Source organism: Macaca nemestrina, chromosome 4, assembly GCF_043159975.1.
Source record: "Macaca nemestrina isolate mMacNem1 chromosome 4, mMacNem.hap1, whole genome shotgun sequence".
NCBI classification, from domain to species: domain Eukaryota; kingdom Metazoa; phylum Chordata; class Mammalia; order Primates; family Cercopithecidae; genus Macaca; species Macaca nemestrina.
The window spans coordinates 120,323,572-120,611,929 of NC_092128.1; the positions used below are offsets into that span (position 1 = coordinate 120,323,572).

General features: G+C 38.2%; 2 protein-coding genes, 2 long non-coding RNA genes and 1 pseudogene across 14 annotated transcripts; 3 read left to right on the forward strand and 2 right to left on the reverse strand.

Moving 5' to 3' along the window:
* Positions 1 to 4,094: 4,094 nt before the first annotated feature.
* Positions 4,095 to 153,316, reverse strand: ZPB (zona pellucida binding protein). 8 transcript variants are annotated; one of them, XM_011759388.2, is made up of 9 exons: positions 153,136 to 153,311; positions 149,159 to 149,239; positions 140,938 to 141,063; positions 118,193 to 118,342; positions 91,033 to 91,251; positions 78,237 to 78,313; positions 63,429 to 63,485; positions 49,318 to 49,495; positions 4,095 to 4,281 (listed from the first exon to the last, which is right to left on the reverse strand). In XM_011759388.2, the coding sequence occupies exons 1-9, from the start codon at positions 153,260 to 153,262 to the stop codon at positions 4,187 to 4,189; spliced, it is 1,110 nt and encodes a 369-aa protein (XP_011757690.2). In that variant the 5' UTR covers positions 153,263 to 153,311; the 3' UTR covers positions 4,095 to 4,186. The 8 variants fall into 8 exon arrangements, with proteins under 8 accessions (XP_011757690.2, XP_011757689.2, XP_070951282.1 ...); XM_011759387.2 differs by having other exon boundaries at positions 118,193 to 118,345; positions 153,136 to 153,310; XM_071095181.1 differs by lacking the exon at positions 153,136 to 153,311 and adding an exon at positions 153,004 to 153,117 and having other exon boundaries at positions 118,193 to 118,345.
* Positions 5,704 to 13,296, reverse strand: LOC139362865 (nucleolar GTP-binding protein 2 pseudogene; annotated as a pseudogene).
* Positions 50,605 to 57,004, forward strand: LOC139362866 (uncharacterized). The gene is made up of 3 exons (XR_011622373.1): positions 50,605 to 50,757; positions 52,305 to 52,359; positions 54,719 to 57,004. It is a non-coding gene; the product is annotated as an uncharacterized lncRNA (long non-coding RNA).
* Positions 153,317 to 156,211: 2,895 nt separating the features above from the next.
* Positions 156,212 to 221,100, forward strand: SPMIP7 (sperm microtubule inner protein 7). 2 transcript variants are annotated; one of them, XR_011622372.1, is made up of 9 exons: positions 156,212 to 157,022; positions 165,352 to 165,449; positions 190,862 to 190,938; positions 195,204 to 195,342; positions 197,204 to 197,271; positions 201,732 to 201,773; positions 203,157 to 203,264; positions 206,784 to 206,881; positions 213,384 to 213,491. XR_011622372.1 is itself a non-coding variant. In XM_011759386.3 (9 exons), exons 1-9 carry the CDS (start codon positions 156,470 to 156,472, stop codon positions 220,995 to 220,997), a joined length of 1,317 nt encoding a protein of 438 aa, XP_011757688.1. In that variant the 5' UTR covers positions 156,222 to 156,469; the 3' UTR covers positions 220,998 to 221,100. The 2 variants fall into 2 exon arrangements, 1 of the variants encoding a protein (XP_011757688.1); XM_011759386.3 differs by lacking the exon at positions 206,784 to 206,881 and adding an exon at positions 220,874 to 221,100 and having other exon boundaries at positions 156,222 to 157,022.
* Positions 221,101 to 262,916: 41,816 nt separating this feature from the next.
* LOC139362551 (uncharacterized) lies at positions 262,917 to 274,610 on the forward strand. Of its 3 annotated transcripts, none has more exons than XR_011621697.1 (3): positions 262,917 to 262,992; positions 269,302 to 269,480; positions 273,406 to 274,610. It is a non-coding gene; the product is annotated as an uncharacterized lncRNA (long non-coding RNA). The 3 variants fall into 3 exon arrangements; XR_011621696.1 differs by lacking the exon at positions 273,406 to 274,610 and adding an exon at positions 272,813 to 273,282; XR_011621698.1 differs by lacking the exons at positions 262,917 to 262,992; positions 273,406 to 274,610 and adding exons at positions 268,583 to 268,724; positions 272,813 to 273,282.
* Positions 274,611 to 288,358: the final 13,748 nt, after the last annotated feature.

The following is a 288,358-nucleotide window of genomic DNA, read 5'->3' on the forward strand; positions in this document are numbered from 1 at the left end:
CACCCAAATCTCACCTTGAATTGTAATAATCCCCACATATCAAGGGTGGGGCCAGGTGAAGATAACTGAATCATGGAGGCAGTTTCCCCCATACTGTTCTCCTGATAGTAAGCCTCACAAGATCTGATGGTTTTATAAATGGGAGTTCCCCTGCTCATGCTCTCTTGCCTGCCACCATGCAAGATGTGACTTTACTCCTCATTTGCCTTCCGCCATGACTGTGAGGCTTCCTCAGCCATGTGGAAATGTGAGTCAATTAAACCTGTCCTTTATAAATTACCCAGTCTTGGGCATGTCTTTATTAGCAGTGTGAGAACAGACTAATAAACCATATTATAGTTTTTTTTTGCTGAAATGTATGAAATACTGTAGTCATTGAAATTATGTTAATGACGTAAATAGTATAGAAATATATATATATAAAATACTATTAAGGAAAATACTACATATGGTACCTATAGCATGAATAAAAAATTCACACAAAAGTAGGAAATTTACCAAGATGTTAACATTGCTGACATCTGGGTTATGAAACTATAAGTGGTATTTTCCCCTTACTTCTAACCCTCTACTTTACAAATTGCCTGTAATTAATACTGTATCAATTAGAATATTTTTAGCTGCAAGTAACAGAAAACCTAACTTGCTTAAGCAAAAGAAACTTTCTTATTTGACAGAACTAAGAAGTCTAGGACAAGCTAGGGTTCAGGTACAAATAAGGACAGTAACTCAACACCATCATCAATGCCCCAGTTCTTTTCCTATCTTCACTGTGTGTCCTCATTGTGGGCTTCATCCTCAAACTGGTTCACCTCATGGTCACAACAAGGCAGTGGCCAGAAAAGCTATGTGTTGACTGGCTAAAAAGAATCATTCTCTGGAGTAAACAAACTTGGGGCTTTGTTAGGAAGAAGGGGAGAAGTGAATTGATATTGGAGAGATAAGCAATGTCTTCTCTACTTTGCTACTATTTTAATTTTTCAAAGTATATTTATTGCTTCCAAGCTTGTGAATGCAATTCATTTCACTGCAGAAAATTTGGAAAACACAGGGCATTAAAAAAAAAAAAAAAAAAACTCACACATGATCCCATCACATGAAACAACCATTGTTAACATTTTGGTGCATTTGGTTTAAAAATCCATACAATATGGGTAACAACTGTACACTTGTGTATATAATCTTAATTAATTTGTAAATGTGATTTTAATGGCACAATAACATTCAATCAAATGGAAACAGGATAATTTATTCAACCAATTATATTGTCACTCATTTATATTATTTTCCTTTTCATTATTATATATAATACAGAAATTAATACCATTGGATGTAATATTTCACTTTATTTCTGATTTACTTCTGTAGTAAAATTTCCATTGACCAAAATTTCCATTGGACCAAACATGTTAAGGCTCTTTTACCATATTGCCAAATAAACACATCTTACATATTTATAATAAGAATAATTCAAATTAATAAAATAAAAACTGGGAATTATATTTGCCCTGCTAACTTCACAGACTGGTATAATTATCAGATTATATAATTGCTAAAAAAGTGTTTGGTGAAAATTTAAGCATTATATAAAAGTAAGATACTATTTTGATGCAAATAAATAAAAAACATTTGAAACTGCTTTATGACAATAATCTCTCGGGAATTCATTTATAATTTTTATTGTACACATTGTCATCACTTTAAACAACTTTCAACATTTCACATCCTACCTGTTAATAGAAGCAACTTTTGTCTAAATTGCTCAAGCATTTATACTCATAAAACTTTAATGATCTATTCATTAATTTTAAAAAGTATTAAGGATATAACTATGTGCTATGAAGAAGGCCATGAAGCTAGGAGTATCCTAGTATAATTGAATGTGGAAGACAAACATAATCAACTAAAATAAATGTGATAAGTGATATAACAGAGCAAAGAACATTTTACTATAGGACCCAAGAAAAAGAAATAATTAATGCTTCCCTTCCTTCTCCTATTTTGTCCTTTGCTGCAATTTCTTTCTTTTTTTTTTTTTTTTTTTTTTTTTTGAGATGGAGTTTCACTCTTGTTGCCAGCCTGGAGTGCAGTGGCGCAATCTCGGCTAACTACAAACTCCACTTTCTGGTTTCAAGCGATTCTCCTGCCTCAGCCTCCTGAGCAGCTGGGATTACAGGTACACACCACCACGCCTGGATAATTTTTGTATTTTCAGCAGAGATGGGATTTCACCATGTTGGCCAGACTGGTCTCGAACTCCTGACCTTGTGATCCACTGGCCTCAGCCTCCCAAAGTGCTGGGATTACAGGCGTGAGGCACCGCACCCGGCCCTTTGCTTCAATTTCTACAGCTTGTTTTCTTTGCCTGAACTTTACAAGTCTTAACCTTGTTCTGCCTTCAGATATTTGTGTGGTCTCATTCTGGTGTGCCAGTAGCTAAAAATCCATGATATGCTCTCATCCCACTCCTGTTGTTCACTCCTCTTATCTGGGGTCACCTATCTCTTCGTGATTGCATTCCGATCCCCAGTACTTATCACAGGAATAACAACTCTGCCTCTGCTTTCCCAGGCTGTTGATGGGGTGCTGTTCATGCCTCAGAAAAATGCATTGTAAGTTAAATTAAGTTAAATTATTAAAGATTTTAAATATAGGAAAAAAGTAAGCAAACATAAAGAATATGTATTCTAATCCATTATTTATTATACAGTTAAGAAATTTGGAAACTTTAGTAGATTACACTGCTTTTAGAGGTGGAGACATGGTAGGTCTTCTACTATTTGCAAAATACATGTGTTAGTAATTTTGGGAAGAACAGTAACTCACCCGCACAGTGTAATGTGAGTATGTCACGTACTAGAGGAAAGAAAGCACTTGAAAAACGTCTCTAAACCGTATAGAAACAATTACATCATGATGATGAAAGCCTAAGGAATTTTTTTAGAAAACATTACCAGGGCTAATCACAAAGTACAGCCATATGTTATTTATCTTCCCTTTGTGTCTGTGTTAGAATTCTAGAGTTATATTTGTACATAGGATGGAAAAGTGAGAGGCTAATTTATTAACTAGTTCATTTTTTAAAAGTCAAACACATCCTATGTATAGATGAACTGTCCTCCTGTCAATGTATTGCACATTTGTGCCCAGAGCCAACATGGGGTATGTTTGCCATTTACAAACGTTTATGTCTTAAGAGAGGAAATATGAAGAGCAAAACAGTGCATCCAGAGAGAGAAAGCTGATACAACTATAAATAAAACAATAATAAGAAAAATTGAGAAACTGCTAATTCTCTAAATCACTCATGTATTTTCCTAGAATTTAAATCTTTTAATTTTTGATAACATTTCATATTCAAATATAGCTCCCAATGTGAGACAGGATAAGTATTAGTGATGGTACAAGTGATATTTGTTACATAATATTCATTTTCTTAGTGGAAGAAATAAAATAAAGGTTGTGATGACTGTTGATTATTTTTCCTAGAGGGATTGTCAGGGAAAGAAATCGCTTTCTCTCTTTCTCTTTCTCTCTTTCCACTAAGAAAGTTCAATTATTAATTTAGGAACATAGAATAATTACTCCATTCTAAAATGCCGAAAAGGTAATTTAAGAGACTTAAAATTGAAAAGTTTAAGATAGTCACACTGAGCTATATTAAAAATCTACAGTGTGTTTGGAACTAGGCCTTATATTAAAGAGGCTAAAAATTGCAATAAGACCCCAGGCTTTAAATATGGCTTTAAACTGTGAAAGGTGAAACTAGAATGAATAAAATCCCATAAATTTAAATCAAAAGAATGACACAAGCTGAAATTAAAGTTATTATAGAATAATATGGTGGCCTGGATCTAGTGAACATATAGTAAAAATGAAACAGAATATTTGTGAAAAATCTTGAAAAATCTTTTGGGCTAGCTTGATGCAGTATATTTGAAACTATTTTTTAAATGCAGTGGTACAAGAAATATTTTAGAATCATATGTAGGTTTAGCATTAATGGATAAAGACTAGGGGATTTTCGCCCTCATAAAGCACTTGGACATACAGTATTTGATTAAAATGATGACACCATTTTTTGTAAAATGTGATTAATTTTGGCATAATAATGATTTATTATATGTTAATATTTCAAATATATACTTTGCATTTAATAAACTACTGAATAACTGAAGATAATGGCTTATAAGCACGTTTTTGCTCCATACACCAGGCTGCTATTGCACTGAAGGCAATGAATTCCATCACGGGGGTTATATGATCCAGGGCTGCAGATCACTGTGAAAAAAGAATAAGTTAATAAGTAGTATTTTCCTAATACACATAATATAAAATTTTCAATCTCAATTCTTTTAAGTGTATACTTCAGTAGTATTAAGTACATTCACATTGTTGTGCAACAAATCTACAGAACTTTTTCATCTTGCAAAACTGCAACTCTATACCCATTTCCTTGTTTCCACAGCTGTTGGCAACCACCATTATACCTTTGGTTTCTATGAGTTTCACTAATCTACATACCTCATGTAAATGGAATCATACACTGAAAGTTTTAACTGCTTACTCTGAGATTCCTGTAAAGAGCGTGCAACCGGGATCCCTTGCGTGCATGCACAGTTGACAATATGGTTGGTACTCCTATGAGAATCTAATGCCACTGATGATCTGACAGGAAGCAGAGCTCAGGCTATAATGCTCACTTGCCTGCCACTCACCTCCTGTTGTGCAGTCTGGTTCCTAACAGGTCATGGACCAGTAATGTTCCCTGGCCTGGGGGTTGGGGACCCCTGCTTTAAGTCATATAGCAGAAGCCACAAGAGGTCAACACTACAGGAGGAACCAAATGTGCTTCACACACGGCCATAACAACTGTATTTTAGGTGAAAAGAGACTGCGTTTTTTTCTAATAATCTCCTGATAAATTCAGCAAAGTGGTAGCATACAAAATTGATACACAAAAATCAACTCTGTTTGTGTATATTAACAATAAACAATCCAAAAGGGAAATTAGGAAAATAGTTCCATTTAAAATACAATCAAATAATATTTCACCATAAACTCAACCAAGGTGTTGGAATAATGTATACTATATATTACCAAAAATTGTTGAAATAAATTCAAGAAGACACAAATAAATAGACATATCATGTTCATGGGTTGAACACAATATTAAGGTGTTAACACTACACAAAGCTATTGATTCAATGCAATCTCTATCAAAATCCCAATAACATTTTTTTCATTAAAACCAAAAATCCTTCTCAAGACTCCAAATAGTCAAAATATTGAAAAAGAAAAACAAAGTTGAAAGTCACATTTTCTGATTTTAAAACTTACTACAAAGCTACAATAATCAAAACAGTGTGGTGCTGCCAAAAAGACAGACATACAGACTAATGGAACAGAATAGAAAGCCCAGTAATAAATCCTTGCATATAGGGACAAATGATTTTCATAAAGGATGCCAAGATCATTCAATGGGGAAATAATACTTTTTTTCAACCAACGGTATTGGGAAAACTGGATATACATAGACAACTAAGTGAAGTTGGACTCTTAGACCATATACAAAAACTAACTCAAAATGAATCAAGGACTTAAGAGCTAAAACTGTAGAACATTTAGAAGATGACATTGGTGAAAAGCTTCAGGATACTGGGTTTCACAATGATTTCTTTTTTTCTTTTCTTTTTTTTTGGGGGGGGGGGCATATTTTTGTATAACATACAACCTTTTAAACGTTACTGCTAGTATCTGAATTTTTGTGTTTGTACTTCAGTCCCTCTGAGTCACTGGTCTTCTTTTGTTTCTCGTTTGTATTTTTCACATTGTGTGTTTCACAGTAGTGCACACAAATGTTTTCGGATTGTTGCTGCTGTACTGCTCACTTCCATTCCTTAGATGTAAGCATCCTGCAAGTTTTGCTTGAATGTTCCTCTTCCCTCTGTGACTTCTGCTTATTTCCTTTTTTGGTAGATACTGTGCATCATCTACATCTTCTTCAGATATTTTTCTCTGCTCTTCATGTTTTTCACTTAGTCCCTTGGATATTCTGACTCCTGAAAACTTTTTGGCTTTAACTTTGTCTAAAAACTTCTGATATTTAGCAATATTCTCATCTAGAGCTTTCATAATGGCTTTGGTGTGATTTTTCCATATGTCCTTCCTCAGATTCCTAGTAAGATTCTTCTTCATCATCTCCTGCTTCTGCTCCTCTTCTTCAGTAGAAAAGCTCTCAAGCTCTTTCTCCAGATATGACATATCCACAGGAACTGGGTCATCTCCAGAAGACTGAGGCACCACATTGGGTTTGCCAAAGTTGCTGAACCCATGCACAAGAATCTGTTGCATCTCTGAGTTAGCATCCCAATGACTATTCTCTTCTTTTTCTTTTTCAATCACAGATTCTGTCACTTCACCTACAGTTTTGGTATTCCTTCTGTCACTTCCTCTTCTGGATTGTTCTGGGTTGCTTCTGTGGCAACTTTCACAGACTAGGAAGGTGAAACCTGGGGGCCCACAAGGGGCTCTCTATTAGGCAGCTTGACAAAGAAGGGAATCCAGCCTCCTCAGCCAGTCATTGAGGACTATCCACCCACAGTCAGTAAGTAAGTTACTCCACCCTTCAGTAACTTTCCAGTCCAGAAAGTTAGCTTCTCAATAAAGTCCTCAGCATTCTCCCAATAATTAATCTTTTATGTCTTGCTGACATATTCTTGCTTTACTTGTTCAAATACATCAATACAGTCTTCAGGGGCCTTAATTTTTCCTACTTAAACAGCTCCTTTTAGTACAATGTCTGTCTTCAAGTCCTTGGAAGAGTAAACCAAACCTGGACAGTCAATCAAGCATAACCAATATATCAAGGTAATGTATTTCCAGATATTTCATCTACAATGGGGGCCACATTGCAAACTTTCTTGGAACACTATGTTTATATCACAGAGCTCTTGCCAACAGTTAGATAGCCAATGAACCCAACACTCATCTGTTTCTTGTCAGTGTACAACTTTCCAAACTGCCACAAAAGCTGAATAAATGCTCCTTTGTGAAAGGGGTCAGTAAGACTTGCATGGAAAGCAAGTGTTGGCTAATCCAACCCATCATTTTGTTGCCCAGGTTGGAACAAGGTCACATTTATTATGTACAAACATAAGGTGTTCCCAAGGTTTATTCTTTTTCAAGTGAGGCTCAAGGCTCAATGTGAGAGGAACGGGTACCCACTGGATCTCTAGCATCAGCAACCTGAACTACAGCATCTGGTGAATCTATAACCCTGGAGAGCTCATTCTATATTCCTTTGGACTGTCCCTTTTTACATATCTCTTCTTGTGCTTCATTTATCACACCAGTGTCTTCAGTTACTGAATCATGATCTTTTATAGAAACTGGTCATAGCTCTCAGCGGACATTTCAGTATTTTCTATAAAAGACTGCATATCACTTGAAAATAAATTTGGTTGCTTCTTTTGTGACATAGGGCCAAATGTAGTTTTAAAACTTTCAGTATCAGGAACTTTCAGTATCAGGAATGTGCACCTTTGAGTTGAGGCTGGATTCAATCTTAGAGAAGAGACATTGGTAACTTGCTTTGCTTCATGACAACTATGTATGAATCCTTCGTAACTGTATCCACTTCCTCTTGAAGTTTTTGTAATCATGACTGCTTAATCACATGTGCATTTTCAAACCATTTAATATTTGGCTGTACTTTTATCACTGTGCCAGAAGCCACCTTTGATTGATATTCAAGGGGCTTAATGATCTTACCACAACTGTTCTTGCATTTCTTTTGCCTGTACATATTCAGGCCTGAGACTGTGGCCTGGTCCCTCGTGTTTTGACCTCCTGCTTCCTGGACTCAGTCTGGGTTTGTGCTTGTGTTGAAGAGGTTGATGGTGCACTGTCCTTTTGTACTTGGGCTTTACCATTTTGGTGACGAGATGGGAACTGAAGTGCTAAGTCCGGCTTATGTTGGGTAAATGAGTTCACAGCTTCCCAGGCCTGGCTGAAGTGACCTGTTTTATTACAGCTTCAATCTCAGTAGTTGTTATTGGTCTCCTCAGTTGTTAGATTTTTTCACAGTTCAATCTTGGTAGGCTGTATGTGTCTAAGAATTTATCAATGTCTTCTAGGTTTTCCAATTTATGGGCATATAGTTGCTTATAGTAGTCTCTACTAGTCCTTTGAATTTCTGTGGCAGCAGATGCAATGTCTATTTTTTATCTGATTTTATTTACTTTCATTTATTTTATCTTCTTTTCATAGTCTGAATAAAGGTTTGTTGATTTTGTTTATCTTTTTAAAAAATAACTTTTTATTTCATTGATTTTTGTATTTTTTATTTCAATTTCATTTATTTATGCTCTGATCTTTATTTCTTCTACTAATTTGGAGTTTGGTTTGCCCTTGTTTTTCTAGTTCTTTAAGATGTATCAATAGGTTGCTAATTTGAAGTTTTTCTGCTTTTGTTGATATAGGTGCCTATTGTAACAAACTTTCCTGTACTTTTTCACTGTATCCCATAGGTTTAGGTACCTCATGTTTTCATTTTCATTTGTTTCAAGACATTTTTAAATTTCCTTCTTAATTTCTTCATTGAGCCACTTGTCATTCAGGAGCATATTGTTTAATTTCCATGTGTTCATACAGTTTTGAAATTCCTCTTGTTATTGATTTCTACTTTTATTCCATTGTGGTCAGAGAAGATACTTGATATAATTTCAATTTTTTGACTTTTTAAATATTGGATTTGTGGCCTAACATATGGTCTATCTTTGAGGATTATCCATGTGCTGAGGAGAAGAGGCCTATCTTTGAGAATTATCCATGGGCTGAGGAGAAGACTGTGTATTCTGCAACTGTGGGATGAAATGTTCTGTGAATATATCTATTAGGTTCATTTGTTTTATAGTGCAGATTAAGCCTGATATTTCTTTGTTGATTTTCTGTCTGGATAATCTGTCCAATGCTGAAAGTAGGGTGTTAAAGTCTCCAGCTATTATTGTATAGGGGTCTCTCTCTTTAGCTCTAATAATACTTGCTTCACATATCTGGATGCTCCTGTGTTAGATTCATATATATTAAGAATTGTTATATCCTCTTGCTGAATTGACTTCTTTATTCAATGACCTTGTCTCTTTTCATACTTTTTATCTTGAAATTTATTTTTTTTCTGATATAAGTATAGCTACTCCTGCTCTTTTCTGGTTTTTATGAAATTTTTTTTACCCGTTTATTTTCAGTCTGTGTGTATGTCTGTCTGGGTGTAGTGTGTTTCATGTAGGCAACAGAATGTTGGGTCCTGTGTTTTTATCCATTCAGCTCTCTACGTCTCTTTGTTGGAGAGTTTAGTGTATTTATATTCCATGTTATTACTCATAAGGAATAACTTTTGCCATTTTGTCACTTGTTTTCTGGTTGTTTTGTAGTCTTTTCCTTCTTTCCTTCCTTCCTGTATTCCTTTTAGTGAAGGTGATTTTCTCTGGTGATATATATATATATGTTTTGTTTTTTGATTTGTGGTTACCACAGCCTTGCAAATAATATCACGTAACCTATTATTTTAAACTGACGACAACTTAATGTTGATTGCATAAACAAACAAGCAAAGAGAAAACTAGTAAAAACTCCACAGTTTAACTTCATCCCCCCCCACTTTTTAGCTTTTTGTTATTTATATCTTGTTATACAGTGTTGTGAAAAGTTGTAGTTATTATTTTTATAGGTTCATCTTTCAGTCTTTCTACTCGAGATATGTTTATACACCACTATTATAGTATTATAATGTTCTTTTTTTGTGTGTATCTACTTCAGATGATTTCTTATTGTTCATTAACATCCTTTTCCTTCAGATTGAAGAACTCTCCTCAGCATTTCTTATAGGCAAGGTCTGGTGCTGATGAAATCCCTCAGCTTTTGTTTTTCTGGGAAAGTCTTCATTTCTCCTCCATGAGTGAAAAATACTTTTGCCAGATATACCACTATAGGATACAAGTTTTTTTCTTTATTTCCTTCAGCAATTTAAATATGTCATACCACTCTCTCCTGGCCTATAAGGTTTCCACTGAGAAGTCTGCTGACAAATGTACTGGAGCTCCATTGTATATTGTTTCTTTTCTTTTGCTGCTTTTAGGATCCATTCTTTATCCTTGACCTTGGGGAGTTTGACTATTAAATGCCTTGAGGTAGTCTTACTTAGGTTAAAGTTGCTTGGTGTCCAAACCTTTCCCGTACTTGAATACTGATATCTTTTTCTAGGTTTGGAAACTTCTCTGTTACCATCCCTTTGAATAACCTTTCTACGCCAACCTCTCACTCTACCTCCTCCTTAAGGCCAATAACTCTTAGATTTGCCCTTTAGAGGCTATTTTCTAGATCTTCTAGACATGCTTCATTCTTTTTTTCTTTCGTCTTTTCTGACTGTATTTCCAAATAGCCTATCTTGAAGCTCACTAATTGTTTCTTTTGCTTATAAATTCTGCTGTTAAGAGTTTCTGATGCATTCTTCAGTATATCAATTGCGTTTTTCCAGCTCCAGAACTTTTGTTTGATGCTTTTTAATTATTTCAATTTCTTCGTTAAATTTATCTGACAGGATTCTGAATTCCTTCTCTGTGTTATCTTCTATTAAGCTTCCTCAAAACAGCTATTATGAATTCTCCATCAGAAAGGTTACACATCTGTTTCTCAAGATTGATCACTGGTGCCCTATTTAGTTCATTTGATGAGGTCATGTTTTCCTGGATGATCTTGATGCTTGTAGATGTCTGTCCATGTCTTGGCATTGAAGAGTCAGGTATTTATCATGGTCTTTGCAGTCTGGGCTTTTTTGTACCCATCCTCCTCGGGAAGGCCTTCTAGGTATTCAAAGAGACTTCAGTGTTGTGATTGAAGTCTTTGGTCACTGCAGCTATATCTGCATTAAGGGGCTCTCCAAGCCTAGTAACAATGTGGCTCTGGCAGACTTGCAGATGCACTGCCTTGGAGGTCCTGGGTAAGATTCCGAAGAATTCCCTGGATTACCAGCCAGAGACTCTTGTTCTCTTCTCTTATTTTCCCCCAAACAGAGTCGCTCTGTGTGTACTGAGCTGACTGGAACAAGAGGAGGGGTGACTGTGGCCATCACCACCTGTGACTGCACTGGGTGAGAACTGAAGCCAACATAGCATTGGGTTTCACCCAAGACTCATAGTGACCACTGCCTAACTACCACCTATGTTCACTGAAGACCCAAGGGCTCTACAATAAGCAGGTGGTGAGTCCAGCCAGGCTCATATCCTTCATATCCTGTTGGCAAGTTTCCTTCAGCCCTGACTGGGTTCAGAGATGCCAGCTGGGAGCCAGGGACTGGAATCTACCTGGTCCTCTATTCTACAGCTGCAGAACTGGCACCAAAGCTGCAAGATAAAGTCTTTCCCACTCTTCCCTCTCTCTTATCCTCAAGCAGAGTAGTCTCTCTCTGTGACCATCATTGCCCCAGGCCTGCGGCAAGTATTGCCTGGCTACCACCAATGTTCACTCAAGGCCCAAAGGCTCTTCCGTCAGCTTGTGGTGAATGCTGTCAGTCCTGAGCCTCTCCTTTCAAGGCAGTAGGATCCCTCTTAGCTCAGAGAAGGTCCAGAAATGCTATCCAGGAGCAATGACCTGGACCTGGAGACTCCAGGAGCCCACTTGTTGTTCTCCTCCACAGAGCTGGTATCCAAGCTAATGCTTGATTCTTATGAAGGTGCTTTATTGTGTGGATAGTTATTCAATTTAGTGTTCCAGCAGGAGGGATAATCACTGGAGGGTTCTATTTGGCCATCTTACTCTGCCTTCTCCCTGTTTTGATTTCTTTTACGTGATACCAAAAGCACAAGAAATAAAAGAAAAATTGGGTTCTACAAAAATAAAACCTTTTGTGTATCAAAGGACACTATCAAATATAGTGCAAAGGCAACCCACAAAATAGGAGAAAATATTTGCAAATCATATGTCTGATAGGTGGTTAATTTTTTAAAAAATTTTAAACCCCTATAATTCAACAACCAAACAACCCAATTAAAAAATGGGAAGAAGACTTGAATAGGTATTTCTCCAAAGAAGATATACAAGTGGCCAATAAGTATAAACAGATGCTCAACACTACTAACCATTAGGGTAATGCAACTCAAAACCATAATGAGATACCACTTTAAACACAATCAGATGACAAGTATCAAGAAAATGGAAAATAACTAGTGTTAGTGAGGATATGGAGAAATTGTGAGACTTGTGCATTGCTGATGGGAATGTAAAATGGTGTAGTGGCTATGGAAAATCAGTATGGTGGCTCTTTAAGAAATTAAAATAGAATTGCCATATGAATCAGCAATCCCATTTCTGGGTATATACTCAAAAGAATTGAAAGCAGTGTCTCAAAGAGATATTTGTACACATTATGGACTTAATGTTTGTGTCCCTCCAAATTGATATATTAAAGCCCTAATTTCCAATGAGGCAATATTGGAGATAAGGTCCCTAAGGAGATAAATTTAAATAAGGTAATAAAGGCAGGGCCCTTATCTGGTAAGATTAATGTCCTTATAAGAAAATAGACCAGAAACACTGCTATCTCTTTCTCAATGAATATGCACCAAGGAAAAGCCATGTAAGGACAATACCAGAAGGTGGCTGTCTGCAATCAAGAAGAGAGCCCTCTGCAGAAACTGATCTTGGACTTCTAGCATCCAGAATTGCAAGAAAATAAATTTCTGTTGTTTAAGCCACCCATTCCATGAAATTTTACTATGGCAGCCTAACACAGTATACATCTAAAAGGATCTTGCAGATATTTGCTTACCTGTGTTTAATGCAGCATTATTCACAATAGCCAACAGGTGGATGCAGCCCAATGCCCATCAATGAATAAATGGAAAACAAAATGTGGTGTATACGTACAATAGAATGTTATTCAGCCTTAAAAAGAAGGAGATTCTGACACATGCTATAATATGGATGAATCTTAAAAATATTGTGCTCAGTGAAATAAGCCAGTCATAAAAAGACAAATACTATATGATTCCATTTATATGAGGTATCTAGAGTAGTCACATTTGTCAAGAAAAAATGTAGAATGCTGGTTTTCAGGTGTTGGAGGGAGAAGGGAATGGGGAGTTATTATTTAATGGGTATCAAATTTCAGTCTAGAAGTTGAAAAAAATTCTAGAGATGGATGCTGATGATGATTTCACAACAGTGGGACTGTAGTTAATGCCACTGTGTATTTAAATTATACATTTAAATACACTTAAAATGTTAAATTTTATGTTATGTACATTTTACCATAATAAAAATGTTATATATATGCATTCATATATTTAAATTAGCTAATATCTAAAATTTGATTATGCCAAGAATTCACATAGATATGGAATAAGAGTTTCTTCCACACTACTATTGGAAATGTATTAATAAAAACAACTGTGAAAAATAGTCTGATATATTTTAATTAACTGCATATCTTGTGACCCAATATTAGATAAAGACCTTTAAGAATCTTGAACAGAATATATAAACAAAAATGTTCATTACAGCACTGTGTGTCATAGCAAAAAATTAAGAACAATCAATTTCAACCAACAATAAAACAGACATATGCACTCTGATATATTCATATAATGGAAAATTATACAAAAATATAAATTTTAAATAGTGTTATAATCAGAAAAGTACAAACAAATTTCACACATATGGTCTATAATAATGTGAATAGGTTAAAATAACTATAATTGGATAGATTTATAATTAGATAAATTCTCAGTCTTGACTGGATAGATTCTCAATCTTGGTACTTAAAAATCCAGCTGTATGCTGTTAACATAAAAATATAAGTTTCAGCCAAATTAATATATACATATGCAAAGCAATCACAAAATCTCAACCATGACAATTTTATTTTATTCAACTGGACAAACCATTTTAAAACTGGCAGCTTTTAACAAGAATAAAAACAATGATCTCTATACATAAGACATTTTTGTCAGTTTTAGTAATAATCACAATCAGTAAAAGAAAAAACATAATTCTTTAAAAGATGTGTGTATATATGTATTTTATATGTGTTAGTACATGTATATGTCTATTTATATATACACATATAAATACACAAATTAATACGGTATATACCCTTACTTCATAGACCTGAGAGTAAAGGAACAAAAATATGAAATTATTGAAATAAAATATTAGATTTTTTTTTCATGCTTATGAGACAGCTAAAACTTTCCTAAGAAGAAACAAGTATAATTGCAAGGGGTCCCAAATACTCAAAACATATTTTAAAAAATGAACAAAGCTTCCAGTTGCACCTCCAAATTTCAAAACTTACTACAAACCCATAATAATCAAAACAGTGTAGTACTAGCATAAGGAAAGGCCTACCACCAATGAAACAGAATAGTGTTCATAAATAACCTCATACATCTAAGACAACTGATTTTCAACAAGGATACCAAGACAATGAAATGCGGAAAGAACAGTTTCTTCAGCAAATTATTCTGTAACAACCAGATAGCCACATGTCAAATAATGCAGTTGGATTCCTACAACACACAATTTATAAAATTTAGCTCAAAATGCATTGATGACCACTTTGAAAAAAATATAGGGGTAAGTCTTCATGATTTTGGATTTTGCAATGGTTTCTTAGATATGACGCCAAAAGCAAAAGCAATAAAAAATAAGTATAAACTAGACTTCATCTCAAAACGGTGACCAAATGGACAATATTATGGATGTGAAAAGAAAAGCAGAGAACAGGTAAAAATATTTGCAAAGCATATATTTGCTAAGAATCTAACATACAGAATATCTAAAGAGCCCTTACTACTCAAAAACAAATAAACAAAATCCCAAGTTAAAAAACTGGCAGAGGATTTACGTAGACATTTCTCCAAAAAAGATACACAAATGCCCACCAAGCAAACACAGGAAAAAATGCTCAACATCATCATAATTCAGGAAATACAAATAAAAACTGAATGAGACACTATTTCACATATGCTAGAATGGTTAGAATAAACTTTAAAAAAAAAAAAAAAAAAAAAAAAAAAAAGGAAAATAGCAAGTGTTGGCCAGGATGTGAAGAAACAGGTACTCTCATACATTACTAATGGGATTGTAAAATGGTATATCTATTGTGAAAAATGGTTTGGCTTATACTCAAAAAGTTAAACACAAAGTAAGTGGAAAATAGAATAAAGTGGAATGACCCAGTATTCCACTTTGGTGTGTACCCAAAAGAACTGAAAATAGGCACTTAAGTGTATACTTTTCATGAATGTTCACAGCAACAGTATTCACAGTAGCCAAAATATGGAAATAACCAAATGTGCATGGATAAACAAATTTTATACATACATAAAATGGGATATTATTCAGCCATAAGAAAGAATGTAGCACTGATACATGCTACATCAGACAAATCTCAAAAACAATATGCTATGTGAAAGAAGCCAGATACAAAATAATACATATTGTTGTGTTTTATATTAAATACCCAGAATAAATAAATCCATAAAGATAGAAAGCATAGTGATAGTTGCCAGGGGGTAATGGTAGACATGAATGAGGAGTAACTTTTTAATAAGTACGGGGTTTCCTTTTTGCAGTGATTAAAATATTTTGGAATTTGGCAGAGGTATTTGCAAAACATTGTGATTGTACTAAATGCTATTAAATTGTTCTCATTAAAATAGTGAATTTTAATTAATGTGAATTTCAACTCAATTAAAAAAATAAATAGAGCTTCATTTAATCTGTGAACCAGTATAAATTGGTGTAACACATGTGTATTTGATAATCAAAAGGAGAGGCCAATCATGCATAAAACAATAAATAAATAATTAAAAGCCCTGAATTTAATGAATGATGTAAATTAACAGGTCAAAGATACCTGGCAAACATTCCACACAATATATACAAAGAACTCCACTTTTAGGCACTACAGAGTCAAACTGCTATTTATTTCCGGTGTAGCTTTGAGAATTTCTATATGAGTTTAACATAAAGATAAATGAGTTTTAATAAAGAGAAATTCTCAAAGCTATACAGGAAATAAATGTAAAAGCCCATCGTATTACAGGCAAGGTGGAGGGATTTATATAACTAGAAGCTCTCTTCTCATCAGAAACAATAAATGCTAGAAGAGAATGGAGCAATGGTTTACTAGATATAAAAGTAAATTTTACTTTCAAAACTAAGGGTAAAAAAAAATTTGTAATAAAAATTAGAGAGACATATTATCCAGGTAACAAAATAATATGTTCTCCCAAATCCTGCAACATGCAGTCTATAGAATCAATCTGGATGTGTACTCCTGAATAAAAGTTAAAAAAAGAAAGACTAAAGGAAATTCCTTAGCCTGAAGAGAGCTATTACCAGATGGAATAATAGGAAATCCATGTATCACCTTGCCTGAAACAACGAAGAATAATAATCATCATTCAATATACATGGAAAAAAATGGTTTTCAAGACATTAATTATCAAACCACAAGGAACTGTGATTCTTTGGAAATGAGAAACAGAAGATGTGAGCCCTACAATTGTGAGCCTAAAATTAGTAAACTAACTTCCATAGCTTACTGTCTTGAGTGAGTTTTCAAATTATGTTACAGGGAACTAAGGTGGAGCCCAGCAAAGTCCCTCAATTGAAGAGACCAACCTAAGAGTCAGAGAAGACCAACATTGCTGGAGTTAAGACTATGTCCCAGAGAGGAGCTAGCTACATACACAGGGGACCCTGGAGATGAGTAGAATATTTCTCCTACATATGTTACACAACAGAATCAGCAGGTATGTGTGAGGAAGCTGTTAGGCTGGGAAGAGGAACATCTATTTTGATAGCAATAGAGGGAATAGTGCCTGGCAGTCACTCAGGATAACGAACAGTGTCTGTTCCCAATAGCCAGTATGAGAAACTCAAAATTCAAAGGACACTGGGTAAAGCACTTGAAAAGGCAGTAAGAAACAATTACCTCTGGACTGAATGTTGAACAAGAACCACCTATCAAATTACAAAGCAAGACATAAAATAATCAAACAGCTTCCAAGAAATGCATTAATTGCATGTGAAAACAAAGACTCAGAAGAAACAAATTTTTAGGAATATCAAAATATCCAGCGCCAAATAAGGCAAAATTCACAATGTTTGGAATCCCAACAAAGATTACCGTGCATAAAAAGAGGCAGGAAAACATAACCCATAATCAGGGAAATAATCAAACAATCAAAACCAAACTGCAACTAAAGAGGTAAAATACACTGAAAGCTATAAAATATTGCTGAAAGAAACTAAAGATGACCTAAATATTCTGTGTTCATGAGAATAAACATTTAATATTGTTAAGATGTTAATATAACCCAAAGGGATCTAGAGATTCAATACAATCCCTGTCAACATTCCAACAGCTTTTATTGAAGAAATGGAAATGCCAACCCTCAAATTTATGTTGGATTCAAAGGGCACTAAATAGGCAAAAAAATTAGAAAAAGGAAAACAAAGTTGGAAGATGCATAACTCCCAATTTCAAAAATTACTACAAAGCAATAGTAATCAAAATAATGTGGTAAAGGCATAAGGACAGACATATAGCCCAATGGAACAGAAATAAGTGCATATATCCATGACCAGCTCATTATTTATAAGGGTGCCAAGTATTTTAATTATGGAAATAATAGTCTCTTCAACAAATGGTAAAGAGACAAGTGGATTTCCAACTGCAAAAAAATGAAGTTGAACCGCTATTTCATATCAAATACATTAATCAACTCAAAATGGATTTATGACCTCAATAAATTCGAGCTAAAACTATTAAATTCCTAGAACAAAACATAAGGCTAAATCTTCATGCCTTTGATACAGCAATAAATGCTTAGATCTGACACCAAAAACATGGGTAACAAAAGAAAGCACACGTAACTTTGACTTCATCAAAATTAAGATTTTGTCCATCAAAGTATATTACCAAGAACTTTGCAAATTGGCAAAGCAGAAGTGTTTACAGGATCTAAATAACTGGTACAATATATAAACACTAAACATAAGAAAGCTGGAATGGTTATATTAACATCTAACAAAATAGGCTTCAATGTAGGAAATATTATCAGGAATATAAAAATGTAGTACATAATGACAGAGGAGGAAGTGATCAGGAAAAATATAGCAATCCTAAATGTCTATTTCACTAGTTACTGAGTTTCAAATATGTGGCAAAACTAAAAGGAAAAATAGACAAATTCACAATGATAGCTAGGAATTTCAAACATTCCATTCTCAAAAACTGATATAACAAGTTGAAAATAAAAAAATACAGGGATATAGAAGATTAATCTTCTAAAACCAAAAATATCAGAATAAACTTTTTATTCATGGGGGCATGTAACATTTATCAAGATGTGCCAGAATTCTGGCCAGAAAACAATCTTTAGAACAACTGAAAGGACTGAATTGATATAGAATATGTTTTCTGAACATAAGATATTTAGTTGTAGATTAACAAAAATTATATTGGAATTGACCAGATGTTATGAAAATTAAACAATATACTAATAAATAAGACCTGGGCTAAATAAAATTACAAAATTCAGTAATATTTTGGACTTACCAAAAACTTAAAAATCAATAAAAATAAAATTAGTGGGCTATAGATAAAGCAATGTTAGGGAGAAATGTAAGGCTTTAAATACTTACATAAGAAAAAAAGAGAAAGGTATGAAATCAATGTTCTATGCTATTCTCACAAGAAACTAAAGAAAGGGCCAGACACAGTGGCTCACACCTGTAATCCCAACACTTTGGGAGGCCAAAGCAGGCAGATCACAAGGTCAGCCATTCGAGACCAGCCTGGCCAATATGGTGAAACCCTGTCTCTACTAAAATACCAAAAATTAGCTGGGCGTGCTGGTGTGTGCCTGTTAATACCAGCTGCTCTGGAGGCAGAGGCAGGAGAATCACCTGAACCTGGAAGGCAAAGGTTGCAGTGAGCCAAGATCACACCACTGCACTCCAGCCTGGGCAAGAGAGTGAGACTCCATTTAAAACAAAACAAAACAAAACAAAAAAAACACTAAAGAAAGAAGAGCACATTAATTTTCAGATAAGAAAGGAAAGACTTTAGAAACTGTTGAAGGTATTAGCTAAAATTAATGAAACAGAAATCAGATAAGAGAAAATAAATACAATGCTGGCTCTTTAAAAGGACTAATACAATTGATAAACTTCCAATTAAAATTTAGTAAAACTTAAAAACAAAAAACGTATGTAGGTGGATAATATCAGGAATTAATGATAAATCATCACTGCAGATCCTATGATATTAGAAAGAAAATAAGAGAACATTGTGATCAATTTGTGGAATAAATTTGACATCTAAATAAAACAGACAAACTCTTGAGGATATACATTATCAAAACAGACTCAGAAAATCTGAAAAGCCCTGTATCAACTAGCCACTGAATTGTAATTAAACTCCTTTACACATGGAGTTACCATTTTATTGTTATGGTCTAAGCTACTAATATCCAGCCATTCCATTGATTACAATTATATACTCAAAATAATTATATTGTAAAATAACTACCTGAGTACTCTAAAAAGCGAAGAGATTCAAGTGAATTTAGAAGGGTGGTTGAAAGAAACAACTCACACAGGGAAGAGTGTCCATTCTGTTTGTCTGTTTTTACATTTTCTCTCTCTCACATTTATTACCACAAGGGTGAACTGAGTTGCAGAACAGCACTGGGCAGGTAGGTAAAACTTGGATAGTAGGCCTGCCATATTTCTGGCCAATGAAACCAAAGAATGAAGCCAAATAATACTGTGATGTAAAGGAGATATCCTGGAAGGGAGAGAAGCTGAGAAACGGTTCCACTAATTCTGTGTACAAGCCTGGATAAAGCTTAGCCAAACCCAAAAACCACACATACACTACACCAGATAGATCCAAACCAGCAAAGACTTAAGAATTGAACTGAGATTTGAAACCATACAAATTTCAGCCTAACCCTTGAACACAGACGCATGAGAAAGACCCAAAATCAGCATAACGAAGTCTTTGAGACCTGAACTGGACTTCAATTACTGCCCACAGAAGGAAAGATAAAATTATCTTTATCTAAATTATCATTACCTAAATACAATTGGATAGATTTCCTGCTAAAAGGAAAACATCAACCTTCTCCATCAGATTATAACAGAAGCTAGAGGACACATAATATAACATTCACAGTTACAACATACAATACAAACTAAGTCTACACAGAAAAATCAAGGTAAATGTGACCTATTAAAAGGGTAAAGACAAAACATGCAAACTTCAAAATGACAGAAGTGTGAATTATCAAACAATGTCTTTAAAACAGCAGCGATAACTACATTACATGAGACATGTGAAAGCATACTTAAAATGAATGACAGACAGTAAATCTTAGGTGATAAATAGAAACAACTAGAAAAAAATTAGAAAACTCAACATTTAAATATAGAATATTGGAAATAAAAAATTCACTGGATGGACTCAACAAGAGAATGGAGATGATAGCAGCAAAGTCAGAACACTTTTAGATCAATAAATTAATCAAACTGAAAAACGGAAAGGAAAAAATTAAACAATAGGGGAATACACAGAACAAACCTCAAGCAGTGTACAATATCAAGAACTATGAGTTGTTACAGAAGGAGAGTCCAAAAAGAAGAGGGGGCAATAGAAAATCCAGCAATATTTTAAAACGATAATATGTCATTTGGTGAAAAACATAAATTTACAGATTTAAGGATCACAAAGAACCCCTAAAAGGATAAATTCAAAGAAAACCATGCTTAGAAACATAATCAAAATGTTGATGAGAAAAGACAAAAATCTGAAAAGTAGCTGAAGAAAAATGACAAATAATGTAAAAGGAAAGAGCAATTCAAGTCACTGGGAATTTCTTATCAGAATCCATGGTGGTCAGGAGACAATGGAACACCACTTTTAAGGGCTGAGAAAAAGTGCTGAGAATGCTGAATTTTATAGTCAGAGAAAATATCCTTCAAGAAATGAAGAACAGACATCTATACATAAAGGAAAGCCTTGAGATTCAGGAAAAGTAAGATAATTTGCCACCAGCATACCTTCTCTACAAAAACTGCTAGAGAAAATGCTTTCAGGTAAAACAAAATAAAAAAGGAAACCTCAGATCTGCAGAAATGTAAGAAGAGCATCAACAGTGGTAAACGTGGGTACATCCAACAGACATTTTCCCCCTTAAGTTCTTTAAAATATGTAAAACTCTTCAAATCGAAAATTACAATAGTGTTTTGAGGAATTTTCAGTGTTTATATATATATACACACACACATATACATATAACATATCTATATACATATAACATATATGACAATTATAAAAAGCAGTGAGAGGGTAGCTGGGTAATAGAGCCTCAATGATTGTAAGGATCCTACATTTTATGTAATGTTGTACTACATTAAGTAGACAGTGAAACTATAAATTTGTATACTTTAATCTGTAGACTACCTAAAACATACAAAAACATGTAGTCAAAAGAAAATTAAATGAATTAAATACAGCACAAATGCAACTGAACAGATTAATCTATAATATTAAAAATATTCTAACGAGACAGAAAGAGAAGATCAAAGAAGAGAGGAGACAAATGGAAAACAATGAAAACAATATGTACACTTTAAAAGAAAGGCAGACATTGACAGACTAAAAAAGCAAGATTCAAGCATAAGCTGCCTATAATAGACAGGTTGAAAGTAATTGAAGGGGGGAAAAGCCTTATCATGCAAACAGTAAGGAAAAGAATGCCAGAATTGCTACACTAATGTAAGTAAATAAAATTCAAGCAACACAGCAATTTAGACATAAAGAGACATTTCATAATGATAATCCATCAGAAGGACATATATGGTGAAATAACAGTCTCAGAAGAATAAAAACCTGACGAAATTATAGATCATAAACAACCACTTTAATCTACTTACATTTATAGAATCCTACAATCAACAACTACAAAATATCCATATTTTTATTTATTTATTTATTTATTTTTTTTTTTTTTTTTTTTTTTTTTTTTGAGACGGAGTCTCGCGCTGTGTCACCCAGGCTGGAGTGCAGTGGCGCGATCTCGGCTCACTGCAAGCTCCGCCTCCCAGGTTCACGCCATTCTCCTGCCTCAGCCTCCGAGTAGCTGGGACTACAGGCGCCCGCCACCACGCCCGGCTAGTTTTTTGTATTTTTTTTAGTACAGACGGGGTTTCACCATGTTAGCCAGGATGGTCTCGATCTCCTGACCTCGTGATCCACCCGCCTCGGCCTCCCAAAGTGCTGGGATTACAGGCTTGAGCCACCGGTAATATCCATATTTTTAAATCAGATATGGTACCTTCAACAATACAGATATAACAAGCCACAAAATCAATCAAATTAATTTAAATGTCCTCTGACTATATAAATATCAAGAACACTGAGTTATCTAGAAAAACCTTAAATATCTAAAAATATTTTGAAATTAATAACAATGAATATATAACACTGACATTAATGGGATAAATCTAAAGCAGTGTTTGAAAAAATTATCATTTTACATGTGGCTTTTATTAGGAAAAAATGGAAATTTCTAAATATCAATGCCCTCATTGAAAATTTCAAGAAATCTATTTTTGAAAAGTCTCCAAAAATATGTAAATTTAGCAAAGTAGTTGTAATCAAGGGCAATGAACAAAAACCATATTTCTAAGTACTGGCAATAAACGATTACAAACCAAAATTTAAGCCACAATACCACTTATAATAACTACCTCCAAAATGAAATAACTATATGAATCTAACAACCATGTATAAGACCTATAAGATGCTAACTACAAACTACCAATGAAAGAAATCAAAGCCCTAAATAAACAGATGGACATGCTATGTTCATGGATCTAAAGATTTAATACAGTAAAATTATGAAAATTCCACAAATCCTATATTGAACTATAAGTTTAATACAATTGCTATGAATATCCTAGAATAATTTTTTTCGTAAATACAGATAAACTAAGCTTTATATGGAAAAGCAAAGAAACTAGAATAGCTAAAATTAGCTTTGTGAGAGAAGAAAAAAGTAGGAGAAATCCCACCACCAATTTTAAGACTTACTAACCATAGTAATGAAGACAGGGTTTGTTCTGGTTTGAATGCTTGTCCCTTCCAAACTCAAGTTGAAATTTAATTGCCATTGTAACAGTATTAAGTAAGATCCTTAAGAGGTGATTAGACCATGAGGGCTTGGCCCTCATGAACTGATTAATGTCATTATCATGGGGGTGGATTCTGGGTTTGGCCCCCTTGTCTCTGTTTCTCTCTCTGTCTCACACTCTCTCTTTGCACTTCCATCATAAGATTACACAATAAGAAGGCCCTCACCAGATGTCAATACCTTGATCCTGGACTTTCCATGCTCCAGAACTGTGAGAAATACATTTCTGTTCTTTAGAAGTTACAAAGTCTCAGATATTCTATTACAGCAGCACAGAGTGGAATAAGATCAAAAATTGATTTTGAGAAGTGGGACTTTTGCTAAAACAGTCCTCTCATCACAAGCCCAGAGTGTCACTCCTCGCATCACAGGCCCAGAGTGCAAAGATCTGGGGAAGGATATACGTGAAAAGAGAGGCCTAGTGGGCCCTCAGGACATCGAGGCTTGCCTCCCAGGGAAGTCTCAGGTCTCTGCTCCCTGCATTCTGACACAGGGCTACTCAGTCACCCAGGTATTGCTGAAGGAGGCCCCAGATAGGACTTGAGCCACTGACTGTAAGAATACAAACAACAAATCTTGGTGGTGCCCACGTGGTGTTAAGTCTTGAGGCAGGCAGAATGCAAGGGTGTGGAGGCATGGCTTCCTCCACCTTTATTTCAAAGAACCATGTTGTGAAAAACCTGGGGGCCCAGGCAGAGACTTACCATAGGGGCAGAGTCACGGCAGAGAGCCTCTACTGCAGCAATGCCCAGCAGAATTGTGTGGTTGGAGTTTTCAGAGAGTCTCCACTACAGTAATGCATAGTAGAGCCATGACAGCAAGGCCACAATACAAGAGTCCCTACTAGGGAATGCCCAGTGTTATGAGGGAAGAGCCAGCTCTGTAGAGCTACCCGAGTCCAATACCAGCCTGGGAGAACAGCAGGCATCTGACTCCAACCTACAAGAGCTGCTGCTTGAGCTATGCCCAACAAAGCCATAGGAGTGTGGCTTCTCGACCCCTTGAGGGCACAACTGCCACCCCAGTGTGCCCAGAAGGCAGGACAAGGGGTCGAGGAAAAATATTCTGGAGGCTTAAGATTTAATGTTGTTTACCTTGTTGGGTTTTGGACTTCCTTAGAGCCATTTATCCCTTTCTTCTCACCTATTTTTCCCTTTTGGAAATATATCCTATGCCTGTTCAACCATAATATTTTGAAGTAGATAATTTGTTTGATTTCACAGGGTCACAGCTGGAGGGAAATTTGCCTCAGGATGTATTGTGCCTTGAGTCTCACCCATATACATCTGATTTAGATGAGACTCTGGACTTTGAACTTTTCAGTTGATGCTGAAACAAGTTAAGACTTGTGGGGCTACTGGAGAAAAATGACTGTATGTTATACGCAAGAAAAACATGAATTTTGGGGGTCAAGGTCAAAATGGTATATGATTGGTATATATCTTCAAAAAGGATGTGTTGGAGACTTAATCCCCAATCCAACAGTGTTAGGAGGTGGGGCCTAATGGGACGTGTCTAGGTCATGATAACTTGACTTTCATGAATGGATTAATGCCAATTATAGAATGGCTTGAGGCTGAGAGGTCAGTCTCTTGCTCCATCTCACTCTCTTTGGCCATCATGGGATGACACAGGAAGGAGGCCCTCATTAGATGCCAGACTCTTGATCTTAGACTTCCCAGCTTCCAGCAATGTGAGCCAATAAATGTCTTTTCATGACAAATCATGGAGTCTGTGGTATTCTGTTTTATCTATGATAGCAGCACAAAACAGACTAAGACAGTGCTTTATTAGTGGAGGGATACACGCGTAGATCAATGGAACAAGCTGGTAACCCAGTGAATTCCATTAAGTATCAGAGGACAAAATAATATCAATCCTATAGAAGCACTTTCAGAATAGGAGGAGAAAACAATGTCCAACTCATTTTATAATGCCAGCATAACCATAATCCAAAATGACGACATAGACATTATTTAAAAATACAGAAAAATACTCTTGAAAAAGGTGTAAATACTAACAAATCAAATAATAAATAAAAGGACCATGACCACATAGGTTTTTCTCCCAGAAATGCAAGGCTTGGTTCAGCATTAAAGGGTCAATCAAAGCAAATTACTATACTAATACAATAAGTGTTCTCAGATGTTCTTTGTCGGTTTTCAAACTGGCAAAGAACATCTAAGATAACCCTACAGCTAATACCATACTTAAAAGTGAAATAATTATTACTTTTCCTCTAACATTGGGAAAAGGACAAGAATGCCTTCTTTTGACATTTTTATGTAACACTGTACTAGAGGACCTAGTCATTGCAATAAAGCAAGCAAGAAAAAAAAGCATAAACAGCAGAAATAAAGAATTAAATCTGTTGCAGAACATATATTTATATTTAAAAGGATCTACAGAATAATTATGATATCTAACCAGTGAACTAAGCATAATCACAGGATCCAGGTTAATATTTTAAAAAATCAATCATATTATTACATGCTAACTAGAAAATTAAATCAAATAACATACTAACTGGAAAATTAAATCAAATAATTAAATCAAATAACCATTAAAATAACTCAATTTAAAAGAGAGCAAATAAAACATAACATTCTTATGAATAAATCTAAGAGATTTGCTGGAAATCTGAAATGAAAACTACAAAACATCCCAAAGACAAATTTAAAAAGAATTTACACACATGGAGAATCAACATATTCACTATTTAGAAGACTAAATATATTTGAGATAACATTTAATTACTTTTGTCTTTAGAGTCATTGAAATCAATTCAAATTACAGTTGACTTGTTTGTAGAAATTGATTTGTTAATTCTAAAATGCATACAGTAATTCAAAAAACAGTGAAAAAAGCAATTTTTAAAATAAAAACAAAGCTGGAGGATTATCATTGCTATTTCAATAGTTACTATAAAGCTACAGTAATCAAGACAAGGTATTGTTCAAATAACAGACATAGATGAATGGAGCATAATTAAATGCACATAATTGCAGTTGGCTGAATGTTTGACAGAGGCAATATGGCATTTTAATAGAGGAAGAAAAGTATATTCAACAAATGGTACTGGATCATTATGATATCTTTACAGTAAAAAATGATCATCAACCTTTTTCTCACACCAAACAGAAAAATCAACTCAAAATGGATCATGGACCTAAATGCGGAATCCAAAATACTATTAAAAAACACAGAGGTCAGGCGCAGTGACTCATGCCTGTAATCCCAGCACTTTGGGAGGCCAAGGTGAGTGGATCACCTAAGCTCAGGAGTTCGAGACCAGCCTGGTCAACACGGTGAAATCTTGTCTCTACTAAAAATAGAAAAAAACAGCTGGGCGTGGTTGTGCGTGCCTGTAATCCCAGCTACTCCAGAGGCTGAGGCAAGAGAATTGCTTGAACCTGGGAGAAAGAGGTTGCAGTGAGCTTGTGCCACTGCACTCCAGCCTAAGCAGCAGAGTGAGACTCGGTCTCAAAAAAAAAAAAAAAAAAAAAAAGGAAAAAGAAAAAAGCAAACAGAAGAAAATCTTTGTGAATTCAGAGCAAGATAAGGTGTATTAGAACACAAACATATACATAAACTATTGAATAAAATAAATAAAATATACTTATCCAACTTTTTTGTTTAAAAACAAAAATGTGGGCCACAATCTGAGAGAAAATACTCACAGCACATATATCAGCAAAGGACTTTTGTCCATACTATTGTAAGGACTCTTGTAAGTCAATAATTATAAGACAAACAATCCACTTAAAAATGGGAAAGATAGTTGAACAAAGTATAAAACACATGCCAGTAGCCATTTGGAACTTGAAAAGATGCTCAAGATATCTTTTAACCAGGAAAATGAAAACTAAAACCACAGGAGATACCACAACACACACATACTGGAATGGCTAAGATGAAAAAGACTGACCACATCATGCTTTGGAAAGGGTTTGGAGCAACTGTCACCTCACATATTGCTGTATAACAGAAGTTATACTGTATAACACAAGTTATAAGTGTGTTACACAGTTAACACAAGTGGAAATTATACAGCCACTTTATAAAGCCAATTGTTGGCTCCTAAATATAGACACAATTGGCGTACAAAAGCCAAGAATTTGGCTTTTCTTAAAAATAAATAAAGTTAAACATACACTAACCATATGACCCAGCAATCACAGTCATATGTATTTTTCCAGGAGAAACGAAAATATATATCCACACAAAGACTTGTACAGGAATATTTATAGAAGCCTTATTTATAATGGACTAAAACTGGAAATAACCCAAATGTCCATCATCAGGTGAAAGAATGGATAAACAAAATGTGGTATACCCATACAATGGAGTACTATTCAGCAATAAACAGGGACAAACAATACATTCAACAAAATGGATGACTCTCAAAATCATTATGCTGACTAATAAAATTCAGACAAGGAATATATATACTACATGGCTACTTGTATAAAATTACAAAAACATATGCAAATCTGTAATGACACAAAGCATATCAAGGCCTAGGAGCAGATGTTGAGAGGTAAGGTAGATTACAAAAGGGCATAAGCAAAATACAGGACATGGGACTTTTCTTGACCATTGTGATGCCTGCATGGGTATATACATGTGAAGTCACTAAACTGTAAAATTTCAATATGTATAGTTAATTGTATGTCATTGTTGAGCCAAAATAAAACAAGTTGCAAAAGTTACTTAAGGCAAAATATCATTTATTTTGCTGTTATCATGCAAAACAATACTATTTGTCATTATTCATGATCCCAATAAGTGTTAATAGCATAAAATTTTTAATTAGGATTAAAAAAAAGACCAATCTATGATAATGGATATATCTGAGGAGAGAGGGAAGACAGTAAGATTGTTGAGGACTTCATAGGAGATGTCGCCTGTGTCTTGTTAAAGTTGCCCTAAATCTTAGAATGTAAAGCAAGTAACAGAATATGACATTTTCTTTCAATGGATGATTCATGAATACTTGCCCCCTATCATTTCTGTTATTTTATGTGTTTGAAACATGATATTTATGAAGAAATATTTCATTTCCAAAGAGCCATAATAAATCAAACACACATACATAAACACATACAAACTTTTCCATGAAAACCAAAACTGAAATAAACCTCCATTGACAGCTTCGATGAAGAATTAAATATTTGAAACAAGAATTTAAATTTTACATAAACCATTTATGAAAAGGCAAGAGGGAAGAACTGCAACTCATTTCTGAAATAGCAGTGCCTTAATATAGCACTAAATGTTTACAAAAATTTACGAGAGAAGGGAACCATAGACCAAAGTCCCTCATGAATCTAGACACAAAAATCCTTAAAATGTTATAGCATATAAAAATTAAAAATATATTTTTAAATGATCATGTGTATTTTATATTAGGGGAGTTTATGTAAGGTTGCTTTAACATATGCCAATCAATCAATGCATCATAAAAACATAATAAAAGATGCAAACCATGTGATCATCTCAATTGGGGTGTAAAAGACATTAGGAAAAATTCAACCTGATTTATGATTAAAAATAAAAATAAATAGGAAGCAGAATTTCCTTTGTCAACCTGATTAATGGCATTTATGAAAAGCCCACAACTAGTGTCATGCTTAATTATGAAAGCATGAGGGCTCTGATAGTGGGAACAAGATTGGCATGCCCACTCTTAACACTTCTGTTTAAAGTTTTCTAAATACAATAGTCTCAAGAGGCAATAAAAAGAAATAATGAGCAAATAGATCTTAAGAAAAAAGTAAAATTGTCTTTATTCTTGTAGAATATGATTAGGTATAAAGAAAAATCCTAAAAATCAAAAGTAAACTATTAGAACTATCACTGCATTTAGCAAGGCCACAAGATACAAAGTCAACATTTCTAGAAGAAAACAGAAAAAGGTCTTCATGAATTTGATCTAAGCAAAGATTTCTTGGACAGACACAATATCCTTGGAACATTAAGAAAAAATTTGAGAAACTTGGTTTTGTCAAGATTAAAATTTCTGATATTTGAAGGATACCACTGAGAAAATGAAGACAGAGCACATAGAGACCTGTTTCCAAAATATGTAAATAAATCTTATAAGGAAATATTTTTTAAAAATAACCTGATAAAAAGATACAGGAAAAGGTTTGAACAAACAGTTCAGAAAGGAATACATATGAATGTGCAAAGAGCAAATGAAAAGATATCTTATATCATTAGTTATTAAGTGCAAATTAATAATACTATACTCTTATTAGGATGGTTAAAATTTTAAGAGATGGACAATAGAAAACACTTCTGAGAATGTTGAAAAGCTAGAAATCTCATACATTGCTGGTGGGTGTGGAAAATCACACAATTTCTATGTAAAAGTTTGGGGGCTTCTTACAATTTTAAATTATATTTACCATATCACTCCACAATTTAACTCTTACGTATTTACTCAAAAGAAATGGAAACATATAACCATATAAAAACTTTTTTTTTTTTTTTTTTTTTTTTTTTTTTTGAGACTGAGTCTGACTCTGTCGCCCAGGCTGGAGTGCAGTGGCCAGATCTCAGCTCACTGCAAGCTCCGCCTCCCGGGTTTACGCCATTCTCCTGCCTCAGCCTCCGGAGTAGCTGGGACCACAGGCGCCCGCCACCTCGCCCGGCTAGTTTTTTGTATTTTTTTAGTAGAGACGGGGTTTCACCGTGTTAGCCAGGATGGTCTCGATCTCCTGACCTTGTGATCCGCCCGTCTCGGCCTCCCAAAGTGCTGGGATTACAGGCTTGAGCCACCGCACCCGGCAACCATATAAAAACTTAACACATAAATGTTCATACAACTTTATTCACACAAGACAAAACCTGGAAACAACTCAAATGCTGATCAAGAGTTGGACAGATAAATAAATAGTGGTATATTTAATAAGTGATGGTAGAGATTGTGAAATGGCATAAGGGAATCATTTAGGGTTATGGAAATTTCTGCATCTTCATAGTGATGTTAGTTAACTGATATTAGTTAAATGTTAGTTCTGATACTTGCCATAACTCATTGAGCTATAAAGTTAAAATTGGAATGTTTAAAATTAAAATTACATGTATAAAATAAACACATTATATTTAAATAAAGAGGGTTAAAATATTGTCTCACAAAGACAGTTCTAGGCCCAGATGATTTCACTGGTGAATTCAATGAAACATTTAAGCAAAAAAAAAATTGTTATTTTGGGTTTATTTTTTCAGAATATGGAAGAGGAAAGAATACTGCCCAACTTGTTTTTGAAAGGCCAGCATAATAAAAATGAAAAAGGATTTATAATAAAATATGTAATATAAATAATGTAAATGCTTAGAATGTTAGCAAATTAGATACAGCAATAGATGATGATAAAGTGGAGTTTGTAAAAAGAACGTAAGGTTCGATGCATATTTCAACAAATTAAACAGAACTACTTTATTTCAATAACAGAGAAAAACATTTAACAAAATCCAACTCTCTTATCCACAATAAAATATCTCAGTAAACTAAGAATAAGTAGGAATTTCTTAATCTGATAAAGGGTATCTAAAAAATTTCTATAGCTAACACCTGTTTCAAGGTAAAACATTGAATGATTTCTTTCTAAAACTGGGGGAAAGATAAGCATAGCTATTCTCACAATTTATATTAAATATTTACTCGAGGCTCTAGGCTCTGTAATAGAAATAATGAGGAAATAGACACCATGAAGGTTAAATGGAATAAGCAATACTGTATTTAATGACCATATGATGATTTATGTATCAAATCCTAAGGTATATACAAATTTTCCCCTAGAAATAGGTTTAATAGGTCACAGGAAACAAAGCCCACATACAAAACACATTTTCCATTTTTATATCAGCAGCCAACAATTGAAATAAAAAATTCAATTTAAAATAGGGTAAAACATGTATTAGACACCATCAATGAAAACTGTAAAATACTGATGAGATAAACTTAAGAATCCCTAAAGAGAGAGATATATATCACACTTACAGACATGAAGCCACATTCTTTTCAAATAATCCTCGCTTATTGAAAATGGATATTGACAAGCTAACTTTAACATCTATATGGAAATGCAAAGGACTTTTTGGCAAATGGCATGTTCCAAAGATGGCAAATACCGTATGCTAATTCTACACATTCTTACAATGTGACTTCATTCAGCAGTGGGGTCTGAGTTACCTTCTCTTGAACATAAGAGGATCTTTATGGGTATGGCAGAACTGACACTAGGTGACTTCTGAGGCTAGGTCATAAAAACATCATGGATTTCCATTGTTTCCTTAGGATATGAACTTTGGATCTTGTCTGCCATATTATAAGGTGACAACCCAATGTTCACACAGGGATGAGAATAGTGCATACTCCCAGGAGTCAGTCTTGAAAACACCAATAATGACAGGTTGACAGAGCAAATTGAAAAGTCTTGTCCCAGTAAGTGGAATATAATTAATGTAAACAAATAACTGGCCCAGCTAATAAATCTTAAGAGCAATACCAGAAATGATTAAACTGCTTCCAAACAACTTACCTATGTGTGCCAAAACAAAAGAAAGAATTGTGAAGAAAACTACACCAAGGCTCAACATACTAATATTCCTCAAAAGCAATGATAAAGATAAAACCTTAAAAGAATCATCAGACAAAAAAGAAAAATAAGGATAAAGGTGAAAGCAGATATCTCATTGGAAACAATCACAGTGAAAAGACACAGGAGGGGCAACAATTTCAAGATATAAAGAATAAAAAAACTATCAACTCTTAATTCTATACCCACCAAACAAAATAATTCAAAAATTAAAGTAAAAGAAGACATTTAGATATATTTAAAAAAGGAAATATTCCTCAAAAGCAAAGCTATACCAAAATAAATATTAAATTAAGTCCTTCGGGCCATAGAAAAATTACTGCAGATGGAAATAGTCTACACCAAAGAATGAAGTCTACTGGAAATGGTAGTTACATGAGTAAATACATGAGATTTTTTTGCTGTTATTTCTATCCACATAAAAGATAACTGACTGTTTAATAAGCATAACAATAGTGTAGTGCAGGATTTGTGACACAGGTAAAACTAAAACAGATGTCTACAACAGCACAAAAGTCAGAAGTGGCAAAATAAAGCATACTATTTTAAGATGCTTACATTATATATAAAGTATAATATTACCTGAAGGTGGACTAAATTAATAATACATACTATAAACCTAAAGCAACTACCAAAATAAAAAACACAAATTGTACCTAATAGGTCAAGTCAGATAAATGGAGTCATAAACAACTCAGATACACCATGATAACAATAATGAAAAGAAAGCTGCAATGACAATATTAAGATTAGACAAAGTACATTTCAGAGGAAAACCTATTACAAAAAATAAAGGACATTTCATAATGATAAAGGAGTGGATTTAACCAGGAGCATATAAAAATCTTAATCATTTATATACTTAATAACAGAACTTAAAAATACTTGAAACAAACACTCATAAAACTGCAAAGAGAAACAGACACTTCCATAATTTTAGTCATAAAGATAAAATACCCCTCTTTAAATAATTGGCAAAATAAGTAGACATAAAATCAGTAAAGGACATAAAAGATTTAAGTAAAATTAACAATAAAACTGACCTAATCTATATTTGCTGAACTCTCCTCCCATTCTCTGTCTCTGTCTCTCACTCTCTCTCAGTATCAATATATATGTATCTATATATAGATATGACATGAGGGAAAAATACATATTCTTTTGAAGTACAAATGGAACATTTATCAAAATATATATACCATATACCAGGCCATAAAACATTTTAAATTATAAGTATTCAGGCATGCAAAGTACATTCTCTAATAATTAAATTAGGTTTCCATAAAACAGAAATCTCTGGAAATCCCCTAAAAATCTGGAAATTAAATGCCACTCTTCTAAACAACCAAATGCTCAAAAAAATTGAGTGAAATTATTAAGCATTCTGAGTTGAATGAAAATGAAAATACAACATGTTGAAATTTGTGAGGTGCAACAAAAGCAATGCTAGACAGAAATTTTTACCTGAAAGACACAAACAATCAAAACTTTTCTAAGAAATAAACAACTTTTGCTGCAGAGATTAGTTTTGTGACTCACAGATCTAGTCAAACATCCAAGAAGCCCACAACAGAAATGGGGTTATGCGGGAAAGTTCTGTGGAGGATCCCCCATCTAATGGTGTAAATTTCCATGGCACAGACAAGATTTTTGAGAATGCTGTATCAATGTTTACTTAGACTAACGGAGACAGAGGAAAGATAAAATGAAAGAGGACTGATGGATTTCCAAAATTCTACAAACAGAAAATGGGCTAAAAGAGCTACCTGGCCTCAAGCTTGTGCTGTTCTTCAAGAAAAAGAAAAACATGACTGATGGAAGAGCAATGGGCCCACAGGCTGATCCAGCCATAGTAATAGTTCTAGAGGTAGGGAAGAATGGAGCTTTCATGAGCCCAGAGGGCAGAGCTTCTGCAGGTCCGGTGGGCAGAGAATAAAACCACAGATGATTACTCTCAAGCCTTAAAATCTAATGATTCTGTGTTTCAAAGTTCCTTGGGATAAGTGACCCCTTTCTTTCTTCTAATTTCTTCCTTTTGGAATGAGAGTATCAATCTTATGCATATCCCAATCTTTTAATTTGGAAGCAGGTAACTTGTTTTCTATGACCATATATCCATAGATGGAGAAGAACTTTGCACCAAGATGCATCATACCTAGAGTCTCATCCATACAAGACTGACATGACCTAGATAATGATAATTTGGGACTTTCTTGGGTGATAATATTTAGGTAAGCTTTTAGAGTTAATGTTGCAATGGGATGAGATTTTTTATTTTATTTTATTTATTTATTTATTCATTTATTTTTAAGATGAAGTTTCACTCTCATTGCTCAGGCTGAAGGACAGTGGTGTCATCTTGGCTCACCACAACCTCCACCTTCCGGGTTCAAGCAATTCTCCTGCCTCTGCCTCCTGAGTAGCTGGGATTACAGGCATGCGCCACCGCGCCTGGCTAATTTTGTATTTTTAGTAGAGACGGGGTTTCTCCATGATGGTCAGGCTGGTCTTGAACACCTGACCTCAGGTGATCTGCCCGCCTTGCCCTCCCAAAGTGCTGGGAATACAGGCATGAGCCACCGTGCCTGGGTGGGATGAGATTTTTGAAGATCTGGCACAGTGTGAATATATTTTGCGAGTGGATTGCCAGCAATTTTTGAGAGCCACAACCACAGGGCAGGTTGTGCTGGGTTGAATTATGTCCCTGAAAAATATATGCTCAAATACTAACTACTGGTAGTTGTGTAACCAAAACAGCATACTATAATATACTTAAATATAAGTATGAAAAGACAAAATAATAGAGTGTTTTTTTTCTCATGACAGCAGATTAATTTAGAACTAATTTTTTTTAAAAAACATATTGGGAAAATTACCAAAAGCTCAGAATTACAACACATTTCCATATAATTATTAAGTTAAAGAACTAAAAAAAGAAATCAGGAAATACTCCAAACTCAGTAATGTGTGTGACCTCTAGACTGAAAGCCATTATATTTAAAATATTTTTCCTGAAACTTAAAGAGATATAAATAAAAGGACAGATATATTAGGTTCATGGATTCTAAGAACCAATATTATAAGAATGCAAATTTTCCAAAATTAATCTATATTTTAAACTCCACTCAAATCAAAGCACTCACATGTATTTTGTAAAAATTATGAAATGATTCTAAAATTTATCTAAAAAATATAGCAACCTAGGAGAGCAAAAATTAAGCTGAAGAAAAACAATAGAATTGGCAGATTTACATCAAAAAATATCAAGATATATGGAATCGATTAATTAAATGTTAATTAACATATAATCTTAAACTAGACCTCTTATAAATTACTGATATAAATACAATCATGCAAGCACATGAAAATATCGTGTAGCAGTATCTACTAAAGTTAGTATAATATGCCAGGCCTGTAACTCAGCCATTCCATTTATAGATATATACTCAAGGAAAATACTTCTTCTGAAAACATGAAAAATAACACGACTTGCAATTACACTCATAATATCACAGCTATTAATAATTAATAGTAATTGCTAATAATTACTATTAATAATATCACAAATGAATTCCAATCAGCAACAGAATGGGTAAACTGACTCTAGTCAATAGCATACTGCATATCAGGAGAAAATATTTATCATCATATAAAACTATAAGAACGTATCTCATAGACATAGGATGAATACAAGAGCTAGTCACAAAAGATGACGTAATATTGTTATTCCATTTAAATGAAGTTCAAGAATAGACAAATTAATTTATGGTGATAGGCCGGGCGCGGTGGCTCAAGCCTGTAATCCCAGCACTTTGGGAGGCCGAGGTGGGCGGATCACAAGGTCAGGAGATCGAGACCACAGTGAAACCCCGTCTCTACTAAAAATACAAAAAATTAGCCAGGCGCGGTGGCGGGCGCCTGTAGTCCTAGCTACTCAGGAGGCTGAGGCAGGAGAATGGCGTGAACCCAGGAGGCGGAGCTTGCAGTGAGCCGAGATCGCGCCACTGCACTCCAGCCTGGGCAACAGCGTGAGACTCCGTCTCAAAAAAAAAAAAAAAAAAAAAAATTATGGTGATAGATGTCACATTAATAATTACTTCTGGGCCAGGATGGACTATAAAGAGACCTGATGGAAAAATTACTGTAATATTGAAAATTTTCCTTCTATTGATGTAAACTTGTGATTAGTGATATATATATTATTTATACATTTTTTATACATACATATATAATACAATATATATGATATATAATACTATATAATATTTTTATAGCCAATATATATCTAAATGTTCTTGTAGTTGCCCACATAAGATCTATGTATCTTAAGTAGTAACTTATAACATAATAAGTTTTAAATTATATACCTGAATATAACTATCCATTAAATTTAAATTTAAGATGGAAATAACAAGAGAAAATATAACAAAACTGACACAAAATATACAATCTTAATGATATCATAACCAATATAAAGAGAAGATTATTTCTTCAAATTAATCTTCCAAAAAGAAAACCTAGCTCAGACAACTTCAATAGCATGGTCAAAAAAACAAAAAAACAAAAAACCACATAAGGATGAAATTATTCCAATTCATGCAGAATAGAGAAAAGAAAGATAAATCACGCATCAATTTAAGATGGTTGACATAAAGTTGTGTCAAAACCTGATTAGAAAAGTATGAGAAAAGAAGGTTACAGCCAGTCTCTCATAAATGCAGAAAAAGGACTTTCTACAAAAATGTTAGCAAATGGCACTGTATAAAAATGAAAATATATAAGAATCTAGTTGGGTTTATTTCAGAGATGCAAATTTGATTTAAGAGTTTAAAAAGTTTATGTTAATAAATTTATATATATTTTTTTATATATATATATATATATATAGAGAGAGAGAGAGAGAGAGAGAGAGAGAGAGTTTCTCTCTGTCACCCAGGCTGGAGTGCAGTGACTGGCGCAATCTCAGCTTACTGAAATTTCCGCCACCCGAGTTCAAGTGATTCTTGTGTCTCAGCTTCCCTAGTAGTTGGGATTACAGGCATGCATCACCACACCCAGCTAATTTTTGTATTTTTATTAGAGACAGAGTTTCGCCATGTTGGCCAGACTGGTCTCGAACTCCAGACCTCAGGGTGATCCATCCGCCTCAGCCTCCCAAAATTCTGGGATTACAAGTGTGAGCCACATGTGTGGCCTATGTTAATAAATTAAGAAAGAAAAATCAAACAATCTCTCAATAGATGTACAGAAAAACAAACTCAGTCTCAGCAGCTCTTAAAATACTCAAACAGAGAATCAAAATATATGAAGGAAACACTGACAGAATTACAGGGAGATAGAGAGTTCTACAGTAACAGTTGGAGATTTCAGTACCCCAATTTCAATAATGAATGAACACTGAGAAAAAAGATCAATAAGAAAATAGAGGACTTAAAAAACACTATAAACCAATTAGACCTAAGAGTATTATACAGAACCCTCCACACAACAGCTGAATATACATTTTTTTTTCTTTTTTTTTGTCAAGGGCACATGAAACAATCTTCAGGATAGATCATGTGCTTAATCACAAAATGTTCAAATAAATTAAAAATACTGAAATCATACAAAGTATATTTTCTAATCAAAGTAGAATAAAGCTAGAAATCAATCGTTTAAAGAACACTGAAAATCACAATATGTGGACATTAAACAATACAATCAAACACTCAAAGGGTCAAAATAGAAAACACCAAAGCAGCCAGGTGCAGTGGCTCACACCTGTAATTCCAGCATTTTGGGAAGCCTAGGTGGGTAGATGACTTGAGCCTAGGAGTTTGAGATTGGCCTGGGCAATATAGTGAGATCCAGTCTCTACAGAATAATAAATAAATAAATAAGCCAGGCATGGTGGTGCATGCTTCTAGTCCCAGCTACTCAGGGGACTGAAGTGGGAGGATCACTTGAGCCCAGGGGGTTGAGGATGCAGTGAGCCATGACTGTGTCACTGTAGTCCAGCCTGAGTGACAAGGCAAGACCCTGTATCAATAAAAAAATTTAAAAACCCACAAAAGAAACAGGTTAATACCTTGAGACAAATGAAAATGCAAACACAACATAGAAAAACTTATGCCATCCAGCAAAAGCAGTGGTAAGAGGGATATTTATAGCTGGAAACACATACATCAAACATGAGAAAAGACTGCTAATCAGTAAACTAATTTACACTTTAAGGAATCAGGAAAAGGAGATAAAACTAAACATAGAATCACCATAATGAGGGAAATAAATTAGGAAATAGAAAAAAATAAAATAAAATAACACAAAGGTTGGTTCTTTGAGAAGATCAAAAAAGGGAACAAACTTTAGCTAAATTGACTGAAAAAGAAAGAGAGGACTCAAATTACTAAAAATCACAATTTAAAAGTCAGGACATTACTACTGATTTTATACAAACAGAAAGAAAAATAAAAATACTATGAATGACTGTATGCCAACAAATTGGATAACTTAGATAATACTAACAACTTTATAGAAATATATAATCTATAAAAAATGACTCAAAAGAAATAGAAAATGTGAACAGATTTATAACTAGTAAGGCAATTGAATCAGTAATCAAAAACTTTGTTATAAAGAAGAGCTCAGCAAGATGGTTTCACCAGTAATTTCAAACAAACATTTAAAGAAGTGACACAAATCCTTATACACAATCTAAATGTTTGCAGAGGAAGGAACTTCCTAACTCATTCTATGAAGCCAGTATGATCACGACACCCAAGTCAGGAAAAGACATTACAAGAAAACTACAGACCAATATCCCTTATGATTACTGCTCAAAAATTCAATAAAATATTAGAAAACAAAATTCAATAACGTAGTAAAGGACTATATACAATGACCAAGAAGATGTTATTTCCAGAATGCGTGAAAGATTTAACACATGAAAAACAATCAATGCAATATACTACGTTAGCAGAATGAAAAGCAAAAAAACTACAGGCTAATGTCAATTGATGCAGAAAAACCACTTGTCCAATGTCAACCCCTTTTTCTGATAAAAATATTCAACAAAGTATGAATAGAATAATACTCTCTCATCATGGTAATACTTTATATGAAAAATTCACAGCTAACATCACACTCAATTATGAAATGATGAAGGCATTTCCCCTAAGATTAAGAACAGGGCAAGGCTGTCTACTATCCTCATTTACATTTAACATACTGTTGAAAGTTCTAGCCAGAGAAATTGGGCAAGAAAAATAAACAAAAGGCATCCACCTGGAAAGGAAGCAAAATTATCTGTTCACAGATGACATTATCATCTTTGTGTAAATCTTCAAGATTCTAAAAAAATCAAAATCTTGTTTATATCTAATAAACATATTCAGTAAAGGTGCAACATACAAAATCAACATGCAACAATAGCTGCATTTCTGTACATTAGCAATGAATAATCCAATGGGAATTTAAGAAAACAACTCCATTTACAGTTACATTCAAAAGAATACAATGCTTAGGAATAAATGTATGCAAGGAGGCAAAAGGCTTGTACACTGAAATCTAAAACATACTGTTGAAACAAATTAACTCATAAATATCTGTGTGGTCATGGATTGGCAGACTTAATATTTTTAAGATGGCAATACTACCCAAGGCAATCTACAGATTCAGTATTGTACCTATCAAAATGCCAAGCATGTTTTTGCAAAAATAGGAAACCTCATCCTAAAATTCATATGGAATCTCAAGGTACCACAAATAGAACAATCTTAGAAAAGAACAAAGTTGAAGAATCCACATTTCCTGATTTTGAAATGTATTACAAAGCTACAGTAATAAAAACAGTGTGATACTGGCATAAAGACAGACATACAGACCAATGGAACAGAATAGAGGGCCCAGAAAAAAAACACTTGCACAAATTGTCAACTGATTTTGACAAGGAAGCTGAGACTATTCCATGGGTAAAAGACTGTCTTTTCAACAAATGGTGCTGTGAAAACCGGACATCCACATGCAAATGAATGAAGTTGGACCCTTACCTTACACAGCAAACAAGTAATTTAAAGTAACACACCTAAGCTAAAACTTTAAAACTGTTAGAAAGCCTAATGACACTGGGGGAAAGTCTGATGACACTGAATTTGGCAATTACTCCTTGGATACAGTAACAAAACCATAGACAACAGAAGAAAAAATCTAGACTTAACTCCAATTGGAAAAATTCATTGTCATCAGGCTTTTCTGGGGGAAAGTCTGATTACACTGAATTTGGCAATTACTGCTTGGATATGGTGACAAAACCACAGGCAACAAAAGAAAAAAATGGACTTAACAAAAATTTATAGCTTTGTGCACTTAGGACATTATCAAGCGAGTAAAAATACAACTCACAGAATGGGGAGAAATATTTGAAAAATCACACATTTGATAAGGTATTAATATCTAGAATATATAAAGAACTCCTAAAACTCAGTAACAAAAAGGCAACCTAATTTAAAATTAGACAAAAGACTTAAACAGACATTTCTCCAAAGAAGATATACAAATGGCCAATAAACACATGAAAAGATGCTCAGTATCAATTAGTCATTAGAGAAATGCAAATCAAGCTCACAATGACGAACACTTCACATTCACTAAGATGGCGAGTGTAGAAAACAAACAAGTAAGTGTTGGTGTGGAAATGGAGAAACTGGAAGGCTTGTATATTGCTGGTGGTAATATAAAATGGTGCAGCTGTTGTGAAAAAGTTGGACCTCTCACAGAATGACCATATGATTCAGTAATTCCACTCTTAGGTATATATGCAAATATCTGAAAGTTGGGATTCATATAATTGTATACTAATGCTAATAAAAGCATTATTCACTATTGCCAACAGATAGAAACAACCCAAGACCCATTAATAAATGAACAGATAAATGTAGTAGAATATTATTCTACCGTAAGGAATTTAGTTCTCATACTGGCTACAATATAAATGAACCTTAAAAATACTTTAACTAAAATAAGCCAGACACAGAAAGACAGATACTGTATGATTACACTTATATAAGGTACCAATAGTATACAAATTCATAGAGATCAAAAACAGAACGGAGATTACTGGGAGATGAAGGGAAGGGCTAATGGAGTTACTGTTTAATTAATACAATTTTTGATAGCCATATGAAAAAGATCCTAAATGGATAGTGATGATTGCCCAATATGGTGAATGTACTTACCACTACTGAATTTTACACTTAAAAATGGTTAAAATTCTATATTTTATGCCATGTATAATTTACCAATAAAAAAAAAAAGCAGAGCTTCTGGGAGACATGGCTAATCAGAAGGTTTGGGCAGGATAATTAGAAGGCAGGCCTGGAACATGTTATGAAGTCACAAAGTGAGAAATTGCTAAAAAAATGAGGAGGGTATATTCAATGAGTACACATTTTACTTTAGATAAACTATAATGGTGAAATTTTGGATAATTTGAACAACATAATAATGATGGCAATGAAAAATAACTAAAAGAATACAATATTCATAAATCCATAATGGCAAAAAAATAATAAATTGGGAAAGAATATAACTTTCCCTTAGAGCAGAATTATAATCAATAAATATAGAATAATGAATAAAGAAACTGCCATTAGGCAAACAACACAGAAACAATTGTCACATGCAGGAATTATCACTGGATGCTAAAATTAGTTCATCATTTGATGTTAAACTTTGTCCACACATTTGCCAAATGTGTGATGAATATGCATGTTTCTGTAGTCTCAAACTACTTTCTTTTTTGTTTTTTTTTTTTTTTTTGAGACGGAGTCTCACGCTGTTGCCCAGGCTGGAGTGCAGTGGCGCGATCTCGGCTCACTGCAAGCTCCGCCTCCTGGGTTCACGCCATTCTCCTGCCTCAGCCTCCCGAGTAGCTGGGACTACAGGCGCCCGCCACCGCGCCCGGCTAATTTTTTGTATTTTTAGTAGAGACGGGGTTTCACTGTGGTCTCGATCTCCTGACCTTGTGATTCACCCGCCTCGGCCTCCCAAAGTGCTGGGATTACAGGCTTGAGCCACCGCGCCCGGCCTCAAACTACTTTCTAACAAGACTTTAAGACAAAGGAATAAAATAGCATCAGATCTGGTGCTTCCATCCCCTACACTGGGGGACTTGAGTGCAGATTTGCCCAGCCCAGGCGGGAGGCCAAGCTGGGCAGGACTGAGCTGGGCAAACCTGCACTCAAGTCCCCCGGTGCGGGACATGCAAGCACCAGATCTGATGGGGGTTAGGTAGCAGTTCTCAGGTTCCTAGAGAAATGCCCCAGTGAGGACTGGAAGAACTGCTGCCATGCCAAAGACCCAGCACAGGGAAATGGAGTGACTACCTCCACAGCCTAGTGAGCAGTTGTGGGACCCACTTTGCTTTTATCCTCTGGACCCAGTGGCGTTCCCTCCCATGCCCTGACCTTGGCAGCAAGTGGGGACAATAAGTCACAAGCAGTTTGCTTTCAGTCTGTGAAACTCAGGCAAATAGCTTCCTGCTACAGTTCCATGAAGGTGGCGGGGGTCAGGGATGTTGCACTCATCTGTCAGTTCTGGCTATGGGGGCTCCTACCCTGCTCAAGACCAGAGTGCCAATCCCCAGTCTGAGATTCTCAAAACCGGTGAGTGTCACTGTTGCTAACTGGCATGTTCCCAAGCAATTCTCTAGGATCTAGGAAAGAAATGGCTTCCTCTTTTGGTGCCCAGGTCCAGGAGCATGTTTGGTACACTTCCCGGTGCTGTTCCTTCTCATAGTTTCCTGACTGCTCCCCAAGTCAGATTCAGGGTTTGAGAGGGTCAAGGAGCTCTGCTGTGGCCTGGATTGCCTGGCTACCCAGTGGGAATGTGTATCACAGAGACACTCACTCTCCCTCTTACGTACTGGGCTTTCACACAATTTTCCACTGGACCTCTTCATGTGGGCTACTGCCCATCTTCTTTTCCCAGAATACAAAGTTTTCTTTCACTTTTATATTGAACTCCCGTGTTCTTCCTTGTATAAACATTCTCAGTGTGAATTTTCTCTATATACACTATTTTGCTGTTTCCAAGTGGCTGAGGTGTGCTGGCAAAGCCTCTATTCTGCTATCATTTTTCGGCTTCCAGGATGTCCTGGTATCCTGCATACCAATCTAATTCCTTCAGGTCATAGGTCACAAATGCTTCATAAGAGTCACCTCGGGTCTCCAGTATCTCAGGAGAAGAGGCAGTAGAGATGGGACTCTGGACCATACACACTGAATTTAAATTGATCGTTTCAGTGAAATATTTTTGGTTCCAATTGTACTTTTTTGTCCCCTTTCCAACTTGGCTTCTTTTGGATAAATAAAATGGAGTTTTGAGGTAACTTTTTTTTTCCTCTCTGCTAATTGTTACATACATATTATTTTACTATCTTTTAGTGGTTGTCCTAAAGAATACATCACACATCTTAATCTACTATTACATCTAATACAAATCATTACTTATACCAGTTCTAGACAATAGTTGAAACTGAAAACATTTTAATTTTATTTACTCCCTCTTGCTTTTGGTGTTACCATGATCATATATTTAGTGCTACATATTTTAAGCACATAAAGCATTATATATTTTTGTTTAGTCAATATTTATTTACATTTATCTCTATGTTTTTCCTTTCCATTGCCCCTTATGCCATCTTGCATGAACATGTTTCTACCTGGGATCATTTTAAACTAACTGAAAAATTCCCTTTAGTCCTTCTTTGAGTGTAGATTTGCCTACAACAATTCTCTCACATATTATGCCTAAAGGTGTTTTGATTTTCCATCATGTATGATGATATTTCCATCAGGTATAGCATTATAAGTTGACAATTGTTTGATTTCAGCACATGAACATGTCATCTTATTGCCTTTTGGTATCTGTCATGCATTTCCACACACCCCTTCTATCCATGATAGAAAGGAAGGGAGATATGCTGCCTCTTGAATCCTCATGCCCTGACATTTTACCAATGTCTTTAATAGAATGAGTAATTTTTAAATTTTATTAAATCACGCATCTTAATCTACTATTACAATCTTTTTCTAGTTTTTCCAGAAAGAGCTTGGGTCTGCTACAAGCTACTCCAGCATGGCCAGGAGACGCACTACTTTTTGTTTTTTAGCTTTTGACCCAGTAAGTCTTCATGATATTGTTAATTTTTCAACATATCTAAGACAGTTTCACTCAAATAAGTTTTTCAAATTACATGGACTGCTCTTACTGAAAATAAATGTATCAGCCGGGTGCAGTGGCTCACACCTGTAATTCCAGCACTTTGGGAGGCCGAGGCTAGCAGATCACAAGGTCAGTAGATTGAGACCATCCTGGCTAACACGGTGAAACCCCATCTCTACTAAAAACACAAAAAATTAGCTGGGCATGGTGGTGGACACCTGTAGTCCCAGCTACTTGGGCAGCTGAGGCAAGAGAATGGCATGAACCAGGGAGGCGGAGCTTGCAGTGAGCTGAGATTGCGCCACTGCACTCCGGCCTGGGTGACAGAGCAAGACTCCATCTCAAAAAGTAAATAAATAAAAATAAAATGTATCTATTTAAGGAAAATCTGGGCATTCCACACTGCTAATCCATAGAATGACCTATCCATTGGCCACGATTTTTCAATTATTTAGTTTCTTCAGAAATATAATGATTCAAAATAAGAACAATGTCTTTGTGGGTCTAAAAGGCAGATGAATTTTATTTCATACTGATAATAGAAACTATTTACATACATGTAGTGAAAAAGCTGCAAAGGAAACATTTTTTTGTCTCTGATCCTCTGATGTAAAATCAGGGATGCAAGTCTGAGTAGGATAAATTTATTGACTCTGAAATGCTTTAATAAAAAAAAATTTCACCTACTAAACAATTTGTTTTTCCTGCATAATTAGCTAAAAGTACAAATGTACAGTTTATTAATAAAACCATCTCAAGATGATTAAATACGCTAACCTGTAACCTAATCATTTCTGACCACTGACACAGTATCTGTGTCAGAATGAAAGAACTCCCTACTGGAATTTCCATGTGATTATCAAAAGTCTTGAATAAGCAATAGCTATTCGTTTTTTTGTTTTGTTTTGTTTTGTTTTGTTTTGTTTTGTTTTGTTTTGTTTTGAGACAGAGTCTCGCTCTGTCGCCCAGGCTGGAGTGCAGTGGCCAGATCTCAGCTCACTGCAAGCTCCGCCTCCCGGGTTTACGCCATTCTCCTGCCTCAGCCTCCCGAGTAGCTGGGACTACAGGCGCCCGCCACCTCGCCCGGCTAGTTTTTTGTATTTTTTTAGTAGAGATGGGGTTTCACCGTGTTAGCCAGGATGGTCTTGATCTCCTGACCTCGTGATCCGCCCGTCTCGGCCTCCCAAAGTGCTGGGATTACAGGCTTGAGCCACCGCGCCCGGCCAGCTATTCGTTTTTTTAAAAAAGAGAAAGCAATAGGAAAAAAAAAGTTGTCCAATTTATTATTGAGCTACATATTTAATCCATAATAATCAATGGCAAACAGTCTGCTACCTCAGTAGAAGCGTGGACATCCTGACAAGGTATTGCCTTATCAAAACTAATATTCTGACATTCTATCTATGTGTTGCCTTATCAACATTAATACTCAGATATCTCAAACTCAGTGTATATAAGAATCACCTAGGAAGCTATAAATGTAGATGTCTGATTCATAAACGTTGGATATATTTTGAGAAAATCTTTAGGAAATTCTGATACACACGTAAGAGTTTTAAAACCACTGCCATAGTTTAAACAGAAAAAAAATAGGAAGGAGAACTGGGGTATTATGTCAAAGAATGTTACTGGACCTACAAATTTGTTGGGTTTTTTTTTTGTTTTTTGAAAAAAATTAGTAGAAATAAAATAGGGGAAAGTTGAATATACAAGCTACACAAAAACAGAAATAATAGAAATTGAAAAGTAAAGCATTTCAGAATCTGTGTTTTAACAATATTCTCTTAAAAACAATGTAATATTTGGCTGGTCTTTGGTTGTAGTATATTACATAATTTATAAAATTATAAGATACTGATAACTCACAAATTTAATAAATCTCTCCTTAAAGTACCAAAACTGACTAACAATAGATGTACATAATAAGCAATGCTAAATGTCAAGTCACAAAGAAGCTTTGCAGTACAACTTAATTTAAAATTACTAAATAAGTTAGGAAAAACAAAAATAATGTAGGTAGAAATGTTAAGTCTTCACTAATTTATAAGGAAACAAGCTTTGTCTGCCATCTAGAAAGTAAAATTAAATGAGTAAAGAATGATATCCAAAGGAAAAGAACAAATCTGGTGCTTCTTTCACCTACTATGGAGAAAGTAAACAAACTTCCCTTATGTCATAAACATGCTTTGTCTCAATCTTGTTTGTTGAATATAAACATGTTATATCATTTTATTCTGGACGAAGTTGTTTTATGAAATATCTCATATATTTTATGAGCTCATCATCATTTTATCTAGTAGTTTCATACTTGAATAGATTTTAAGTTCATTTACTGTGTTAATTTTGTCTTTTAACTAGTGTTATCCTAATTTAAAACACAGGGTAATTTGTTAAGTCATTTTCTATTCAGAGAAACATTTAAGTATCTTTTTGAGTAGTTATATGCTTTTCTAAAATGTTAGAGTGATGACCTTCTGTAAAATGAACAAAAATTATTATTATCCTATGGGGTCCTGAATATTGCATTAAGGGAACTGAATCTTGCTTAACAGGAATAACACAAAGACAATTATAAATTAAAATGTTTATTAACCATAAGATGGCACAAAATGAAATTTGGCAACTCACTAATTAATAAGTCTATTGAGCAATGATGATGAGCCCATAAAATCCAAAAAATAAATTTTATTTAAGCAAAATTTCCCCCCATAAACTTGATGCTCATTCATGTTGTTGCTTGGATGGTACCTGCTATCCTGGTATACTGCAAAGTAACTTCCTCAAGACTCAAAGACCCACCAAGAAAGCCGTATCACAATTACGTTGAACCTTTCTGATCTATCCTATTGCTAACTCAGTTTTCTTTATATAATCTTCTTGTATTTTTTCCTTTAAGTTTAACAGCCTTTTGTTCCCTAATTGTTTCATGGATGCATCTCTTAAGTATATAAACTCCGTGGGCAGAGATCAAATATTCAGAAGAACAAAACAGTATTTTAGAGACAGAAAATATTTTTGAGATTCATGTTAAATTTTCTCATATACTTCTTATGACACGAATAAAAACAATTAATTAACTTGATCAAATAGCATAGCACATAAGTTGAGTGTAATCATTACATGATGAAATTAGAAAACATTACAATTGTGTTGTTACCCAAAGTTTTTAAATACAAACAAAATTTTAATGATAAAATTATGTGTAATTCTGACATTTAAAACTACTACTTCACTTGAAAGAGCTATGTTTGACAATTTCAAAATACTTATAATTAAGGAGATGCAAATATTTTAACAATTTTAGTTTATCTTAAGTCTTTTTTGAATAATGATATAAATGCATGTAATAGACAGTCTAACTACTATGTTCCAGTTTATTTTTGGGTATTTCTATGTTTTTCTTTACCCTTATCTGTGTTCTGGAGTTTCTCATATATATATATATAATATATAATATAATATTATATATTTGTGTTCAGGAGTAATATATAATATGTATTATATGTAATATATTACATTATATTATATTTACATATATAATATATAAATTAATTTTCAGTCTTAAAAGTTTAAAAAATTTACACTAATATCACTAAATTTATACCTGTCATAGTCTGTTTCAGACTATCTATATATATCATCAGTAATTATACATGTCATATATTATGAATTATATACAATGTATAATTATATATTTTATATTTATATATGATCTATATATGGCATATATAAATATTTATAATTTGTATATATTACATTATACATAAATATATTATATATTATATGATATAAATAATCATATGATTTATATATAAATTATATATTTAAAATCAGTGATTTTTATATATATAAAATAATATATATAACCACAATTTTAAAAATAGTTACAGAGTTAACAGTTGGAAGTTATTTAATTTGTATTCTATTTCATAATATACCTTGGTACTGTATTTTTTTGAAAGTTCACATATTTAAACAATAACGAAACACAAAAAGTTATAAAGATAACTCTAGCCAAATCAAAGAAAACAAAGTAAAAGGAATATTTAGTGGTCTATTTTATGAAAAGGCTTTTAATCTAACTTAAATTGCAGAAAGAAAGGAGAAAAGAACAATTAGAAATGACTTAATGAGAATGATATTGCTATGATTTGGATATGGTTTGCTTATTCCCATAAAATCTCATGTTTAAATTTAATTCCAAATGTGGCAGTGTTGGGATGTAAGGTGTAGTGGGAGACGTTTGGGTCATGGGAGCAGATCTCTCATGAATAGATTAATACCCTCCCTCAGGGGTGACCGAGTTCTAATTCTATTAGTTCCTGTGAGAGCTGGCTATACAAAAGAGGCTGGCACCTGCCCCCGTCTCTGGCTTCCTCTCTCACCATGTGATTTCTGCACACTCAGGCTCCCCTTCACGTTCATCTTCTGCCACAGGTAGAAGCAGACCAAGGCCATCACTGAATGCTCAATCTCAAACTTTTCAGCCATCAGAATCATGAGACAAATAAACTTTTTTCCTTTATATACTATCAAGGCTTAAGTATTCTCTTACAGCAATATGAAAGAGACTAAGACAGGTATAAATTTAGTGACATTAGTATAAATTTTTAAAAGTCTTTTAAGACTGAAAATTAATTGGCCCATTAACCTCTCAATAATAGAAATGCAAAGACTTTGAATTCATGTGCTCAATCTAAATCAACAGCCTCTACAGAACTCTCTTCTATAGTAAAGATGAAAAAGAAAGAATAAACATCAGAGAGCAGCTCAGATACTGTAGTGCTAGGACCAAAAGTTAGAAAAAACAATTGGTAATAAAACAATTCATATACTTATTTCAAAAGGAAGGAAAGAGTCACAAAGATGTCTACTGTAGACTATACAAACCTAAACTCATCAATAATAGATTCTAAAAGATATGTTAATTGGCTTTTTTTTAAGTCAGGAACTCTAAGTGACTCATAACTATTATTTGTGTTTCCTCCCAGATAACTGCCTAGTGATCCTAAACTCCCTTGCTGTAATATTAATACCAAGGCCAAAATTAAGCCAGACTGTTTTTTCTTTCACATCTTTAGATTCACATAGTCTTTTCAAATACACTACTTTAAATAAACTATGAAAAAATACCTAAATGATGGTAAAAATAAGTGATATGCATTCACTTAGGCTTAATGAAAATAAGTAAATTTTCAACAATATAAAACATGAAATCATAATTCATTACATACCACAGCACTCAGGACATTTTGGATGTTGCTGGACATTCATTCCATACCCTGGAAAGCAGCGATTAATCCAAACCATTTGGAGAGTACCTTCAATATAGTATATTTCAGGTAATTGTTCTGCACGTCTGCCAAGAATTTCTACTTGTTGATTAAAGAATCTCTCTATGAGATTTTTAGCCTAAAATATAAATACAATTTGATGAATTGTTAGCCATAAAAAATGTAATTTTAGAACAAATAAGGATGCATGTGGATTTACAATTTGAAGAAAACAAAGTCTCAAAGTCGTTATTTTTTCTAGCACTCGTAGAATATAAATAAAACACACAAAACTTAAAAGATGTCATCTATACACATCAAATATTTCTAAATGTACTTCCAATTACAATGCAAAGAAATCATTTGAAGATATAACCAAACTTTCTGGTCCCTTTGTATTTTGAATAATATATGGATAAGAGTATGAGCAAAATCAAGAAAGCTCTTTGAAATTGATTGAATGATAAGAAATGTAATGTACTTTAAAATAATATATTATAAGCATCTGTAAGAAGCTTATCCTGAGGCACAACATCAACTCTTTTCACAAAGAAAAATTTAATTTAAAAACAAGAAAAAATATAACACATTACAACTTCTAGCTCTGTTTCAAAAATTAAGTCAAAAAAAGCACCATTCTGATCTGTAATTATCTGTATGTTTGTAATAATTATACTGGCTTGCCTCCTAAAATTAACAAGAGCCTTAGACTTCTCTGACTGCTAAAATCTATGCATTCATGTATGAGGTATGCATAAATTCAAACTGCTACAAGCTAGTTAGTTCTACTCCACTCTGCCACACTAATTTGCACCTCCAATCTAGTCAGGAGCAGGGATAAATGGACCACACAGGCTGATCTATAACCACTAATGGTGCACCTCATGTCTACTGAGTTCTTCCAATATCTTGTAAGTTACACTCCTTCCATTACAATTTCTATAATGCCCAGATTCTCCCATGCAAAAACACCCACAAAGGGTGATAAAATAACTGTTTCATACATAAAGTAACTTAAAATACTGCATAAAATTATTTTCAGGTTATCTGTATAAGGCAGTGGTTCATAACCTTTTTGGTACTAGGGAATGGTTTTACGGAAGACAGTTTTTTCACAGACCAGGCTGGCAGGATGTTTTTGGGATGAAACTGTTCCACTTTAGATCATCAGCCATTAAGATTCTCATAAGGAACGTGCAACCTAGATCTCTTGCATGTGGAGTTCACAATAGGGTTTGTGATCCAATGAGAATCTAATGCTGTCACTGATCTGACAGGAAGTGGAGCTCCGGCAGTAATGTTCGCTTGCTGCCACTCTCCTTTGGCTGTGTGGCCTGTTTCCTATCAGGCCATGGACTGGTACTAGTCCAAGGCCGGGGGATTGGGGACCACTAGTAAAAGGTATATATGAAACATAAATAAATTTTCTATTTAGACTTGGGTCCCATCCCCATGATATCTCATTATATATATGCAAATACAGCTAGTCCTCAAATAATATCCTTTCCTTCAATGTCATTTTGTTATAATGTTGAAGAGAAAAAAATGCTTCCCAGCTAGGCCACTGTGCACGTGGAGTCTGCATGTTCTCCCCATGTCTGCATGAGTTTTCTCCAGGTACTCTGGTTTCCTCCCACATCTCAAAGATGCATGTTACATTAATTGGCATGGCTAAATTGTCCCCCTAGGAGTAAGCGTGGATGTGTGTGAGTGCACCCTGTGATGGAATAGTATCCTGTCCAGCGTTGGTTCCCACCTTGAGCCCTGAGCTACTTGAATAGGCTCCAGCCACCAGTGACACTGAACTGGAACAAGTAAATAATTATCATACTTTGTTTTCATTACTCTTTCTTAAATATATGTGTTTCTCACATTTATTTCAATGTTTAATATTAGAAGTGTTTTGGGTCTTTATTTTGAAATGTGGTTACATTTTTGCAACCAGAAATATGCCAGAGGAATTTAACTCTCATTTATATCATTGGGCCTGTGGTAAAGTTGTTTTGTTATATGTCATTTTGCTTAAAGTTGCAGTTTCCAGAAGTCTATTGATGAAATTAAGTGAAGACTTACTGTATTTCAAAATCTGAAAATATCTGAAATCTAAAATACTTCTGGTTCCAACCATTTCAGATAAAGGATATTCAAAATATGTATAAATGTGTTATGAAAGTAATTGCATTTAAATTTGAGACTATAATTAAAACTGTCAGGAGACACACTCCTAATCACTCAGATTAGGTCATACAGAGCCTAATTAGGCTTCTAATACCCCATGGAAAAAAAAAAAAAAAAACCTAAATGAAGTTAGACCTGAGAAAACCTAGTGATAGATGCAGGAGGCAGATAAGGGAGGATCCCTGGAGAATCCCCGACCTGCCCCACAAGTGTTTACATCAGATGCTTTTGTGCAGATGTGGGAACCTGCCCAGGGTCTTGTCTGCGCATGCTGGCAACAGACTGGGGGCCTGCCTGCACACTGGGAAAAGGGGGTGCAGCCAGTGGGGATTCACACCTTAAGCAGTGAGAAGGGTCCTCTTCAGCTCATATGTGTGGTGATCTGGTATTCAATCTGTGAGCTGGAAGCCTGATGGCAGAACCCCTTTTTTTTCACTGAGAGCTTTCTTTAATAAATTCCGCTCTCCTCAAACTTTCAATGTGTCCATATGCCTAATTTTTCCTGGTTGTGTGATAAGGACCTGGATTTTAGCTGAACTAAGGAGCAAAATATCTTGCATCATTTTGGTGGCCCATGTGGGGACATGAGGAAAGGTGAGTAAAATGCAGACCAAAGCATCTTTTCCTCTCTTGTATCTGAGCCTTTTTGTCCTTGGACTTCTGAGAGTAGAAGAAACTGCATCCCCTACCCACCATTGCTCTTGGGGGTCAGGAATGTCAACCTTGGTTTAACCTAGCCTTTTCTATGGCATTTTCCTTCTTTTTTTCAGGACTGTAATGGCACCACCCCACCCCAATGGCCGCAGGCACCCATGGGACTAAAAGGCAAGCAGCATCACCTGTTCCCCCTTCCTTCCCAGCTGGGGCTGGGGCCCATGCCCAAAGGGTCCTGCATGGCAGGCTGGCCAGCATTCCCTGCCACGTGTGTGTCCACAGGGTCTTCCCCTCCCCTGGCCAAGAGGTCCAGCTCTGTTCCAGCCCCAGGGAAGAAACAGCAATTAAGTTTCCCTTTTTGTTGGAGGAAACCATTTGCACAAGAATAAGAGGTTCTTCCCCCAGTTAACACAGCCCTGAACGTTAAGCTGTTTTTATTTTCTTATTTTTTTTTTAACTCCACCAAGTCGAGTTAACTTTTACGTGAAAGGCTTTTTTCCTTTCAGAAGACATTTTACTAGGCCAGGACCCTAACTATCACTGTTTATATTCTCCATAAAGTTTTATTTATGAAAAAGGTTTTGTGAGGCTGGTCTTAAGTTACAGCCAATCTGGAGTGCTTTACATGTCTTTACGGTTCTGTCAAAAAGAGGGGTACCTAAGGATGCGATAATGGGCCCAGGACTCCACAGGCCCTCTATTAAAGCCAGTCTGGTAAACTGGTCAGTGGCAAACTTTGCTGCAGGCCTTCATCTTGTTTTATGTCCTTGGAAGCATGATCTTACTGTAAGCAGGTGGCAGTGCTTTGTTTTAGCCTCCAACATTTTACAATGGCAGCCTGGGTTCAAATCTTGGCTTAGAGAAGTGAGTCCTTTCTGGTTTGCTATCTGTGTGACCTTTGACATTTGTTGATTCTCTTACCCTCCACCAACCGCCTTGAATTTTCCTCTCTGAGCACCTGGGAGATTACCTTTGATGAAGTTTCAAAGCTACAAATATTGGCTGTTTGGCATGGATAAAGTCAAGTAATAAGGGATTTAATAGGATTTTTTTTTAAAGAGCACTCAGCTTAATTCAAAATGGATATCCAAGTTATGAGTATATTTAAAAGGCCTTTATGTTTTTCTCTTCCTGAACTTTATTTTCCTGGAAAAAGATTTTTTTCTCAGCTGACTATTTTTCTCCATTTTGCCTTGCCAATCTTAATGCATGCATGAGACACCCTAAGATAATTTCTCATGGCCTGGGACTCCTTGGGAAAAACAGAAAAGGTGCCACAAATTCCATTTTGGGAGAGATCTCTGTTTTCTTAAAGAAGCCCCAGGAATTAGAGGTGGATAGATCCCTCTCAAAATCTGTTTTTATCTTCCAGCTATACCTGTTTAATAGGCCCTGGAAACTGCATGCTTTCCTAGCCTTGCTTTAAGCCTTTCCTAGCCTTAGAGAGTTCCATCCAGAGGCCAATAATCCAATGAGGAGACTGGCAAACGAAAAGTCTTATAGTTACTGAATCTTCTTCTGCTGCCTTTCTGTGTAGTTATATATGTGTTTTGTGTGTGAGTGTGCATGTGTGTGTGTGTGTGTGATGTCTATAAAAAAGAGCTCTAATTAACTGACTTTAAAGAATGATAAACACTTGGATCAAATATTTTTTAAAAGGAAAATAAAAGCTGTGGTACCTTTTAGTTCACATGACATTAATTTTTGAAAAATAAAAATAGTCTTAAAGATTATTGGTAAAATGCAGATGTTGTCAAAATGTAAATTTTTGACTAGGGTTAATTTAGGATTGTTTTGAATTTGATAAGATAAAGCTAAAAGTTCAAACAAGTTGTGGAAAAACTGTAAAAATTAATCTTGCAAAAGAAATTTCATGTGTGGATACATTAAATTCAACAGGGTATTATATGGTTTGTCTGTAAATTAAGCATTAAAATAAAAGCACAACAAAATACTCTTAATGCACTAATCTGCTCTTTAGCTAAATCTGTAAAGGGTTATAAGAGGTTTTTGCTTTTAAAAAAAATCCTAAGTCATCATTTTGGAAAAATAAATAATATGGAAATTTGGAATTCTTTCATATCATCAAGTGTTTTAAACCTCTAACATACTTAACAGGCCTTCCCAAATCAAACTTCAGTTTCAAAAACTGTCTTTCCTGACACCTAGCTTGATGCTACAGGGGGCCCCTGAAGCATCTAGAAGAGTGATAAACAGGATTATCTGACATGCTTAGGTACATGGGATTGCCAAAATGATGCTTAATCTCTAATTTAGGTTATATTTTATGTAATAGTGTTAATATATGTTCCAAAATTGTATGGGATTTCTAAAATTCTGAGTATATGCTATCAATCACAATTAAGGTCATTATGCTAAGTTATTATGAACCACGGAGATAACCAAATTTCTTTGTTAATCATGTTTCAAACTGTAACTACCATGGACATTTTGTTATTCACAGATAATTGTTGTCTTATTTTAATCCTCTTCAAAGGATGGTTTATAATCAGTCACAAAACTCTGACAGGTGGTCTCAAATGCAGGATTCTGAAAACTTTGGAGATTGTGACATTGGAATAAAGGAAAAACACACAGGACTCATGAAGAGCTGAAATGTTCACAAATATCAAGCAAAACAAGAGTTAACTGAATGGACTGAACTAATAGAAAACTGAAGTAAGGTTTTCAGTAATGACTTTTGATTGGAACATTGCTGATCTTTGTTTTGTTTTTCAGAGTCAAGGAAGCTTATTTTGAGCTATTTATGACCTTTAATAATTGAGTAAGTTATACTCCTATGAACAAAATTTGGAGCATATTTGTGTCTCTCTCTCTGCATCGCTTCTTCAGAATTGGGAAACTAGTTCTGAGTATTCTTAACTTATGCCAATATAGTTGTTTGCATCAGTGCAATAAGAATCCATTTTCTTTTGCAACAGGAACGCAATTGGAGAAACTGGTTGTTTTACCAAAGCTTTGACTGGAAGGGTTTGCTTCCATTTAAGGAATCAAGCTCAACTTGCAGAGCTGATAAAGGTCCCACGGGAGGAAATGGCCTCATCCCTTGTGTACACAGTCCCTGTATGGGGTTCCTAATCTGTGGTGAGTAAAGAATGTCAGTTTCTAACAGGCCCAAGAACCCCATGCTCTAGGAACCTCAAAAAGAGAGGATTTTGCCCAACTCACAGGTTTGAGGGTACAAACCCATGGCTGGGCTTGGCTTTACAAAGTCCTATCTGAGATTCCTTGTGGAACAGAGTTCCATCAAAGTGGATCTAAAAGGTCTATGTAAAAATAATTATTCTCTTTGCACTTCATGCAAATAATCAGGCCAAGTATAAGACTGAAGTCTATTTTGCAAACAAGTTAGTCCTATCATGATTTGTTTTTAACAAAAATGAGGACCAGAGAGAGAGAAATTTTGTTTCAGAACTTATCATACATTTGTCATGAAAATCTACACTCATTAGTTGCTTTTAAGTTTTTGCCTACATTTTAGAGTAACCCTGTTTATTCCTGTGAAACAACCAGCAATCTCTGACTGCAGACCAGAAGGTAAAAAAGGGTATGGGTAATGTAAAAATCTGAATCAATATTCTAGTTCTGAGTAATTATCCTGAAAATCCTGCCATGTGAAAGGAATAAATAGAGTGCTCATCACCTGGAGTTTTCCTTAACGGAGCCAAAGTCAAGACCCATCACCCAAATCTTAGCAAGCGTAACTATAGCCACCAGTTTTCTTGGCATGTCACAGGATATCCTTTTCTCTCCCTTGTTGGAAGAGGACTCAATTTTACAGCTTCACCTTAGCATTCAGCTTATGCTAAAGAGTCCATGCCATCTCCCCAAAACACATTTTTGTCCCAAATTCAATTCCAAGCTTCAGGTCAAAGCCCTAGGAAGAGAACTGGATCTAAGGGATCCAGAGGCAGACAATAATGGAAGTTAAAAGGCACAGAGCGGGTAAGCATGACTAATTCCTGTTGATTAAGCCAAGTCTCCCATTTAAAGGATAAATGCCATGCTAGTATCCATGGCATAAATGAGGCCTAGAAAACTCAAAGGCTACTGACAGCAGAGGGGATAGGGCATATGTGGGTAAGAGCAGATATTCCCACCCCTTTGGGCACCCTCTGTTAACATGGGTGAAAGCCATGGACAGCACCCTGTCACAGTCACCAGACTCAGGGATACAAGGACAGATGAAAGAAGGAAGGATGCCTCACTTTCTCTCCCTCATATACTCTGGGTATTCACTAGGAAGAGAAGGGAAACTGGGATGAGTCGCTCTTCCTCTTTCTAGATGAGTAGCCATTCATCTTCAGTCTGTACCCCTTTGGAATGCACACTGAAACCTTGGGACTCCTTTGAAAAAAAGCCCCCTGTAAAGAAAAGCTTTATAGAGGGATTAAGTATATATGAGCGGGATTATATTTTACAATAATTAGTCAATGGTTCAGGAAACAAAAAAAACTTACTGTTTCAACAATGAGCAATCTGTAAAATATGTACATTCTTGCATGAAAATGAACAGCTTATTTTAATTACTACAATCTGTCCTACTGACCATGCCAAACTCATTGGGAATAAATATGACTGGAACAGCTTTAATATATGTTCTAGATTGGTCTAACAAACCTAACAAGAAGTCTAACAAGATTAGTTAACTAATTAGTCTAACAAGAAGGCAGCAACTAGCATTATGGGTGTTTTAGGATAGGCAACAGATACCATACAAGATTATAGTCTAACTAAGGCTCAAATATCCACTAGGAGAGAACTAGTATTTACAAGGTGTTACAGATATTATACCTAAAAAATAGAGTCCTTTGAGTATCTCTGATTAACACCTATATTTGGGAATCTCTGGGATAAATGACAATAATAATCAAAAGGGGTTGGAAAAATAATTTTTGAAAGGAGATGGAAACACAAAGTGTCTTGAATGAACTGGAAAGAAATGTGAATTTTTATAGAAAAAGGGATTATTTTGATGATCAGAATGCAAATAAGAGGTAGGGGTGTACAGACTTTATAACATAAAGTCTCTACAGATAACTATAAAAATGATTAATCAGAAACTCAAAATTGTCCTTCTCTCATTAGGAACATCAGAACAGGAATAATGTGATCTCATATTACTGATATGAGATCTCATATTAGAGATATATGAGATAGAGCTAAATTTGAGAGCAAAAGCAAAGGAATGAGGAAGAAAGTAAGGGTTATATAACAATTTGAATTCTATGAAAGTTGGAATTCAATCCTAATAAACAATTAATCCTAAAACTTCAGATCAGAAAATTTTCACTTTGCAATGTGGGGACAACTTCAATCCTGAAGCAAAAAGCAAAACAATCCATTCTTCACTATGTTTTTTCTCCAGAAACTGAAACATGCACTAGAAAATTAGGCTCTTCAAAAGAAAGATTAAAGACAAATTGTAATTTATATTTTGAAATTATTAGAGATGTAAACTGGTATATTAAGTTTTTTTAAGTAGTATATTTCTCATTGAAAAAAGCAGACGAAACAGAGAGTGGGCAGGTAGAAATGAAATTTAAAAATAGGAAAAATATGTCTATTTTTAACCTTGTGGTGTACTACATACCTTGAAAAAACCTCCTGTCAAAAATCACCTAATTGAAACAAAGACTTTGTATAGTCGCATTTCTACAATAGGAGAGGGTGGGAGAAAGAAAGGGAAGAAAGAGAGGGAAAGGGAAAAAGAAAAGCAAAAATGTAGGAAGGAAAAGAGAGAAAGAAGGAAAAGGAGATGAGAGTTAAAACTGAGGGGAAAACTACAAACCTAATGATAGCTACGTCCCTAATTCACAGTGGACAAAGAAAATAAAACTGATTACAAATGGGAGAAAACAAGGATTCTTAGAGGGTGGTAGAGGCAGGGAGGGTAAAGAAGTTGGAGAAGAAAAACTCCAGTGTGAATTCTTAGACCAAAGTAGCTATCTACTTACTGATAAAGGTCTAAAAAGCATGACTTTATCAACCGGAATTATGAAGTAAATAATGAAATGAAGAAACAGTTGAAGCCACAACAGCCAAATTAGATCATCAAGCAATTCATATAATTGAATATCAGTTATGTAAAATACAGAATGACTTTAAAAGTATATTTTAAAATATATAAGCTTAAAATGGAATGAAAACATAAGGTAATTTTTATCATGAAAAGAGAGAAAACACATTTGAAAAATAAATTATTTGAATACACATAATGAATGGAGTGAAAGTAAAAATTAAATGGACAGCTTTAGCAGCAGATTAGACCTAAATGTAGCCACAACAATGAAATACAATGAGTATCTGAAGATTATATTCAACATGAAAAACATAAACAGCTAGAAAAGAATATTACAAAAGAGAGATGGAGAAATCAATGAGAAAATCCAAATTATAGTGAATAGAAATTTCATTATTTTAGATAACTTCATTGAGATATAATTTACATAAAATGTATTTATTGCAAGTGTACTGCTGAACACAAAAGCAAATGTAGAAAAGGGAATTTTCAAAACAATCCTGGCTGAAAATTTTTCTTAACTGCTGACAGCCAATGAATACTCAGATCTGGGAGGCACAATAAATTCTGGAAGAAAAATGACAAGAGAACGAAGGACTAAAATATAAGAAGAAAAGCAAATAAATAAATAAAATTGTGGGTAAATCTAAACAGACACTGATATTCTGAAACAATCTCAATAATAAGTAGAAAAATAAAAAGAATAGAACTCAAACACTAGAAACTAAAACAATGAAAGATAAAAGCAAGTCAGGAGAGTTAAAGGTTCTTAAGGCCTTGCATTTTTCAGCAGTGTAAAATAAACTAACTTTCAGTACTGCTGCCTAGTATATATGTTAAAACTTGAAGCAAAACCACTAAAATAAATATTTAAAGTGTACAACATCAAACAACAGAAAAAATATGGTTAAAAAAAGTTTAATCAATTAAAAGAGGAAAATCTGAAAAACAGAAAACCAGGATAAATTATACAGAAGAGAATGCTGACAATCAATCCACATAGAGTAATAATTGTGATATATAAATAATAAACTACCAAGGTAGAGCTATGAAAAGGAATCATTTTTAAAAGACACAATCTAAAGAAGGCAAAATAAAAGGAAAAGGGCTACAGATAGGAAAAATAGAAAGAAATGGAAAGATGGTGGATTTAAATCCAAATATATGGATAACGAAATTAAATGCAATTAATTTAAACATTCCAATTAAAATGAAACGATTGTTAACTGGATTGAAAAGCAGTCACCAACTATAGTCTATGAACAATAAATGTTTTTCTCTATATTAAAAGCAATTATACAATAAAATTTAAAAACATCTGTAACAACATTAAGTAAGAAATACTTAGAACAAAAATCTTCCCATTCACTGATGAATGGGGCCTAATGTAATCAACCTGTCACCAAGTAGCTGGCTGATCACTATGAAGAATGGTGTCATGTAACAGGGTTCAGTGTGGGTTTCTGTTGTTGGCAGACTGGGCACTTAGTGGTGGCCACAGTCATACCAGCCTTAGTGAATGGGAATCCATATTGCTGAACCCATGCATAATCTCATGCCTACCACCATGGCCATGTAGCTCATGAGCACATTGGGACATGACTGTGGTGGCTGAGGAGAGAGGCTGATTAGTATCCACAGAAGGGGTCATCCCATCCCCTGCCTTATTAAAATTCTCCTTTGCTGTGGTCACCCATGAACATTCACATGGGACACACATATCTTCACTTTCTGCCCATTCAAAGAGGTCTTTCCACATTTCTCTTCTCCAAGTATCTTTGTCACCCAATTTCCAATTATTATCTTCCCAAGTCTCTGAATATCCAGCCAAACCACTGGCGACAGCCCAAGAATTAATATATAATACCACATCTGGCCATTACTCCTTCCAATTGCACAATTTTGATGCATTGCCCAAAGTTTTCCCCACTGAGATTTTCCTTCACAACTGTCCTTCAGGGTTGTCCCAGGCAGGAGGCTGTAGTCCAACAGCTGTCCACCTTTGGGTGGTCCTGCATATTGTTGAGAACCATCTGTAAACCAGGCCTGAGCTCTTCCTCTGTCAATTGATCATAGAGAACTCACCATAAAGCCATAGGTAAAGACTGGGAGAGAGAAGCAGTGTAGCAAGAATGGGGAACATGGGCATTTGAGCCACTTCTTCATTAATTTACTTGTGCTTCAAGGTCTGCTCAGGCCCAATCAAGTGAATACCATCTCCATCTGATAACAGTGTTGTTGTGCATGATCAACTTTATAGCTTAGTGGGCTAGCTAACACCCAGTTCATGATGGGTAGCTCAGGTCACATGGTAACCTGGTGGACGATGGTCAAGCATTCAATATATCCTAAGACCCTGTAGAAGAAGCTGTGTCTCTGAAGGAGAGTAATTATCAGCAGATGTCAGGGCCTTGCTCCAAAATCCTAAAGGTCTGTGATATGATTCACATATTCGGGCCTGTCAAGGGCTCCAAGCAGCATCCTTATCAGCCACTGATACTTCAACCACCATCGGATTTGCTGGATCATATAGACTACATGGCACAGCAGCTTGTACAACAGCCTAGATCTGTTGTAGATCCATTTCTCTTGTTCTGGGCCCATCAGACCTAGCAGCTATCAGGTGACTATGTAAATGTGCCAGAGTAACACACCCAAATGAGGAATATGTTGCCTCTAAAATATAAATAAGCCTACTAGGCATTGTACCCCTTTTTTGATTGAAGGAGGACCCAGATGCAACAACATACCCTTTGCCCTGTGTTATCTCAAGAGGCCTCATACCACTGAACCCCTAGAAATTTCACTAAGGTAGAAGGTCCCCAAATTTTAATCAGATTTATTTCTCACTCTCTGACACATAAAATGTCTTATCAATAAATCTAATAAAAACTAATAAACTAATCTTTCATCTTATTGTGCAAAAGTGAAGAACTGAAACTTCTGGGGAAGTTCTACAAAATTTTACCATGATAAAATCAGAGACTTCAAAGAACCTCACCTTATGAATTGTACAGTATTTGCTATGATAGAAACCTAAAATTTTCTCCTGGAGGCTTTTTAATGCTTGGAGACAAAAACTTTAAACAATTTAAGGCAGAAATAATTGAACACCTTTTCCTTATTCTTTCCACTCCCATCAGTTTTTCATTTGTTACACATATAGGTGGGGGAAAAAAGAAAACCTGTTCTTTTTTTTTGTATCTGGTAATGCAAGGAACATAAAATTACTGAGAACGTCTGCCTCTGGCCAATAATTAGTAACAGGGACTGCCACTTGATATAAACAAAAAACAGACAAAATATATGAAACAACAGTTTGCAAGACAGACACTGGGCATCTTGCAATGAAAGAGAATAATCCATTCCTTAAGAGCACAAAACAAATAAGGTCAGGTGTCTGAATACTTTACCTTGCTACCTTGAACAAGTTTTAGCTGTGGTAATGATGGGAAACCCAGGAGGACCCCTGACTTGAAAAGATGGAAATTAGAATCTGGGAATATGCCAACATGACTATTGTTAGTAGTAAAATGTAAAAAAAAAAAAAAAAAAAAAAAAAAAGAGACAGCTGCATAGAGTGAGTCCTCAGAACTGTGAGGGTTATCCTCAAGTATTAATACTTATTTTATATGAATGTATGCATGTATTTTTTTAGATAGGTCTTGCTCTGTCACCCAGGCTGCAATGCAGTGGCACAACCAAGGCAGCCTCCTAAATAGCTGGGACTACAGGCACACACACTACCATACGTGGCTAATTTTTAATTTTTTGTAGAGACAGTGTATTAGTCTGTTCTCATACTGCTAATAATGACATGCGTGTATTAGTCTGTTCTCACACTGCTAATAATGACATGCCTGAGACTGGGTTATTTATAAAGGAAAGAGGTTTAATGGACTCACAGTTCCACATGGGTGGGGGTCCTCACAATCATGATGGAAGGCAAATGAGGAGCAAAGTTACATCTTACATGGCAGCAGGCAAGAGAGCTTGTGCAGGAGAACTCTCACTTATAAAACCATCAAATCTCATGAGACTTATTCACTACCATGAGAACAGTATGGGAAATACTGCCCCCATGAGCCAATTATCCCCACCTGGCCCTGCCCTTGACATGTAGAGATTATTACAATTCAAGGTGAGATGTGGGTGGGAACACAGCCAAATCATATCAGACAGGGTCTCATTACGTTTCCCAGGCTAGTCGTGAACTCCTGGGCTCAAGCGACTCCCCTGCCTCAACCTCCCCAAAGTGCTAAGATTACAGTTATAAGCCACCACACCCAGCTCATCCTCATGTATTTAGCTGAGTATTCATCAGCATATGTACAGAATCTTCCCAAGACCTTAAAAGAACTACCCAGAAGGATAAAGTATCTGAAAATCATACCAGGTCAGAAATGCTACTTCTTAATAGCACCCAGAATAGAAAAGCTGAAAATTCACTTCTAAAGCATAAAGGTCTTGTCTTAGAAGTAAGGAATAATTAGATCTAGCCTAAACATACTGCTCAGATCCTACTTTAGAAGTCATAAAAGCAATACTTGAATGAATCAAGCTGTTTTCCAAATAACTTGTATTCTAGAACAAAGCTCAGGAACATTTATAAGAATATCAAAATTCCCAGCACCCAGCAAGGTAAAAATCATAATATTTGGGATAAAACATTCATTGATAAAATAATTGATATGTTACAAAAAAATCTGAAACTAAGGTTAAAAGTTACTGTATGTTCTCATCCATGCAAAAATGCAATGTGTTATTCCCAAGCTAAAACACAAATTATTTTACAGACACAATTTGCTAATAATTCCCTACTTGTTTTGGAGGAAAAACCCTAAAAGACATACCAGCACTGAGAATGGTATAGGAAGTACACAAATATACTGTTAATATAGAATTATTATGAATTGATTCTTCTGGATTCTAATTTGATTTGAAAATGAAATAAAAATTCCACATGAAGTAACATCAATAAGACGGCAGACTAGGAAGTTTCATGTCCTTTTCCCCCCATGGAAACCCTGAATAAACAATAATACATGGATTAAAGTGGCTTTGTAAGAACTCTAGAAACCAGCTAAGAAGCTGTAGAACCTAACTTTAATTCTCGACCAAGAAAGAGCTGCAATTAGAAGAGTAGAAAACGTCATTACATTTTGCTCACTCTAGCTCGGACTATCCCACGTCTCACCTCCAGTGGCACAGCACAGTGCAGTTGACGTGAGGATGCCCAATTCTTCATTCCCACCTAGGGAGAGAAGAAAAGGTGTAGAATGTGCTTATAGCATTCTAGGTCTGGGGAACTACTTGAGAGACTAATTTCTGTCTCACCTGACCTGGAGAGCTGATAGAAACAGTGGCATAGTTTGGATAGCAGATTGGAGGCCACTGACAGCAAAGGCAGGTGATGTGGTATGCTAGAACTGCAGAAAAAGTCTGAAGGGACCCAGACGTCATATAATGGAGTAACTGGGGAAGTACTTCTCCTGCACTAAGCCAGTCCACAGAGACAAGGAAAAGTGGCTATTTGTTAAACACTCAAATTTCAAGAAATGCTTACAAAGTATATAAAGAAACAGGAAAAAAAATTGCACATTCCAAAGATAAAAATAAATCTTCAGAAACCAGCCCTAAAAAACACACATCTCTTACTGAATTGATAAATAATTTTTACAAATTTCCCTAAATATGCTTAATTACATAAAAGAGAACATGGATAGATGAACAAAATCAGGAAAGCAGTTTATGAACAAAATTAGAATAATAATAACAACATGAGCATGTCTGCATTGAGGGATGCCTAGATGGCTGGTGAAGCATTTTTCTGGGTGTGTCTGTGAGGGTGTTGCCAGCAGAGACTGACATATGAGTCAGGCGACCTGGAGAGGAAGACCTATCCTCAAAGTGAGTGGACACTTTGTTCAGCTGCCACCACAGCTAGAACAAAGCAAGTGGAAGAAAGTGGGATAAGTTTGCTTGCTGAGTCCTCTAGCTCTCTTTTTCTTCCCATGCCAGATGCTTGCCTCCTTTCCTCCTGTCGAACTCCAGGTTTTTCAGCCTTTGGACTCAGGGACTGGGACCTGCAACAGCAGTCTTCCAGAAACTCTCAGGCCTTTGGCCTCGGACTGAGGGCTACATTGTTGGCCTCCCTGGTTTTGAGTCTTTCGTACTAGGACTGAGCCACTACTGGCTTCTGTCTTTCCCCAGCTTGCAGAGGGCCTTCCATTGGATTTTGCCTTATAATTCTGTGAGCCAATCTTCCCTAATAAATAAACTCCCTATTATATACACATATATCCTATTGGTTCTGTCCCTCCGGAAAACCCTAACACAATCTACAAATAGACAGAAATAATAAAACCAAACAGAAATTCTGGAGGTTACAAGTACAATAACTGAAGTGAAAAATTAATTGCTACAGAGATTCAACAGCAGAACCAATGAGGCAGAAGAAACAATCAGTCAACTTGAAAATAGGTCATTTGAAATTAGCATCTGTGGAGGAAAAAGAAGAAAAAATGAAGAAATATGAATAGAACCTAAGCGATATGTGAGATACCATATCAAGTTGATCAGCATAAGCATTATGGGAATCCAAGGTGAAGAGAGAGAAAAGGGCAGAGAGTTTATTTAAACAAATAATGGCTCACAATTTTCCGAATTTATACAGGCAGAAATGGCCACACAAATACATACAGCTCAGTGAACGCTAAGTAGGAATAATTTAAAAATACGATATAAGCAGAAGTTATCATTAAACTGTCAAAGAAAACAACTGAATCATTGAAAAAAAAAAAAAAGGCAAGAGAAACCTGACTTGTCATACACAAGAGAAACTCTGTAAGATCAGTGACTGATTTCTTAGTGAAAACATGGAGGCCAGAAGACAGTAGGATGATATATTTCAAGTGCTAAAAAAAAAAATTTAAATGCTGTCAACTGTAAATTATACATATATAACAAAACTGTCCTTCAAAGAATGAAGGAGAAATCAGAGTATTCTCAGATAAACAACTGAGGAAGTTCATTACCACCAGCAGAGTGTGTCTACTTGGAATGAAAGGTCTCTAAAGAATAAATCAAAGTCTTACAAAAATATAAAGTAATTCTGTAAACAAAAATATGCAGAAAAATATAAAACCCTGCATTGTTGAAATTTTGGTTTGTAAGTCAATTTTTAACTCTTAAAAGATTTAAAAACCAAAAGCATAAATGTATATTAATTGGCACACAGAATATGAAATTGTAATTTGTGACATCAAAATATAATGGGAGGGTGCAGAGCTGTAAAGGAGCATAGATTTTGCATGTGACTGACATTAAGTTGTTATCAGTTTAAAATGGATAGTTATAACTTTAAGATGTTCTATCTAATGCCCCAGGCAATCACAAATACAATATCTATACAACATACACAAAAGGAAATGAGAAGGGAAACAAAGTATGGCACTGTGGGAGATCAACTACACAAAAAGGAAGACAGTAAGGGAGGAAAAGAGGGGTAAAAAAGCTCTAAGACATACAAAAAACCCCCAAAATGTCAATAGTAAGTTCTTCCCTAATAGTAATTACATTAAATATAAATCAGTTAAACTTCATAACAATGTGTGTGTATGTGTGTGTGTGTGTATGTGTTTTGCCTACATTAATATCAGGTTCTAGCTACATGCTTTCTGTAAGAAATTCACTTTAGATTTAAAAATACATATAGGTTGAAGTGAGAGGATGGAAAAAGATATTCCTTGGAAAATAGTATCCAAAAAAGAGCATACTAATATCAGAAAAAAACAGACAAGTCAAAAATGGTTACAGGAGACATAGCATTATATAACGATGAAAGGGCCAATTCAACAACAAGCTATAATAATCGTAAATATATACACACCAAACATTAGAACACCTAAAGATATGGAACAAACACGGACAGAATTGAAGAGAGAAATACACAACAAAAATACCCAACTTTTAACAATGGACAGAACAACCGAAAAGAAGATCAGTACATACAGAGAATCTGAACAACACCATAGACCAACTGGTCCTAAAAGATGCACAGAACACTCCACCCAGTATGACAAAATACTGTTTTTTCCTACAGTGCACATGGAACATTCTCCAGGGCAGACCATATGTAAAACCACAAAACAAATATTTATAATATAAAAGGTTGAAATAATACAAAGTATCTTTTCCAATCAATTTTCCATTTCTAATTTAATATTATTAAATTAAATACTGGAAAATCCACATATATTGATTAAACAAGATATCCCTAAATATGAAAGGGTCAGAGAAGAAAGCACAAGGGAAATTTATGGGATTCAGTTAAAGCAATGTTTAGAAGGAAACTTATAACTATAAATGCTTACACAAGGAATAAACATTTCAAATCAATAACCTACCTTTACAACCTAAATACTTAGAAAAAGAACAATTTACACCTACATATAGCAAAAGGAAAATAATTTAAAAGATTAGAGCAGAGATAAACAAAATAGAGGATAGAAAAAGACAGAAAACTAACCAAAACAAGAATTGCTTCTTTGAAAAGATCAACAAAACTGACAAACATTTAGCTCAATTACCTAAGAAAAAGGGAGAAGAAAACTAAAATCAGAACTGAAAATGAAGAAAGTACAACCCATTTTATAGAAAGTAAAAAAATAAAATAATATAAACAATTGCACTATGGTCTGAATGTGTCCTGCAAAACTTTGTATGTTGAAACTTAAATGCCAAGGTAGGGCCTTTGGGAGGTGATTAAGTCATGAGAGCAGGGCCCTCATGAATGGGATTAGTGCCCTAATAAAAGAGGAAGAAGGGAGCTGTTCTTCCTTCTGCTATGTGAGAACCAACCAAGAGAAAGCACCATCTATAAAACAGACAGTGAGCCTTCACAAGATACTAAATCTACTGAAGCCTTGAGCTTGGCATTTCTAGTCTCCAGAACTATGATAAATACAATTTCTATTATTTGTAAGTTATCCCTTCTAAGGTATTTTTATAGCATTCCAAATGGACTGAGAGAAAATGTATGTCAACAAATTGGATAACCTAGATGAAATGGACAAAGTCCTAGAAACATACAACCTACAAAGGCTGCATCATGAAGAAACAGAAAGCCTGAGTAGACCTGTAACTATTAAGGAAATTGAATCAGTAACCAAAAACTTTCCAACAAAGAAAAGCCCTGAACCAGATGGCTTTATTGCTAGTAAAGTCACTGATCATTTAGAGAAGAATTAAAACCAATCTTCCTAAACTCTCAAAAATTGCAGAAGACAGAAACCTCTAGACTCATTCTATGAGGCCAATACTGCCCTAATCCAAGGCAAGAAAAAGACTACATGAAAAGAAAACTATGAATGAATATCCCTGAGGAATACTAAGATAGAAAATTCTCAACAAAGCAGAATCCAACAGCACATTAAAATAATTATTATACACCATGACCAAGAATGATTATTGCTGAAATGTTAAGATGTTTCAACATACAAAAATCAATCAATGTAGTATATCACAACAGAATGAAGGAAAAAAACATTTTTTCAACTGATGTAGAAAAGGTATTTTAAAAAAATTAATGCACTTTCATAATAAACACTAAAAAAATTCAGAATAAAAGAAAACTACTTCAACATAATAAAGGCCATATAACAAAAGTCCACCACTAACATCATACTCAATATTGAAAGACTAAAAGCTTTCCCACTAAGATTACAAATAGGACGAAGATGACTGATTTTGCCTCTTATTTTCAAAACAGCACCAGGACTCCTAGGAACAGCAATTAGGCAAGAAAATGAAATAAAATAAATCCAAACTATATAGGAAAAAATAAAACTATCTCTGTTTACAGATGACACGATCTTACATACAGAAAATTTGTAAGATTCCACACCAAAAAACACAAAAGCACTGCAATAAAAGATTTCTGCAAACTTGCAGGACAGTAAATCAACATGCAAATATCCGTTGTTTTCCTATATATTAAAAACAAACTATATCAACAGGAAATTAAGAAAACAATTCCACTTACAATAGCATCAAAAACGAATAAAACACTTAGTTAAAACATTTAACCAAGGATATGAAAAACTTGTACGCTGAAAATTAGAAAATGTTGCTGAAAAATACTTAAAATGATACAAATAAAGGAAAAGATGTCACACTTTCATGCATTAACACATTTAAGATGTTAATACAACCCAAATCTATTTATGGATTTAATACAATCCCTACGAAAATCCCAATGTCAATTTTTTTTTTTTTTTGCAGAAATAGAAAAACTCAAATTCATATGAAATCTCATGAGACCCTTACTTGCCCCACAATCTTGAAAAAGAACAGAAAAGTTGAAAGACTCACACCACGATTTCAAAACTTATTACAAAGTTACAGTAATCAAAACAGTGTGGTACTGGCATAAAGACAGTCAAACAAACTGATGGAACAGAATACAGAAACCAGAAATAAGTCCTCGTATACATGGTCAAAATGATTTCTAAAAAGCATCTATAAACAATATGGTGAAAAGATGAATGCTTTCCCCATTGCTGGAGAACAAGGAAAAGATGTCCACCCTCACCACTTTCATTAAGCACAGTACTGGATGTTTTAGCCACTGCAATTAGCGAAAGAGTAAATAAAGACACATACTGGGCCGGGCACAGTGCTCATTTTGCAATAAGCAAAAGAGTAAATGAAGACACATACTGGGCCAGGCACTAGTGGCTCATGCCTGTAATCTCAGTACTTTGGGAGGCCAAGCCAGGTGGAGCACTTGAGGTCAGGAGTTCGAGACCAGCCTGGCCAACATGGTGAAACCCCGTCATTACTAAAAATACAAAAAAATTATCCAGGTGGGGTGGCATGTGTCTGTAATCCCAGCTGCTTGGGAGGCTGAGGCAGGATCATCACTTGAACCTGCTAGGCAGAGGTTGCAGTGAGCCGAGAACCACTGCACTCCAGTCTGGGCGACAGCAAGACTCTGTCTCAAAAAAAAAAAAAAAAAAGGCACATACTAATTGAGTATGTTTTGTAAATTCTTAAAAGTTAATACTCTCCTGATACTTCAACATCCCCTCAAACAGACTGTGAGCACCTCACCCAGGTAGCTAGGTCCAACAATGAACCTACCACAAGTTCACCTTCTTGCTGTCCCCTGATTAAGGCATTTGCCCAATGGTTCTCTAGTCCTGTCTCTCATTCTGCACCCCATTTACCCCAGCAAGCTCCCCACCTGCTTGGTTGTACTTACTCTCTGAAAGCTCCTACCACAAGACCTCCTGCTTGCTGTGCCATGCCCCCATTTCTAGGGCTGGTGAGTATTAAAAATCCTTTAATTTCATATATCTCTCTGAATACAATTTCTGTGGTCATGTTAGAACCATCCCTAAACATCTCACAAATGAGACTTACTCCCTATTAATAAAACATAGAGGAAACAATAAAACTATCTCAGTTTGCAGCTGATGTAATTGTGATAGGAAATCCCAAAGAATGTAAAACAAAGCAAAACAAAACAAAATGAAAAAAGTCTAGAATAATTGAATACATCAAGTTTACAGGAAACTTATATCAACACATAAAAATCAATTGCATTTGAACACACTAATAATGAACATTTGAAAATCCAAATTAAAACATAATATTCTTCAAAATAACTCCAAAGAAAAGGAAATAATTATATACAAACTTACTAAAACACATACAAGATCTGTATACTGAAAATTACAAAATACTGATACAGGAAATAGCAGGTCTAAGAAGATGTAGAGACATATCATAATCATGCACAGGAAGAATCAATATAGTAAAAATGTAAGTTTTCCCCAAAATTATATATAGATTTAACACAATCCCTATCAAAATCCCAAAATGATTTTTGTACATATATACAAGCTTATTCAAAATGTATACAGAAAGGTATGACCCTAAAATAGCTAAAACAATCTTGACAAGAAAACAGTGGGAAGAATAACACTACCATTAGTAAGTCTTACTAGATAGCTACAGTAGTCAAGACCATGTGATATTACAAGACACGTAAGCACATAGAACAATGAAACAGAATAAATAACCTTTTTGTACCTTTTAACAAAGGTACAAAAGCTACTCAATGGAGAAAAGACAGCATTTGAACAACTGATTTTGGAGCAACTGGACATCTATAGGCAAAAAATAAAATAAAATAAAATAAAATAAAATATTCTTTAGCTTAAATTTCATACCTTATAGAAAATTACTAAAAAATTATCACATCTTTGATGGGAAATGTAAAACATAAAAACCAATGTACACGAATTAGTTGCACTGCTGTACACCACCAACAACCAAACTGAGAATCAAATCACGGACTCAACTCCTTTTATAACAACTACTATAAAGGTAAAATGCTTAGGAATATACCTAACAAAGGAAGTGAAAGATCTCTACAGGAAAAACTATAAAACACTGCTGAAAGAAATCACAGATGACACTAACAAATGGAAACACATCCATGCTCATGGATGAGTAGAATCAATATTGTCAAAATGACCATCTTATCAAGAACAACCTATAAATTCAATGCAATTCCCATCAAAATACCATCATCATTCTTCAGCGAACCAGAAAAAAAAATCCTAAAATTTATATGGAACCAAAAAAGGCCCCACATAGCCAAAGCAAGACTAAGAAAAAAAAAAAAAAAAAATCTGGAGTCATCACATTACCTGACTTCAAACTATACTACAAACTACAGTTGCCAAAACAGCATAGTACTGTATAAAAACTGGCATGTAGACCAATGGAACAGAATACAGAACCCAGAAATAAAGCCAAATACTTATAGCCAACTGATCATCAACAAGGCAAACAAAAACATAAAGTGAGGAAAGACACCCTATTCAACAAATGGTGCTGGGATAATTGGCAAATCACATGTAGCAGAATGAAACTGGATCCTCATCTCTCACCTGATACAAAAATCAACTCAAGATGGATCGAAAACTGACATCTAAGACCTGAAACCATAAAAATTCTACAAGATAACATTGGAAAACTCTTCTAGACACTGGCTTAGTCAAAGAGTTCATGATGATGAATGCAAAAGCAAATGCAACAAAAACAAAGATAAACAGATGGGACCTAATTAAACTAAAAAGCTTCTGCACAACAAAGGAAATAATCAGCAAGGTGAACAGACAGCCATGTTGCCCACAAAGTCTAAAATATTTACTATGTGGTCCTTTACAAGGAAAATTTGCCAACTCATGACCAAGATGATCTGAACAACACTATCATCCACTTTTAGTTAATTATAAAACATGACACCTAACATCTACACAGTATCTTAACATGTACATAATATATTCCACAAGGCTAGATAGCATGTTGAATAAATTCAGAAGGACTTAAAATATACAGAGTATGTCTTTGACCAAAACAGAATTAAACTAGAAATTGATAATAAGATATTAGGAAAAATTCCCAAAACCTGGAAATTAAGCTAACTCAAGAATCAAAAAGAAAGAAGGGGCGGGGCATGGTGGCTCATGACTGTAATCCCAGCACTTTGGGAAGCCAAGGCAGGCAGATCACAAGGTCAGCAGTTCAAGACCAGCCTGACCAACATAGTGAAACCCCGTCTCTACAAAAAATACAAAAATTGGCCAGGCGTGGTGGTGTGTGCCTGTAATCCCAGTTACTCAGAAGGCTGAGGCAGGAGAATTGCTTGAACCTGGGAGGCAAAAGTTGCAGTGAGCCGAGGGTGCACCACTGAACTCCAGCCTAGGCAACAGAGATTCTGTCTCAAAAAAGAAAAAAAAAAAAAGGAAATTAGAAAAACACTGAAAATGAGAGAGAACACATACCACTCAACATATCAGAAAAGAGAGATAATCACTACAAATCTTACAACCAGAAAGGTAATATTAGAAGCAATTTCATGCCAGAAAAATCTGAAAATTTTGATTCAATATATGAGATTTTTGAGACATGCAACTCACTAAAAGTGAACAAAATGAACAGGAAAATCCAAATATCTCTACATGTACTTAAGAAATAATTTCTTATTGAAAACCTACCCACAAAGAACACTACAGGACCCAGTGCTTCAACTAGTGCATTCTATCAAACATCTTAAGAAAAGTAAACTAATAACTAAAAACATTTTCAGAAAATACAACAGAAGGAAAGAGTTACAAGTCATCTTACAAGGCCAACATAGTCCGAATACCAAAACCTGAGCAGACATTACAAAAAATAACATGACATATAACATATATATATATATATATATATATAAATCCTTAATAAGACATTAACAAATATAATACAGATAAAAGTTGTTTTCAACAAGATCAGAAAAAATATTTGAAAAATGTAACACCCATTCGTAATGTAATCTCCCAGTAAATAGGGAAGAGAACTTTCTCATTCTGATAAAAGGTATCTATGAAAACCTAGAGGTTACAACCTAGAGGTTACATCATGCTAGATGGTACTTTCCCCTTTAGGATCAGGAGAAAGAAAAGGATGCCCATTCTTGTCACATCTATTCAATGTTGTACTGTAGATTACAGGTATTCAGAGAAAATGTAACACATAAATAAAATGCACAAAAATAAAAATAATGAAGTAACACTGTCTCTATTTCCAGATGAAATGATAGATTACATAGACCTCAGTAATCTATAAAACAACTACTATAATTAACAAGTTAATTTAGCAAAGTAGCATGATACAAGGATAATATGAAAATATCTGCTGGAAATTGAAACAACTATCAAGTGAATTTTTAAATATTCCATTTAAAATAGCATCCAAACCCACCACAAAATACTTAGGAATAAATTTAGCCCAAATTACATAAAAGACCTTTACACTAAAAAAATGCAAAAAGAAGATAATTTTTTCAAATTAATATATTTAAATCTGCAGAGATAAAATTGTTACATAGAAGACTGTTCCAACCCAAGCTCTATTATTTTATAATATAGTTATTTAAATTATTTTACAGTATAGTTGTTATAATGTCACTTGATGTGTGAAGCTGAAAAAGAGAAATATAAAAACCTGCATAATGTAACAGTGACTGAAGAAAGGCATCACATTTCTCTGACTGTAAAGAATAATTTCCATGGGAGAGCTCATGAAGAACAACATGTAATGAAGTTCTTTTGGCACGTACAGAAGTTCACCATTACACAGACAAATATAAATATATTGTAAATAAAATTTCTGTGTAAAGCCATTAGCAGCAAATGTCTTCTTATATTTATTATTATACTATTTCCAATTCTAGGTAATAACAGTCTATTTTGAAAAACAGAAGACAATGGCATTTCTTCTTTCAAAGACTAATTTTTATGAATAACATTGTAAAGAGATAAATGGATTATGAATTTTCCAATATAAACTTTACCCAATTAAAATCATTATTTTTAACATTAGGGAATATTAGTCATCTTTCTTAAGAGTGATAAATATGTCAGAGATGATCCCAATATGAAAGACTCTAAATAGAATACTTTCTGGGTTGTAATCAAGCTCCACTTGGTCTGATTTTCAACTGAACACTTGAGTCAAGTAATTATACAATTATTTGAATATAATGACACCATGATAGCTTAACTTGCAAACATACTTAAAATAAATGGATGAATGAGTAAATACCATCTGTTATATATGGCAGTGGCATTGTTTTCCTTCTTCGACTTCTAGAAAAATATTAATCAATTATATATTATCCTATCATCCTTTACCTATTTCTGTTACAGTTAACTGCCACATTGCATACCTAAGGTAACTTGTCTACATGTTGGTTCTCCTACTTTCCCATGAACTTCTCTGAAGGAGGAGACAATACATTATTCATCTCCAAATAATCCTATATATTTACTTTTTTAAACCTAGAGAGAGAGATGTAGCATTTTCAGGTATTGGAAGATTGAATACTATTAAAATGCACTTCTCACCAAATTGATAATAAGGAAACTCCAATCCCAACCAAAGCAGTCCTTTTTGAGAAAATTGACATACAAGCTGATTCTAAATTTTCTTGGAAAGGAAAGGAACCTAGAATATCCAGAACAACCTTGACAAAAAATCAATGTAAAAACACTACTGACAAAAGAATCACTGTACAGACGAAGTAATGAAGAAAGTATGGAACTGGCATAAGGATTGACAAAACAGAGAAGAGTGGAACGAAAATGATACACTTAAGAAATATAACATATTTATTTATTTATTCTTTTTCTTTTTTTTTTTTTGAGACAAAGTTTCGCTCTTATTGCCCAGGCTGGAGTGCAATGGCGTGATCTCAGCTCACTGCAACCTTCGCCTCCTGGGTTCAAGTGATTCTCCTGCCTCAGCCTCATGAGTAGCTGGGATTACAGGCACCCACCACCACACCCAGCTAATTTTTTTTATTTTTAGTAGAGATGGGGTTTCTCCATGTTGGGCAGGCTGGTCTCGAACTCCTGACATCAGGTGATCCACCCGCCTTGGTCTCCCAAAGTGCTGGTATTACAGGCTTGAGCCACCACGTCCGGCCTAATATAACATATTTAGAACAAATATTTAAAAGCAAGATACAACATCATCGGGACAAGTATGCCAAAGTAAATTTGGCCTTAGTGTAATCTGGAGACAATTTCAGCTACTTAAATCTTCCTAAAATCAAAAGATTGTGTTTAATAATATATAAGATGCTAATACAAAATGAAAATGTACTAACGTTGAAAGGCAAATGAGACCAACGATGAGACAAATACATCAAGTAATTTTTCAGATTTTTAAATGAAGGTGCTTTTGTGAAAATAGCATTGCCTGCAAATTCTGAATTCTTTTTCCTATATGCCAATATACTGTTCTTATACTATCATCAAGACAGAAAAGCACCACTCTTCTTTATTTTGCTGTAACAAGCCAAATAAGAAATTCTATGCTGAAGAAGAAAGAAAGATAAACATACTGCATTTTTAAAAAGTTTCCAAAGGACAGGAAAAGTCAGAAAGCAGGTATTTGGGGAGGAAAAGGAACAAATGAACTTAATGAAACCACAGACCTCTTGTATTCAAAGCTTCATCGTATGGAAGCTTTAAAAATTATTTTGTGTTTCTATATAAAGCACAGCAATAAAATTGCCTTTCAGTAGAAAAGATAGAAACTTATCCCTTCACTTCACTATACATAAAAATCAACTCATGATGGATTAAAGATTTAAACTATTAAAAACCCTAGCAGAAAGTTTAGAACATACCATTCTGAACATAGGCCTTGGCAAAGATTTCATGATGAAGTCTCCAAAAGCAATTGCAACCAAACCAAAAATAGACAAATGGAACCTAATTAAACTAAAGAGCTTCTGTACAGCAAAAGAAACTATCAACACAGTAAACACAAAACCTACAGAATGGGGGAAATTTTTTGCAAACTATGTATCCAACAAAGGTCTAATATCCAGAATCTATAAGGTACTTAAATCAGCTAGCAAAATACAAACAATCCCATTAACAAAAGGGCAAAGGACATGAACAGATATTTCTCAAAAGAAGACATATAGGGAGCCAACAAGCATATGAAAAAATGCTCCACATCACTAATCATCATAGAAAAACAAATCAAAACCACAATGAGATAGCATCTCAAACCAGTAAGAATGGCTATTATTAAAAAGTCAGAAAATAACTGATGTTGGCGAGGTTATAGAGAAAAGGGGACACTTATATACTGCTGGTGGGAATGTAAATTAGTTTAGCCACTGTGGAAAGCAGTTTGGAAATTTCACAAAGAAATGAAAACAGAACTACCATTTGACCCAACAATCCCATTACAGGGCATATACCCAAAGGAATATAAATCATTCTACCATAAAGACACATGGGTGTATATGTTCACTGCCACTATTTACAATAGCAAAGACATGGAATCAACCTAGATGCCCACCAATGGTAGACAGGATAAAGAAAATGTGGTACCTATACACAATGGAATACTATGCAGCCATAAAAAAGAATTAAATCATGTCCTTTGCAACAACATGAATGCAGCTGGAGGCCATTATCCTCAACAAATTAATGCAGAAAACATAAAGCCAAATACCACATGTTCTCACTTATAAGTGGGAGCTAAACACTGAGCACACATGGACACAAAGAGAGGAACAACAGACCCCAGAGCTTACTTGAGGGTGGAAGGTGGAGGCTCAAAAAACAACCTATCAAGTACTATGCTCACTATCTGGGTGGCAAAATCATTTGTACACCAAACCCCAATGATGTGGAATTTACCCATGTAACAAACCTGCACATGTACCCCCTGAATGTAAAAGAGAAAAGAATAAATAAAAATGACATAAGAAAGCTCAACAATTATCACCGTGAGCCCACCATCAGGGAAAATAATGAAATGGGTCAGATTCCTTCCCCTACTCCTAATCCCTATGCTTGAACACACATTCCAACCCCATTTCCAAATAAATTATCCTAACTCAGGGTCTGTGACTGTTTAAGACTGGTAAAGAGTAAAAGATGTATTAGGTAATAACTGACTAAAGTTTAACACAGTACTCACATATTAAAAACTGAGAGAAGAAAATTAAGATTAAGTGCTCTCTTCATGGTGCCTCAAATCCTAAATCTTATTTCAAGAGTAAAAAAGAAAAAAACCTATCCCAAGGAAGACACGTAAGAAAAAATTTTAAATGGAAATATAAGATATGTGAACTGATGACTTAGACCAACAGTTCCCACCCTTTTATGGCAGCAGGGACCGGTTTCATGAAAGACAATTTTTCCACAGACTGGGAAGGCGGGGGATGGTTTCAGGATGACTCAAGTGCATTACATTTATTGTGCACTTTATTTATATCATTACATTGTAAAAAAATCATGAAATAATTAAACAACTCACCATAATGTAAAATCAGTGAAAGCTCTGAGCTTGTTTTCCTACAACTAGAAGGTCCCATCTGGGGTTGACAGGAGACAGTGACAGATCATCAGGCATTAGATTCTCATAAGGAATACACAATCTAGATCCCTCACATGCACAGTTCACAACAGGGTTTGCACCCCCATAAGAATCTAATGCTGCGCTTGATCTGATCTGACAGGAGGAGGCAGATCTCAGGTGGTAATACAAGCGATGTAGATGGGGGACTGTAAACACAGTGAAGCTTCTCTCTAGCCTGCCACTCACCTCCTGCTATACGGCCCAGTTCCTAACAGGCCATGGATTGGTATCAGTCTGTAGCCAAGGAGTTGGGAATTCCTGACTGAAGCTACATTTTAGGAGGCTTACTGAGTACAAATTAAGAAATAATCCCCTTGTCAATTTCACTAGGCAAAAATAATGGATATCGATCTCTGTGTACAATACTTATACCTTTAGTAGAAACACTTTACAACCATTATAATGTAAATAATTATATATGCCAAACATTTAAAAATATTACTGTTTACAATGTGTTTATGGTCAGTAAATTATAATTAGGCATAGAAAAATATTGTCACAAATTTATTGAACATGAACAATATGTTAAGTATAATGTAAAAAACAACTAATTTAAATTGCTTCTAGAAGATATAGCATCATTTTCATCCTAAGCATAGATACAAGATGCTGGGTATAGAGCAAAGCAATATGAAAATAGATTATAAAGATGGTTCAAATTTGCTTGTTATTTATGATGGACAATGGTAACATGGACAGTATTTTATCTGAATAATAGTTATAAATTAATTAGCAATAGCAAATAAGGCAAAACAAATAGAAAAACCATTATTCTTCATATAACCCATTACAAAAGGCTAAATTTGAAAGTATTTTATAAAGATAAATTCTATTAACGTCTTATCTTTTATTAGTGGGTAAAGTTTTATTTTTATTGTTGAAATCCTTAATTGTGGGGATTCAATGTATTTTATAAATAGCTAGGATGCTTACTTACTCATGGGGCATGTTCATTTAACTTTTTTTTTCCTTTTACCAGCCTCACATAACATACCTTAAATAGTCTTTTGGAAGGTTCACAATTATGGTCTGTACATGGCTTGGGTCCTTTTTCAGTGTCTAGAGATGAAACTGAGAAAATATATTATATTTTATCGTGGGTATAATGTATTCTGTTACAATATTTAAATTGGCTTTTGAAAAATGAAATGATATTCTAATATTTCTCTTCCATTAAAATATTAAGCAATTTTCCTAGTGCTAAATGACTCTTTTTAGCAAAAAACTAAGTCAACAATTTGCTTTCTATAAATCAGGACAACCTTATTTCTTCAGTGAACTTAAGAATTAATCAACTTTCCTGATAATGTTCGGCTGTTGATTTTGTAAAATCTGAGCAACAGATTTATTTCAATTTTAATAACATACATATGTATAGGTATGTATACATTTATGTGCATTCATTCAATATTGTATTTAACTCTATATAATATACTGTGTGTCATTTATCTCAATTCTTAATCTCTAGCTGCAAAATGATAGAGGTAGGATAAACTCTGATCACAATACTGGAAAGGGAAATGAGGTTGGATTTTAGTAGCGGCCATGGTAACTAAAATGATGAATATTTATATTCAGACACACATTCATTTATTTAATAAATAATTGCCAGGAGCCTACTGTGTGCCAGGAATTACTCTAGGGGCTTGGGATACATAAGTGAACAAAATCAACAAAATCCCATTGAATTTAGCAATGTAGAAATGAGTACTGTCTCTGCAAGATCATCTGAGAAATGTTCCTATTGTACTACAAGACTTAAAAAATACATTGAAAGAAATCTGATTTCTAGCCTGAGTTCTATAGGAGGTCTACTAATAAACATAGGTATAATGTAAAATAACATTTGAGGTTTCTACTCTAATTTGTAAAACAAGGGGCTGAATAATGTGATTTCTGTCACCCTTTCCAGTTATGAGGATACGTTTAAAACCAAATACTTCAATTCAGCAACCAAAATCTCTATAATTTATTTACTACTGATCTTGACAATTTTGTTTTTCCCATAACTCTACTTGTATGCTATCCATTCGCTATTCGACTCCAAATATTGCTCTATGATGCCTGTGTACATGACTTTTAAGTTGTTCATTTTCCACAGAATTCTTTCAAAACACCAGTAATTTTTCACGGGCCTCCTTAACTGTTGATCTCCTTAATAACATCTTTACTTCCTCAGAACCCATAAAACACTTGGTAACTCTTCTACAGTATTTACATAAGTTGTACTATTATTATATGCATATTGTTTTTACCATAATACAATCTTGAAGAGGGATCCTTACTCTATATTACCAACATTTACCTAGTATGTCATGTAAAATATGTCTGATGGACAACTATTGATATGAAGATCATAAAATTGATCGTAAAAGTATGAATATACGTGGAGTATATTCCCAGAATAATGGGAAATCTTTATTTTGTTGTTTCAACATATTTCTTTCAAATTCTTCCCAAACCCATACATGGTGTGAAACTTCACTCTTGCCATCTGAATTGATATTATGAGGTACTATACAATATTACAGACAACAAAATTCAACCTAGTGATTTTATAAAATTAGATCAGTTAATTTCAGACAGAGGTCCAACTAGGGTCACAGACTTGGGGGAGAAAAGGTTTTATTTATATTCTATTTTTACCTTAAGTCCTTTTAAAATGAAGTTATCTAAATCCAGGCCCGAGAAAAGTTAAATCTCTAAATTTTATCGCTTGAACCCAGGAGGCAGAGGTTGCAGTGAGCTGAGATCATGCCCATGCACTCCAGCCTCGGCAACAGAGTGAGACTCTGTCTCAAAAAAAAAAAAAAAAAGAAAAAAAAAGAAACATGCGTAGAGTTATGAAAAGCACTAGTAAACTGTAGCCAGGTCTTTTAAATATTATACACCTAAGGTACAGCTTTTGAATGGATTGTCCACAAAGTAATTCAGAAGGTGGCAGACCTGAGTCTACCAATGCATCATAACATGATTATGAGATTGAATCATCATGATGATGTAAAATTTTCTTACTTTTGAATCCTTATAAAAGTTTAAGGCAATTTTAAAAATTCATTAAGATCTACTATTCATGAAACTAATGCAAAACTGTCAGAAACCACAACATAGAATCAAAAGAAATACAAGGTATTTTCTAATCTATCTTTTCAGAATCAGTATACATAAAAGATGGCTAAAGTAACAAATATCTAGGAGACTGGTTCAGCCCAAATCCAGTATTAATGGTGTTAACAGACAACAGACACTACATCCATCCCCACCGTATCAGGCAAACCACACGACACTCATGTTGTCTGCATCAGCTATCTTTTCCTGAGCTTCTTGCATATCCCCTCTTTAGGCTAGCTGACTAACCTCATCCTGTATACAATCACCTAGCTTTTTGTAAGATAAGTTTTCTATGAGATTAAAAAATAAAGAAGATAGCAATGACTCCAGCGAAAATAGCAGAGAGGAAAACTGCTGGCCACCTCTTTCCACAGAAACATGAAAAAAAAATGAACAAAAATGGCCAGAATCAACTTTTGTCAGAACTCCAGAAAATGATCAAATGTTTACAACAACCAAGTGAATGCAAAGTCAACAAATGATGACTTCAACACAGAATTTAAGAAAATATCTGTTAAGTCAGTAGCTGACCACAAAGGTTAAAAAGAATTCAAAAGTTAAATATGTAACAAAATTTCAAGTAAATGGAAGACAGACTTCAGAGGATATGACAAAAGATGAAGAAAATTATAAAACAAACAACTACAATCCACACAAGCAACAACCAAATACGCTGAACAGGCAGAAGGATCTGATTTCAAAAGTATCCATTAAAATATTTTAAAATGTAAAGTTTTAAAAAAAAAATAGAAGTTATATAAAGAAACAAGAATGTATGGCCTATTCACAGAGAACAAAATATAATAGAAATTGTCCCTGAGGAAAGAGACATTGGACTTGCTAGACAAAAACGCTAAATCAGCTATCTTAAATATGCTTAAAGAGCTAAAGAAAATTATGAACAAAGAACCAAAGAAAATAAGGAAAATGACGCCTTCACAAATAGAGAATATCAATAAAGCAAAATTAAGTTACAGAACAAAATCTAATAAAAATTATGGAGCAGAAAATTGTAACAACTGAAATGAGGAATTCACTAAACATTTTCAATGACAGATTTGAGCAAGCAAAAGAATTAGTGAACTTGAAGATAGTTCACTGAAATTATCCAGTCAGAGAAGAAAGAAAAAAAATTTAAGTGAAGAGAACCTAAGACATCTGTGTAACAACATCAAGTGTACCACCATATACATGATGGGAGTCGCAGAAGGAGAGAAAAATGAGAAAGTGGTAAAAAGAGTATTTGAAGAAATAATGGCCAAAATTCCCCAAATTTTATAAAACACATACAAGATAAATAGAATCCACATAGGGTAAACACAAGGAATCCCACACTGAGACAAATTATAATGAAACTTTCAAAAATCAAAGACAGGAGCTTCTAGGTTGCTAAACATGCAGAGATACTGGGTGGTGGCATGCCCAAAGGGATCACGTAAGCTCCAGGCCCCTTCCCACATGCCTTGCCCTGTGCATCTTTTCCATCTGCCAGCATATCTGTATTTTCTGTAGTATCATTTATAATAAATGGGCAACCATTTTTTTTTTAAAATAAAAGACAGAGAATCTTAAAAGCAGCAAGAAAGAAGTAACTTGTCGCATACTAGGTGTCCACAATAAGATGAACATCAGATTTTCATGAAAAACCACAGAGGACAGAAGGCAGTGGGATAATATATTTAAAGAACTGAAATAAAAACACTCAACCAAGAATCCTGTATCTGGCAAAACAAGCTTTCAAAAATGCAGGAGAATCTAAGGTCTTCCAAAAATGAACAGCTGATGAAGAATAGATAGTAACTTGTTACTACACACAAAAAAAGAATATTGGCAAAAGAAACTACATAGGAGTACATCTGGGTAAACATAAAAGGTAAATATAGATAAATATAAAAGTCACTATTCTTTATCACTCATCTTTTTATATGATAATAATGACAAATGAATAAAACAATAATTACAAATCAATGTTAGTAGATACACAATATACAGTAATGTAATTAGGGACAACATAGAGGAGTGACCTTCACAGGAGCAGAGTTTTGGAATACTATTATAACTAAGCTGGAATCAATTCAAACTAGCTTCTTATGAGTTTGAAATTCTAATTGCAGTTCTCAGGTTAGCCACCAAGAAAGTAACTAAAATATATTAATAAAATGAAATGAAAAGGAAATTTAAATGGTACTCTATAAATAACTAAACACAAAAGAAGGTAGTAACAGGGATAATCAAACAAAAAAAAGATATGAGACAATTTCTGGTTTCTATTTGACATCTAAGGAACTTGTCAGATGTCAGGCCTGTATCAACAACAACAAAAAAATCTGCAACTTTTCTTAGACCCATCAGAAAATTGAGGTTACTGGGAAAACTGCAGCTTCCAAAAATGTAGAGGCAGATAGGTGTATACAGAGAATCACAACTTACCAGGAGCAGAAGCCTGCTATGGGAGCCATTACCAGGATAATTTAAATTATAATTGCTAAGAAGCTCAGGGTGGACAAGCTCCACCGTTAAAACTGCAATGGGGCACATTCTTGGGCGGCAGGGGAGGGCTTCCAAACTTTCATGAGCTTTATGTCTAGGAAACCCAACAGGTTCTCAGGGTTAAGACTGGAGGAAAATCTCCTTGTGCTTCTGGCAAAGGGAAGGAGAAAAGTAACCAGTTGGAAGTAAACCAAACCAAAGTACAACAAGAGCATCTGAAGTAAAACTAGTATTTTGGAAACCCTGCCTCAAGAGAAATAGCTTAACAAAGTTTCATTTTTACCAGAGCCTCAATGACCTGGGGGAAGGGAAATACCAAATTCAAACCCTCTCTAGCCTTCTCAGTGTAAAGTAAGAAAGAGAAGCGCTTGTGAAGGTCTCAGGCAAAGGACACAGGCCCTCTGAAAAAACAGAGCAAATCACAGACTTACAGGATGCTTACCCCCCATACATGCATATATTACCACTATATTTACAGAGTTCCGTATAATGCCATGGTATTATAATGGAAAGCATTTCAAGTCTTACTCAAGAAAAAGTCTCCATATTACCCAAAGACCATAGGAAAGACAAAAACAAGAGGATAAAAAAAAAAAATGTAGCCTCTAGTACTACAATAAACAGTAAACAAAGCCCAAATCCTAGCCAGATAAACAGAACTATCACACACTAAAAGAACTATTTAACTAATTTCTTACTACCTGGTGCATACTGGTCAGCTTTACACACACATACACACACACACACACACAAATGGAAAACATACTAAAAGTCAAACACAGTTTCAAGAAACAGAGCAACCATCAAAACCAAACTCAGATATGGCAGAGATTTGGGAATTACGGTACAGAAATGTAAAATAACTATGAATAATATGCTAAGAGTTCTAATGGAAAAAATGGGACAAGATGCAAGAAGAGAATGGATAATGTAGTGAGAAAGATGGAAACTCTAAGAATCACAAGGAAATGCTAGATATCAAAATCACTTTAACCAAAATGAAGAATGCCTTTGATGAGCCCATCAGTGGGCTGGAGGAAAGAATCAAATAGACCGAAGCTTGAAAACACATCAGTAGAAATTTCTCAAAAACATAATTTTAAAAAAAAAACGAGAAAAGAATATCCAAGAACTGTGGAATAATAACATAAGTTGAATAATATACAAAATGATAATGCCAGAAGGAGAAGAAGAAAAAAAGGAAAAAATGCTTAACATCACCAATAATCAGGGAAACGCAAATGAAAACCACAATAGGATATCATCTCATGCCTGTCAGGATGGCTACTGTCAAAATGATGAGAGATAATGTACTGGTGAGGGTGTGGAGAAACTAGAACCCTTGTATACTGTTAGTAGGAATGTACATTGGTACAACAATTGTGGAAAACAGTATAGAAGTTACTAAAGGAATTAAAAATACAACTACCATTTGACCAAGCAATCCCTCTTCTGACTACATATCCAAAAGAAATGAAACCACAACCTCATACATATATCTGTGCTCCCATGTTCACTGCAACATTATTCATAACAGCCAAGATATGGAAATAACTTAAGTGTTCAATGATGGATGACTGGATAAATATAAATAAATAAATGCATTATACACACACACACACACACACACACACACACAGAGGAATATTATTCAGCCTTAAAAAAGGAGATCCTGCCATTTGCAACAATACAGATGAACCTAAAGGACATATGTTAAGTGAAATAATACAAGCTCAGAAAGAAAAATACAGAATGATCTCACTTTAAGGAAAAAAAAAAAAAAAAAACACTAAATTCATAAAATCAGGAAGTAGAATGGTGATTACCCAGGGGCAGGGCAGGGGTCGTGGTAATGATGTGAATCAAAATGAATAAAGTTGTAGTTAAGAAGAATGAATAAATCTAGAGATCTAATGTTCTGATGTACCACATGAGGACTCTAGTTAATAATACTGTATTATATGCTAAAAACTTGCAAGAAGAGTCATTTTACATGCTCTTACCATGGGTTGGAGATGGAAAGAAAGATAATGATGTGAGATAATAGATATGCTAGTTTGCTTGACTTGCAGTAATTATTTTAATGTGTACATATGTGTGTATATAAACGTTGTACATCTTAAAATTATACAATTAAAAATTGTTTTAAAAAGTCAATTGCTTTCCTATGTACTTGTAATAAACAACTGTAATTTGAAAACAATGCAATGCCACTACACTAACAAAAATGAAATATAACAAAATAAGTACAAAGTCTATATGAGGAAAACTGTAAAACTCTGATAAAAAATCAAAGACCTAAGTAAATAAAAAGATATTCCATGTTCATAGATAGGAAGATCCACTATTGTTACAATGTCAGTTCTTGCCAACTTGATATGTACTTTAAACTCAATGACACTCAAAATATCAATAAAATATTTTGTGCTTATCTACAAACTGCTTCTAAAATTTACATGAAAAGGCAAAAGACCTAGAACAGCCAACACATTATTAAAGGCAAGAAATACAGAGGACTGACTATAAATACAGAGGACTTACTATAAAACTACAGAAGTCAAGACGGTATAGTACTGATGAAAGAACAGACAGAGACCAATATAAGTGAACAGAAATCTCAGAAATATAACCATGTTAATATACTCAATTGATCATTCACAAAGGAAAAGACAGCAATTCAAAAGAGAAAATATAGTCATTTAAAAAATGATGCTTGACCAACTGGATATCCACATGCAAATAAATCTAGACTTATACCTTTAACCAAAATTAACTTCATAATATAATCACAGAGATATCTGTAAAATACACAAAATTGGAAAGCTGGAAACAAAGAAGAAAAAGTGACCTTGGGTTTGTTAATGACTTTTTACATACAAATATGCATGTAAAAATGTGTGTGTCTATACTTTGCTTAACTTTTCTGTAAAGTAAAAACTGCTCTAAAAATAGTCAATTAATGTAAAAAAACCCCACACAATATAGAAAATGTATAGCAAAAAGGCAAAAGTAAGTCCTCCCTTATCAGTAATAATTTTAAATGTAAGTGGCTTAATTTAAAGACACCAATTAAAAGGCACAAGTGGACATAATGGATAAAAATGCAGGATCTAACTATTGTCTACAAAAGATTCACTTTAGGTGCAAAAGCAAAAAAAACATGGATTAAAAATAAATGGATGAAAAAAGATACTTTGTGCAAATAGTCATCAAATCTAGATAAAATACACAAATTGCTGGAAACACACTACTATCAAAACTCAAGAAGAAACAAAAAATATAAACAGATCTATATACAAACATCAGATAAAATAAACTTTAAGTCAAAAATTGTTACAATATGCAAAGAAATGCACTATATTTTGATAAAAGGGCCAATGTATTAAAGAACATATAACATTTATAAGTATATAGGCCTCTAACAACAGAGTCCCAAATTATATGAAGCAAAAATTGACAGAACAGAAGGGAAAAGCAGATAATAATAGTGGAACACATCAATACCGCACCTTCAATAATGAATATAAAAGTTAGGCAGAAGATCAATAAGCAGATAGAGTACTTGAACAACACTAGATCTATACAATATACACAGAACCCTCCACCCAACAACAGGAGAATACACATACTTCACAAGTACATATGAAACATTCCTCCAGGTAGACCATATGTGTAACCACAAAAGAGTCTCAGTAAGTATAAGAAGATGAAAATGATATAAAGTAGCTTCTGTAATCTGAGAAACAAAAATAGATGCTCCTTTATCAACTAAGATGGACCCCAAGGTTAAGGAAACAAAAATTAGCTATGAGCTAAAGGTTCAGGGCTCAGCTGGCATGTCAATTCCCTAAATTTCTATGGCTACAAAACACACACACACACACACGCATGCAAACACACCTTGCTAAACCCTTTAACAGGAGCTATCAGACAAATTGCCAGATTCCCTTCCTAACTGATTTACAACTGAGACCACTAAAATTCTGACTGGACAGAGAATCTGCCTTACAAGAACTCCTTCCTGAAAGGCAACTGAAGGCCTTAAGCCAGTTTCAGCAAGCTAATAGAGACTGAACAAATTCTTTGTGTTTTATAGTCAGCCTTTCAATAGACAGAGCCAAATTCTACCTCGTTTTAATGCTAAAACCCACCCCAAAGTGAACATGGAACGTAAGTTACATATATGTCTACCCATTGTACATGTGTTCAACCCCCCTCATAAATATTTATAGCTTTACCCAAAACAAGCTGAATACATAAGACCCTATTGTTAATACAGACCCTTTCCCTTTGGAAGACAGAGTGCCTTCAGTCCACACCAAAGATCATATCTTCCCAAACTGCAAGTTGATGTCACAATAAATCTCTTCTTTCTACTATTTAGCCATCCTGGTGGTCATTTGGACTAGACTTCTATCCCAAAAAAGAAAGAAATCAGAAAGCCTTAACAGAAGGACATCTAGAATGTATACGAACATGTGGAAATTGAACACCATACTTCTAAATAACAAACAGGTCAAAAAAAAGTGTAAGGGAAGTTAGAAAATACTTGCAGATGAATGAAAATGAAAATACAACTTACCAAAAAGTATGGGTTGCAGTTAAAGCAGTACTCAGAAGGAAATGTATGGGTGTAAGTAAACACCTATACTTAACAAGAAGAAAGATTTCAAATCAATTACTTAATGTCACACCTTAAGAAACTAGAAAAAGAATGAATTAAACTCAGAGCTAGCAAAAAGAAGGAAATAATAAAGAGTAGAAAATATATAAACTAGAGAAGAGAAAAAGCAATAAAAAAATGGTTTTTGGAAAAAATGCAATAAAGTTGACAAACATTCACATAGAGAAATCAAAGCAGAGACATTACTACCTACCTTTCAGAAATAAAAAGGATAACAAGAGAACACTATAAACCATTGTAGGCCAATAAATTAGGTAACCTAATGAAATAAATTGCTAGAAACACACAAACTACCAAAACTGACTCAAGAATAAACAGAAAATATGAATAGGTCTATAACTAAGTAAGAGTTTGAATCAGTAATCAAAAACCTGCCAACAAAGAAAAACCCAGAATCCAAAAGCTTCAGTAATGAATTCTATCAGGTAAAGAAGAATTAAATAAAATTCATCTCACTTTTTCCAAAAGGATAGAAGAGGAAGTAACATTTCCTAACTCATATCATGAAGCTAGCATTACCCTGGCACCAATGCCAGAAAATTATATGATTACAGGCCAATATCCATTATGAATGCAAAATTCTTAATAAAAAAATAGCAAACCAATTCCAGTAGTATGGTAAAGAATACAGCATGACCAAGTAGGGTATAATCCAGGAATGCAAAGGTTGTTGAAAATATAACAATAAAAATAGAGTACACCGCATTAATAGAAGGCAGGGTGAAAATAAAAAAAACATGATAATCTCATTTCATACAAAAGTAGTATTTAACAAAATACAAAATCCTTTCATTATAAACCCACAGCAAATATCATACTCAACAGTGAAAGACTGAAAGCTTTCCTCCTAAGATCAAGAACAAGACAAAGATGCCAATTTTGCCACTTCTACTAAACATTGTGCTAGAAGTTCGAGCAAGAGCAATTTTGCAAGAAAATGGTGTAAAATGTATCCAGGGTGGAAAGGGAGAAGGAAAACTATTGCTATCCACAGACAACATGATCTTCTATACAAAAACTACTAAAGATTTCACAAAAACAAAACAAAACCAAAAACACTATCAGAGCTAACAATGGAATTCAATCAAGGATGCAGAATCCATTTTTTAAAAAACCTAGTGTATTTCTATACACTAGCAATGAACAAAGTATAAAGGGAATTAAGAAAATTCTACTTATAATAGCATCAGTAATAATAAAATACTTAGGAATACATTTGTCAAGAGTTACAGCACTATACTTATACACTGAAAACTGTAAAATGCTACTGAAAGAAATTAAACAAGTTCTAAATAAATGCAAAGCTACCTGTGTTCACAGATTAAAAGACTTAATATTGTTAAGGTGGCAATAATATCTAAAGCTATGTCCAGATCCAATGCAATCCCTATCAAAACGCCAATGGTGATTTTTGTCAGAAATGGAGAAGGAGATGCTAAAAATCATATGGAATTAAAAACAATCTCAAATTACCAAAACAGTGTTAAAAAGGAAGAACAAAATTGGAGGACTCTCACTTCTCAATTTCCAAAGTGCCACAAATCAAACAGTAATCAAAATGGTATACTGACATAAGAACAGAAATACAGAACAATGCAATAGAATTGAGAGTCTAGAGATAAGCTCATATATTTATGGCTAACTGACTTTCAACAAGGTTGCCAAGACGATTCAATGTGGAAAAAAATGGTCTCTTCCAACAAATGTTCTCGGGCAACCAGATAGCCATATGCAAAATATGAAGTATAAGGCTGAACCCATACATCATACTATATACACAATTAGCTCAAAATGAATCTTAGACCGAAGTGTAATAGCTAAAACTACAGAAGGAGTAAATCTTGATGACCTCAGATTTGGCAACATATTCTTAGAAACGCCACCCAAAGTACAAGAAACACAAGGAAAAAACAGGTAAATTGGACATCATCAAAATTAAAATCAATTGGGTATCGAAGGACATTATTAAGAAAGTGAAAAAAGAACCTATAAAATGGAAGAAATATTTGCATATCACATATTAATAAGAATACAGTATTCAGAATATATAAAGAACTCTTACAACACCACCAAAAAGACACAAACCCAATTTTAAATTGAGCAAAGGACTTGAATAAACATTTCTCCAAAGAAGATACACAACTGACTGATAAGCGCATGAAAAGATGCTCAACAACATTTGCCTTTGGAGAAATGCAAATCAAGTCTCATAATGCTTCATTTCTATTGGATATCATCTCTTTTATAAGTTCCAGTACACTTTCAGCTTTTTTTTTTTTTTTTTCTCTGAACAGTCTCACTCTGTCAGCCAGGCTGCAGTGCAGTGGCATGATCTCGGCTTACTGCAACCTCAGCTTCCTGGGTTCAAGTGATTCTCCTGCCTCAGCCTCCCAAGTCACTGAGACTACAGGCCCACGCCACCATGCCCGGCTAATTTTTGTATTTTTAGTAGAGGCAGGTTTCCCCGTGTTGGCCAGGCTGGTCCCAAACTCCTGACCTCAAGTGATCCACCTGCCTCAGCCTCCCAAAGTGCTGAACCTGAAGAGAGCCACACTTTCAGGTTTTCTAAGACCTGATCTACCTATTAGACAGACCCAGGGGCTGGAGAAAAACTCTCAATGTATTTCTGGAGAAGAGGAGAGAGAGGGGAGGGCAGGGAAGGGAAAAGGAGTAGTGAGGGGAGGGGAGGGCTGAGGAGAAGGAAAGAGAGGAGAAAAGAAGGGAAGACAGGAGAAAAGTAAGGAGATAAAAGACAGAAAATGAGGCTGAACTTCTCTTGTTTTTTCCCCTTAAAGCTTCATGCCTCTCAACTGTGTTTCTAAAACTTCAATCCTAGATGGCCAAAAAAGAAACAGAAGGGAAAGTTGGGGAAATGGTTAAATACAACCCAACTCTGATAGCAGATAAATAATGATTTAAAAAAAAAAAAAAACACTAAAAAAGGAGGTAGGAAACTAGCAAGCAATAACATTTGTGATGAAAGGGGAGGGGTGCCCTACTGTCACTGGGACCTCTTAAAAACACATGGGTGGGTATTCCTAAGTGGTCATTCATAAACCATTATAAATATAAAGATAAATATAAAGGTATAAGTATAAAGTCCAATTCTTTGTTTTCCAGAAAATACTGGGCCTCTACTCCACATTATCAAGAAAAGCATACTAAGCTGAATGTTTCCTCTGGTCTATGATATTAACCCATCTTATAATAAGATGATTTTACAAATTAAATCATTAAACCTAAATAGCATGACTTTCCTTACACTAAATTCCACTCTACAGTAAATTATCATAACAGTGTTATTGAGAGAGCAAACTTTTCATTAGTACATGAATCAGCAGAATTCTATTTGAGGGGTTAATAGCACTAAGTCAAAGTAGAGAACAAAATATATTCAGATGTATAGTGTTTATATTGTAAAAATGCTGTGAGTAATTAACAACATTTTTTTAACTCTTAGTTATGTGTTCTCCATTTGCTTTTCTAATAAATCGTATAGACTTACCTGAAAATGTAAAGAACAATTCATTTTGCAAACCAGCTCTTTGCATTTTAACATGATGGCATTCAGACTTAAGTAAGGAAATTTCACATGAAAGGTCAAGAAGCAGTTTGCTTAAAATCTGAATAAGTTTCTTCTCAAAAGAAATATTATAAATACTGTTGCAGGGAGCTGCATGATATCGAGCTGTGAACTGATAATAATAATGAGGTTCACGATAAGCTGTAAAAAATTAAGAAGAGAAAGACAAAAAATGGTTACTTAAATAATTCAAACATATTGTAACTATTTAAGAAATATGATTACTTGTTATAAATTCTTGGCACATGTTTTTAGATACAATTATATTTATTTTTAGTTCACCAACACTTATCTTGTACCAACACTTATCTAAGTACCAACACTTATCTAAGTACCAAATACTATGATGACACTTTACAAATAGTGACTCATTTGAATCTCTCAGCATCATTAAGATTTTCTATCTGTCATAAAGAAATTGAGGGAGGCAGGGATTATGTCACATGTCCAATGCCTATGCTTTCAAAACTAAGATTGTAACTTACGGAGCCTGGTCCCAGAGCCTATTCTATTAACCTCAACACTATGCTGCTCAAACTCAGGTACAGCACTTCTCTAAGTTAAATATTTATCTTGGAAGAAATTAAATTCATATAATTATGAACAATATTCAAAAATACGTTTCTAATAGATACACAATTAGTTTTATTGAGTTGAGTACAACAGCTGGAACTGAGAACACACACACACACACACATATATATTTCAACCATCCCAAATTCTCACTGAAATGACACAAGAAAAATAAAAATGAAAAGAAATTCACTACAATACCAAAAGTCAGAAAAGTTCAACTTCCAAAACAGGGCGCTCTGTTGCTACTTCTGTCCAACAAGGGAGACTTCCCTGCCTGTTCCTGGATTATGCTCAGGAAAAGCTTCCTGCATACACTGAAGTGCACCCAGTCATTGTTTACTTTCCTACCTACACATTTAAGCTAAAATTAAGTACACATAGTTAGCTATCGTCCATCTTTGTATTTGGAGTAGAGACCAGACAGCTTCTAATTGCTAAGGAAACCTCTATAGGTTTCATTTCTGAACAGGAATTCTAACATGCTTTTTGTACTGATTCATCCATCAGCGTAGGTACACATTTATCATATATACATACATATATCATGACTTATAATATCAAAGATATGTAATATATACAAATATCACATAGAATAACTGAACCTGAAGGGTTAGAGCTGGAAACTGTAGTGAGTCACAGTATGACTGGGGACAAAGAAAGAAAACTTTTTCTCTCCAGAAATCTGACCCATATGAAGGTATTTCCTGAAATAGAACTAAGTCTGAATTTAAGTCAAAATATCCCCCAAATTCTCTGAAACACTGTATCAAAAGTATACTCTTCTGAGCATCCAGCAGAAGTACACACAAACCAGCAACAATTCAGGATCAGCTTATGTGCATAAAAGAGTTAACGCTGCAGGTGGGAGGCTGCTTGCAGGATTAGCCCTTGGCTGGTAAACACTTCCCTCCACAAGACAGGAATCCTTTTCTTCACGATAAAACTGTCTTTTTAAGCACCTGATGCACTGAATATCTTTCCGCCTTCTGGGAGTCTGAGATTGTTGGAGTTGCTAGGCAAAAGTGCCTGCAGAACTGGTCCCTAATAAACATTCTGGATGTGTTACTGCTTTATTCTGTTGCTTTTGTTTTTTCTTCAAAAGCTCTCTGCAAATCCTAAAGTGTCTTCAAGAAGATTCATGGAATAGACTTTAAATACACTTAAGTACAGTTTTCTGACATCACTGAGATAACACGATTAGACTGGTTAAGAATTTGAATAACTCCCATTTTAAAAACTGGACTCATAAAATTGCTAATCTAATATCAAGCAGAAAAAGAATTATGTGGGACTCAACTGATGCAGGACTAAAATGATTTTTAATGACTTTTTGTTGAAAACATTGCTAATTATTTTTTGTTTCTTTTTCCAGAGTCGAGAAAGCTTTTTTTTTTTTAAGCTACTTATAGTTTGCAGGAATTGAGTAAAGTATATTTTTGTTAGCAAAATCAAAACATTTACCTTTCTCTCTGATTTCCTCTGAATTGAGAAACTAACCATAAATATTTTTATTTTATGGCAATATAGTTATTTGCATAACATTAATAAGAATCTGTTTCCTTTCATAATAAGACACAGTTAAAAACACATATTACAAAGGCTTTGATTGGGATGTCACATTTTCAGGTATGACCAGGCTGCTTTAAGGAACTAAAGGTTAACTAGGATCCAATTAATCTCTTGGAAAAACTGGCCAAGTACGCTGTCTACATGGTTCCTTTACAGGGTTACTAGCCTTGTGGTAGGTAAAAAAATATCAGTTTCTGAGAAGTGCAGAATACTCTAAATACTTTGGGGACTTCAAGAAAAAAATTCACTCAAGTACTACAGGTAAAATCTGAGGTTGAGTCCATGGCTTGACTTCCTAACCTGGAGAGTATTTTAAAAGTCTTTTCCTTATGACAAGTTCCAGCAAAGCCAACTTTAAAAGAGCCTATAATAAGGTCAATCATTATTTTTTCTACAGTTTATTTATTTATTTAGAAATGGAGTTTCGCTCTGTCGCCCAGGCTAGGGTGCAGCAGTGCAATCTCTGCTCACTGCAGCCTCTGCCTCCCAAGTTCAAGTGATACTCCCACCTCAGCTGCCCAAGTAGCTGGGATTACAGGCGTGCACCACCATGCCCGGCTAATTTTTGTATTTTTAGTAGAGATGGGGTTTCACCATGTTGGCTAGTCTGGTCTTGAACTCCTGACTTCAAGTGATCCACCTGCCTCGGCTTCACAAAGTGCTGGGATTACAGGTGTAAGCCACTGCATCCGGCCTTACTACAGTTTATATAACTAATCAAGCCAACCATAATGAGGCTAAAACTTATTTTACAACAAAACTGGACTCACTGTGATCTTTGGTAGAAACAGGTGACCAGAGAGAGAAAAATTATGTTTCAAGAAAAATTTAAAAACTATAGTGCGCTCGTTATTAGATTCTAGCTTTGTCCATTTGCTTTTGAGGGTTTTTAAAAAATTATCTAGGCTGAATCTTGAATTTTTAGTTTCTTCCAATATCTGACTATGACTCTCCAGACTAAAATTTCCAATATTTCTCCCACTCACTCATCTGACTCTAAATCCCTAGACATCAAAACTGCTTTTCCTAAAGTCCTGCAAGTTAATGCTAGACAACCTGATATAAACTTTGGAGAAATCACTACAACAACTTATGTATGTACAGAAAGTTCAGTGGAACCCGATTCAAACGACAATCTGGGAAAATCTATCAAATTGCCACTCCCTGTCCATCCCAACTGAAATTTTTTGAGTCAAAATCTAAAATATTCTCAGTTGACTGCCCTCCAAACTCAAAAGACTAGTTTGCAGACTGCTCCAGATATTAATTTTTGTTTTTCTGTGTTTTCCATAAAAATGCTGCCAACTAAATACCAGTGTGCCTATACCAGATAGAGACTAAATTTGAAAAAAATTCACCTATAACACCACCTCCTGAAATTAGGCTCATCTGTTCAACTAAGCTAATTACTCTCAAGACGAAGAGACTCATTCGGTAAGACATGGAACCCAATTTGTTGCTTTCTACTTGTTTCAATCTATTTCTCCCCCTTTGCCAGATTAGAACCTCTAACCCAAATCTCCCCAAAGCTACCAACTTGGACTTTAATATGTAAAACTTTCTAAAACTAAAGCTGTAAAAGGGGGACTGAAGAAAAACAAAGTATTTCTCCCCCAAATATTGAGGGCTGTAAGGTTAAAGACGCTGAAAATGGAGGGGACCATTCAGGCCTTAGCCTCCATTTGCCCAATGGCAGGACACCAATCCTTCCTTACTGGAGATAACGTTTGCTAATCTGTCCAGAGAAAGCACCAGCAGGCACCAAAGGAATCTGGGAACAGATTTTACTATCATCCCACATTTTCTAACCTTTTAGAAGACTGGAATTGCTCTCTCCTTTGTTTTGTCACTAAATTGGATTTATGACTGTTTGTTAAAATATTACGTAAGCAAGGCCCCTAAGGTACCAATAGGAGATACTTTTGAATTGAGGCCTCTCCAGCATGATAGGTACAGCACATGCATAAACTTCTGCCACTTTCTTCCTTGTTAACCTGACTTTTGTTTTCAGCAGCGTCTCAACTAAGAAGCTATTCAATTGCCAGTACAGCTCAAGGCCACTGCCTTGCTTTCTACTAAATAGGTGACAGGAATTTACCTACCATAAGTGCAAATATCAACACAGTAGAAATAGCAAATAAAATCTTAGTATAATTACTAAATTAGTTTTCACCTTACTGATCCCTTGAAAGTGTCTCAGGGACTCCCAGAGTTTCACAGACCATAATTTGAGAACCACTGATCTATAGTCAAAGTACTGTTAGAAATTGACAAGAGCACAAAAACAGGAAAATAGGCAAAATATATAAATAGAAAATCTTATATGGGAAAATGAACATATATAAATAGATGCTCAAAGATAACAGTATTAAGGAAAATGCAAATTATAAGTGATACAGTTTTTTTACACCCACTATATAAAGAGCAATAAAACCTATTTTATTGGTGGTAAGGATACAAAGAAGTATACGTACATTATTAAAATATAATAAAATGTAAAAATGTAAATCCTCAAAATGTTAAAGAAAGGAATAAATTAAGAACAGAAAATTATAAAACAAAAACAGGTGAATATGACCAAAAACAAGTGGGGATTATAAAAATGCAAGGTCTAATATATTGGAGAATGAAAATATAGTCATTGAAATAAAAAGAAAAAAATCACCAAAGTTAAAAAATAAATAACTTAAGTGAAATACATAAGCTAAATGGCAGACATAACATACCTGAAGAAACATTTGGTAAATCGTATGAGAGTACCTAAAATACACCACATTTAAAGATTCTGGTATATGAAAGACAAGCTAAAGGTTTTGAATGATAAGTTAAGAAATCCTAATAAATATGTTCATTTGTTTGTTTTGAGATGGAGTCTTGCTCTGTCTCCCAGGATGGAGGGCAGTGGCTTGATCTCGGCTCACTGCCACCTCCACCTCCCGGGTTCAAGTGATTCTCCTGCCTAAGCCTCCCGAATAGCTGGGACTACAGGCGCCTGCCACTGAGCTGGCTACATTTTTTTTTTTTTTTAGTAGAGACGGGGTTTCATCATATTGGCCAGGCTGATCTTGAACTCCTGACCTTGTGATCCGCCCTCCTCAGCCTCCGAAAGTGCTGGGATTACAGGCATGAGCCACCACGCCTGGCCAATAAATATGTTTAATTAGCATTCCAGAAATAAAAATAATCAAAAGGAGGCTTTGAAAGAAGTCAACAAAATCCAAAACTTCAATATTATAATATGTAAACCACACTCTCTGACACACAAAAAAATCAAAATAAAAATCAACAACAAAAATCCCTCAAATATTTTTAAACAAATAAAATACTAAATAAATGACTATAAATCATAGTAGATATGACTAAATATTTAGAAATGATGATAAACATATCAGTAATTGTGGGATGCAATTATAGTAATAAAAAGTAAATTTATAGTCTTAACTAGATTTACCCAAAAAATAAAAAGAAAATAAATGAGCTAATTGTACAACTCAAGAGTCTACATAAAGAACAAGGTTAACACAAGAAAGCAAGCTAGGGAAAGAGAATAAGAAAAACCAAAGAAGGAATGAATCCCTGAGAAATATTAAAAAAATTATAATTCAGGTAGAAGGACAGTAAAATCCATGATACATAAGAAAAACATCAAATAATGTACTAATTAAACAATAGATAAAAGCTATAAAATTTAATATATAAAGAAAAAACAAATGACTACATAAAACACTATAAATATCTTCATGTCAATGAATTTGGAGAGTTGGATTAAAACCATTTCTAGGAGAAAATAAATTATTCATAATATGAATTATTATAATTTGTGCAAGAAGAAATAAACTGAATAAAGTAATGACTACTACTAAAAAAATAACTGTAGGAGACAGACTTCTGACTAGACAGCTGGAGGAGCTCTGCAAACTCCAACAAAGCTGCTATAAATTCTTTTTTAAAAACAACCATTAGCCGGGCGCGGTGGCTCAAGCCTGTAATCCCAGCACTTTGGGAGGCCGAGGCGGGCGGATCACGAGGTCAGGAGATCGAGACCATCCTGGCTAACCCGGTGAAACCCCGTCTCTACTAAAAAATACAAAAAAACTAGCCGGGCAAGGTGGCGGCCGCCTGTAGTCCCAGCTGCTCGGGAGGCTGAGGCAGGAGAATGGCGTGAACCCAGGAGGCGGAGCTTGCAGTGAGCTGAGATCCGGCCACTGCACTCCAGCCTGGGCGACAGAGCGAGACTCCGTCTCCAAAAAAAAAAAAAAAAAAACCAACCATTAAACAGTCTTTGGAAATTGTCCTAAGGGCATAGAAAAAATAAACATTTATTCAAAGAAGTCTATCGAATGTCCGTAAAAATAGTGTAATAGTCCGTTCTCACACTGCTATAAAGAACTACTTAAGACTAGGTAATTTATTAACAAAAGAGGTTTAACTAACTCACAGTTCTGAAGGCTGTACAGGAAGCATGGCAGGGAAGCCTCAGGAAACTTACAATCGTGATTGAAGGTGAAGGGGAAGCAAGCAGGTCTTACCATGATGGAGCAGGAGAGAAAGAGAGAGTGAAGGGAGAAGTGCTACACACTTTCAAACAACCAGATTTCATGAGAACTCACTATCACAAGCACAAGGAGGAAATCTGCCCCCATGATCTAATCACCTCCCAAAAGGTCCTTCCCCCAACATTAGGGAGTACAATTAAACATGAGATTTAGGTGGGAATACAACCAAACCATATCAAACAGTATTTGAAGAAAGCATATGAACCAAGACCTGCTCCCTTCCTCCCTTCCCTCAGCTCAAGGAGAGGGAGAGAGACACTCCATTCCAGATTTCTACAGCCTAACATAGGGTTCTTTCCCCATCCAGCTTTCAGTTAATAACTATCTCCCGGGAAAGGAAGGATGTCAGCATTTCTCATCTACCCCCAGCTCCGTGTTGCTGAATTTATTAAGTTCCAGGTGAATCTGGCTGAGAGGTGATAGCTACCTTCTTCCACCTAGTCCCAACTCCTGAGACAGAGGCTCTAAATTAGGTAGAGGAACACTGAGAATACTGAGTCCTCCATCACCCTTACCCCAATTCGTGGTGTAAGGGTTCCACATCAGGACTGTAAGCTGATGATACCTAGGGCTCCTGCTACCCCTACATCAAGTGCTCAGCTCCTAAAGCAGGGTGTCACCCAGAAAGAAGCACACCACTGTCCCCAGCCTCAGCTTCAGCGCTATCGCTCAGAGAATTTCCCCAGGGAAGAGAACCAGGCTGCAGAACAGAAAGCTCTGAATCTCAAAGGAACTGGTTTCACTTGCGTGTAAGTGTAGACAAGCTCAACTAAGACGAGATTCACAGATTCACTGGAGTTATAAGCTAAACTACAACTTGGCCAGACAGCAACACAGGAGTCACCTGGGAGAAGCAATACTGGGATCAGAACATATCTCAAACACTGACCTAAAGAACTAATACTTCAAGAAACCTAAATTTAACTGGATCAGTAAAGCAATTTATTTCCTAGGGCACTGTTGAAAGCAATAGATCAGTCACCTGAGTGAGTATGTTTCAGAAAAGAGACAGTCAGAGACGGCCCTGCCAAAACTGCTGTGGGTACACCCAAGCTGCATCTTTCAAGGACACACATCAGAGGCTTCACCCAGCAACTTCACCTCAGAGTTGCTACAATATACAGTCATGTGCTGCATAATTATGTTTTGGTCAACAACAAACTGCATATACAATCTTAGTCCCATAGATGATAATATCCTATTTTTAGTCTACCTTTATAATATTCAGATATGTGTAGATACACAAATACCACAGTATTACAACTATATACAATATTCAATATAGTATCATGCTGTGCAGGCTTGTAGCCTAGGAGGAAAAGGCCATACCATGTAGCCTATGTGTGTAGTAAGCTATACTATCTAGGTTTGTATAAGTATACCCTATGATGTTCACAAAACAAAACTGCCTAATGACACATTTCTCAGAACATATCCCCATCATTAAGAAACACATAACTATATTATCTAAAATGTGAAGTTTCTGACAAAAATTTGCAACACACGTAAGGAAACAGGACATATACTGGAAAAAGGTAAGCAACAGAAACTATCTGTGACAGTGACCAGATGTGGGATTAAAAAAAATAAACACTTCAAATAATTCATTATAAATATGTTAAAAGAATTAAAGGAAACCAAAATTGAAGAAGATATGGTTATAAAATCACATCAAATACAGAATATAAATAAAGACTGAAATTACAGAAAAGAATGAAATGGAAATGCAAGAGATGAAAAGTAAAAATACTAAGAGGGCTCAAGAGTAGATTTAAACTGGCCGGATAAATAATTAGCAATATTTGCCACATACCTAGCTTAAAATAAATTCCAAAAGAAGTCATTCAGAATAAAAAAATGTGATGCCAGCCAGTATCTGAATCCACACACACAAAAAAACAAAGTGCACCAATTAAGGTAATTATGTAATCAAAAAGACAGTACAACTATGCATTTCTTCTACTCTTTTCCCTTTTACTGATTTAAAAGCAATTTCACAGAAGAATTTATACATAATGTATAAATTGGGCCTATAACACATAAATATATATATATTTGCCAATGATAACACAAAAGAGGTGCGTGAGAGAAGCTGTATTGGGCTAAAAAAAAATTCATATAGTAACTTGAATCCAGGAAACAAATGAAGAGAACCACAAATGATAAATAAGAAGACTATATATGACAAAACCTATAAATATATACTTCCTATCCTTTCTACTCTCAGCTTATTTGAAAGATACAAAATTACATAAAATAATAACAAGGTAGTATTTAGTTTGTAACATCTAAAGATATAATATGTGTAATATTGATACCGTAAATTACAGAGAGACAGAAGTACGAAAAAGTAACATTTCTATAGCTTGCCGAAATTAAATTAGTATAAATCTAAAACTGATTCTGATAGGTTAATATGTATGCAGCAAGCTCTAGAGAAATTAATAAAGAACTGGAAATAAACAGCAAAAAGTAAAGAAATGAAAATACCACATTAGAAAATATTCATTTAATTCAACAGAATTAATGCAGAATAGAAGAATACACATGAAGAACATGGAAACAAAAAGTAAAATGACAAAGTATATCCAAGTATATCAATAATAACATTAAATGTTAACGGACTAAACAAGCCAATCAAAAAGCAGATTGTCAGACTAGATTTAAAAAGTGATATCCAACTACGCTATATATTGTCTACATGAGATGCACTTTAAATTCAAAGATACAAATAGGTTCAAAGTAATAGAATGTTAAAAGATATACCACACATACTGCAATCACAAGAATACAATAGTGGTGACACAATTACCAAACAAAACAGACTTTAAGTGGCTGGCTAGATGGCCGAATAGGAACAACTCTGGTCTGCAGCTCCCAGCGAGATCAACGCAGAAGGCAGGTGATGTCTGCATTTCCAACTCAGGTACCGGGCTCATCGCACTGGGACTGGTTAGACAGTGAATGCAACCCACAGAGGGCGAGCTGAAGCAGGGTGGGGTGTCGCCTCACCCGGGAAGCACAAGGGGTCGGGCAACTCCCTCCCCAAGCCAAGGGAAGAAATAAGGGACTGTACCATGAGGAACAGTGCATTCCAGCCCAGACACTACCCTTTTCCCACAGTTTTCGCAACCTGCAGACCAGGACAGTCCCTTGGGTACCTACACCACCAGGGCCCTGAGTTTCAAGCACAGAAGTGGGCAGCCATTTGGGCAGACACCGAGTGAGCTACAGGAGTTTATGTTTCATACCCCAGTGGCACCTGGAACACCAGTGAGACAGAACCATTCACTCCCCTGGAAAGGGGGCTGAAGCCAGGGAGCCAAGTGCTCTAGCTCAGCAGATCCCACCCCCACAGAGCCTATAAAGCTAAGATCCAATGGCTTGAAATTCTTGCTGCCAACACAGCTGTCTGAGGTTGACCTGGGATGCTTGAGCTTGGTGAGGGAAGGGGCATCTGCCATTACTGAGGCTTGAGCAAGCAGTTTTCCCCTCACAGTGTAAACAAAGCCGCCTGGAAGTTTGAACTGGGTGGAGCACACCGCAGCTCTGCAAAGCCACTATAGCTAGAGTGCCTCTCTAGATTCCTCTTCTCTGGGAAGGGTATCTCTAAAAGAAAGGCAGCAGCCCCAGGCAGGGGCTTATAGATAAAATTCCCATCTCTCTGGGACAGAGCACCTGGTGGAAGGGGCGGCTGTGGGTGCAGCTTCAGTAGACTTAAACATTCCTGCCTGCCAGCTCTGAAGAGAGCAGTGGATCTCCCAGCACAGAGCTCAAGCTCTGCTAAGGGACAGACTGCCTCCTCAAGTGGGTGGGTCCCTGACCCTCGTGCCTCCTGACTGAAAGACTTCCCAGCAGGGGTCGACAGACACTTCATACAGGAGAGCTCCAGCTGGCATCTGGCAGGTGCCCTCTGTGATGAAGCTTCCAGAGGAAGGAATAGGCAGCAATCTTTGCTGTACTGCAGCCTCTGCTGGTGATACCTAGGCAAAGAGGGTCTGGAGTAGACCTCCTGCAAACTCCAGCAGACCTGCAGCAGAGGGGCCTGTTAGAATGAAAACTAACAAACAGAAAGGAATAGCATCAACATCAACAAAAAAGGACGTCCACACAAAACCCCATCCAAAGGTCACCAACATCAAAGACCAAAGGTAGATAAATTGATGAAGATGAGGAAAACCAGGTATCAAGCTATTACCTACCTTCAGAAGGTAGGTAATAACAAACCTCTGAGCTAAAGGAGCATGTTGTAACCCAATGCAAGTAAGCTAAGAACCTTGAAAAAGGGTTAGACGAATTGCTAACTAGAATAACCAGTTTAGAAAAAAACATAAATGACCTGATGAAGCTAAAAACCACAGCATGAGAACTTCAAGAAGCATACACAAGTATCAAAAGCTAAATCAATCAAGCAGAAGAAGGAATATCAGTGATTGAAGATCAACTTAATGAAATAAAACATGAAGACAAGATTAGAGAAAAAAGAATAAAAAGGAACAAACAAAGCCTCCAAGAAATATGGGACTATGTGAAAAGACCAAACCTACATTTTATTGGTGTATCTAAAAGTGACGGGGAGAATGGAATCAAGTTGGAAAACACTCTTCAGGGATGTTATCCAGGAGAACTTCCCCAACCTAGCAAGACAGGTGAACATTCAAATTCAGGAAATACAGAGAGCACCACAAAGATACTCCTCGAGAAGAGCAATCCCAAGACATATAATTGTCAGATTCACCAAGGTTGAAATGAAGGAAAAGATGTTAAGGGCAGCCAGATCGGGTTACCCACAAAGGGAAGCCCATCAGACTAACAGAAGATCTCTGCAGAAACCCTACAAGCCAGAAGAGAGTGGGGGCCAATATTCAACACTTTTAATGAAAAGATTTTTCAACCCAGAATTTCATATCCAGGCAAACTAAGCGTCATAACAGAAATAAAATCCGTTACAGACAAGCAAATGCTGAGAGATTTTGTCACCACCAGGCCTGCCTTACAAGAGCTCCTGAAAGAAGCACTAAATATGGAAAGGAAAAACCTGTACCAGCCACTGCAAAAACATACCAAATTGTAAAGAACATTGACACTGTGAAGAAACTGCATCAACTAACAGTCAAAATAACCAGCTAGCATCATAATGACAGGATCAAATCCACATGTAACAATATTAATCTTAAATGTAAACAGGCTAAATGCCCCCATTAAAAGACACAGAATGGCAAACAGAATAGAGTCAAGACCCATCTGTTGGGAACAGGCCCCCAAATCTGGTCATAAACTGGCCTTAAAACTGGCCATAAACAAAATATCTGCAGCAATGTGACATGCTTGTGATGGCCATAACGCCCATGCTGGTTGGTTGTGGGTTTGCTGGAAGGTTGTGGGTTTACCAGAATGAGGGCAAGGAACACCTGGCCCACCCACGGAGGAAAACCGCTTAAAGGCATTCCTAAACCACAAACAACAGCATGAGCAATCTGTGCCTTAAGGACATGTTTCTGCTGCAGGTAACTAGCCAGAGACCATCCCTAGTTTCACCCCATCCCTTTGTTTTCCATAAGAAATACTTTCAGTTAATCTATAAACTATAGAAACAATGCTTATCACTGGTTTGCTGTCAATAAATATATGGGTAAAACTCTGTTCAGGGCTCTCAGCTCTGAAGGCTGTCAGACCCCTGATTTTCCACTCCACACTCTATATTTCTATGTGTGTGTCTTTAATTCCTCTAGCACCGCTGGGTTAGGGTCTCCATGACCTAGCTGGTCTCAACACCCATTGGTGTGCTGTATTTAGGAGATCCATCTCACATGCAAAGACACACACAGGCTCAAAATAAAGGAATGGGGGAATGTTTGCCAAGCAAATGGAAAGCAAAAAATAGCAGGGGTTACAATCCTAGTCTATGATAAAACAGACTTTAAACCAAAAAAGATCAAAAAAGACAAAAGAAGGGCATTACATAATGGTAAAGGGATCAATGCAACAAGAAGAGCTAACTATGCTAAATATATATCCACCCAATACAGGAGCACTCAGATTCATAAAGCAAGTTCTTAGAGACCTAGAGACTCCCGCACAATAATAGTAGGATACTTTAAGACCTCACTGTCAATATTAGACAGATCAATGAGACAGAAAATTAGCAAGGATATTCAGGACATGAACTCATCTCTGGACCAAATGAACCTAAAAGACATCCACAGAACTCTCCACCCCAAATCAACAGAATACACATTCTTTTTAGCACCACACTGGACTTATTCTAAAATTGACCATATAATTGGAAGTAAAATGCTCCTCAGCAAATGCGAAAGAACAGAAATCGTAACAAATAGTCTCTCAGACCACAGTGTAATAAAATTAGAACTCAGGATTAAGAAACTCAATGAAAACTGCACAACTACATGGAAACTGAACAATCTGCTCCTGAATGACTACTGGGTAAATGACAAAATTAAGGCAGAAATAAATAAGTTTTTTGGAACCAGTGAGAACAAAGACACAATGTACCAGAATCTCTGGGACACAGCTAAAGCAGTGTTTAGAGGGAAATTTATAGCACTAAGTGTCCACAGGAGAAAGCAGGAAAGATCTAAAATTGACGCCCTAACATCACAATTAAAAGAACTAGAGAAGCAAGAGCAAACAAATTCAAAAGCCAGCAGAAGACAAGAAATAACTAAGATCAGAGCAGAACTGAAGGAGATACAAACATGAAAATCCCTTAAAAAAAAATCAACGAATCCAGGAGCTTTTTTGAAAAGATTAACAAAATAGATAGACTGCTAGCCAGACTAATAAAGAAGAAAAGAAAGAAAAATAGACACAATAAAAAAATAATAAAGGGGATATCAACATTGATCCCACAGAAATACAAACTACCATCAGAAAATACTATAAACACCTCTAGGCAAATAAACTACAAAATCTACAAGAAATGGATAAATTCCTGGACACATACACCCTCCCAAGACTAAACTAGGAAGAAGTCAAATCCCTGAATAGAACAATAATAAGTTCTGAAATTGAGGCAGTAATAGACTACCAACCAAAAAAGCCCAGGACCAGACAGATTCACAGCTGAATTCTACCAGAGGTACAAAGAGGAGCTGATACCACTCTTTCTGAAACTATTCCAAACAACAGAAAAATAGGGACTCCTCCCTAACTCATTTTATGAGGCCAGCATACTCCTGATACCAAAACCTGGCAGAGACACAACAAAAAAAGAACATTTCAGGCCAATATCCCTGATGAACATCAATGCGAAAATCCTCAGTAAAATACTAGCAAACCGCATCCAGCAGCACGTCAAAAAGCTTATCCACCATGATCAAGTCAGCTTCATCTCTGGGATGCAAGGCTGGTTCAACATACTCAAATCAATAAACGTAATCCATCACATAAGCAGAATTAATGACAAAAACCACATGATTATCTCAATATATGCAGAAAAGGTCTTTGATAAAATTCAGCATCCCTTTATGCTAAAAACTCTCAATAAACTAGGTATTGATGGAATGTATCTCAAAATAGTAAGAGCTATTTATGGCAAACCCACAGGCAATATCATACTGAATGGGCAAAAGCTGGAAGCATTCCCTTTGAAAACTGGCACTATTCTCACTATTCCTATTCAACATAGTATCAGAAGTTCTGGCCAGGGCAATCAGGCAAGAGAAAAACAAAGCATATTCAAATAGGAAGAGAGGAAGTCAAATTGTCTCTCTTTGCAGATGACATGATTTTATATTTAGAAAACCCCATCATCTCAGCCCCAAATCTCCTTAAGCTGATAAGCAACTTCAGCAAAGTCTCAGGATATAAAATCAATGTGCAAAAATCACAAGCATTCCTATACACCAATAATAGACAGACAGCCAAATAATGAGTGAAATCCCATTCACAATTGATACAAAGAGAATAAAATACCTGAGAATACAACTTATACAGGATGTGAAGGACCTCTTCAAGGAGAACTACAAACCACTGCTCAAGGAAGTAAGAGAGGACACAAACAAATGGAAAAACATCCCATGTTCATGGATAGGAAAAATCAATATACTGAAAATGGCCATAATGCTGAAAGTCATTTATAGAATCAATGCTATCCCCATCAACTTACCATCAACTTTCTTCACAGAATTAGAAAAAGCTACTTTAAATTTCGTATGGAACCAAAAAGGAGCCCATACAGCCAAGACAATCCTAAGCAAAAATAACAAAGCTGGAGGCTACCTGACTTCAAATTATACTACAAGGCTACAGTAACCAAAACAGCATGGTACTGGTACCAAAACAAATACGTAGACCAATGGAACAGAACACAGGCCTGAGAAATAATGCTACACATCTATAACCATCTGATCTTTGACAAAACTGACAAAAACAAGCAATGAGAAAAGGATTCCCTATTTAATAAATGGTGTTGGGAAATCTGGCTAGCCATATGCAAAAAACTGAAACTGGACCTCTTCCTTATACCTTATACAAAAATTAACTCAGGATGGATTAAAGACTTAAACGTAAGAGCTAAAACCATAAAAATCCTAGAAGAAAATCTAGGCAATGCCATTCAGGACATAGTCATGGCCAAAGACTTCACGACTAAAACACCAAAAGCAATGGCAACAAAAGCCAAATTGACAAATAGGATTTAATTTAACTAAAGAGCTTCTGCACAGCAAAATAAACTATCATCAGAGTGAACACGCAACCTACAGAATGGGAGAAAAATTTTACAATCTATCCATCTGACAAAGGGCTGATATCCAGAATCTACAAGGAATTTAAACAAATTTACAAGAAAAAAAACAAATGACTCCATCAAAAAGTGGGCAAAGGACATGAACAGACACTTCCAAAAGAAGACATTTATGTGGACAACAAATATATGAAAAAAAGCTCATCATCACTGGCCATTAGAGAAATGCAAATCAAAACCACAATGAGATACCATTTCACATCAGTTACAATGGTGATCCTTAAAAAGTCAGGAAACAACAGATGCTGGAGAGGATGTGGAGAAATAGGAACACTTTTACACTGTTGGTGGGAATGTAAATTAGTTCAACCATTGTGGAAGACAGTGTGGCAATTCCTCAAGGATCTACAACCAGAAATATCATTTGACCCAGCAATCCCATTACTGGGTATATGCCTAAAGGATTATAAATCATACTACTATAAAGACCCATGTATATGTATGTTTATTGCAGCACTATTCACAATAGCAAAGACTTGCAACCAACCCAAATGACCATCAATTATTGGCTAGATAAAGAAAATGTGGCACATATATACCATGGAGTACTATGCAGCCATAAAAAAGGATGAGTTCATGTCCTTTGCAGGTACATGGAGGAAGCTAGAAACCATCATTCTCAGCAAACTAACACAGGAACAGAAAACCAAACACCACATGTTCTCACTCATATGGGAGAACTGAACAATGAGAACACGTGGACACAGGGAGTGGAACATCACACACCAGGGCCTCTCGGCTGGTGGGGGAACTAGGGGAGGGATAGCATTAGGAGAAGTACCTAATGTAGATGACAGATTGATGGGTGCAGCAAACCATCATGGCATGTGTATACCTATGCAACAAACCTGCACATTCTACACATGTATCCCAGAACTTAAAAGTATAATTAAAAAAAAGAAATGGTAGGAGATGTCTTCACAATATATCATGCTTCCACACCCTTTCTGATAAAATTATACACTAACGCTAGTGATATATTAAAGGACAACACCAAAAAGCCAAGGCTCAGGTCAAAAAGGAGATGGATATTTTTACAGACCACACAGCAGAGTACATATACAACATGGGGAAAATGTCATAGGGTTGCTGGTCTATGGAACCAGTAGCAGAGAAGTGGCAGCAGGAACTTGGCCTCTGTGGAGAATAGTCTTACATGTTTTTTATGTGAGATAGGGGACTAAAACCAGGCTCACAGAATAAAACTAGGGACTGAGTATAGCACTCTGCTCACAGAAGCAAAAAAACCCAAATGGCAAAAAAAATCCCAAATGGCTACAATCGCTGCTTGAAGCTATGGCTCATAACAAGCAGGGTGCCTCATGAGAAAATGATCAAAGTTCCTCCTTTGCATCCAGGATCTAAACCAAGTCCCCCACAGCTTTCCTGAATGTATGGCAATATCTCTATATCACAATAGGTCATTAGAACACCTGATTTGGAACAGAGGCCCGGTGGGTGGAGTGCACGAGGAAGCACTGGATGCAGAACCACTGGACAATGAGAAATACGTTTCCATTGAATTTAACAGCAAGGGCACTATTGATGACCTTAACCTTAGTAGTTTCATGCAATTGCAGATGCAAGTACCAGAATAGAATGGGAGGGTAACTGAGGGTGAAAGGAGGAGTTAGGCATACTGAGTGTAGATATATTTCTCAAGAAATACAGACTACACTTCTCCTACAGAGAGTCAGGTACCGGGAACACTGAAAAAAAAAAAAAAAATACAAAACCAAAAAAACAGACTTTAAAACAACAACAAAAAGTTACTAAAAAAAAAAAAGGGGGGGGGGATTTTTATCATGATAAAAAGGTAAATATATCAGGAAGAAAGAACAATTATAAACATATACAGATATTAAAGAGGAATTAGATAATTCAACATTATTTGGAGACATCAATATCCTACTTACAATAATGAATAAAAAAGCTAGGAAGAAGATCAATAAAGAAACAGAAGACCTGAACAACACTATAAACCAAATAGATCTGAGAATCATCTATAGTAAACCAGCTAACAACAGCAGAATATGCATTCTTCTCAAATACACATGGAACATTTTCAAGGATGAAGTATATGCTAAGCCATAAATCTTTGAAATAATACAAATTATTTTCTCTGATAAAGTAAAATTAAAAAATCAGTAACAAAAGAAATTTGAAAAACTCAGAAATGAAAATTAACAGACTCCTAAATAATCAATAGGTCAAAGAAAAAATTGAAAGATAAATTAGAAATAATCTTGATACAAATGAAAATGAAGACAAAACATAACGAAACCTATGGCATGCAGGTAAGGCAGCACTTAGAGGGAAATAATATGCCATGCCTATGGCATATTATAAAATAAAGCTCTCAAGTAGCCTAATCTTTTATCTTCAGACAATGAAAAAGAGAAAATAGAAAAACTAAATATAAAGCAAGCAGAAGGAATAAAATAATAAAGACTTCAGCAGAGATAAGTGATGTGATAAATAAAAAACAGTGAAAATCAATGAAACCAAAACCAGTTTTTTAAGAAATCAACAGAATTGATCAAACTTTAGCTAGATTTACAAAAACAAGAGATAGAAGACTCAAATTACTAGAATCAGAAATAAAAGGGGAGAGAATACTGACCCTAAAGAAATAAAAGAAATATAAAGGAACACTACAAACAACTGTATGCCAACAAATTAGACATATTTAGATAAAACAAATTCTTTAGGAAGACACAAACTACTGAAACTGACTCAAGTAGAAATAGACAATCTGAATAGACCTGTAACGAAAAGGTCGAATTAGTAATCAAAAAACTACCTGTGGAAAACAACCCAAGCCCAAATGTCTTCACTGATGAATTCTACCAAACAGACATATTAGCAACAATTCTTCACAAACACTTTCAAAATTGGAACAGAAGGGAATACACCCCAGCTCATTCTATGAAGCCAGTAATACCCTGATATCTAAACCAAAGATATCACAAGAAAACTATAAACCAGTATCTCTTATGAACACAAATGCAAAAATTCCCAATAAAATACTAGCAAACCAAATCTAGCAAAATATTGAAAAAAATCACACACCATGACCAAATGGGATTTATCCCAGGAATGCAAGTTTGGGTTAACATTTAAAAAAATCAATTCATGTAACAAACCATAGTAATGAAGTACAAAATAAAAAAACACATTTGTATTAACTGATGCAAGAAAAAACATTTGACAAAATCCAACATCCTTTCACAATAAAACCAATCTGCAAATATAAATGTAGAATGAGGGAATTTCTTCCATCTGATAATGGGCACCTACAAGAAACCCACAGCTAACATTATATATACTCAATGGTGAAAGACTAGATTATTTCCCTCTAATATTAAGACAAAGATAATGATGCCCACTCTCAACATACTTTTTTAACATGTATCTAAAGTCCTAGCCTCCTCAATAAAAAACAAACAAAAATAAATAACAAATATACAGATTCTGTCTCTGTGTCCACATGCCATGAATATCTCATGAAGAATCTATAAAAATCTAAAAATCTAGTATTATTATGTGACTTTGACAAGGTGGCAGGATACAAAATCAACACAAAAATAATATTTATTTCTATATATTAGCAATAAATATGTGTAATTCAAAGTGTAAAATGTAATATTATTTATAATTATTCTAAAAAATCAAAATAACATTCTTAGTATACACTTCACAAAGCATGTATATGCAGATAAAAGAAATCAAAGACTTAATTAAATGGATAGACATACCATGTTCATAAACTAGAAGACACAGTATAGTAAGGATGCAACTCTTCCCCAAATTAATCTATAGATTGAATGTAATTCCCATCAAAATCACATTAGGATATTTTGTTGATGTACATAAGAATATTCAAAAATTTATATAGAAAGGGACAGACATTTAAATAACAAAGACTATTCTTGTAAACTATCTTGAAAAGAACACTCTCCTTAGTATTGAGGTTTTCTATATCCTTACAGTAATCAACAGTACAGTACTGGTAGAGGAGGTATAAACCTATAAATCAATGGAAGAAATTACAGAACCTAGAAAAAAAGCACCCACACAAATATCCTCAACCGATTTTTGACAAAGATGCAAAAACAACTCAATGGAAGAAGGATATCCTTTTCAGGAAATAACATTGAAGCAATGTTCAATCCATATGTAAAAAATAAAAATAATAAAAATCAACCTTAAACCAAGCCTCAGCACACTTTACACAAAAATTAACTGAATATGCATCCCATAGTTAAATATAAAAAGTAAACCTGTGCTGGGAGAACTGGCTAGCCATATGCAGAAATTTGAACCTGGACCCTTTCCTTATGCCTTATTTAAAAATTAACTCAAGATGGATTAAAGACTTAAATGTAAAACCCAAAGTTATAAAAACCCTAGAAGAAAACCTAGGCAATACCATTCAGGACACAGGCACGGGCAAAGAGTTCATGACAAAAACACTGAAAGCAATTCCAGCAAAAGCAAAAATTGACAAATGGGATCTAATTAAACTGAAGAGCTTCTGCACAGTAAAAGAAACTATCATCACAGCAAACAGGCAATCTACAGAGAATATCTTTGCACTCCATTCATCTAACAAAGGTCTAATATTCCAGAATCTACAAGGAACTTAAATTTACAAGTAAAAAACAAATAATTCCATTAAAAAGTGGGCAAAGGACACGAACAGACACTTCTCAAAAGAAGACATTCATGGGGCAAACAAACATATGAAAAAAAGCTCAACATTACTGATCATTAGAGAAATGCAAATCAAAACCATGATAAGATACCATCTCACACCAGTCAGAATAGCAATTATTAAAAGGTCAAGAAACAACAGATGCTGGCGAGGTTGCGGAGAAACAGGAACGCTTTTACACTGTTGGTGGGAGTGTAAATTAGTTCAAACATTGTGGAAGATGTTGTGGCAATTCCTCAAAGATCTACAACCAGAAATGCCATTTCACCCAGCAATCCCATTACTGAGTATATACCCAAAGAAATATAAATCATTCTATTCCATGTCATTGAAGCAAAGACATGGAATCAACCCAAATGCCCATCAGTGATAGACTGGATAAAGAAAATGTGGTACATATACACCATGAAATACTATGCAGCCATAAAAAGGAACAAGATCATGTCCTTTACAGGGACATGGATGGAGCTGGAAGCCATTATCCTCAGCAAACTAATGCAGGAACAGAAATGTTCTCACTTATAAGTGGTAGCTGAACAATGAGAACACATCAACACAGGAAGGGGAACAACACACAATGGGGCCTGTTGGTGGTGTGAGGAGGAAGAGCATTAGGAAAAATAGCTAATACATGCTGGGCTTACTATCCATGTGATGGGCTGATAGGTACAGCAAACCATCATGGCACATGTTTATGTAACAAGCCTGCACATCCTGCACATTACCCAAGAATTTAAAATAAAAATAATTTTTTTAAAAAAAAAGGAAACCTACAAAACTTTTAGGAAAAAAAACTTAGAATACCTTTGGGATCTAGGATGAGGCAAATAATTTTTCATCTTAACACAAAAAGCATGATTCACAAAAGCAAACCTGATAAACCAAATTTTAAAACAGGCTCTGCAAAGATCCTGTCAAGAAGATGAAAAGACAAAATACAGAGTGGTGGAAAATACTTACAAATAATATATATCCAACAAAGAAAGAGTATCTATCTATCTGTGTATGTGTATTAAATATCAAAAAACTCAACAGTAATATACCAAACAATCCAATTAAAAAATGGTCAAAAGATATGAACAGAAATTTTACCAAAGAGGATGTACAGATGGCAAATAAACTCATAATATATTTTATTAATATAAAATATATTAAATACGTCATTAGAAAGTATAGAAATGCAAATTAAGACCATAATGAAATATTACTTCACACCTATCAGAATGGCTAAAACAAAAGATAATTATAACACCAATTGCTGGTGGAGACATGGAGTAACTGGACTATCCTTATATTGCTGGTAGAAATACAAAATGGTACAGCCATTCTGAAATACAGTTTGGCAGTTTCTTATTAAACTAAATATGTAACTATCATATGATCAATCAACTGCACTTTAGGTATTTACCCCACAGAAATAAATACTTAGGTCTATAGAAAAACAATCCACAAATGTCCTTAGAAGCTTTATATGCAACAGCCAAAAACTCAAAGCAACCTAGATATCTTTCAATGGGTAAGTCATTTAACAAACTGTGGTATATGCATACTTTGGAATGCAACTCAGCAATAAGAAAGAGTGTGTGATAGATGCACAAAACTTACAGCAATCTCCAAGGAATTTGGAAAAATGAAAAAAAGTCAATCCCCTAAGATTATGTACTATAGCACTGTATTTGTATAATACTTTTGAAATGACAATACAGAATTAGAGAAGATTGGTGGTTGCCAGAAATTCTGGATGGAGGTAGGAGGGAAAGCGGGTTCAATTATAAAAGGTCAACACGAGGTATCCTTCTTTTGATGGGACTGCTCTGTATCTTGTCTATGGTTGTAGATACCTGAGTCTACCCATGGGATAAAAATGGCAGAATTACACACACACACACAAAAGTACACATAAACTTGGAAAAATATGAATAAGATGGGTAGACTGTGACAAAATCACTATCTTAGTTTACAAGATATTATGATTTGGGGAAGCTAGCTAATGAATACATGGAATCTGTCTGTATTATTTCTTGCAACCATATGTTAATCTACATTTATCTCAAAACAAAAAGTTTAACCTGAAAAAACAGGCCTAAGGTTTAACTTGCCTTTTCAGAACCATTCTCAGTCTACTTTTCTAAGCTACTGGACCTTAAATTATTGAAAACTTAGTAATTGCTGAACATGCAATAACCTTTCCATGTATTTAACTGAAAATGGTTTAAGAGTCAACAATTCGAGTATGACAATGAAGCAGAACAGTTTCAATGCTCAAGCACTTCTGTTCTTGTGTATGACCTGCAGCCTTAATTTTCTGCGTAAAAATGGTTACATTATTTCCTTAGCTTTGTTTGTTGGAGACAAAGAAGGAATGCTTGTTAAGTATGTCAAAATATAATCTTATCTTGCGAATTTTTGTTCATATATCATAGAAGATAGATTTTTCATTTGCCCAGAAAGCTTGTATAACACATTTGGAAATTTCTGCTCTGTAACATCTTTAGAGCTGACAGACTGTTTTTTACTTCATGCTGAAAAGTGTCATCTTACGGTTTTGTGAACTGGCCAGAAATTCACAGGTTTTAAGGGTCTTGAGAAAATTTATATTGAACATTGCTCTTTGTCTAACAAATAAAAGATGTTAATTTATTCCTATTTTTAAAAATAGGCCTAGAAAATATAGGAAAAAATTTTTCTTTTCTTTTCTTTTTCTTTTTTGTTTTCTAAGGCAGAGTCTCACTCTGTCATCCAGCCTGGAATACAGTGGCATGATCTGGGTTCACTGCAGCTTCCAGTTCAAGTGATTCTCTGGCCTCAGTCTCCTGAGTAGCTGGGATTATAGGCATGCACCACCACGCCTGGCTAATTTTTTTGTATTTTTAGAAGAGATGGTGTTTTTCCATGTTGACAATACAGAATTAGAGAAGATTGGTGGTTGCCAGGAATTCTGGATGGAGGTAGGAGGGAAAGCGGGTTCAATTATAAAAGGTCAACACAAGGTATCCTTCTTTTGATGGGACTGCTGTGTATCTTGTCAGCTGGTCTCGAACTCCTGGTCTCAAGCGATCCACCCGCCTCAGCCTCCCAAAGTTCTGGGCAATTTTTATTTTCTAGATAGGAAACAATCTCTTAGAAAACAAAACTAAACAAAACAAAAGCAAAACAACTCAGAGAATTAAAACTGATAGGTCTCATTACAAAAAAAAAAAAATTGAAACTTCTGTTAGTATAAACATCTTAAGTGAGAGAAGGTAGAAATTATTTATAGCATGCATAAGGAAAGGCTAGTATCCAGAACAGCAAAATATCTAAAAATTAGTAAGAAAAAGACAAACTATGCAAAAGGAAGATGACAATTGAATTGAAAAGGCAATCTACTGAATAATAAAAATATGAAAAGATGTTCTAACTTACTAATAATTAAGGAAGTGCATATTAAAGCAATGAATCACCATTTTATACATTTAGTGTCTTGCCATATTCAAAACTGATAACAATTCTTGATTTTATTTTGTAATTTTCTAAAATTTTTAATGGTTTTTAGTACATATAGAAAATTATAAGTTGATTTTACTTCTTACAATCCAGGTAATGGTGAATATCTTGCTCAACACAGTAAAAAACATGAGTCAAAAAGAAAATGCCACTTGTAGTTTATATAAAATTTTAAAATTTGGAATTATCCTTTACTTAGAATATAAGAGATTAATAAGCTAAAAACAAAATATAGAATACAATGCATTTGACATAAAATTAATATCTACATAGCTATACATCTCTCTATAGCTATTCAGACACACACACATACGCACAGAGAGAGCTCACACAAATAAGATTTGAATAACCCACCAAAGACCAAAAAATGCATATTAAAACTATAAAATACCATTAATTTATCATATTGGCAACACTTCAAAATACAGCATTAAAGGAGTTTTAGAAACTGAGGTTCTCATCTACTACAGCAGGGTTGCAAATTGCTATACAAAAGAATCAACCAAAATAGCACTATGAATTCCCTGCAGATTTTCCTTTACAGAATTCATCTTTCTGAAAGACTAACAACTTATCTTACAAAATACAGCAATGTTAGTATGGTGAGGGGGTATGGTGTATGTGTGTGTACACACAGACCAACGGCAGATGGATGGCTGGACACATATTTAAATGTTCCACACAGTACCATCTGAGGTAGGGAAAATGTGAAACAAACTAAATAGTAATTAACTGAAGAATGCTCAAATAAAATCTGAAACACCATGTAGCTATTAGAAAGATTAAAGGAGGTATGTATAATAAAATATAATCAATTGCATTGGTTTTAAGCATTAAAAGAGTAGGTCTTCAAAGTCAGTTTATTAATCAGGTCTTCATCCTGCTGGCATTCATATAACAGTGGTATACATAGCAGGATACCATAAAGCATAAGAATACTAACTCTAGGACCAGAATTCCTAAATTGAAATCTGAGTTCTCCCCTCCCCTCCTTAATAGCCGTGGTCTTGAGAAAGTCATTTAACCACTCTGTTTCCTTACATTTACAAGACCAAAAATAGCAGTGCTTACATCACAGTTTGTGGTGAAATACATTTAATATAAATAAATTAGAACAATGCTTACACTAAGCAAGCATTACATAAATATGGATTTTGCTGTTGTTGTAATAATTACATGTAAAAACACAGCACCACCTGGTGTATCATAAGTGCTCAGTAAATATTAGCTATCATTATCATTATTATAAACCAGTACTCATTTTAGGCACTTCTACATTTGTTAGCATATGTGAATATGTACTTATGAGTGATTCTGAAGTACATTTATTATAAGTTAGGTACATGAAGTAACAAGAGGGAGATAACTACTATGTAACAAAAATGAAACATGACTGATTAAAAGGTTTAAACAAATTATTTGCCTAACAAAGTTAATTATCTTACCAAAACATTATGTCTCTCTTTGGCTATATGGGAAAGTATTTTTTGATTAACCAAAATATTATCAAGAAACCACTAACGATTCTGCCAGTTGTTTGGCACCCTTGCTGTCAAAGTAATGGTGTATAAGTTATCTTATTGACACTGTAACAAATTACCACATACCTAATGTTCTAAACACCACAAATTTAGGACCTTAAGGCTGTGGAGATCAGAAATCCAAAATGAGTCTTACTAAGCAAAAATCAAGCTGTACTCATTCTGAAAGCTTTAGGGGGAATCCAATTCTTTGCCATTTCCAGCTGTGGTGGCTGCCTGTATTATTTGGCATGTGGCTTCTTTGATCTTCAAAGAAAATCACTGCAACCTCTCCTTTTGTCAGCACATTTCCTTTTTCTGCCTTTGACCCTCTTGCCTTCCTCTTAGAAGGAACCCTGTGATTACACTGGACCCACCCAGATAATTCAGGATAATCTCATCGCAATCCATCTGCTAAATCCCTTTTTCCATGTAGGGCAACGCACTTACATGTTCTGGATATGACTAGATATGGACATGTTTAGGAGCCATTATTCTGTCTGCCACACATGGGTCCCACTAGTGAGATGGAACCTACAAGCAACTTGGGTTCAGGCTGTTCTCCTGCCTACTCCATATTGACAGAGCAGGAGCACCGTCATCTCAGACAAACACCGCCACTTTAAGTTCTAGTTCCCTTTCTAGCCTCATGCATTTCACGGAAATCACCTCTCTTCTAAATACAAGCAGCCAGAAAGAGCAGACAGTAAAACACAGATAAGAGAGCTGCGGCACAGAGGGAGATGGGTTAAAGTCTCTTGGGTAACTGCCAAACCTCACCCTTCTACAACGGGTCCCAGGAAAACAGTGGGCCTTGGCCAGGGGCAGTAGCTCATGCCTGTAATCCCAGCACTTTGGGAGGCCGAGGTGGGCAGATCATGAGGTCAGGAAATTGAGACCATCCTGGCTAACACAGTGATACCCATCTCCACCAAAAATACAAAAAATTAGCCGGGTGTGGTGGCATGTGCCTGTAGTCCCAGCTAGTCGGGAAGCTGAGGCAGGAGAATCGCTTGAACCCGGGAAGTGGAGGTTGCAGTGAGCTGAGATGGCGCCACTGCACTCCAGCCTGGGTGACAGAGTGAGACTCCGTCTCAAAAAAAAATAAAACAGTGGGCCTTAATAAGCACATTCCTTTCCCTTTCCCTTCCGATGCACGATAGAGAAGCTAAAAGCAGATTTGGGGGATATGCCTGCAGCTGCAAAAAGATGCATGGGAACAGACACACAACTCTCCCTCCCAGATAAGCACAACAAAGAGACACAGAAGCAGTCCAAGCCTCTGATAAACTCTCCCACCCTGAATCCTTAAAAACTCTTAGTCTGTAAGAGAGTGTGCCTCTGACCTAACTCAGCTAGAAGGCATCTCTCAGGTTTGTTTTCTAAAATAAACCTGTCTTGACTGGAGAGCCACCTTTTCATGTTTCTTTCCTCTTTCTGTAATTCTTACAAATATCAACTGACCTCTGCCAATTGTAAGCCTCAAAAGGTCAACCCGCCAGAAAAGGAATTTACAGTGGTGTTTCACGCTCCTGTTTTGGGGGATGGCAGTGTACCAGAAATCATGATACTCAAATTTAAAATACTTAGAATTTAATATAGTACAAGCCATAATATCATAACAATTTGAAAACATTTATACATACCTGGCCCTAAAATTCATCTGTGTGTACATGTCAACATTCCCCTGAAGAAAAAAAGACTACGATCTGTTAACCATTCTATGCCCTCACCACTAACCTTTTACAAAGTACTTACATAGGGAGGCAGTAATTCTTTTTTAATTAAATGAGATTAAAAATAAAGTCCCTTTAAGACAAACCTACTTAAACATATTTAAATGTTTAAAATAATTAAGGAAGGTTAAAACACAACTAACTTTACTTCTTACCATATATAGCATATTTTAGTTGAAGACGTTTAACAATTTCTTCCACAGTAGGTTTATATTCGAGGAAACATGTATAAATTCCACTCATACTCTCCTCAAAATTTTGGAATACAAGGCTTCCTGTGGATGTTATTTGTGCAGTGCGGTTTTCTACTAAAGGAATAAGATACAGTTATGAGTTGCTTAAATTACATGAGACAACTACCAAAACATTTTCTCGGCAAGGTAAAACCATCATAATTTACCAACACAGTCAATGAAAGGAGTAGGGGGCATAGCTAGGACATTGCATCTGGTGTCTGCTAACAGTGGATGCCAGGATAACCTTCTTACTGACAGATGTTCACTAACCAGAGTTCATCAATTACATTGTTGCCGAAGTAGAAAGAGACTAACAAGGATACATACAGAATATGCTCCTAATCTGCTCCTTGCATTGAACTGGGCACGATCAGAAATACAGTACACATATATACAAATATATACACATAAATACATACACATACTTTAACATGATTATATTTATATTCAATGACAAATTAGGCCCTCAGTAAGCTTACAAACTATATATGAAACAAATAAATAATACACCCAGAACAAAGGCTATCAGAATATAATCACTAACAAGAGATTTCTTATCACTACATATGATAAAAGGCAAAATTTAGCTTATAAATTTGAGGTTTGCAGAAGAAGAAAAATATTGGATATGAGATCACCTGACTTGCCCAACATCACATAATCACACAGTTGCAGTGCTGGGGGTTAGAATGGGATGTAAGCACCCTTTTCATTTCAACATACTTCATTATTTAAGTGTCATACAGGGAGAAAGCTCTGTTGTGAAATGAAAAGTAAATCTGCCTTTGGAGGCATTGACACTTGGGTCTCAGACCTACATTTCCCTCTCACAAACTGTAACCGTGAGTAACCTATTAATTTTTCTGAGATCCAGTTCCCTCATTTGTACAACGAAAAACCAAAATATATGATAGCCTATCTCACAGGATTTCTCTGTATAACAAATACAATGAATGCTAAAGTACTTGAAAAAGCTATAAATCTGTTATTCTGAAAGTTTATAACCACAGTTTTTAATTAGAAAAATTCTTAGATATTAAAATTTGCTTAGTCAATAATTTGATATTCCATTCATTAGAAGTGAAAGTACTACATCAGGAAATAATTGTCTACCTTTTTTCTTTTTTCTATTTTAGGTAAACGATTTATTGCTTATAAATTTTAAGTTGAAATATTTCTCCAAGACAAATGATGAGTGTTCATAGGGATGAAATTTTCATTATTTATTTGTTCAATAAATATTTACTGAGTGTCTAGTACATACAAGCCCTGCTTCAGGTATTGGAAGAGAAATGAACAGATGGATATACCCACCATCAAGGAATTTACATAGAGCATTATGCCTTGAGAACTTCCATTTCTATATCCTGGATGATGCTGAAAAACGTGATATGAATTTAGAATACATTTCTATTGTAATGCCTATTTCTTCATGATTATCTTTTGATGAAATATTACATATTTATCCTAACACACCAAGTCTTTTATAAACGAAGTCAACAGTCTGCAAGAGTTCACTATGTATTTCAGCAGAAACACCTCGTAGAGATATAATAAAGGGTTCTCATGAAATTTAAAGAAATTATAGAATATTACGTCATCAATGAGATTACATATTCCTTGGCAATCATTTGAAATGAATGTTTTCCACACTAAAGAAAGCAATTAATAGGTGTATCAAAATATATACCTAAATGCCTACTACAACACTAAACATTATGACAGCCAGAAAATGTAGTAGTATACAATCTATAATAAAATGCCCCCTGACTGCCTTCTTATTTAAAAAATGTTTAAGTAGATCTAAAAAATAAAGGGGCTCAGAGCCAAGATAGCCAACCAGACATGGCCAGCAAGAGCTTCTCCCACCAAGAGATAAGACCATCAAGAAGACCAGCACACTCTGAGCAGATGTTCAGAAGGAAGGCATTGAGAGTAGACAGAGGTAGGACACCGACCCTGGACTGAAGGAGCAAGAAGCTGGGGACCCTGCACAGAGTATCCAAGCATCAGGACTTATTCCTCGCCCTGAGTGGCTCCTGGGGAAGGGGTAAGTTAAATAGACATGGAGTGGCCCACTGTCACTACGGACCTCTAGAATCCTAGCTACAGGAGAATCCATGGATATTTGGGCTGGCAAGGGAGGGTTGGTGGGGACAAGGCTCCCCTGCATGGAACCCAGAGTATTTGCCATGGGACCTGCTGCAGTGGAGCATGGCCAGGGACACCATCCCCCAAGGCTTGCCAAAATCAGAGCTGAACTGAACAAAATTGTGACACAAAAAGACATACAAAAGATCAACAAAACCAAAGGCTGGTTTTCTGAAAGAATAAATAAGACTGGTAGACTGCTTGCTGGACTAATACAGCAAAAAAAAAAAAGAGAGAGGATCCAAATAAACACCATCAGAAATGACAAAGAGGACATTACCACTGACCCCAGAGACATATAAAAAACCCTCAGAGACTATTACAAACACTTCCATGCCCATTAACTAGAAACCCTAGAGAAATGGATACATTGCTAGAAACATACACCCTCTCCCATGATTGAACCAGGAAGAAATTGAAAACCTGAACAGACCAGTAGTGAGTCCTGACACTGAAACTGTAATTAAAAACCCATCAACAACAAAAGCCCTGGACCAGACAGACTCACAGCCAAATTCCACCTGACATATAAAGAAGGTCTGGTACCAATTCTAGCTAAACTATTCCAAAAAATTGAGGAGGATCGGCTCTTTCCTAGCTCATTCTACGAAGCCAGTATCATTCTGATATAAAAATCTGGTGGACACAAAATGAAAAAAGAAAATTTTAGGATAATAACCCTGATGAACATAGATGCGAAAATCCTCAACAAAATACTAGCCTAGCAAATCCAGAAGCACATCAAAAAGCTAATTCATCACAATCAAATAGGGTTTATCCCTGGGATGCAAGGTTGGTTCAACATACACAAATCATAAATTTGATTCATCACAGAAACAAAACTAAAAACAAAAATCATGTGATCATCTCAACAGATGCAGAAAAGCCATTCAATGAAATTCAACCTCTCTTTATGTTAAAAACCCTCAATAAACTGGGCATCAAAGGAGAACACAGTAATAGCCATGTGTGACAAACCCACAGTCAACATCATACTAAACAGGCAAAAGTTAGAGGCATTTCCCCTTGAGAACCAGAACAAGAAAAGAATGCACACCCTCACCACTCCTATTAACATAGTTCTGGAAGTTCAAACCAGGGCATCAGGCAAGAGAAATAAATAAGAAGTCATACAAATAGGAAGAGAGGACTTCAAATTATATGCCTTCACAGACTATTTGATTCTATACCTAGAAAACTCCATCGTGGCCTGGCGTGGTGGCCCACACGCATAATCCCAGTATGTTGGGAGGTCGAGGCAGGCAGATCATTTGAGGCCAGGAGTTCAAGGCTAGCCTAGCCAACATAGTGAAACCCCATCTCTACTAAAAATACTAAAATTAACCAGGCATAGTGGTGCATGCCTGTAATCCCAGCTAATAAAGGTTGATTTTAATGATGTTAATGATTTCTCCTGGCTACTCCATATTGACAGAGCAGAAGCACCATCATCTTGAACAAACACTGCCACTTTAAGTTCCATCTCTCCTTCTAGCCTGATGCATTTCAAGGAAATCATCTCTCTTCTAATTACAAGCAGTCAGAAAGAGCAGACAGTAAAACATAGATAAGACAGGAAGCTGAGGCACAAGAATGGCTTGAACCTGAGAGGCAGAGGTTGCAGTGAACCACTGCACTCCAGCCTGGGTGACAGACTGAGACTCCATCTCAAAAAAACAAAGCAAACAAACAAACAAAAAAACATTGCTTCTGTTCAAAGGCTTCTGGATCTGAAAAACAACTCCAGCAAAGTTCCAAGATACAAAATCAATGTATAAAAATCAGCAGCAGTTCTATACACCAATAACATCCAAACTGAGAACCAAATCAAGAACACAATCCCATTCACAATGGCCACAAAAGAATAAAATACCTAGGAATACAGTTAAGGGAGGTGAAAGATCTCTACTATGAGAATTACAAAGTACTGCTTGAAGAAATCACAGATGACACAAACAAATGGAAAAACATTCCATGCTCATGGGTAGAATCAATATTGTTAAAATAACCATACTACCCAAAACAGTTTACAGACTCAATGCTTTTCCCATCAAATTACCAATGAAATTTTACATAGATTAGAAAAAACTTACCATAAAACTCATATGGAAACAAAAAAGAGCTGGAACAGCCAAAGTAATCCTAAGTAAAAAGAGCAAAGCCAGAAGCAACACACTACCTGACTTCAAACTATACTACAGGGCTATAATAACTAAAACAGCATAGTACTGGTATAAAAACAGATACATAGACTAATGGAACAGAATAGAGACCCCACAAATAAAGTCACACACCTATAACCATCTGATCTTCGACAAAAATGACAAAAACAAGCAATGGAGAAATGAGTCTCTATTCAATAAATGGTGCTGGAATAACTGCCGAGCCACACGCATAAGATTGAAACTGGTGCCCTTTCTTCCACCATACATAAAAAATCAATGCAAGATGAATTAAAGACTTAAATGTAAGGGACCCCCGGAGAAAGGGCAAAGCAAGATGGCTAAATAGAAGACTCTATTGAACATCCTTCCTGCAAGGACACCAAGTTAACAACTATACACAGAAAAAATACCTTCTCTTAATAACAAAAATCAGATGAGCACTCATAGTGCCTGGTTTTAACTTCATATTGTAGTGGGATTGATAAGGAATCAGAGAGACTGATGGGGTTCAGAAGGATATATATTATTTAGGTGCACCAGCCCAGTCGGATTAACATCGAAAGGACTGAGCCCCAAACAAAGAGTCATTACCTTTTAAGCATTTTGTGGGGTCAGGGAAGATCTGTGCAGGTGGAAGCATGTTACAGAAGTGAGAAACAAAGACAGTTATTCAATTAATTGAGACATGCATTACATCATTTTTTACTTTTCAAGAAATAACATGTTTTGCCACTTGAGTCTATCTGTCTAGTGACCTTGCAGCTAGAGAAACAGGGTCTTCACAATGCCTGGAAAAGGAGAGATAAGGCTCACTAGCCACAGATAAACAGGCAGTTAATTTTTGAAGGACTCCAGCTCTTTCTTTTTCTCAGGGGGAATTGGATTTTCTTACATACAACTGAATTTCTGCTTACACATTTTTTAATTTCTTTTAATTTCTGTTCCATTCCCCCATTTGGTGCTTTTTATCACAAAGGCATTAATACAAAGCACCACTATTTGCCATCTTTTCACGGAGCTGAGCTTTTTCTTCTACTGGCAGCAGCTGATATTTGGTTAGTGCCATCAATTGCACAGTAGTGTGTCGGGTTACTACTGCCTCTATAGTTGACTGAACACTCCTAATAAACAGAGGTAAAAGGCAAGGGAGGATGAAGCAGATGCCAAGAATAAGCAAGAACCTACCAGTGAGGGCTTTGAATCTTTTAAAGCTTGAGAACCATTTTTTAAACAAGGAATCCGGGGACCACCTGGACTAAGTCTGAACTGGAACATGGGCCAACTCACACATTCTAGCTGTGATTTCCATGATAGCTTGGCCATTATCATCAATTTCTAGGCAACAGTTGGTTAAATTAAATTTTTCACATACTCTTCCTTCTGAGGCTGAGGTAATCTAAAGCTAAACTATTTTGATATATAGCATTTTTTATTTGTATTGCTTGCATTGCCAATAAATCTAGTGCCCTTGATGTTTCATTGGTTATAATTTCAAGAACTTCCTGCAACCTTATGATGCAGTTGAACATATAGATTGGGGTGCGGTACCCCCATGACCCATCTTGCACCCATATAGCTGGCCTATAATATTTAATGATTTTTTCAGGAGGCCATTCATTATCTTTCCAGTCTCTTATGTCCACATCTCTTTGACGTTTGTGTCTATTTTTGTAATTATGCTTCTATTTTTTTATTTTTATCATAAACTGGATATCTTAATAGTTCCTCTTGCTTTAGAGGAATTAGAAAGAAGGATGGCTTGATTGTTTTTAACACACATGCCCTCATCCATTTAGCCAGCAGTTGCCAATATGCCCATGTTCTACAGATCTCATACAGGTCAGAGGGTGCCTTCCAAGCATTTGGAGCCTCTAGTTGATCTCATGAGTGGCTTAGAGAATCAAGAGAAAGTGGATCTGGTAAGTAGGAGGTGTTCTGGGCATTTCTCCGTAGAGTTTTGTTTTTAGTCTTATTTATCATACTGTTGCCTTAGGCAGGTTGTTTTTCCTACTGCTTCTGTGAAAGCCTTTTCTTATCAGGTGATACAGTACTTTTCAATTATGGAGGTTTTTAACAACCAAACACTGGCTGAGGCTGTTGGTTCACTGGCCGGGTTAGGGGAAGTGAAGTTATCTTGTGGCATTAATTTTTTTGCCTCCCATGGCCACTGGTCTCCAATTTTTGTTTCTCCATATATATGTGGAGAAACACACATATGAGGAAATTCTTAAGCTGCCAGCTATGGTTTCAGCTAGTTGAGCAAATAACTTTTTGGTTGATGGGAGAAGCTCAGGCACTGACGGATTAAAATGCTTCTAGAATGACTTATGGACCTGGAATTGCAGGGTTGGATGCATTTGAGCCCTTCTAGTCTTTTTGACAATTAGTAGTGGAACTCCAAGACCTGTTCCTTATCTTTTAACTTGTAACAGTGCTGTCTGTCCTGTAGACCAAAAAGGTAGCTCTGGCTTTAAGACAGTAAAATTTAAAGAACTGCATGTCTTTGTCTTACAATTTCGTTTGGTTGACATACTACTTAGTAGAGCAGTCCTTCCTGAATATAAGTGTTGGAGCTGTGTTAGCATATTCCACTGAATGTTACAGTCTGGGCATCCGATTTGTGGTTTTCCATACAGATGTTTAGGGTAGCTGCTGCTAAGCCTCTCTTGTGTTAAACCATTGCAGACCGCTTCTGGTTGTTTTAGGATTATGAACATACGCAGCATGGCAGGCATTAAAGTACAAGGAAATAGGCCTTTTATAGGAGAGAGGGTCTTCTTTGGTTTGAGCTAAAAGCTCTCTTTTTTTTTCTCTGATTTAATAAGTATTTTAAACCAGAATTTATAGGGTAAGAGCTTCATAACATACATATAGCTGATTATTTCCTGGGTCACAGACTGAATAGGTGGTCTGGTTGTATGTACAGGTTCCTAACTTGGTTCCTGTACATTTATAGTAGGCATGGTACAGTAGAGTTGTAACTATCGTACTCCTTACCCAGGTAGTATCTACACAGTATGGGCATTCTTCTAGAGATTTCTTCCATTTTAGTGTAGGCAGAAATGGTAAAAACATCAGTGTAGGTAATAGAAATATGTTTACACTACACATGGGCATGGCAAACATTCTTCTGGGCATAGACATTTGCGGCATTTGCATTAATAACATAACAACAGAACAATCAGTATTGACAGAACTATAACTAGGCTTATAAATTATATTTACATTTACTTATCCAGAAATGGTACTCTTAGCTCCAGCTGCGCATAAACTAGTCAGCTTTCGGGATGTGACTAGAGCAGAGCTTGCAGGATCCTCAAGCTTCAGCCATGCATAAACTGACCAGCCTCCAGCGTGGTCAAAGCAGGGCAGTTGTCCTTACCAGTGGCTGGGTTTCACCGTAGGAATATTCAGGTGGGGCGATCTGGGTCTTGTTGGCTAATCCACTGGTCATCGTTGGGAGTCACTACTGCCGCTGGTTTTAGCCATCTATGATGAATCCAAGGTGTAACACCTGCAACTTTAACAGCAGTGGGAGTAGACATGATCACAATATGGGGCCTATCTTATATGGGTCCTAGAGCGGTTAGATTCTATTTTTCAACCTAAACGAAGTCCTTAGGTTTGAAAGGGTGTACCGGGTCTGTTAGACTTATAGGTATTTTTTTCATACCTAACCATGCATCTTTTGCATGGCCATACTTAAAGCCTGCATTTGCCTTTATGTTTACCTTTCTCTTTTTTGTTTTAGCCTTTAGTGTTCTTGCTTTTTGGTGCCCCTTGCAGTGCATCACTGCCACCTCTTTTGGGGCCCATACAGCATTTAAAAGCTGTATAATTTCTTCCTTGTACTTTATTTTTTTACTTCCAGCAGTTAAAATCTTTTTTTTTTCTTTGTAAATGGCCTCATGAACATGCAAAGTAGCAGAAGCATATTTGGAATCTGTGTAAAGATTTGTCCTTTGGTCTTCTGCTAGCCAGAGAGTTCTTGTCAGAGCTATTAGCTCTGCTTTCTAAGCAGAAGTTTCTGTAGGCAAAGACTGCACTACCAAGTCCAAAGTCACCACTGTATACCTAGCTCGGCGGACTCCCTTTAGTATGAAACTGCTTCTATCAGTAAAATATTCAATGTCTAGGTCCCCGAGGGGCCGATCTGTCAAATCTCTTCGGCTTGAGAACACTTCATCTACCATGTCCACGCAGCAATGAAGGGGGCCTCCTGGCACTGACTCGATGAGGAGCAAGGTAGCTGGGTTTAGGGTATTCACAGTCTCTAAAGTCAGTTTATTAGCTTCCTGCACCAGTAGAGCAGTGGCAGCTAGTGTTTTAAGATAAGGAAGCCATCCAAGTGCCACAGAATCTAATTGCCTGGATAAGTATGCCGCTGGGCAATGCCATGATCTTACGGCTTGAGTTAGAGTTAGAACCGGTGTGGTCAGAGCAGGGCAGTTGTCCTTCTCTGGACTTCTAACTTAGTAGTTGTCCTTCTAAGTTCTAACTTAGAGTTAGAAGCTTTACAGCCTCCCTTTCACTTGTGGACATACAAGAAAAGCTTAGTTAGTTAGATCTGGTAGTCCTAAAGCTGGAGCCTGAGTCAAGGTTTCTTTGATTTTTTTTTTAAAGCCTTCTCCTGGTTCGCCTCTTAGAGGAGGGGCTCCTTTTTTTTCTCCTCTTTGTGGCTTTGTATAATGGCTTAGCCATGAACAAGAAATTTGGCATCTAGAGACGGCAGAACCTTGCTGCCCTTAGGAACTCACTTATTTGACACCAGGTGGTTGGACCAGGAAGTGCACAAATAGCCTGTGTTTGTTCACTACTAAGCCATCTTTCTTCTTGGCTCACATAAAAGCCCAACTACTGGACACTTTTAGAGTAGATCTGAGCTTTCTCCTGACACTTTATATCCTGTCTTTCACAGCAGGTGCAGGGGGTCTTGGGTTTTTCTGGGTGCAGTAGCCCTTGGCCAGTGTTGTTTGTTTGTTAGTTTCTTTGTTTGTTTTCATACTATGGCCCTGACCATTTTCCTTATTCTTTTGACATTTATCCTTCTAGTGTCCTTTTCTTTCGCACCATGCACATTAATCTCCCTCTAGCCTCGGCCGATTTTCAAACTCCTGTCCAGATTAGCTTTGTTCCATGACTGCGTTCACGCCCACATCCATGCCTCCTTGCAAAGCCAGCTTCTCTTTCCTTAAGGGCTGCTGCTAGTAAATTAGCCTTTTTAAAGCCTCCGATCAGCCTTCTGATCTCGGTTGATTTACACCTTAGTAGACACTTTAATAAGCTGAGTAGCATTCACACCTATGGAGCTTCTAACTTTCACAGTTTATGCCTGATATCTCCTTGGTCCTGCCTTACAATCGCCGTATTCACCATGTGTTGATTTTCAGCAGCCTCAGAGTTAAACGGAGTACACAACCAAAATGCCTCTCAAAGTCTTTTATAAAACTGGCTGGTGCTTTTATCTGCACCCTGGAGCACCTCTGAGATTTTTATATGAGTTGCCTTTTCTTTTACCACACTTTACCCTTTGCAGAAGTGCTTCTCGGCACCTTTGTAGGTGCTGAAGCTGGACTGCATCATCTGGCTCTTAGTGGGGGTCCTCTTGTCCTCTTAAGAGGCATAAGCACAATTTGGGCATGGCCAGACCTGAGATGGCCTGACTTTTTGAGCCCTTCACTTTAATTTCCCTGAGCTCTGATTTCTCCTTCTCACGTGAAATCCAGAGCCTGTATTCCTTTTAACTTAACTCCTTAGGGGCAGTTAGCCTTGGTAAAGTCAGGTAGATTGGAATGTAGGGAGGAGGGGTCTCTATTCCCTACTGTGGTTCTCGCAAAACTGGTTTTTCTGCCTTTCCAGAGACTTTATTTTTTTGTCTCAGCTTCAGGGGCAGCTGATTTTTACTTTCACTATTGGCTTGGTGGTGCTACAAGCCTCTGTGACTTTCCCTTTAACTCTGTAGCTGCCAGTGCAGCTGATTTCTCTTGGCGTGAGCTGCAAGCATTTTACAATAAACTGCTAGGCAGGGCTGCATTCAGTCATGAGTCAATACAAAGTCTAGGTCTGAATGCCCTGGATGTCCTCCAATCCTAGTCACCACCTTAAAACACAGGACCAATTTCTCTATAGTGCCTCTGGCCAGTCATCCGACACTAAAAGAGGGCTATACTAATTCACAGTACGTCCTTAACTTTTGAACATCCAGTTTTTTTGCATAATCACCTCTAAATCCTTTTTTTAAAATTCTTTATCATGCACTCCAAAGGGGTTGGTTTTGACGCTTTCCCTCCCATTTCCTCCCTTGCAAAGCACTTTCACTCTCACTTTCACTCTCAGGTCCACCAGACCGGGTCCTATTACAGGAGTTTCGGACACTGCTTATCCAGGAACATGCCTTCCCATCACAGCCTACTGCGGTTATGAAGCTAGTCCTATCAGCTTTATGCAATGTCCTCAGTCTGATTTCCCCCACACTCGCCTTGGAGCACACAGCCCACGCTAAGGGATCTGTGCCTCCCCATGTCACTCCCCACGTTGGCCTCTCCCGAGATCATCTCTTTCACGCCATTTCATACACCTCCCTTGCCCCAGGACTCCTAATCAGACAAAACAAGCCTCTCTCATGTCACGGGTGAGCCTAGTTAGGCTCCCACATTCACACACATACACACACCACTCCTACCCCAGGACTCATCATTGAACGAAATGAGTCTCTCTCATATCCCAGGTAGGTTCACACACACCCACAACTCCCAGTTCCTGTCTCCAGATCCAGTGAACCACTTTCACTTTGTTAGTGGGGACACGAGGTTCATCCAAATTGGCAGGCCACTCCTGCCACCACCAGCCACTCTGGGTTGGATTAGTGGTTGTTACCCGGGAGGTGATCAAACTCCCCTTCATCCCTATGGGACGAGCTTTCCTGCCTTGGGCCCTTACTCCTTACTGCAGTTCCTGAAGTGCTGGTATTGTCCCGCAGCCCCATACCCGGTTCCGTTGCACTGCCAGGCATGGCGCTGGGATGCGGGGACAGCCAGTTTCCATCCGGGTGAAGCTCTCCCGTGGCATGCCTTGGATGCCAGGTCTCCCCCGGCCCTGGGCCTCTAGTCCCAAAGGCAAAGGAAACAGTAAATCTGTCATCTCCAATCCCAGACGACCCCCCCAGAAATGTAGTGGGATTGATAAGGAATCAGAGAGACTGATAGGGTTCAGGAGGGTATTTATTATGCAGGTGCACCAGCCCAGTTGGATTAACATCCAGAGGACTGAGCCCTGATCAAAGAGTCAAGTTACCTTTTAAGAATTGTGTGGGGTGGGGGAGATCTGTGTAGGGGGAAGCATATCACAGAAGCGAGAAAAGACAGTTATTCAATTAATTGAGACATGCATTACATCATTTTTACTTTTCAAGGAAAAACGTGTTTTATGACTTGAGTTTATCTGTCTAGTGACCTTGAAGCTGCACAGCTAGAAAAACAGCATCTTCACAATGCCTGGGAAAGGGGGAGAGATAAGGCTCACTAGCCACAGAAAAACAGGCAGTTAATTCTAAAGGACTCCAGCTCTTTCTTTTCCTCAGGGGGAACACGGTTTTCTTACATAAAACTAAGTTTCTGAATATACAGTTTTTAATTTCTTTTAATTCCTGTTCTAATATCACTAAAAGAGGCACTGAAAAGACTTTTTAAAAATCCAAAAATCACCAATGCCACCCCTCCCCCATTACCACCCCCATACCCCACAGTGGTGGCCTGGTGCAATTAGTGTCTGTGAGTACTGGGGGAGGGAGAGCACAGCAATTGTGAGGTATTGAGCTCAGAGCTGTCCTGTTAGAGCAGAAAGGAAAAGCAGACCAAATTCAGCTGACACCTGCCCATGGAGTGAGCATTTAAACCAGCCCAAACCAGAAGAGAATCATCAATCCCAGCAATATGAACTTGAGTGCCTACAAACCTTGCCATCAAGGTCTACAGCACTCTGTTTACTCTCCAAGTAAACTTAAAAGGCAATCTAGGTCATAGGGCTGCAAAACATAGGTGAGTCCTGGTGCTGAAGTAGGCCCAAAGACAGTGAACTGAGGGAGCACACAACATCTTGAGACACCAGCTGGGGAAGCCAAGGGAGGGCTAGCATCACCCCTCCTCTAACCATAGGCTCCACAGCTTGCAGCCCCAAAAGGCACCCCTTCTTTCCACCTGACGAGAGGAGAGGAAAGAGTGGGGAGGATGCTGTCTTGCATCTAAGCTACCAGCCCAGGCAGAGTAGGATAGAGCACTGGTCAGAGTTGTTATGTCCCTATTCCAGGCCCTAGTTCCAAGAAGACATTTCTAGACATACCCTGGGCCAGAAGGGAATCTGTTGCCTTAAAGAAAAAGACCCAGTCCTGGCAGCATTCATCATCTGCTAACTGAAGAGCCCTTGGGCCCTGAATAACCAGCAGCGATACCCAGGTACAACTTCAAGGGCCTTGGGTAGGCCTCTGAGACTTGCTCACTTCAGGTGAGACTCAGCATATGACCAGCTGTGGTGGCTATGGGGAAAAACTCCTTCTGCTTGAGAAATGCAGAAGGAAAACTAAAGGGTACTTTGTCTTACACCTTAAGTACCAGCATGGACACAGAGCAGGAGAGCAACAAGTGGACTCTCATGGTCCCCAGTGAACAGGACTTGATGTTTGGATGGCATTTCTGAACCTGCCCTGGGGCCAGAGGAGAGTCCACTGCCCTGAAGCGTAAGTCCCAGGCCAGGAAGCATGGGCCTTAAGGGAACATTGGTGGTAGTTGGCAATAATTCTACTGGCCTGTGGTGGTGGTGGCTATCAGGTGAGGCTCCTCTCCCTTTGGAAAGAGTAGTGGGGTAGAATGGGAAGGAGTGTGTCTTTTGCTTTGATTGCCAGCTCAGCTGCAATATAATACACCACCAGGCAGACTTCTCAGGTTTTCTACTCTAGTCCCTGAATCCCAGACAGCACTTCTGAACCCACCCAGGGATTGAGGGACCTTGCAGCACTGAAGGGAAGGACAAACGCCTGGCTGGCTTTACTTCCTGCTGATCGGAGAGCCCCAGGGCCTTGAGCAAACATACGCAGGAGCCACGGAGTGGTTATAGCAGGCCTGGCTTCAGGTCTGACCCAGTGTAGTCACTGGGAAAGTCTTTATTTCTATCACAGTGGTGGTAGCCACAGGGGTGCTATTGTCACTCCACCTCCAACTTTAGGTGGCTCAAAACAGAGACAGAGACTCTGTATGTTTTGGGAGAAAGTAAGGGAAGAAAACAAGAATCTCTGCCTGGTAATCCAGAGAATTTTCCTGGATCTTGTCCAAGACCATCAAGGTAATACCTCTATGAATCTGCAAGAACCAAAGCATTACTGGGCTTGAGGTGCTTCCTAAAACAGATACAATTTAGATCACACCACCCAAGTCCTTTCAAATATCTGAAAAGCCTTTCCAAGAAGAATGGTGCCTCCTAAAACAGATACAACTTAGATCACAACACCCAAGTCCTTTCAAATACTGAAAAGCCTTTCCAAGAAGAATGGCTACAAATAAGTGCATACAGTGAAGACTACAGTGAATACTTAGCTCTTCAATGGCCAGACACCAAAGAACATCTACTAGTATCAGCACCATTCAGGAAAACATGACCTCAACAAAAAAACTAAATACCAAGGACCAATTCTGGAAAAACAGAGATATGTGACCTTTCATATCTCTGCCTTTCAAAAGAAAGGCAATTTAAAATAGCTATGTTGAAGAAACTCAAAGAAATTCAAGATAGTACAGAGAAGGAATTCAGAATTAGATATATTTAACAAAGAAACTGAAATTAAAAGAACCAAGCAGAAACCCCGGAGCTGAAAAATGCAATGGCATGCTGAAGAATGCATCGGAGTCCTTTAACAGCAGAATGAATCAAGCAGAAGAAAGAATCAGTGAGCTTAAAAACACACTACTTAAAAATACACAAAGGAGACAAAAGAAAAAGGAGTAAAAAACAACGAAGCATTCCTACAAGATCTAGAAAACAGTCTCAAAACAACAAATCTAACAGTTATTGACCTTAATGAGGAGATAGAGAAAAAGATAAGGGTAGGAAGTTTATTCAAAAGGATAATAACAGAGAATTTTCCAAATCTAGACAAAGTCATAATATCCAAGTACAAGACGGTTATGGAACACCAAGCAGATTTAACCTAATGTAGACTACCTCAAGGCATTTAATAATCAAACTCCCTAAGGTAAAGGTTAATGAATGGATCCAAAAAGAAGAAAGACAAAACAAATAACATACAATGGAGTTCCAACACATCTGGCAGCAGACTTTTCAGTGGAAACCTTACAGGCCAGGAGAGAGTGGCATGACATATTTAAAGTGCTGAAGGAAAAATAAAATTTATCGTGGAATAGTATATCTGGCAAAAATATCCTTCAAACATGAAGGAGAAATAAAGACTTTCCCAGACACACAAAAACTGAGGGATTTCACCAATACCTGAACTTTCATACAAAATACGCTAAAGAGAGTACTTCAGTTAGAAAGAAAAGAACATTAATGAGTAATAAATAATCACCAGAAGGTACAAAATACATAATTATTACGGTAATAATACATAGAAAAACACAGAATATTGTAACACTGTAACTGTGATGTGTAAACTAGTCTTTGATGAACCAATCAAAAACAATAACTACAGCAATGTTTCAAGACACAGTCAATACAATAAGATATAAATAGAAAAAACAAAAGTTAAAAAGCAGGGAGATTAAGGCATAGAGTTTTTATTAGTTTGCTTTTTGTTTATGCAAACAATGTTAAGTTTTTATCATGTAAAAATATTGGATTACAAGATAGCAATTGCAAGCCTCATGGTAACCTAAAACCAAAAAGCATACAATGGATACACAAAAAATAAAAAGCAAGAAACTAAATCATATCCCCAGAGAAAATCACCTTCACTACAGGAAGACAGAAAGGAGAGAAAGAAGGAAGAGGAAATCAGAAAATAAATAACAAAATGGCAGGAGTAAGTCCTTACTTATAAATAATAACATTACGTGTAAATTGACTAAATTCTCTAATTAAAAAAAATAGACTGAGTAGATGAAAAAACAAGACCCTCTGATCTACTGCCTAAAAGAAACACACTTCACCTATAAAGACGCACATAGGCTGAAAATAAAGGGGTATAAAAAGATACTTCATGCCAATGGAGAACAAAGAAGAGTGGCAATCGCTACACTTATATCAGACAAAATAGGTTTCAAGACAAAAACTATCAGAGAAAAAAATGGTCACTATATAATAATAAAGGGGTCAATTCAGAAAGAGAATATGACAATTGTAAATATGTATATACCCAACATGGGAGCACTCAGATATATAAAGAAAATATTATTAGAGCTAAAGAGAGAGAGAGCCTCAATACAATAACAGCGGGAGACTTCAATACCCCACTTTCAGCATTAGACAGAGCTTCCAGACAGCAAGATCAACAAGGAAACATCAGACTTAATCTGTACTATAGAACAAATGCATCCAGTAGACATTTATAGATCATTTCATCCAAGAGCTGCAGAATACACATTCTTTTCCTCAGTATAGAGATTCATTCTCAAGGATAGATCATATGTTAGGTAACAAAACAAGTCTTAAAACATTTTTTAAAAACTGAAATAATATTAAGCATCTTCTCTGACCACAATGGAATAAAACTAGAAATAAATAATAAGAGGAATTTTAGAAACTATACAAATACATAGAAATTAAACAATATGCTCCTGAACGATCAGTGGATCATTAAAGAAATTAAGAATGAAATTGAAAATTTTCATGAAATAAATGTTAATGGAAACACAACACACCAAAACCTATGGGATACAGCAAAAGCAGTACTAAGATAGAAATTTATAGCTATAAGTGCCTACATTGAACAAAGGGGAAAAACTTCAAAGAATCTAACATTGCATCTTGCAGAACTAGAAAAGCAAGAGCAAACCAAACCCAAAATTAGTAGAAGAAATAATAAAGATCAGAGGAGAAATGAATGAATTTTAAATGATAAAAAATACAAAAGATAAATAAAACAAAAAGTTGGTATTTTGAAGAGTTAAACAAAATTGAAAAACCTTTAGCCAGACTAAGAAAGAGAGAAGATCCAAATAAAGTCAGAAATGAAAAAGGAGACATTATGACTGATACTGCAGAAATTCAAAGGATCGCTAGTGTTTACTATGAGCAACTGTATGCCAATAAATTGGAAAATCTAGAAGAAATGGACAAATTCCTAGATACATACAACCTACCAAGATTGAATCAGGAAGAAATCCAAAAGCTGAACAGACCAATAACAAGTCACAAGATTGAAGCCTTAAAACTCTCCCAGTAAAGAAAAGCCCAGGACTCAATGGCTTCACTGCTGAATTATACCAAACAACATTTGAAGAAGAAATAATACCAATCCTACTACCAACAATTCTGAGAAATAGAAGAAGAGGGAATATTTCCAAACTCATAAGGCCAGTATTACCCTTATACCAAAACCAGACAGAAACACATCATAAAAAGAAAATTACAAGTCAATATCTCTGAGGAATGTTGATGCAAAAATCCTCAACAAAACACTAGCAAACTGAATTCAACAAAAGGTTAGAAAGATCATTTATCATTACCAAGTAGGACTTATTCCTGGGATGCAAGGATGGTTCCAATATACCAAATCAATCAGCGTGATATATCAACAGCATGAAGAATAAAAACATGAATGATCATGTTTTGATTAAACTTCAAAACTGATGCTGAAAAAGCATTTGATAAAATTCAACATCCCTTAATGATAAGAACCCCAAAAAAACTGAGTATAGAAGGAACATACCTCAAAATAATAAAAGCCTTATACAACAGATCACAGCCACTATCATACTGAATGGAGAAAAACTGAAAGCCTTTCCTCTAAGATCTGGAACACAAGGATGCCCACTCACCACCATTACTCAACATAGTGCTGGAAGTCCTGGCTACAGCAATCAGACAAGATAGATACAAAGACATCCAAATTGGAAAGAAAGAAGTCAAGTTATCCTTGTTTGCTGATGATGTGATCTTACATTTGGAAAAACCTAAAGACTTCATGAAAAAACTATAACCAATAAACAAGTAAAATTTCAGGATCAGCATACAAAAATCAGTAGCATTTCTATATACCAACAGTGAACGATGTGAAAAAGAAATAAAAAAGTAATCCCATTTACAACAGTCACACATAAAATTAAACATCTAGGAACTAACTTAACCAAAAAAGTGAAAGATATCTATAATGACAACTATAAAACACCTGATGAAGGAAACTGAAGAGGACACCAAAAAATGAAAAAAAAAAAATCTGTGTTATGAATTGAAAGAATCAATATTTTTATAATGTCCAAACTATCCAAAGCAATCTGGAGATTCAACGCAATCCCTATCAAAATACCAATGACATTCTTCACAGAAATAGAAAAAAACAACCGTAAAAATTATATGGAACCATAAAAGACCCAGGAATAACCAAAGCTATCCTGAGCAAAAAGAACAAAGGTGGAGGAATCACATTATCTGACTTCAAATTATACTACAGAGCTATACTAACCAAAACAACATGGTACTGGCATAAAAACAGACACATAGACCAATGAAATAAAATGGAGAACCCAAAAACAAATCCACACACCTACAGTGAATTCATTTTTGACAAAGGTGCCAAGAACATACACTGGAGAAAAGACAGTCTCTTCAGTAAGTGGTTCTGGGAAAACTGGATATCCATATGCAGAAGAATGAAACCAGATCCCTATCTCTTGCCATATACAAAGATCAAATCAAAATAGATTAAAGAGTTAAATCTAATACCTCAAACTCTGAAACTATTATAAACATTGGGGAAAATCTCCAGGACACTGGTCTGGGAAAAGACTTCTTGAGCAATACCCCACAAGCACAGGCAACCAAAGAAAATATAGACAAATGGGATTGCATCAAGTTAACAAGGTTTTGCATAGCAAAGGATACAATCAATGAAATGAAGAGACAATCCACAAAATGGGAGAAAATATATGCAAACTACCCCCTTTGACAAGGGATTAATAACCAGATTATACAAGCAGTTCAAACAACTATAGGTAAAAGATGTTAATAGACATTTCTCAAAAGAAGACATTCAAATGGAAACAGGCCTATGAAATGGTGCTCAACATCAGAGAAATGCAAATCAAAACTACAACAGGTATCATCTCACCACTTAAAATGGTTTATATCCACAACACAGGCAATAACAAATGCTGGTGAAGATGTGGACAAAGGGGAACCCTTGTACACTGTTGGTGGAAAGGTAAATTAGTACAACCATTATGGTGAACAGTTTGGAGGTTTCTCAAAAAACTAAAAACAGAGCTAACATATGATCCAGCAATCCTACTTCTTGGTATATACCCACAAGAAAGGCAATTAGTATATTGAAGAGATATCTGCATTCCTGTTTGTTGCAGCACTGCCTACAATAGCTAAGATTTAGAAGCAAACTATGTGTCCATCAGCAGATGAATGGATAAAGAAAATGTGGTACATATACACAATGGAGTATTGTTCAGCCATAAAAAAGAATGAGATCCAGACATTTGCAGCAACATGGATGGAACTGGAGATCATTATGTTAAGTGAAATAAGCAGTCATAGGAAGATAAACATTGCATGTCCTCACTTGTCTGTAGGATCTAAAATTCAAATCAATTGAACTCATGGACATAGAAAGTCGAAGGATGGTCACCAGAGGCTGAGAAGTGTAGTGGGGAGTTTTGTGGGGAAGTGGGGATGATTAATCGGTACCAAAAAAAATAGAAAAAATGAATAAGACCTACTATTTGATAGTACAACAGGATGACTATAGTCAATAATAACTTAATTGTATATATTAAAATAAAGAATGTAATTGAAATATTCATAACCTAAGGAATAAGTGCTTTAGGGGATGGATACTCCATTCTCCATGATGTGCTTATTTCACACTGACTGCCTGTATCAAAACATCTTATCCACCCCATATATATATATACACCTACTAGGTATCCAAAAATTTTTTTTAAAAAAATTTTAAAATATTCTTAAGAAGAATTTTTTAAAGACTTAAGTATAAGACCTAAAACTATAAAAATACTAAAAGAAAATCTAGGAAACACCACTCTGAACACAGGCACTGGCAAAGATTTCATGAACAAGACTCCAAAAGCAATTGCAAGACAAACAAAAACAGACAAGTGGGACCTAATTAAACTACGGAGCTCTGCATATTAAAAGAAACTATCAACAAAGTAAACAGACAACCTACAGAATGGGAGAAACTGTTTGCAAACTATGCCTCCCATGAAGTCTAATAACCAGAATCCATAAGGAACTTAACAAAACAAACAAAAATCAAGCAACTCCACTAAAAAATGGGCAAAAGACATGAACAGACACTTCTCAAAAGAAGTCAAACATGTGGACAACAAGCATATGAAAATATGCTCAACATCACTAGTAAGAGAGAACAAAAAAGAGAGAGAGAGAGAGAGAGAGAGAGAGAAGACACAACCAACATCAGGAGTGAATGAGGACACATCACTATAGATTCTGAAAACCAGAAATCTGTTATCTATAAAGAGATAACACAATATACTACAAACTACTTTATGCATATAAATATAACACATTTAAAAATCCAATGTTGGACAAATTTCTTGAAAGATACAATCTACCAAAATTCATAAAATGGTGTGTTCCTATCTCACTGAGATTATATCTATGAACTCTGATAAAAGACTTCAGACATTTGACTTTAGGAAAGTACCTTATTCTCTTAATGTTTTTATTTTCCCATTTATAAAATGGAGAAAATGGCTGTAATTACTGCAAAAGGTCATTGTTAAAATTAATATGTGTAAATTGTTAGAATAATATCTGACACATGGTAATCTTACCTGTTTATTATTTTTATAAAATTCACTATACTAAGTAAAATAAGGCAGAAACTGAAAGACATATATACATGACCGCACTTATATGTGGAATCTAAAAAAGTCACACTAATACTCATATAAAAGTCAGACTCACACTCCACCCTACCACAAATATAGGGTAGAATGGTGGTTACCAGGGACTTGGGGGTTGGGGACATGTGGTTCTTGGTCCAAGGGTATAAAATTTGAGTTATAAGATGAATAAGTTCAGGAGACCTAATGTATAGAATGGCAAATACAGTTAACATTAATGTATTGTATACTTGAAATTTTGTAAGAGTAAATCTCAAATGTTCTCTCCACACACATACACAAAAATGGCAACTATGTAAGGTAACTGTTAATAGCTTGATGTAGGAAAGCTGAACACATGTGTGAGTACTTACAGATGTTTGTGTGAATATTTAGAAAAGTAGGAAAGTCCACACACCAAAAAGAGTTAATTCATCAGAATAGTATTAGGGTCAGAGTGGGAGGTACAGAACTTATTGCAATAAAGGCAATTCTTTGTAAATAAACAATACTGAACAGAAACAGAGAAAAAGAGAGACGTCAAATCTAAGATTTGCTCCCTATGTTTCATAACACATCCAAACAACTTGAGTATTTTCTCCAAAAGAATGTACAAGTAATCACATAATTACATGATTTATTTGGCTCAAATTAAGGGAAACTATCTTTGAGATATTCATAAAATGATAAGTACTGTGTAGTTTAAACTACAGTCCAAAAAGCTTCTCCGTTCTTCAAACTTTAAGAAATTAGACCTCTTCCAGTCCTTTCTGAAATAAAAAGTATAGTGTTCTTAATAAGCTTTACAACTGGTAGACAGTGACCTATGATAAAATACTGTATTGAAAACTATAATATAATCATAAAGTTAAAATACCAGAATTCCCTGAGAATAGTTTTTATAAAGGTAAAAACCAACGTAGTAACAGGATTGTATCTTTACCTGGAAATAACTACATTTATGAATACCTACTTTTCTATTATAAAAGTGAGTAAAATAAATATTGCTCCTACTTAAAGGATAAATTGAATTTCATACTATATTTGCAATATAAACTGCAAGACCTGGCATGGCACCTTGAAGAAAAAATTTCAAATTTCAATTTCCAAAGCAAAGGAGCAACAAATGACAATAGAAAAATTCAATGCTTAAATGTTTCTATTTTTCAACTTGCAGAGTTTCAATATACACGTTTCTATTACATTATGTGCTACTATTAGAGAGCAACAAAAATAAAATCTGATTGTATTTCCAGTATTGGGTGCTTTTACACCTGGACCACTTCTGTGACTTATATAAGCTGCAAAACCTATTAGAATTTCTGTTAATGAGTCCTGCTGATCTCATGAACAAACTGCACAATCATTCCTACTTTGCTAGTGTTGTGAGGCAGAGGTTATGTCTGATCTTTCTATCCCCCATAAAACCTAGCACAGCAGCTTCCATCAAGTAGTCACTCACTAAATGAATGATGAATAATTCGTCCTAAGAAAAACACAGACTGACCCAAAGAGGAGATTAACTCTTTAAAATTACCTATTTTAGAATCAACATAAATATCACAGAAACATACAGCTGAGATCTCTTAGCTACATAAATATGAATTAAAACATATTTAAAAATTACTATTTCCTACGCTTCTTTCGCAAGTCTTTGTATAAATATATTGCTCTCTTTCATCCAAGAAAATAAAGTAAGCCTGTAAGTTTTTATCCACAGACACGATCTCAAAATACCAATAAGATTTTTAAAAAGAAAGGAAAGAAAATATGGTATATAGAGCAATAAAGAAAAATTTTCTCTGAGGGTATACAAAAATGACTGAACAGATCTTCAGAATGAAAACTCATTAATCTATATTTTATGCAAGGCTAGAAACAAAGTCAGCTAAGTTAACTGTAGTTTTTTAAAACTACAGTGTTAAAAATCAGCTTTTATCCAATTAAAAAATTATAATAAAAGTAAAATCTGTATTTCAAGATTAAAAAACAAAAAGGTGACTAGAGGAAATATTGATCAAATCAGTCATACAAACAGTAATTTCTAAGTGAAAAAAGTACCTTTTGGGGATTACAGATGCTTTGAGAGCCCTCTAAACAGTTCATTCTTAGAGTATGTCTCTGTATCAAAATAAAATACGTAAAAATGGGAACACTATCTACATTGCTAGCTCTAACTCCAGAAGGAAATCGCAAAAAAAAGAATTGAGGAAATAACATAAATATGTATGAGATACAAACATTCTTTTTGTGTTGCACACAACTCAGATACATTTATTTAATTATAATAATTGAAAAAAAATCCTACCTGAAACAATTTTTCCTTTAGGCCCATGCCATTGGAATGATGGGTCTATCAGTTCAACATTTCGCAGTCGTTGCGTTACACATAACACATGTGGACTCTTTTGATGGAGCATGACATACACTTTCACTGAAAATACAATATTTAAAATGTTCCAATAGTATTTTACATTCTTTTCTTTCTCTATAATGTACATTATTGTAGTTTGGGTTACATGCAATAATAAGAGTACTTTGAATTATTGCTATTACCTGATAAAAACTAAATTTCATTGCATTCTATGTAATTAACATTAAAAATATATTATGTATTTGCATGTATATATGTGTATGCATGTATGTGCGTGTACATGTATCCCCAACCTGAGCATAATGTGTTAGTACTTTTCACTCAGAGCTCCTGTACACTAACCTGTTTTATTCTCAGAATATTATTTCAATAACAAAGTATTAATACTATATCTACACTTTATCTGCTTTGTAAAGACACCGAACATGATTAGAGCTTTAAAATTGTTTAGATTAGCAGAATAATGCATTATTCACAATGATGTAGCAAGATGTACTGAATAAAAATGATAAAGTGATTAAAAAGTCTGCAAATTTATGCTTGTATTGATTTTAAATATTAAAGCATTTTGTTTCATTTGCTTTGAAATTTAAATCCTGATAAGTAAGCAAAACTAGTATCCTTTAGAAAATACAAAAGGAACTCGGTAAAGATTCCATTGTTTTAAGTTTACTCATAAGCAAACTTTTAGGAAAGGTTCCAACAACCCTTTAGACACTGCGTGGCAACTCTTCACTGACACACTGTATACAAAGATTTTTGTGATCCAGTAAAATAAAGAGAATCAAAATTCTCTTTGACTTTTAAGAGACTTCCTCTAAAGTTTTACCATAAAGCATGATGTTTATTGAATGTACTTTTAGGTACATACCCTTCCACAGGTTAAGAAAGTTCCCCTCTGTTTTTGGTTATTTGTTTTTATCATAAACATAAATCAGCACTGAATTTTAAGAAATGTTTTTTCTACGTTGATTGAGGTGATTTTTTTCTTTTTGAATACTTTAATGAAATGCTTGCATTAATAGATTGCCTAACTTCTTTAATAACTTCTTTAATAAATGCTTGCCCCATAAATTTTCACTCCTCGGCATGATTTACTGGCACCACTCTCCATGATCTGTCTTTTGCATATATCTCAGTATACCTCTTTTCACACCCTCTGCCCTAACCATGCCATAGCAGCACACAGCATCATTCTTTTGTAATTTTATTGGTGTAAGTTCCTCCTCATCTTTGGAAACTCAGCATAAGTATATCCTTTGTGCTTTGGCTTGACAGTACCTCATACCATGACTGTGCCCTTCCTCTCGCCCCCACTAATCCCTGTACCTATTTCACAGCAAATATACATGAATCCAGAAGAGTTTCCCAATGCAAGATCAACACACAAAAACAAATAATATTCCTCTACATCAACAATAATGCATTAAACCATTTTGCAGGAAAGAAGATAATATTTAGAGTACAATAAACAAAAGTCCCTCTATAATCAGACCTATATGGGGAACATCTTTAGACTCTAGCAAAAGACATAAAATTAGACCACAATGCCATAATCATCATTGTATACACGTAACTTTAAAGATGTCAATTTATTCCCAAATGTATTTATCAACACATAAGCAAAATCCCAGAAGAAATTATTTAAGAAGCTCTTCAATACTGATTCTAAAATCCATTAGGAAGATTAAAGCTTCATAAATATCTGAAACAATTCTATAACAGAAAAGCAAAGAGGAGGGACTAGCAATAAGAGTTATTGAGATATATTAATATTTACACTAAATTAAAAAAGAGAGGCCTGGTGTAGGAACAAATAATGGGTCTAGGGAAAAAAATCAAATTGGTATAAATAACTGATATATATGTGGTAGACGTGGTACCTAAAATCACTGGAGAAAATACAGATTATCAATAAATTATAGTTAAAAGTTATCTCAAAATATATGCAAAAGTAAACTTAGATTTATACCTCTTACTGTATATAAAAATAAATTCCAGGTACACTGAATTCCTGAAGGCAAGTCATTATTTAAAGAAAATAATACCTTTTTGTCTGAACCAGTTATAGAAAATTATTTTGGCAAAAAGCACAAATATAAAACTACTGAACTCAACTTCTTAATGGTAACAATTTCTGTTTGATCCTGTATAACACAGGCAAAGTTAACAAATTTGACAGTAGGAAGAGGATATTTGCCACAAAGTTAATAACATATTTATAACTGGAATATAAACAATATGAAAAAGAACTCCTTTGAAAACAACAAAGAAAAGAATGGGCAGAGGCAACATAATCTTCAGCTTAGCAAATATGGAAAAAGTTGGGTAAAATTTTGTGCTGATAAGGATGTGGGAAAATGGGACCCCCTCAAGTTCCACTGAAGGAAGTGTGAACTGGTGCAGCCTTTTTGAAGAGCAACGTCAGTGAGATTGAGAATGCTCAGGTCCTATGATGCTAAAACCTCTTCTCCTGGATAATATACAGTCCCAGAAAACTTCTGAACAGGTACCAAAAAAAAATACAAAATGGCGTTTATTATATACACTAAAAAAAAAATAGAATAAACTAAAAGTGCAACAAAATATAAATAAAGGCTCAGTGAATTAATACACGAGTTAATGAAAATGGAAAACTAACTGACCTGAAAAGAATATGCAAAAGGTGAACGAGTTAAAAAGAGGGTCACAAATCTGAAAAGTGGCCAACACAGACAGATGCCAAGACCTTACATGACAGAAGAAACGGAAGGCACAAAAAATCATGCAGTCAGTATATTATGGGCCAAAACCAATGAAATATCATATAATAATCTACTCAAGAGATATAAGAACTACCTAGTGAATTGGAATGGTAATCTATTTTAAGAATAAATTTCATATTATACAATAAAAGAAAATAAAAGGGAAATTAGTTACCCAGATAACATTTTATAATTCAGCTTTAAAAGTTGTCACTGGGGAGATCAATAAAAATGGCAGAATAAGGAACTCCAAAAATTATCTCCTTCATAAAAGTAAGGAGGAAAAATGTAGAAATTATCACAATAAACATTTCCAGAACTCAAACTCAAAATTAATCAAATATAGCAATCCAGAAAACATTTATTCAAGAAAAACAACTGGATCTGATTTATGGGTTGATTGTGTCCTCCCTCTCTTATTAATATGTTGAAGTCCTAATCTCCAGTACTTCAGGATATAAACTTATTTAGAAATAGTCTTTACTGAGGAAGTCAGGTTAAAATGAAGTCATCAGGCTGGGTCCAAATCCAGTATGACTGATCCCCTTATTAAAAGGGGAAATTTGGAAACAGAAAATACAGAGGGAAGAGGATACAGAGTGATAGGGAAAAGATGGCAATCTAAAAGCCAAAGACAAATATCTGGAACAGATTCTTTCTTCAAAGTCTCCAGAAGAAACCAACTCTGTCAACACTTTGATTTTTGATTTCTAGCCACTACAACTGTAAGACAATAATTTCTGTTGTTTAAGCCACCCTGTCTATGGTTCTTTTGTTCCAGCATCCCTAAGGAACTAATTACAATTGGTAGAAATAGTGAGCTTGTAGCATTTTAACGTGCCTGATTTCCATGCCTCCTTTCCCAGCTCTGCAATAAGGAGCCATGACAACCAACAGTTTACAATCCCAGTGAGAACCAGCGGCCTGGCAGCCAATGGAAGGGGCAGGCATGGTTAGAATGCCTTCAAAGCCTCCTTCCCAGAGTACTATCAGTATGCGACCTGTGAGTCAACATCCTGGAAGATCTCACATTAAAGGCTGTCCATACTTGACCTGACTTGGACTTCGCCTACTGCAAAAAGCCTTTTCCCCAAAATAATTCATTAAAAACAATTAGAGGCCCTCATTTAACTTTGTGAACTGCCTGATATAGTGAACAACAATTGGGGAAAACAATAGGCTAACCAAAACCCTTAAGAGGAAAAGCTGGGGAATGTCATGTCCACAGGAACTTTGAATTGTTCTGAATATTCCTGAAAAAATAGCAGGACATATTCATGCAAAGGACTGTGTACATGCCTAGGACAATCTGTATACTCAGTAAAGATGAAGAGGCCTTAAGTTCTCTCCTTTGGCTGAAATTGAGGTTCTGCACAGCGTAAAGTGAATGATAAGGTAGAGTTGCCAACTATCTGAAAAGTATGTCACAACATGCACAAAGACACCCTCAGCAAAGACTAGGAGACTAACTGGTTCAAGATGTTTAATAAAAACTCTGTCCAATCATTAGCTTAACTAAGTTAATTAAGCAGAGATTTCAGCGGCTATGTGATAAAGAATACAAAACTTACACAATTAGTTCAGAAACTCACTGAACAAATACATGATATCAGCAAACAGCAGCAACATCACACTCTGGGAAGTAGAAAGAATCTTATTTCCAGTATTGCTATATTATTGTAAATGTCAAGTTTTCAACTAAAAATACGAGACATGCAGAAAACCAAGAAAATATGGCCATATGCATAGAAAAAGTAACCCACTGAAACAGACTCCAAGGAAGGTCAATTATTGGAGAAAGACCAAATGTTGGACTTACTGGATAAAGATTTTAAGTTAGATATTTCACATATAATCAAAGAAAAACAATAAAAAAAGAAAGTATCAAAGAAAGTAATAAAGAATGTATGATATTCCAAATAGAAAATAATCAATAAAGATACAAAAATTATTTTTAATAAACTGCAGATTAAAAAGTACAATAACTGAAATGATAAATTAACTAGAAGGAATCAATAGCAAATTGAGAAGGCAGAAGAATTAGCAAACTTGAAGATAGGTCAACATGTGATTATCCAGTCTGAGAAAAAGAAGAAAAAAAGAATAAACATCAGTAACTCAAGAGACCTTTGAAAAAGCATTAAGCATATCAATGTATGCATAATCAGAGTCCCGAAAGAGGGGAGAGAGAGAAAAAGAAATTTTTAAATATGACAAAACATCCCAAATGTGATTGAAAACATGAATCCACATATCCAAGAATTCGATTAACTCCAATTATGATAAACTTAAAGGAAATGCATAGCCAGATACATCATAATCAAACTGTCAAAATCCATAAACAAGGAGATAATCTTGAAAGTAGCAAGAGAGAAGCAACTCATCCCACACAAGTAACCTTTGATTAATAGTTTCCCATAAAAAAGTCATAATGAAATAGAAAGTCTGAATAGGCCTAAAATAAGTGATTAAACCGGTAATCAAAAAACCTCCCACAAAGAAAAATTCAGCACCAAATGAATTCACTGGTGAATTTTACCAAACAATTAACAGAATTAACAACAATCCTGGCCGAGCGCGGTGGCTCAAGCCTGTAATCCCAGCACTTTGGGAGGCCGAGACGGGCGGATCACGAGGTCAGGAGATCGAGACCATCCTGGCTAACACGGTGAAACCCCATCTCTACTAAAAAATACAAAAAACTAGCCGGGCCGAGGTGGCAGGCGCCTGTAGTCCCAGCTACTCGGGAGGCTGAGGCAGGAGAATGGCGTAAACCCGGGAGGCGGAGCTTGCAGTGAGCTGAGATCTGGCCACTGCACCCCAGCCTGGGCGACAGAGCAAGATTCCGTCTGAAAACAAAACAAAACAAAACAAAACAATCCTTCACAAACTCTTCCAAAAGACAGAAGAGGAGGTAATTACATACCAACTTGTTCTATGAAGCCAGTATTATCTTAACACCAAAATCAAAGGCATCACAAGAAATTTACAGACCAATTTTCCTTATGAACATAGCCATAAAAATCCTGAAAACACTAGCAACCAAATCCAGCAACATAAGAAAGGATTATACATCATAATCAACTAGAATTTATCCCAGGAATGCAAAGCAAGTTCAAACTACGAAAATCAATGTGATGCATCATATTAACAGGATAAAGAATAAAAAACACATTATCGTTGCTATACATGGAGAAAAAGCATTTAGCAAAATTCAACCCCTATCACAATAAAAGAACTCAACAAACTAAGAATTGAAGGGAACTCCGTAACCCTGATAAAGGGCCTCTACAAAAAACTCACAGCTAACATCATACTTAATGGTGAAAACTGATACCAGTTTTACATAACATCAGTATGAAAATATCAATTGTGTTTCTACATGCTAGCAATGACCAATCCAAAAACTAACTGAATAAAACCATTCATTTACAATATCATTGAAAATAATAAAATATTTAGGGGTAAATTTAACAGAAGAAATGTAACACTTGTACACTGAAAACTACAAAATATAATTCAGGGAAACTAAAGATCTAAATAAACTGAAATAATGGAAAGACACCCCAATTTCACAGATAAGAAGACTTAATATTGTTAAGGTGACAATACTCCTAAAATTGATCTACAGATTCAATGAAATACCTGTTAAAATCTCAATAGACCTTTTTGCAGAAATTGACAAGCTGATTCTAGAATACGGAATTGTAAGGGACCCAGGGAAGACAAAGCAATCTTAAAAAGAACAAATTTGAAGGACTCACACTTAATGATTTCAAAACTTATAAGCAACAATAATCAAGATAGCAAAGTATCAGCATAAGAATAGATATATAAATCAATTGTATAGAACTTAAAGTCCAAAAATAAACCCATACATCTGGGGCCAATTGCTTTTCAATACAAGTGCCAAGCCAATTCAAAAGAAAAAGAATAATCTCTTCAACAAATGGTGATAAAACAACTGGATAGCCATGTGCTAAAAAATGAGTATGACTTCTACCTTGCACCATACACAAAAATTGACTCAAAATAGATCAGAGGCCTAAATGTCAGAGTTAAAACTACAACATTCTTATAAAGAAATATAGGAATAACACTTTGTAACCACTGATTAAGCAATAATTTCTTAGATATGATACCTGAAGCACCAGCACCATATAAAAAATAGAAATTAGACTTCTTTATCAAAGTTTAAAACATATGCTTCAAAGAAAACATTAAGAAAGTGAAAACACAATCCACCAACTGGGAAAAAAATTTGCAAATCATATATCCAATATATAGAATATATAAAGAACTCTACAATTCAACAACAAAAAGAAAACCACCCAATTTAAAAATGGGCAAAGGACTTGAATAGGTATTCTGCAAATGACGTATCCATATAGCCACAAAACACATGAAGAGTTACAACATCATTAGTCATTAGGGAAATGCAAATCAAAACCACAATGATACCAGTTTACACATACTACGATAGCTATAAAAAAAGAAGATGGACAATAACAATGTTTAGGATATTGGAAAATTTGAACCCTCATACATTGCTGGTGTGAAAGTAAAATAGCTTAGGCTCTTTAAAAAATAGTTTGGCAGCTCCTCAAAATATTAAACATAGAGTTACCATATGTCCCATATGTACTGCTAGGTAGAGAAGTGAGTATTATTTCACCCTAAAAAGGAATGAAGTATTTATGCACTCTATAACATGGCTGAACCTCAAAAACATTACACTAAGTGAAAGACAGACACAAAAGGGCACACAGTGTATGACTCCATTTATATGAAATTTTCAGAACAGGCAAAACTATAGAGACAGAAAGTAGATAAGTAGTTTCCAGGGCTGAAGAATGATTGCATAATGGATTAGGTCTTTCTTTTTGGGGTGATGAAAATGTTGTAAAATTAGATAGGGGTAACAGTTGTCAATATATGTCCAATCTTGTCAATATACTAAAAACAACTGAACTGTGCACTTTAAAGGAAGAATTTTATGGCATGTGAATTTGCTACAACTTAAAAAACACCAAAACAAGCTGTAGTTGCTACACTTCATGTGACTATTGCAAATCTTTGAATCCAAAATATGTATGATTTGTATTACCATATTTGCACTACATACACTTAGTATTATAGCTAATTATTATATAATAAAAATCCACTACAGGCAACTTTAGATAACTTTTAGAAATAATTATTCTTTGTACACTTATGCAGTTATAGCTTACAGTATTAGAACTGGATGAGTCTAACCATATGCAAACAACTTTAATCCACTTCTCTAGAAAGAAAAGGGCCTTAGGAGACTAGGATAACTGAAGAACATTAGCCTTTTGGACAAGACTGATAAAATTTAAACAAATGCTAATAATTTATTTAAAAATTAGTGAAAATATATTCATGAATACCTGGAAAATGTGTCGATCCCACTATTTTCACTGAATCTTTGGTCAAGCGAAAACCTCTTGGTAATCGAACCAAGTGTCCAACTATCAAAAAAAAAATGATCAACAATTTGTCTCATTAGATATTCTAAAATATTCAAGTATAGTATTACAGTATCTTTGGTATTGGTTGAGGGGAAGAGCCATAAGTCAATCTCCTCTGACAGTTGATATCACTGTTCCAACTCTATTCCCCCTCAAACGATCTGATAAATTTAATCTACCTACTGCTTCTCCATTTTATATCTCACCTCTGATTTTTTCTAAATCCATTTAGAATACTCTCTTCATTATTAGAAGTTCACATCTCCCACAATTCAAGACGCAAATCACAAGTCCCTTCTCCTTCAAACCTCGTTTGTCCTTAGCACTTCTTACCTGCCACAGTACATCACCAGCACCTTTTTAATAACACTCATTCTACACTGTACTATAGTTCTTTGTTTTTAATTTCCATAAGTTTTGGAGGAACAGGTGGTATTTGGTTCCATAAATTCTTTAGTAAGGATTTTCAGATTTTGGTGCACCCATCACATAACACTAAACCCAATTTGTAGCCTTTTATCCCTCACCCCCTTCCCACCGTTTCTCCCACCCCTGAGTCGCCAAAGACCATTGTATCATTCTTATGCCTTTGCATCCTCATAGCTTAACTCCCACTGATAAATGAGAACATATAATGTTTTGTTTTTCCATTCCTGAGTTACTTCACTTATAATAATAGCCTCCAACCCCATCCAGGTTGCTGCAAGTGCCATTAATTCATTCCTTTTTTATAGTTGAGTAGTATTCCATATACGTATATATACACATATTTATATACACACACGTATATTTGTGTGTGTGTGTATATATATACCCCCACACACACACACAATTTTTTTTTTTCTTTTTTTTTTTTGAGACGGAGTCTCGCTCTGTCGCCCGGGCTGGAGTGCAGTGGCCGGATCTCAGCTCACTGCAAGCTCCGCCTCCCGGGTTTACGCCATTCTCCTGCCTCAGCCTCCCGAATAGCTGGGACTACAGGCGCCCGCCACCTCGCCCGGCTAGTTTTTTGTATTTTTTTTTAGTAGAGATGGGGTTTCACCGTGTTAGCCAGGATGGTCTCGATCTCCTGACCTCGTGATCCGCCCGCCTCAGCCTCCCAGAGTGCTGGGATTACAGGCTTGAGCCACCGCGCCCGGCCACACACAATTTATATATATACCATATACCAGTTTCTTTATCCACTCGTTAACTGATGGGCATTTGGGCTGGTTCCATGATTCTGCAATTGTGAATTGTGCTGCTATAAAAATGTGTGTGCAAGTATCTTTTTCATATAATGACTTCTTTTCCTCCAAGTAGACACCCAGTAGTTGGACTGCTGGATCCAATGGTAGTTCTACATTCGGCAGTTCCAATGTGGAGTTCTTTAGGGAATTTCCACAATTTTCCACAATGGTTGTACTAGTTTACATTCCCACCAGCAGTGCAGAAGTGTTCCCTTTTCACCACATCCACACCAACATCTATTAATTTTTATTTTTTGTTTATGGCCATTCTTGCGAGAGTAAGGTGGTATCACACTGTGGTTTTGATTTGCATTTCTCTGATAACTAGTGATGTTGAGCATTTTTTCATATGTTTTTTGGCCATTTGTATAACTTCTTTTGAGAATTGCCTACTCACGTCTTAGGCCACTTTTTGATGGGGTTGTTGGGAGTTTTTTCTTGCTAATTTGTTTGAGTTCCTTGTAGATTCTAGATATAGATTCTAGATATTAGTCCTTTGTCAGATGTATAGATTGTAAAGGTTTTCTCCCATTCTGTGGGTTATCTATTTACTCTGCTGACTGTTCCTTTTGCTGTGCAAAAGCTCTTTAGTTTACTTAAGTCTGGCATTTTTGTCATTGTTTTTGTTGCATTTGCTTTTGGGTTCCTGGTCACGAAATCTTTGCCTAAATGGTGCTGGGATAATTGGAAAGTCACATGCAGAAGAATGATACTGGATCCTCATCTCTCACCTTATATAAAAATCAACTCAAGATGAATTAAGGACTTAAATCTACGACCTGAAACTATAAAAATTCTATAAGAGAACATCAGAAAAACCCTTGTAGACACTGGCTTACATTGTACTATAGCTCTTGATGCACACATATCATTTTCCTTATTAGATTATAAGCTCCACTGATAGTGGGATCAATGTTTATGTTAACTTATCAAATATCAGTATCAAACACTACAACTCACACATTGTAAATATTAAATAACAATTGTGAAACATATTCTGATAGTCTTCATTGTTAAATGAGCAAATGTGATGGGCATAATAATGTGAGGGGCAGTATAAAAATGCAATAAAGCATTATACCCAAATAGCCTTTAGCAGACAGGAATAGCAAAGTGCAAAGAAAAGGATGTGGTATCAAAGCCAGAGGACTTGAGTTTAAATCCTGATTCTGCCATGTACTGGTTTTAGGAAAATCACTTTTGACTCTAGGAGTTTCAGTTTTCTCATATGCAAAATGGGACTAAAAATAATTCCATCCTTACAGTTACTGTAGAAAATGAGAATACTGTAAAAATTGTAAAAAGGTATATAAGAGGCCTTCACTATTCATCACTTATAAGATACTAACTGCTTATTCTATTTCTTATACCTCAAAGGTCTAATCTCATTTCATCAAAAGATCACCAGGTAAAATTTTAAAATAAAAACCTTTTCACACCTAATACACGACCATGAACCATATCCAAGAAGCTTCTTTCTCCTACATGGCAATTGATGGCTATCAGTTATTCATATACTTATAGAATCATCATCTTTGGATTTCTGATGCCTGGACTTTGATTTTTAAATCTCTATTGACTCTATTTACTTACTTTCTCCTCCCCCATCCCCTGCCTACCTCCACATTCCTTTTACATTTATATTCTTGGAGGACTTCTTTTTCTCATTATTCCTTATTTGAACAACTTTTTTCATATGAAGCAAATCTGTGATTTTATCAATTCTGGGAGATATTTTGTTTTATGAGTCTAGAATTTCAACATGAAATAATGCAGCCCAAACCTTTCTAGTTAAAGAACAGTTCAATTAAACTTTCACTTCCTTCCTCAGTATTTGTTCATCAGTATCTTAAATGTATTTTTTGTTCGTTTTTTTGTTTGCTTTTTTGTTTTTTTGAGACAGAGTCTCGCTCTGTCGCCCAGGCTGGAGTGCAGTGGCGCGATCTCGGCTTACTGCAAGCTCCGCCTCCCGGGTTCACGCCATTCTCCTGCCTCAACCTCCCGCGTAGCTGGGACTACAGGCGCCCGCCACCGCGCGCGGCTAATTATTTTTGTATTTTTAGTAGAGATGGGGTTTCACCATGTTAGCCAGGATGGTCTCAATCTTCTGACCTTGTGATCCGCCCAAATCGGCCTCCCAAAGTGCTGGGATTACAGGCGTGAGCCACCGCGCCCTGCCTTAAATGTATTTTTAAAACAGTATAGAAAAGTACTTCAATTCTTGAGAGGTCAAAACTTTAAAATCGCATTATTTCCTATATTTTACAGCTAAAACCAATAGATGGCGCTCCACCATCACGGATAATTTCAAAGCAGCACGTTGCCTATTCACTTTGAAAAACACTGAGCACATCATTACAGAGTTCACACACTGAAATGCAAACCTGGCAGATGACCCATGGACTGAATCAAGGAGTTTATTAACAAAGCAATTTAATTTTAAAACTTCAACTGTGGGTGATCTATGTATACCTTAATTTCCTGTCATTCACTCTTCTATGCAAATACAGAGTGCGACTTCTATAAAAAACAAACCTTTCTTGTCACGTATTAGTGAGCAAGGTGTCTATATAACAGGGATGCACGTGACACAAGAAAAGGCAATTCGAAGAGTGGGGGAAGCTGCGGTTGTCCCTGCGGAGCTGGCCCGGCGGCGCGGACCCTCACCTGATGAGGGCACCCGCACGAGGAAGGCGGAGATAAAGAGGAGGATGGCGGCCCGAGAGAGCAGGGAGCCGGCGGCCCGGGTCCGCCGCCTGCCCCGCCGCGCCGGGCCGAGGGCCGAGGCCTCCATCCACACGCCGCCGTCGCTGCCCACCGTCCGCGCGGAAGGTCGTTAAGCGACGCGCCTCCACCTGCAGCCGGAAGTTGGCGGGCGGAGGACCGGAACGACGGACCTGATGGACGTGCTCCCACTTCCGCCGGGATGGTAGACTTGGGGGTCCGCCTGTGTCTCCACATAGCTGGTGGGGCCTGCACTCGCCTGCTTTGCTGTGCGGCCCCCAGGCCTTCAGGACAACACCGCCACGCAGGGCATCCTCAAGAACATAAGTGATTTGTCCAAGATCCTAGAGCTGAGAGAGCATCGTTGGGCCTCAAAGCCAGTGCTTTTACCTTTGCAAAGGGTTTGTGATCAGAGGGAAGGCCCTTTTTGTAAGCCAGGTGGTAGATGTGGGACCCAGTTTCGAACAACCAATAGTGAGAATGTATGAGTTAAGACGTGTAGAGCCCTCAGTGGATTGCTTTGATCTAGTAATGTCAGCAGCTAGTATTTTATGGATGTGTGGAACTTAATTGGGAGATAAATGCAATACACGTGGGAATTAAAGGTAAGTAAGGCCTTCAGCCTCAGAAAGAAGCTTGATGGAAGGACAGAGGAAACAACCATAGATGAAGTTTACTTTCTAAAATATACTGGAAAATCATCTTATAGTATGACCTAAATTCAGCAAAACATACAAAACCATCTATCCTGTGTGGGAGACCAGAATATACCTTCTCAAATATGAAGGATTGCTGCCCTGAAGACAAGAACCAGCGGAAGCAGGAGAGCTGTCCACCTTCCCTCTTTTTACCTAGAAGCAAGACATAGATTTAGAAAGACAAAAGGTATCCTGCCCTGCTCCTTTACCAGGGAGAATAAAGGTTAACCACTGAAGACAGCTTCAGACCCTCATTAGCCTTGAAATGATACCAGAGGAATTAATATTAGCTTTTTTTTTTAACCATCTTTTGTCTGCTATTTGTTTGCTTAGCCCCAGTTACTGCCTATAGAGACTCAGAGTCGTTTTCCTTTGTCACATCTCTAAAAATTTCCTAGTCTTTGTTGAAGATGCTATACAAGCTGGAATTCAAAGATGCTTCTTTGAGAACTACTCTTTCTCTGGGTGTTCCTCATATATAAATGAAATATATTAATGAACTTCTGTTTTTCTCTTGTTAATCTGTCTCTTGTAAAGGATTCATTCTAAGTACAAAGTTATGGGGATTATTTTTTCCCATACACAGCCTAAGAGGCCATTTATAGCCAGAACTTGTTTTAGAGAAATTGAAAGAAACTCATGCCTCTACTTTTCTGCTGCTGGAAGGATTTACTTAATGGGAGCAGAGCTGTGATAGAAATAAAGCAGTTGGTGCAAATACACTGAAGAATGAAGTTTGAGCAACTAAATATAGAATGCCTAATTACAAATGAGTTATCACTTTTGATATGAAGAAATGAGTGATCATGGGTGGGCTAAAAACTGTCACTTGATATACTATGATCTGACAGGGATTTAAGACTGACAGTCTAACCACCTAATTTAATCTCCTCACTTGTTTAATAATATATCTCAAAATTGTGAAGACTTTCAGTGGGGCATAGGCATTCTGATTATACCAAGCATATCACCCTTGACAGTTGGCCGGATTAATGATTATGTGCCTTACTCTTCAAAGCTAGAATCTTGCCTGTTGTAACATTTTTGCTGCAGTAAGGATGATGTGAACTTTTACCCCAAATTTTAATACTTGGATTTCCTCTTATAGTAGTTCATGCAAGATGAAATTATTCAGGTAAAAGAACTTTTAAGTGAACCAATATATTAGTGATTTAAATGATATTGTGTGTGTAGACAGTTAACTGACACCCATTGTGGTTTCCTAAAATGAATTTAAAACTCTTACTGTTCTTACTCTGGACACCATGGTAAATTTAAGGGAAGTAAAGATAATTTAGGGTATGTAAATATGTACCTGTACTTTCATTATAATTTTCTGTTTTTCTTAAAAATTAGATATACTGGGGCTGGGCGCGGTGGCTCACGCATGTAATCCCAGCACTTTGGGAGGCTGAGATGGGCAGATCACAAGGTCAGGAGATCAAGACCATCCTGGCTAACACGGTGAAGCCAGTCTCTACTAAAAATACAAAAAATTAGCCAGGCATGGTGGTAGGCGCCTGTAGTCCCAGCTGCGCAGGAGGCTAAGGCAGGAGAATGGCATCAACCCAGGAGGCGGAGCTTGCAGTGAGCCAAGATCGTGCCACTGCAGTCCAGCTTGGGCAACATAGTGAGACTCCGTCTCAAAAAAAAAAAAAAATTAGATATACCAATTTAACTTTAGTATTGTTTGTATTTTGCAGTGCATTTATATTTACATTTATTTAGATAGCAAGTGTTATATCTATAAATACTTAATTGTAGTCACATATATACTTTTGGGAAATATATTGTCACTGAATTAACTGCTTTATTTACCCTCCTTAAATATATTTTATACCCATAAATACCAACTTATGGAAGATTTTAAAATAAGTAAATGAACACAGCTTTCCTGAGCACCGGGGAGAAAAGTATCATGGAAATATTAGTACCAAGGCTATTTTTGTTTTTCTTTTTTTTTTTTTTTTTTTTTTAAGACGGAGTCTCGCTCTGTCGCCCAGGCTGGAGTGCAGTGGCCGGATCTTGGCTCACTGCAAGCTCCGCCTCCCGGGTTCACGCCATTCTCCTGCCTCAGCCTCCGGAGTAGCTGGGACTACAGGCGCCCGCCACCTCGCCTGGCTAGTTTTTTGTATTTTTTAGTAGAGATGGGGTTTCACCGTGTTAGCCAGGATGGTCTCGATCTCCTGACCTCGTGATCCACCCGTCTCGGCCTCCCAAAGTGCTGGGATTACAGGCGTGAGCCACCACGCCCGGCCTTGTTTTTCTTAAGAATTAAATTATGATGTACATAATAAATCGTTCAATGTGTTAAGAGTTCTAGCCGTTGCCAAGCAACAAGGGCTCTGCTTTTCTCTCCTTCTGTCCTGTTCCTTCATTGCCCTATTCTTCCTTTGGTGGAGGAAAATATTTACCTTAAAAAGAAAATCAAAATTATCTGCCAACATTTAGAAAGCTGAGTCAATTTTATACTAGTTTAACACCGATCTTGAGTTATTGGAAATAGAGTTTATATAGTTAAAGATAAAGGAATTATCAGAAATACTTTATAGTTATCAAAACTTCTAAAGAGAAAGGCCATGGATGTAGAGATTCAGGACACACCTGGAAAGATAAGTATTTCTAAAAGGTCCATCCTTTCAGGAACTGTTGAGAACATAGATTACCCACACTATTGTGATCTCTTAAGAAAAATGAACATGCCTTTTGTGAAAGGTCTTGAGAACAGACATAACTATGGCAGATTTGAAAAGAAATGCAACCCTGCTTTTCTTAAATTTCACCCTTATCCCCCTTCAGTTTTGCCAGACTATCATTTACATTATCCTTATCCCCCACCATATGGGCCACATTATCCATTATTTCCACTTCGGGATGATGTGACCTTAGGTGATTCCTGTTCAGGGTTTATGAGTCCTGGTGGTGATGCTGATTTAAATCCTGGCATTGGCAGAACCATACCAACCCTAGTGGATTTTAGTGATGTGAAACCTCAACATCGAGTTCCCAGACCAGACACAGGATTTCAAACAACAATAAAAAGGCAAAAAATTCTATCAGAAGAACTGCAACAGAACAGGAAATGGAATTCCAGGGGAGTGCCGGACATTTCTATCAGAGCAAGACTTGGAGGTAAGTGAAGTGACATGAACTTTACATTTTTTAAATACTCGAGGGAAGAGAGTATGGACATAAGATTCAATATTTAGGCAGTTAAATTTACAAAATTACAATGATGTGAAAAAGGTTTTATTTTTAAATTACAGATTATAAGAAAGGAATGATAAACCTTATAAACTTATTTGTAAAAGAAAATTTGTTCTTTAAGAAAAGAATATTCATTAAGTGATTCACACAGATTATATAACATTATTTATTCTAGATATATGGATAAGCTTGTTTTACCACAGGGGAATTTACGTATCACTTTGATAATTTTATAGAATTCTCCTTATCTGTCTCTCTGCTTTGAAAGAATTAATTCACTGATGATTATGAAAGAGTTAGTTTTAAGGATTGAAATAAAATGGGAAAAATTTAAGTACTTGAACATAAACTTTTTGGTTCCAATAAGAACAGAAGCTGAAATGAAGCAAACTGCATAAATAGCTCCACAGCAATGGAGGCAGGATTGATGACTCCTTACTGACATCTGCACCATGTGGTTTCTCTGTAAGAATTCCTGTAAATGGAGTTCTTCTAAATGATAAGAAACACCTCCAAAAGAAAGCCATAGGTACTATTTCCTGTATAAAAGCTGTCTGGCAGACAGGAATGTAAAAAGATCAACATTTTTTAGCTTGTGAAAAGGAAAGGACCAGATGCTATAGGAAGAAGACTTTTAAACATTATTCCAAGAAATGATAGGTTGAAGAAATGATTTAGCAAAGCTAACATAGGGCTAAAATGGTGTTAACAGACTTTGCACCACCAAGTCAGAACCAAGTATGGAGCTCATCTATCCCATGTATTTCACTGCCTGAATCGGTGAAACAGAGGAATTCAGAGAACAGGCTTTATACTCAGACTATCTAGCCTTGAACTCTGGCAAAAAACTAAGTTGCTGTACAACCCAGGGCTAGTTACTATTCTCTTTATGCTTGTGTATCCTCACTTGTAAAACTCACCTAAGAGTAAAACTTCATAAGATGATAGTAAGGGCCATTTTATGTAATTCATGTAAAAATACCTAAAATAAAGAATTAATGTCAGATTGTAAGAAGTCCAAAATTTTCAGTTTCTTCATACATAAATTAGGAATAATAGTACTTCTTTTATACATTTGTAAGAGTCAAATGAATTAACACTTGTAAAGTGCTTAGCAGAATCCCTGAAACCTGATAAAACATTTCATTAATAGTAGCTATTATTATTAGCTATTAAGAGTTTCAAAAAGTAATACCTGCAATTTGGGGACAGAGTTCAATATAATTTGTCCTAGGCTTTCAATGACTTTGTACATCCTGGAAACAATCATTAATTGTAAATGATAAGTACTTTCAGGTTTTAAACCTAAAAACACATTATTTCTAATACATTTTCATAAAGACGGACATTTCAGAATTAATTTCATCACACACCGGTATGCTCTTCAGTGGACTTTCACAAATATCAAAGAAAGATCATAAAATATGATATTGCTGATTTCTTCTTGCCCCATTCCAAACTTGTGTAGACCTTTTACTGAGTTTAGCACTTCCTTTCTTGATCCAGTTGCCTCTTTTTATCATCTACCAATTAACTCTTCTAAACTTATTCTAATTATATTCAAATCCTTTATAGAACTCTGCCTCTCATTGCAGTAGATCATCCAATCTTTGTTATCACAGAAGAAATAGAGCTTGTCTATTGTCACTTCCTTGATTGTCCTCCGCTTTGGCCTCCTGATATCAATATTGATACCACTTTGTATGTCTTTCTTTTTTTAAACCATTGTATTAAGTCACATTGCATGACAAAATGCTAAAGACTGGGTGGCTGAAACAACAGATATTTTTTCTCATAGTTCTAGAGGCTGGGAAGCCAAGAATCAAGGAATCGGTATATTTGATTGCTGGTGAAGACCTTCTTTCTAGTTTATAGAAGGCTTCTTTCTCCCTGCATCCTCAGAGAGTGCTCTAGTCTCCCTTCCTCTACTTAACACTAATGCCATCATGGAGGTCTTACCTTCTTTGCCTCATCTAAAGCTAATTACCTCCCGAAGGCTTCACCTCCAAATAACATCATATTGGGAGTTAGGCTTCAACACACGAATTTGGGGTGATACAGACATTCACCACTACCATTTTTATAGTTAATTAGTATTAAGTAGTATATTCATACTGTGCAAATATCACCACCATCCATCTCTGGGATTCACTTCATCTTGCAAAACTGAAACTCTTTACCCATTAAACAACCCCCTATTTCCCTCCCTGCCAGGAGTTATGGACTCCTGGCAACAACCATTATATCTTCTGTTATCTATGATTTTGACTACTTAAGTTTCCTCACTTAAGTGAAATCACATATTATTTGTCCTTTGTGATTGGCTTATTTCACTTACCATAATGTCCTTCAGGTTCGCCCCTGTTGTAGCATATGTCCAAAATTTCTGTGTGTATGAGGTCTATTTGGCCTATGTTTTATTCAAGTACTCTATGTCCTTATCGATCTCCTGTCTGGATGTTGTATTCATTATTAAAAGTGAGGTACTAAAATATCCTACCATTATTGTATTGCTGTCTATCTCTTCCTGCATTTATGATTCTCTTGACCTTGGTGAACATTTTTTTGTGACAGTTTTCTGTCGGGTACATTATTTAACTCCATTTTATTAGGATTGGTTTCTGAAAATCTATCTTCTTCCTTTGTTTGCAGGATCTTTGCCTGATTCTTCATTTTCCTTGACTGTAGAGGTGTTCGCACATTAGACAAAACAGGCACTTCTTCCATTCTTCATGACCTGGTCTTGAAAATGAGAAGACCTTCACCCTTCAGCCTGGCCAGAGATTTGGGAACCTCTGCCAACTGTTTTCCTTCCCAAGGGAATCTGAGAGATGGGATTTTTGTTCACTTGCTCTATGCTGAGGAGGGGGTGAGCTATGGTGTCTACTAGCCCAAACTCCCATTTCCATTATCCCATAGGCAACTAGACTGTGCCAGATTCATCAAAGTTTCATGATTGGTGAGACAGATACTGTTTTTTGGGGCAACCCCAGAGAAGCTGCGATCCTGAATCAACTCTTGGATCTATGATGACTATCTCTAGATCTAGATCTGTGGCATCTACAAGCCTAGCCTGCTTTCTGCGTCTTCCCCCAGGGGGTTAAACTATGTTGAATTTATCAGAGTTCCAGGACTGGTAAGATAAATCCTAGTTCTTTAGGCAACTACCAAGAAGTTGGGGGGCTGAACACATGAGTGAATCAACCTTTTCTAGGGGCTGAAAGCGAGGATTATTTAAAATCTGCTTACTCTGTGCTGAGCATATGGGAGAGTCTGTGCTATCTACCAGTCCAGAATGCAATCTCTGTTCACTCTTGGATCATTAGATTGTACCAAACCCCTCAGGGCTCCAGGACTGGCAAGACAGAAGCCAGTCCTGGGGGGAGCCCCCTTGGAAAAGTTGGGGTGCTAAACATGGGAACCAATCGAGGGGAGAACATCCTGAGTGAATATGGGAGCTAGGAAATCTCTTCCTGATTGTCTGGTACTGCACCAGGGGCAGGGAATCTGCAAGAGGGTGACTCAAATCTCCATATCAGCTTCAGTGCATCTGTTTTGCATTCTGTCAAGGTGCAGGAGCCTTTCAGTTAGTTTCTGTATTTCTCACAAAGGCAACTTGTTCATGAATTGTTGCCGAATCAGTTTGTTAATTGGGGAGAGGAAGTTCAGAGTTTCCTACTCTGCCATCTTGCTAAGGTCATTCCCCATAAATTTTGTTGTTTAAATTTTCATTTTTCGGCTGAGCGCGGTGGCTCACGCCAGTAAGCCCAGCACTTTGGGAGGCTGAGGCAGGTGGATCACGAGGTCAGGAGATCGAGACCATCCTGGCTAATATGGTGAAACCCCATCTCTACTAAAAATACAAAAAAGTAGCCGGGCGTGGTGGTAAGCGCCAGTATTCCCAGCTACTCAGGAGGCTGAGGCAGGAGAATGGCGTGAACCTGGGAGGCAGAGTTTGCAGTGAGCCGAGATCATGCCACTGCACTCCAGCCTGGGTGACAGAGCGAGATTCTGTCTAAAAAGAAACAAAAATCATTTTTCTCAAGATAATTTCCCATTTCCTTTATGATTTCTTATTTGATCCTTTGTTTCGTGGCATCATGTTTAATTTCTATATATCTGTTAATTTTCCAGTTTCCCTTCTTCTGTTGATTTTTAGTTTCATTTCATTTCGACTGGAAAAGACACTGTATGATTTTAACCTTTTAAATTTATAAAGAAGTGTTTTGTGGCCTAAAATATTTTCTATTCTAGAGAATGTCCCATGTGTGCTTGAGAAAAATGTATATCCTGCTGTTGTTGGGTGAATTGTTCTGTTAGGTCAAATTGTTTTATAGTGTTGTTCAAATTCTCTATTTCCTTATCGATCTTTGTCTGATCATTCTGTTACTGAAAGTGGATATTAAAGTATCCAATAATTATTGTAGCAGTGCCTAGTTTTCTTTTCAATTCTGTCAATGTTTATTTCTTGTATTTTGAATCTCTGATATTAGGTGCATATAAATAAAATAGAGAATAGAAAAACAACATGTACAAACAACTAAACCTAAAGTTGTCCTTTTAAAAATCAACAAACATGATCTACTTTAGCTGTATTAAGAAAGATAACTCAAGTAAGACCATTAACAAAGGGCATTTTAGGTGTTATTAAAACCTATATATAACCAGTAGATGGTAGAAAATACATGAAGAAGAAGACAAAATACATAGAATGGTTCTTGAATTTTTCTGCTATAATAGTTTTTGCATTCCTTAAAAGCACAATATTATGATATTTTACAATAAAAATAACAGGGCCTATGGGAAAATAGGATTCATGGCAGATGCCCTCAAACTCATATCATTTTATAGGTTACACATGAATCCTTCTCACAATAAAAATATGATCATGGTTTAACATTTTAAATTCCTAAGAAGTAAGGAAAATACTATAGTGCTTTCCTTAACAGAAGACTTGACATTTACTTTTTGGTATGAAAGTGATGAAGTGGGATGGTGAGTTATGAAGAAGAGATGAATGGTAGCTCGTCCAAAAGTGATCTTCAGCAATTCACCCTGTTCCTGCATGTGCCTGCCACTCTTGCCAATAAACTCTGTTTACTTCCCATGTTGACATTGGGCCTGGACATTTGACTGGCTTAGGCCAATTATAAGTTAGTAAGCATTGTGCAAATGGAGACTTGATAAGCACTTGCACATTGGGATTAGTCCTCTTCAGAGTCTTCTCTGGGATCTCAGTCACTATCCTGTGAAAGACCAACCTATGCCCACAGAAACAAATACAAGACACTTGCTGGTATGCCCACCTAAACCCCCAGTTAATGGTCAATACCAACTTGCCAGCCGTGTGGGTGAGGCCATTTTTGAACCTTTGCAGCTATTGAAACTGACACCACGTGAAAGAACCACCCCCAACTATCTTCTGAATTCCGGGAGAGAATAAGTGGTTGACTTAAGCCATTAAGTTTCAGAATTGTTTGCTTTTCAAATAGTAGATACTGAAACAGAGTAGAGGAAAGGATATCCTCATACTTAGACTTAAATTTGATGACTCTGAGGTGTAATTCATTGTCCAGAGTCCTTCTAATCTGTCTTAACGTTAGAATTCAAGTTTTATTATTCTCCTAATTTCCTGCTTTTTCAAAGCAGTTGTTTGAATGGCTCCAAATAAGATAGGTACCACAAAATGCCATCCTGTTGCTCTTGGCACAATAGACTTCTAGAGAGTTTTCTTTGTCCGCTGTGTCACAGACAGAATCATCCTCATGGTTCTTAAAACTGAAATTACTATGGGATTCAGCATTCCTTTCCTTCCTTTGCTTTGGCCTCTCACCTCTATGTCTGTATTAGTTTTCTCTTGCTGCTGTAACAAATTGACACAAACTGGAAAGTTTACAGTGAAGCCCATCAATCACAGTTTTGTGGATCAGAAGTCTGGGGAATGTCATCTGGGTCTTCTATTTAGAATCTATGATAATAATAATGCCAAAATTGGCCGGACGCGGCCGTGGCTCATGCCTGTAATCCCAGCACCTTGGGAAGCCGATGCAGGCGGATTATCTGAAGTCAGAAGTTCAAGACCAGTCTGGCCAACATGGTGAAACCCCGTCTCTACTAAAAATACAAAAATGATCTGGCCATGGTGGCATGTGCCTGTAATCCCAGCTACTCAGGAAGCTGAGGTGGGAGAATTGTTTGAACCCAGGAGGTGGAGGTTGCAGTGAGCAGAGATCATGCCACTGCACTCCAGCCTGGGCAACAGATTGAGACTCTGTCTCAAATAAATAAATAAATAAAGCCAAAATCAAGGTGTTATCTTGATTCTTATCTAGAGGGTCTGGGGAAAAATCAACTTCCAAGCACATCCAGATTGTTGCAGAATCCAGTTTCTTCCATCTAAACTGTTTATTTCCTCATACACTGTCAGCCAGGGGACTCTGTCTGCTCCTAGAGGCTACCCATATCCTACTCATGTGATTGCCTCAAGCTTCAAAGTCGACAATGGTGCACTGAGGTCCACTGATACTCTACTCTCTAACTGGCCCTTCTAAACCCACAGACTATCCAGCATCCGCTTGTTCTGTATTCCTCCTCTGCAAATCCCCATTGCAGATTCTGTCCCGAGTTTCTCAGTCAAACATTGACTGAATTATCATCAATCATCATCATTATCATCGTCATGAAAATAGCATTACTACATTAGTACTAAAAATACTAATGATATTACAACTACTAATTGTTAATTAATAAACATGTTGAGCACTTAAACTACATGCCATAGTTCACTTATTTCTTTGTATTCATTAATTATAGTTTTTATAACTCTGGCAATAGTCATTAAAGGTGAGGAAAATGAGGCTCAGATGGGTCAAATAACTCAGGAAGGTCACTCTGGAACCCAAGCAAGTAAGTATATACATACATACATAATATATATACTTGTAAGTATATATTATATGTAATATATAATGTATATACTTGTAAGTATATAAGATCATATATAATATTTATATATACAATATATAATATTAGATAGATGGCATCTGTGATAGAGCTCCACCAGAGTGGCACCCACAGATGACCGTGGAGCTCCTATCCTTCCCTAAGCACCTCTCACAATGCATCTCTCTCTTGCTTCAACATCTCTGTGCTGTCCATCCTGATCTCAAATTTTAACTTTTAAATTTACATTTTGCCAAGTTGGATTAATTCGTGGAACAAAGCTATGAGGTAGAGGACCAAGTCAGAAGCCCCCATGGGATGAGAGAAATGATCTCTATGGAAACTACCAGAGGCACTGCAGTTCACCTATGCTAGTCACCTGCCCAAACCAAAGTAATCAATCTCTCTTATTAAAACCTTTCAAGGGCAATTCATCTGCAGGTTGAGTCCGAGGTTTTCATACCCTGACCTTGGACTATTTCTTTTGCTTATCTTCTACCATTTCCCATCTACCATTTTACAATGTGCTATACCTAACATTTTTTAATTTCTATATACATGAAGAGGCTCTCGCAGAGCAGGACTACCATTCCACATACTGTTTCCCTTCCTGGAACAACTACCCTTCCTCTACTTCTCCTTTTTCATCCAAGTTCTACTTAATTGTCAAGATTAGATCAGGTGTTATCTTTGGGGAGATGTCCCTAAGCCCCGACAACCTGGTTGGACTAGGTATTCTTAAGTATCCTTCCTATGCACCCCCCACAGCACTCTGAGCTCAGCTATTGCTGTATTGCCATACCATATTGAAATTATCTACTTATGTGTTTGTACTTTCCATTTGCTTATGGACACCTCAAAACCAGGAGCCCCTGTTTTTCATCTTTATATAAAAGCTTCCAATTACAGTGTACCAAATATTTTTGAAGGCTGCTTTTTATATTTGTTAGTTTTTTAGGACTTCTGATCTATCATTACATGAATTATCTGCAAAATAACCAGGCTCACCTTGTGTCATCACCATCCCCAACATGTCTGTGTGCACATACATCGATGTATAGTACCAAATAGGTATCTTCCAATAATAAGTAAGAAATAACAAGTGATTCTGCACTATTATAATTAGGCTCACATAGAAATTCCAGAGCTATTCTGTACTCACAGCTAAAAGATCCAGAAAAGTTATTAAATAATCCATTAAAAAATGAATTACAATCACACAGTCTAGCTTCTAACAGTAAATATTTCTGTTGAAAAAGAACTTTTATTGTGTTTTTAACCAAAATCCCATTCACTTGTTTTGTGTTTTCAGGTTGGACAAGCCCGCTGAAGGTTACTCCTTTACAACCTCATCATGAAGGACGCTCAATAAGTCACATATTTACATTTGATGAGGAGGCAACATGTGCAGTAAGATTTTCTTGCTGGGTGTTATTATACAATATATGTAATTAGTTTATTTCATTGTTTGGTTATTAGATATTGTATGCCCTAGACGAATAGCTACTATGTATATAGTTCTTCTTATGTTCCAGGTATTGTGCAGACCCTTGCAGTCAATGTATATTATACATTACCTTGCATCATTCCTACAATACATGGGGGAGGAGTGAGTAGTAGATGCAGCTGGTGCCCATCACAGACTCCCTTCACTGGCAAGTGTGTCTATTCCCAGTAGCAATGAGTGATGACCACTGAAAGGCTAACAGCCACAAGACTACAGGACTGCACCTTCTCATGCTGTCTCTTTCAGATTTTGGTCAATGACTGACCGACTTCTTAGGGCAACAGATAAATGCTACTCTCCAGCTGAGACTGCATTCTCACTAACTTCTTTTCCTTCTCCTATTCTACTGTCTTCACTCCCCTTGGCCTGAGGACATTCCCACAATATATCACTTGAACAACAATCCTGTCTGAATCCCTGCTCCTTAACCAGTAGTGTTGTTATTCTCATATCATTTGAGAAAACAGAAGCCCAATGATGTTGAGTAACTGACTTTTGATAAGACAGATAATAAATATAAAACCAAAATTTTAACGTAAATATTTTTCAGAATTTAAGGAATATATTCTTAATCATCTTCCTGTGTAGATTTTATAGTCTCTAAATTCTTGGCACTTAAATTGAGATACTTAAAGACTCCTAAGACATACACAGAGATATAAAAACATTTTTTTAAAAAGCTTTATTGAGATATATGTCATGCACCATAAAATTCAGTCCCTTAAAGTGTGCAATTCAATGTTCTTCGAATATTCACAGAGTTGTACAACCATCACCACAATCTAATTTTAGATTTTTATTACCTCAAAAAAACCCATATTCATTAGCAGTAAAGGTATGAATACATTGTAAAGAATCAATTTCCATTTCTGTAACTCCTATATGTATTTCTTCTAAAATTCATCTGCCTGGGAATTTACCCATATAGTGCCATGTTGATTTCTTTTTTTCTCACCTTTTCCTTCACAGTAACACTTTCTAGTTTACCACAAAGGGAAATGAGGCATACCTCTCACATATTAACAGCTGTACTACAGTACATGGCCATGAAACAAAGAGCATGAGCCATTTAAAGTACGTGTCCTCAATGCCTCCTTTAACCAGGATGTCACACACATGGTAGGACTTTATGTTTTTCTTTGTCCTACACATTTTTCTTTTATAAGAAAATTATGGTATTAGAAATAGTGGCAATTTTGTCTGTTCTAGGCTATTCTGAATTTAGACAAAATTCATAATGTGATTGCAAGGGTAATGAAAATTTTTATTGATTAGTTTTACTTATTCTATCTTAAAACTATTATCAAAAGATCCATTGGTCCTGTAGGTAAATCCTGTGAGAGCAAATCAAAGTGAACCTTATAAGAAATTGAAGACCTCGTTGCCTTTTTAAAAAAATCTATGCTACAAATTTATGGCAAGATTCCATGCTTTAACTATTTTAAAACTAGAATTCTGAAGTAGGAACTGGTCATGGAAAGGCTTATTAGCATACTTATTTAAATTTAAAATACGTTTAGACTTTTTATAGCAGTGAATAAATCTAGGTATTATTTCCAGTAGTGGAAGCCAAGTAATATGGACCAATATTTCCAATGGCAAAACAACTGGATTAATGTTCCTTTTTTCTAATAAGGTAGAGAGAAATTACTAGGCCAACAAGAGGATAGACGCTCTAAAATTTAAGCCTAGCACTTAGGGCCACTTTGATACTGAAAGAATTTGTAATTTTTGAAGAGGCAACCAAAAGTTTGATTTGAACTTTTGGTGGTCTCATAGGAGTAAAAGATCAGAAGCTGGAATGATCCATGAAAAACACCTATGACTGTGGGCTGAATACTTGGAGGCCTGAATCCTACAAGTAAGGATAGGTTAATAATAGAAAGCACTTGAACAGACAACAGCCTAGCTTAATCCAAGTAAACAAGAAAACTTCCAGTCCTGAACTAGGATGAAGGTGATACTAGACTGCTCTCATTTCCAGAAATCAGACAGAAGTAAACAACATTTTTCTTTGAAGGAAGATATTATCTTATTAAATCTCAAAGTATTTTTATTAAAACTTTATTTATTTATTTATTTATTTATTTATTTATTTATTTATTGAGACAGAGTCTCGCTGGTTTGCCCAGGCTGGAGTGCAGTGGCGCGATCTCGGCTCACTGCAAGCTCCGCCTCCCGGGTTCACGCCATTCTCCTGCCTCAGCCTCCTGAGTAGCTGGGACTACAGGCGCCCACCACGACGCCCGGCTAATTTTTTGTGTTTTTAGTAGAGACGGGGTTTCACCATGTTAGCCAGGATGGTCTCGATCTCCTGATGCTGTTCCACCCGCCTCCGCCTCCCAAAGTGCTGGGATTACAGGCATGAGCCACCATGCCCAGCCAAAAACTTTTAAAGTGTAATGTTCAACACATAATTAACAGTATCCAAACACATAAGGAGAAAGTACACTGTGAGTGAGAATCAGCAGAAATGAAAGAAAACAGAAACACACATTGAGTCCATACATTGCAAATATGCATAAAATGTTCAAGGACAAAAAAAATGAGCTCACAATTTTTGTAAAAAAATTATAAATTACCAAATGGAAATTAGAAGACTGGGGGAGGGGCTGGGCATGGTGTCTCACACCTGTAATCTTAGCACTTTGGGAGGCCAAGGCAGGATCACTTGAGGCCAGGAGTTTGAGACCAGCCTGGCCAACATGGCGAAACCCCATCTCTACTAAAAATACAAATATTACACCAGGCACAGCGGCTCACACCTGTAATCCCAGCACTTTGGGCGGCCAAGATGGGCGGATCACCTGAGGTCAGGAGTTGGAGAGCAGCCTGGCCAACATGGCAAAACCCCATCTCTATTAAAAATACAAAAATTATCTGGGTGTGGTGGCACATGTCTGGGAGGCCAAGGCAGGTAGATCTCCTGAGGTCAGAAGTTCAAAACCAGTCTGGCCAACATGGCAAAACCCCATCTCTATTAAAAATACAACAATTATCCAGGTGTGGTGGCATGTGTCTGTAGTCCCAGCTACTTGGGAAACTAAGGCAGGAGAATCGCTTGAACCCAGGAGGCAGAGGTTGCAGTGAGCCGAGATAGTGCCACTATACTCCACACTCCAGTCTGGATGACAGAGTGAGACTCTGTCTCAACAAGAAAAGAAAGAAAAGAAAGAAAGGAAGGAAGGAAGGGAGGGAGGGAGGGAGGGAGGGAGGGAGGGAGGGAGGGAGGGAGGGAGGGAGGAAGGAAGGAAGGAAGGGAGGAGAAAAGAAAATTGGGGGTAAAAGTAATTCCAGAACTGAAAAATACAATAAACAAAAGAACTTTATAGATGAGTTCAGTAATAGATTGGACACAGTTATAGAGGGAATTGGGGAACTGGTAGATAAATTAGAAGAAACTATGATGAAGCACAAATATACAAAAATATGAAAAATACAGAAGTGAAAGCCACAAAACTAGGAGATATAGGGAGAAAAAAGAACACATGCTTATTTGGAATCCCAAAAGTGTAAGAGAGAAGAAATAGAGCAGAAGCTAAGATACAATTTTTATATCCACTGAATGTTTATTTCTGATAGCTCACTGAGGCATCCCCTCACATTCTCTGCTGTACATTGAGGATGAGTTATGGTTCCAAATAAACAAGCCAAAGGTGAGAGCAACAGAAGCATTCAGCCCCAGCACCAAGAGTAGTGGCAGAAAAAGTCTCAAGTTAAAGGAGGCAAAACATGGAGAACATAAAAATGGAAAAAGGAAAAATCTGAAAGTTCATTTTTCAACATAGATTATGGTAATTCCATTATTTGGAATCTGGACATCAATAGCCATATTTTGTCAGGTCTTGTTAAATATGAAGAAATTCTGGAAACTGAGGCATTGAATGATGCTGATGGTGTTGCAGAATCTTAATGTGGATAATGCTAAAGTTTTATTAGTACATAAAGGAAGTTCTACTTCAATGTGATTACTTTTATCAGTAGAAACTAAGGAACATTTAGAGTTAGAGGTAGAGATTCCAACTGAATCAGATTTCAAGTATAGTAAAGATATCAAAGAGCAAATTTAGTCCCTTCTCTATGAAATAGTAGACACACAACATGTAGAAGACAGCAATAGAGAGAAGATGCACCAGCAAGAAAATAGCCACTCAAAAGTGAAGATAGACAGCAAGGATATTAGGTAGATGATAAATTTGAGTACCTGGAAATGAAAACATTTTATAAAGAAACTGAAGATACATAATGTGTACAAGTGAGTTTGTAGGAATATAATCAGAAAGTGGAAGAGATACTGTATTAGAGAAAAACCTAGATTCCCCTGAAAGATTATGCTGTATTATCATGATATAGCATACCAAGATAATAGTCAACAAACATGTGAACTATAGAAAATATGACATAAATTTCAGATACTGCTAGAGAAGATTTAAACAAAGGTTTAGAAAAAGTAATTGTCCCTTTGATAAAGGGCAATAAAAACTGGTGGATTTCAGACTACGATGACTCAGGCTGATGGGAGTTATTATGAAGAGTGATACTTACATTGATTATACCTACCCTGATATTTTTGTTAGAAATTACTATATTAGTTTCAAACATACTACTTAAGACATAAATTTGTATCTATTTGAAACATGTAGCTAATTAATTAGAAAAAAAGTTAATGACATTATTTAGGGGATTGGATTGTAAAATGCCTCTTCGGACACAAGTAAATTATATGGATTGATGTATAGTACAAAACACTTCTTAGCACATTAGACTGGTCATATCATAGCTGCTGTCATTAGACACCTGTTTAAATTTTAGAAAACTAACATAAATTACTAGCACTTAATTTCAGGCTTGTTTTGCCTCTGGCTGATTAAGCACCCTCACACCAGTAGCTTTAGTATTGCACTATGTTTTTAAAATAAAAGTGAATAAGGCCTCCCCATTAAGATTGATTTATGATATATAAAATGTTGTCAGGGCCTACTTGTTTACAAAATGTGAACCATTTTCACTGGAATTTACCTATTTATGGCTCAGAAATAGTTTTATGTTGAAAATATTTTTATTTTAGAAAAGGAGATAAACATAACTTCATTCATGAAATAAATATTAGCCTAAAGAATAATAATAAATGTTTTCCTTTAAGTGTCAGAGGCAGCATTTCATCAAGTTAACACAGTATTTATTTATTTATTTATTTATTTATTTATTTATTTATTTATGACAGTGTCTTGTTCTGTCACCCCAGCTGGAGTTCAGTGGCATGATCTCAGCTTACTACAACCTCTGCCTCCTGGGTTCAAGCAATTCTCATGCTTCATCTTCCCAAGTAGCTGGGATTACAGGCATGTGCCACTACGCCTGATTATTTTTTGTACTTTTAGTAGAGACAGGTTTCACCATGTTGGCCTGGTTGTTCTCGAATTCCAGACCTCAAGTGATCCTCCCGCCTTGGCCTCCCAAAGTGCGGGATTACAGGTATGAGCCACCGTGCCAGGCCAACACTGTTTTAAAATAAGGTAATTGTTTTGGTTACTAGGGTCAGAATCAAAGAGATTTTTTTTTTATTATAGCTACCTCAAATTGCAATTTAATAATTTCTACGTATGTAGAATAACCCAAAATAATAAAATAAGCTGTAATTTTTCTGATGTGATATTACGGATAGATACGGCATTGATATTGTTGATACAACATTGACATTAATTTGAATAATGTTAATTTATATTCTCAGATTTAGAACACTATTACTTTTATAAAGCAATACTTTTTATAAGAATCTCAGGAATAAAAGGACTGGTGAATAAATAAAGTAAGTTATACTGGATTTTTCGGTACACAATCATTCAAAAAATTCTGGGAATTGAGGATCAATTCTGCTGTAGTCAATTTGAATATTTTGTAATTCCAAATCTGAATAAATAAAGCTTGTATTTAATCATGTAGAAACATGAAAAAAATTAATAAATTTTTTAAAAATGTAAAATTTCTTCATTTAATATTATTTGAGTGCAGTAAAATACAGAAGAATTTAAAAAGTAAAGACCTAATCAACCAGAGAAAAACTTCATAAAACCAAAATCAGTGATAATATCTTAAAAGCAGCCAGAGGTAGGGGAAAAAACACAGATTACCTTCAAAGGCTTGACAGATCTTTTCTACATAGCAATAATAGATTACAGCAGGAGTTCTAACATATATATTTATATTTATTATATATTTAATATATAATATATTCATATTTAATATGTTGTATATAGTTTATATATTATATATTGTATATTTATATATATGATATATAGTTTTACATATTATATTATATACTATATGTTATATTTATATATTTGTATATGATACATTAGATTTATATATTTGATATATAATATGCTTATATTTATATATAATATTTACCACTTTTACATTTCATATATTATATACTTATATTTATATATAATATATACTACATATTATATAAATATATTATATGTGTAGACATCATATATTATCTATAATATATACATTATATGTTATCTATAATATATACATCATATATTATATTAAATATTATATATAAATATGTTATACGTTATGTGATATAGATTATAATGTATAGTTATAACTAATATGATATCTAACATGCATAATATAATATATAATCATGTTATTATATATTATAATATATAATTAGATATATATTACTATGTATTATTACATAATATGATTATATATAAAAACATAAGCTAATATATAATATGTAAAATATATATTTATAATATGAAAATCATCAACTAATATATAATAAATATATATGTAATATCTTTATCATATATAAAATGTATATTATATATTTATATATGATATATGATAACATTATATTATCATATATATGATACATATATATATTGAAATGGTGTCATTGTCTGGGGTAGTACCCGAGGTTTGTTGTTCCATGGCCATGGAAAATTAACACACACCAGAGTGAGGACAAGGTGGTTGTTTAATAGACAAAAGAAAGAAAAGAGCTCTCTGTGCAGAGAGGGGTCCTGGAGAAAATGGGTTCCTACTTCCGCAGTGAAAAAAGCTTGAGGAGATGGTGTCTGATTTACATAGGGCACACAAAATTGGCTGAACCAGATGTGCCATTTGCATAGCACATGAGAATCTGGCCACTGCCACCCTAATCTTATTATGTAGATGGGTTTTCTACCTGACTGGCGCCTTGTTGCTTGCTTTTTACTGTATGCGTGGTGACAAAGAAAAGGGAAGATGGAGCCTCCATGTTGAATATACCTGGCTTCCAGGTAGCCCTTCCCTATCAACATAGCTGTCGGCATTCACACATGCAAGCTTCGAGCTTGCTTATCTATGTTTGCAGCTGGATTTTTCAGGCTGATCTTTGTTAGAAAATAAATTATTTGGGTGCTGCTTTTTGTTAAAAGGGAAACCCTGCCAAAGACTCTGTTGCCCTTACTATCTGATTAAACAATTTGTTTCTAGTTCCTGTATCAACATGACATTGTATTTTCCTACACTGACAGAGAAAGCAACATTAAATAAAAATATTGCAAACCACACAAAATCCACAAAATGAATAGAAGAAAATAAAATAAATCTATTCAAAATTCAACCAACTGTAATGAAACAAAAAACAAGAATCAAAACAATCTAGTGAAGACAGTTACTCCCACATCAACTATTTAGCAGTAAATGAAACATTGTACTACAACACTCCAAACTGAATTACATATTTTCAAATAAGTCTTTGAGATTATAAAGGTCTGCCTTCATACAGAACTCCAAAAATTAAATACAAATAAAATAATCAGTGACAAAAAATAATAAAAATTGATCTTGGAATAATAATTAAATGGTGCAAAGGAAAAACAGAAAAAAACAAAAATGTAATAAAAGACATTGAATAAAAAATGAAAAACATCCAAGAGAATGAACATGAGATAAAGAATATTTGAAAGTGTTAAAGATAAGGTGGTTGAAGTGGAAGATAAACAAAGAAGAAACAATATACATATAATTGGAGTTCCTGAAGAACAAAAACCAAACAGTGGAACAGAATGTGTTAAACCATGGTTTCTGGACCTTGGCATGGTCAGAATTTTGGGCTTCATAATTCTTTGCTGAAGGAGACTATCCTGTGCAATGTAGGATGATTAGCAGCACCCCTGACCTCACCCACTAGATGCCAGTAGCACCCTTCCCAGGTGAATGAAAAGCTAAAAAATGAACAGCAAAGTAAATCAAAAGAAAGCATGGAAAGAAAAATAAAAAATGATAAGCAAAGTAATGAATAAATTAAAGAAGATGAAGTAACAGGCACTCAAGCTACTTTTCTGCTTTAGCCAAATAGAAAACTGGAAAAATTGTAAAAAAAAAAAAAAAAAAAAAAAAAAAAAAAAAAAAAAAAAAAAAAATCATTTCCAGACACTGGCCAAAGGCACTTAAAGACTGAGATCTCTAAAGAAGGGAAACTAACAATGTGAGCCCTACAATTACACCAGCTTGCTTCCTGGGGTGGGCAGTTTTTAAGCCACAGTCCAGGAAAGTGAAACCCAAACATAGCTTTACATTCCTGTTGGATTGAAGAGAGAGATTAGAGTTCTGAGAAGCCAAGGAATGGAGAATTTGCAGGGTAAGATGACAGAAAAGAGGGAGTTATGAGGATGTGGAGGAGCAGTGGGGCTTTGGAAATATGCAGAAGAGATAGCTCGGGTCTTTGGGTACTGATCTGTGTATACAAAAGAAGGAACTACTAAAGCTAAGGAAAAACCCACTGTAAAGAAATGGGCGTAAGCTTTCCCTGAAACTCAAACAGGGCAGGGAACATTTTATGTCCCCACAAACTAGAATAAAACACTTTATAGTACATAGGTACATCAGGTCAGATCTTCAAAAGGATATTACCTTTGTAGTTAGGCTTAACTAGTTCAACTTTAAAGATTGCTCTGGACTTTCTCAAATTTTAAAAGCACCCGACTGACTCCAATTACTTTATTTGCTGGAAAAAAATCCAAAACTTAAGAATAAAACAACTTCCAGCAACCAACCAACAACTTAAAGTCCAAAATAAGTTATCAGTTTAAAAAATAAAATGAAACTACTTTTCATGCAAAGAAGCAGAAAAATATTGCCCATAGGGGAAAAATCAGTCAATAATAACAGTCCTATGAGTGATAGACGTAAAGGACCAAGCAACTATTGTATTCAAACAGCTATTACAAATCTGTTTCATATGTTCAGACCATAGAGACAATCATAACCATGATAACAAGGGATGATGTGAAGATGCAAACAGACTTCTAGACATGAAAAATACATCTGAAGTAAAAGATAAGTTGGTAGTTTTAAGAACAGAGCAGATCTTGCATGATGAAAGATCAGTAAAAATAAAGACATAGCAACATAAACTATTCAAGATGAAAAGAGAGAAAATAAAGCTTCAAAATAAAGCATTAGTTGCTGTGGAACAGTATCTAGTAAGACGTCTAACATACATGCATTGGAGTCTCAGAATAAAAGTGAGTTGAAAAAAAAGGTTGGTGACACAATGACACAAATTGTTCCTAACTGATAAAAATTATAAATCTGAAGACACAAAATGTTCAACAAATTTCAATCTGTATAAAAATGTTTTAAAATTATGCCCAAAACACATCAATGACGTTACTGAAAAACAGCGATAAAAATAAAATCTTAAAAACAACTAGAGAAAAGATATTTACAAAGAAACACATGTAAGAATGACTTCTGGCTTTTTGTCAGTTTGTGCAAGCCAGAAGAAAATAAATGCATATATTTTAAGTAACAAGAATAAATAAAAAGAAACTAAGAAGATATTAACTAACAATAAAAATATTTAAAATTAGAGGCAAAATAGAAACATTTTATAAAACATTTTTATAAAAACAAAGCTGAAAGTAGACCTGAAGGAATTTCTTTAGACAGAAGAAAATAATGTATATGAAAATTCAAGTTTACACAATGAAATAAATTGAGGTTAACAGAAATGGTAAACATATGGGTAAATATAAAATACTATTTTTCATCTTGGAGTTCTTTAAAGTATCACTGTTTAAAGCAACAATAATAGTAATGTGTTTCAGGTTTATAGCATATAAAAAAGTAAATTGTGTGACAGTAGTATAAGGGACAACAAAGAAAATGAGCATATGCTGTTTAAACTTTTTTGCACTATTTTTGGAATGATATATTATTATCCTGTAAACCCTGGAGTTAAAGATGTATATTGTAAAATATCTATACTATAAATCCTAGAGAGATAGCAACAACAGAAAAGAAAAAAAAATTGTAAAGCATACGTAGTAAGCTAATAGAAGATAAAATGAAATTTTAAAATTAAAAAAATTCTTAACTAACTCAAAAGAAAGTAACACAAAAGAAAAATAGAGTACATAAAACAAATAGAAAAAAAAAACAGATTTAAACCAAATTATGTCCACTGTTAAACAGAATTTAATATAGTGAACTTAAAAGTCACAAATTGTTAATTGGATAAAAAATTAAGACCTCGCTGGGTGCAGTGGCTCATGCCTGTAATTCCAGAACTTTGGGAGGCTGAGGCGGGCGGATCACCTGAGCTCAGGAGTTCGAGACCAGCCTGACTAACATGGTAAAACCCTGTCTCTACTAAAAATACAAAAATTAGCCAGATGTAGTGGCGGGCGCCTGTAATCCCAGCTACTCAGGAGGCTGAGGCAGGAGAATCGCTTGAACCTGGGAAGCAGAGGTTTCAGTGAGCTGAGATCACACCATTGCACTCCAGCCTGGGCGACAAAAAAAAAAAAAAAAAGAAAAAATTAAGACCCTGCTATATGCTGACCACAAGAAAACCATGTGAAATATAAATAGAAGTTTAAGGTGAGATGTAAAAATGTATATAATTCAAAAACTAGTCAAATTAATGCAGAATTAACTGTAATAATATTAGACAAAGTGAATTTCAGAACAAGAAATTTTACTAAGGAGTCAGATATTTTACAATAAGAAAGGGATCAATCCATAAAATGAACATAAAATATATTTAAAATGTATATCACCTAATAACAGAACTCAAAATACTTGAAGCAAAAACTGATAGAACTGAAAGGCAGATTTACAGTTAGTAGATACTTCAAAACTCTGTTCTCAGCAGTTTATAGGAAAGGTAGACAGAAAAAACAGAGGGATATGGAACATATGAAAAACGTTAATCAGCTAACTTGATCTAATTAATATAAATAACAATGGCACACAGAACATTCACTGAGATAAATTATATTCTGGAATATCAAACAAATCAAATGAAATCGAAAGACCTGAAATTATAGAAAGATGTTCTCTGATAGGAACAAAATTAAACTAGAACTCAATAATAAAAGATGCCTGGTAAAAAATAAAAGCATATATGCACATTTAAAATATGGCAATATACAAATGGTTAATACATCATTATAAAGTTAGGTTTATTTCAGGTATGTAAGGTTTGCTTAATTTTGGAAAATGGGTAAATGTGATTCATTGTATTAACTGATTAAAATACAAGTCATTTACTCATCTCAAGATATGAAAAAAATATTTGATAAATAGGATTGAAATTATCCTTAAATTAATAATGGAAGTCTGTGAAAAGGTAAATCAAACAATATTAAACAGTGAAATGTTGAAAGCCTCCCCTCTGTAGTCAGTCTCAAGCAAGTATGTCCTCTTTCACATCCTCTTTTCTCCTCCTCCCTTCACCTAAGCACTGAAGTTCTTAGCCAGCCCAATCAAGCAAACGTAAAAATGGTATACAAATTGGAGGTGACTAAACAACACGGTTATTCTTGATAATATGATTATGTATGTAAAAATCCAACTAAATATGTAGTTAAATTACTTTTCATTTTATTTTACCTTTATTTTATTTTTAAGACAGAGTCTTGCTTTGTCACCCAGGCTGGAGTGCAGTGGCATGATCACAGCTCACTGCAGCCTCAATCTCCTGAGCTCAAGCCATCATCCTGCCTCAGCCCCCCAGGTAGCTGGGACTACAAGCATGCACCACTATGCCCAGCTAATTTTTGTATTTTTTGTGGAGACAGGGTCTCCCCATGTTGCCCAAGCTGGTCTGGAACTCCTGAGCTCAGGCAATCTGCCACTGACTCCAGCCTATACAGTTAAATTACTACGATATAAAGAAACTGAAGAAGGTTTTCAGAAATAAACATTATCAGAAATGCATTTATTATATTCTAAATATCAGCAAGAAACAGAAAGTTTTAAAACATTTAATCTATCACTTAAAATTGTATCAAAAACTATTCACTGTTGAGTAATAAATCTATGAAACTATATTCAAGAATCCTATGGCAAAACTAGTAAATGTGTTGAGAGAAAATCTAAAACCTAAACAGACAGGGAAATATGCTATTCTCTGGACTGGAAACTTAAAATGTTTAAAAAGTTTAGAGCTTCCTAACAGTTACAATGCCATCTAAATCAATATTCTACCTGTATTTTTGTGGGATTTTGAAAAGTTCTTTAAAAAATAGATACATAAAAACAAAGAGTCAGAAATAACTAAGACTATTCTTAAGTAGAGGGGAGAAATTCAATACCCTTTTATGGCAACTTGCTGACCTCATAAGGGTCACAATGTTTTAATGGAAAAACTTCTGTTTTTAAGAAAAAACTGTTCACTTGGTAGGACGTAACCTGAGTGTTGAAGCAATTCTCTTCTTGCCTGAGAGAATAAAAACTACTCAAAATTTTTCCTGGCCTACAGTTAAAAGAAACACTAAGTCAAAAGAACAAAGCTGGAGGCATCACGCTACCTGACTTCAAACTATACTACAAGGCTACAGTAACCAAAACAGCATGGTACTGGTACCAAAACAGAGATATAGACCAATGGAACAGAACAGAGTCCTCAGAAATAATACCACACATCTACAGCCATCTGATCTTTGACAAACCTGAGAGAAACAAGAAATGAGGAAAGGATTCCCTATTTAATAAATGGTGCTGGGAAAATTGGCTAGCCATAAGTAGAAAGCTGAAACTGGATCCTTTCCTTACTCCTTATACGAAAATTAATTCAAGATGGATTAGAGACTTAAATGTTAGACCTAATACCATAAAAATCCTAGAGGAAAACCTAGGTAGTACCATTCAGGACATAGGCATGGGCAAAGACTTCATGTCTAAAACACCAAAAGCAACGGCAGCAAAAGCCAAAATTGACAAATGGGATCTCATTAAACTAAAGAGCTTCTGCACAGCAAAAGAAACTACCATCAGAGTGAACAGGCAACCTACAGAATGGGAGAAAATTTTTGCAATCTACCCATCTGACAAAGGGCTAATATCCAGAACCAACAAAGAACTCAGACAAATTTACGAGAAAAAAACAAACAACCCCATCAAAAAGTGGGCAAAGGATATGAACAGACATTTCTCAAAAGAAGACATTCATACAGCCAACAGACACATGAAAAAATGCTCATCATCACTGGCCATCAGAGAAATGCAAATCAAAACCACAATGAGATACCATCTCACACCAGTTAGAATGACGATCATTAAAAAGTCAGGAAACAACAGGTGCTGGAGAGGATGTGGAGAAATAGGAACACTTTTACCCTGTTGGTGGGATTGTAAACTAGTTCAACCATTATGGAAAACAGTATGGCGATTCCTCAAGGATCTAGAACTAGATGTACCATATGACCCAGCCATCCCATTACTGGGTATATACCCAAAGGATTATAAATTATGCTGCTATAAGGACACATGCACACGTATGTTTATTGCAGCACTATTCACAATAGCAAAGACTTGGAATCAACCCAAATGTCCATCAGTGACAGATTGGATTAAGAAAATGTGGCACATATACACCATGGAATACTATGCAGCCATAAAAAAGGATGAGTTTGTGTCCTTTGTAGGGACATGGATGCAGCTGGAAACCATCATTCTTAGCAAACTATCACAAGAACAGAAAACCAAACACTGCATGTTCTCACTCATAGGTGGGAACTGAACAATGAGATCACTCGGACTCAGGAAGGGGAACATCACACACCGGGGCCTATCATGGGGAGGGGGGAGGGGGGAGGGATTGCATTGGGAGTTATACCTGATGTAAATGACGAGTTGATGGGTGCAGCACACCAACATGGCACAAGTATACATATGTAACAAACCTGCACGTTATGCACATGTACCCTACAACTTAAAAGTATAATAATAATTAATAAATTTAAAAAAAAAAAGAAACAATAAGAGGTTTTCTCGAGCGTGCAGGATACTACAGATGCTGGGTCCTACATTTTGCCCTAATGGCCTCACCATTGGATTAGCTTACTAGAAACTCAGTATCAGAGCCTTTACCTTGAGAAGACAGCCATGAGCAGGCTTTTCTGCAAATGGAAATAGCCTTACAACAGTCTTCAGTTTTAGGACTTCCAAATTATGCTAAACCTTTCACCCTGTTCATTCATGAAAATAACATTCAGGCATTAGGAGTACTTACCCAAACACATGAAGGAAAAAGAGGCCAATCACATTTTATAGCCTGTGATTGGACTTAGTAGCTAAGGCATATTTTAATTGTTTAAAAGCAGTAGAAGCAGCAGCCAAACTGGTAGCTTCATCTGAGCCGCTTTTAAGACACAAGCTTTATTTGCAAGTCTTGCACACTGCAAAAAATATATATTAAATTCCATTCAAACTCTGCATTTGCCAGCAAGTAGATTAACATCTTCTGGAATTCTTCTCCTATCTCCTAATTTCTATCTAAAATGTTGCAACTTACTTAACCCTGCTACTCTACTACCTCTGCCTCATGCAGGTGAAGACCACAATTGTGAGTGTAGTGTTAGAAATAGTGGCTCCTCATGTTCATATGTGACATAATCTCTTTGATAATCCTGAGTTGATACTTTTTGTTGATGGGTCTTATTATAAAACTCAGAAGGAAAATACCAGGCAGGGTATGATCTTATCACCTGAAATGAGTTAATACAGAAGAGAACTCTTACCCAATATAAGTCAGTTTCTCCTAAGCTTGTACATACAGCTAAAGACAAGTCAGTGAACACTTATACAGATAGTTATATGCTTTTGGAGTAGTCCATGATTTTGACATGTTACAGAAACAAAGAGGGGGACCCCCCCCCATTAAAAACAGTCTCCAAGCAAATGCACTCCTTTCTGCTATCCTCTTATCATCACGAACTGCCATTATTAAGATCGAAGGTCATAGCTGTAAAACTAAACCTGAATATCAAAGGAATTCCCTGACAGATTTCTATGCTAATCAGCTAGTGCTGAAACTGTTAGGATATAAAATTTGAATAAACTCTACAAGATTGATCAAAGTCAACTCACCTATGGTGACCTATTTAACAAACTGCTAAGTGTGCCTGATTTGGAAAAACAAAATTGATACCTGAAAGGCTGTAAATTCAGTGTTAAACGTGAACTCAAAGAGCTCTCAGATGGGTGCCTAATACTTCCTTCAGGTACTTCCTGAGTCCTTGAAGCTTCCACTGTTAAAAGTTCTGCACTCCACAAAGCTGTTCACTCTACAACTCATCAAGTAACAGATAGCATGATCCAAATTACGAACAAACAGTGGTGGGGTGACTGTTATCACATTGATAAAATGGCTTATAACCAATGTTTGGTTTGTCAAACTCATAATCCTGTGAAAGCAATAAAAACTTCAGGTGGTGTGTTTTCACTATCGGACTTTATTCAATTGTCATTTTCAGTGGGATATCAGTATATTTACATGTTACCTGGATAGATAGAAGCTTTCCCATCTGGGAAAGCTGATCTTATGATGGTAACTAACAAGACAAGTTATTTAAAAAGTATTTCCTTTATGGAACATCCCTGGAGAAATCTCCAGCAACAGAGGAACCTATTTCACTGGACAATTTAGAAAGCAGTTGAATAAGCTTATGCACACAATGTCATCACCATTGTCCCTATTACCCTTAGTCTTCTGGAAAGGTCAAAAGATAAATGACATTTTACAGCTGAAATGGGCAAAATTAACTGAATCAATTTGATTGCATTGGCCAAAGATATTACCTCGGCTTTAATGGTCATCATATCCACCCCCAATTGAAAACATCGATTGACTCCTTATGGAATAAGTTCCTGGAAGGCATATGCCGTTAATAGTAGAACCTCATGTATCTTCCATTCTCCTAATGCATTATGTCTAAGTGTATTTTCACGAGGTAAAGGAGATCTTCCATGACCCACAGACTGAGAACAACCAAACCTTTCAAAACCCAGAACCTGGAGATTGGATCTTCTGAAAATGACATCAGAGACCTCATTGAACCCATGGTCCTATCCCCATTGGAAGAGACCATACCAAATTCTACTTGCCATCCATGCTGCAGTAAAATATCAAAGGCTTACCCTTGGGTTCACATCTTACAACTCAAAAGGGCCCCTCCAAGCTCCTGGAAATGTATACCTGTTTGAGACTTGAAGGTAAACCTGACCAGGAAAACTTTTCCCCAGAAGCAGATGGCATCCTAGACATTGACAGCTACCCTAAGGCCATAGATCAAGACTTTTCTGACATCATGAAAACCGAAAACCTTATCCTTTTTCCTCTGTTTTCTATTTCTGCCATCCTAATCCTTCCCTTTCTTTACAGGAAAAGCCATGGACTGTAATTTGTGGATGGCTTTAGCAAAGGCTTATGCTCCAGTAAGAAACCAAAACAATTATTAAATTTGTACCTAATGCCCCCAAATTAGGAAACGATTCCACTAATGCCACTGCTTGTCTGTGTTACCAGTGGCAGTCATGCTAAAACCTCAAAGGAGAAGTGGAAATTGATATTCTAGACATGACTGCTACTTGCTTTCCTGTGCTTATTGAAAACAATACTCTGACCTTTCCAGTTAATAACAGAATGGCTACCAAATATAAAAAAAACCTATCCGAGTGATGCCTATAAAAGGTATATTGTGCTTCCAGGCATTGAATACTCAAAATCTGGGGATCACTTATGGGGGTACAACTAATTGCTTGTATGATGTCACTGGGCTAAATCCAGTAAGGTCTTGTTCCACTGAATATGGTTATGCATCCTTCCAGCATGCTTTAAAGGGACTACACACAGAAAATAAATTTCTCATCGAACCTGGTTCAGGAGCTACGTAGGCCTATGGGTGAAAAAGTATAACTAGCCTCTGCTCACATGCCACCAGGTGGCCCTCTTTTCCAGCTCCTGGAGGCCTGCAGATACATCCGGTCTGAGGAGAATTTGTTTACTGTGTTCTGCCTCCTTGCTGGTTCATATCTTGCTAATGGGCCTGGCTCACTCCTGTCTTCCAAACAGCTTTCTCTGAAAGTTTCAATAATACCTTCCATAATCAAAGGCCAAAGTGATCAATAACCAAAATTAATACTAACCTTAAAGTGGAATGAAGATAAGTTACTTTCCACTGAGAAAAGTTTCTAATGAGGTTCCTGGATGCTCACTCTTGTTGGTAGATGGTGCCAGTTGTATGGAATTTGAAGGTAATCCATAAATTGGGAGAACATCTTGAAATTTGTAGCCAATTATATTTTCCAGGGTTTAAATGGGAAGAAGCCACTCTCCTGAAGGGGGATTAAAAAAAAGTCATGTTCAGCAAAAACACTTAATGGAACACCATACAGTGTTAGATCTCTTCTTGGCTTATGTTGGGATCTTGCATGTGGTGCTAAACAGAACTGAGTGCTGCACTTATCTTCCCCCTGGTTTTACTACTACAGAAAGCTTAATTTAAAAGGTAGCCAACACTGCTATTCCTGTAGATACTACCACCGAATGCACCACGGACATTTCTCAGGGAAAAGAAACACATGATGTGTTTATGGAAGTAGCTAACAGCTGATTTGCAGGCATCCCGAATGGTGGATGGGAAGGCTGGCTAGTCTAAGATTTTCTCATCTCTATGTTTCATTTAATCATCTGCAGATTACTACGATTGATATTACCAGGCTAACTACAAAAATAGGTATCTCTTTAAATCAGACCATTTTACGGCACACTATTTTTCTTAATTGCCACTCCACCCCAAACACAGACTATGACCACTAAGACTTAAATACTGCTGAACTGTCTTTATTGCTTGAATTTTGAATTGTTTGTTCTGATGAGTTTAGATTGCAGAGATTCCTGTTAAATAGTGTACTTCCCCTCTTTCTTTATATTATCCTCTCAATAGCCATTATAGTGGTCTCCCTTGTGTGTTATATCCCTTAAGAATCATAAATGCTCATTTATAGCCATCCTTTGTACATCAAAAGATCTCATTACAGTTAGAGTAACAAAAACATGAGGAAAACATAATCATCCAACTAATTTCATATAATGAATTGCGAATTTTATACAGAGACCAAACAAGTCCATTATGAAGGTGACAGAAAGGAGTGTCAGTGCTAAGGTTTTGGTCACTCTCTCAAAATTGAGTGGCTGAGCAAAAGAGAATAATTGTTAAATTAAATTAGATTTGGCCTGAAACTAACCTACATATGTAATAAACTGTAATCTAAATTATATGTGAACCAACTGCAACCTAACAACTTGTGAGTAAATTCTTACAACATGCAGCTGTGTTGCAGCCAATCATAGCAGCCAAGCTTTCAGCCAATCACACAGGCTGCAAACCAGCAAAACATGTTAAACTAAGGCAAACACGGAACTATACCACGTAGACTATTTTTGTATGTCACTTCTGTTTCCTGGCTATAAATATTCCCTGCCCACATTTTGCAGTGGAACTCTCTGAATGGCTTTTGTGTTGAGTGCTACCTTGTTCACGAATCTTTCTTTTCTGCCCAATTAAACACTGCTACATTTAATTTATCCAAGGTTCTTTTTTTTTTTTTTTTTTTTTTTTTGAGATGGCATCTCGCTCTGTCACCCAGGCTGGAGTGTAATGGCATGATCTCAGCTCACTGCAACCTCCACCTCCCAGGTTCAAGCAATTCTTCTGCCTCAGCCTCCTGAGTAGCTGGGATTACAGGCACTCACCATCATGCCCAGCTAATTTTTGTATTTCTGTAGGTAGTTTCACCATGTTGACCAGGCTGGCCTTGAACTCCTGATCTCAGGTGATCCTGCGGCCTTGGCCTCCCAAAGTGCTGGGATTACAGGCAGGAGCCACAGCACCCGGCTGTTCTTTTTTAATAGTAACATATTCACAGGTTCCAGGGATTTGAATATGGATATATTTGGGGGTTTAAATATGAATATATTAAAATGATAAAAAAAATTCAGGTAAAGGAAATGAAGGAAATTTATTGCCAACAAGTGTACACTAAAAGAAATCCTGCCTAACAAAATATTACCTTTTTCCTTTTATTTAAGGTTCATATGATTGTTTTAAATAAAAGTATAACATTGTCCTCTGAATGTATGTATGACAACTGTAGAGTAAGAGATGAAAACATGTGATAAATTAACATAAGGTTGCAATGTTTGTACATGTTATGTGAAGTGGTATGTTAACTCTAAGTGAACTGTGGACAGTTAAACATGCATATTGTTTTCTCTAGAGGAGTCCCTAAAATGCAAAGTAAAGAAGTATAGTTAAAGTGTCAATTGATGGCTTAAGCTGGAATTCTTAAAAAGCAAAAAGACAAATTTAAATAATTCCCAAAAAGGCAGAAAGAAAAGGAACAGAGAAGTAGAAAGGTAGGGTTTTCCAGAAGCCAGTAATAAAATGCTACACTTAATCTAAATATATCATAATTACATTAATTACATTAATGGCAATATACTAAACATTCCAATTATAAGGCAGACATTGTCAGAATAGATAATAAAGCAAGACACAGCTATATGCTACTTACAAGAGGCATACTTGAGATATATAAAGATACAAATCCATTGAAAGCAAGTCAATGGAAAATACATACAATGTAAATAAAATATAAATAGGCTTTAGTGGCTATTTTGAGATCAGATTAAACAGACTTCATGACAAAGGGTGTTACAAGACATAAAGAGGGTCATGGCTTAGTTACAAAACAGTTAATTTGTCAAGAAAACCTAACAATCATAAATGTGTATGCATCTAGTAACAAAGGTTCAAAATACGTGAGACAAAAATGAACAGACCCAAAAAGGAGAGATACACAATTCCACTGATCACCTTAGGAGGTTTTAAGACCTTTGTCCACTTGATGAAGCAGCTAGACAAAACAACTAGTAAATACCTAGATCTAAACAACATATCCATCACCTTCAGGTAGTTGGTATTTATAGAACACTACACCAAACAAACACTAAATATTCTTTTCAAATGCACATGGTATATTTACTACTATAGATGATATGTGAGAACACAAACAAGTCTTAATACATTTAAAAGTATTGAATTCATCCCACATATGTTCTCTAGCCACCACAGAGCCAAATTAAAAATAAATGATCATAAGACATCTAGGAAAATATCAAATCTTTTAAAATTAAACACATTTCTAAATAAACTACAGGTCAAAGAAGAAGTCACAAGATAAATTAGAAAATATTTAAACTTATTGCAAAAGAAAACATATCAAAATTTGTATAATGCAGTTAAAACTCTGCTAAGAAGAAAAATTAGCTTTATTTGCTTATCTTAGAAGACAAGAAAGATCTAAAATTAATGATAATGGTTCAATATTAAGAAACTAAAGGCTAGGTGTGGTGACTCACGCCTGTAATCCCAGAACTTTGGGAGGCTGAGGTGAGTGGATCACTTGAGGTCGGGAGTTCAAGACCAGCCTGGTCAACATGGTGAAACCCTGTCTCTACTAAAAATACAAAAATTACCCAGGCATAGTGGTGGGCGCCTGTAATTCCAGCTACTTGGGAGGCTGAGGCACAAGAATCACTTGAACCCAGGAGGTGCCGATTGCAGTGAGCTGAGATCACACCACTGCACTCCAGCCTGGGCAACAGAGTGAGACTAGGTCTCAAGAAAAAAAAAAAAAAATCCAAAAAAAAGAAACTAGAAAAATGATTAAATTAAACCAAAACTAAGAAGGAAGAAAATTAAAAAATGATATGAATAGAAATTGTGAAATGGAGGATAGATATACAACATAAAAAATTTGAAAAGTCAAAAGTTATTTCCTACCTAAGTGTCCACAGACAAATGAATGGATAAAGAAAATATGGTGTGTCTGTGTGTGTGTGTGTGTGTATAAATATATATGTTAGGATATTATTCAGTCATAAAAAGAAAAAGAACCTGCCATTTACCACAACATGGATGAACCTGAAGGACACTGTAAGTAAAATAAACCAGGTACAGAAACAGAAATATTGCATGATTTTACTTATATGTGGAATCTTAAAAAGTCAAGCTTATAGAAGCAAAGAGTAGAATGGTGGTTTACAGGAGCTGAGAGGTGGAGAAAATGAGAGATGTTGGTCAAAGGATATAAACTTTCAGTTTTAAGATGAATGAGTTCCAGAGATACACTATGGGGACTGTAGTTAATAATACTGTATTTGTTACTTGAAATGTGACAAGAGAACAGATTTTTGGCATCCTCACCACATATACACATACATACATACAAATGATAACAATGGGTGATGACGGATGTGTTAATTAACTTGACTGTGATAATCATTACACAATGTATACATGTATCAAATCATCATGTTGAACACCTTGAATATATACATTTATTTTTCAATTAAATATTTTTTAAAGCCCAAAGGTTTTGCTTTGAAAGCATTAACAAAAGTGATAGACTTATTGTTAGTCTGATCAGGCAAAAGAGAATACATATTACCAATATAAAAAATTACAGATCCTAAAAAAGGATAAGGAAATATTACAAACTTCTGTGTGCCAGTTCTTTTGGCACTTAGACAAAATGAACAAAATCTTTAAACATACAAGTTAACAAAATTAATACTAGATAAAATAGAATATGATAAATGCATATATGTATATATTATATATGGAGTTCTGTTTTTTTTTTTTAATCAAAAGACTTACCACAGTGAAAACTTCAGGCCTAGATAGTTTTACTGATAAATGTTATCAGATATTCAGGAAACAACCACCAATCTTATGTAGGTTATTTCAGAAAATAAAAGAGGGAGTACTTCTCCAACAATTTTAGGATTCTAACTTTACCTCATACAACAAAATCAGACAAAGATTTTACAAAAAAAGAGGAAATCATAAATTAATATTTCTCATATACACAAACACAAACATCTTTACAAAGCAAATAAAAAACAATAATTTATAGAAAAAATATATCATAATCAAGTAAACTTTATCTCAGGAATGCAAACATTCACTTACCATTAAAAATTAATCAATGTAATTTAACATACTAACGGAGTAAAGGAGAAAATTATTTTGCTAGATATACCTTTGATGAATTTTTAAAAATATATAATGAACAGGTTTAAACATGGAGTAGAAAAAAGTGAAAAAGGAAATCATAAACAGAAAAGTCAATTCTTCATAGCAATAGAAAAAAATACTAAATTTATATGAAAACACAAAAGACTTGGAAAAGCCAAAGCAATAATGTACAAAATAAGAAAGCTTCCTGACTTCAAAATATGCCGCAAAGCTATAGTAACCAAACCAGCATGGTACTAGTGTAAAAACAGACACAGAGACCAATGGAACAGATTAGGGAACCCAGATAAAAAGACACACAATTGCAACCGATTCAACTTCAACAAAGGCTCCAGGAATACACAATGGGAAAAGGACAGTCTTTTCCATAAATGGTGCTGGGGAAACTGTATAGCCATCAGCACAAGAATGAAACTAGACCCCTACCTCTCACCATACACAAAAATCAAGTCAAAATGGGTTGAAGATTTAAGTCTAAGATCTGAAGCTCTGAAACTATTAGAAAAAAAGCTGAGGAAATGATCTAGGAAATTGGTCTGGTCAAATATATTTTGTGTAAGACCTCAAAAGCACAGTCAACAAAAGTAAAAATAGAAAAAATGGGACTACATCAAGCTAAAAAGCTCTGTACAGCAAAAAAAAAAAAAAAGTGAAGAGACTACTCACAGAATGGGGAAAATATTTGCAAACTACCCATCTGACAAAGGATTAATAACCAGAATGTATATAAGGACCTCACACAACTCTATAGCTTTGTGTATATATATGTATGTCTTATGTCTTATCCTGAAAATGTCTATTCATATCTTTTGCTATATATATACTGATTAAAAAGGGGCAAAACATATGAATAGACATTTTTCAGAATAAGATATAAAAATAGTCAACAGGCAGGTGAAAAAAATGCTGAACATCACCAATCAGAGAAATACACATCAAAACCACAATGAGATATCATCTCATACCAGTTAAAATGTCTTTTATCAAAAAGTCAGAGAATAACAAATGCTGGTGAGGATATGGAAAAAGGAAAACCTTCATTCACTGTTGGTAGAAATGTAAATTAGTACACCCACTATGGAAAACAGTATGAAGGTTCCTCAAAAAACTAAAACTAGAAATACTGTATGATTTAGTGATTCCACTACTGAGTATATATCCAAAAGAGAGGAAAACAATATATCAAAAAGACATCTGCATTCCCATGTTTATTGCTGCCCTACTCGCATTAGGCAAAATGTGGACTCAACTTAAGCGTCCATCAGTGGATGAATGGCTAGATAAAATGTAGTATGTACATACAATGGAATATTATTCAGCCATAAAAGAGAATAAAATTCTGTCATTTGTACCAACACGGATGGAACTGGAGGTCATTATGTTAAATGAAATAAGCCAACTACATAAGACAAATATTGCTTGTTCCCACTGATATATGAAAGCTAAAATGGTGGATCTCATGAAGATAGAGAGTAGATTGGTGGTTACCAGAGGCCAAGAAAGGGAGTGTGGAGGGGGGATAAAGAGAGGCTGATGAATGGGTACAAATATACAGTTAGATTCAGTAATTAAGACTGTGTTTGATATATCAGTGGGGTGACTATAGTTAGCAACAATCTGTTGCACATTTCAAAATAACTAGAGGAGAAATATTCATATGTTTCTAGCATAAAGAAAAGATAGATATTTAAGGTGATAGATATTCCAATTAGTCTGATTTGATTTTTACAGAGTATGTGAATGTATCAAATCATTACATTTACCCCCAAAATCTGTATATCTATTATGTATCAACACAAACACATTTTAAAAATATGAAAGTTAATAGTGGTAGAGTAGAAGGTATATATGGAAATTAGAGACAAACCAATGCAAAATTAAGAGACATGAACCACAGGATGAAAAGTCCAATATTTTTCTGGTAGTAATTCTAAAAGAAGAGAATAATTATAATTCATTGACAGTAAATAGATAAAGATGGAGAAATATTTGATGAAAGTCATGAATTGTTAAATCAAAGAAGTATAACAAGTCCTAAGCCAGATGAACAAAAATACATCCTTTCCTAAACAAATTCTATTGAATCTGTAAAAAATCTCAAGACAAAGATAGTGTCCTAAATATAAGCAAAGGGGAGAGACACAGAATACCTGCAAACAATTAAACTCAGTGTATTTTAAAAGCAACAATACATCTTTGAAATCAATTAGATAAATTTGTTACTAAAAAGATCATAACTAGAATTGAACTAGAATTTTAAACCCAAGTTAGAACATTTTTCAAAACTGGGGGTGAATTAAAACATAGAACTAGAAAAAGTTTACATTTGTGAAAGAATTAACAAAACTTGAAATTCAGCAAAAACAAAATGGAACCAAGTTGCTAGGGGAGAAAAAACAAGTACAATAAAAAAGCAAAAGGAGGCAAAGAATTGGTAAAATATCATTGAAAATTGAAATAAATAGTAACCATTAAAGATAATAATTATTATAACAATAATTAGTTAATTAATTTTGATAAAATAACTGGAAGATAGAGAAAAGTATCTCATAACTACTCTCCCTAAGTTATTAGAAGAAAAGACAATACGTTTTAAAAATGTTTTAATTACATTGTGCTAAAACTAAGTATTTGCTGATATTTGCAATTCAAGTGGTTTCTCTTAAATTCTCACTTTCCACTAACTTTAATATACTTTTTGTGAATTTTAATTTAATGATTATGACAATAAAACAATGTAAATTCCTTAAACAGGAGAGGAAAAGTAGGGAAGCATTAAATCTGGTCAATGCAAGAGGTGAGTGAAAGAAGAAATACGAAGAAAGAGGAACCCAAAAGAAAACATGATGACTAGAAAACAATAGCAATTTCCATTTATATTTGGTCTCTTTTAACTTATTGTTCATGCCTTCTAGGATGAAAGTGAACCACTTGTTCAAACAAACAAGAAATGCAATGCAAAGGACTCATTTTACAAGTCCTCTACACAAAAGTAAGCAGTTTTCCCAGTGGAATTTTGATTTTGGAATATATTTCTTTTTCCTTCATGACACATCCTCTTTATGTCTACAATATTCTGGATCTCATGAGTGACCCAGAGAACATCAAACACAGACATTTACTTATAGTGATTGCTAAAATAAACATTGAAAGAAGAGTCTTAAGGCACACCTATGCTTGATGGAAGAATAAAACCAAAACAGAAAGTAAATGGTCAAAGAGAGAGAAAGGGGGATAAGAGTACAGCATCCTAGAAAGTCAAGACAGAGAAAGTTTAAAGGGGAGAATTCATTGACTCCATCAACAAATATATTGAGTACCTATTATGAATCTATGTCTTAGACTATGAGCTACATCAGTGAGTAGGCAAAGATCTCTGCTCTCAGGATCTCTCATTATAAAGGTATATTGGTCTGTTTTCACAATGTTGATAAAGACATACCCGAGACTGGGCAATTTATAAAGCAAAGAGGTTTAATTGACACAGTTCCACATGGCTGGGGAGGCCTCACAATCATAGCAGAAGGCAAGGAGGAGCAAAGTTACGTCTTACACGGTGGCAGTCAGGAGAGCCTGTGCAGGGGAACTCCCATTTATAAAATCATCAGATCTCATGAGACTTATTCACTACCACGAGAACGGTATGGGGGAAACTGCCCCCATGATTCAATTATCTCCACCTGGCCCCACCCTAGACAGGTAAGGATTATTACAATTCAAGGTGAGATTTTGGTGGGGACACAGCCAAACCATATCAAAAGGGAAACAGACAATAATAAGCAAATACACTAAGAAAGTAAACAGACTATATCTTAGAAAGTGATGGATAAGTCTGCGAAGAAAAGGTAGAACAGGATAAGATCAGGAGTCCCACATGTACAGGGTAGCAGGCTTCAGTAATAAGTAGGAGACGTGGGGAGGCCTCCCCAGGTGCTGAGGGGTGTGCAGAAATTTGGAGGAGTTGAGAGAGCACCCATGCAGAGACTTGGAGTGACTCTATTCCCTGAAGAAGGAATATGGAGCAAAAGCCCAGGTCAGAAGTGTGCTTAAGATGTTAAGAAAGAACAAAAGGCCAGGGTGCCTGGAGTAGGGTAACAGTAGGGTAAGAGGAAGGAGTAGCAAAAGGAAAGGTCAGAGAAGTACTAGGAACCAGATCTTGTGGGACACTTTAAGCAATTGGACTCTCATTCTGAGTGACATGAGGCTTTAGCAGAGAAGTGGAAAGATCAGACTTGTACATGAAGGTAGCAATCATGGTGTCTGCTGTTTTCAAAGTAGATTTTTGCAGGGGAGAGAAGATGGAACACCAGTTAGGAGGTTATTGTTGTCATTTAGGACAGAGATAATGGTATCTTGGGGGAGAGTGCTGGCAGAAAAATTTGTAAGCAACGGTTGAGTTCTGGATGTATGTTGAATGTAGAGCCAACACAATTTTCTGATTGTGATGAATCTGGAAAAAAGAGGACTCAAAAATGATTCTAAACCTTTGGACTATGCAGCTGGATCTACTGAGGTTGCCATTTCGTAACAGGGTGAAGGCAGTGGAAAAGTCAGTTTTACATACATTGAGTATAAAGATGTTTATTAGACAACCAAATGGATGTGTCAAGTAGGCAGCGTGAAATATGGATTTGAAGTTTGAGGCAGAGGCCTGGGCTAGAGAAATCAACCTGGGTGTCATGGCTTATAGAAAGGTATGTAAAGCCATGGCACTGAATGAGAACACTAAAGGAGAAGTGTAGTCAGATAGGCAAAGGGCACTGAGTCCTTGCACCTCGTTAAAAAAGAGAAAGAAAGAGGAAAAGCCAGCAATCGAGACCGAGAAGGAGCAACCAGTAAGGCAGGAGGAAGATGAAGAGTCTAGGTCCTGGAAGGCATATTGAGGATGTGTTCAGGAAGGAGTAATGAATGCCAGTTCACATGATGCAAATAGGTCAAGTGGGATGAGGCCCGAGAATGGATAATGGGGCTTACTAGTGGATTTAGAATTCAGCAGAGTGATAGAGTGAAGGCCAAAACACATGGCATGGCACAGAGAAATGGATGAAGAGGGAAAGAGAGGCAGCAAAAAGAATAAAAAAATGACAACATGTGTGGACCTCAAAGCACTTCATGTCTGCCTACTCTTTTTTCTTCACATATTTTGAACACTTCAGACAGGCTTCACATTTCAACTTCATTTTTTTTCTCATTCAAATTGAAAGTATACCCATGACCAAACATAGTGTCATGAAACACATGTATGAATGCCTACTATCCCAGGGGTGTTATGAAAACATTTAAAAACATGATATGAAGTTGGATTTCAAAGTATTAGAACAACATGAGAAAAAAGCCTTGTTCATCAGTCATCTTGAATCCAACTCTAGGGCTCAAAACATACCTGCTTGCTGAATGTGGGACTTTGGCATCCTCCATTCTTTTTCGTCTCAATTTTCTCATCTTAAAAATGAAGGTTGATAACTAAATGACCCCTAAATTCCTCTCTCACTTTTGGGTTTATTTCCCATTGTATTCTTGTCTTGATTTTAATTTTAAAAATTTCTGTGATCATCTCAGAAACAGTTAATATTTTGATTAAGGACATGATACTTCACTCAGAATGGAAAAGTTTTATTATAAGACAAAGTATCAAATCAGAGTATTAAGTAGTTTATCTTGAAACATATAAAAGTATCCTTAGGGAAAAGTTTATTACCTTCATGGAAAATTCCTAAAATATTTATGAAATTTATCAGAGGCTCAAACAGTGAGGTATCTTTTAAGCTTTCATTGAACTCACGGATTAATTTCTTACATACAATACTAGTCAGATATGTTAGAAAACATTTAAGACTTTGCTATGATTTAAAATATCTTGTTATATTTAGTACTTCTATGACACTAATTTGAAGATAAGTAAGTTCAAAATGTGTTCACACACAACAAAAACACTATGGACTCATCACTGATCTATTTAACTTTTCCAATATTATGTTTTTTAATTTTCACAGCATTCCTATGTGGTAGAGACAATTTTTGTATTGGTTCTTGTTCACTCTTGTATCATAAACACCTCGCACAAGACTTGAAATATAGTCAACTCTGAACAAATATGTGTTGAGGAAGTAACAGTCACTGATAATTCTTTTAAAAATGACTTGACTGACAGGGGAATTTTTGGAAGGGTATGCCTTGTCCAGAGAATGGAAAGATCAAGTTTCGCACTAAGTGTGGATAGGGCAGGAGAAGGTTTGGGGATCCATCCATCTTGTCATAATATAGTCTTTAGAATGCGGGTTGTATGGTTTTCACTCAATCAAATTGGAATTGATTTCACCGTGTCTGTCATATATGCCTGTGAAAAAGAACAACTTTCAAAACTCCGAAGATCCCCATATTTTTTTTTTTGTGTGTGTGTGTGTGTATGTGAAATAATTGCATTTCATAGGATGGCTGAAGCCCTTCAACCATGCTAAAAGAAACTTGTGCAATTTGGCTGCATTAGTGTGGAATACTGGGAATGCTGCTGAATCTTAGGAGGCAGATTATGTGGATTTGAGTCCTGACTTTGATCAATAGCTGACCGTAAGCCAAGGAAATCAGTTTTCTAAGCCATAGTTTATTTGTAAATTAATGGTATTCTCTGAAGGTCAAATGAGCATTTTTTTGGAAACTGTAAGATGTATGTAAGTTTTCTATTTCTGTGTGACAGACTGCAGGAATTTAGTAGCTTTTGTTATCTGGCAGTCCTGTAGGTCGGAAGTCTAGGCATATTCCAACTGGGTTCACTGTTTAGGGTTCCCTAAAGCTGGAATCAAGGTGTCAGCTGAGACTGGGTTCTCATCTTCCAAGATCATTCAGGTTGTTGACAGAATTCCATTCATTGTGGCTGTAGGACTGATATTTGTTTCTTCAAGGGCAGACAAAGAGCATGTGTTGCCGTTTCGTGTCTCTTTTTGGAGCTTGCTTGCTTAGATTGGGCCTATTCAGGACAATCCCACCTTTTGATTAACTCAAATTCAACCGATTAGGGACCTTTACTACATGTGCCAATCTCTTGGGGCATATAAAATCACATAACACAGGAGTACTATCTCATCATAATCACTTCCTCTGCCTACTGTCCAGGGGAAGTGATTATATATGGTATGCACACCAAGGGGCAGGGGTCCTCGGCGTCATCTTCAGATTCTTCTTATCACAGTATAATATTGTTATAAACTTTACCAATTGAATATGCTTTTCATAAGATGTTTCTATTTAATAACTTCATAGAGCTTATGAAGATGTTCCTTGGGATAAGATGCTACCACCAAAACTTGTTCCAGAAGAAACAACATTGGAAAAGGCCGCTGACCCCATCTCACAGTGTTTTACTCTGAAAAGATACAAAGGGTTGCCAGCAATAACTCAGGTCAGCAGACTTCTCCGTATTTCTCATTGTTACTGAAATGAGTTCCAAAACTTTAAGTCAAAATAATACTTATCTTGTTGTTAACAATACATAAGGAAGTAAATTTATGTAAGATAGGTAAATATATATATATACACACACACATACACGCACACACACATATGTATGGAGTTGAAATTTCCATAATCGTACAAGTTATTGATGACTGCAAATACTTTGATATTTTCAATATTTAAAACTTTTATTGATTATATAAAGACTACCTCTTTCTCAAAAGTCATTTGCAATGACTGTGTTTATTTCTAGAATTGCAAGAGAATGAGTAAATAATGAAGAAGACAGAAATAATTTTACCAGATAACCTATGCTGAAGATGGTTCTTCACACAGGATCTGGATCTTAGCTCTGTACTTTTCATGGCAAAAAGAGAAGATCCATAGATTGCTATCTGATGTTATCACTTATTATGTGATAAAACAAAGCATACCAACTTTTCAGTAGTGACACTCATTCTTTTCATTTCTGAGTATCAAGAAGAATTTATCACATGAATTATCATATCTATGCCATAGCCAGATAACTTTTCCTCATGTGTGAATCTGTGTTACTCCACTGATTAAACCCATCGCTTTTTATTAAAAAAAAAAAAATCCATACTCCTTGACATGACACAGATCCAATTCTCCAATATTTGTCCATGGTTCCCTCCTTAGCTTCATCCCTGTCCCATTCTCTTACTGTTACTTCTTACTGTTCCACTTTATTGGCCAAACATCACTCCTCACTGTTCTGTGTCCTATCTCTGTTGAGCTTCTCTCAAGTCTCAAGTCTGCCATGCTCTTTTCCAGCTTGTGTGCTTTGCAAAGAGTGTTCCACTGCCTTCCTCACTCTCCCTATTTATGCCAGGTGAATCTCAAGAATTTCTTCAGGTCTTATTGTAGCCCTCACTTTTGACCTCCCAACACTGGATTAGATGTCTCAGCTTTGTGCTTGCAAAGTACCTTCTACTTCCATTGATTCCTTTATCCTTTTGTGCCACTTCTCACTGCGTAGGAGTCTTGTTAAGCCCTTGGACTGTTTCCCGTAATGAAGTTTTTGAGTACATAAAATCCATAGGATTAAAAAGAAAATCAATTATATTGAAATACAGCTCTTAATATAGATCCCAAGAAGTCCATTGATGATAGGTTAAGAAGCTCGTATTTTCTTGTAAAATTTATTCAGCTTTTACAGAGGAAAATGATAATGAAAGGGGGAAAACATGGCTTTAATATAAAGACTCAAACCTGAGATTTTCACATAGAAAAAGTTAATTAAAAGATAAATATATATGGTTTCATCTAGCTAATTTTAAAGGATTGCTAAACTACTTTAAAATGTTTTTATACCTGTGAAAGTTGGTCCTTTCATTACACATTCCTTGGCGTTAAATTCTACTAGCATCCAAAGTCCTTCTTGGGCCAGATGAGATTCAAAGCTTAGGATCTAGCCTGGTTTGGAAGTGGGAGACTGGCCTGAGTTTGCAGAGGGTAGGCTACAGGGGATCCAAGTCAGAACAGTAGCTAAGGATGAAAACTAAAATCAGACCTTCCACATGGGTTTCGATCTGAAACAGGTGGATAATGAGACAGATTCCAGCTATGAGAAAACAAATTGAAATTGGAAGTTTGAGACCAAAGCAAAGACCATGAGTGGCTCCAGACCGAATCCATGAAGTGCTAGGAAAGCTTGAAGAATGTGTTTCCTAGAGAGCCTGGGACATGGCTGTGATGTGGAAAGGACTGTCAAGGGCACAGGAACTTATCCACCAGAAATTATAATGTGCTCATTAACTGTCATTGATTTTGATGATTATTTTTAGATGGTTGGTGAGCTCTGGGACAGATTTCAAACAAGATCTTTCTTGGCACCAGTCAAACCAGTTAATTTGTAAGTTTTATCTCCTGAAGTTCTCACACTAGGTTTTTCATTATCGTGTATTATAATTAAGAAGCTGGTGCTGTAGCCCATGGCTTAGAGGGGTGGGTGAGGAATATGTTCTCTGATGGAGAGCAACCCAGGGCCCCCCTGACTCACATCCTTAGGGCTGGGAAGATGACCCAAATCCCAGGACAATTGCTCAGTGTGCCTGCTTCCTTTACTTTCTCTTTACCCTCCTTAACATTTAGAATATTGGATGTACCATAACCATTTTGGAAAAGGCAGTGCGGTGACTCATGCTTGTAATTGGAGCATTTTGGGAAGCCAAGGTGGGAGAATTACTTGAGCCCAGGAGGTAGAAACCACCCTGGATGGTCTGTAATTGAAAATGAGTTATAATTTCTCTTTTGTAGACATGGTAAGACCCCATCTCTACAAAAATAAGAAAAATAAAAATTAATTAGCCAAGAGGGATGGTGGTGCACCTGTAGTCCCAAGTACTCGGGAGGCTGAGGCAGGAGGATCCCTTGAGCCCAGAAGTTCCAGGCGGCACACTGAGCCATGATTGCACCACTGCATTCCAACCTGGGTGACACAACAAGATCCTGCCTTAAAAATAAATAAATAGGCTGGGTACAGTGGCTTATGCCTATAATCCCAGCACTTTTGGAGGCCTAGGCATAGGATTACCTGAGGTCAGGAATTTGACCAACATTGTGAAACCCTGCCTATAATCCCAGCTAGTTGGGAGGTTGAGGCAGGAGAATCGCTTGGATCCAGGAGGTGGAGATTACAGTGAGCTGAGATCACGCCACTGAACTCCAGCCTGGGCAATGAGCGAGACTCCATCTCAAATAAATAAATAAAATAACATAAAATAGGGAGGGCTTTATAAACAATTTGATATAAGCAATTATAATGTCGCTAAAATCCATGGACTTTATATAAAATAGATTATACATTATTTTCTATCAATTTTTGTATTATATAGTTACTTTGTGTTCTATTAATGTTAGAAACTATGGTTTTATTACTACTACTTCCTTACATGTAATTTTCACATTTAGTCTAAAAAAACTTGGTGTTTCTGCCTTCGAAAACATCACAATATTGTCTCTTCATTTTTGTTCTTAACACAACCCACAACACAGGTTATCATCTTTGTTTTTATTTTGTATTCAGTTTTGAATATTTTATGTACACAAAAATGTATAAGAATGTGATATAGTTTGTGTATCTGCTCCCCAACTTCAGAAATAAAATATTACTTACACGATGGAAAATTTCTAGGTACTTTTTTCTAAGCACATCTATCTTCCTCAGGGAGCATGACTAATATTCTCGATTTGACGTTCACATTTTCATGCATTCTTTTAATTTTTTAAGACATACGTGTTATTGTTAACCAATATATGGAATTGTGTTCTTTGTTTATAAACCCAGTATTAGTGGTATCATACATATATTTATGCAAGTTTATATTTTGTTCATATAAAAAAGTACATATGAGGAAGTAATACTAATAAAGTCATAGTTTCAAACATTAATAGAACCCAAAGTAACTATATGATACAAAAATTGATATAAAATAATTTACATTATTTAATTTTACATTATTTAGTTTTACATTATTTTAATTTACACAAAAATTTATATTTGTGTTTGTAAGATTCATACCTGTTGACATCTGTGTTTCTAGGCATTTGTTTTCATTGTTGTAGAGTCTTCCTTTAAATGGATGTGCCAAAAATTATTCATCCATTCTCATAATTTTCTGATTTTTACTATAGTTGGTACAGTGCCCACATGCCTTCACATACCTAAGTGTAAAAATATTTCTGAGTTTTATATACTCATATTTATGTCTAGAATTGTTGGGTCATGTGATGTGTACTTCTCTGCTTTTTACATATTGCCATGTTCTTCTCCAAATGAGTTTTAACAATGGAATCTCCCATTATAAGTGCTTGGGTTCCCATTACTGCACATCACAGCCAGTGTTTAGAATTTTCAGATTAAAAAAAAAAATCCAATCTTATGAATTACAAATTGTGCTCCATTATAATTTTAGTTTACATCTACTTGATTACTAACGATCAGTTTTTGCAAGTTTATGACCTGTTTGAATTTTCACATCTGTAACTTGCCTGCTCATATATTTTGTCCCTTTTGCTGTTGGATTTTTACTTATTGATTGTCACAACTTTTCTGTTCAATATGCTGGGTAAAAATCCTTTCTTGGTAATATGCATCAAAGTATCCCCTTCTAGTCTGTGACTTTTTTTATTTTAAGACTTTTCTATTTTTGCTTATCTGAAGTTTTGAATTTTAATGTAACTAAATTCATCAATATTTTTCTTCAGGTTTTGTTGTTTTTGTGAAGATTTTAATGACTGTTTCCCTGCCTTGAAAGAATAAAGATATCCTCCTTTTATAACTTTTTTTCTAAAATATTCAAAGTTTTGCTTTTCACATTTATTATTTTTAAAGCATTTGATTTTTACTTATGATAAAGCTAGGGATCCATTTTCCCAACATAAATAAGCAATTATGCTAGTTCAGTTTAATGAGAGGATCTTACTAAACAGTGTAATGAGTGATTTGTAGGCCTGTTGGGTAAAGCCTGTGAGTGCTGAATCACAATCAGCATTTTGCAAAAATAAAGTTGAATAGGAAATATAAAAGTGAATCACATGGAATTTTAAAATGGAACTATGTATTTTTCAATAACTACTGTGGGCAATTATGAAGAATAGCGTGAGAGAGACAGACATCACTTACGAAAAATACATGCTATTCCGGAAAAAAATTATTCATTCTATCTTTTGCTCCCTGGAATTTCATCTGATTTTCTGGTTTTTAGATGATCAATTTGATCATCACCTCAGTGGAATGGTTAATCTTATATATTTAACTTTATATTTACCTAATCCAAATTAAATTTAAAGCAAAATGGAGGAGATATTGGTCCACAGCAAAACTAATGAGAGTTTTTGCTAAATTTTAATTATCAAAAATCAATATCAAGGATATCATTTTTAAAATCTTTAACAATTGCACCACTTCAATAAAAGTAGTGTAAAGTGACCTTTAAAGGGGATTTTTTTGGTAACTGGTAGAAAAAAGAATGAAATGGAAATACACAATACTGTACTCAAGTCTGACTGCTGGATCTAGAAATGCAAATAGTGACAGTACGGAGAAGAATGTTGAGTCTTGTCAGAAAACTACCATTTTATTGAACCATATCTAAAAATGATGTGTAAGATTTTTGATAAAAATTATTTAAAGTATGATTTTGTCAAATGTGTAAAATACCCTGCTATAGACTCCAACGTGTAAATTGAATAGTAATCATTTAAATAAAATATTGAAATAGTTAAAATTCTAAGATTCTTGGCCAGGTGCATGGGCTCACACCTGTAATCCCGGCACTTTGGGAGACTGAGACAGGCAGATCACGAGGTCAGGAGATCAAGACCATCCTGGCCAACGTGGTGAAATCCCGTCTCTACTAAAAATACAAAAATTAGCTGGATGTGGTGTCAGGTGCCTGTAATCACAGCTACTCGAGAGGCAGAGGCAGAAGAATCGCTTGAACCCAGGAGGCGGAGGTTGCAGTGAGCCAAGATTGCACCACTGCACTCCAACCTGGGCAACAAGAGCGAGACACCAACTCAAAAAAAAATCAAAAAACCAAAAAAAGAGATTCTTGTTTATATAGCATGCTGAAATTGATGATAATCCCATTTGAATACCTTTTTTAAAATGTAATTTTTTTGTACTAATTCTTAACATGTGAATGTTAGTTCTAAAACTTAATTGGTATATTGGTATTTTTAATTACGTATCATGTGGTAAAATGGCAAATAGCTCAGGGAGATGATAATTTTTTTATTCCAGTTTACATGTATCCACTTAATTTATTGATTATAAGTCAGCTGGCAAATGAAAAGCTATGTGTGTTAGTCAGCACTGCCACACCTCAGAATTCTTCAGCATACTATTCACAATGGAAGCCTCCTGTATGTAAATGTTCCTTCCAAGAACCCACACAAAAACCTATATGTGAACGTTTATAACAGCTTGATTCATAATCTCCAAAACCTAGAAACAACCAAGATGCCCTTCAGTAGGTAAATAAAGATACTAAAGTATGCCCACACAATGGAATGCTACTCAGCAATGAAAAAGAACAAATGCAATACACAACAATATAAATGAATCTGAAACACATTTTGAAAGCAGTCAGACCCAAAAGTTTATTATATGGTTCCATTTATTTGACATTCTGGAGAAAGCAAACTACATCCTTAAATAGTCTCTGTTCAAAATCACAAACCTTTAAAGGACAATTCCTATGAGATATCTTTGAAGGCTTTTATCTTAATTAGAGAAATATTGTAATAATTTGATGTTTATTAACTTAATGTAAATAACCCAGTTGCCTCTCTTCTCTTTTTTTGAAGTGTGAGTTCAAGTTCTAGAAGTAAATATATTCCTCTCTACACGTAAGTAATGTTTCTCAGTCTTGTAAAAAAATTTTAGATTTGACCAGGCGCAGTGGCTCACGCCTGTAATCCCAGCACTTTGGGAGGCGGATCACGAGCTCAGGAGATCGAGACCATCCTGGCTAACACGGTGAAACCCCGTCTCTACTAAAAATACAGAAAAATTAGCCGGGTGTGGTAGCGAGCGCCTGTAGTCCCAGCTGCTCAGGAGGCTGAGGCAGGAGAATGGTGTGAACCCGGGAGGCGGAGCTTGCAGTGAGCCAAGATCGTGCCACTGCACTCCAGCCCGGGTGACAGAACAAAACTCCATCTCAAAAAAAAAAAAAAAAAAAAAATCAGATTTATATTTTGGTTGTAGTTGCTTTCAGCTTACTCATGTTGTATTCACTTTTTAAGACAACTTATGCATTGTAACACATTTCTAATGTTTACATGGCACACAGTGCCTGTTTAATGTCAGAAGTCCCATCTGAGGTTTGGTTTTGATGAAAGAAAGAAAGAGAGAGAGAGAGAGAAAGAAAGAGTGGTATTTTTTTGTTTTTCCAAATAGGTTACCTTTTTAAATAAAATACCTTGGATGCTACCACTATTGGGTGTTATGAATCACGAAAATTGTTTTAATTGCAGAAGGGATGAGGCGCTCGTTAACAGTGAAGTGCAGGAAATATCACCTCTTATTTTCTACATTTAATGCCGGCTTTCCATAGATGGCAAAAAAGTACATTATCTGCCAGTTGGGGTCTTCTCTTGGTTTTTAAATGGAAGAAAAACCTTGAAACAAAGTAGATCCAAGAATATGGAGGAGGGATCTGGACCTTTAGTCCTGGCCCAACCCCTCCCATTACTCGGCCTCTCCTGCTCTGCAGTTGACTGGTATTTCTACCAGTGGCCCCAGAAGTCCTTGAAACTCTCTCTGATTGACATTAACTCGGCCTCTCAATTTTCTCTCAGGCCCAAGGGCACGTGGCTTGTTGCCCAAGCCCCTCTGCACCCGTGAGGGTTTCCATCCACCCTTAGCCTTATTATCTCCAGCATACGCCCGCCTCTTCCTTGCCCAACCTCTAGCCAGTCTCCAAAGAAGGAATTGTGCTGGGGCTACAGGAACAGCCCGCTTCTTTGTTCAGAAACACAAAACAGCCCTTACTCTCACTCTGGCTCAAACTTAACATCAAGGAGCATGGCACCGCTCATTCTGAGGAAGAGAAAATCATCTTTATATATTTTAAGGAAAATTGCTCTATCATTATGCTTTACATTTTGCATTTTGAGCCTTTGATCTATTTTGGCAAATAAATTTCCTTTGGAAGTTAGAATACTGTTCAACGGTTTCTTCTATGTTTCTTATAAAGAAACGTATGCCTTCTTTCCTTTCCATTCTAACAGTGGTCATGTGCAGTCTACAAATGCTGATGATGTTGACAACCCGTTGGGAGACATCGCATCGCTAGCCAAGCCGCGGTGCTCTAAGCCTCTTTATACAAACACAAGTCGGTGAGTTCCATTCATGATTATTTCCCTTGTTTTATTACTGAGAATGAAATATGATGATGGACTTTACTATAAATGAAGGAATTTAAACGTGGCTTTTTATTGAACATAGCTGAAGAAGAAAGATACCTGCTTCCTAAAAGAAATGTGGTTTGTCACAAAGGAGATTTTGGAGATTGACTCACTTGGGGCTCTTGAGCAAGTCACTTCATCTCTGTGACTTCAGTTTCTTCATCCGAAACTTGTGAGAAAAAAAATGCCACCAAGCGAGGTGATCGTGGAGGGATCACTAATGTTTGTAAAGTATCTGAGAAACGGCTGATCACTAACAGAGAGGAATCACTTTTTTTTTGAGACGGAGTCTCGCTCTGTCGCCCAGGCTCTGGAGTGCAGTGGCGCAATCTCCGCTCACTGCAAGCTCCGCCTCCCGGGTTCACGTCATTCTTCTGCCTCAGCCTCCTGAGCAGCTGGGACTACAGGCGCCCGCCACCACACCCGGCTAATTTTTTGTATTTTTAGTAGAGACGGGGTTTCACCGTGTTAGCCAGGATGGTCTCAATCTCCTGACCTCGTGATCCGCCCACCTCGGCCTCCCAAAGTGCTGGGATTACAGGCATGAACCACTGCGCCCGGCCGAGAGGAATCACTTTTACACATAGGAAATTGAAGGCTGTCGTGCCGTGCTTCGTCCTGAGGAAGGAGTCAGTGGGCTGGATTCTTCCATACATTCTGCAAGGAAATCATTGCTATTACACATAATAATTCTAAAAATCTAAAGGAAGGATATAGGAAGAAAGCCAATTTAAAATATTCTTCGGGCACAACAATTTAGGACTGTTTCTTCTTTGATACGTACATCTAAATTTTGAAATGTTTTATGAAACATTCTTGCTAAAGAATCAAAACATTCTTTGGGGTCATTTCTTCAAAGAGAGTGAAGAGCAGTATGGCAGCATTTTAAAGATCTGACGTAAAAATGAACCACTTAACTTCAATAAATTGGGCGTATAGCATTCCTACCTCATCTTGCTGTTAATTTCTGTTTTTAAGCAAATGATATTTTGAGAGAATCATAGAAAAGAATTGAAGACATTAATTGTACTTACCTGATTTGGGCACTAGAGGGCCTCCAAGGTTGCAAAGTTTCTTCTTTTGATTCGCTGTCAATTTTTAACGGAATCTTAACCTGTTAACACAAAGAAATGCTTTTCATTTTTATTTATAAAATATTGACAGACACAGAAAGATATAGTGTCACATATGACATATCAAATAACATAAGTAAACACCTGTCTATCCCCCACCTAGTAACACACAGAATCGTACTCAAATGTTTTCAACCATGTGTGTAGCCCCAATTTCATTGCCCATGCTTCTGCTTCCCCAGCTCAGAAGTTAAACTCGTTAGACTTTATGCCTTTCTTTTGCTTAGTTTTCTTTCTAGTTTTGATACATACATATGAATCTCTAAACAAATTATTATGTAGTTTCCACAATACTGCTTGAGCTAAAAAGCAAAGTACAGGAGAAGACAAACAATATAATGTCATTTGCATACGAGTACATGAGCTTACTTTGTGCCAAGTAAGGAATAGAGAACCATCCTATTCAAACGCAAGTATGTCTCCTCTTGAATTTTTTCATCTTAAAGTTTCTTGAAGAGAAATGGCTTTATGGTATTTTTAGGGTTTTTTTTTTAATGATTGGTGGCACTTAATCATGGCTGGGAAGCCCTGCTATACCCTTGCCTTTTCAGTGAAAGCCTTTTTGGTTTTTTTTTGTTTTCTGTTTTTTTTTTTTTTTTTTTTTTTTTTTTTGAGACAGAGTCTCACTCTGTCACCCAGACTGAAGTGCAGTAGTGTGATCTCGGCTCACTGCAACCTTTGCCTCCCGGGTTCAAGTGATTCTCCTGCATCAGCCTCCTGAGTAACAGGAATTACAGGTGCACAGCACCATGCCTGGTTAATTTTTTTGTAATTTTAGTAGAGATGGGGGTTTCGCCATGTTGGTCAGGCTGGTCTCGAACTCCTGACCTCAAGTGATCCACCTGCCTTGGCCTCCCAAAGTGCTGGGATAAAGGTGTCAGCCACCACACCCAGCCCAAAAGCCATATTTCAGGCAAGGGTCAAGGCCATTTACTCTCTAGTTCAAGTGGTTTCAGCATTGGAATCACCAATTTTCCTACAGGGCAAAAGTTTTAAAAATTTCCTTCATCATTTAATTTTGTTTTATGGTTACTAAGTCATCTGACATGCTCTGTGTTTTTTATATTGGTAGTGATTGTGCTAATAGCTTAAAAATAGTAGTTTTAATTTTTATTGTAGAACTGAATCTGATCATTAAAGAAAAAGTACAGAAATATTAATAACAATAACAATATAACCAAACTCTTGCACAAAATATAACTATTATTAACATGTTGGCATATTTCCATCTGTCATACACACTTTTAATCTTGCTTATGTATATTTATATAGCTATGATCACATTACACAGAACATTTTTACCACCATAACATTACCACATAATTATGGGTACATGTTTTTATGAGCTTATCATAGCTTCTGTTTGTGTAGATGTACTGTAACTGCCTCATTCACTTAGGTTACATATGTAAATTGTTTCCATTTTTGATATGGTAAATCATGCCCCCAAATATTCTTTATATGACTCTTTCTTGATTTGAAGTTATTTACTTAAGTGACACTCCTCCAAAAGGATTCCGGGGTCAGAATATGTAAACATTCTTAAAACGTTCTTAAACTTATGGCTATCATTTTCTTGAAGTGTTATGTGAATTTACAGAGGTTTGATGAGCCCATGATTATGCTCAGTATTTATGCTCACCTTTAATGTTAACACTGAAGCTCCACAAATAACTTTTTTCCAAAAATGTTCATTATGAAAATAATTCAGATATTTTTGAAGGTAGAAAGTAAAATACCTTTCATTTGCAATTCCAATATTAAAAGTTTGATTTCTTTTTAGACTCTTCCCCTCATGCATTTATGAATGTGTGCAACATATATGTACAAGTGTATCGCGTGTGCATGCATAGGTGGAGTGTATGTGTGTATGTAAGATTGAAATATGCACTAAATATTTTTCCATATTAAAATCTTTTTAATGGCTAGATGTATCCCACCAAGTCTATAACAAGTTTATGTAGCCCAAGCCCTGACTACTTTTCTTGTTGTAAAGAATATAGCAAAAGCAGCCTCTACATATATGTTGTACACTTATCCATGCATTCTTTTAGAACAAACCACTAAAAATGAAATTGTTGCCTGAGTTTTCTTGTTAAAATTATTTTCGAATTTGGTAGGCATGCGCAGTTATTAAATGACATTTAGAGTTCAGGAACTCGAAATATTAATGCGGTTTCTACGGTTTCTACTGCAGTTCCTAACTTATAACTTGAGACTAATTTAGGAAATAGAAAGAATCCAAAACAGTCACTGGGTTCAACAAAAATTATTGAAGTTCAGTATAGCTAAACAATTTTCTTTGTTTCTTCAACAAACATGTACTGTTGACTGGATCTGGGTAGTGTTCAGGAATTTTTTTTAACTGATACAAATTCATCCCCACTTATAATCTGTGTCAAGCAGAAAGTTAAGGTAAGACTGAGATAAGAATCCTGTTTAATCACGCCGGGCGCAGTGGCTCACACCTGTAATCCCAGCACTTTGGGAAGCCAAGGCGGGTGGATCACCTGAGGTCAGGAGTTGGAGATCAGCCTGGCCAACATGGTGAAACCCCATCTCTACTAAAAAACACAAAAATTTGCGAGGCTTGGTGCTGAGCATCTGTCATCTCAGCTGCTAGGGAGGCTGAGGCAGGAGAATCGCTTGAGCCTGGGAGACGAAGGTTGCAGTGAGCTAAGATCACGCCACTGCACTCCAGCCTGGGTGACAGAGACCCTGTCTCAAAAAAAGAGAAAAAAGAATCCTGTTTTTCAAATCTGATGTTTTTATCCTCTTCAATATAAGATCCATATTCTTTGCAAGGGCTCAGTGAACAAGTCTGAAGAGAAGCTCAGTCCATTTTAGTAACCATTTTACAGTGCCATATACCTTCAGTGCTTTGCAGTCATGGGTCATCAGTACAAGGAACATGGTAACTGAATGATCTGTAATGGCAGATCTGTGTCCTTTCCCAAGGATATGGAAAGAGGTGTTGGGGTGCTTTTTCTTTGGTAATGGACTCTATTGTAGATATATATGTGTGTGTGTGTGTGTGTGTGTGTGTATGTGTGTGTGTGTGTGTGTATGTGTGTGTGTGTATGTGTGTGTATATATATCTTACATATATGGAAGAGAGCTCTGGGATCTAACATATATGCATCTCTCCCTTGTGTTTCCAAAGAATAAACAGGCTCAGCACAGGTGAGGTGCAGGCCCAGCTAACAGAGCAGCACAGCCCATGCCTTCTGACCCCAAACCCAGCACTTGCAGTCACCATTTGCTTGTTTTTCCAAACTAGGCAGCTGCCTCTGAGGTACCATCCTCCACTAAGTTATAATCTTTTATCTCAGGACGTTACAAGGTTTCACATTTACTGTGCTTTTTGACCTCAATGATATCTGAGGAAGCATTTGCAAATAAAGAGGAATTGTCCAACATGGACCCCCAGGCAGCCCCTGACAAATGTCTCCCATCCAAAAGGGGGCTTCCCTGTCAGCCACTGGACTGTGTTGCAGCTTAACAAAAAAACCTTACCACAACCCAGGTTAAAGAATAACTCTATGAATAGTAGTTCCTTAGATCAGCCCAACACTTCTGCCTTTTCAGACTACTTTCACACACTCCCTCATTTGTTTTTCAAATAATGTGATGAGGCCAGAGGTGAAGGTGCAAGTTCTATCCCCATTTTGCAGATGAGGAGGCTGAGGCCAGAGGAAATGACATAAAGAGGCAAGGTCACTCATTTCATGAGTGGTAAAAAGTCCAGAGAACTGACCTCTTAATCCCCAGGGCAAGCTCTTGCCTTAACTCACATTAAACGTGGCTTCTGCCTTTGGCAAATAACGGGTTCTTGGAGCTTCAGCCTCAGTTATAATATAAAAGCTTTGAGTTATACTGTTTCTACATTCCCTTCTAAATGGAAGAATTGAAGATCCCAAGAAAACAGGAGGAAAGACTATACCCACTAGATGAAGAGAATAATCAATAAACCTGTAATTCCTAAAATATATCTTGTGGCCACGACATCTTATGATATTCAGAAAAATGCAATCCAGTGACCAAAAGTCATTGCAAAATGATTCCAGTTTTACTTGCATTTGTCATTGAACAATAAAATCAGACAAAAGCCCAACTCACAATGGACTCCTGTCTTTTCCTCTCCAGCTGCATCCCCTTTACAGTTCTCCATAGTCCTTCCCTTCTCCCAGCCCTCTAGGCTGACCCTCCCTAACGTCCAAGCCTGGACTTTACTACTCTTCCTCCCTCTCCCACTTTGTGCTCCCCTTGCCCACCCTAACTCCCATCCATCTCCTGCTGCTCCTCTCACATGGGTCTGCACCTGCTGCACGCTGGACACTGTGCCAGGCCTTTACTTGTATCACATTGTCCCCAGCACCCTCCAAGGGAGTGCAGCTACCCTGACTGATGGCCAATCATAAGTGAGATGCCTGAGAAAACTTCAGTTGAGGTCTAAGTTCACACAGCTGGTCAGGGCAGCCCTGGAAATTAAATGTGTCTGTCTCACACTCCCCTCCCTTATGTCGTATCCACGGTCTTTGTCCACTTGGGATCTTTAAACATTTAAATGTGCATTTTTTAAATTAAAAGTATTAGTGTGAAAGCTGTTGGGAGCTAAATCAGCTTGATATCTGTCTAGAACTGTACCTGATATAGAATGGCTCTAAATAAAAGACTGTCACATTGATTTGAACCTGCACTTACACCCCACCCTGTATAAATGCAGCCCGCTGTGAGCTAACAAGGCTTTCCGGGCTGAGCTGGGAGTAATGCCAATGGCCCTTCCCATTCAATTCAATCACACTGAGGTCCAGTTCTGCCACTTGCCAGCTTGGTTGGTGCTGGCCATGTTACTTAGACTTTCTCTTCCTCAGTTTCTCCATCTATAAAATGGGCAGGATCATAGGACCTATGGCACAAGATTATTGTGTAGTCAACTTACATCAAGCATTTAAAAGGGTACCTGGAACATAGAACATACTCAATGACTATTAGTCATGTTTACAGTGTAGAGTGAGAATTTGTATGCATGCCTAAATTTTATGCACATATACACTACTATATTCTACATATAACATGGTTTTCTCCACATTTTTCCTGTCTCATATTTAACTTACCATCTGTACTCCCTTCTTCTGAGTTACTAAACTTCTTGATTTTCTTAAATTACTTAATTTCTATTTTATCATGCTTTGTTGAGAACCAATTCCTTGTAGACTTGGGCAATAATATGTATCAATTAGTGAACATTGATACATTTGATACAATTTGATACAATCCAAATGTACCAATTAGTGAACAAAATCCTGGTTTATTTGGAATTAGGGAGTACAAAATAAGGTGTTTAAAGGACTGGAAGCTGTGGAGCAAAGGTAAAAATGAAGACTTCTTATTTTTAAGTGTGTCTCTGCTTCTTTCTGCTTTCCTGAAATGGGGAGTGGAATTCTTTGAACATGCGACTAATCTGGAAATCCATTTCTCAGCTTGTATGTTTCAGTATCTTTAATAGCTTTGTTCCCTCCAGCTGAAAAATAACATCTCCTATCAGCAGCAGTCTAAAGTGTCCCCCAGAGAGTATTCTCCTCTTAATGTAAGGTCACCGTATTGCACTTAAGATGGCAAAATTCCCCTTGCTATGGCCATATGTGCCAGGGTTAAATGGAATAGATTTAGAAGTAGTGTGGGTGAGGACTTTCGTTTTCAAGTATTTGGCAGTTTATTATGCAAGTGAATTCATTCTCAAGCCTGAGCAGCTAATCAGTCTACCTTTCATGATATGTTATTATGAAATATGATGTAATCTAACAGCATTAGGACAATGTAACATATGATACCATTTAGCATCAATAACCTGCATGCCACAGAGGCACAGAGGCTGTGCAATGTTTTTTATCCAGCCCTTCATGTGATTGACAGATGGCCTGCGTCCATCCCTCTGACTTATTAACTGCTCTGATGGGAGGATATGACTTTAGAGGCATTTTAATTCTGCAGGTGTTTTCAAAGGCAGTGGAAAAAACCTTTCACACAGATGGAGGGGATTTCCTTTGTAACATGCATGGAAGCTTTAATGAATGGTTGACAGAGAGACGCATGCATGAATAACTTTGCCTCATTCTGGGTTACCTCTCTAACTTACATCTGCACTTTTCCAACAAAATTCCAAGAAATCCTGCAGGGCACTGCCTAGAATTCGGCAGCTTCAGTTCACTCACCTAGGTCCCTCCAGCAAGCCTGACAGTGTGACTCTAAAACAGAGGTTCCTGAATTTAGCAGCACAGGAGAATCATCTGGAGAGCTGTCAAAAGTCCCAGTGCTCAGGCCACACCACTTACTAGTTACATTAAAATGTGGGGCTGGGCCAGGCACGGTGGCTCATACCTGTAATCCCAGCACTTTGGGAGGCCGAGGCGGGCGGATCACGAGGTTAGGAGTTCGAGACCAGCCTGACCAACATGGTGAAACCCCATCTCTACTAAAAATACAAAAATTAGCTGGGCATGGTGACACATGCCTATAACAGCAGCTAGTCAGGGGGCTGAGGCAGGAGAATCACTTGAATCTAGGAGGCGGAAGTTGCAGTGAGCCGAGATTGTGCTGCTGTTCTCCAGCCCGGGCAACAGAGCAAGATTCCGTCTCAAAAAAAAAAAAAAAACTGTGGGGGTGGGAGCCAGGCATTGGTACCTTTAAAGATGCCCCTGAGATATCAGTGTGCAGCACTATTGGAAACCTCTGTCTCAGCATCTTTTCAGCTGTCTGTACTGGATAAACTTTGCAATCTCCATGTGCATGGCCCTTATTTTGTAAATGTTTTATTTCTTTAAATTACTGTATTTCAATTGAAATTAGTTTAGCATCTATTAAGTGCTAACAATTTGCTAGCTGCTTTCACATTCATTTAATTCCTCTAATCCCCAGAGTGCCCCTAAGAAGTTAGTGTTGTTGTCTTCATGCTGCAGTTGACTGAGCTGAAGCCCAGAGAGCTTTCTTCACTGGAGTAAAACTTCACAGTTGGTTAAGGGGCAGAGTCAGACTTGCCACAGAAGCCTGCTTCTCGATGCAGTGAGCTTCCCCCAGTCTTTAGCTGCCTTACTTTCCTAGTCTCACAAAATCGGTTATTTTGTACTGTTTATTCTGCTGTTGCCATAGGTGTAATTTCCCTTCACTTTGTTAGTCTCTGGGTGTCCTTGATTATATCACCTGCAAGCCAGTAAGTCATCACCAACAGAGTCATAAATTACATAACTGGAAGAGAATTAGGAGATTTATTAGTGCAATTCCCTGCCTGATACATATTTTCCCCCTAACATTTTGATATTTGCACAAATCAATTGCACCAAGAAATTGCAATGTGAATCCTTCTCATTGTTTCCACTTCTCCCTCACCCAAGTCCTTCTGGTTAGTATCACTACCTGGGGTCAGGCTGAGGCTAGGAGGCTCCAAAAGACTATGTCTAGTCCAGATCCCAGAGATGATATGGGGAACTGGGGTCTGAATCTTCCTCCCAACCCTTAAGCACACACCCCTTTCACTAACCTCTCTTCTGCCTGCCTTGTCACCTGATACTTTCAGGAGCAACTCCTATAAGTTCCAAATTTTGAAAATTACTCCTAAGATAAGTGGTTCCTGGAGAAGGCTTTGTTTGGCTTACTGGTCGTGTGGGAAGGTCATGGATATAACCAAGGCAGCCATTGAAGAACCATTCCTCCACCACCCACAGAGGTTTCTTGTTGCTACTGCGTCGCATTTTGTCTGGGCGCCAATTTGAATAGGGAACCATGCCACAGGGATGTCCTGCTCTCAGAGAAAGGCCCAAGGATGGCAAGTGAAAGCCACTGAGATGAGTGAAATGTGCAAGCTGCCCACTGGCCCTTTCCTCACTGGGGGCAAGTTCATGATGGTGGCCTTTCTCGTTCCTTCCTGAAGCCAGCACAGTGAGCTGAGGCCAAGGCCTTGATACGACTCTGCAAAGATGGTAGGCTGTTACACAGAGCCCCATGATCTGCAGATGGTGTGTTCTCGGACTTTGAAATACAATTTAAATCTTATTTTCCTCAACTCCTTGCAGCACACAGGACGGAGCTTCACGCTGGGCCTGTCCCATAAGCCTTACCCACCTCCTAGGAAATAATCCGTGTAAACCACCTTGTGTGCTATCATGGCAAGAATATTCGTTATTCTTCACATTCCTTCCTCTGAACTACCTACTTAAACCTTTCTCTTGAATACTCGTTTGCCCTTTCTGGAGAGAGAGAGCTTTACACACACTGAAGAACGGCTTCTTCACGCTTGTGTTTTCCTTTTATCTCTCACTGTTCCTGGTGGAGAAAAGAACAGGGAAGCAGAAGAGTCAGTGGAGTTCGACTAAACAGACTGTTGTAGAATTAATGCTGGGGTACATTTGTTTCCAATGGGCAATTTTAGGAAATCATCTGAAATTTGTAGTACAGTACATTAATGGTGATAAGAAAGATATTTGATAAAAGTAACAATGTTGTAAATGTAAGTGTGCATATTCATTAATATTAGAGTCTGCATTACAGAAATATATATGGGATATAGGTCTGCTGCTCTGTGAGGACCTGATATCTTCCTTCATTATGAAACAGAGTCAGCAGTGAGTCATGTTTATAAAAGACATGGAAATTTAAAATATTACGAAAACATGAACTTGAAACAAATTTTATTGACCCCAGCGTAGGGCTGTTATCTAAGTACCTGTGCATGAGCATGCCCCAAGCCTGCACTCTTTCCTTTTTGGACAGCCCAAGTTCCACACCTTATACAGGAAAAAAAAAAAAAATTAGACTGCATCTTTCTTTATATTTTTCATATTTGGGTGCTAGTTACTATGACAATTTCACAAATCATCATTTTAATTTCCTCTCTTCCTCCTCTCTTAACTCTTCACTTTAGTGCTGCAAATATTCCAGGATATACCGGCAAGGTTCATTTCACAGCCACCCACCCAGCAAATTCTAATATTCCATCAACAACCCCATCACCAGATTCAGAACTGCACCGGTAAGTATGAAGCCTCTTACTCAATTTGCTCAGATACATTAGGAGGGGAAATCCTAATTATGTTTATTCCATTAAAGAACAATTAAATAGTAAAAGCAAATTTACATTGTTTTTAAAAATGTGGCATCAAGTCTGAAACAGAAAAAAGATAATTTTCCGTTTTCCTACTGAGGGGAACTTTATTAAGCCTTGTATGTGTTTCCCTTTTGAATCTTACCCAAAATTACACTGAAAACCAGGTGTAGATTAATGTTATTATGAATGTGGCCAAAAGGGGCATATGAAGGTATTTCAGGCACTTTAGAGGAATGGCATCTTTGCTTCTTAGACTCACAGCTGTGCACACACATTACCTTTCTGCATGACCATCAGAAGACACATGGAACATACATCAGATAGTTACTTCTTGTAACAGTCACCTTATTTTTTAGAAAAGACAAAATTCTGTTGAAAGTCACATATATTTTTAAACCTGCATTTTGCAGACTGAAAGCAGGAGATGTGGCCAGGCATGGTGGCTCACCACGCCTGTAATCCCAGCACTTTGGGAGGCTGAGGTGAGCAGATCACTTGAGTTCAGGAGTTCGAGACCAGCCTGACTAACATTGTGAAATCTTGTCTCTACTAAAAATACAAAAATTAGCCAGGTGTGGTGGTAGGCACCTGTAATTCCAGTTATTTCGGAGGCTGAGGCAGGAGAATCACTTGAACCCAGGAGGTGGCAGTTGCTGTCAGCCAAGAGTGCCACTGCACTTCAGCCTGGGCAACAGAGTGAGACTCCATCTCAAAAAAAAAAAAAAAAAATCCCAGAAAACAGGAGATGTTAGATGCAAGGTTACTGAAGATTCCTTTATTTGAAGCTACTAGTGAGAAGGAGCACATCGTTACTCATTTATTATAACTCAAATTTGAAAGCACCTGATGGAATTCCTGGCATTGCAAATGGTTTGGAAAATGCAAACACAGTCCGAATGATGTCTAGTGGCTGGCCCAGTGCAGATGAATATGCTAGCACAGTCGGAAGGCAGACTAGAGGGATGGCAGTTCTCCTCCAAAAGGAGAGCTTGTTCTCCTAGGTTACATTCTTTTGGTAGAGGAGTCATTTGTTTATCACACATTTTATTTATTTATTTATTTATTTATTTATTTATTTATTTATTTATTTGAGACCGAGTACTCTGTAGCTCAGGCTGGAGTGCAGTGGTGCTATCTCAGTTCACTACAACCTCTGTCTCCTGGGTTCAAGAGATTCCATGTCTCAGTCTCCCAAGTAGCTGGAATTACAGGCATGCACTACCACGCCCAGCTAATTGTTGTATTTTTGGTAGAGACAGGGTTTTCCCATGTTGGCCAGGCTGGTTTCGAACTGCTGACCTCAAGTGATGCGCCCACCTCAGCCTCCCAAAGTCCTGGGATTACAGGCATGAGCCACTGTGCCTGGCCTTATCAAATATTTATTGAGCATCAATTCTGGGCCAGGTACTGTTCAAGACACTGAAGATACAGGGATGAACAGACAAGGTCCCGGCTTTCAGGAGCTTATTTTCTGGTACAAAAGATAGACAGTAAAGAAGCACACGAGTAACTGAAGAAATGTGAAGAAATGAAATAATAACTTTAGCTAGTGAAATGAAGAAGAAAGACTGATGTAGGAGAGAGTTCCTCAGAAGGGGCTTATTGAGCTTGCTGGTCAGGGAGAGCTTTTGAGGAGGTGACTGTCAGGCCATGGGTACCAAGCCCGAGCTCCTGCTCTGATCAGCTGCTTTAACTTTCAGAAAGGCAATGGTTGTGAATGGGAGCAGCTGCCATGCATGGGCCTCTTGGGCTGTGGCTCCTGGTCCACCCAGCTGCTCATCCTCTCATTCATTCACCCATTTGCTGGTGGATTCACATGACCTTTTATTGAGTCAATGCATGTTTACTGTGCTCCAATAAATCACAAGAACTGCTTGCAAGGAGCTCACCATCTCGCAATGAGAAATAAACAATTGCAGCAGAGGATGACGAAAAATGTCTTAACACTAATAATCACTTCTGTTAGCTGAGTGCTTTGTGGGTACTAACTCATGTCACGGTCCCAGGAATCCTGTGAGGAAGGGAATGTTACTATCCCCATTTTACAGATAAGGAAACTGAGGCACACACAAGCTGCCTGCAGCTCTGGGAGGGGGCACTAAAGAAGACTTCACAGAGGAGTGGCTCATGCAGTGACTTGAAGGAGTGGGGCTTGGTGCCAGGTAATTGAGGGCAGCAAGCATTCCTCATGGCACAGTAAAGGCACCATAGGGGGCAGCTCTCAGGCCCCGACTAGCCCATTGTAGGCCACCGTGTATAGACAATTCTATGCATCCCACAAGCCCTGTGTGCGTGGCCTTTTCTAAGGTGCCTGCCAACAGGAGGCTTTATCAACGCCTCTCACTTTCTGGATTGGTAATTGTCTAGCATCTCTCCAGGCCATCTGATGAGAAACATTTTAAAAGGAGGTCAATGGCTTTCTAGGCTAATAACTTGCATTTGGTTTTTTCTCAAGACACATTTTTCCCAGTCTCAATATTTGCCTGTATTTTAAAAAGATAAATTCTGTCGTGTATATCATCCTAACAACATGATATTACGATGAGATATGGGTATATAGTAAAATGGTTACTATAGTGAACATATCTGTCATCTTCATAGTTACCCATTTTCCCCTTCCCCTTGTGGTCAGAGCAGCTATAATCTACTCAGTTAGCAAAAATCCTGAATACGATACACTATGACTCTCTATAGTCCTCGTGATGGATCTTATGTCTCATGCTTGTTCCTCCTGTGTGTCTGCTACTTGGCATCCTTTGACCTACATCTCCTTTTGCCTCACCCTCCACCGAATCCCTCATAACCACTGTTCTATTCACTATCTCTGTATATTTCACTTTTTATTTCTTTTTTAGATTTCACAAATAAGTGAGACTATGCAACATGTTTCCTTCTGTGTCTATTAGCAAAATGACTTCCAGGTCCATCCGTGTAGTGCAAATGGCAGGATCTCCTCCTTTTTAAGGCTGAATAATATTCCACTTTCTTTATCCATTCATCTGTCAACAGACACCTAGGTTGTGTCCATATCTTGGCTATTGTGAATATGATGCAATGAACACAGGAGTGCAGATATCTTTATGAGGTGGTAATTTCACTTCCTTTGAGTATATCTCCAGAGAAGGAATATGTTATTTTTATGTTTAATTTCTTTGGGAAACTCCATACTGTTTCCATAATGGCTGCACCAACCTACATTCCCATCAACAGTCTATCATTTCTCTACACTCCCATCAACACTTATTATCTCTTGTCTTTTTGATGGCAGCCATTCTAATCGGTGTGAGGTGATATCTCACTGTGGTTTGTATTTCCCTGAGGAGCAATGTTAAGCACTCTTTCATATACCAGCTCACCATTTTTGTTATCTTTGGAGACATGTCTGTTCAGGTCCTTTGCCCATTTTTTAAATTGGGTTTTAAATTGTTTTAAATTGGGTTATATGTATTGAGTCGTATGAGTTCTTTATAATAAATTTTGGATATTAACCCCTTATCAAATATATGGTTCCCAAATATTTTCTCCCAGTATGTAGGCTGCTTTTTCATCTTGCTGATTGTTTCCCTTGCTGCACAGAAGTGTGTTAGTCTGACATAGTCATATTTACTTATTTTTGTTTTTGCAGCCCAAGCTTTGGGTGTGATACACAGGAAATCATTGCCAAGGCCAATGTCAAGGCGTATTTTGAAATGTTACAAATCCATTTCCAAAGGCAAAGCTGGTAGACATTTAGACAAGCAATATATATTTACTTCATGTGAGGGACATAAAACAATGTCAAAATTAAATACAACCTTATATTGATCATTTAGACTCACCGTCCAAAGAGAGCTAGGATGAAACCTTGTGGCTGGTTCATGATTTAGGAGGGATCCGATCCAGAGATTCTTTGTCAGTGCAGATATAAACACTGCTAATCCCTTTTCTTTTTTTCTTAACAATCCATCTTCTCACCCCCAAATCTCAGACCCCACCCAGATCTCTTATTGTTCTAACACATCTACACAACGCATAATCAAGCCATCCAATGTGTGATAAAAGGTTCCTATTATCTTTCAGATAAATCTCTATTTCTAAATGAAAAACTGTCCCTTACTGTTACTCCCAGAGAATATAACTTGTATCTTTCAGCCAGACTTTCACATTCAGATTCAGGCCCATAGCTGACTCTTGGGGGTCCTCGCAATCCCCCTCAATACACACATACTGCACATATGGCTGCCATCCATGGCCCTCAATATACACACATAGTGCACATACAGCTGTCATCCATGGCCCGAATGGGAACCCAGCGCCCTCTGAGGCAGCGTCTCTGGGATTCTCATTCTTAGGGTGCAGATAACACGCTAGAGAAAGTGACACTAACCAAAGTGTCACCCACAACTAAGTGATGGCTTGTGCTGGGCCCAGGTGTCAAGGCCTGCACCTCTGCCTTCTGCCCTAACAGCAGCTCCTGGCAAGTGGTGGCTTTTTCTGGCACGAAAAAGCACAGTGCAGAGGGGCAGGAGGGAATTAAAACGTGTAAAAACTCACCGTGCTTTCATAAGGACAGTGCCCTCTAGCAGGAAGGCCTGGCCCTTGTGGTCAGAAAATTGGGCCTTCCAGGCTCTTCACATCAAAAAGTATCACTCTGATTTTATTTAACACAATAATTTATTTTTCTAAAACTTTCCAGTGAAAGTATGAGCCTTGATCTCTCTCTGATGAGTGTCATGAGAACGTAGTGAGCTAACTTCCTTCTGACTGTTTCTGCTTGATCTGATGCATTTTTTCCTGTTATTTCTAAGAAGTCGTCTTCACATGGGCATCCCCTGGGAACTCCTGAATATTAGCTGCTACTGTACTCTCACTGCTCCTCTGCAATGGGTTCCTCGCTTATTCAGAGCTAATGCCATTCCTATGGTGGCTGTCTTCAAACCTCTCTGTGCCACACGAGCTTCCAGTCCCTTCCCCACACCCCTCTCAGCTGGCCTTGCTTCCTGCTTGCTGGGGCACCCAACGTGACCCTTTCATTTTCCCTGCTAGTGTCCCCTCTTCCTCTCCACATGCCAGGCTCTATTTCCATCACTGCTGTCTCCCTTTTCCCCCAGGAAGACATGCTCTTACTTTTCTAAAATATTGATCATTATTTCTGAGCTCTGAGTCCTGTGTTCCCATCAGTCCTGCTTCCTCCCTTCTGCCCCGCTGTGCTGGCCTCTCCCAGCTGGCCAGTTGTTTATGAAGAACCCCAGCAAAGTCTCCTGTGGCTTCCCTGTGAGCTGCCACCCTGTTCTCCCCTCTCGTTCCTTTCACCTCTAAACTTCTTGAAAAAGCAAACAGCTAATCTCCCGGGCCTCCTGCCTTCACTTCCTTCCTGCCCACTCTCTCCTGAACCTGAACCTCCTGGCTCTGGATTCTGACACCAGCAGTCAAGTGACATGCTCCTGCCTGCCAGGCTGTACACTGGAAGGGGGACAAGAGAGAGGCCATTGAATCTTCTTGATGCAGAGACAAGGAACAGTGCATTTGGCTGGATCTCTGTAATCGAGAAAATTGTACTGGTGGTTTGGAGGTTTTAAGTTGTTTGGGCCTCAAATGTTGATACAAAGGGGTCCATGGCCATATACTCCCACACCATATTTGGAGCAAAGTACATAGGGCCCCCACAGTGCCTCAGGATGAATATTGGGATGGAATGTAAACTGAGAGGAAGGGACAGTTGAAAGAGATTTGAAGTGAGGAGATGGGGTGTATTGGAGGTGGAGAAGAAGCGATGTGACCAATCTCCAAAGTCATGAGCAAGGGGAACACAGGCACAAATGATTTTTCTAGCTCCCTTTTTCCAGGACAGTCCAGTGTTTCTTGCCCACACCTTCCCACCAGAATGTAACCTTCACAGAAACTTGCCTTCCCACCTCTGCAGCCATTTCTCACAACATATAATATATATATATGTGTGTATGTGTGTATTTATATATATAAAGCAAAATAAAATATTAGTTCAAGGTGATCATAGCATAAAACAAAGCCATTTTTGACGGAGTCACTATATAGAAGGTTAATTTTAATTATTTTTAATTTTTTAATCTCCCATGCCAGCATTGTAACTCACTGCTAATACAAGCACTGCATTGCGTGTGTGATTCAAATAGCAGCAAATTCACAGCAAAATTACTTCAGGCCATGGGCTTGTGGGGTTGCTCATAATAGCTGGCCCAACTCCTGTGATACTGGGACAGCCACCTCCAGGCAGAATAGGGAGTTTGGGAATGCCAGTAACCCAAGGGGATAAAACATCACTTGCAAAGCATTCCACATTTTCAAAGCTTTTTTAAACAAAATTATTTTAGTTATCACACCAAACTTGATAGGGCAAATTTGTTCCTACTGGGTATACAAGCAAAGTAAAATGAAGCCCAGTCATGAGCCTCCTCTGGGAACAGGCAGCTTAAATGCTCTGGCAGAGCCAGTAAAGTCCTGTACACCAGGCCTTGCTCACCCTTCAACAGCAGCCTCTGCGGGAGGCCCAGGCCCCTCCCACCCATGTCTTTTCCTGGTCTCTGGGTGACCCAGCCATGTCTTCTCCTGGCCTCTGAGTGACGCCTGAGTCCCTGCCACCCATGTCTTCTCCCAGCCTCTGGGTGTGGCCCAGGTCCCCCAGCCCATGTCTTCTCCAGGTCTCTGGGTGACCCACCCATGTCTTCTCTTGGCCTCTGGGTGAGGCCCGGGCCCCTCCCACCCATGTCTTCTCCTGGCCTCTGAGTGACCCAGCCATGTCTTCTCTTGGGGCCTCTGGGTGAGGCCCTGGCCCACTCCACCCATGTTTCCTCTTGGCCACTGGGTGAGGCCCGGGTTCCCCACTCCCATGTCACCCATGTCTTCTCCAGGCCTCTGAGTGACGCAAGTATGTTCCCTCTTACCCTCTGAGCGAGGTCTGCCCGCCCCATGTCTTGTCCTGGCTTCCCTGTGCCTTGTCTGTCCACCTCTCACTCCTCTTCGGAGGACACTCCTTTTAATTCCCACGGCCGCCCAGCCCGGAGAGCTCTCGCCTGCATGCCCTGGGCCCTCCCCAGACACGATGCGGTCGGGTTCCTTGGGTGGCTTTCTACAGATCACCCCCATTCCTAGCACCCACCATAACTCTGCGCAGCGCAGAGGTGCAGTCCCTGAAGCCGAGAGCTCCCCAGCAGGAGTCATCCTCGCTCCCTGCCTGCAGTGCGCGCTCTCTTCCCCTTCCCGCACATGGGTATCATTTGTTGGATGAGGTTGTATGTTTTTATATGTCTTTTATGTCTCATTTTCCTCCTTTTCTCCCCATGCTGCCTCAGCGTCTTACAGAAAGAAATGGCAGTTGACCTCTTCCGTCACCAGGCTCCCCTGTCTCGACTGGTCACAATTGTAAAACCCTACAACCCCTTCAACAAGAAGGACAAAGAAACCATAGACTACTAGAGGAGGCTGCCCGGCGCCGGCTGTCCAGGCTTCTGCCTGGGGAAGGCCTGTGCGGAGGTGGGAAATAAAGGCGGCTTCTCCTGGCTGCGCAGTGTGGTGGGGTCCGTGCTCTTCTCCGCTGGCTTGCGCATCCCTGCCCAGCCCCGCCTCTCTCCTCCGGTAGGCAGCGCTCAGCTGGACCCGGGGCGCCGGCCAGCCGCGGCTCAGTCTCCGAAGCCGCCGGCAGCAGGGGAACAGGGACTGTATTGCAGAAGATTCCTCTTTAGGGTTGGATTATTGGGTCTAACTAGAGGTTTCACATCGGACCACTTCAGTGCAGGGATTCTACAGCAGAAAGCAGACCATAGATTTTAGAATCTCAAAGTCAAAAATCCATATGCTGTCAGTGGGAACACTGAGCTGAGAAAGTGCGTTCTTCTTTTCTCGCAGGGGACATCACACAAGGGGACAACATCTACCCTCTCTTGGCCTGCTCCAGTGTTTCCTTCAGAGAGAAGCGTTCCCCAGGCCCCATGAGGGTCCTGAGGTCTAAGTCAGGACCACTTTGGGTTAGAGTGTGGCCTGACCCGGCCTTGACCAAAGAGAGCACCAGCTCGCAGAATCTCTCAGGGGTGCATGTGGGCTGAGGGGGAGCCCTCTGGTCTTCGGAATATACACCTAAAGTATATTTACATAGTATTTGCATACACACATACACATACACAAAGCCTGTTGGAGTTTACAAAGTACTTTTGAAAACCTTAGCTCATTTGATCCTGCAACCTCGTAATAAATTCTCGTAGCAGGCATTTTACAAATATCTTGCATTTTATGAATAAAATAGACTAAGGCCAAGAAAAGTGAAGTATTTAAGGTCACACAACTAGTAATTAGTAGAGTTATAACTAGAACCGAGATTTTCTAAATTTAAATATTATATCTCTCCTACCCTTCCATTTTTTCAGCAGATTGGATAACCTTCAATGAATTGTAAAAACAAAGAAACAGAAAAAAAACCCTCCCTGTGTTTCTAGACTTTTCTGAAGTGTCTCAGGGTTTCTATCTGACTTCTTCTAAGAAATTCAGATCAAGATAGTTATACCTCAGAACTCCAAGTAAATGTGTAAATGCTTTCGGGGGTAGTTTGTTCTTGATTTTCCCACAGAAAGGGAGAAGTCAGCTACCTTTGTGATGGAATCATGTATTGCCTCAACGAACAACAACACAGACTTGGATGGTGAGTATTCTACCAGGATGAAAGAGGAAGGGCAACAGCCATCCATCCTGAGGGCGGACGTCCCTGCATGCAAAAGGAATGGCACCCCCTGAACCCAATCTTGTAGTTTAATTATTTTTAGAAAGAGTAAATTGGAAAAAAAAACAAAAACAAAAAAAACAGACCCAAATAAAAATCTTCAAGTCTGAAACGTTCTCAGCAAAACACAAATGGGGCAGTGTTATCCTCCTTCAGGAAGCAGATTAGCGTAGGTACCTGAGATTACATTTTGCAGTAAACATCCCTGGCAGCCCACTTTGTCAGGGGGTGGTGGTGCTCAAAATCTGAGACACCTCTTCATCACTCAGGGCCTGGACAGGGCTTCAGTAATACTGGATCTTAGCATTTTCCAGGCTAAGATAACTTTTTCATTCTCTACAGTGCAGATACCTAGACACCTGTCAGAGCACTTGAACACCCAAATGCTGCTTCTAGAAGGATGTTGGCTTTGTCTGTAGCATCCCTGGACCTCATTCAGAAAAAGAGAGATGGTGACTCTTCATTTGCACTCTAACTTGTTCAGACTTCTCACTTGTGATGATATAATGCAAATACTGCTCACCACAGACCTAGAATCCAAGGTCAGTCACAACAAGGAAGAACATAGAATTACCAGTGTTCCTGACCCTGACCTGTGGGTGTAAGTTGTAGTATTTGGGCTTCTGTGGTCAACATTACAACTAAAAGTCACAAAAGCCATGGGAGATAGTCTCAGGGATATGCATCAGCTCTTCAGATTCTGAATTCTGGTCTTGCATGATTTCTTTCACCAGGAGCCATCACAACTGTGCTTCCTCGGACTAACAACTTGCCTCTCACTCCCTACCCTCCAGGCACCATCTTCTCTATAAAGTCACCCTCTCAGCTTTCAGTTATCCCCAGAGATGACCCAAATACAGAGAACTGTGGCATTTTTTATAGCATTTAGGTGAAAGATGTTATAAATTATACAGTTCACCTGAGACAGAAAATGCATGCTACCAGGCAGTGGCTCACACCTGTAATCCCAGCATTTTGGGAGGCCAAAGAGGGAGGATTGCTTTAGCCCAGGAGTCCAAGCTCAGACTAGGCAACATGGTGAGACCTCTTCTCTACAAAACAGTCAAAAAATGAAGTAGGAGGATCGCTTGAACTCTGGAAGTTGAGGCTGCAATGAACCGTGATGGCGCCCTTGCACTCTTGCCTGGGTTACAGAGTGAGACCCCTGCCTCAAAAAAAAAGGAAAGAAGAAAGAAAGAAAGAAAAGAAAAGGAAAGAAAGAAAGAAAGAAAGAAAGAAAGAAAGAAAGAAAGAAAGAAAGAAAATGAAAGACAGAAGAAAATCCATGCTAATACTCTTATTCTAGCAGATAAGGATGTTAGAATGCAGCATATTAAAATATTACAAAAGTACAATAATATGAAAAAATATGACACTTAACACAGAGCAGAATGGAAACTAGAATCAAACGGAGGAAAGCATTTTGAACCCCTGAGTACAGGATAGGTTTTTTTCAATAGATGGTATTGGGACAACTATTTGAAACAAAAGATACACTAACTGAATTGTTCTTGGAATACAGACTTAAATAGATAAGTTACAGATTACTCAGAAATTCAGGGGAATTGGTTTATAAGGTGGAGGGTGTGAAAAAAATTTCCCAAAAGGACACTGAAGGAGATAAAAAGCTACTTTCAACATAAAAAATACAACCAAAATTTTAAGATAAAACTGCCAGGAAAATATGTCAAAGGATTCATATTCTCATTGTAAAAACAGCCTATGATTTAAAAATGATGATACTAGTAAAAACAAGTCAAAGGATATTAACAAGAAATAAGAAATATGAATGGCCAATAAAATCTTTACACCTCAGTAGTATTAGAGAAATGACCGTAGTATTTTACTTTTCACCCACAAATTGGTGCTGATGAGCAGAAATAGATGTCTGTATACCACCAGTAGGCGTTCACATGGGTAACACCTTCCTAGGGGATATTTGGCAAAACGTTTTAAGAGCTTTCACAAGTGGCATACGTTTCAACTTGGTCATTTCACTTTTTGGATTTTGTCAAAGCAAATAATCACGGAGTAAGCAAATAATCACGGAGTAAATATATTTGCATGAAGAATTAAAGGTATAGCATTTTATTTAACTGAGAGAAAATGAGAACAACTTACTGTGCTGTAGGGTAAGTACAACTGATAGCAATAACTTAAGCATACTCTTGGAATGACCCTTATGGCAGACGCACCTGATGTGTGTTCTGAGCTAAGGAATCTGGGAGTGGCCAACACAGAGATTGGTTTCTTATCTATGATAAACATTTGAGCCCCTGTCACATCCTGTGGAACATGACCGAACAAGAGATTGAGGCGCTGAGTTTTGGGTTCATGAAGGTTGGCAGGTGGAGTTCACTAGGAGGAGGATGTTAAGTGAAAATGCTATATAAACTGCATGCTCTTTGCAAGCAGTTGCAATTTTCCTGCCCAGCCTGCCGCCACTGGGTTATGTGGTTATATGTTGTCCAGGCTACCACCACCATTTCTGTAATTAAGGCAGTCCTATTATCCAGCCTACCTCCACTGGACTCTCTCCCCTGTATGTATGCTCCCAATAAAATCCCATGCCTCATTTGCTGTCTCTGGGTGTCTTCTTCAGTCTCTTGAACCTAGTGTCTTCCCTATTGAGATGCATAGTTCAATACAATATGCCCATCAAAAGAAAATGTGATAGGCCTGGTGCAGTGGCTCACACCTGTAATCCCAGCACTTTGGGAGGCCAAGGCAGGCAGATCACCTGAGGTCAGGAGTTTGAGACCAACCTGGCCAACATGGTGAAACCCCATCTGTGCTAAAAATATAAAAGTTAATCAGGCATGGTGGCAGACGCCTGTAATCCCAGCTACTCAGGAGGCTGAGGCAGGAGAATCACTTGAACCCAGGAGGCGGAGGTTGCAGTGAGCCGAGATTGGGCCACTGCACTCCCGCTGAGGCAACAAGAGTGAAACTCCATCTCAAGAAAAAAAAAAAGAGAGAGAGAAAATGTGATAAATTGTTGTACATTAATATACTGAAACATATGCATTAAAAAGATAATACAGCTTCATACTGATTATCATGAAAAAATATATATGCAATATTGGCAAATGCAAAAGCAAGTATTACAACAGTGTGTATTTAATATTTAAATTTTAAATATATGTATACATAGAAGAATGTAGAGAAAAGGTTAATAGTTACTAGTCCTGAGATTACAGGTGATTACCCTTTTATACTGTTACTACAGTAGGCATGTATTCTTAAAAACCGGAAAACTTGAGAAGTTATAATAAAAAGTCAATGCCCTTTCTCTTCAAAGGTCCTTACATAAGAAACTATCCAAAACATTCTTTTAATAATTTAGAAACAGAAAAATGATAGCCCCTCCTGAAAAAAAAAAAAAAAAACTGGTTTTAGAGTATGAGAATCATGTAAGTCACCCACCTCAATCTCTTCTAAAATCTGCTGGTTTATAATATATACAGGAGTGAAATTACATAAGGTAAAGTGCTTCTACTTCCCCCTGCCTGCCAGGGAGCTCAAAGCTGAAGTGAATGAATATATTAACTGATAGCTTAAACACTTGAGCCAGGGTTCCACATTTAAAACTGACATTTGAATAAGCCACTAAAGGAGTCATCCTGACCCAGGTTCAAGTTTGACAACCACTGATGACTCTGAGGGCTGTGTGCCTGCTTCCTCCTGCGTTAGCAACATTTTAATAAAATTTGTATCTTTTCTATTCCTGAAGGATCTGAGGTATCTCCTAATACTGTAAGGTCTTAAAGTGGACACAGAAAAATCTAAAACCTACATGACTTCATGTTTAACTTGTTTGCCCTGAGTGTTTCATGCACAAAATGGAGCATTGGTTTTAGGGAAAAAAATTAGACCCCTCTCCTAATGATTGTCCAAATTGCCTTTATGGTCAGAGAAGGCAATTATCCAATAGTAGAAATAACTTATCAACCCAGAATTATTTTCTAATAAGTGAAAATTTTCCAAATTTACTCAAAATTTAATCTATTTGCTCCCATTAGCACAGTGTAGACTCTGGGCTGGGTGACATGGTTTTTCAGTGGTTTTTTTGGTTTTTTTTTTTTTTACTTTGTGTAAAAATGCATCATATCCAAATGGTACTCAGAAACAATACTGTGATTTTATTTGACGCCATTGTATTTTTTTTTTAATTATGGTTGGTTTAAATATGATACTCACAATTACTGTTGTCAAAGCAATTCCCATTTCACCCTCTATAAATGTAGATTCCTCATGGAGTGGTGAAATTGACAGTGAAGAGTTGTTTCAGCCCTGTTCATCTTACCTGCTAATTACAGGTGCACAGGAAGAGTGCTGGTTTCCTCTGTGCCAGCCCAGACTTGGCTGGTTACCCAGACTGGGTTTCCAGGGCAAACCCCATTGGTTCTAGTCTGTAAACTGTAAATGGAAACAGATTTACTTCCTTACATGCACACTTTGGAAATAAAGCCCTAAAAAGTGTTCAGTGTAAATCTATGTTTCTAGTGCTGGTAGATTGTTTTTATTGTGTCTTCTGTGGGCAGAGCCACAAGATAAAAGATAAAGTGAGACAGCAAAGGGCCGGGTGAGGACAAGCAGGAAGACGTGTCTGGGCAGAGGAGGGGTGGGGAAGAGACGCTGAGGGTGTGGTGCCCTGAGGTTGCAGGGTGCACATTGTGGAAGGTTGGGGTATCTGCACTGGAAGGCCAGTGTCACAGCTAGAGGCTGTCTGCTCTGGAGGGACCCATGGGCAGGGTCCAGGCATAGTCTTGGGATGGCAACCCCGCAATGCTAAGCACAGCTCCAATGCAGGATTGCTGAGCTCTGGGCAGGGCTATGGGCTGAGTGGGAACTGTGCTGCGCAAAGCAGAAATTAAGGAGAACTGATGTCTGATAGCTGAGGGTAGGGGGTGGTATCAGAACACTGACCGTTGTCCAATTCCTGCTCGAAAGAATGACTTCCAAACACAAATCAGTATATTGAGTAAATATTCCCCAACATTTAATGACTTAGTACTATGCTTTCATACTCAGTTATCTAAGAAGACAGATATAACCAAAGTCTTCCCTGAGAAGTTGACTAAAACGTCCGTGTTTCAGGGTAGATCCCCTATGGGTCCTTTCTTGGGATGATTCTAAGACCATGTGAGCAATTGTAGACTCCTAGTCCACAATCTAAAGCTTTCCTAAATAGACTGCAATGATAACAGTCATGTCAAATGCTGCTGGGAGCACCTGGACTGGTCTCTAAGGAAAGTCTTGGCCTTCCGGTTGCTTCCTTGGCATGCATCATGGTGGAGTGGCCTCTGTTAAGGCACAGGCCTTGGTAAGAAGCTCAGTGTTCAAAGCGTGAGGTCCAGGTTATGCTGAACTGAGCTCAGCAATGTGGATAGGGGTGGGAGAAACCACTGCAACTCTACCTTCCTCAGCCATTGGGACCCCCCAGGAAGCAGGCTCATGGCTGCAAAATCAAATCCAGGGTTGTTGTTGTTGTTGTTGTTGAGATGGAGTCTCAATCTGTTGCCCGGCTGGAGAGCAGTAGCGTGACCTAGGGTTACTGCAACCTCCGCCTCCCGGGCTCAAGCAATTCTGCCTCAGCCTCCCGAGTAGCAGGAATTACAGGCGCGTGCTGCCATGCCCAGCTAATTTTTTTGTATTTTTAGTAAAGACGGGGTTTCACCTTATTGAACAGGCTGGCCTCAAACTCATGACCTCGTGATCAGGCCCGCCTTGGCCTCCTAAAGTGCTGGGATTTCAGGTGTAAGCCACCGCGCCCAGCCTAAATCCAAGTTTTATTCTCAAGTTTGGCTCTGCCACGCTTGGACCAATGTTTATGGAAACAGAGGAGCATTCAGCAGGAAGACAGAGAAGGTGCTGTGTACTTACTGTTGATCTATCTCGAGGCAGCTGCCCTGCACACTGAGCAGAAAGCTTCTCTTATCTTTCATTTTGTCATCCAAATATTAAATGTGTAATCCTTTTAATATGCAAGCAGATTATGTAAGGTGTAATATGGAATTTAAAGGGGTGTAAAGTGCTACAGCATATTAAAAGATATATCTGAATCCATGTCTACAAAAATTGGAATATGGATATATTCATACATTCATGTTATATATCAATATATTCATATCTCAATATTTTGTGTATCTATCCATATTTGAATATCTTGGAATATGGATAGATATAGACATATCATTTTATTTGAACTTAGAAGTCCCCTTGACTTATTTTTTCTTTGGGAAAAAAACTTATCTTTCCTAATTTGCTCATCAAACTAGGGTCAGAAATATTCATTTTAGGTTATTGGTTTTCTTGGTCTTGCTATTTAAAAGAATATGTCTCAACTGCCATCTGGGAAAGGTCACAGAAATATTAATATACTTCTAAAACTAGAAGACCAAAAGGCTCAGCTTTCAATATAAGTTAAAGTGTGGTGATGCAAATTGCAGAAAATCAGTGGCCTGTATCTCTTCAAGAATTATTTAATAATGAATTTACCAGTAGCAAAATAAAAGGACCTCTCCTGCAAAAGCTTTAAACCCAGCTGAAATACACACAGGGGAGGAAGAGCCACTGGGCTTCCTGTGACTCCAAGGATGACAAGGGGATGGCCATGTGGTGTTCAGACACCCCAGAAGTCCAGGCAGAGCCCTGAAATGACGGGAACCTCAGCCAAGGAGCTGAGGAAGCAAGTAGGGAAGGAAGGAGACCCAGAAAAGGGGATGCACAGCAGAGACTGGGCCAAGGCATGCTTCCCTTACAGCTGCTACCAGGCCTGGCAGGCCAGCGCCTTCCTCTCGTGTTCTCGAGGAGCTGTCTTGCGTAAATGCCCCACCTGAGCACATGTGGATTCCTTTGATCTACACACAGGGGACTTCACAATCATCCAAGGACAAGTGGTTGCTGCTCTTTTGGGGCCACTCTGACCATTTGTGCAGTTAAGTTAGTTCTTGGCTCTGAAAACCAGTGGAACCAAGTGAAGGTTCTCCCCAGATGGAGTCCAGGCTCTGTGAAGGCTCATGCCCTGCCCATGGGTGCATGACCCAGCCTTTCCTGCAGCTTGACAGCCAGATCCTCATGCCAGATGCCAGGCTATCCCTGGGGAGGGCTCCCGGAGCTCAGGCGTGAACTCCATGGTGCTGTGGAGGTGAGAGCATGGGGTATTTCTCCAAACCACCAGGACCTTTACAAAACCTTCACCCTCTTCTGCTGAAAATGTTAGCTTAGCTAAGGCAGGGCAGTGACGTGTTTATGTTGGTTGTGGTTTGATTCTAGTTCCTTTCAATTCTTCATGGTTTGTCCTTCAAGGTTCCTGGAGTCTGGGGCTCCTGAAAGCAAGCCCCAGCCCTCTTCACAGTGACAGCACCCCTTCCTTTCTGGCATACCCTGCAGAGAGGCACCCCTTTTCCCCGGAGGCACCTCTTGTGAGTGAATTGCTCCTGTTCACTTCCTGCCTGAGGGGCAGCATTGAAGGGGGCAGGGAGAGGCAGGAGGAGGGACGTTTAGCAGGGGTGAGGAGAGGAGCAGCCGTTCTGCGCATGCAGGAACCTAGAAATTCCAACTGTGCTGAGATTGACGCTCACGTACCCCTCCCTCTGGCTGTGGGGCAAGAGTATTTGCCTTCTTGGTGGAAATTTTCCCTAATACTTAGCTTTTATTTCCCTAAGTTTCTAACTTTCTAGAACTTCAAAGTTCACATGGAAATACCAGTAAAACCATAAAGCCGTAACCTATTCCCTTGGACCGTGGCTGTATGCTGCACTAGGCCCTACCCGGGAAGCCATGCGCCTGGCCTGCATCAGAGTCTGCTCCAGGAGAGGTTAGGGCATAGGATCCAGCACTCACGCTGATTTGTGCCATGGAATTTATGTCCTCAAAGACTCCCGTTTCTCACTAGGAAGATACAGGGTTGTTGTGGGTGTTGAAGAAAAGAATATGCAGAAGTACCTGGCACATTAGAAGCAATCAATACATTCTTGAATATTAAAAATCATTGTCCTCTGAAACACGCTTTGGCACCCCTTGTTGGCCTGCAGGTACTGTCTGTGTAACAAGCAGCTCTTCCCCACCCTGCCCAGCCCCAGGAGCCATCGTGATAAACCATGTCCTCCTTTTTTCTTTTGCGACAGAGTCTTGCTCTGTCGCTCAGGCTGGAGTGCAATAGCACAATCTCTGGCTCACTGCAACCTCTGCCTCCCTGGTTCAAGTGTTTCTGCTGCCTCAGCCTCCTGAGTAGCTGGGATTATAGGCACGCGCCACCATGCTAGGCTAAGTTTTGTATTTTTGGTAGAGATGGGGTTTCACCATGTTGGTCAGGCTGGTCTCGAACTCCTGACCTGGTGATCCCCCTCGCCTCAGCCTCCCGAAATGCTGGGATTATGGGTGTGAGCCACTGCGCCCGGCCAACCAAGTCCTCTTACTCCAGACAGGCTGGGCCTCTGGCAATGCTGAGGAGCCAGGGATACCAGGATTCATGTGGGCAGCAGCACTGGAGGCTGGGAGCCAGCCTAGAATCCAGAGCTCTCAAACCCCCACATTTATGTTACTTCCAATATCGCCTTACTTAGGTTTTGTCTGTACTATGTTATAGCAGTGATCTCATTGTCATGAATGGACCTGTTTATGTATTATTTTCCCTGATCCTTCAAGTCTGGTTTTATTCCTCTTGTTGAAAGTCATGTTTGATTCCTTTTGGTGTGAATGAGGGTTATGTATGTAGCCAGGTACTATTAGGTATTTGCAAATATCTGCAACAAGGATCGATGGATAGATCGATGGATGGATGGATGGTTAGTCACCCAGGACTCCAAGCAGTTCTAAAATTCATAAGATGGAAAGTCAGAAATTTCCAATACTTTTTCTGTGTTTGTCCTCCCAGTTACTCCCTTTTTGTTCACTGTGTTTTCTCCTTCGGATCATTTTCTTTCATCTATTGCTCTGGTCAGCATCCCTCTTGTCTGCTGCTTCCCTCTGCTCCGCAGCCTCATTGCTTACAGTGTGGGTCTGCTGGTAGTATTTCATCTAGTTATTTCACCACACTACAAGGTAGGTATCATTTCTTACATGTTACAGATGAGGAAACTAGAATCCAGACAGCATGTCCAAGGTTACACACTAGCTCGTGGTGGGTTGAGGTATCTAGCAGAGATCTGCCTCCAACCAGTGTCAGACCACTGATATTCTGATTGCAAATGACTATGAAATATATTTAGTCAAGTACCACTCATTCTAAATATTACTAAAAGAGAGAAACTATTTCTGTGAAAATACCGCTAATTCCAATTTTGGGGCCCCACGTCACATGGAAGTGCAAATTTTTTTCAAAAGAACATCCTATTCTCTGTACACATTCCCCTTCAGAATAAATGAACAGTTCTGGGGCTGCTTATCTGGAAATTCAATACATCAGCCTGGAATATGAGGAGCCACCATCTTTCTTTTTTCAAAATCAAGCTCTCATGTGTGTCTCCTAAAGTCCTAAAGCATACAGACCCCCCAGGATGTGTCTCCTAAAGTGTGAGGCATATGAACCCCAGGATGTGTCTCCAAAAGTCTGAGACACACAGGAGAGCTTGATCAAAAAAAGAAAAATAAATAAATAAATAGGGAGGGAGAGAGAGGAGAGAGAGAGAAAGAAAAGAAATTAAAGAAAGATTGGGAGGCCGAAGCAGGCAGATCACCTGAGGTCAGGAGTTCCAGACCAGCTTGGACAACATGGTGAAACCCCGCCTCTACTAAAAATACAAAAATTAGCTGGGCATGGTGGCACATGCCTGTAATCCCAGCTACTTGGGAGAATGAGGCAGGAGAATCACTTAAACCTGGGAGGCAGAGGTTTTAGTGAGCCGAGATCACACCACTGCACTCCAGCCTGGGCGCCAGAGCAAGACTCTGTTTCCAAAAAAAAAAAGAAAAGAAAAGAGAACACAGGAAGGAAGGAAGGAAGGAAGGAAGGAAGGAAGGAAGGAAGGAAGGAAGGAAGGAAGGAAGGAAGGAAGGAAGGAGGGAGGGAGGGAGGGAGGGAGGGAGGGAGGGAGGGAGGGAGGGAGGGAGGGAAGGAAGGAAGGAAGGAAGGAGGGAAGGAAGGTTGGTTCCCCAGGGGCATGTGATGTTTTCTGGTTGCAGAGATAAATCCCACAGGCGAGGCAAGGTCCAGAGAGAAGAATGTATTATGTAAGAAACTTGAAGAGAGAAATGGAGGCTCCCGCTTCAGGGGAGAACAGGACACTTCCTGGGGTCAATGACTTCAGCAAAGCCCTGAAGAATATCAGGAGTTCTGTGAGGCGGAGGAGTGAGGAGAACATTCCTGGCTCCACTTGAGACGCTCAAACTGATGACTCCCTCCATCAAGTGGGGAGATCTGAAACATTTTGATTTTAGGAATTCTTAACACCATTTAAACTTATTAAGGTTCCCAAGGACTTTTGATCATATGGGTTACATTATTGATATTTACTGTATTATAAATTAAAATTGAGAAATTTCAGAATCTGGATCAATGCATTTTGAAACCATAATAATAAAGTCATTTTATGTTAACACAAATAATTACTTTTTAAATAAAATAACTATATTTCCCAAAACAAAAAAAAAATAAGAAGAGTGTCATTGTATATTTTTGCAAATCTCTTTAATGTCTGACTTAACAGAAGACAGCCAGATTCTCATGCCTGTTTCTGCATTCCAAATCTGTGGCAATAGGTGTTTTGGGTTGAAGAATATGAAGGAAGTCAGGCTTCACACAGTTAACTAGTAAGGAGAGGAATATTTTAATTTTTTTGGATAATTACAGATACTATTCCTTGATTCTGTATCAAAAATTGACAAGAGGTAGTTTTTGCAAAATTATTTGCCGTATGCTGTTGGAAACTGTTCTGTTGAAAATTGATTGGCCCATTGCTTTGTGATGGTTTTGTAATGCATCATCTTGGCCAAGTCGAACTCCATTCCCCAGAACTTCCATTCTAGCATGTTTTTGGTAAGAGTGGGCTATAAGGGAGATTTTCTCAGGAAGAAAGTTAGAAGGTGGGAGAGAGGCAATGGCCATTTTGTATCTTACACACACTTTCTCCAGCTGTTTGTCAAATGCTGGGAACAGAGGCCCCTCTTCGGAATCCTCCTCAGTTTCTCTGCCTCCTGGGCCAGGTGTGTGTTGCTCCCTGAGGAAGGACCCCAGTTTTCACCACGTGCCCTTGTCAGTAAGATCAGTGGCAACAAGAGCAGACACAGGCTTCTGTCTGTCCAGCTCAGCACTGTGGTTCCAGGCTGCTAGTGATCTTCCTGCCTGACAGCCTGCCAGTAGGCTTCGGGCTCCAGCCTCAGAATTGGGGCAGCCTGGTATAGGCTGCTTAGCCAGCCCACTCTGTACTAAGATCATTTAAAAAATTACCTGTGTTTGTGTATACACATACGCATACATACACATACACATATAACATAGGTACCTTACTGGTTCTACTTCTCTAGTCAAACACTTCAACCAAATACACACTCCCAGTGGACTTTTTTCCTGTCTGTGATTTGACCTCACAGATATCTGAATGAGTGCAGGGTATCTCGAGTTTTCTCAAATGACTCTTTGAGAACTGCAGGTACAGGGAAAATAGGAGGCAGGCTAGGGCCAGATTTTAAAGGATCCTTAAATGCCAGTATGCGAACTTTGGACTCTTCCCTGTAAATAACAATCAAAAAAGATTGATAAATATTTCTGAGTGTTTTAAGATGAGTTTGAATCAATTACAGGAAGTTCTGAATAGGAGAGAAACTAAACACAGGAAAATAATATTCGTGTGCAACTTGCCCTACTAAGGTGTGTTCAGTTGGCTTCCATCTGCTGGTGACCCACAAATAAATCTTGATACCCCATCCAGGGATCCAGTTCTGTAGTCAGGGACCCTGCATCTAGATATTAAAAAATATATCTACTAATTTTTTAAATCTTCTTTTCTCCATTCCTGTCTCTCATTTTCCTCTAATTTAGACCCTCACTGTTTTATGCCTGATATTTTGTAATAGCCTTTCAGTGGGGTCTCTCTTTCTCTCTCTCTCTCTCTTTCTCCCCTCCTCCTTTTTCTCCTCCTCTTCCCCTTCTCTCCTCCTCCTTCTTCCTCTTTTTCTTCTTCTTCTTCTTTTTCTTCTTCTTCTTCTTCTTCTTCTTCTTCTTCTTCTTCTTCTTCTTCTTCTTCTTCTTCTTCTTCTTCTTCTTCTTCTTCTTCTTCTTGTTTTTCTTCTTCTTCTTCCTCTCTCTCTTTCTCTCTCTCTCCTCCCTCCATCCGTTTCTCCCTCTTCTCTTATTCTGGGGAACATGGATCCTCATTCAAATCCATCTTCTTCAGTGTTGCTATATGATTGGTCTAAAATATGAATTTGTTTATTTAATTCTGTGCTTAAAAATACTTCAATGGCTCCTATTCCTTTACAACAAACCTCTAGCCCATTCAGGACACAGTGGTCTCTCAGAACATGGTCACATGGTCCCCATCTCCTCTCTTTCCAGGCTACCTTCTACCTGCCACCATCCCATCCCATCCCATCCCATTGCTGCCATGGCAGCTGCCAGGAATTGTGTCACACCTCTTTATAGGTTCTCTCGCCTTTGCCCAGAGTGCCTGCCTTTCCCCACCAACTTTCTCACCCTAAACTTAAAAGACCCCGTGGTAGTATCCCATGCTTTGTGAAGTCCTTCTAACCCACTGGGGGGATTAATGACTCCTTTCTTATCATTTTCATTACACCCTATGCACTTATCTATCTATTAATGAATTGTTTACATATTTTATCTGTATGCCCCGTTGGTCCTAAACAGCTGGAAACTATGTCCTCTAAGGGTAGAAAAAAAAATGCCTGGCATATATTCAGAAACTCAGCCAAAGTTACAAGAAGGAAATTGAAGTTCACCTATATGAGACAGAGAATGTTGTATCTATTTACACCTCTACCGTCTTGTCTCATATGATTCCTAAAATGCTGAGGATGAATTGAAAAAATTCCAAACTCACTGACTTAAATCTTTCACTACTTTAGGAAACATTTATTAAATGCCTCCTATGTCTCAGGAAAACGTACACTACATTCTACCTACAAATGGAAGTGAGTCCTTAGTGAGTCCTTGGCACACAGCATGGCTAAAAAGAATTCTGCAGGATGGTCACTTGTGCAGACACCTGGAGAAGATTTTTGTATGGAATGAGCACCATTGTGTGCTAATTGTGGGAGAAGCTTGCATGTTGATAGGCCTGCTTGCCAGGAGACAGTCACAGTGAGGGGTTTTGTGAAACCCCTCAGGCAGTGTGATGCAGCTGAGGCATAGTGAAGAATAAAATAAAGGAAGTTTCCTTTCTGAATCTGACACAGCTGGCCAGGTAGGAGGAAGCTGTTCACTATACAAAGCCTTTGCCCTCTGATGCTGTCCGCTGATGACAAAATCCCATGTTATTCCAGCTCTAGTCTTCGAGAATTTCCACTGTCACTGAGGCCCCTTACTTGCATCTGTGTCTTTGTTCGGGAAGGAGAATGCACCATGGAGTCTTCTCAAATTTTTTCACTATGAAGCTGGCTTTTTGCTATTTTAATTCAAAAAAAGTATTTTCATCTGTTTATTAACTAAAAACCTGCTCCCTTGATTTTACATAAAATGAAGGTGAGGTCTCCTCTTAACATCCTAGATGGCTCCTGAATTCATTTTGAAGCACAGTTTGTGCTTTCCTGCTATTAACTTTCCTACAGAATAATTAAATACTTTGTATGGACTGCCACCATGTCAAAACATTGTTTAGCCAATTAAATAATTAAAACTTAGTCTATAATTACTTAGGCAAAAGCACCTGATATGATAGCATGTATTTTATGATAGTCTGAGAAATCACTAAATCCTGTCAACTAGCCTATAAGGAATTATAGGAGCAGAAATGATGTAGCAAAGATGGCCCATGACAGCGAGTTCTGCCTTCAGTCAGCTCCAGCAAGTCACGTGTTATCTCTGGGCCTCAGGTGACCCCTCTGTGAAGCGAAGTTGTCACTTTCTAAGTTCTTCATCTCCATCTTTAGGATATTGCGACTAACAAGAATATCACTGACTATATTTGCCAACCATGAAGCACCTATAAAGATTGTGTAGATTACTTCAGGTGCTTGTTGAAATTACAGGTGTCTTGGTCTTTTTAGGTTGATACAACAATGTTCTCTTGGCCAGTGTAGTGTCTCATGCCCTTAATCCCAGCACTTTGGGAGACAGAGGCAGGCAGACGGCTTGAACCCAGGAGTTTGAGACCAGCCTAGGCAACAATAACAAAACCCCATCTCTACAAACAAAACAAAACAAAAATTAGCGGGGCATGGTGGCACATGCCTGTGGTTCCAGCTACTTGGGAGGCTGAGGTTGGAGGATCACTTGAGCCTAGGAGGTCAAGGTTGCAGTGAGCCATAATCGTACCACCATACTCCAGCCTGGGTGACAGAGTGAGACCCTGTCTCAAAAAAAAAAAAAAAAACCTTAAGCTGAGTGGTTTATAAACAACAAAAATTTGTTTCTCAAAGTTCTGGAGGCTGGGAAGTCCAATGTCAAGGTGCCCATAGATCTAGCCATCCAGCTTTGCCTTCCCATGGCAGAAGGGGCAAGAAAGTTCCCTGGGGCCTTATAAATAAGGGCATTGATCCCACTGACAAGGGCTTAGCCCTCATGACCTTATCACTCCTAAAGACCTCATCTCTTTTTTATATCCTCACCTTAAGTGTTAGGATTTCAATATATGAATTTGGGAGGGGTATAAGCTCCAATTTATGGCAATAGATAAGCGTCATGATGATTTTGATGTATATGTCATCTTTCTGGGTATTCATTTCAGAGTCACAGAGGAGGAACTCACATGCAGAGCCCTGAGCACAAAGCCAGCCAAGAAGTTTCACTCACCTTGGACTTCAGTTCATACATTTTCAGGAAGTAGATCACAACCTCAAGGGTCATAGCTGCCTAAGCCCCATCCAATAACATCACTGAGAGGTTAGGGATTTGGGTGTCTGGGAGAACCCAAGGGCATTCAGTCAGCTTTAATTTGTGCTATACCCAAGTTATTCTCAAGAATCAATGGCCCAGACCTGGAGCCCAGGGAGGCCAAGGCAGTCCAGCCAGAGTCTGCTTATCTGGTAGATTTCACTGTACCCAGTGACTCCAGGTCTAGCTTCCCATGGTACAGGGACCAGATCTCTCATCCCTGGTGCTTCCTTCACCATTTTGCTCAGGAACATAGGGCTTTCATGCAAATAGGCCTCCTAGAAACTTGCCCACAGATAGCACAGGGTTTATGAAAGGTATTAAACAAGCACTTCACCTGTTCTAATGTGTTTCTTCTTTCCAGCTCTTGACTCTCAGCACTCTTCCTGTCTATGGTCCCACTCCTGCACCTTAGGCTGTCCATTTGCATTAATTCTCTTTAGTTTCAAAGACTTTCATGTGAATTTATTGGGCCTGGTCACTCATTTCAGTCCTCCTGGGAGACAGTATCTCCCTCATGTCCTGATCCCACAATGGTGATGGAAGTGTTTAACACAGAAAAACAGTGGTTTCCCCAGATTTCCCATTGCAACAACAATGTCTCTAAAAGCTTTCTCCCACCATTGTCACTAGCTCCTCTCTCAACTTTGCAGTACTGTCAATTACGGAGTAAGATTCTGCTCTAAATGCAAACATTCCAGCAGAGTGCACTCTGGTGCAAACCCAAGGCATGCATTTATCTTTGCTTCTATATAAATTTGTACTCAAAGTTTACAAATATTTGTTGAGTTGGGTGTCATTGGATACAAATGTGGTAAGATAAGATTTCTTTTGTCTGTCACAGTGTCATCTTTACCCTTCCTCGCTCTTTTAAGGGAAAAGTGAGTTTCATAAATTTTTTTAAAAAGACCAAAATTTGTTAGCATAACACTTATATTATTATATAAAAGTATTAGGGCTTTTAACTTATATCATATGCTAAAATTACTTCAACATGGATCGAAAACCTAAATGGAAGGCCTAAAACCAGAAAACTTTTTTTTTTTTTTTTTTAAATCTGAGACAGAGTCTCACTCTGTCACTCAGGCTGGAGTGCAATGGCGTGATCTCAGTTCACTGCAACCTCCACCTCCCAGGTTCAAACGATCCTCCTGACTCAGCCTCCTGAGTAGCTGGGATTACAGGTGTGCACCACCACGCCCAGCTAATTGTTATATTTTTAGTAGAGACAGCATTTTGCCGTATTGGCCAGGCTGGTCTTGAACTCCTGACCTCAAGTGATCTGCCCGCCTTAGCCTCCCAAAGTGCTGGGATTGCAGGCGTGAGCCACCACATCCATCCCAGAAAACTCTTACAAGAAAGCATAAGAGAAAAGATTCATAATATTGAATTTTTCAATGCCTTCTTGGATATGACATAAAAAATACAGGTAACAAAAATAAAATAATTAAGCTGGATAACATCAATATTAAAAATTTCTGTGTGTCAGGGAACACTACCAACAGTGAAAAGGCAACTATCAGAATGGAAAAAATACTTGCAAATTATATATCTGATGAGACTATTATCTGAAATATATAAATTACCTTTATAACTCAGCAATAACAAATAACTCAATTAAAAATTGGGCTTGAATAAATGTCTTTCCAAAAAAGATACACAAATGATCAACAAGCATATGAAAACTGATCAACTAATCATTAGGAAAATACAAATGAAAACTAAAATGAGATGTCACTACACACCTATTAGGATGACTACAATTAAAAATAACAGCCGGGCACGGTGGCTCACACATGTAATCTCAGCACTTTGGGAGGCCAAGGTGGGTGGATCACCTGAGGTCAGGAGTTCGAGACCAGCCTGGCCAACATGGCAAAACCTCATCTTTACTAAAAATACAAATATTACCTGGGCGTGGTGGTGCATGCCCACAATCCCAGCTACTCAGGAGACTGAGGCAGGAGAATCGCTTGAACCTGGGAAGCAGAAGTTGCAGTGAGCCAAGATCACGCCACTCCACTCCAGCCTGGGCAACAAGAGTGTAACTCTGTCTCAAAAAATAAATAAATACATAAAAATAACAAATATTGGTGAGGATATGGAGAAATTGGAACCCTTGTGCACTGATGGTGGGAATGTAAGATGGTTCAGTGATTGTGTAAAACAATTTGCTGGTTCCTCAAAAAACTAAATATATAATCCAGTCATTCTACTTCTTGGTATATATCCAAAAGAATTGAAAGCAGGATCTTAAAGAAATACTTGTACACCCACATTCATAGTGGTGTTATTCACAATAGCCAAAAGGTAGAAGCAAGCCAAGTGTCTACTGATGAATGGATGGACGGATGAACAACATGTAGTCTACACATACAGTGGAATATTTATTCAGCCTTAAAATGAAGGAAATTCTGACACATGCTACAACATGGATGAAACTTGTAGGCATGGTGCTAAGTGAAATAAGGCAGTCACAAAAGGACAAATATAGGATGATTCCCCTTATATGAGGTATCTAGAGAAGTCAGATTCATGGACAGAAAGAAGAACGGTGGTTTCCTAGGGTTGGTGGGTGGAGAGGGGAATGGGGAATTAGTGTTTAATGAGTTTCACTTTAGGAGAATGAAAAAGTTCTGGGGATGGATGGTGGTGATGGTTGCATGACAGGTATTTAACACTATTTAAATATACCCTTAAAAATGATTAGGATGATAGGTTTTATGTTATGAGTATTTTACCACAGTTGTAAACAAAACTTATGCTATGAGAAATAACCAATAGTGACAACAGGGAGGAATAAGGGAAGAGACCAGAAAGGAATCAGCAGACCATCGGGGTTCCAGGGTTTAGAGGGAAACGTGGCTTGCTCAATCAAATAGCTAAATACTTATTTGCACCATCGTTTGGACACATTTTATATTCATAGTCACTTAAGAGTAAGATTATTTTCTATTGCCTACCAGTTATATCAGGAAAGATTTCCAGACCATTGATGAGAATAAAAAATACGCCCTGTGCTTTCAAATAACTAACTCCCTGGAGCAACGGACACATACCCAATTAGCTGGCAGTGCTTTTATGGAAATATAAACAAAGTTTAATGAAAGCAGTTTGTTTTCCCTGAGCACATTAGAAAAGCCATCTCAGAGAACTTTACCTTAAGAATGCTCAGGGGTCTTTCTGATAAAGAAAGGGATCAAGCCTGCCAACCACATGCCAAGTGTGAACAATGACACAGACCCAGTTGGGCCCGGTGCTCTGCTGAGAGAGCAGGCCGGGAGAGAAGGAACTCATGCTGAACCTGCAGACAAGCCTTCGAAGAGTTCCGAACACCATGATGAGGACTGAGATGACAGTTTGCCTCGAATAACCATCTGAGCTGGCCTCTGCCTGGTGCTGCTACTTTCAGTGGTGCTGCTACTTCTCCTGAAGAAGCCTGCCTGTGCTCCTGGGATTGCCTCAGGAAATGCCATGCATGTCCACGGGAAAACTGTCATTGGAAAACTACCTCACATACACTTCATGCTGAAGCATGAGTTAAGCTGATAGCTTTTATGTCTGCAAGCTAGTAGTCTGAATGTGCACAGCTCACCCAAAGCTTGTGTGCTTTTGTTAGTACCAGAGATGCAAGAAAGCCATGCACCAGATTATCTATAGCATTCAAATGGAGGTAAACCGAAGCTTACAAATGAAAATTCATTGCCCCTTGTTTTCACTCATGACTAGAAAAATTCCAATTGCGCCCTCACAGTTTTCATTCAATAGTAATTTTAAAGCATCTACTATCTGCTGGCATTTGTACTGGGTGCTGAGAATACAATGGGAAACAAAACACTTTCCTGACACTCACAGAGCTCACAGAGAAGGGACAAGATGGCCACACACAGCTGATGGTGAAGCCAGGTGAAGGCTGCCATCCTGCAGTCCAGATAGTATGTATGTGCCGGCACCTCAACAAGCCCGGAGCTCTTGTATGCTCCAGTAAACCTGACAGGTCATGCTGTCATTAATGATCCCACTTTCCAGATCAGGAAAACTGAGACCTAGAGGGGAAGAACACTGCAGAGCAGGGATTGACCCGTAATCTCAGTCACTTGCAAGGAGGAGAGAGTCCTTGGAAAGGGATACCCCCTTAAAAAAGGCATGACCAGGACTAGCAGAGAGCTCTTCTGGGACAGCAGGAAAGGGACTCGGGACATGGCCAGATGGTAGCTGCTCCTGGGCCTTGAACGCCAACTCAGGCATTTTTCTTTATTAATGTATGCCCTGAGATCAGGCAGCTTTCCTCATGATTCCATGGGGATTTTGCTTTTTCTTTGCCTTAGAGTTAATTAAACTGATGTGCTGGCCCTGATAGCCATGCAATTATATTCCATAAGCGCTTCCACACACGGCTGGGTTTGACAACAGCAGATGAACGGTTCGGTTATCCACGGTGCAGTCCATGAGAGCCCAGCGCAGAATTGAAAGATATCTCTGGTCAAATTAGCTTCTGAGGAATCTAGACCAGAGAACTCAGAGGCGGGTGGCAGCGTGACCCTGAAGGCACTTGGCTGTGCAGCTGGCTTTGCCAGAACCCTGGGGAATTCCACCTGGAACCCTCTGAGACTCCAAAGGCAAAGAAAAAGCACACATAGACCCCTGTGCATTACCATTTTTTCAAACTTTCCAGGAAATAAATCCTGTCACCTTTACCAAGTTCCTTATCCATCCAGACACTTCCGTTAGAAAATGCGTTTTTGTGTTTAATAAATTGATTCTACTTGGCGGAAAATCATTTCTCTCTGTTATCTCTGTGATCGGTTACTTCTGCCCTTCTTTAATGGACTTCACCTGATTATACGGCTAGTCATTAAAAGCTTAGTCCCCAGTACAATGGTATCTTCTGTAGAGTGATCCATGAGAGCTTTATAGAGGCTTACCAGCCACAGCCTTAATTTTACTCATTCGTCTTAATTTTTTGTAATCATTTTTTGTAAAGAGGGTATAATGTCAGGCTTGCTTCCCTGCCTCTGACAGATCCAATCTAGCAGATAATTACCATAAGGAAATTGATGCTTTAGTGTGCAGGAGAGAATTTAATTTACTCAGACATCCTACAGTACAATGCATTCCAGAAGATATGAGGATTTAAGTTTTTAAGAAATTAAATTTTACTATTTAACATGATTACTTATGTTGAACATCATTAACTAGCTTTTTTAACTGTTTGAAATAATTACAAGCACACTTGCTGTGTCTAAAATCCAGAGCCTGCATTAAATATGGGTTAAGGATCCATGAAATGAAAAGAAAACCTGCACTTTTTTTTTTTTTTTTCTCTCCAGTCTTCCAAAAATTGCTCTCTGAAACCTATGGAGAAGTACTAAGAAAATGCTCTCCTTGAAAGATATAGATTCTTTTCTGCATGATGTTCTAATGCATATTCTAATAGAGATATTACATTCATTGGTCTGGCCTGTTTTGTTTTGTTTGTTTTGTTTTGTTTTGTTTTGCTTAATTTCAATGGGTCTGGCCTGGGACAAGGTTATTGGTATGAAGCGTTAGAATAAGCAGGAAAGCATTTTGGAGGAAAGTGGAAGGGTGGTGGTTGTTCTGGTGCACTTTGCAAAAAGGCATGGGTGTGCATGAAGAAATGAACCACTTCCAGTATTTCCTGTCTTTTTCTTCTTTTTAAACCTGGAAAAAGGGGGAAAAAAAAGACAAATGCCAAGTGCGTGCTCAGGACCATCAGCAAGTTGAGAAACTAAGACAGGATGTAAAATTGTCTCCATTTCTTAGAAGAAAGGCCAAAACTCAAGTCTCCTTGGCCTTAGCGTGCAGCAGCATGTCCCAGGAGGCCCTGAGAGACAGACATGTGTGTTGAATTTCTTTTCATTGCGTTCTAAACCTTTGTTAACTGGATTCCCAAGAGTTCCTCAATCCTTTCCTAAACGTGAAGTGAAACACTCAACAGGAAATTTCTGGACAAAGCCAGCCCAGAAGTTCCCTTTATCCAGCACTTCTCCCTGGTCACATTTCCTCTCAGGAGAAGCCATCACTGTCCTGCACCCACTGCAGACCCTGTGACCGTTTGGGTAAGAGCCGGGGGATTGCCCAAGGGTCCCACTTTAAAATTCCCCTGTCCCCTCAGGGAGGAAGCTGCTGACTCTGCGGTGGTCCTGGTTTGAAGGGGCTCCTGGAATACCACGCCGCGGGGTCTCTCCTGCCCTTCGCCCTCAGAGTGTCTGTGAGCATGGCCATTTGGGTTTCTGATGCATCAGATCCTGGCAAAATTATGACATTTGATCAAAGACCATTGAAGTGCCTGAGACAGAGGACCATTCCATACACTGGGAACACAAATGCCAAGGTTTTTAAAAACTGTAATTATTAGGGCATGGTGCATTCTGTCCTTACTGAACAATCACCTCTGCCTGGTAACTGCTGAATTATTTGAAATCTTAAATATAATTTGATTTGGGAATATACTTGGAGTTGAATTTATTTTTAAGTGGTGAGGGGGTAAGAAAGGAAGTGAAATACAGTATAAAATTGTAACCAGCTAGCCTGTGTCTGAAACAGGTGATAAGCATTGAACAGAGATTTTGTGCCAGATGCTGTTTACCCATGTTGTATATTTGTCTCTTACAACTAATAATAATAGCTAATAATTCCACAGACCTTGCTGTGTTCTAGGCATGATTCTAAGCATCTCACATATATAACTCCCTTAACACACACACACACACACACACAGAGAGAGAGAGAGAGAGAGAGAGACAGTACTATTACACCTCATTTTAAATTTAGAAACCAAAGAATGGAGAGATTGAATAATACATCCAGGGTCTCACAGTTAGCAGGTGGTTGAGCTGGGAGTTGAACCCAAGACAGTTGATACCAACATCCTTGTTCTTATTTACTAGTCCATGCTGAAGTGAGAGCTAGGCCCTCCTCCAGGCCCAAATTCATCTCCACTGTACCAAAGCCAATGTTGGCAATTGGTACTGCTTCATTTTGTTACTATTATAATCACAATTCTAGGATTTATTCAATAATCCCATCAGTAGGCCAGTTGTTCATTCACAAACATTTACTACCACCCGCCCCTTACAGAGGCACTGAGGGCGCTAGGGCCATTAGGAATGCCAGATAAAAATCATTGTCAAGGGCCAGGTGCGGTGGCTCACACCCAGCACTTTAGGAGGCAGAGGCGGGCGGATCACCTGAGGTCGGGAGTTCAAGACGCCTGATCAACATGGAGAAACCCTGTCTCAACTAAAAATACAAAAAAAAATTATCTGGGCATGCTGGTGCATGCCTGTAATCCCAGCTACTCTGGAGGCTGAGGCAGGAGAATCGCTTGAACCCAGGAGGCGGAGGTTGCGGTCAGTCGAGATTACGCCATTGCACTCCAGCCTGGGCGACAGAGTGAGACTCCGTCTAAAAAAAAAAACAAAAAAGTCATTGTCAACTAAAATAGTCACTTATTCATTTCTGCCAAGAGAGGCACATATCCCTTGAACCTGCATTAAAACATTCAGCTTCTCAAGTCACTTTATTTTTCACTGTGAACGCAACAGCATTGCAGAGTCCCACAAGTCCTGGCTGTTCCTGTCCTGGCCCTCCATGCTGCACGCCTCCCCAACCCAGACCACACAAGCACGGGCTTCAGCTTCCTCTTTCCACCCTGCCAGGCTCTTCCCATGTGGGCTCCTTACTTCTGCTCCCAAGGAAATGCATATCACTCAGGCTGTCCATGTTAACCATCTCATTGCTGGATTCAGTTCTGAGTCTCATCTGCTACTATCAAGTTCCCTAATTGTCTAAAAAGCTCATTTCTATGTTCTAAGTCTTCATAGTATTCAGAGGGAGCAGTCTGCAGTTTCTAACCTGCAAGGACAACTGCTTCTCATCCTTCTAGCTGGTGGGAGGCACGACCATGGATACACACTTCAGCTCTGCTCATGATCCCCTTGAAGGAAGGAGCTGACCCTTTGGGGGAAAGCATTCATTCACATGGCAGCGACTCAATACCAGGGACTCGCATTTATGCTCAGAAACATGCCACGAGGTAGCACAAAAGTTGTCTTGTGATTTAGTAGGTACAGCAGAAGAACTGGTGGGCTGGAGAAAGAACATTGCATATGGCCCATGCTGGCCTCCCTCTCCCCACACAGTGCTTACTGAAATGTCCCACAGTAATACGTGAAGTGAGTTTGCTGAATATTTATTTGCAACTGAAGTGTCCTTGGGTGTAGTAAATGGAGATTTTCTTTAGCTCTAGAATTGCTAATAAAAGCATTTGAGGATTCAGGAGCTAAGGCAGTTTCAGGGAGCTGCCAGCAGGTGATAATCAGGTACCATCCTACAGCTGATGTGACATTTTTCTCCGACCAGATTAATTTATTGATAACTACATCTAAGAGCATAAGTTCCATGACGTAGTGAGTCCTATGTGTCATCTCCATTGCTCTGGCCCCAGTGCCAGGCGCAGGCCCAGGCACATTGTGGGTGCTGGAAAAACAGGAGTTGAATGAATGAGTGAAAAAATAAATGACCATGGAAAATTTGAGGGTTTTCCTGTACATCAGTTTTTTGTTGTTGTTGTTGTTGTTTATTTGTTTTGTTTTTGTTTTTGTTTTTGTTTTTGAGACGGAGTCTGGCTCTGTCTCCCAGATGGAATGCAACGGCATGATCTGGACTCACTGCAACCTCCACTTCCCAGGTTCAAGCGATTCTCCTGCCTCGGCCTCTTGAGTAGCTGTTATTACAGGTGCCCACCTCCACGCTTAGCTAATTTTTCTATTTTTAGTAGAGACGGGGTTTCATCATGTTATCCAGGCTGGTCTTGAACTCCTGACCTCAAGTGATCCACCTGCCTTGGCCTCCCAAAGTGCTGGGATTACAGGTGTGAGCCACAGCGCCCAGCCCTGTACGTCAGTTTTTAACTGTGGTTGCTCATAATATGGAACTTCATAAGAAATTACTGAATCAGACTCTAAGGAGGTGAAGTCTGGAACCGATATTTTGCTGAAATTTCTGAAGAAATAGAGATTCACAGAGATAAGTAATTTTGCTCCAAAGCACACAGCTAGTAACCATCATGGCTAAAGTCCCAGGTGTGTCACCTCCTAAATGTATGCCTCCTCCACTAGACGTTCAGCCAACATGCTTGGACTCCATCTGTTCCCACGCCTCAACCCTCAAACTCTGGCAGTTACTGTGTTCCGGACGCTCAGTGGGCTGACACCACCCCAGTCTGCCCAGGGAGAACTACCGCTATGGATGAACTTCCTTTTAAATAGTGAGGAGTTAAAATTGGTTTGTGTTTTACAATCATAGCTAATATGTTATAAATCTTAATATTTTTCACCCATGAAAAAATATTGTTCTGCTTTAAGAATGGAAAGCTCACCTCAAACCTTTCTAGAGTAGAAGGCTAGATTGCATTCTTAGAGGACCCTTGACCTGACTTCATGCAATCCTCCAGGAAATAGATTTAATTTCTGTCCCTCCATGCCCCCACTTCATGCTTCCTATAGATACGGCCATATGTCTCTCCTAATAGCAGGTATTGCAGGTATTCAGCCACACTTAGAGTCAAAGAGAGACAAGACAAAATGGAACTTTGTACCCAAATCCCATTATGAGCATGACTAGAAAGTTGATTCTGGAGGCCTTTGGGGTCTCTGGGCCTTATCCCTGGTGCAGCCGGGATGCCAGCTCTTCATATGTGTGAGCTGCGCTGACTGTGTCCCTCAGACACAGTCCTTATGTTGCTCGCATTAGTCAGTTTCTGCTGCTTATCATGCAAAGCACATTAAATATACATTCCTCCGACCACACACACAGGTCCACTTATTCACGAAGTCCTGATCATTCTACCCATTGAGTAAGTGAACTTTTTTTCCATTTTTGCTGCCATTGCCCTCAGGTCTTCTTTGTGCCCCACCTGGGCCACGGCAGTAGCTGTGGAGTTGGTCCCACACCCAGGTATCTTCTTTACAGTCCACCCTGTTCCCTGCAGCAGGTACAGGCACCATGAGCTTCCTAACCTGGGTCTCCAACTTCCTCAAGGGCTCCCCAGCCTTTGCATAGCCCGCAGGGCCCTCCCTGACATGCCCAGCCTCAGCTCTGCCACTTCCCTTCTCTAGCACCCACTGCCCCCGCCTGCACCAGGAACCTTGCTTTGAGTAACACCACAAGCATTTCCCACAACATGAGACGACCTTGGCCTCCACCCGGCTTTAAACTCTTTCTTCAGCTAGAATTTTTAGGTCTTCTGGTCCACCTGCATGTTCTTACTCAAGTTGTAAGATTATAATTAGACGCTGCCTCTTCCGTGTGGCCTTCTCTTGCTTTGCCAGTCAGTGGTGGAATTTTCTCTCCTTTGTCATTCTCTGTAAGGCCTTTTGAACCTTGTGCTCTGCGGGTCGACTAGTGAGATGGACACCCTAACTCTATCACCACCAAGTAATCTAGAATCTAGAGGAAGTTATTTGATCTCTCTAGACCTCAGTTTCCCCACATGTAAAATGGAGTAAGAATATTCCTAACTTCTTCGAGTACACTGTGAGGACTGAATCTTAAGCACATACTTAGCATAATATAAGGACATAGTGTGCAATTAAAATAAATAGTTATAGTAATTATCTTGTACTACTGTATTGTTTATACCAGAAATTCTGCACTAAACTGCAGGCAACTCCTTGGTAAAAGAGGCTGGATCTGTCCACATACAACTACCCAGAGTGCACAGCCCCTGCACACACGTCCTCTCAGTAAATGTAGGTTAAATGAGAGTGAAGCAAAGCTTGGCTGGCTGATAGTAGGAGGCATTGAATGCACTCACCACCTCAATGAGCTCAAATGGGATGGCCCTAAGAGGTAGGGTGTTAGGTACCCACTAGAGACCTTCAAGGAATACCATCTAGGAAAGATAAAGCCTAACATTTTGGCTGTCAGTAATACTCTAGAACTGCAACCCGCGAGCGTGAATGCAGAGGTGGAGTGCATTGTGTTTTTGATGACTATAGTGAAGGATGCAGGAGAGTCAGTTCAGGGAAATGGTCACAGCGGTGGGCTCTGGGCTCCTTGGGTGCTGGGAGCCTGAGGCAAGGGGAACTGGAAAGGGCAGTGGTTGCATGACAGAGCAAGACAGGCCGATTCACTTTCCTTTTCTGGAAATTTGAGGAGCTGCATGAACTTTGACCAGAGGTAGACGTGACCCACTGTCCCTGAAGATCCCTCCATGTGGGTGGTAGCATGGTTGTTAAGAGCCTGGGCCACAGTGTCAGATGACATTTCAGCTAAGCCACTTAATGGGCACTTCGTGTGTGAATTCGGGACTTTTTCTTTAACATCTTTGAAACTTGGTTTCCTCGTGTGGAAAGTGGCATAATAATACCTATTCTGTGGTATTGCTATATAACAAAGATTTTGTAGAGTGCCTGCTATATACAAGAAATGCAATAGCTAGTGACCATCACAATTAATATGCATTCTTTTTCTTTCTTTCTTTCTTTTTTTTTTTTTTTCCCTGAGATGGAGTCTCGCACTGTCGCCAGGGCTGGAGTGCAGTGGCGCAATCTCTGCTCATGGTAACCACTGCCTTCCAGGTTCAAGCAATTATCCTGCCTCAGCCTCCCAAGTAGCTGGGATTACAGGTGCTTGCCACCACACCCAGCTAATTTTTTGTATTTTTAGTAGAGACAGGGTTTCACTATGATGGCCAGGCTGGTCTCAAACTCCCAACCTTGGGATCCGCCCACCTCAGTCTCCCAAAGTGCTGGGATTACAGGCGTGAGCCAGTGTGCCCAGCCACAATTAATATGCATTCCAGGACACTTTCTGTAGCTAACATATAGTCTAGATCCAGTGGGAATCTCTGAGAGGCTTGGGAAAAGAAAATAAAGATAATAACTTTCAGACGGCAGCTGCAAAAATCACAATCTACTACCCACTGAGTTGTTTGTTGAGTACTCATTACATTCCAGGCACAATGTTAGGCACTTCATGTGTTAGATCATTTATTTCCTCAACATTAAAAGTTACACATTAAAGTATTTGGGCAGGCCCCTTTTCCTTGCACAAATGCTCGTGATTGGAGATACCAGATCATACATCCAGTCATACCGGACAAGCGTTTTTATTAGAGCCTCTCTGTACATTGATCAGCAATAACGGGGTTAATGATGCTCTTATTCAAAGAGTCGCAATTATGTTTCAACATTAACACCCATTAAGATGAATGACAATGCATTATAAGTAGTGTTTCAATTTGAAATTGAAATTGTATCAATTAGCCTTTAAACTAGCCTAAATAAATTCCGTTTGGTAGCCCAAAAATTATTCAAATGCCATGGTTTTGAATAAGAAGTTTTTAAAAAGTTTTTAATTCTATTCTAAAGATTCATACTAATAATAATCATATGTGCTTCCATAATCTCTTGTTGTAAGAGAGAGGAATAACAGGGACGATCAGCTGCTAAATCATCACATCTGATTGTGAGTGTGTAGCAATTATGAGAACGATTATTTCTCAAAGAGGGAAACAAACAGAGGAACAAGGCCCTTCAGATTGCTGGGAAATAAGATGTTTTTTAAATCCCCGGGAGGACTAGGGTATAGCTGTTTAATGGGTCCATAATGACCAAACACTAACCAGCCTCCTTGGCTACCGTCTTTAGCGGGTCCTCTACCCCCAGTTATCAGGTAATGGGGCCACAGCCTGAAAACCAGGTGGTATTCCCACCAGCTAATAGGCGGTATTCTCATTCTCAGTTCCTACTTGGCCTGTCCTGCCCCACCTCACTTTCCATTGTTTATGCACATGTCTACCTCCTATTCGAGTGTAAGCAGTAAGCACCATCAAAGGCAACAATCTGATCTCACTCATCTCTGTAACTCCCTCCATCTCCCAGTATCTAGTGAGCTGTACTAACAATATATTCCTATTAAAATAAATACTTGATCCTTTTAGATAATGCACTAGCTCATTAAATTTTCCAAATAGACACACATTCAGTGCAATAAACTGAATGTTTGCATCCCCCACCAAAATTCATGCGTTGAAGCCCTAATCCCAATGTGACGATATGTGGTGATGTGGCTTTTGGGAGGTTATCAAGTAATGAGGGTGGAGCCCTCATGAATGGGATTAGTGCCCTTATTTTAAAAAACACGAGAGAGAGAGCGCGCACGTGCTTGCTTTCTCTCTGCTCTGCTTTCTGCTATGTGAGGATGCAACTAGAAGTTGCCAGTCTACAACTTTGAATAGGGTCCTCATCAGGGTTTTCTATTGCTTTAGAATCAGAGATCTCTGTCCCAACATAGTGATTCCAGTTATATGACTTGAATATAACTGTCTTCCATTCCTCTCTCTCTCCAGAAGTAATGTGGAATTGGCTCTTGCTCTAATGCTGGACTGACTGGCTGTTAGCTGCATGCCTCAGTGTAAGATGCTAAGCCTCTGGAAATCTCAGGCTTATTCATAAAGCAGGGATAATGATTCTCATGTTGTCAGGGCTGCTGTGGAGCTAAACGCAATATCTGACACAGGTGTGTAGCATGTACCTGGCACTCAGTTAAGAGAGCAATGCTTGATACATGAAATATAATGGTATTTAAAATCACCCATGGAATCTGAAACATCTTCACAGCTCTATTTGTTTTGTGAGGGGAATATAGTGTTGCTTGGTTAAAGTGCAAAACGAAAACAGAAAAGTTATGAGTACTTCTTCATGAGGAAGACCAACCATTGCTACCTTCTCTTCCCACGCCCTACTTCTCCATTGTAAAGCACACTACTAACTAAATAGACCACATGTGGAGGAATTTGGGTAGATTTTATTTGCAAAGTTTTCTCACTACTGTCTTGGAACATACACGCATAAGCATCCACATTTTATCATCACATAAAACAGCCTAAGTTCAGGAGAATGGCGTGAACCCAGGAAGCAGAGCTTGCAGTGAGCCGCCACTGCACTCCAGCCTGGGTGACAGAGTGAGACTCCGTCTCAGACAAAAAAAAAAAAAATGGCCCAAGTTGCAGAAATTGGTAGACAAGAGTTCTGGACTTGTCCTCCCTTAAAAGTTGTGCAAAATTTGGGACCTCAGTTTTCTGCTTGGTAACGTGGGGCTCATAGTGATGACTTAACAGAGTTCCATGAGGGTGGAATGAATTGGTGCGCATGAAGGCATTTTGAAAACTAAAGCTCTATGGAAATGTGATAAAGTGTTACTTGGCTTTTGCTCTAATGCTGGACTGATTGGCTGTTAGCTGCCAGTCAGACTCTTGGGGATTTCCCAAGCAATGCTCCTTGCCCTTGATCCATTTATAGCTAGGAGGAAGTTACCATCTTGGGAAAAAAAAATTGTTAATGAGGGAGTTCAGGAAATGCCACCCCCAAATCTGCTGCTTTGGTATATTGTTACTGAGCTGAAGGCACTTGCAAAACAGCATGAACACTCCTTATCAGTCCAAAGATAGAGTTCCCAAAGGACTCAGTTGTCATCAATCCCTTTCCAGGGAGTTTCATTATCCAGGGAAGATGGACTCTCATCACAGGGGAGAAAGCTGAAGTGATACCACACCCAGACAGACCTTGTCACCAACCATCGTCTATTCTCCTAAGGGCCAATTTGCTTTTCTCCAAAAAATCATTACTCTCATGTATGTTGCCTACAACCCTCTCCCTTTCCCCCATGAAGAGGCTATATAAGCTTCTAAATCTCACTGGGTATATTAGCCTCTTTTCACACTGCTGACAAAGACATACCCAAGACTGGGTGGTTTATAAAGAAAAGGAGGTTTAACTGACTCACAGTTCCACACAGTGGGGAGGCCTTACACTCATGGCAGAGGTGAAAGGCATGTCTTACATGATGGCCAGCAAGAGAGAATAATAACAACTAAGTGAAAGGGGTTCCCCTTATAAAACCAACAGATCTCGTGAGACTTACTCACTACCATGAGAACAGTATGGGGGAAACCACCCTCAATTATCCTGACTATCCTTGTGGGAGATTCAATTATCTCCCACTTGGTTCCTCCCACAACACGTGGGAATTATGGGAGCTACAATTCAAGATGAGATTTGGGTGGGGACCCATGTACCATATCGCTGGGTTTTGGAGTATTCACTTTTATTTCCTGTGATGCCCCTGTGCACATAATACATTTGTCTACTTTTTCTCCTGTTAGTCTGCCTGTTGTCAGTTTATTTTAAAGACTCAGTTGCTGAATCCTCAGAAGGTGGTGGGCATATCTCCCCTTCCCTACACTAACAGGGTGCAAGCCCTCCTGATGAATAATGAATAGGCTCTGACTCCTCCTCATCTACCACCTGCTGCATTCTGGCTCCCACAGCTCTGCCCACCTTTGGCTCCAGCCACTGCTGGCAGCCAGCTTCCCACAGGCCTTACTAACAGCACCTGCCTCTGGGCATGGATGGTCACTCTCTTTCTGCCTCAGTCCTCCTTAAATGCAGACAGCACTTGACTGAACCAACTTGGAAGTGCAAGGGAGTTACGGCCTCAGGAGGTGCCCAATGAGCAGCAGCAGGGTATCAGAGCCAGTGGGCATGTCTGAGTTACATTCCACTGCTGCATGGAGGACAGCGGCACAATAGGGCCCAGCAACTTTTCCCCTTCCCTGTTTTGTTCTTTTGCATTCCTTGTTCCTAATCCCTGGCATCACTTCCCACTGGCCAGCCTGGCCTCTCTCTGCTTGCTGCCAGGAATCCAGGCTGGCTCTCTGAAATAGCTGGCTATCTCCAAAGATGATTTGGAGTTCCTATCCATGGCCCTCCTAGTTCCCATGAGCTTGACAGGGCCAGGGTGCACTGGAGATCCCAAATGGCTCACTAACTCAGACTCAGGAGAGACTAGCATTTGGGCAAAGAGTCTCCATCCTTGTCCCCGCATTTAGAGGCAGTGGTGAAGTAGAAACAGCAAAGCTCAGGAGTTGGAAATCATAAGCTCAAATACCAGCTCCACCATCAGTAACACAGAGTAGTCACTTGGCAAATGGTGCCTAAGATTATGGTGATTAACATTATTAACTAACTTGTCATCACTCAACAAATGGTAGCTATGATGACTATGATTAATGTTATTAATTTGTTACTTTATGCATCCTGAGTTTGCTTTCTCCACGTGCTGACAGAGCTACTTTTATTGATGCACTCCTTTCCCCTTATATTTTAAGATAGTTAAAAAAAAAAAAAGAAAAAATCAGATTCATTTTAGCATTCGTTCTGATTTTGTCTTTTCTCCTATCTTCCCCGGAGCCTTAATTGACCCTTTATTATTCTCTTGCTCCCATCATTTCCCATTTCCAATACAGTTCCAGGCGGGTAGCTCTAAAGCTGCTGTTTGAACCTGTCTCACCATAAATACAATTTGACAAACTATTTCCAAGCAGTCAGTAATGTGAGAAGGAGGTGATCCTGGCTTCTCGTCTCATTGAGTCTCGCACATCTTTTCAACGTGAGTAGCTGAACTGACTGAATGCTGACATTATTTTGCTTAGATTTCAGACAATAAAAACTGTGATCATCAACCTGGGACCCATTTTCAGACTTGCCCCTTCCCTTTGCTGATAGACAAAAAGGTCACAGCCATTGCAAGAAGGATGGGGCGGGCACAGGACAAAGAACCCTGGAACCCATGCCGAATTTGTACAGCTTTGCGCAGGACCACAGAGCTAAGGAGAGTCAAAGAGCAGAAATTTGACAATCACACTGAATGGGGGAGGGCACACCATCCAGGGAAAGAGATACCCGCATAGAGCAGGCACATTACTTAACACTTGCTTAGCATTTTCAGGATACACCGATAATTCCTTCACAAATACAGAAAACTTATGAATACTGGCTTTCCGTCAGTCTTTCTGTACCTCGTGAGTGCTAATGGGCCATTAGCTATGTTTGGAGAAGCAAAGCTATTTTTATATACTGGAGTAGAAAACCGTTTTTTAAATATCTGTACGTGACCTGTTTTATCAGCTTTGAGTACAGATGGAAGCATGCTTTTTTTCCTGGTTAATTGATCGAGCCCCCAACATCTTTTATTAGCAAGGCCTGCATTTACCTGCTGAGGGTCACCTGGTCCAAGGGGTCAGTCTCGCTTCCAGGCTGCAGCAGAAAGATAGGGAATGGGATACCTGGTGGGTCCACCATACTTTCCACTCACTTGCTGCTGGGTGGTGGTGCTGCAAGAAGTGGGTTCTGTCAGCTTAAAGAACCCACTTGGCAGTAATTCTGGGCTGGTCCAGGCACCAACACATGCCATGTTGGTGCTTGTACCTGGACCCCATGATCAGGATGTGCTCTTGGCTCACACACCATGTGCCCTCACCACTCCCAGAGTGGCTCACCTTCAGCTCTCATCATGGGGCAGTCAGCTAAGCAGCTGACCTTTGTGTGTCAGGTGTCAGCTGGGCCCCTGACCTCCTGCTGAATCAGCTCCTTTGAAACAGCAAAGCTAAGTTAAAACCCCAGCTAGAGGGATGTGAGGGTCTCAGCCTTCCTACCCACATACCTTGGGTTCCTTTTCTAAGTTGCTCTAGTGTTCTGCATCCCTAATGGAAAAGGCTGTGTTTAGAGGTAAATGAGAAGTCTCATTCTATCCTTCTGCATTGTAAGATGTTTTGCTTAAATAACACCTTATTTAACAAAGTAGATCCTTTCCAAGGTGACTATCTGTCTCTGCCATACAAAGCTGTGGTGGATATAAATAAAACAACAAAGAAAAACCAGACATTGTTGAAATGCTAGTACCGCATTATAATAGCCCCTTCTTGTCCTCTGAGGATACATTCCAAGACCCCCAGTGGATACCTGAAACCACAGATAGTACCAAGCCCTTTCTATACTATTTTTCCCAAACAAAAATACCTATAATAAAGTTCAATTTATAAATTAGGCACAGTAAGAGATTAATAACAATAACTGATACTAAAATAGAACAATTATAACAACATGACAGCATCACCACTCATGAGCTTTGAGGCTGTCATTAGGTAAAATAAGGGTGACCTGACACAGGTACTGTGATGATGTGACAGTTGATCTGATAAATGAGGCAGCGTGAAGTGACTCACAGTGGGTGGCTGAGACAGTGTGGATACACTGGACAGAGGGATGATTCTTGTCCTGGGTGGGATGGAGTGGGATAGCGCGAGATTTCATTCCACTACTTAGAATGTCACACAATTTAAAACGTATGAATTGTGTATTTCTGGAGTTGTCCATTTAATATTTTCAGACTGCAGTTGGCCACAGGTAACTAAATTGAAGAAAGCAAAACCACAGATAAGAGTGAGAGACTACGATATATTGTCAGAGAAAAATAAGCTCTGCTAAGAAGCATATTGGCTTCCCCAGTCCCTTCCACGTCCAGTCACTTCTAGCTCCACAACTCACACTTGTCCTGTGATATACGGGATTTTTTTCTAGTTAGATTTTCAGGAATTAAAACCTTGGTTGAAGCCATGGCTCTTTACCTGGTCTTCACTCACTGATTCTCTAACCGTCCTTCACACACTGCCAGGTCAGTCTTCCTAAAGTACAGTCCCAGCCCTTACTCTACCACTCAGAATGATAACCTCCCCATTGGCAAAATGACCTGGCAATTCATTCAATTCTCTCTCTGTTTTGACCTGAAGCAAGAAGTTTTGATATGAACATTAAGTGATAGCCAATAGGCATAATATATTTTAATGTAGTCTTGGGGAGTGGGGGGAACCCTAAATAGTATTCTTTTCATTTATTTAATGAAAGTCACCCATAAAATCAGGTTGAAAGTTGGGTACTGGGCAGGACTGGGATATAGCTCAGTGTTGGAGTGGAGGGCAGACAATGAGGTAAGATGCAGAGACGGGAAAGAGGTCAGGGGAAGAGTCATAAAATGGGAATGAATGACCAAATGTTCCCTTTGTCGAAGCTGCCATATCAATATGGCAATTGGAATGCCTGTACCTCTCAGAGGGTAACCCCCAATCTCAGAAACTAGGATACCACTGGAGTATCCTGAGCCTTAGTGTGCAACCAAACTGCTTTGTTTGCCTTTAGAGAGTTAGTATTTTTTCATGCTACTGCATCCTCCAGGAAAGACCTATTTTCCCTATAGCCATCAAAATCCTCTCCATCCTTCCAATGCCTGCTCAGATTCTAGATCCCAGGAAAACATTCCATTGATTTTTTTTAACTGGATTTCATATAATCCCACCCTAAATATGCATGTTTTAAAAGGTATTTAACTCAAAAACAAATATTTAGGCACTTTACAGCAAAGATTGCATCTTGTCTCTTTTCTTTAGCCTTCTCAGAGTATCAGAAAAGGAACTTGCCTGCAGTAGCTACTAAAAAGTCGTGGCTGGGTTGGTGATGATTTCTCGTGCAAGAATATTTCCAAAGCTTGGGCAGTAGTGATTGGAACAGCAAAGCATTGGACACCAAATCAGTCACCCGACAGCACAGATGTAATCAAAAAGGTAGACAAGTGTTGGTGAGCATGTAGAGAAGGTGGAAGTCTCATACACTGCTAGTGGTGCAGCCACTCTGGGAAAAAGTCTGTCATCAGTCCCTTAAATGATTGAGCATAAAGTTACCATATGACCCAGCAATTTCACTTTGAGGTATAGAGCCAAGAGAAATGAAAACTTATGTCCTGCAAACCCTGGTACATGAATGTTCATAGCAGCAGTATTCATAATGGCAAAAAGATGGAAACAACCCACATGTCCATCAACTGGTGAATGGATAAACAAAATGTAGTGGGTCCATGCAATGGAATTGTATTTGACAATGAAAAGAATGAAGTACTGGTACATGCTACCACATGAGTGAACCTCAGAAACATCACGCTAAGTGAGAGAAGTCAGTGACAAGCCACAGAGGGTATGATTCTACTTATATAAAATGTGCAGAACATGTAACTCTATAGAGACACAAGGTAAATTATTGATTACTTGGGGAGGAGATCAGCTTGGGGGAAGAAATAGGGAATGATTACTAGTCACTACGAATAATGAATGAAAGTATTTTAAACTTACATTGTAGTGATTATTACACAGCTCTGTGAATATATTTTAAAACATTGAATTGTACAATTTAAGTGAGTAAACTTTATGGCATAAAATTATATTTCAATAACACTACCACACATTGAAGTATGTGGGGAGGGGAAGAATAATGCCTGTGGGTGGCCTGAGCCACTGGGTCAATCTGTTTACTGAGACTGCGAGATCAGTTCACTGGAGTTGAGAGCCACGAGCTCTGCTTTGCCCCTGAGGAGGTGGAGAAGCCTATGAGAAGCCTGCATAGGATGCCAGGTGTGCAGGTGGTGGTGCGGGTCTGGATTTTCAGGGAGGGGCCAGGATGAGAGAGACAGAATGGGGGTCATCAGGACAAGCCTTGCCTGAAGGAGGTTCTGGGAAGAGTAGTAAAGGAGAAAGAGGGCCAGAGCAGAGCCCAGGGGGGACTGCCCTATTTCAGCACCATGAGTAAGAAACTAGGAAGGAAACAGGCAGAAGGAAATCCACCAGGTAAGAGTCCACAGAAGCCTGGAGGAAAAGCAGTTTTCAAAAGAAAGTGGTGCCAAATGCCGATAAGTGGTTGGAATCAGACCGGAAGAATGGAGAACGACCTTGGCAGCCATCGTGGCTTGGGATCCTCAGGGCCCTGACAAGAGCCATCTCCTGAGGGAAGAGACTCACTGGCAGGGCTGAGACAGAGTACATGCCCGGCACTGCTGGGCAACCAGGAGCCAGGCCCACATGGAGATTTCCTGTGACCTCAGGAGAAAAATGGGCCAGGAGTTGGTGGAGAGGTGGGACCGAGGGACAGATTTATTTTGTCTTTTAAGATGTGAGATCCTGAAACATGTTCGTATGCTTTATATTCATGACCCAACAGGGTACACTGGTCAGGGTTCTCCAGGGAACAGAACCAATAGGCTGTCTGTTTACAGAGTGATTTACTTTAAGGAATTGGCTCATGAGAAAGTGGGAGCCAGCCGTTTTGAAATCTTCAGGGCAGGCAGGCAGACTGGAGACTCAGGGAAGAGCTGATGTTACAGCTCAAGTCCAAAGGCAGTCTGGAGGCAGGGATTCCTCTTTCCCAGGGACTCAGTCTCTTCCGTTAAGACCTTCAATGAAGAGAATGAGGCCACCCACATTACAGAGGACAATCTGCTCTCCTCAAAATCTACAGAGGTAAATGTCAATCTCATCCAAAAAATAACTTGAAGGCAATATCTAGACTGTTATTTGAGTAAAACCTGGCCTGGGTAGTGTAGCCAAGTTGACACACAAAATTAACCATCACTTTGAAGAAGGATATGGACACACGATTCTCTCTACAGAAGGCCTGAGCAATTCATTTAGGTGGAGATGTCAGTTTGCTGAGGCTATATTGTTAATATTCAAATATGGGGAAAATTGCCACCCCGACTGTCCCTGGTTTTCAGGGACAGTCTAAACTGGCTGGTTGTTTGCTCAGGGGGTCCTGGCTTTTCCAGTCCGCATTGATTCTCACAGCATGTGATCCTAAGCTAGGTTCTTCACCAGTGATATGTAAGAATAAACCTTGGGCTTAGGATGTCATGACACTTGGTCTGTAATAGAAATGCACTGTGATGAGGAGAATGTAAACACGACTGGTCTCCAGCAGCCCAGCCTCTGAGCAGGAACAAAGTGGGTCCCATCCTGCCAGCAGCTGCTCCCAGAAGAGCTTCGCTTCTCTCAGATCCACCCTGACAGGAGCCATCGCTCTCCTCACCCCTCCAAGTTTCTAGAAGTCTTCAGTCTGCTTTCAATGAGATCACCATCAAAACTCATCCCTTTAGCCTGAAAGCCCAGCTATGCTCACACCTGTCACTTCTAACAGACTCTCCTCAGGCTGGCTCACAAAAGAAGATGGCAACGTAGAGAGGAAAACCAGAAGCACACCTCAGCTACCCCCACTCCCAACCTGACTCGACATTACTGCCTCCAGGCTCAACCTGTCCTAGGCCCCGATGCAGCTGCCATATTGCCAGAACCGCCCCTTTCTCCTCAGGACCCATGGCCCAGCCCGACCTTGCCCACCATTCAGAGCCACAGGAGAGGGGAACAGATGGCCTCTTAAGGCCATCACCGTCACCTGGGCAGGAAGGCTTGCTGCTGCAAGGAAGAGAGAGTTCTCTCACCATTGCCAACTGCAGATTTTCTTAGTCTGAAGCAACGACATGACTAAAAACTCCACATTGTTTTGTCTCCAAGAACAGAGGAGTGAGAATCTACTCCCAAGACTGACTTAGACCTCCAGAAACTGATTCCCACTTAAAAATAGCTCATTTGTTCCTGGCCCAGTGAGATGAAGAGACCTGGGGGTGGCCCTCTCAGCCTGGGAACTGGGAGATAGGAAGATCACATCCTGCGGAGGAGGATCAGGAGGCTCACAGGGGCTGGGCCTCAGGGATGAGTCATGCCACCAGGCCAGGGCACAGGTGGGTGACAGGCTGAGGGCTGCACTCTGACTCAGCGGCCTGCCTGCTGCAGGCAACTGACGCCTGGCGCTCTGTGGGGTGGGAGTATGAAAATGACCTTCAAAGCAATCATCATGACTCATGCAAGGGGTTGCCATCAGCCTTGGTACTTAGTTTTCCAGAGAAAGGTGATGTTTTGATTCTAATTTATTTTTTTTAACTCAAACTACTGCTGGATATGTAAATTGAGTTTGCAAACCCTACATGTAATTTCCAAACTGCTGAGAGCATATTTGAATCATAGATTTAGAAAACAAGATGCCAAGTTTTTTTCTTGTATCTTTATGAAAAAGAATAGCACATAAGTAAAAGATTTTTCACCTTTTAATTTTTCAAGGGAATAGAATCAGATTAATCTTTCATGAGACACTCAGCTCTTACTTATTAAAATTGATTTTAAGGAAAGGAAAATGAACTAGAATTTTATCTTTTCATATTCCACCTTTAAAGTGTACTCTTGAGCAAATGTGAATAAAATTTTGCCACCAGTAAAACTAAGCCTGTAGGATGTAGTTTTCCAGGATAAAATGATTATTCCATTTTCTCGATAATGTTAATTACTAGGCATCCTTTCAAAATGAATGTTAAGTGAAAAGACAATGAATGGACTTGCTTCTGATTCTTCTTATTCAACTATCTGCTCTATGAGGGCAGGAAGACAGGCTAACTTATTCATTAAATGTGGTAAACACCCTCGAATATTTATTAAACAAATGAATTAATAATGGTTGATTTTCAACTGCCATACATAATAATACACACTTTATGTTTTGTTCTTTGTTTTGTAAAGAAACTTAAAATTTTGTTTCTTGCTGATGGCAAGTGTCTCTCGTCTGGCACCCTGTACAAGTGCAGCGCTACCTTTGGGTCAGTCCTAATAGGAACCTGTACCTTAACCAGATGGGCCTGCTCCTCATGTCTGGACTGCCCACCTCTTCTCTGCTCCCTGATGTTTGCCTACCCTGTTTCCCCAGCCCTGAACCTCCGCCATCCAAATATTAGTTACTTTTACTTTTTTTTTTTTTTTTTTTTTGAGACATTCTCACTCTGTTGCCCAAGCTGGAGTGCAGTGATGTGATCTCAGCTCGCTGTAGCCTCCGCCTCCCAGGTTTCAGAGATTCTCCTGCCTCAGCCTCCCAGGTAGCTGGGAATACAGGTACACACCACCATGCCTGGCTAATTTTTGCATCTTTAGTAGAAACGGGGTTTCACCACGTTGGTCAGGCTTGTCTCGAACTCCTGACCTCAGGTGATCCACTACCCTTGGCCTCCCAAAGTGCTGGGATTACAGGTGTGAGCAACCGCACCCGACCCCAAATATTGGTTTCTAAATCTTATTCATTTTCTAATGCAAGTTCACATTTTCCTTTCTCCTTTGATTTGCATAGAACTTGCCATTGTTTTGCATCCACCCCTGTCACTGTTTGGCCCATCTTTCACATCATCTCCTGAACTCCCAGGTGTGTCCTCAGCTTGCCATGCATTTCACATCCAGGACTTCTTGGGGGTGAAATAAGACATGCATGGAGCTGGCAGGGAGACAGTGATGCATAAGAAAAAGGTCCAGGGCACATGCTGTGAGCACTGAAAAGAGGGAAAGAGAATGGCTTCTTTGGGGGTCCTTTGGACAGGGCATGCATGATCAGTAGGACCCGGCCAAGTGAAGACAACGGCATGAGCAGGAGCACTGCAGTCAGAGAGAACAGCATGAGGACAGGTAGGGGGTGCAAGAAGCGCAGGCCTGTCCTGGAGCAGCAAGGAGCCGGTGGGCTGCAGGTGGCATTGCATAAGGAAAGGAGAGACTCTCAGAAGCCACTGGGTGTGGATGGGAGCCTGAGTGTGGACTTCATGCCACATGTGTGTTTTCTATTTGATGGAGAAATTTAAGATTGCACATGTTACAGTAAGAACTCAAATCTCCTTAAATAAAGGAATTATTCTGATACTTCTCAACAGAGAGGGGTAAAGAGAAAAGCGTAATTTAGGGAATGACATGTGTTTGGGTTTGTGTGCTGACTTTCCTGTTTATTAGCTGGGTAGTGTTGGATAAATTGGCCCATTTTCTCTGAGCCTTAAGGTCTTGCACAGTGAGATGGGAATCTTACCAACCATGTCATAGAGCAATGTGTGAGTGGACTGGGAAGAAGGCGCCTGCATGAACCTGCAAAATGCCTGGCAAAACATCTCCCGTCTCCTGGAACAGCCCAAGCGGCCCAGGTTATGATGCCTGATACTGAATTGCACCGGGAAAAGACACCTGGTTTTGCCCAGATAAGCCAGTGGGGAGGCCAGATGTCATCTCTGAGGTTTTACAACTGAGTGGAACTTTTTATGTAGGAAAACAAGGTAAAAATTTCCCAAGGGGTTTCTACGAGATTTCCAGCACTTCCTAAATTAGCCCTGACCAGTAAAACCACGAGAGAAGACTTCCTGGCAGGGCTTGGCACTTCCATTTCCAGAACCAACCGAAAGCAGGAAGCATTGAGACAAGTAATAATTCAACTCTTCAGTTGGCTTCCAAAATTATCCACATTCGAGTCCCTTGGCGTTTGTACCAAAGGTCAGGAGTTATTCTGATTTTATCTGTTCCAGGTTATCGACTTGTTTTTGAGTGAACCAAATGCAGACTCACTTCTCACTGATGGAAGTATTTTATGTCTTCCTCCTCACCTCAGCGTATGCTGAACAAGCCTCCCAGTGATGAGCAATTCCATACAATTAGCAGAAATCCCATAAGCCTGAGGTTGTCCACCATTAACCTGGAAAGAAAAACTTTAAAATCCTGCTCCTTGGGTTTAGATCACCTTGGTACAATTCTCAGCTCTGCCGTTTATTAGCTGTGTGACCACAGGGAAACTTTTAACATTTGCTATGTCTTGGTTTCCTATTCTATAAAATGAAGAAGCTCCACACCCATTAGGATGGCTACTCATTCAAAAAAATTTAAAAAATAACAAAAAAGAAATAACAAGCACTGGCAAGGATGTGAAGAAATCATCATTCTGGTTGGGAATATAAAATGGTACAGCTGCTATGGAAAACAGCATGGCTGTTCCTCAAAAAAATTAAACATAGAATTACCATATGACCCAGCAAGTCTACTTCTCAGTATCTTCCCGGAAGAATGGATCTGAAAGAGATGTTTGTATGCCCATGTTTATAGCAGCATTATTCACAATAGCCAAAAGGTGGGTGTTTCCATCTATAAAAGAATGGATAAACAAACTGTGGTAAACGCACAATATGGACTATTACTCAGCCTTAAACAAGAAGGAACTTCTGACTCATGCTATGACATGAATGTACCCTAAGTACATTAAGCCAAGTGAAATAAGCCAGTCATTAATGAATAAGTGCTGTATGGTTGCGCTTATATAAGGTCCCTAGAGTAGTCTAATTCATAGAGAAAGTAGAATGGTGGTTACCGGGAGATAGGGGGAGGTGAGAATGAATGAGGACTAAATATTTAATGAATACAGAGTTTCCATTTAGGAAAATGAAAAAGTTCTGGAAATCGTAGAGAAAGTAGAATGGAGGTTACCGGGAGATAAGGGGAGGTGGGAATGAGGATTAAATGTTTAATGAATACAGAGTTTCTGTTTAGGAAGATGAAAAAGTTCTGGAAATGGCTGGTGGTGATGGTTGCACGACAGTGTCAATGTACTCAATGCCACAGAACTATATGCTTAAAAATTGTCTGAAATGGTACATTTTATGCTAGGTGTAGTTTACCACAATTAAACTATTTTTTAATGAAGAAGCACTTTATTATCAAAAACAATGTTTGAACATTACAATTTTTCTATATCAGAAATTCCATCATAATGCAATCTTGGATTCTAGGCAAAGCACATAACCATACCAGACCGTCACAGGACATGTTACCTTATTGGTCTGGTGCATTCTTAGAAGACCTGGCCTTGGCTTTAGGGTAGCAAAGCTTCTCTGGCAGGTATTCAGCTTTAGCGATCCAGTGCCTGTAGGGGCATTCCTGCCTCTGGCCACGCGGACACATGGAGTTTTCTGGCTTCTTTGTGAATGATACTCGGGCCATGAGCCCCAGTCCTTCCACTAAGAATAAATCCATAACCTTATTTTGAGCACATGATCTGATAGACCATGATGCCAGTGATACGTTTGCCTCACTATTTATCTCTCCTATTTTCTTTTACTATGGTGTTCTTCCCACACTTTCTTTTTTCACTTTTCTAAGCTTTATTTGAAAGTTTCAGTCCGCTGCAATGGTTTGTCCAAAGATCAACAAGAACAGACAGGGTGTGGGTCTCCAATCACAACAGTTTTTGACTGCTGTGTTGACTCAATGAAGTCAATAGAAGTCCAAGCCCATCCTTTTTCTCTGACATTCTGGAAGCTCCTGTGTCTTCTATTGATCCCTTTCTATGGCCTTTGCTCTGTGACCAGAAGAGTTCAGAGCACGCTGCAGTTTGGGACCTCAGTTCTGCTGTCAGCACTATGACGAGCTCTTGTTATCTGGTCTCTGTGGTTTTTGATGGGCCAGGGAAATGGGGAGAGGGTGGCCTTTAGGGCCACATAGACGTGAGTGCAAATTCCAGTCCTGCCACTTAATGGTTTTGCATCTACTATGTGAAGCTCGGTTTTCTTATCTGTAAAGTGGAAAATTAATAAGAGCCTTGCAGGGTTGTTGTGAGCATTGAACAAGATGATGCAATTAGAGTATGTCATGAAAAAGAAGCAATGAACTGTTTCAAAGCCTGGTGGCTCAGAAGAGCAAGCAGTTGCTGTCTCTCAGGACTGCGTGAATTGTTCCCTGAAGAGTGTAGCCTCAGCTCATCTGTGCAGCTTCTTTGAGCTGTGGGGTCAGCAGAGCTGGTGGTCACATGTCTGGCAGTTGGTGGCTGCCTCAGTTCTTCTCCATGTGACTCTCTTCCTCCAGAAAACCAGACAGGCATTCCTTCCCAGTGGTCTCAGGGCAGTTTCAAGAGGTCAAAAGCAAAATCTGCAAGAGCTCTCAAGGCGTAGCTTCTGGAACTTGCACAACTCTGTCTCCATCCATTTCATTATCCATTGATGTCAGTGCAAGTCACAGGCTGCTCCTGAGTCCAGATCTCAGAGGTCAGGAAATGGACCCCACTTCTTGATGGGAGAGCCCCAAAGCCACATTGCATTCTTCTGCTCTTGTATGCTCACCTCTGATACTATCTACTGTCATACACCGTCCTCAAGAGTGAAAATAGAAGAGAGAGAGATTACTGACTGACACCTAGCATTCCTAAATTTTGAATCTGACCCTGGGTCAGCAACCTACCCCTGCAAGCTTCCCACAGGAAGCTAAACCTCAGCAGAAAAATCCTGGGTGTCACTGTTGGCCTCAAAGCCACATAGAATCACTTCAGTGACGCCACTTGCCTGAACTGAAGGGAGCAGGAGTAAAACCACTTTACTTTTTTGTTTTCCTCAGCCTAGCCCTGTTATTATTCTTACCCCTTTGATGGTAACAGGAAAAATGTTCAGCAAGGAGAAGCAAATACAAAACACAGGAACCAGAGCAAAAGCATAGAACAGTGTTCACCCTAATGCCTGTTTATTTTGTATCTCTCTGCCTAATGCTCATGTAGAACCACATGACCCAATCAATATCCCTGGACTTGACCAATACAAAAGTATTCCTCTTCCTTGAGGATAAGGAAAGGAAGAAAAACTAAGGGAGCTAGGAGCTTTCCCTGCTAGAAGCCACCTGCCAAGGCTGAGACCAAGGATTTTTCCATTTACTCATTCAACAATTTATTACGCAGCTATTAATCTTTTACCTCAGGCACTGCTCTAGTACAGAGATCCTGTGTGTCAATGAGGAGCCTGCACTCTTCTCATACGATTCTCTGTGTGAGCTCAGCATGGTTGGCCATGCATTGTAGGCTGCTGTCCACCAGGCTCGCCCAGGCCGGCGACCGCCCAGCGCTAATTGTGCCTTCTCGCCCAGGCTCTATCCCGCACACTGCCTCTTTCAGATCTCTTTCCTTCTCCCTTTGTAGCTCTGTTACTTCCAGAAGGTTGCGGGGGCTCTCTTCTCCCCTCTCACTACCCAGTAAATTTCCATTCACCCATCAGTTCTCCATACAAGATTTCCTTCCTCTGTGAAGCCTGGCTGGCTGCTGGGCTGGGTAAAGCTCCTCTGCTCTATGCTCTTGTATAATAGGTTCTTTGCCTTCATAATATTCTCAGTTGTAATCATACAGTCATTTATGTGATACTTTGGTTAATCTCCATTTCCCTCCATGAGGCTCTATGCTTTCTGCAAACAATCACCATGGTGATTTTCTCTCTGCCCCCTATTTCCAGCACCCAGCATAGTCCTTGCAGCAAACTGTTTATGATCATCGGTTGTGTAAGTGAATGAATGGATGAATGAGTGAATTTCCCTGTGTGGTCTGTAGAGGTACCCCCTGAGCCTGTTGCTGGGAATGTAGGGTCCAAAGCAAAACAACCTCACCTCAGATGAAGATAGGCTAAAAGGCTCAGATCCATCTTTCTCTCGCTTCTTTCAAGTCCTCAACCAAGAACCCCAGGGACCTCACTTCCAGGGTCCCTTCTTCTGTTTCCTGCAGGAGGACTAGTAAATACTCCTGCCAACAGACTCCATTGGCTGCCTTAACTGTCCCCAAATCCCAGAGTCAGCCCCAATCCTTGCCTTGCTACAATTCAGGTACAGAGAAAACATAAAGACATTCACAGTTGTAGAGTGATAAAAGCAAATGCTCTTCCATTGGGTCCACGTGTTTTGAGCACCCACTGTGTGCCAACACCACCAGCACTCACAATGAAGCAATTCTATGCTGGGACTTTTTGATATCTTCAAATGCCACTTGGTAGTGGTTTGCTAAGAGGGACAAGAGGCAGGATCATGAGTTGAAAGCTGCTGTCAGAGACAGTATAGTTTTCTGGTAAAGACGCATCCAAACTCAGAAGAAGCACAGACAATCTACGACTTCCTGTTGGCTGCTCTTCCAGACAGTCTGACCAGCCTGCCGACATAGCCCTAGTTTTTTAGGGGAACTTAATCCCTGCATTTAAGGGCTTAGATCATCGCTGCAAGTATCAAAGAACAAAAAGCATAGTCATTATTTTCTGGAATGATGGCTGTAATGAGGAGATGTTGACCTGAAGTCCCAGGAAGGAGAAATTGGCAGCTCACATTTTGTCTTTCCATTGACTGTTATAGGGTTGCAAGGAAAGGTAAAGCAATGAGAGTGGCACTGGTTGGCTGTGCTTACTTTTTTAACATATATTTAACAAGCCTTCATTTTGTCCTAAGAGAAATCAAATGCTGCATTTAGGGGCCTGGAGCAGAGCACAGAACAGGTCGCTGGCCCCCCCCAGCCGGAGCTGCTCCTGACCTTGGAGTTGAGGCTTACGTCGCTGCGGGAGGTCTGACAAGGCGATCTCTGCTCTGCTCGGAGATGCGGAGATGCGTAAATGCAGACAGCCAGAGGGTGCTGTGGGTTTCCACCAAGGCCAGGGCACTCTTCATGGGCTCTCCTTGTGGACTGTGCAGGTCTGGGTGGGGGTGGGATTTTAGGAGAGAAATAATGGTGAGGAAATCCTCTCCCTCTCACACTAAAAACTATTTCTTCTTCCCCTGTGAGTGGGGGGAAAATGGGAATTTTACCAAAATAAATAAATAATGATTGCAGAATTACTGTGCGGGTGTTTTTAAGAGCCCAGTCTGCAAATGGGGTAAACGGCCACCAGGTGGCAGTACTGACTAGGTCCTTGAATCAACCAATGTGGAGCCCACAGATAGAATTCCGCATCACGATCTGGGGGAGGAAACTGAAGCCAGATCCCATGAAATCATTCGCCAGATGTTTAAAAAAGAAAAAAATCAGCTGATTCTATTCAGCGTGGCTTTGTTTTCTACAGAGGTCAAGTCTATCACATTGCTATCTTAAAGGACTTCACAATTGTAGTGATGGAAGCATATTATCTTCTTCCATCAGGCCGTATGTTTTGAGCACCCACTGTGTGCTGGCACCGAGCCAGGCACAGGGATTTGCAGGGAATGAAATCAGCTCCTGCCTTCCTGGAACTCACGGAGCACTTGTTCGTTCTTTCTTTCTTTCTTTCTTTCTTTCTTTCTTTCTTTCTTTCTTTCTTTCTTTCTTTCTCTTTCTTTCTCTCTCTCTCTTGCTTCCTTCCGTCTCTCTTTCTTCCTTTCCTTCTTTTCTTTCTTTCTTTCTTTCTTTCTTTCTTTCTTTTCTTTCTTTCTTTCTTTCTCTTTTCTTTCTTTCTTTCTTTCTTTCTCTCTCTCTCTCTCTCTCTCTCTCTCTCTCTCTCGCTTTCTTCCTTCTCTCTTTTTCTTTCTTTGTTTCTTTTTTCTTTCTATCTTTCACTTCAACTTTTATTTTATATTCAGGAGGTACATGTGCAGGTTTGTTGTGTGCATATATTGCATGACGCTGAGGTTTGGGGTACAATTGATCCCATCGGCTGGGTACTGAGCATTGTACCCTATAGGTAGTTTTTCAGTCTTTCCCCCTCCCTCCCTCCCTTTCTAGTATCCTCCATGTCTGTTGCTGCCATCTTTATGTTCATGTGTACCCAATGTTCAGCTCCCTCTTACAAGTGAAAACATGTAGTATTTGGTTTTCTGCTCCTGTGTTAATTCACTCAGGATAATGGCCTCCAGCTGCATCCATGTTGCTGCAAAGGACATGATTTCATTTTTACAGCTGTGTAGTATTCCACGGAGTATATGTATTATGTTTCCTTATCTAGGCCACTGTTGATGGGCTCCAGGTTGGTTTTGCTATTGTGAATAAGCACTTGTTTATTACGACCTACCTAGGCAATGCCAGCACCGAAGTCTTACCCAGTTGACAGGAGTTCAAAGGGAGACAGCATCGGCTGTGGATGGGGGAGGGCAAGCCAGGAAGAGGGGCAGGTGAGTTCAAAGAGGAGGTGACATTTTAGTATGTTTTGAAGCCCTGTGTGACTCACACTTGCCTGCCAGGGAGGAAGATGAGGTTATTCCAGGCAGAGGAGCAGCCTGGCCAACAAGACCCTGCATAGCTGGCCACGGAAGTCAACTGAGGTTTCAGTGTGTATAGTGTGTGCAAAATTGGGGGTGGGGTGACACTAAAAAGAAACATGGGGCAGCTTGTGAAGGGTGCTGGACCTGTGATGACTCGCTTCCCTAAACACGGAGCAACTCATCACATTGCACAGGGTTTGGCCGGGCTGGGGGAGAATGGGGGATCAAAAGAAGGAAGCCAGGGCGTCCCTCCTGGGATGGAGGAGCTGGGCCAGGTGAATCTGGGAAGGAATCGACTTTAGGCTACCCACCCCAGCCCCCACCAGGTCGATGGGGTCCTCTGGAACTCCCACAGCACCCTCTATCGCCACACCTCTCCCCTCACACCAGTATCACTGGTGAGCTCCTCTGTCCCCTGGATTAGGAGAGGAACCCCCTGGAATGCTGCTGGAAACAGGCTTTTCCTTTTGTTTCTCTGTCCCATCAGGATCTGCCTAAGCTCCCGCGTGGAGTGGGTACCCTGTAAGCTGCCACGTGGTATGGACGCATGAGGGGCACGGAGCAGGGGCAGTCAGTGAGTGTCCCTGAGTTTTCTAAGGCAAAGCAGCAGCGGCAGATGATGGGACCTCCATGGGGAAGGCCACGATGCCAAAGAAGGAGGGAGAGGTGAGTGCTCTGGCACCAGGACCCAAGGCCTTCTCGTCCATGTTAGGCCGCAGCCCTCATTGCACATTAGCCTGTCCCTGGGCAGAAACACCCTGGGGTGCACAGCGTATGGGGAGCTCATGCTCCCGGGAGGGTGGCAGGGGAAGAGGAAGGTGCTGGAGCAGGCAGAGATAGATGCAAGGAGATGTAACCAGCAAAGATTTCCATCAAGGAGCTTAAAGAGGAGGGGTTAGGAAAAGCAGGTATGAGGTTGTTCACCTCAAACTCATTCATTCTGGGCTGACCCTGTGGTCACTCCAAGGCTGGCATCGCTGCAGCACTGGGGCTGAAACTGGGGAGGCTACAACCAACTCCCCTCAGGGAATGTTGCTTCCAATGAGAGGAAGTTGACCAGAAACAGCAGCAAAGACAAAACCTGAATGCGGATATTTTCTTTCCCACTGGCGCTGGCAAGAGACTTACTCCAGCTGAGTGGCGCAGGCCAGCGGGTGTGGGCAGGGAAGGCCTCTTTGAGGAAGTGACATTTGAGCAAGACCTGGGGGAAAGGAGTGGCCGTTCCAGGCCGAGGGAAAGGCAGGGAGGAGATGGAGAGGCGGCCTTGGGTGGGGTGTGGGAAACTTGGCTGGGAAGGAAGTTGGTTCTGACTCCCAGAATTAGGGGAAGCCGGGAGGTTTGTGAGTCAGGCCTGCCGCCCTGCGGGATGCTGTGGAGCTGACACGCTCTGTGGAAGAGAGATGCAGGGCGAAGGGAGAGCAGGGACCTGGGTGGAGGGCCACCATCAGTCCAGGACAGGAGGCTGGCTGCCAGAAGATGGGTGAGGGAGGCCACGAAGTTTTAAAGTATTGTCCCTCAAAACTAACTGCTGGGTTAGGCGTGCTGGGGTCAGGCAGGGAGAATAAAAAGTGGGTTCTGGGGTGAAATGCCATGGGAAGGCCCAATGTGTGAAATCCCAGCACTGCACAGGAGATTGGAGGGACAACATCATCAAGACTTTTCTGGCAAAAGATGGATGTCAGCTGAGGGCGCACACACACTTAGGTACAGAATAGTACCTGTCAACCAAGACCCTGTCTCAAAAACAAAAAACAAACAAAAAAAAAAGGTGCCTCCTTCTCAGTTCATGCAGTCAGCCCCCACAGCCCAGGCTGTCCTAATCTGCCCTCCCTCCCACCACAGGCTGCCCTTTCCGTGGCGCTGGGGCTGTTGGTCTAAGTCATCTGAGACATAAGAAGCCCTTTGCTTCTCCAGGTTGTCATCTGCCATTCTTCACCTTGTCCCTGTTGTGCCCGCCCTTCCTTTCTTCCTTCCTTTCTTTCTTCCTTCCTCCTTCCTCTCTCTTTCTCTCTTTCTTTCTTCTTTCTTTCTTTCTTTCAATGGAGTCTCGCTCTATTGCCCAGGCTGAAGTGCAGTGGCACCATCTTGGCTCACTGCAACCTCCACCTCCCAGGTTCAAGCAGTTCTCCTGCCTCAGCCTCCCCAGTAGCTGGGATTACAGGCATGCGCCACCACGTCTGGTTAATCTTTGTAATTTTAGTAGAGGCGGGGTTTCACCATGTTGGTCAGGCTGGTCTCAAACTCCTGATCTCAGGTGATTCACTTGCCTCGGCCTCCCAAAGTGCTGGGATTACAGGCATGAGTCACCACACCCAGCCAGCTTTTCTTTCTTTATGCCCTTAGCACTAATTAAAGCCAGACCATCGCTGTCTTTATTAACTGAGAAGGGCACCCCCGTGTCCTGAGTCCTGTCCAACAACAGTGGATAGAACAAGTCCACAGCCGAAACAGGTGGACCATCTTGTTTGATCGAAATAGTTATCTTTTCTCTCTTCGAGGAGAAAAACACAGCATGAAAGAAAGCATTTCTGTATTCTGTTCAGATTCCAGGCTTCAGCCATAGCAGTGCAGCCATAGCTGTGATGCCGTCTGCAATAAGGAACTTTCACGACCTTACTTATTCCACATTTTTCTCAAGAAACTGTCGTCTAAAAGTATTGGTATCTATTTTTTAGGAACAAAATATTTTCAAACATTTTAACAGAATCTTAGAAAGGCTTCAAGGCAAAAATGTAAGGTGGCTTCAAATACATAACACCAGGTCTTTATTTTGGTCATGACACCTTGTTTGAAAAAAAGGTAATTTATAGGTATATATTATCCCTAATTTGGTCATTATAACATAATAAATTATAGAATAAGAGGCAGGTAATACACAGATGAGGAATCTTGTCTAAGGGCACACACATGGTAGATGTGGGACTAGCACTGTGGTTATTTCCAGTCTGATATAGTCAGCAGTCAGTGTGGAATCCCAGAACCTGCGTGGGAGACCCAGAGGGGAGTGTTTCATAATCGTAAATGCCTGCCTGCTAGAAAGACCTTTGGGGTTTTTCCTCAGAGAACAAAATATTTATTACACAGGGTTGATTGCTATAATTTAGCATATTTTTCATTGAATTGGCAGGTCATGTAGGCAAGGTGGCCTTATGACTCACACAGAATAAGTGCATACGTCTTGTAAGTGTGTAAGACTTAGTTGTGACTTTTCATGTGGTCTTTGCCCAGGGTCACTACCACACGCCACGGCCACGTGCTCCAGCATAGTGGCAGGGGTTCACAGCTCCATACATCCTGCCCGTGGACCCCTCGGTGCCTGGCTGTCACTTCCATCGACTCCTGGCTCCGTCTCCCTACTGAGTCTGTTGGTTAGACATTTTCCTTCTGTGCTTCTCTGAGCAGAGCTCATACCTTTCCACTCTTTCTTCTACACACACTGACTGTAGCCTGAGCCTTTTGAAAAGTGGGAGGCAGGAGGGACTGAGGACATACACAACCCAACCCCATCCTTTCTGATGGAGATAGAAAACCTGGAGAGTGACGTGAGTCACTGCCGGGGCTCATTCATGCCATCCTCTTATTAATGACTCTCTGCAAAAATAATTATCAAAGTCATACTTTACATTGAAGTACAAATAAAATGATTCCCTAGAGGATGGAAAAGACTGACCTGGAGACTTTGTCTCATAGGATGCGTCTCCATATACCACCCTGCGTTACAAGGGCTGTGCCAGAAACAGCATCCGCAGCTCACACTTAAACGGCTGTCACGGTTCCCATATGTGACTCTAATTCATTTTCACAGTAGTCTTTTGAAATAAATGCTATCAGGATCACAATTTTCCAGAAGTAGAAACTAACACTCAGAGAAGTGAATTATCTGCCCAAGTCACACAGAACATGATGGAACTGGCAGTTGGGCCTCTGTGTCTCCAGAACATGCATTCCTAACAATGGTTCATTCTGCTGATAAAAGTGAAACATTCTCTGCCCACTAGGAGTTGTGCTTGACCACTCAGCGACTTGTCAGAATTAGACAGAATTTGAAGGAGGCGGGAGGACGGTTGCCTTTCACTGAATTCTCCCGTGAGCGAGTGGTTTCATGACCTGAGAGTTGGGTCAAATGGGAATGTGTGCAAACTAGCTGAGGAACTACGCAAATCTCTCCTTATCTGTGCGGGCATCACCTTTGCAATAACTGTGTCCCCAGCATGAGCCAGAGAGGACACTCGAAGGCTTGACCAAGCAGCCTTGTGCAATGGCCTGCTGTATCCAGAAATGTCTTACCCAAGATCACCTTCAACCTCACTCTTCTTGAACACTGGAAGACAGCATGGCCAAGACGGGATGTGTGGTCTCTGCTCACCAGGGTGGGAGAAGCATATGAGCTAGAGACAGAACTTCTAACACTTTCTCTGCCACTCTCTAGGTGTGAACAAGTCACTTTAGCCCTCTTTAAAATGCCATAATAAATACCTAACTGTCCTTCTTCATAAGCTGGTATCAAATAAGCTGAAGTTACTCAACAAAGGCAAAGTGGTAGAATTTTATTTGTAATAATATTGTTGGGTTTGTTTATCTCCTTCCTTAGTCACAACTACAAAATCTTGTGCTTGGTTCTAAAGACTTTTTCAAAACATCAAAGCATGTCTGGTACGGAGAGGCGAGATCTGTACACAACCATAAGAACAGCTTTGATGCACGTGGCAGCTTCTGAGATAGAAGGGAGAAACACCAAGAAATCCACAAGTGGCCAGAGAAGCTGTCTGGAGGCCAGGTCGTGTGTGCCAGTCCCTTTCCTGCCCTCCAGTTGGCAGGAGGATTTCACTCCAGGACAGACTCAGCTGAATTCGGCCAAATTTAAGGGTAGACCTGCAGTCAGCAAGGTTGGTTCCATATGTTTACCTGCCAGGGAGCCCCTTCCACAGATGGAACTTGGCACAACCAGGAGTCACCTGCAGTGGAGCAGGAAAGACGACTGGCCCTGGGAGGCAGGTGCTGGCATGCTGGCATCAGGAGGAGGTGTCTGCACTCTGGCCTCGGGAGGCAGGGGCCAAACGCTGGCCTTGGGAGGAGGTGCCCACACACTAGCATCGGGAGGAGGTGTCCACACACTGGCATCAGGAGGAGGCATCCACATGCTGGCATCGGGAGGCAAGTGTCCACAGGCTGGCATCAGGAGGTGTCCACACATTGGCATCAGGAGGAGGTGTCCACACGCTGGTATTGGGAGGCAGGTGTCAGCATGTTGGCATCAGGAGGAGGCACCCTCACACTGGCATTAGAAGGAGGTGTCCACACATTGGCATCAGGAGGAGGTGTCCGCATGCTGGCATCAGGAGACAGGTGTCAGCACGCATGCTCTGGGCTCTGCTGACTGCAAATGCTTCTAGCACCCCAGCAGGCAAAGGGTCACTTCCCATGCTTAGGGAAGCTGAGACCTGGGCCAGTGAGGCAACTTCCTGTCACGAAGGTAGAATCCGATGGCCCCTGCAGAACCTACCTGCTCTATACCCTCCCAGTCTCCTTTTCTTTCCCCTTTTCTTCTCTCCTTCTACCCAGGCCTGCCCACGTGCCATCCTGCCACAGGTCTTGCATGGATAACGATAACCTGCAGGCTGAAGCTCATGTTAGAGGTGGCAGAGCACTTTCGTAAGCTCTCAGTCCTGTTTACGATACACCAGGGGATGTTGGCAGACAATCCCAAGACCACCAAGGGGTGCACTCAGGAGCTGACACTCACTTCCCAGAGCCTGCTGGGAAGAGGACCGCCAGCCTGAGCGCATGGTCAGCCCTGTGAGGGCCACTCTTTCTACTGTACAGGGCTCTTGTGAGATGTGTTGAGATGAAAAGATGAAGGAGCAATGGCCCAGGTCTGTGAGGTTACCATATATTCAGTGAAGAACAACAGATGCATAAAGAGATGGTGCCAATAAAATGAGGAAGTATATGACAGAGTACCCAGCAGGGGACAGAGTGGGGCTGGCCCTGAGCAGCCCACGAGACAAAGCTGGAGCTGAGGCTTAAGGTAGAGCCCAGCCGGGAGGGTGGGTAGGGCAGATGGGAGCCCTGCATCCTGCAGAGGGGAGAGGATGGCCTGACCCAAGGCACAGGAACAAGAACTAAGAGGGACGGGAAGATGCTGGAGAAAGAGTGGGAGGCAGGCCACGGCAGGGGATGGGGCAGGTGTTAGAGAAAGAGTGGGAGGCAGGCTGGGGCAGGGGATGGGGCAGGTGTTAGCAAAAGAGTGGGAGGCAGGCCGGGGCAGGGGATGGGGCAGGAGATGGGACAGGCAGGCAGGTGAGCACACGGGGCACACATCCTTCCAATACTTCTGCTCTCACTGTGGCTTTTCTCTATCCACAGAGAACAGATGTGGCCTAGGTGGGAAGGAGAACGAAAGGGACCCTGTCCGTGGTCATGGGACAGACATAGCCACAGTGCTTGGCCTGGGCAGGGGCTCCAGCCAGGCTGAGGCAGCAGCAGGATGTGGGTTAGGGGAAGGGCAGGGCAGGAGCAGGGTGCATAAGGCAGGGGGACCTCGGGCATCAGCCTGGGCAGTGGGGAGCAGTGGGGACATGTGCTGGGCACCCCGCTCCCCCTCGGTTCCATGCCAACACTTATCTCTCAATCAAGCGTGCATGAGGCCAGGATACATATCTTTTGGGGCCTCCAGAGAGTTGGAAACCACATCCGTACCTTGGCTTCTACACGAGAGGAACTGCCCAGGGTTGGAGAGCGCCTGGTCTTCACCAGCTGCCTCCGTTTCCTCCCAACAAGGTCTGCTCCAGGCAGTGGGACGGGTTTTCGCCTCCCTGGCTGGAGAGTGCAGGCCCTTCTGCTATTCTGGGCCTTTCCACATGTGCACATTTTTGTGCCTTCTCACTCCCCACTCCTCTTCATATCAGTCTCAACAAATTTAGCACAATCCACCACCACACACTGTGGCAATTGCATCCTCCCAGCCCTCTTTGTCTACACCGTGTCCCTCACACAAACCAGGCCTTAGTGCTGACCCCAGGGCCGTGGGAGGGGCTGAGCTCCTCTCCTGGCCACTCGGGGACACGCTGCATCTTGTGTCCTCTACTGTGCTCTCTTCCCTCCCCCTACAACCCCTCCGTGGATCTCCTCACACAAACTGCCTTCCGTTTCCCAGAAAGGACCTGAAAGAGTGTAGGTTTGAAGCACACCCTGGGATTCCAGCCGTCTTGGGCAAAATCCCGGCAGATCACCTTCTCCTATGTGCCTCAGTTTCCTCATCCGTAAAGCAGAGGGTAGCACCAGGTTTAGTACATAAAATGATGAAATTATCGCATTGCCTGGCTCACAGCTCCCACTAAATAAAGACGAGCTACTTTAATCAACTCAGCAGCCTGAAGGGAAGAAGCTGTTGGTCTCCTGGCCTCTGCAGGAAACTGAAGCCAGGCCAAGTAGTCATTGTCAAATCCATTGAGGCCTGATAAGCCCCTGGGAAGGGAGATCGCATCGGGTTGGACAAGGAAGATGAGGAAGTTGGACCTGAAGCATAGCCTGGCAGGTGCTCAGCTACTGAAATTGAGTTGAAAAGAGAAAGTTCTTGTTTCTGGAAGGACATTTTGTTAAGGGGCTGAGGCACTTGAGTGTTTTTCCAGGGAGCCTCAGGCACTGCCTCTCTCTGGAAGGAAGCTGTCTCTGGTCAATCAGCTGCCCCCAGGTGCCTGGGTAGGAGCAGCTGCTGCTATACTCTCTGGGGTCCCCACACCCTTCTTAGCACAAAGGGGAGCCTCAGAGATGGGGAGGTACGACTGGGAACTCCGACAGAACTGCTCCCATACCAGACCTAGAGGTACCAGGGATTTCTCCAGGCCTCATTTATTTTCCTCCTTGGTGAAAAGCTGGGGAGAGTGTCCCCAGAGCCATGTGCCTCTGCTTTCCAGAGAGCACAGGGACTCTGCTCACAGCAAGCCCTGGACAGGTGAATCCTATTGACTGTGGCATGATGCTTTCCAGGAAAGAGTCATCTTTCAGCAAAGATTGAGGTGGAGACAAGTGCGGCATGTGCCTGCGTTCTGCCGCGCTCTTCTGAGCAGGCCTCTCTCCCCCGTAGCTTTTTCCCTTGAGGCCTGTCCTTTTCTGGATATTAGCAGTCATTAAACTCGCCTTATCTTTGCCAGTTTTTCCATCTGTCCCTCTGAGATAATCTATAAATGGCCTAGCAGAGTCGGGCATTGACAAGAGTTCTATGAGCTCCTTGGTCCCTCCATACCTTACAGTCCTCAGACACTGTTGCTTACAGTTTTGGACCCTGGCACTTCCTGGGTCCTAAGTAACAACAGTTGTCATAAAGAGATGTGGAGACGCACCATTTAATTTCTAAAACTGCAGCCAAGTTCTGTGTGACCAAAACTAGGTAATTCACCCATCAGAATTAAAACTGCAATAGATCTATGTCCCCTCACCACTCAGAGTCATGGCATCAAACAGGATCAAGGACCCGTAACGTCCCCGCCTTGGTCCCAATGCTGGAGCTGCTGAGAGAAAGGCCCAGGAAGCCCTCAGAGAGCACGCCTGTCACTGGAGATGGGCTCGCCACGCCCCCCAGCTTGCTCTGCACTGGCTGGAGTGCTCCCTGCGGTCCCAGGATTGGAGCATGTCTGCAGAGGGCTGGAGGGCAAAGGCCCCAGGTCACACAGGGCTTTAGAGCTCTGCTTCAAACTTAGACTTGAACCCATCAGCCTGGGGGAGCCTTGGTAGGGTTAAAACAGAAAAGGAAACAGTTACCTTTGTAAAGCTCAGTAGAGCCAATGGCAGAGCCTGGATTAGAGAATAGGGAATTGGGAGGCCAGGAGACCAGTTGGGGACAGTTCAGAAATTCCTGTGAAAAGGCAGCACTGCACAGTGGGCCAGAAAGGAGAGTTGGGAAATTGCCTTTCAATACACAGAAGACATGGGCTGCCACCCGGGCTCCTCGTTCACGTGCCTTGTTATTCCCCATGGCTGCTGTCAGGGACCATGAACTTCAATGCTCATGTTCCAGGGGGAACTTGGGTTATTTTGAAGCCAGAATGCAGTTTGTAGAAGAAGACCTTTCACCTCACTGATACGCACATCCCCAACACTGGCCCGCTGGAGGTTCCCACTGGACAGAGGGAGCATCATGGCCATTAATGCAGGAAAGGCTGCTTCCCGGAATCTCTCCCGAGGGGTGCGCATGACCCTGGAGTGAGGACAGAGCCTGCAAAGGCAGGGCTGCGTGAGCATGTGGCGAGTCCCCCATTCACTCCTCTAGGGCCCTGTGCCTGTCATTGGAGTGGAGAGGACAGAAACATAAGGTTGGTAAGTACTTGGATTGGGTGAGGCTGCCTTGGGTGTTGGGGAAGGACACAGATCCCTAGATGTAGTGACACCTATTGACATGTCTGCAGAGTCCATTTACAACTCCGTCCAGGTTCCTGGAGTCTCAGGAACAGCCTCTCATTGTCCAATTTTCAACCAGGTGTACCTGCCAGCCCCCACCTGCAACTGCAGGTGAGCATCAGAGACCAGCACCTTCAAACTCAGCATCCCTGTGGAGTTGAGATGGAAAGAGTCTTGGCAGGGTGAATTTATGGAATATTATACCATGAGCGGTGAGGAGCAAAGAACACTGGTCTATAGAGAAAGAGTCAGACACCAACAGAAATGTGTGTGTGTGAGACAGAGCTAGTGCAAAAAAGCTGAAAGCTTCCTGTGGGTTCAGAGAGAGACCTGTGCCTCCCCTTAATAAACATTGCTGTTTTACATAAACTCCCTGGAGGTGACTTTGATTGGCCCCAGAGTGCCTTAACTAGCACATCCGGGCAGCTCAGGAGGCTGTCCTTCCCTGACCCAGAGCAGGGTGTTCTGTACCCCTCAAGGTGCCATAGGGAGAGTGTGGCAGCCAATCACCCAGAAACCCTGGGTCCTTAGCCTGGCTCAGCCAGTTGATGTCCCCAGTGATGCTGGACCAGCCATTTCCCCTGGGGCCCAAACGTTTCCTTTTCTGACATGAGGGCTGGATCTGGTGACACCTCGGCCCAACCCAGCACTGCCGTCTCCATGGCTCTCTGTCTTGAGGAATCCAGGCCGGAGCTCCATGCCCTTGGGGTTTGCTGCTGACTGGGAGCTTCACACCATCCATTTCTTTTATCATGCTTTGAGGATACCTTTGATTTTCTTGTGTGTATATTAGGTTAGATTACAGACGTTTCCAAGCACAGGCAGCGTGTTGGACCATGGGTACAAGATTCCGGAAGTCACCAGTCCCACAGACCTGACCGTGAAGGCCTCCCCAACCACCAGGGGAATTGGGAACCCTGGTGACTCACATTACAGCTACCATGACAGCAGAGGATAGGTCGGGTAGGGCTGGGCTGTGGGGGTCTGCGTGGCACTCCTTCTGGGATGGGAGTTGGGAGTCTTTCTCCCAGCTTGGCTCCTAAGCTGTGGACTATCCCTTGCTAGGCCAAGGAACAGCCTGGACCTGAGATATGAGGAGGTGGTCTCTGGGTACTTGCTGGCATTATGATTCTATAATAACGATCACTGAGGATCAAGACCTTCTGTGAATATAGTCGTATATGGAAGGAGCCTGCATTACAGCTGCCTACCTAATATATTGGGTGAATCATTTGGCGTGCGAATCTCTTTTACAGACTTTACCTATGGCCTCTCCTGACATGCTGAGGCTGTGTACACCGACTGTTTAAAGCTCGGGTCCATTAAGACTTAAATGAAATGACTTCTCTCTCATTTCCACAAGACCTTAGAACCAGCAGCATTTCAGAGGGTGGGGGAATTCACAAGTCAGCTTTCAGCCCTTGAGGTTGTTTCCAATGTTAGAGGATATTGTGGGGATATTTTACTACCACTTTATTGGTATTAGTCTCCAATAACAATAACCACAACTGGGCAAATCTCTTTTTTCATTTCACCGATTAATATTAGAGACAAAGTTTAAATGCCTGAGAGAAGAACCATCTGTGAAAATGAATTGGGAGGGCTGTGATGCAAACTCCCTTATCGAGGTTGCACTGTGTGCTTGGCATCGATTTCATTATCTCCCATTTCCTACTTATAATGTAATGGTCAGCCTTTTCCTGTTACCCAAGGGTAGCAATTTCCACTTTAGAGAACATATTTCTTACATATCCTTTGGTAACTATGGACAACTTAATGATTTCCCCTTGCTCTCTACACAAGAGCCTCCTGCTCTCTTTCAAGTAAAAAACCAGGCTCTCCTTTGCAGGCAGGAAGCCTGTGGCCAAAGCCCTGCTCAGCAATCTGGGATTGCACATCTCACGTGGCAACGGAAACTGAAGTGGTCTTTAAATGCCAAAGAGGAACCACTTCTCAGGTTGAAATCAGGCTACCAGGCCTTTGGGAAAATGCAGGCCAGTAACCAACTTCTGAGGGACAGATCACCACAAGAGAGAAATGTGCTCCCCAAACAAATGTAAACTTCATTCCATTTAGAAGCAATGCTTGTTCATCCTCTCCAGCTAGCAGCCGTGCTGAGGTGGGGGAAAAGTACTGACTTATGTGGTCTCCTTGGCTGATGGCATAAAGGTGAGCACCTGCCAGGCACAGTGACTCACACCTGTAATCTCAGCACTTTGGGAGGCTGAGGCGGGTGGATCACCTGAGGTCAGGAGTTCGAGACCAGCCTGACCAACATGGAGAAACCCCATCTCTACTAAAAACACCAAATTAGCCAGGCGTGGTGGCGCATGCCTGTAATTCCAGCTACTCAGGAGGTTGAGACAGGATAATCACTTGAATCCAGGAGGTAGAGGTTGCGGTGAGCCAAGATCATGCCATTGCACTCCAGCCTGGGCAACAAGAGTGAAACTTCATCTCAAAAATAAAAAAATAAAAAAGGTGAGCACCTTTCCACAGTGCCAGTAGAAGGTGAGAGTCTAAGCCAGATATGCCCAGAACTCCAAAGCTCAGGAAGATCCCAGGGATTGGAAGCTGTGACAGAGGCAGGATGACTCCTGGTGGAAACAGGGGCTGCAACCACATCACAGGGCTACTTGGCCCCAGAGCAGACTGAACGCCTTAGAAAAGGCCCTGAGAACAGCTTTATCTTGTCCTTCCAGGATCCTCCAGTTAGAGAAGTCAGATATTGGGTGGAGAAGGGACTCAGATGGGGCTTGAAGGGAAGGGTCTTGTGAAGACTGCAGGTGGCATAAACTGGCAGAAGCACTGAACATACATGACCTCCATCCTCACAAGAACCTGGGAACCAAGTGGCATCCCCATCCTCAGACACAAAACTGAGGCTCAGAGAGGTTGAGGAATTTGTCCAAGGTCATGAAGTTGATAATGGAGGAAAATGAGATTCCAACTCAGGAAGGTTAAGCTCTAACCCCTTGATTTTACCACTAGGGGCATTTTTACTCAAGGTTCAGGAACAAGTGGCACCTGTGCCACCTGGAAGCTTGGTAGAAATGCAGATCCTTGCGCCCCACCTCAGACCTACAGAATCAGAATGTGCATTTTCTTAAGAGTCCCAGGTTTAAGCATCTGTTCTGCCTTCCTGGGGAGGGTCCTTGAGCACTTTGGGGTCACGATTCAGCACCAAATAGTGGTACATTCCCAGGTCAGGAAGAGGCTATGCATCTCTGGAGTGGAAACCCTAAGAGACATAATAAGCAATAGTGCTAAGGAATAAGTGCTCAATTGTGATGATCAAACAGATAAGGAAAATGATGAGGAGGTGAGATTTCATGAAAGACAAAAAGACTAGTAGATGTTACACCTCTGGTTGTTTCTGAGTTTGTGAGCTCTTTGTCCATCTCTCCATCCACTCCTTCATCAGAATGATTAAGGATCTGAAGTGTTGGAAAGACACAGGCTGTCTCAGATTACTGTCTCATTCTGCCTGCGTGGCCCATAGAGAGAAGTTAAAGGAGTGTGTTCTTATACCTAAGATGAGCTTCTAAGTTCAGTTATCAGAATTCTCAAGCAATGCAGAAGGTGGCACTCTGTGGTGGTCTTTAGAAAAGCCGTATCTCCTAAATCAAAGCATGAGAGAATAAGACCACACATAAATCCAATGAGGAAACAGTAGTACCATCAATGATAGAGGCAGACCTGAGGAGAGGGTGACAGTAGAAGGAATCTGAATTAGAAAAGGGAGGAGAGGAAAGTCATGAGTGGTGCTTGTCACATTTGGGACTGGGCCCACATTGGCATTAAAGAGACCTGAATAGTACCCAGAAGTGTTCTATGAGTTTTCACCATCCTGTGCTCCAATCATATCCTGATAGTTACTGATTTGGAAGTGGTAACCTGGGTCACATATATCAATATCACTAGAAAGAAATGATTCTTATAGTAAATTCACAAAAGGATTATTTTTGGATTATAATTTGGCATCGTGTGAGTTTGCCTATTTTAGGTTTGTTTCTGAGAATGTGATCACTTCAAGATGCCCTCAAAAAATTGATCCTCTCCATCCTGAAAAATTGGAAGCCCTTGACCTGGCTTCTTCACCTAGCTACCGAGTGGCCCAATCAGCAGGTCTCCCTTCCTGGCATGGCACTGTAACCTCCTCACCCTGGATCTCTCCCACTACTTTCTTATGATTCAGTTAAAGGATCACCCATACCCACATGCTCACTCCCTCTCCCACAGTTAGTTCCTGAATCACTTTTGACTGAGGTTGCAATTACTTAAACTTTTGCAACCATCCCCTTCTCTCTTTTCAACAGGCAGAACTTAATATCATCACTCTTATTACGTGGTTAACCAGGGAGCTCCTGTTGTGTGCCCCAATCACCAACTCTCCCTGTCCTGTGCATGCCCTAGTCTATGGAAAGGACTTTAAGTGCTCTTTTCTGTCTCCATTTAGTCATCCAAATGCCTTCCTCTCAATATTGAAGTCCAACTTCTGAATACCCTACCAGGCGGCAAGGACCCAGGCTCCAAGAACCAGTTTTTCAAGTGGTTCCATACTGCTTGGCATCATTTAGCCAATATGCTCACGGTCTACACTCCATCTACCACTGGGATCCCATCACCGCCTGCCTACCCCACTTCCACTCCCACAGCTGACAACTTTCCCTGAACAAGATTGAGATTGCTGTGCTCTTGGACACTTGTGCCCAGCCTCCCCTTCCTTGACAACGTCCTCACCCTGTGGGTTCCTCCAGCCTCCATTTTCTTACCCCAGCGGGAAGACTAAGCACCACCTATGCCTGTCTCTTTACTTCATTACATGGCTAGAGATGGAGTTCCTTCTGTAAATGGCATCTGACCTATCTCAAGATAGAGGAGCCCAAAGGAGTGACCCAAGTGAGTGAAGTGAATTAGTGACAACTTCATGCAGAAAAGTTTGAGACACGTCATGGAGATGAATTAGGGAAGAGGTAGAGGAGGACCTCCAAATAGAGGAAGTGAGGTAACACTGGCAGGGACTGGGCAACCACCAGCTCTCAGCAAGGGAGGGGACAGAGGTCAGCCTGTGGCAAGGAGCTCCCAGCCCCTCCCTCTCTAGGAAGAAGTGGTGGAAGCACCTTTCCTCCAGTTCTGCTCTGGACTCCCAGCAACAAACAGTCATGAGTTGGAAACTTCGCACAGCCAAGGATGAAATGTCAGCCCTCAAACCTATGTCAGAGCTGCTGTGAAAACTGGAAATAAGCAACTTATGATGGGAAATTCATTTGCATGTACTATTTTACTTTTTAAACCAGAATGATAGTTTTAACTTTTAGGCTTAAGCCATCCAATATCATCTGTATGAATTATTTCTTAATTTTCACTGAATGTTCAAAAGTAGAGTCATGTTAAATCATATACACACACAGATGCATATACACACATATTCATACCTGTATGGGGGTGGGGAGTGTGTATGTGTGTGTGTGCATAAGCACAAGTTGCTGGGGGGAGATTAAATGAATAATGCCATATACTCACAACCTCAAAAAATATTGGGAGTATTAGTGTTTTGTTTCTCAGTTATTAATTCCAGTTAATGTAGTGATTAGAAAAGGAATCCAAACATTTACTGGAATTTAACTTCAGCCAAACATAATGAGACAGGCTCATGTTATTTTTAATATGCTTTTCATAGTTCATCCCTTAAATATAGAGAAACAAAAAGGTTAGAGTAATCAAGTCTATTCAAAGGCACATTCCACCTATGATACCAAGATTACAGCAGTTCTTCATGGCTATAAAGCTTTGTTCCTGTCTCCTTAGCCAATTCAATAAGTAAGCTTACAAATGGGATAAAGTAGATTCAGGAAGCCCTAAATGTAAGTGTCAAAGATAAACAGAAAACATAGTATACTCTTTCTTGCTCTTTTTGCACTGTTGTGTGATTTGAAAATTTTTCCCTAGTTAGTTAGGAGCCTTGAAAAACTTCCAGTCTGCCCCTACTCCTTGCTGCTTATAAATTCTTAATTTCCTGTTGACACCAAAGATATCACAAGAAAACAAATCAATATATCATATTAATATAGATATTTAAAACCTTCAACAAAATACTAGCAAGCCAAATCCAGTAACATATAACAAAAACTGTATACCATGTGCACGCATACCAAGTGGAACTTATTCCAGGAATTCAAGGTTGGTTCGATATCTGAAAATTACTTAATGTAATATAACATATCAACAGAATAAATGATGAAACCATATGATCCTCTAAATTAATTCAGAAAAGGCATTTGATAAAAATCTAACCCCCTTCATGATAAAAACACTCAAAGAGCTATGAAAAAAAAAGGAAATTTCCTGAGCCTGACAAAAGACATCTATGAAACGTCCACAGCTAATTTAATAGAAAATGACTGATTGTTTTCCCCTAAGATCAAGAATAAGATAAATATATTCATTCTCACTGCTTCTATTCCATATTGTACTGGAAGTTCCAGTCAGAGAAATTAGTCAGGAAAAGGAAATAAAAGGCTTTTCAATTGGAAAAGAAGAAGTAGAACTATATTTATTTCCAGATGACATAATCTTACATATAGAATATGCTAACGAGCACACTAAGAAAAACAGAATTAATAAGTGTGTTCAGCAAGATGGTAGGCTATGACACCAATACGCAAAAATCTGTTGCAAATCTACACATGAGCAATAAACAATTTGAACATTGTTTTAAAAATTCCATTTACAATACCATTCAAAAGAATAAAATATATAGAAATAAATTTAACCAAGAAGAGCCAATATTTCTATGCTGAAAAACTACAAAACCTTAATTTAAAAAAGAGACATCGATAAATAGAAATATATACTATGTTCATGGATTGAGAGATTTAATACCATGAAAATGAAAATACTCCCCAAGATGATCTATAGATTCAATCCCTATCAAAATTTCATCAATCTTTTTTGTAGAAAAGGAAAAGTCAATCCTGAAACCCACATGAAATTGAAAGGGACCTTGAATAGCCAAACCAATCTGAAGAGAAAGAATAGAGTTGAAATGCTCACACTTTTCATTTCTTTTGTTGTTGTTGTCTTTTTTTTTTTTTTTTTGAGACAGAGTTTCACTCTTGTTGCCCAGGCTGGAGTGCAATGGTGCAATCTCAGCTCACTGCAACCTCTGCCTCCCAGGTTCAAGCTATTCTCCTGCCTCAGCTTCCCGAGTAGCTGGGATTATAGGAATTACAGGTGCCTGCCACAACGCCCAGCTAATTTTTTGTATTTTTTAGTAGAGATGGGGTTTCACTATGTTGGCCAGGCTGGTCTCAAACTCTTGACCTCAAGTAATCCACTTGGCTTGGCCTCCCAAAGTGCTGGGATTACAGGCATGAGCCACCGCACCCAGCCCACACTTTTCATTTTCAAAGCTGTGTTACCAGCATGTGATACTGGCATAAGGATAGACATATAGATCAATGAAATAGAACTGAGATCCCAGAAATAAAACGATTCATAGTCAATTGGTTGTTCAATGCAGTGCCAACATTATTCATTTCGTAAAGAAGAGTCTCTTCAATAAATGGTGCTGGGACAACTGGATATTCATACATAAAAGAATAAAATTGGACACTTACCTCATAAAATATACAAATATTAACTCAAAATGGATCAACAACCTAAATGTAAGAATTAAAACAATAAAACTCTTAGAAGAAAACACATGAGTGACTCTTCAGGGCCTTGGATTTGGCAAAGGTTTCTTAGACATGACACCAAAAGCACAGGTAACATAAAACAAATAAATCAATACATTGGAGTTAGTCAAAATAAAAAACTTTGTCCATCAAAAGACATAATCAAGAGAGTGAGAAAACAACTCAGAGAATGGGAGAAAACATTTCCAAATCATACACCTGATATGGGTCTAATACCCAGAATATATAAAGAGCTTTTAAAACTCAATAAAAAAAGCAAACCAATTTTTAAACGTGCAAAGGACTTGAATGGACATTCTTCCAAAGACAATATACAAATGGCCAATGAGCACATAAAAAGATGCTCAACACCATTAGTCATTAAGTACATTCAGACCAAAACAACAATGAGATATCACTTCATACCCACTAGAATAACCAAAATTTTAAAAATGGAAAATAACATGCAAGGATGAGGATGTGGAGAAAGTGGAACCCTTACATGCTGTTGGCAGGAATGTCAAATGGTATAGCTGCTGTGGAAAATAATTGACTGTTCATCAACAATTTAAACATAGAATTACCATATGACCTAGCAATTCCACTCCTAAGTGTATACCTGTAAGAATTCAAAATAGATGCGTAAGCAAAAACATACACACAAATGTTCATAGTGGCAACAACCCAAATGTCTGTCAATAGGTAGATAAAATGTGATGTATTCAGTTAATGGAATATTATTCAACTATAAAATAAATGATGCATGATTACAACATGCTACAAAACCATTATGCTAGGTGAATGAACCAGGACACAAAAGGTGACACATTGTATTATTCCATTTATATTAAATATCCAGAATAGGCAAATTCATGGAGATGGAAAGCAGATTTGTGGCTGCTAGGAGTTGGGGATGAGATTAATGGGATACAGATTTTCACTTGGGATCATACAAATTCTGAAACTAGATGATGGCAATCATTGCAAAATATTTTGAATAAAATAATGTCACTGACTTTTAAAAAATGATTTAAGTGGTACTTTTTTTGTTTGTTTGTTTGTTTTTGAGATGCAGTCTTGCTCTGTAGCCCAGGCTGGAGTGCAATGGCATGATCTTGGCTCACGGCAACCTCTGCCTCCTGGGTGATTCTCCTGCCTTAGCCCCCAAGTAGCTGGAATTACACGTGCCCACCTCCATGCCAGGCTAATTTTTGTATTTTTAGTAGAGACAGGGTTTGGCCATGTTGGCCAGGTTGGTCTCGAACTTCTGACCTCAGGTGATCCACCCACCTCAGCCTCCCAAAGTGCTAGGATTATAGGTGTGAGCCACCACATTTTGTTATGTGTGTGTTACCATAATTTTTAAGTAAGATTTTTTAAACTGTAAAATTTAAAAGCACAAAGTGAATCATACTTTAATTAAGCTTCTTAATATGAAAACACTCACACATCTGAAAATTGCATTTTATAACAAACATTTTCGAACTCAAAGTAGTGCTATTGCTGTTTTATAGAAGAAAAAAGACTCCATTGCAGTGTCTTACTCAGGACCTAAGTCTGCACCTGACACTCAGTAGAAACTTAAAAGATGAACGAATGAAGGAAAAAACAAACTGAGATTCAGAAAGCTTAATCTGCTTTCCCACTCTTACATAACTGGTAGGTAGTTGGGCCAACATTTAAGCCAGTCTCACAGTTTCTGCCTCTCTCATTCATTCCACTATATCATGCTATCTGCCATAAATATATTCCCTGCATTATTTTGTCTGTACTTCAAGGAATTGTTAATAATTTAGAAAAATAAGTAATGCACATTCATCATTCTTCGTCAGTTTAAGCAGCATAAAACAAAGCAAAGCAAAATCTAGAAAAAAGGTCAGGGTTTCCCCAAAGCTAAAAAGCAAGATTTTCCTAAATGTTGTTTTGATAAATTAATGAGCAGAGAATTTTCTCAACACTTAAACATGAGCATGATCCTACACCACCTATTGTCAGGGTCCTGTGACATCATGGGGCTCAGCAGTAATGCTCCAGGGCATGAAATGGCCTCTCATGTCTTTCCGTAATCCCATACAAAACAACCGAATTTGCTAGAATAAGGGACTTAGATGCTTGTCACTTTGGCTCATGCATCACGGCATCTCATGTTAGCTAGGGACTACTTCCACAGAGACCCAAACATCTGCTTAAAAGTAAAAAGATGTTATTTAATTGTCAAAAGATTTGTTTACTTGATACAAAATATGAATATATTTATGGCTACTTGGATTTAAAATCATGTTTAAGCTGGATATTGAATCACAAGTGTGCACATTTACATATAAATATTTGGCATTAAATATTTAGATAAGTGAAGAAATAATTCAGGATCCAACACCAAGGAGACAATAGACTATTGTGACAGAGCTCAGGATCTGAAGTCCAACAGCCTGGATGAGAATCCCAACACCAGTGCCTCCTAACCCA

Coding starts and splice junctions, on each gene's coding strand:
- ZPB (XM_011759387.2), bottom strand. CDS start 153,262: ATGGAGGCCTCGGCCCTCGGCCCGGCGCGGCGGGGCAGGCGGCGGACC. Junction 149,240..153,135: donor CGTGCGGGTGCCCTCATCAG/GTGAGGGTCCGC, acceptor TTTTTTTGATAG/TTGGACACTTGGTTCGATTA. Junction 118,346..140,937: donor TAAAGGAAAAATTGTTTCAG/GTAGGATTTTTT, acceptor TTATTCCTTTAG/TAGAAAACCGCACTGCACAA.
- SPMIP7 (XM_011759386.3), top strand. CDS start 156,470: ATGGATGTAGAGATTCAGGACACACCTGGAAAGATAAGTATTTCTAAA. Junction 157,023..165,351: donor TATCAGAGCAAGACTTGGAG/GTAAGTGAAGTG, acceptor TTGTGTTTTCAG/GTTGGACAAGCCCGCTGAAG. Junction 213,492..220,873: donor CCAGATTCAGAACTGCACCG/GTAAGTATGAAG, acceptor ATGCTGCCTCAG/CGTCTTACAGAAAGAAATGG.